This window comes from Mustela nivalis, assembly GCF_964662115.1.
Source record: "Mustela nivalis genome assembly, contig: HAP1_SCAFFOLD_398, whole genome shotgun sequence".
In the NCBI taxonomy this organism is placed as follows: Eukaryota; Metazoa; Chordata; class Mammalia; order Carnivora; family Mustelidae; genus Mustela; species Mustela nivalis.
In genome coordinates, this window is record NW_028136253.1 from 458,491 (window position 1) to 746,848 (window position 288,358).

The window sequence follows — 288,358 nt, forward strand, 5'->3', positions numbered from 1 at the left end:
CGCCTGGGTGGCTCAGTGGGTTAAAGCCTCTGCCTTCGTTCGGCTCAGGTCATGATCCCAGGGTCCTAGGATCGAGCCCCACATCGGTCTCTCTGCTCCGCGGGGAGCCTGCTTCCTCCTCTCTCTCACTCTCTGCCTGCCTCTCTGCCTACTTGTGATCTCTGTCTGTCAAATAAATAAATAAAATCTTAAAAAAAAAAAAAGAAAATAGACTACCTTGTTTCCCTCGGAAAACATTTCTTTCTTACACCTAAGGAAAGCCATGTTTGTAAAGATTAATTGCATACTAGGCAACAAAGGAAACCTTTACAAGCCTTCCAAATTAAAGATTTAAAGAACAGTTCTTTGATCACAATCCAGTAGAATCAGAATTAGATAACCTGGTAACAAAAAATTGAAACTACATACAAGTTAAGAAATACAGTCTTCAGTCAAAGAAGAAATCATAAGACGACTGAAGAAAATCTTGAAAGCAATGGAAAGGAGACTATTTCATACCAAAACTTACAGAAGACACCAGAAGTTATACTCTAAGGAGACTTTAGTGTCAAATGTCTTCAATTTCAAACATTTTTTTAAATAAAAGAAAGTACTCATTTAAACCCATCAGAAAAGGGCAGCTCAATCCAAAGAAAGGAAGTAGTTATAATAATAATAAATTTTTAAACTAATAAAAAATATCAGGGGCAAATAAACTCAAAGTTGTTTCTATGAAAGACTAATGAAATAATAATAATAAAAAAAACTTCACATGCCCTATTAAGGATAAGAGAGGGGGAAGATGGGGTGTGGGAGGAGGTGGGGAGAGGGAAGGGGAATGGGGAAAGGGGGGTTTCAGGGAGGAGGGGACAGAGAGAGGGAGAGAGTTGCAAAACAGATAAGGATTGGGAACAGATATATAAAAGCAAATGCATAATATAAAAGAATCACTAAACTGCAAGGCACTTTATACTAATCAATTTGATAACCTAGAAGAAACGATGATTTCCTAGGAAAACAAAATCATCCAAATGATACAAGAATGGAAAATTAAGATGAGTTCCAAGATCAGACAGGTTTGCAGCTGGATAACTGTCATTCTACTGTTAAATGGCAACAGGCAATTAAACAATAATAAGTCAATTCACTTGATGAAGCTGAGCACAATTTTAATACCCAAACCTGAGAGGGAGGAACGGGGAAGCTATTAACAAATCTGGCTTAGGACAGATTAGTTAACAGAAACTGAACTAATGTTAGCAAATAACAGAAGTCAGGCATCTATCAAAGGACTATATCCTGAGACCAACTTGGATTCATTCCAGGAAAATAAAGGGAGCTCAAGACCAGAAAATCAATAAGATTTACCTCATCACTAAATTAACTGTGAAAAAAACTCTTAAGACCATAGCAATAAATGCATTTGATAAAAAAAATAAAGGCAGCTGATAAAAGGTGAGCAGCCATTCTTTATAAAAATGAAGATAAAAACAGAAGGACGTTATGCAGGAGGGATTATTAACTGGGAAGCACTAGATCAAGAGGTAGATAAAATGAGCCCATATTTGTTAAACAGTGACAGAGCCCCATGCGTGCGTGGATAGAGGCGAATGAGCTCATGGATGAGCACCAGGCTGTCAACAGGTATTATAGGGACAAAGGCAGCGGTGAGGAGAGGAGAGTCTTAACAACAGGGAAGAAGATAAAAGGAGGATTGCAGTTAAAAATTGTGCATGATACAAACACATGCAAATAAGACCGGATATTTTCCGGTATATAGTTTTTTAAAACCCTGCACACATTACTGGAACTACCAACTCTTGCTTTCAGCTCCGCAGCCCTCGCGTGCTTTCCCAGTACCAGGATGCAGGGGTAGATCCTCCGTTGGTGACATCCTATGTCATTGTACTCCTAAAGGGACAGGTGAAACAGCGCAGGGGCTTGAGGTCGGAACTTAGGCATCGCTGCACCCACCCCAGCTCCCTGCTCGCCCAGCCCCCACTCTGAAGCGGCGGGCACTTGGAGCTGTTAAGAAGCAGGGATCTGAGCAGTTCTCTGGTTTCCCCTGGAGCCATCTGCATCCATCATATTTCCCACAGCTCTCCCCGAGTGTTGGTGCTGGCTCCCCCCCGAGTATTCCTTTAACTCCAGGCATACCCTTCTTATGACAGCACCTAGTACTTCCCGTCACAGTGCTCTGTCTGTCACATGCATCCATTGTTCAACTTTGTGCTGGTTGAGGGCTGGAGCCCCCTCCTGTTAACTTCTCAAGTTCGTTTCTAATGCAGCAGCACCTGGCACTTAAGCACCCTGTCAGTACCTGCCAAATGAATGAAATGTACTCAAAACATAGTATGAAGTCTGCGTTCTGAAACTCCTTTTTGGAGCTGTTTGCTATCATTTTCCCAGGCAATTAAAAAAATCTCCAGCCTTGCTGCCAATAACCTGAAGGGGTAAAGGAATGCCGGCATGCCCCATGGAACATGTCACTCTGGATGGTCCTTCAGCAGCAGGGACTTTGATAGCGCTCTTCCAAACCCAGCAGGATAATGGAATGGGTATGTGGCTGAGTGCCTCCCAGGTCTGACCCTGTGTGACGCCACCGGGTGCCTGCAGCTGCCCTCTGGAAGGTGTTGCTTTTGCCTCAGAGCCGGAGGGCACCAAGCATGTGTCTGTCTCCAAAGTCCTGGGCACCACATCACAATGCCTTCCTGAGAAGCAGAATCAAGGACAGTTGCTGATCTTCATTCCTTCCCACCAAAGGTATCTCATACACCATCTTTGGAAGTTGAAACCAGGGGGGGCCTGGGTGGCTCAGTCGGTTAAGTGTCTGCCTTCAGCTCAGGTCATGATCCCAGGGTCCTGGGATCGAGTCCCACACATTTGCCTCCCTGCTCAGCGGGGAGCCTGCTTCCCCTTCTCCCTCTGCCATTCCCCCCACTTGTGCTTTCTGGCTCTCTGTGTGTCAAATAAGTGAATAAAATTTTTTTAAAAAGTTTGGGCCATACTCTTTAGCCATTCTACCTTCCCTGGGGTAATTTGCCACCTCCCTGAATTTACCTGAATCTTTCCCAAAATCTACTTATCTTCCAGCCTTCGTGACCATAATGAGTCTATAAATTTTCAATAGACAGTGTGAACTTACACTTGCTAATATTTGCATAACATGCACCTCTTTCGATCTCAAAGAAAAGCTTTGCACCGCAATGGTCTCTAATCTCCAATTAGGTTCTGTTCCGGGATCCCACTGGAATTCTACGCGCCTGTCCCCTAAGATCCCATAAATTGTGGTCCAGTTTCCCAGCCAGCCAAGGAAAGCACATGGGAAATCTTGCTGAAGTATGAGTAAGAGCCAACGAAAGGGAACATATTTATCTGCCTCGAATGCTGGGACCTGAGGAAAGCAAGTTTCATTACAGACAAATCAGGAAGGAGGTGCAGATTGCTTTTTATGTCACTCTGGAGTGGAGGTCTGCCATTGATCATTAAGGCCATTTCCTGCAATGCACTCACCAAAGTGATACTCACTTCGGAGTGGACAAAACTTAGGAAATGGCCAAGGGGAGCTCTGCTTACACTTTACACTCTCAGCATTTATTTGTATTATTTTCTTTATAGGGCAGTATAGAGACCTGAGACCACATTGAAAAAGCAAAGCTTGTCATCCTGTGGCCTTGGGTCAAGAATAGAGATAGTGCTGCTCATGTCAGTTTCAACCTCCAGTGGCCAAGGGTTTGATCTGATGCTCTTTCAAGTTTTCACCATAGCCTTTCTCAAGCTCAATGGCCAATAATCCCACAGGAGGAGATTTTAGGGCCCTCTCAAACTTCTGTTTTGCTATCTCTCCTCAGCCTGCTTCCTCTGCAAAAGTCACCACTTTGCCTGTGCATCTACCACCTCTTAGAGCCTTTGGAATCAGCCACGAATTGCAGTGCTGATTCCTTCCATGACCACATATTGTTTACAGGAAAACTCTTCTTCGTTATGCCTTGCCAGTCAGAGTGACGGTTTCATCCGCAACCTGGACCAGGTTCGGGAATGTTCTACACATAAATGTGAGCAAATGTCTTCTGTATTGAGAGACATGTACAATCTGTAAATGGAATCTATTGAAAAACCAATACATAGGGTACACTTATGTCCTGACCCAGCTGGAAGGAGGCAATTCATTTCTATCTTTCAGAAAATTGGTGTAACACATTGATTTTCATAACAAAGAAAGCAGTTTTGTGTCCTCTACCAAAAGACTGTCATAGTAAGCAATAAATTGCCTCTTTGGGGTGAACAAATTAATAAGATATTTTCTAAATTTCAAAATAACAAAGACAGAACGATGTCTGTAATGCTAAGTGCATCCCCTTAGTGGCAGGGCACTGTGTCATGGACCACCTGAGCAATGACACATGGCGGCCGGTAGTCTGATTTGTACATCAATTCACCTGGCAACCTGTTAAAAGAAAGTCTTGCACATGACAAGCTTTCAATAAGACACTGACAAGATGGCCAGGAAGCCCCCTTAGCTGGCTTTTTCAGGTGTCCAGACATCTAGTCAACCTACCTCACCAACTCATCACCATGCTTACTGGAGTAAACCCAATCTCTTCCTTCCCCCCTGGAGATGGGAGAAGAGCCACTCACACGTTTGTATGGAATTCTCATTCCCCCTCGCTCTGTCCCCACATGGCGCTGTCCGTGTAATAAATAAACAAATCTTCATGTCACCCGGAAGTTCCTGGGTCACAACTCGGACAATTTTGGGTCACTACAGCCTTTTGTTTTTCTCTCCACCTTAAGCCTTCTGGGCGACCAACAACTATCTAAAACTCATGTTGCTGCCATATGCTGTTGTTCTGCTTCATCTTCCCAGTAAAGTTCAGTATTTTTCCCTAAAGTTTGGTTTATCAGTATCTTCAGCGTCTATCTCCAGCTAGGGTCATGATCCCAGGTCCTGGGATCAAGTCCCACTCTGGACTTCCTGCTCTGCGGGAAGCCTGCTTCTGTCTCTGCCTCCCATCTCTTATGAATAAATAAAGAAAATCTTTAAAAAAAATTAAAAAAACCATTTCTATCTTTCCACTTTTAAAGATTAATTCTAGGAATTATTGCTATAAATCCAGTGTCCTATCTCTTTCTTAAAAAGTCTTCTCCAGGGCACCTGGGTGTCTCAGTTGATTAAATGTCTGACTCAAAATTTTGGCTCAAGTCATGATCTCAGGGTCATGGGATTGAGCCCTTAGTGAGGCCTCTGTGCTCAATGGGGAGTCTGCTTCTCTCCTTTTCCCTTTGCCCCACTCCCCCTACTCACATGTGCACACACGTGTTGTCTCTCTCTCTCTCAATAAATAAATAAACAAATCTTTAAAAAGTCTTCTCCAAAGGGAGTTTGACAAATAGTCCAGTAAGGGGCTGGAAGAAAATATTATAAGTTTTATTCATATTTCATGTCATCCATTTAACTGTTTAGCTTTTGCATGCCTTTTATAATAATTTAGTAGAGTAGTAGAGTTTATAATTTAAAATTTGCTTAAATTTGTGCTATGTCCGCAAATATTTTTTGTATGTATGTATGTATGTATGTATTTTTGTGAAAGAGAGGTGCACAGTAATAAAAGGAGATGACAGCTCCAGGGACCCAGATATTTCCCCAAGTCCTGTTTCCTTCCATTCCCTCTGGGCTTCATTAGACCCCCTTAACACCAATCTTGTCCCTAAAACACGCCCTCTGCAGCACCAAGTTCAAATGCTTAACTCGGGCCATCACTGCAAGCTGTACCGGGATGACCTTAGGGAAAAGGGTGGTGGGTCTCACGGGTTAGCTGTGTCACCTCCATGAACAGTCCTTTGTTCTGAACAGCTAGTGCAGCCCACGTTTGCAATCACAGGCTCTGGCACCAGAGTGGGCATGGATCCCAGCTGGCCCCTCAGTAGCAATATGGCTTTGGGAAAGTTGTGTCATTTCTGGCCCAGACTTAAGGCTCATCCATAACGTGGAGGAGAAGACAGTGTGACCCTCAGTGGGCTGTTGAAAGGATCACGAGATGGTTCGACTCAGGTGCTCCGAGGTACCCAGCACACAGTAGGCCCACAGTAGAACAAAAAGTTGTTCTATTGATCTTATAGTTACTATTACTCCTACTAACAAAACTAACTGATCATTTGAGATGATTTTCAAGCAAAGTGTCTTCGCCTGGATTTCTAAGATTAACCTACTTCAAAATGAATTCTGCTCTACTGTGAAAAACGAGCTAACCAGCAGGTTTCTTCTGCATCTTTTCTGAACTTTTTAGGATCCTCTCTAGAGAAAGGTTCTAAAGGAAGGCAAAGTGCAGAAATACTCTTGCTTCAAAGGATGTGTAGGAAATGATTAATTTTGCCAAAAAACAGTGCCTTGAACATAAAAGATGTTTGACGAAGCTCACTGTAGACAGTGTATCCCTCCAGGATTCATAAGTTGAAAACTCAATGTCCAAAGGGACATAACTAGGAGATGGGGTCCTTGGGAGATGTTTAGGTCATGAGGGTGGAGTCCTCATGGGCGAGATTAGTGTCTCCATAAGAGAGACCCCACAGAGATCCCTCGCCTCCTCCACCTTGGAGGTTATAGGGAGAAGATGGTCATCTGTGACCCAGGAAGTGGGCACTTGAACAGACACGGAATCTTCCAGGGTCTTGATCGTAGACTTCCCAGCTTCCAGAACTGAGAGAAATAAGTATGTCTTTAAAGCACCTAGTTTATGGTGCTCTTGTTACATCAGCCCAAACTAAGGTAAAGCTTGTCTCTTATACTGAAAAATAACACAAATGTTAACAACAATTTAAAAAAGGAACATTGTGGCCAATGACATGTAAGGAACATCATCTCTCCTCTACAGAGCCAAGAGCTTAATTAGTTTCGGGCAACTCAGTAGAGTATGATTAAACCAAAGAGCAGCAAGATGTCTAAATGCTCAAGTCCTCTGCCTCCTACTTTTCTGCCAAAACAAAAGAAAAGCCCTAGGCTGGTTTTGGTTACCACCAAGCATAAAACAGCCAAATTCCAAATTAAAAAGCTCTGGGGTTTAATTGTGGATGTATGGAATTACATAGAAGCTCTCTTTGATCATTCCAAAGGATGTTTCCCTCAAAGGTTACAAATACATCTCAGCCTACCAACCATCTCAGGCCTACCACAAAAATTATATATATACACTTTTAGCATTTTAAAATGTGTCTATATTTCAGTTTCGGATCCAGTTTTGACTATTGTTATGGGCTTAGTTGGATGCCCCCAGATTCCTACGTTGACGTCCTAACAACCAGCATCTCAGAATGTGGCAGTATTCAGAGACAGGATTTTTAAAGAGGTGATAAAGGGAAAACGAGCTCACTGGGGGTGGGCACCAAGCCAACAGGACTGGTGTGCTTACAGGAAGAAGAGATTAGGACACAGACAGTACAGACTGAAGGACAATCGTTTGAAGACAGAGTGGAGAACACAGCTATCTGCAAGCCAAGGAGAGACGTTTGAAGAATCAAACCCTACTGCCACCTTGATCTTGGACTTCCAGCGCCCAGAACCATGAGAAAATAAATTGTATGTTGCCTAAGCCACCCGGCTGTTATTTTGTTTACGACAGCCCATGACTCAGAAATTTGAGGACCTCCCCACCAGACTTTATCCTGAAGTTCTGTTTCAGCTTCAGGGGCTTGTGTAATACTACTGTATCAAGGAGGGAGGCTCCTGCCATTCCCTGCACTGGGTCATTGTGACACTGCACAGCTGTCCCCAGGGCTGGCTACATAATTTACAAGCCCCATGCAAAATGAAGATATAGGGCCCTTTGGGCAAAAACAGGGAGGAAGTGTTTGTTAAAGGTACTAAAATAGAAAGCTCATTTCCTCCACCATCTGTCTTCTGAAGGGGCATGGCTGCTGTTTTCTATTTGCATTTAATGTCATTCCAAGCAAATAAAAATTTTATAATGTGATTATGGGCATGATTTATGCCATTCATCTTCGCAGGGTGCAATGTCAGTGTTAAATAATTCACGCAGGGAATTCCACAGCTGGGGCACACCCACGTGCCCTCTTCTTATCAGAACCGTAGAAATCCTGCACAAGACCAGCTCTGCCATCTTTACCTCACCTGGGGACTCACACCTGTTCCACCAACCCTGCTGCCCTCGGCTTCCTGATGAGTACGGAACTTGACAGGATCAGGAGCCAGGGGCTGCCTTTCTTTCCCTTCCCTCCTAAGTCACCACTTCCAAGGCTTGGCTAACACAGGGAGGTGACATGAGTGAGAAAGGACAAGACAGGGTTCTGGGCTGCTCACAAGAGGCCACCGCCTCCTGCCGGTGCTCAGAGCAAGCTCTGGTCTGTAGGGAAGGCGAGCTCCGGTTGACTCGGTCATAGACATCACGTGGTCAGTGAGTCTCGTTGACCACCACTCACGAAGTGTCCATTTCCATGCTGTGCTCACCGGGCAGGGCGAGCAGTACATGCAAATGAGCAGTACAGGCAAGGAATGGTGGATACCCACAGTGGGCTGTCCCCTCCACTATGTACGTGCTCCACTATCCCACCTGTTATGCCCCAATAATGGGTCCATGATTAAAAGAGCGAGACTGATACAAAGCGAAGGTCAAACAAAGCTTTATTTTGCACCAAGCATCAAGAATCAAACTGACCAGCCAGGGCCGCTTTTCTTACAGAGAAGTCAACCCCTCTCTCCTTTACAGACTAGCTTTTAAGGACATAGGCCATGCGGTTGGGCCTGGTCATGCACAGGTGGCCAATGAAATTGTAACACACAGAGAAAGCTGCACAGTGATGCTAGGTGACCAATTGAATTACAACTTACCTTTTAGTAGATATTTGACCTAGCCTATCACCTTGGTTAGGATTTTCGCCCAAAAGACTCACAAAGGGCGGGACCCATACTCCTTGGTAGCTAGGGAGACAGTATGCAGCCCTCCACTGATCAGATGTCTTACCTGGCCTGACCCACCCTTGTATTTGGGCTTTGTTACCTGAGGTTGATTTCCGGGACTTGTTTTTAAGTAAGTCCCCTGGGAGAAGGGGAGCAGGGACAGCTTAAGGGTTAAACAACAAGGTTATTGTGTAACCTCAATGGAAGCCTCTGGCTAAAATATAAAAATATAAAGTAGGTCCTTACACCACCCACTTCGCTCAAAAAACACAAAGTCAAAAATAAAACTGAGTAATTCCTAGACATTGAGAGAGAAGCACACTGACTTCACCTTAGAACCCTTCTGAGGGCGGTGCTTGGCAGGGTAGGGGGGTGTGAGGGGGTTGGGGGTGGATAATGGGACCTCTGAGGGTGTGGCCAAAGGTCAGGGCCATTTGGGAAGGGGCTTTCTGGGGGAGGGTCCCTTCTGGGAGCAAAGCCCTGGGTGGGGGCATTCCCTCTGGGGGCAGGGCTGGGAGCAACCCCAGAAACCTGGCCCACAGAGAAGCTGGTCCTTTCTCTCCCTCTGCCCCCTTTCCCCAGGGACCCCTAGGCTTTGGAGACTAAAGTCAAAATTAAAGCCATATGTCTAAATGGTTCATACTGTGGTTGGGTAGTGTTTTTAACATATTAATTGACTGGTTTTTCTCAGTATTTGTCAAACCTTAACCAACTCAAGGCTTTCTCTTAAGCAGCAGCCCAAGGCAGGCCGTTCAGTTGGGTCAAGCTGTTTGGTGATTCTTTGTAAAAACCCACCCTCTTGCGCTGCTCAGGAGGGCAGTGTTGCGTCCTAGGATAAACATAAATATATATCAAATGTGTTTACAAGTTATATTTATATGTATACATTCAATTCTCTGTTTACATATATATGTATAAAATAAAAATAAAAATATTGTTTAAAAGGCTGTTTTCCGGGGTGCCTGGTGGCTCGGTGGGTTAAAGCCTCTGCCTTCAGCTCAGGTCATGATCCCAGGGTCCTGGGATGGAGCCCCTCATTGGGCTCTCTGCTCAGCGGGGAGCCTGCTTCTCCCTCTCTCTCTGCCTGCTTCTCTGCCTACTTGTGATCTCTGTCGGTCAAATTAATAAATAAAATCTTTTAAAAAAATGCTGTTTTGCAGGGAACCTGGGTGCCTCAGTCCTTAAAGCGTCGTTTTTCCACTCAGATCATAATCTTAGGGTCTTGGGATGGAGGCCCACATTGGGCTCCCTGCTCAACAGGAAGACTTCTTCTCCCTCTCCCACTCCCCTGCTTGTATTCCTGCTCTGTCTCTCTGTCAAATAAATAATTTTTTAAAAAGAAATACTTTATTAAAAAAAATATATGTAAAATGCTATTTTGCCCTCTATCCTGGTAAGATTGAACACATTCCTAACAAGAGATCTTTCTTGACTCCGTGATAAAAATTTAACATTGTCTTAATGAATCCTCACAACATCCGCCTCCCCAACCCTTCTCAGATGTTACAATTAAGGTTCAGTGAAGTCCAAACACTGGGCCTGAGGTAATATATCCAGTATGTGGCCTCTTGGCATAGTCTAGCAGCCAAAATTGGGGGCGAGGGTGTTTGAGTGTCGTTAACCAGGATGAAAAAGCTGAAAGATGAAAAGAAGGGTAGTCTTGATTTTTGTCCCAAAAAAAGAAGAATTAGAAAGAAAGAGACCTGTCGCCCAAAGGAGGAGGCTCCCCACTGATCCCGGCTGGGCAGGAGTCAGAGCAGAAGGAAAACTCCCATCACCAAGGAGAATGGGCTTCTCCTTCATACAAAAGCATAGGATCCCTCTCACCTGATATGTTTCTGTCCCATAGTCATCCCCCTGTGCCTGCCCCATAATAGCATTCACAGGAAATGGCTGAGAGATACATTCAACTTGCAGAATTATAGCAAATAAAGTAATCTTTGACCCATCCTGGGAGCTTCTGATTACTGGGAGGGGCCAAGCCATCCTAGGGCAAGTGCACTCATTTCAAGAACCAGTAAAATGACTCCAAGAGTATCATAAGGGCTAGTGATCATGACTGGTCCAGAAATATTTCTGGGAGTCCCTTTTAACATCCCTCCCATCATTTCTTCTCATCTTCAAGGGAATGGTACTTAGGTATTCAAAGAAATATGCATGACTAGTAAACTGTGTGTGACCCCTGCTGCCTAATTCATCCCTCACCAGCCATTAACACTGATGGTTTGAAGGATGGCTACTCCCCTGGCAGGGCAAGAGCTAAAGCAGAACGTATGGGGCGAGGCGGCTCTTCCCCCTGGATATAAATAATTAAACCCAGTAGCCACCCTTCCTGCCTGGCCACTGTCATTTAGGTATGGCTGATTATCCCTAAATGGGAATGAGATGGGGGCGGGGGTGGGGGAGGGAAGCAGGTGACGGTCAAAAAAACTACAGTAGCTGCCACTGAGGGTCCAACCTGGCATTAGACTGAGCTCAAGTCCTGATTCCATCATATACGAGCTGTATGAACTAGGAAAACTGAGTTCAACTCTCGAAGCATCTGCTTTGCCCCCCCCCCTTGGAGTGAGAATAGTCAGTAGTATTGACTTCAAAGGGCTTGTTAGGAGGATTAAATTAGATACTGTTCATTTAGCACAGTTCCTGGCCTATAGAAGGCACACACAAAAGTTGATTATCGTTTTTATGGACCTCCAACTTTAAGCCTTCTATAAAGAACCAAATAATATCTCTGAAAAATACCAACTGCCTACAAGGTTGTAGGGAAAGTGGTATCTATGTTGACCTGATTAGAAAAAAGTGGAAAATCTCTCTTGTTTAAGCCTTGTTGAAAATTTTCTAAACTCTGTCCACTCTTCTGCTTTAGTAATTAGAACAAACGTTGGAGACTCGTGATTTTCTGATAATTGAGTTACTCGTTGTAACGCAGGGCAATTCGACATTAGTGTTTATTTAAAAAATTACCGCAAATGAAGATAAATGGTGAGACGTGCACTAAATTTGATGAAAATCCTGACGTGAGTGTTTCTTCTTGGGATTCTCTCTCTCTCTTTTTTCTCCTATGATCTGAGAGTGGATTACATTCTACTTGGGTGATGGCTCAGGTCAAATGTGTGGTTTTGCAGGTGCCTAGCCTTTCACAGACAATCTTGGAAGAACCATCATTGTCTCTGTAAGAAAACGGAGGGAAAGATGTGATTTTAACACTCAGCCTACAACAGTTCAACAATCTACCAATGTGAATTTAGAAACGCTGAGCAAGTCCCCCTTCTAGTAACGAATATCTCTCCCGTTTTCTTATAATAGCTGAGTTTCTACAACTGAGCAATCTACTCTTTTGTGTAAAACAGCTTCCCAGGATTGTTTCTCCTTTAAACGCAAGTGAACTTTGGGGATGGCACTCAGATCCCTTTCTTTTACTGGACAACTGTGGAGCAGGGGTTGGGTGTGCTTCAAGAGGGAAAATATCCACAAGGGGACAGAAAAAGGACATAAATGTACAAAATCCCATTTTCCAAGAATGTAAAAAGCTAACTTCCAGGGGAGCCTGGGTAGCTCAATTGTTAAGCATCTGCTCTTTGGCTCAGGTCATGATCCCAGGGGCCTGAGAATCCAGCCCCGCATCGGGCTCCCTTCTCAGAGGAAAAACCTGCTTCTCCCTCTCCCAATGCTTGTATTCCCTATCTCATTGTGTCTCTGTCAAATAAATAAATAAAATCTTAAAAAAAATGCGAACTTCCAATATTTATTTTTTTTCCTTTGCTCTAAATATCTCAATGTTCACTTGTTGAAAGCAATTGATTGAAGCCCTGGGAAGAAGTGGTAGATTGAAACACTCATCAGAGTTGTTTGTGCTGCTTTGCAGGGGTCTGGCTGCACTAAATTATTTCAAGAAGTATTAATTATCTAAGTCACTCAGAAGAATCCATTTACCTATTTCATTTTCTTTTTTTGAAGAGAATCTTTTTTTTTTAAGATTTTATTTCTTTGTCAGAGAGAGAGAGGGAGCAAGAGCGAGCCCAGGCAGACAGAGTGGCAGGCAGAGACTGAGGGAGAAGCAGGCTCCCTGCCGAGCAAGGAGCCTGATGTGGGACTTGATCCCAGGACGCTGGGATCATGGCCTGAGCGGAAGGCAGCTGCTTAACCAACTGAGCCATCCATGCGTCCCCCTATTTCATTTTCTGTGGTTCTTGATCCTTACCCCAAATTCTCACAGGCCTCCGCAGCTGGCACAGAGTCCACTCCCATAACTATAATCCCTGTCCCATACTCTCACCTCCATCATACATCATACATACCTGATAAAACCCCACCCTGGTAAAAACCCAAACTTCTGTCCACCCTATGTCTGCCCCTGGCAGCTGAAGGTGGTTGGTGAGAAAAGCAACAATGCTGGAAGCTTTTACATTAAATTTTTTTTTAATTTTATTTATTTATTTGACAGAGAGAGATCACAGTAGGAGAGAGGAAGGGAAGAGATCACAAAAAGAGGAAGGGAAGCAGGCCCCCTGCTGAGCAGAGAGCCCAATGTGGGACTCGATCCCAGGACCCTGAGATCATGACCTGAGCCGAAGGCAGCGGCTTAACCCACTGAGCCTACCAGGCGCCCCTTTCACATTAAATTCTCAGCCACAAATCCAAGTATGTTTCTCTGACCGACAGAATCTCCATTCTTCTCGTGAAATATTTTGACTATTTCACATCTTCTTTCCTCCAACCTTAAGCCAGGGCTTCTCAACACTGGCCACACTTTTGAATCACCTGGAAGACTTTAAAACACAGGAGTGCCCACCTCCAAAGGACCTGATCTAATTGGTGTAGAACCAATTAGATTAATATCCAATTAGGGTCTGGATATAAGTGTGCTTTTAAAATTCTCCCAGTGATTCTAATGTACAGCCATTTTGTTCAGAGTGAGAATTGAACACCTTCCATCAGATACAGCTGATGACCGACCATTCTGATGACTTCACTGAGAAAAGTAAATTGAGGGCACCTGGGTGGCTTCAGCTCAGATCCTGGTCTCAGGGTCTCGGGCTCTTGCATCAGGCTCTCTGCTCAGCAGGAAACCTGCTTCTCCCTCTCCCTCTGCCTGCCTCTCTGCCTACTTGTGATCTCTCTCTCTCTCTCTTTCTCTCTGTGTCAAATAAATAAATGAATAAATTATTTTAAAAAAAGAATGAAAAACAAACTGGGTGGGTGTCTAGGTGGCTAAGTGGTTAAGCGTGTGAATCTTGGCTCAGGTCATGAGCTCAGGGTTATGGAGTCAAGCCCCACGTCAGGCTCCATGCTCAGCGGGGAATCTGATTGAGATTCTCTCCCTCTCCTTCTGTCTCTTCCCCCTGCATGTGTGTGCTCCTGCTCTCTCTCTCTCTCAAATAAATCCTGAAAAGAAAAATCGGTAAGGAAAGAAGACCCACAGAATCCCACTAAGTTTACCTGGGTGGAACCCTTACTCCAATCCCTTCTGAGTGAGGACAAGCCCCTCCACTTGGGGTTTCTTCTCATTTCCCTGATCTCTGAGTATGAATGTGCTCCAGGACCCAACCTCAGACTTCTCCTCTGTCTACACTGAGTCCTTGGTGACTGTCCCTCTTCTACCATCTTTCTCCTGATGACTCCACATCTCCACCTCCAGTCCAGACCTGGATTTTGAGCTTTCTTCCACTGCCTGCTTTCCAGATCTACCTAGATGAGTTAAACCCAACATGTTCAAAACCAAGCTCTTATTCTTCTCGAGCTCTGCTGGTCTTGCAATAGCTCAAACAGGAAACTGTAGAGTCATTCTTGATTCATCTCTTTCTTTCACTGCCCATGTTTAATTCTTTGGTAGAAGCTGTGGATTCTATCTTCAAAATATATTCTAAATCTGACCAGTTCTCCACATTTCAGTTACTCCCACTGTGGTCCAAAACACCGTCTTCTATGAGTTATTGTAATAATCTCCTATCTGGTCTTCTGGATTCCATCTTTGCTCTGTTCTAGTTTATTTTCCACTCAGCAGTTAAAGCAATCCGTTTAAGACAAAAGTCAGACCTTGTTATTTCTCTGCTCTAAGATCTCCAATGGCTCCCCAATTCACTCAATACAAAATTCAGTCTTACAAAATTTAACACTCAACTTCCTTCTCAATTCATCTCCTACCTCTTCACTCAGCTGTCTCTGCCTCCGCTCACCAGCCTCCTTAGTGTTTAACAGAGTACAGCAAGTGCGTGCCTTTCTTGGGGCGTTGCACTTGTTTCCTCTTCTTAAATGTACCCGTCTTGTTCTCTGAATCCACTCAAGGATCTGCCAATGTCTTCTTATCAGAGTAATCTCCCCTAACTGCACACACAGCCAGCACCAGCACCATCACAATCAACATAGTTTCTGTCCCTCTCTACTTTTGACTTCTTATCAACAGCTGACATATTATATATTTATTTATTTACTGTCTGTTCTCTCTCTTCTATTTGAATGCATGTGCTATAAAAATGGTATTTGTGGGTTTTTTTCCTTATTTATTCTGTGTTCAGAAGAGGATTTGATACATAATACTCAGTACATAATTGTTGAACGAATGAATGAATGAATGAATGAATGAATCAATGGAAATATCAGGTTATCTCAATCATAAGAGAGATTTCTCTCAAGCATTTTCTATAGTATTGCCCTATTTCATTCTCTGCATCTCTGGGTTGATTAGTAGATAAAATCATCATGTAAAATCAGTTTGAGCAAGGTTGGATCCTTAAGCTTCTATGTCACCTAGGACTCCAAATGTCACGGTGTACCATGCACATTTGCCTCCAGCCTTCTCCCCCATATTTTGGTCATGGTTCAGCAGCTGTGGCATCGTTCAGCTTTCTTTTCCCCTCCCCTGTCTCAGTTCCAGGAGGTCCTCCTTGGCTTTGGGCCCCCTTCCTGTGGGTGATGAAGGCAATGTAGGGAGAAGCAGCAGCTTCCCTGACTCACCCCTGCTTTCTCCATTCATACTGATCCAGTAACGCATAGCCTGTGCAGTACAGGGCTGACCAGGTCAGTCTCTGCCACCTTAGGACCTCATTTTTGTTCCCTGCGGCAGCTTGGCCATTTGCAAAATCAGAAATTGTAAAAGTACAAACAGGAGACAATATGCCATATTTTATGGATTTTAAGATGCCCCTCCCCTCCCATTTTCTTTCACATCTCCAATGTCAGGAATTGTCTTATAGTTGGGGCTGAGCAGGTGGAAGTCCCTATAAAGTTACCACAGCTTGACCCTGTGCCATGTGGTTACTGCTCCTAGGGCACAACTGATCATCTACATCCCTTGGCATGCCAAGCCACAGGCCTTTTGAGGACCATTTAAAGAAAGAAAATAAACTGGTTATTATATGAAAATCTCAGATAAGGAAAAAAAAAAGAAAAAAGAAAAAGAGAAACCCTACCAGCATCAAACCAAGCAGAATGGATGACCTCAGAATACTTTTATAAGAAGTGTAGCATGCAAAACAATCTTGAGAAAGGAGAACAAAGCTGGAGGTATCAGTTTCTTGGATTTCAAGATATACTACAAAGTTATAGTAATCAAAACAGTAGGGTACTGGGAGAAAATATACGCATAAATCAACGGAAACAGGATAGAGAGCCCAGAAATAAATCCACAATTATATGGTCAATTAATCTTTGACAAAGGAGGCAAGTATATGTAACAGAAGAAAGTCTCCTCAAAAACAGTGTTGGGAAAACTGGAGAGCCATTTGCAAAAGAATGAAACTAGACCACATTCTTTTACCATACACGTAAAGAAACTCAAAATGGATCAAAGATCTAAATGTGAAGTGTGAGGTGTGCCTGTCTTGCTCAGCCTTTACAGCATGTGACTCTTATTCTTGAGGCTGTGAGTTTAGGTCCCACATTCAGTGTAAAGCTTACTTAAAAAAAAAATTAAATGAATAAATGAGAGCCCTGAAACCATAAAACTCCTAAAAGACAATAAGCAGTAATCACTTGGAGATTGGTTTTAGCAACATTATTTGTGGGTATGTCTGCTTAGGCAAGGGAAACAAGAACAAAAATAAATTATTAAGACTACAACAAAATAAAAAGCTTTTGCACAGTAAGGGAAACCTGCAACAAAACCAAAAGGGAACCTACAGAATGGGAGAAGACAGTGGTGAATGATAAATAAAATAAAGAATTAATAACCAAAATATGTAAAGAACACACACACACACACACACACACCAAACCCCCAAAAAACCCAAACCCCAACATATAATCCAATTGAAAAATGGGCAGAGGACTTAATAGACATTTTTCCAAAAAATACATACAGACACCCAATAGACATGTGAAAAGATGCTCAATATCACTCATCATCAGGAAAATAAAATCAAAACCACAGGGAGATCTATCACCTTATACTTGTCAGAATGGCTAGTATTAAAAAGACAAGAAAGAACAAGTGTTGGCCAGGATGTGGAGAAAAAGGAACCTCTGTACATTTTTAGTGGGAATGTAAATTGGTGCAACAACTGTGGAAAACAGTATGGAGGTTCCTCAAAAAATTAAAAATAGATTTACCATATGCTTTAGTAATTCTAGTACTTGATATTTACCCAAAGGAAATAAAAACACTTGATTCAAAAAGATATATGCCCTCCTAGGTTTTCTGCAGCACTATTTATAATAGCCAGTATATGGAAGCAGTTCAGGTGTTTATCAGTAGATGAATGGGTAAAGATATGGTGTATATAGATATATAATGGAATATTATCCAGCTATAAAAAAGAATGAGATCTTGCTATTTGTGACAATATGGCTGGATCTAGAAGGTATTAGGTTAAGAGAAATAAGTCAGACCGAGAAAGGCAAATACCATATGATTTCACTTCCTTTTTTTTTTCTTTTTAAGATTTTATTTATTTATTTGAAAGAGAGAGAGATCACAAGTAGGCAGAGAGACAGGCAGAGAGGCAGGTGAAGCAGGGTCCCCACCGAGCAGAGAGCCCGACTCGGGGCTCGATTCCAGGAACATGGTATCATGACCTGAGCCAAAGGCAGAGGCTTTAACCCACTAAGCCACCCAGGGGCCCCGGTAATTTCACGTCTATATGGAATATAAAAAAAGAAACAAGTGAACAGACAAAAAAAAACAAAACAAAAATAGACTCTTAAATACAAAGAACAAACTGGTGGTTATGGGAGGGAAGGTGGATGGGGGATGAGTGAAATAGGTGAAGGGGATTAAGAGGTACAAATTTCCTGTTATAAAATAAATAAAATAATTTCCTGTTCTCATCTGGAGATGTAAAGTACAGCATTGGGAATACAGCCAATGATATTATAATAAGTTTATATGGTGACGTGATGATATACTTACTGTGGTGATCACTGAGTAATGTATAGAATTGTCAAATTACTATGTTGTACACCTGAAACTAATTTAACATTGAATGTCAGGTATATGTCTAATAATAATTTTTTAAGTGCAGCATGACAAAAGCTCTGGGTGGCTCAGAGGAACATATTGTGAGAAAAATCTGGGCACTGAAATCTCTCAGTTAGAAAGTAAATAAAAGTAGTGAGATTCTTAATGTGAGGTTTGGAAAAACGTTAACCCAAAATTTTAACTTTTATTTTATGTATGCATTAAGGCCATATGTAATAAAAATCTGTCTAAATACTTACCAAAGAGCTTTTTGAATACATTTAAATTAAAATATTAATGAAAAGAAAACATTGTATCATAGTTTGAATGGTAGCATTTTTTGTTTCTTATTAAACTATACCAGGAAAGGAGGCCAAGACTCAATGAAATATGGCTATTATCCCCAGTTTCACAAGAGCATGAACCTCTCTGGCTTAACAAAGCCTAAGGAATCTACTACAGAAATGGGTTGTTCTTACTACCCTGGAGACTTTTGTGCAGACTATGAACCAAAAGCTCAATATTAATTATAATTAATCTTAAAATTAATTATATTACAAAGTTGTATTATTTGGAAGATGTGTTTAAATGACTCAAAGTTAAAAGATCTCAGTATAATGCTGGTTCTATAATTATCCTGTCAGAAAATATTACTTGTAAAACTTAATGATGTAGAACCATAATCATAGCATCGAGTAGGAGGTTGCCAAGCAGATGGGAAAGTTTTTTGGTTTTTGTTTTCCAGTTGTTTTCTTCCCTTTCCTTCCCTCCTTTCACAAGGAGAATCAGCCACCTGTTTTTAAAGGCTGAAGTATTTTTACTGTTCTTGGTCGGAAACATTTGTTTAAACAAAGTAGCACTTGGTTGCTAAACCCTTGATTCTAAATGGACATAGCCATCTCATTTTTGTTGGGCCAGGGTTTGGATAACAATTTGATTTCCCAGTCTGTTTCTTTTGTGACCATATAATCCTCTCCCAGTGTTGCATGCTCTGTGAGCTACAAGCACTTGAGAGCTCAGAAGCACAAAGACTCTAAGGTTTCTTTGGGATTAGCACCATACAAATGCAGATTTGGCACAATGGAAGACTGATTCCATCCTTGTAACTGTTACTGCTCTACTTCCTGCTTCCTCTGGGTAGCAAAGCTAGCCACTGTTTTTAAAATACTTACTTTAGCTGCTGACTTTTTCATTGGCTGCCTGGAGAAGAGGAGTTCTTGCCTATGTATTTCAGTGTTTTGATCCCTTTCAATTATTTTTTAAAATATATGTCATTAAATTTTACAGGAGTATTACAGAATTCCTAATTGCAGAATTTGAACTTGAGCTACGCAATCTTACTTTTCGTCTTTAATCTATGTGTCAATGACCTTTTTAAGTCTGATTACCTGTATGAACTCTCTTCAGAATCTTTCCCTGGTTAACACAGTATAGAGAAGTGCTGGAAACCAGTTCTTTTCTGTGACACAATTCTTCCAACGGAGTTGAAATGCTTTGCAAACAATTTCACGTATATCAGCCAATTCATATACAAAGCAATGTCATGTGAATCCTTTCCTTTTTATATATCATCTTTCAGTGATGATCAGGAATTCATGCTGGTACAGAGACTCTGGTTTGGGAGGAGGAAACAGGGGCTTGCGAGGGGAGGCCGAGAGCAGAAGCTGCTCACCTGCTGTTAGAACGACTTTAGCTGGTGGTACCAACATCTTCACCCTTTATGCATCTGCATCCTTTATGCATGAAATAGCAATATGCCTTTCCCTGTCGTGTAATCCTTATTTAGTTAATACCCAGTAGGATTTGCAAGCCCTTCACATCTCTGTGGATTTATTTTATTTCAGAGTGCAAGTGACTTTATGGCCCAATTACCATCATTGTGACTTATTGCATTATTGTGGGAGGGAGAGAGGAGCAAGAAACGCCTGATCACGTGTATCGTCATCAATGGAATGAGTGCCACTCACTCCTGGCCAAGGCAGAGGATGAAACCTTTCTGATCTATTGTTTATCAGAACACTGAAGCCTGGGTGATTGTGCCGTACTTTAACAGACAAGTGTGTCAAATGTATGGGTGAAGATGTTGCAGTGGTGGTGTTAGAGTAATTAATATTTGGAAGGTAATGAATATTTTGATTTTAAAGATGTCAAAGGTCAAAGACGGAAGGAATGACTAAGATCGGATGTTGACCCCCTCAAATTACAGGGGTATTGAAGCGAGACTGAGTCACCACCTGACCCCAGGAATGAACCAGCGAGGAGGGCTCCTTATTAGAGCAAGGCTCCCGGAAGCCAGATAGCCCTTGTGCTTGCAAGAGCTCAAGGTACAGCCGGCTGTGGAGCACCGAAGCAGCAGCAGCCACAGCAGCCACGGGAATCGTGACCCTCAGGCCCGGCGCCTACCTGGAATTTCCGCAGCGCCTGGTTCAGAACCACCGGGGCGGACAGCTCCCCGCCGCCGCCGGTGCAAACTGCGAAAGGGGACCGAGAGCGCGGGCTTCACGCTCCGTGAGCCGGCTGGGGCGGCGGGAAGACCGGCTGCGTCCCCCCCAACCCCCGACACCCACTCGGTTCCTCCCTTCCCCCTGCGGGGCCGCGCGGGGCCTGCGGGTGGCCGTCCCGGGCCACACGTCCCGCAGGCGAGGAAGCCACGGCCGCCCTCCCCCCTGCCGCCACCGCCGCCTCAGCTGCTCTCCTTGCCCCGCTCGGCCGAGGGGTGTGGGGCGTGCCCCGCGCGGGCCCCGCCCCGGCCTGCTCCCCATTGGCCGGCGGGCGGGCCGGATGTGCGAGGAGGCGGGGCCGTCTCTGGCGGCTCGCGCCCGGGAAGGTCGGCCAGGGAGCGCGGGGTGCGGCGGGAGGGCGCGCGGGGACGCAGCGGGCGCGGAGGAGACGCAGCGGTGGCGGTAGCGGCGGCACCTGGGCCCGGCCGCAGCCCCTGCCTCCCGCCCTCGCGTTCTGCGTCCCTCCGCGGCCTGCAGCCTGCGGCGCCCGAGCTCCGAGGGCGCTTCCGAGGGCGCTGGGCCCGAGGCGGCCAAGATGGCGGGCCGGCCGGGCGTGGGGCGGCAGGCGCTGTGCTGCGGGCTGCGCTGGTGGGGGGCGGCGGGCCGCGGCGCGGGCCCGGTGCCCGGCGCGTGCGGCTGGGAGGCGCTCTGGGGGGCGGGCGCGCGGGCGGCGGCCGGGGCCAGGGCCCAGGTCGGCGGGAGCGCGCGGAGGAGGGCGCCGGCGCTGCTCGAGGCGGCCCTCGCGCGCCACGAGAGCCTGCACATCTGGGACGAAGTGTTCCGCGAGTCCGGCCCGGACAGCGGCGGGAACGCCTTCTACAGCACGTCCTCCGCCTGGCGCTCCACGTCCGCCGCCTCGCGCTCCTCCTCCGCCGCCTCCTCGGACGCCAAACACAAGGGCCCCGGCCCCCTGCTGCCTCCCGACGCCCCCGAAGGGCAGGAGTCCGACGAGGACGAGGCCAGCGCGGGTTGGAGTGCCACGCTGCGGTACCGCCCGCCCCCGCGCTTCGTGGACACTGGCGGTAAGGCGCGGCCCGCGGGTGCGGGGGCTGCCTGGGGAGGCGTGAGCGCGGGGCTGGGAGAACTCTGGATGCTCCGCGGGCTGGCTGCTTGAGGGCGGCTTTTCGGTCAGCACACAGATGGGGCCCTGGCAGCGGGGATTTGAAGTGCAAGAATCTGGTTGCGTGGTGGTGGTTGGTGGGGGCCGCTCCGACTTCTTCGCGGATGGAGAGGATGAGGCGGAGGCCCAGGTGGCACCATGCCGCTGGCAAGGACCCAAGGGGAGGGCCTTCCCTCCCTTGCTGGGAGTGTCCAACCCAGTCACACCTGTGGGGTTGTTGTTAGGGGTGCGTTTGAGTTAGGTTCCTAAAGCCCGATGCAGCTTGTGTGTGTGTGTGTGTGTGTGTGTGTGTGTGTCTGTGTCTGTGTGTGTTTGTTGCGGGTGGGGGGTACGTAAATCGTTTTGTGTGGATGGCCCCAGAGCAGCGTTACCCAGGTGCCAGGGGTGGGGCAGCCAGCCTTTGGAGGGAGGCCTAGTGCGAGCCGGGACGTCTTCACTGGCTCCTGTTTTCTCCAGTGAATCTGACCAACTTTGTCCATCCCTTTCAGGATCACTTGGTGAGAGCAGAGAAGAGTGAGAGGACCAGTTATCAGCGTTAAGCTGTCTTCTCTCGCTCCAGAAGGCACTTGTGTGTTCTGCTTACCGACACGGTCATGGTCAAGCCCCTGATATCTGGAGGTCGCAGGCCTGCTGGTGGTTGTGGCTGCTTGAAATCCTCTTTTACTGCCTACTTTTTGGGAAGGTAATTCTGACACGTCTCTGCATAGCCTGCAGAAGCTCTGCGGCCTCTGCCCTCTGGGAGAGGTGGAGACCAGCCAGCAGTCCCACCTGTCCCCTGATGCTTTCTGTTTCTTGCTCGACAGCCTACTGTGGCAGGCCCTTGTTTCTGCACACCATTTTCTTGTGTTGAAGAGTGTGCAACCAGTGTTGTGGAGGACCAGGGAGTGGCCATACTGGACCCAATGCCGCTCTCCCTGTGGCTCTCCATGATTGTTGTTCAACCATAAGAGGGAAGGCCAAAGGGAACCCTGGCTGGTGCCTGGGCTAGGATCTGGACCTTGTGCCACAGCCTGCTGGTAGGCTGATTGGGTTGGCTGGACTCTCTCAGCAGGGAGTGGTCTGCAGACCTCCCACAGACAGGCTGCAGTGTGGACACCCTGAGCTACAGCTGGGCTCTAGGGTCCGAGTCAACTGTGCTGTGTTTTGGAATGGGTGAATTTAACATATTCTCATTTAGGCTTCAGTTCAGAGTTTGGGAATTTTGAAAGTCACATCACCCTGCATAATCCTTTTAAAGCCCATACATTTCCCAGAATGTCATAAGGGTTTCCAGCCCCAGATGGCTGTTTTCCATTCAATTAGCTCTTTAAGAATTGTACGTACCCAGAGCTCTGGTTTGGCAGACTTGATGCTGTGAGTGCTGTGATCCAGTTTTTGATCTTGGAACATGAGAGACATGTCCTCTTGTTTCCCTCCCTCTCTGGGGAAAATAGGGGAATCATGTTAGCTTAAGCCTGGTTATGACTAAGAGCCCATGAGTGTTGGTCTGAGAAGGATGAGCGCACCTAAATACATTTTCAAGCAATATTATGTTTCTCAGTAACCTATACTTGCGAGAAATTCTGCATCAGAGCAATTTAGTCTAGCCACTGTGGCACTTAAATGATCATGAAGTTCAGGATCATTTGTCATTTAGCATCAGGTTCAAATTCTGCTTCCTTTGGATGTGCACTGAGCTCACATCTGGACCTGAGAATCACAGGCAGGCAGGTGCTTTAACCAAAGACATTTAGTGGTTATTGGATGGTATTTATACCCAATTTTGTTTTCTGGTTTTTTGTGGAAGCTTGCTTTTAAAATCCAGCCCTAATGAAGAATTTCCTTTTCTTCTTGAAACAGTCTTTCCCTGTGGGAAATTCGGGGTGGTGGCGGAAGGGTGAGGTGGATGGTTTATTAAGCATGAGTTCAGATGGCCTGGAACAATGGGATATGATTTATGGGGCCTGGAAATAGATGCCGGGCAGAGAAAACCCTTGTGCCCCGCGGTGGGGGGAGGAGAGATGGACGGGTTTGGTAAGAGTGAGAGCTGCACCCTGGCCAGTCTGAGAGCAGAGAGGCTCAGGCTCTGAGGTTTATTAAAGTGTCAAATATAACCCCACTTTAGGAAGGCAGCTTGGGCCTGTCTTCCATCTTTGTTCCCTGGTTCACTGACAGACGTCAGCGGGCCGGTGGGGTAGGAAAGGGTGGCAAACAGGATGGTGGCATTTGGATCTGTGATCAACCCTCGAATAGGAAAATCCGTAGCAGAAATGGCTGTTGCTGCTAGAAGCAGATGAGGAAAGCAAAGGACTTAGGGAACAGGTTTCATGCCTGCCTTCTGCTGCAAAAGCGTGTGTGTGTGTGTGTGTGTGTGTGTAGATAAGTGAATGTGTATGTGTGCATAGGTGTCTTACACATAAATATGTATTGCTTGTGCTGGATTGGGCTGGTTGGGGATTTTGGTTTTGGTTTTAAATTAGAGATCACAGGTGCTGTCTAAGAGTCCCGCTGATGCCCTAGAGTCCTTGCGCCGGAGAGAGGCATCGGCACTGGGCACCCCTGAGCTTGGATCTGCATCTGGAGTGCAGTAGGGAGGCACCTGGTGCCCAGCCGAGGGGAGGAGGGCAGGGAGGCAGAGGTGTTTCTGTGGTTCAGGTTGAGACTAGTCCACGAACAGCTCTTCTAGTCTTCCAGTCTTCCCAGATTCTTCCTTCTGTTCTGTCCACACATTTAGCTTCCTGGATCAGGTGCTCCAGAAGTGCAGCCAGCAGATAGGAGTGGAGGTACCCTCTCCCTCTCCCCCTTCCCTCTCCTCCCTGGCTTCTGGTTGTGCCTGGAGATATGGGCCCCCTTGAGGTGATTTAAATACAAAGACCATGCTTGCCCTGCTGCCTCTTAAACCCTGTCTGAAGGGAGGGTCAGCTTGGAAGCTGGAGATGCGTGCTGGGACCCCAGGGTCCAGAACCTTCTCCTGATCAGACTTACAGCTCTCCCTCTAAAATAACCCCTTCAAGCTGTCAGCCTCACCTGCCCACTGTGTAAATAACTGACACAGCAGCACAGCAGGCGGGCTCACTCCTTGGAAGCAGCACGAAATTCAGGACGCGCTGGTTTCCGGGCTTCTGCCCTTCTCATTTCCCATTCTGAGCAGTCTTGTGACTCGTTTCCTCTGAGGAGGCAAAGGAACAGGCAGATTTCCCAGATGCTCAGGGGCCCCTCTGTGTTTGGCTTTGTCGGTGGTTCCTTTGCCATGGCTGGCTGCATTCTGAGCTGTTTGCTTTTTCTCTTAGAGGCTGGACATCCTAAGAGTTTTTTTTTTTTCTGTGTACCGTGTCAGCAACCCTCGGTAATCATTCAGCAGGGAGGTGTGACCTTGAGAAGCTGAAGACGACCATAGGCCTTAGGAAGTTAACACGGTTAAATGTTTTATCTTAGGGTTTGTTGTTGGTTTACTCAGCTTAAAGTCTTTTTTGACTGAGAAGTAAGAGGAGAAACATCTTAAAGCTAGAGTTAAATGTATATGCTTGTAATGGGTTTGTGAGCTGAGGTACCTGAGCCCTCATCATTGGTGTCCACGGTGAGCCACTGCTCCCAGCTTTAGCTCTGTATGGCATTCGGTGGCTCCGGGAGGAGCTGTGCGTCTGGGCGAGCGACAGGGTACGCCTTATGCAGTGCTCCCTAATAGTCAGCCACGTGCCCCTACCACACAGAATTCAGAGAAGGGAGCTTCCTGGAGGGAGGTGGTGTTCAGGCTGTGGGCATGACGGTGACCACAACCAGCGGGCCCCGGTCATAATGTTCCGTTTCATAATCACGCCAAACCTTTGTGAGTACTCCGAGAGAGCTGCCATCACCTCCACTTCACAGAGAAACATGGATTCGTCTGAGGCGATGAGATTACCTGGGGAAGTGGTAGCCTTCTCTCGAGGGAGACTTTATTAATCAGGGAAGGTCGTGCCTTTTTAGTTTTTTTTTTTCGTTACAGCAATCTGAAAACTTTTGCTGTCAGAAATACTTTCGTATTTTTACAGGGAATTGCTTTACAGGGTCTTTTTCTCAGGGCGTACGCAGTTCAGTGAGATCTAATGCATGTATGGATTTGGATTTGTTTAACCAATCTGCACAGTCGGATAAGAGACAGGAAATCTGCAATGTTATCTCTTTATTTAATCTGTCTCAGCCACTGTGATGAGCGTCGATAGAGCGCTTCTGCAGGCAGCAGGGCTCTGAATCCATGGGGAATCTGGGAGTTGTGTGGGGTCTGGTACTCAGTTTTATTTTATTTATTTAAAGATTTTATTTATTTTATTTGACAGATAGAGATCACAAGTAGGCAGAGAGGCAGGCAGAGAGAGGGACGAGGAAGCAGACTCCCTGCTGAGCAGAGAGCCCGATGCGGGGCTCGATCCCAGGACCCTGAGATCATGACCTGAGCCGAAGGCAGAGGCTTTAACCCACTGAACCACCCAGGCGCCCCTGGTACTCAGTTTTAGAGTTGAAAACTCACCTTTATTTTTAAGAAGTGTGATTGTGTATTTTTTCTTATTAATAAGTAATATATGTACATTTTAGGGGAAAATGATAAAATTTTAAGAAATCCCATAAACCCTCATGACCTTAGCTAATCATAGTTAATCATATTGAGTATATTCTTCATATATCTTAGGTGTCAGCTTGTTGGGTGACCTGCTCTTTAATTGTAATTAATATATTGTAGTCGTTTTCCATTTACATTTTTAAATGTCGATTTTAATGAGTCCGCGGTATCACACAGTTTCCTCTGGGTCCGTGTTGTTGCTGCCTCCCTCTTGTATTTGTTCTGCTGTGATAAATATTCTTGAAACCTAAGTCTGTGTGCACATCTGTAGCACAATCCTTAGCAGAAAATGACCGAAGCAGAATTGAATCAAGGACCCACTGTAAGGGTTTTGGTGTCTGTGGTGAAATAGGTCTCCATAAACATATCTACAATGCTCCTGCCGGCTGTGCACAGAAATCCTTAGAAAGTCATGCTCGGAGGACCTGCTCCAGTGTGTGAATCCTGCCCGCCGGGGCTCTTAGAGGACCGTTGCCTTTGGTAAAGCTTGCTGAGGTGTAATACACACACACAGCACATGAGTCCTAGCATGCGGCACGCTGTGTGTAACTACTACCCAGATGAGGATCAGGAACATTCTGAACACACCAGAGGTTCTTTCCTGCTCCTTCCCAGTCAGTCACTTTCTGCCCCCTGCTTCTCTTCCATCACCAGCGATCAAGTTTGCCTGTTACCTTGCACTGGTGGTTCGGTTCCTCAGGACATCTGTGGATTCCTTCTTGTTGTCGCGTATGTGGCATCTTAAATTTCGTTATCGTCTGTTGTCTTCCATCACGTAGGTACTGTAGTCAGTTATCCGTTCTCCTGTTAATGGTCTTTTACATGGCATCCAGTTTGGGGCTTCCGAGGATAAGCTGCTTTAGACATTCCTGTGGTTTTGATGGACAGATACATTTCCCTTGATCATGTAAACCTAGGAAAAGGTTTTCCAGGTCCTAGATTAGATGCGGGTCTCCCCTGTTGACCTCGTGGACTGGGTGATGTTTTGCTGAGGCCTGTCTTGTGCATGGCCAGATGTTGGCCACCTCCATTTGGCCTCTCCCCACCAAATGCCCAGTGGCTCCCTTTCCTCCAATTACATCAACCAAACGTTTCTCCAGGCATTGCCATATGTCCCCTGGGGAGCCAAATCACCTGCAGCTGAGAACAACTGCTTAATTTTTTTAAAATTTATTTAAAATTTATTTTTTGAAAAGATTTTATGTATTTATTTGAGAGGGAGGGGAGAAGCAGAGGGAGAGGAAACCAACTCGCTGTTGAGTAGGGATCCCGGTGCAGGCCTGGATCCCAGGACCTTAGGATCATGACCTGAGCCGAAGGCAGATGCTTCACCGACTGAATCCCCTGGTGCTCTGAGAACCCCTGCTTCAGTACATGCTGCCACACTGTGTTCCAGTTCATCCAGCTGCCAGCGATGTGCGGGACATGCCATGTGTTAATTCAGCAACATACTGAACCCTGCTGGGATAAAATGATGAGTGAGACCTGTCTCCTGGGGTCCAGCAGGAGAGACAAAGTAAAGACAAGGAGAAAGAGCCTCTGGGAAGCAGTGGGATCAACGTTAACAGGGATTTATATGGAATTCTGGGGAGGGTCACCTGGTCCAGCGGGGTTGGGGAGGAGGTGGCCCCTCGGATGGAGGTGGCCCCCTGAGCTGCTTCTGGAAGCAGAGATAATGATTACTCAGGTGCAGAGGAAGGAACAGGGCATCTCCAACTCGGGCAAAGGCCAGGAGGAGAGAGAAGGTATGCCACTCTGCCCAGGGGTGAACCCACCCTTTTCCTACCCTGAGCATCCCGACCCGAGGCCTTATATACGAAAATGTCCTGAAACGTGACATGATGTCCTTGTTACCACAGCACAAGTAACTGTAGCTGGGATCCAAGGTCCCATGTTCAGGTGCAGATACAGATGTTTACAGTGTTTCCTGGCGCCCACAGGGAGGGGAATGTGGTCGGCTCGGTGAGATCTATGAACTTAGGATGGAATCTCTGGAGAAGCCCTGAGCTCTGCCCTCGAAAGAAGGAAGAGGGAAAGGGAAAAACTCAACTTCTGTTGGCGGAAAGAGGCACGGTGTTGTCTCGGGGTGGGAGGGATGTCGTACTAAAAGGATAACAGGCTCTGAAAACACCCTGTAATGTGACGATGATGTTCCGCCCTGACTGGCACGTGGTGCAGAGAGCCCCTCTCCCCTTTTTGAGTTTCAGAAAAAACTTATTACAAAAGTAGGAACCCCGGGCAATAGTTAGCTGTGTGTTTAATAAGCCACTTTACTAAAAAGTTTAGAACTGCAAATCTTGACACTCTCACTGCGACAGACTCACTCCTTGGCCAGGATATTGGAAACTTCATCTGCTTCCATTTCCAGCTTCTAGGCTCGTGGACACCCCCACCCCATCCCCATGTCTTCTGTGGAAGAGGAGCGATCTTTTACAAATATAAGCTAATCTGATGATTCCCTGCTTAAACCTTCATGTAGCTTCTGGCTGAAACCAAAGGGAATTCCAGAGTCCTTCGCAAGGCCTCCAATGCCAACAGCTGCTCCGCAGCCTTCCTTTCCAGTGTCCCCTTAGTCCCCTGTCCTGCTGTCTGCACATAATCTATTCATTTCCGCCTTCATGCCTATGGGGCCCATACCTGGAATGTTCTTCATGGCAGGCTCTGCTTGTTAGTTTGATCTTGATTCAGATGTCACTGCCTTACCCCATCCCTCTTTGCTGCCACATTTGCTAATATGTTTCCTTTGTGGGATGAGATGCTGGATGTCTTGGTCACAGTTAGGACACGGTGAGTCCTCTATGTTTGTTGGATAAAGGAACTAACAGAAGACCAGATGAACACACAGCTAGATTGTTAAAAATGAGGATGGAATGAGCACCAATGGAGAAATGTCTAAACGTTTTCTACATCCCAAATAGTGGAAGAGAGGTTGGACCACTCTTGAGGGAACGGATTCCCTACTAGGAAGGCAGCGAAGCAAGTCTGGGATGTGTTTTACAGGTTTTCTGTCCTGCATAGAAAACTGAACTTGGCCTCGGAGGAACTCTACAGTCTTGGGCTTCTGAGGCCTCCCCACTTCCTAAGAGCTAGAGACCCCCAGACAGGAGCCTATTAGAAATCTGAAGGGAAGCCAACCTCTTGTACCCTTTTATCTGTTTAACAAGTGCTTGTGTGTCCTGTACTATGTGCATATCGTGTTCTAAGAACTTCGGTTTTTTTAAAGATTTTATTTATATATTTGAGAGAGAGAGAGAGAGGGCAGGAAGTGAAGAGGGAGGGAGAGGGACATGCAGACTCCTCGCTGAGCAAGGAGCCTGACACGGCCCTCTCCCAGGACCATGAGATCATGACCTAAGCTGAAGTCAGATGCTTACCCACTGAGCCACCCAGGTGCCTCTAAACACTTTGTAACGTGTGTGCTCCTCAAAACAATCTTGTGATGTATTGTTATCCTCATTTTTAGTATAAGGAAACTGAGTCACTGATTGGTCAAGTGATCTCAGGTGAAAGAGTTCCTTTGATTAGGGCTCGAGGAAACCCCATCCTTACGGCGTGAATGTGGAACACAGTATATCTGTTCAGATCTGCTACTTAATGGTATTTCCCTTGTGAGGGGCCCTTGAAGGCCAGTGTCATTCTCCAGATCTGTCTGACCTGCTGCCTCTCTTCCTGGTGGCAGCACCTCATTACTCAGCACCCTTTGTCGTGAGACGGGACCGCTGCCTGGATTCAGCGCGGTGGAAAATGAGCCCAAGGGTGGGCTCCACTCTCAGGCCTGGCCGCGGGGAGGCCCCTGGGAGCCACACGTCAGGGATGTTGGGGGCCGGCAGGTAAAACGACCTTGTATCGAAATCACCATTTGGAGAAAAGCTGCTCCTGCATCAGCCACAGCTCTCAGGGATTAAAGGCTTTTCGGCCAGAAATGAACTTCTTCCCCTGTTGGTTCTTGGTACGTTTGGTGGGGGGTGTTAGAGGAGCCGGGTTTGCAGACACAGACGCTGAAGAAAAGCGGATTCCTCTAGGGAAGTGGATTCAGAGCAGTAGGGCCCACACGGCATTGCTGCGTGGGGACTCCTGAGGGGCTACGAGGGAAGACAACCCAGAGGATAAAAATCGATTCCCTGTCTCCTTGCTGCGACATTTCCACGGTGATTTTGGGAGCGGCCACGGAAGGGTGCCGGGAAGCCACGTGCATCCTGCGCTCTGGAGATGGGTGCTGAACCGCACGTCAGTGGTTTGAGGCTGTAGATGGTTTGGAAGGGGCTAGGGGGTCAGTTTATGGCTGGAGAGGACCTGGGGCAGGTGGCCTGGGCTGTGCGTGGGCTCCCCCTGTGACTTTGCACCAAGGGGCTCCTTCCCAGGGTTCTGAAGGTCAGGAAAGATGTGCGGGGAAGCCCAGAGCTGCTGGCTCATTCTGGGGAGCTTTATCTTTCTTCCTTTAAACTCCCTCTGTCCTGTGTGGCCAAAATGCACATGATGGCTTTTGTGCTACTTAGGAGATTTTCAGACCTTTGCAGCAACCAGGAACCTTAAAGAGGGCAAACCCAGGGTACCTATATGAGGCAGGGGAAAGCAGGCGCTGTCTTTGAAGTTGGGAGTGGGAGGGCCCCAGAGCCCCCCACCCCAGGGTGCTTCCACACCCCATCCCGCTCAGTTCCTCATACTCTAATGTGAAGGACCTTTGGCTGGGACCTGGGTCAGGAGGGGAGAGAGGCCTCTGAGAGGCACCCAGTCCTTTTCTGAGATGGTGAAGAGGACACTGATAAGTCCATGAGATTCTGGTGTTTCAAAGCCACCCAAAAGTGTCTATGGCAAAGTGATTAAAAATTGAATTATTTGGGGGCTTCCTAGGTGCCTCAGTTGGTTAAGCATCTGCCTTCGGTTCAGGTCATGGTCTCAGGGTCCTGGGATCGAGCCCCAAATCGGGCTTCCTGCTCAGTGGGAGAGTCTGCTTGTCCCTCTGCATATGTGCTCTGTCTCAACAAATCACAATTTTTTTTTTAAATTTTAAAGATTTTTATTTTATTATTTTGGATGGAACTGGAATGGGAGGACATCTGTTTCCTTCTTTAGGAAACTGTTACAAAAAGAAGATCATGGATTGGGAGAGAGGATGATTTTCTAGGAAGAAAAAAGGTAAATAAGTGTAATTGCCTAAAAGTGGTGACAGTCTTGCTTGTAGATGTTCCTCCTGCATTTTGGGAAGTTGGAGAATCCGTAATACTTTCAATTAAAGTTTTCCTGAGAATCCCCAGCTGACTTTGGGGGTGGGGGACATTGTCCTTTGTGAAGATTTTGAGTTTCTGTGAGTGAGCAGACCTCCACTCCAGAGTGACATAAAAAGCAATCTGCACCTCCTTCCTGATTTGTCTGTAATGAAACTTGCTTTCCTCAGGTCCCAGCATTCGAGGCAGATAAATATGTTCCCTTTCGTTGGCTCTTACTCATACTTCAGCAAGATTTCCCATGTGCTTTCCTTGGCTGGCTGGGAAACTGGACCACAATTTATGGGATCTTAGGGGACAGGCGCATAGAATTCCAGTGGGATCCCAGAACAGAAACTAATTGGAGATTAGAGACCATTGTGGTGTGAAGCTTTTCTTTGAGATCGAAAGAAGTGCATGTTATGCAAATATTAGCAAGTGTAAGTTCACACTGTCTATTGAAAATTTATAGACTCATTATGGTCTCGAAGGCAGGAAGCTAAGTAGATTTTGGGAAAGATGCAGGTAAATTCTCGGAGGTGGCAAATTTCCCCAGGGAAAGTAGAATGGCTAAAGAGTATGGCCCACACTTTTTTTTTTAAAGATTTTATTTATTTGCCAGAGATAGAGAGAGAGAGTACCCACAAGCAGGCAGAGAGGCAGGCAGAGGCAGCGAGAGAAGCAGGCTTTCCGCCGAGCAAGGAGCCCGATGTGGAACTCGATCCCAGGACCTTGGAATCATGACCCGAGCCGAAGGCAGCGGCTTAACCAACTGAGCCACCCAGGCATCCCTGGCCCAAACTTTTTTTTTTTTTTTTAAGATTTTATTTATTTATTTGACAGAGAAAAATTACAAGTAGATGGAGAGGCAGTCAGAGAGAGAGAGAGAGAGAGGGAAGCAGGCTCCCTCCCGAGCAGAGAGCCCGATGCGGGACTCGATCCCAGGACCCTGAGATCATGACCTGAGCTGAAGGCAGCGGCTTAACCCACTGAGCCACCCAGGCGCCCCCTGGCCCAAACTTTTTAAAAAGATTTTATTCACATATTTGACACACAGAGAGCCAGAATGCACAAGTTGGGGGAATGGCAGAGGGAGAAGGAGAAGCAGGCTCAGGGGAGCTGAGCAGGGAGGCAAATGTGTGGGACTCCATCCCAGGAGCCTGGGATCATGACCTGAGCTGAAGAAAGACACTTAACCAACTGAGCCACCCAGGCGCCCCCCGGCTCCAACTTCCAATTATGGTGTATGAGATACCTTTGGTAGGAAGGAATGAAGATCAGCAACTGTCCTTGATTCTGCTTCTCAGGAAGGCATTGTGATGTGGTGCCCAGGACTTTGGAGACACACACATGCTTGGTGCCCTCCGGCTCTGCCACTAAAGCAACACCTTCCAGAGGGCAGCTGCAGGCACCGGGTGGCGTCACACAGGGTCAGACCCGGGAGGCACTCAGCCATGTACCCCTTCCACCATCCTGCTGGGGTTAAAAAAATTACCTATATATAAAAAAAAAAAGGACCAGAATAGTGGGAATGAATGAAAGATAAAAGTTTCCTATGTAGTAGTGGTAGTTCTCTTGTAGTACTTTTTCTCTCTCTCTCTCTCTCTTTTTTTTTTTTCTTTCTTGGTTTGTTTTCTGGGGAAGGGGCCTGCCATGTGGGTTTTCAGTCAATGATGTTCCCTGACTTAAGTCCTACCGCCCCCCTCAAGGGGGTGGGCTCTGAGGAAACTTTTTTTTTTTCAGGCTTTTGTTCTCTGGCGGTTTTTTGTTTGTTCATGTTTTTTTTCTCACTTTGACCGCTTTTGATGGTTTTTGTAGTTTTAGAGGAAAACAAACTGCACCCTGATCTCCCTCTCAGAGAGAAGCCTCAGTCTGGCTGCAGAGCCCAAATAAGTTCCCCCTTGGCCGCTGGCAGAGCAGGTTCCAAGTCGCTGTCCCTGGGGATGGAGGATCTTTTGCTTGTACCCAAAAGCACGGCAGCAGCAGCTTTGGGCACCTCTAGACCGCTAGAGAGGTTCCAAGCAGCAATCGCACACTGAGATTTTCCCGCTGGCCCGGGCTGGGAGTGCCCGGTCTTTCTGGGTCTAAGAGCGCCCACCTTACATGCACCAATTTCAGGGAAGGCAGAGGTTCGCGCGCGGGTCTCAGGCTCTGAGAATGAGGCACAGGTCCGAGAGCACCAGGCTGGGCCTTCGCGCACCTCTCTGGGGCGAGAGTTTGATGCAGGCTCTGAAACAAGGGTGTTTATCAAAGGGCACCGGCTGGGCCTTTATACCTCTTTCAGGGGAGTATCTCAGGCTCTATAGCAGGACTCTTGCATTCTGTCGCCTGGTGTGGCTCCCATTCCCTCACAGGAAGCGGACCCCATGCATTCTCCTTGCACTGGCAGCTTAGGGACCAAGAGCTGGTTTCTCTGCCACACTCTCTCTGACTCAGTGCCAAGGGAGGCTGTCCTGGGACCAGGGACTTAAGCCCTTGTCCCTAGCCGCCCCGATTCCCACAATTTCCCCAGAGATGCTTTGCTCTTTTGGAGTGCTTTCAACCAGTCTCCGAGTTAATGCTGGTCCCCAGACGCAGGGCACTCTCGCTTGTATTGGGGTATTACTTTCCAACTGTTTGCCTCTGGTAGCTCCCTCCCCCTTTTGTTTATCTTCTGATATCAGTTCACAGTTCCCACTCCGCTTTACCTGCCCACTGGCTTCTTCTCCCCCTGTAGAGATCCACACATGTATAATTTTGATCTCAGGCTGATTTCATGGGTGATTGGAGTTCATGGGTGATTGGTAGGTAATCAGCTCATTTTGGGGTACAAGTTGAAAAGACGCCTTCTAATTCCGCGCCATTTTGTCCCCCCTCTTAACTTTTTTTTTTTTATTTTATTTGACAGCACAAGTAGAGGGAGAGGATGAAAGAGAAGCAGGATCTGCACTGAGCAGGGAGCCAGATGCAGGGCTGGATCCCAGGACCCTGGACAGATGCTGCACTGAGGGAGCCACCCAGACACCCTTTTAGACCTAGGATGCAGGTAGGAGAAGCAAGCCAGGGGTTTCTTGGCCCAACACTAATGACCATGGCTCAGACAAATCCATCTTCCACTTCAGGCTTCCAGATACTCTGCGAAAGAGACATTCCCCTTCCTGTCCCTGAATGCTCTGCCAGTTCAAGGCAGATCCATGTTTCTGAGGGTTCCTCTTTGGTCATTCTGTCAGGGACAGCCAAGAGGGCTCCAAGCCTGTGTGGACCCCAGGCCTGGGGATCCCAGCCCTGAACTCTTTGCTCTGCCCTTGATGACCCCAGAATAGATCAATTCAGCAACTGTCAATCCATGCCAGGCCAGGGAACAAACACAGCAGTACACAAGATCAACTCGCCTTGGTCCCAGGAGCCTGGATTCCCCAAGGAGGGCTTCACCTGGTCTCTGAAGGGGATTCCAGGGGTTCCAAGATGGCCATGGGTGGAGCCCACCAGGTAGAGAGGCCCCTGGAGAGTGTCCACTGGCACTGAGCAGACGGAAGATCCCCTCAGGCCTTCCCTCGTGGCTCCACTGTGCCCTGGGGAGAGAAAAGGGCCAGCCACACTGCACCAGGGCCGCAGCTCGGCCACCCAGGAGCAGCAGCGGGCCTAGCCTGGAGCTCAAGCAGCGGCAGGGAGCGGCAGGGAAGCCAGGACTGGGCAGGGCCTGGGGTCCTGGAGTCAGCAGAAGAGCAGCGGGAAACAGCAGGGGGCGCAGCCAGCCCCCTCACCGGACAGGACAGAACAGGAGGCTGGGCGAGGGCGCGCAGGCCTGCAGAGAGGCCTGCACTGCTGTTTGCCGCCCCCCACCCGCCACAGCTCGCCCGCACCTGCCTGCCCCGCCCACCGCCTTCTGTGGGCCCAGCAAACTCACTGCGCAAGTAGCGCCTCCCGGGAAGGCAGGGGTTCTGGGCTGGCTGGGCAAGGCGCAGGGGAGTGCATCGGTGCCCCGCTGACTCAGGTACTGAGGGGCTGGGGAGGGGTAGGGGCGCTAGGCAGAGAGGGAGACTGGGGCCCTGCTGCCCGCTGCCACCTGCTGCTTCGTCCAAGGGAGCGGGAGGGGGGCCTGGCGGACAGGCTCCTGGCGGCCTGGTGCCTCTACGCCCCATAGCCCTTGCCCCACAGCCCTCGCTCCACTTCTCGGTATCCAGGGAACCCGTGGGGCCCTACTGACATCAAGGGGCCCAGCACCACTGGGCTCGTCTGGACCCCGGAGAGACGCCTGTGCTGACAGGCTTCTTTTCCAGAACTTGATGGAAAATTTTGTCCCTCAGAATCGCCGGGCTCCCCAGCCTGAGAGGCGCTGGCTCAGCCCGCACAGCCTGGGCCCCACTGGGCCCCCTCCACCTCAAGTTCCTTTTACCCAGGAGCCCCAGGATACCATTTTTTTCTGGCCCATGGACCCCTTTCCCCCACCCCCACCCCCACACCTCTACTTTGGGCCTGCAACCACCCTGGGATCACTTCCATCTCCGGCCCCCTACCCCTTGTTGGTGGTCCTTGTCCACCTCCAGGCCTGACCCCTGGCCCCTCTCACCTCTGGAGTTACTGAAACCCTTCCACTTGGGGGCCACTGGCATCTGTGATCCCAGACTCCCGAAACTCCCCTCCACCTTGGAGCTCCCTACCCTGTTTCCTCTAGGAACTGCTGTGCCTAGAGCACCGAAACCCCACATTCTCAAGCCAGCTGTCTTTGGGCCAAGGACTCAGGTATCCTCAGGGACCCTCCTTTCCAGGGCACATACTCCTCTCTGTGCAGGAGAGACCAGAGAGAGCAGGCTTGGGGATCCTTCACTCCAGCTGGATGGAGGGGCAGAAGCTGGGGTGTGTGTGAGGGGGTGCTGACAGGTGGCCTCCCTGGGTAAGGAGCTTCCAGGAGGAAACTTCAGAGTGAGGCTATGATGTGGAAGCCTCAGGAAGCACTGGCTGCACAGACTCCAGGCTCCTGGCTTGGGCAGTGGGCATTTAGTGGCCAGAGCCCTACAGGACCAACCCTGTCCAAACCCACCCCACCATGGCAGGCTTTTTTTGTCTTTAATTTGCACAGCAACCTTTTCTCCAGTATGAAATTGAAAGCTTTGCTTTGGAAAGTTTTGTGTCCAGGAGGCTCCTGGGCATCCACTTACTTTATTTCCGGAGGCTAGTTGAGGAGGGTGGAGTCTTTGGGACCTTAACAGCAGGTCTCCTGATCCTTCCTGACTTCCTTTTTTTTTTTTTTTTTTTTGATTTATTTATTTGAGAGAGAGAGATAAAGAGCACACCACAGAACACATGCAGGCACAGGTGAATGGGCCAGGTGAATGGACCTGTGCCAAAACAAAGAGTCAGATGCTCAACCAGCTGCAACCACCACCCCCCGTCCACCTTTTACAGATGGGTTACATCTACACACTGTTAGGCGCTTTGCCTGGACCCGGCTAGTCTTACAGCAGTCCTAGGACACTGTCTCTTGCCCAGTGTCTCTGGTCAGTACCAACCCATGCCTCAAGTGTGGGAATGACTTCTTCCTGACTCCTTTTTTTTTTTTTAAGATTTTTTATTTTATTTTATTTATTTGACAGAGAGAGATCACAAGTAGGCAGAGAGGCAGGCGGAGAGAGAGAGAGGAGGAAGCAGGCTCGCTGCTGAGCAGAGAGCCTGATGCGGGACTCGATCCCAGGACCCTGAAATCATGACCTGAGCCGAAGGCAGCGGCTTAACCCACTGAGCCACCCAGGTGCCCTTCCTGACTCCTTCTTAACTCCCTGTCCAGCCTGGGTTGCCCACCCCCCTCCAGGCTGTCCTAGTTGTATATATTGGATCTCTGTAGATAGTGGGCACCATCAGATCCTCACCTGTCGTGGCCGGCGCAACAAATCAACCAGGAACATGAGGGTAAGAGGATGAAGAAAAGAACTCGAGAAGCAGAGATATGGGGGACAGGAGGAGCACTGAGGAGGATGTCCAACAGTGCTAAGTTTATTCAAAGCCTTAAGGCCATATATATAGTGACATTACATCTGTGTTTAGTTAAGCAACTATGGTTCCTCATGAGGCCAAATGGCTGATGCCAGTACAAATACAGCAAACCTGAAAGTAAATTATGGGTTGTACTAAGGCAGCAAGGACCAGCAACGAACTTTTTAGCCCAATCGAATTGTTCTCATTTGTTTAGTAAGCGTGTGGGAAGTCACGTAGGCGAGCGCACAACACATAGCACAGACTCTTGCCCAGTGCTACTGAACTTTTCCCGTCCTAAACCTTTTGTTAGGTTATTTGGACTTTAAAGGAGGCACAAGTCAGGGTCTGGTTTGGTTCTCGTCTCAAGCCTTATTGCGGCCTCCCACACTCACCGAAATGAGAACATGGCTCAGGGTTATGGAGTGAATATACCCTTTAGGAAACATTAAAGGACATAGCATAACTGGTCCGGGGTCACCCAGCCTGTGAGAGGCATGGGTGAGATTCAGACTGCACTGGGTGCCACAGCCATTTTCAGCTCACCTTAGTGTCCAACCTGGTCCCAGAAGGTTCCTGCTCAGGACTTTGCTTTGTGCTGAGCTGGGCTTGCTTCCTGCCTTTGAAGCCATTTTCACAGTGTATCCCCAGCCCACCCTCTCACATTGAGTATCAGTGCTGCCTTGGCTGGCCTCTGTTGATCGTGCCATTCCTCTCAATCCCTCTGTCACTCCTCCGGCCCACTGTCCTACTGCCCTCTGTCCGGTGGGCCAAGTTCTGAGTTTCTTACCTGCACTTCCTCTTAACTGTGCTCTGTTGAAATCCTCTCTAACAGGGAAGACCTGCTTATCAGAGCAGCTTGATTTGGAATCCATCTCCCCTGGAGGTCAGAGCTTCTGACCATCATGTCCCCAGCCTCAGCACTGGGGATGCCTGCCCAGCCTATTCTGGGTGCTCGTGGAGCTCTGGGATCTTGGAGAAGATTTGCCATGAAAATAAGCATTTATACATAACACGGAAGAGAAGATTTGAGGAAATTGAGTGAGTGTCATCTGGTAATGTTTGTGTTAGGATGGTTCTGAAATTTCTGGGCCCTGAGTTACCAAGAACCCTAGGTTGCCAAGCTGGAAGGACCTCAGATAGATCAGCTGGGCTCCTCACCTCATTTGACAGATGGGAAGTTGAGGCCCAGAGCTTAGTGCCACAGAGCAGGAGTGAGGAGAGATGTTAGTGACAGGAAGAAATCATAGGGTAAGCACAAAGTGGCTGAGCCTGGGCTTTGTTTATGCAAATGAGTTGCTAAAACAGTGGGCCTGAGGCTGCTGACTCTATCTAGTGGCCAGCAAGAAGTAACACCAGCCCACACCTTCTGAGGTTTAACTCCTGCCAGGAATGATTCTCAATGTTTTATTTGTGGGCACCTGGGTGGCTCAGTTGTTCAGCTGAGGTTATGCTCCCAGGGTGCAGGGATCTAATCCTCACCAGGCTTCCTGCTCAGTGGGAAGCCTGCTTCTCCCTTTCACACTCCCCCTGTGTGTGTTCCCTCTCACCCTGTCTCTCTCTCTCTGTCAAATAAATAATAAAATCTTAAAACAAGAACAACAATACCAAAATGCTTTATTTGCCTTAGGAGATAGGGTCTGTTATGGCTACCATTTTAATGCATGGAAATATGGGCACAGGGGAGCTAAAGGAGTCCATGGTCACACAGCTTTCAAGTGGAGGAGCCAAGATTTGAACCCTGGGCAGCCTGCCTCCAGAAACTGTATTATTTTTTCCCCTTGTGTATGTCATTTTTAAAAACCTTTCCCTGAATTCTAACAGAGATGTGTAAACATTGTTAAGCATGCAGTTTATTGATCATCACAAAGCTTAGGTTCTGAAGCATTGCAGCAAGCTGGGGTAGGCTATGATGTCAGAACCGGTTGGAATCCAGTTTCTGGTGCTGCATGATCTTAGGTGACTTACTCAGCCTCAGTTTCTGCACTGAGTTTGGCAGCCTTGTGATGAGTAGAGCGTGTGACAGTGCCTAGCGGGTTTGGTGCCTGGCGAGTGTTTAATAAATGGTTTTCTCTTCTTAATAATGAAAATTCTAAGTTGTGTTGGTTTTGTTAAGCAGTCCGAATACCTTCCTCATCGGTCAGTTGCCTGTCAGTCGCCTTGTAGGTACTTGTGATGAGTCACTTTGGTAAGTCACTATATATAGCTGAAACATTTGGGGGTAGTTGGGGGACAACCCCCCCGCCCCCACTGCCCCTGCATTGAAAGTCTGTAATTTAAAATGTTCCACCTGTGCCTTTTTTTTTTTTTTTAAACATAACCACTTTGGGACAGTGAAAGTTATATGTCTTCTCCTTAGGATTGTGACGGAGCCTTTGGGGACCTGCAACAGCTTACTTCCAGTTTCTGTCTGGCATACTGATGGGCCAGAACTTATTTTAACAACATTCCATCACATTCCAGGCACCTGGAAGGAGGAATATGTTGAACTTCTCGGAAATTATTTTTTGGAACTGTTTTTATCCTGAGGAATAACCCATTTAAAAATTGAATGACCTTTATGGTTGTCTTTTCCACTCTACATAATGCAAACTGAAAAACTCTTTGTTTTCAGCTGCTTCTGCAGCAGTGGGAAGAGCAAGCCTGTGGGAGTCCTCCCCCGGTTGGCCCCAGCACAGAGCTGCATCATTCTACACACCCCTCATGCCTTGTCTCCTTGTCTGTGAGGTGTTAATGATGGTGCAGTGAGCTCCAGGGGTTGTCGTGAAGGTTACAGAGATGGGGGGTGTAAACTTTGAACAGTGTGCCCCACATAAAATGCAGATCTGGTGAGCAGAGGCAGCTGCTCATATTAATTGTTGATGCCAAGGCACTGGAGTTCCACAACAGCCTATACCTTTCTTTCCTGGGTCCTTTTTGTCTCAGCCACCACCTTAGAGAAAGTGACTCAGCAAGGCTGGTGCTTGTGGAGCCCTCTACAAATCCAGCTAATTCACACGGGCGATGCCCTGGAGATAAGGGTGTTTTCCTGGGTGGTAGGACCCCATTTCAGAGGCTTAACTAGCCCGTTTCTCCTAACTGGTCCTGTCCTCCAGGGTCAAGATGAAGGCCTGCCAGGAGACTGGTGGTCTCACCAGAGTTTTCCACTGGAAGCATGAAGGACCCCATGGGGCCTCGTGCAGAATGACATGGGTGTTGGGGGGAGAACAGAGGGGACATCGCCTGTACCATCGTGGGCAGGTCACTATATCTGGCTCACGCCGGCTTTCTTCCCATCTGGGAAATGGCAGAAGACCATGCTTTTTCACAGGAGGGATGAGGGTTTAGGGAGGTATTTGATGACTGTGTTGGGGCTGCATGAGTAACAGAGTTGACGGAGGGGCCTTGGAGTCACAGACTTGGGTTCAGGCCCCTGCTGCTGCCACATAAAAGTAGATCGCTTGGGTAAGCCATGGACCTCAGTGTCCTCCTCTGCACTGTGGATAATACCTAGCATGTAGGTCTGTGAGGGGTACAAAATAGAAGGCCATATTAGGAGCTTAGAGCAGAGCCTGGTACTCACTAGATTGTAGTTTTATGGAGATACTCTGGCATCACTGGTGTTGCAGACCTGGTCCTACCCTCTGGAAACTTTGGCTGTGTGACAGATGGCTTATGAGGCCGTGGATGACAGAAAGAAGCGGTGTCTGTCTTTTCTTAAGATTAAGGGTACAGAGGGGTGCCTGGTGGCTCAGTCGTTGAAGCATCCAACTCTTGGTTTCAGCTAAGGTCATGATCTCAGGGTGGTGGGATTGAGCCCTGAGGTGTGCTCTGCTCTCAGTGTAGAATCTGCTGGAGGTTCTATCTCCCTGTATTTGTGTGTGTGTGCTCTCTCTGTATCTCTCTCTCTGTCTATCTCTCCCTAAAATAAATGAAGCTGTAAAAATAAATAAATACATACATGCATGTTAATTAATTATGGGTACAGAAATCAGTGATGGAGCTGGGCTGATGGGATACTTGGCAGCAAATACAGGTGCACCCTGCTTGAAGGCTCGGAGGTAGCTGCAGTGTCACCAGTGGTGATGGGGGTGTGAGGAAGTTGCCTCGTGCAGCATCCAGAGAGGAACTTAGATTGGGGGGTTCCAGGGAGTAAATGCCCATGGGTAGGAAGCATCTTCAGATGAATGTCAGAGGGTGTCCTCATGGATGGGGAGGCACCCTTTCACCCTGAAGCTGCCCACGAGTGGAGGTGTGCCTGCTGGGGACATAACTAAATCATTGGGGTTTAGCCTCCTAAGCTGTTAATTTATGAAGATGTGGCCAAGACCTTGTCTCACTGCTTTTTAAAGAGAAGTAAATTAAACTGTTGTTTGGGATGGTGTTGTCTTCCAAAGGCTCATTCAGAGTCAGTGGCAGAGCTGCTGTGGGCTTTCCAACTTGTCTTGAAAGCCTGGTCCAGGCAAGGGTGAGGGATATTCCCATCTCTTGGGGTCTCTTGCCTTCTCTGTTTATGGCAGGACGTGGTTTTGTGACTGGTAAATAAACAGGCATCCTGTGCAGATCCTTCAGCTCTTCGTGTGGCTGCAGTAGAGGAAATTCCCATTCACCTGGCACAGACTGTGGCTGGACGGGCGGTGTGGCGGGGCTCTCACTGAGCATTCTCCTTTCACGTAATCCCCGACCAGATATGAATTTTGTGGTGTTGCCACTTTCCTGCTGGCCAGGAGGGAAGTTGAGGCCCAGGAAAGTTACACTTTCTCGCTGTGGTAAGCAGCAGAGCCATGTCAGCCGGTCCAGGCCCTGGCTTTCAGGTCTGTTTGCTGTGAGCATTTCCTCTTGTGTTTCCAGCTTTTGGCCTGTTTGACCTATCAAACTACTGATGGTGTATTGATAATTCTAATACTCTCGACATTGTGAAAGATTAGCTCTTCACTTTGTGCTAGAAATGTTTCTTGCTGTATTTTTCTTTTAAATAAAAAAAAAACTCAAAGTCCCACATTTCTGCCCATTTGAATCTCCCTGAGTCTCCCTGTTGTGAAGTGGTTGGGTTTGGGGATTTCTAGGGCAGGGGCCTAGTTGGTGGTGGCTTTGCCTGGAGGAGCCCATGGCTCAGTACTTAGAGTGGGGACTGGAGCAGTGTGAACTGTGGCCTGAAAATGTGTTCATGTGTGCTGAGGTGGTGCCCAGATTCTTTTGGAGGATGAACTGAGGTTTTGATAAGTAGGTTAGAGAAACACTTGATGGAATAACACTGATAATTTTGTTTTTGTATTCAATCCTAATTTTGTGTTTTTGTTTTCGTGTAGTGCAGTGTGCTCTATGTTCTAAGAAAAAATTGGCAATCAATTCATACAGTATCATGATTTAATAATCCTTCCTCACTCACCGGGTCATATTTCAGGTTTTTATATGTAGTTTTTATATCTGTAGTTCTGTTTCTGAATTCTGCATTTTGATTCATTCCTTCATTTTTAAATTTCTTATTTTAAAGATTTTATTTATTTGAGAGAGAGAGAGAATGAGCTAGGAGCAGGGGCAGAGGGAGAAGGAAAGGGAGACTCCTCACTGAGCATGGAGCCTGATGTGGGTCTCAGATCCCAGGTCTCTGAGATCAGGACCTGACCCAAAGGCAGATGCTTAAAAGACTGAGCTACCCAGGTGCAGCCACATTCCTTCATATTTTTATTTTTACTCCAGTGCTGCACTGTTTGGCTGGTTGCTTCAGTTTCTGGGAGGGAGGGAGATGACCCCCTCCCCTGTTCTTCTAACAAGTTTGCTTTTGCTGCATTGACTGGAGAAGGGCCAGGCTTCCTGAAGATGAGTAGGATGATTCAGTGACACCCAAAAGGCAGTGGCTATCATTGTTCCCACTGTGCTTCAACAACTTCACCCACTGACTCTTTGATGATGGCAGCCACCAGCAAATCTTCTGCAGAGGACTGCTGCCTTGGGATGCTTTTCTTGTGGTGCTGGACTTTATTCCCCCTGGCAGCCAGTACAGCTAGGATTAGAACCTAGGAAAAGTCCCATTAGAACCCAAGAAAGTGGGGTGCCTGGTTGGCTTAATTGATTGTCTGCCTTTGGCTCAGTTCATGGTCTTAGGGTCCTGAGATCAAACCCTGCACTAGTGTCCGTGCTGGCTGTGGAACCTACTTAAAATCAAACAAACAGAAATCAGCCCAAAAAAGTACGATCCTTTGTGTTGTTCTATACTGTGGATCAGATTTTATTTTTCTTTTCTTTTTTTTCTTTCTTCTTTCTTTTTAAAGATTATTTATTTGTCAGTGAGAGAGCACAAGCAGGGGGAGCAACAGGCAGAGGGAGAGGCAGGCTTCTGGTTGGGTAAGGGGTCTGATGCCGGACTTGATCCCAGGACCCTGTGATCATGACCTGAGTCATGTTAGGCTGCTGCCTAACAGACTGAGCCAACCAGGCATCCCCCAGGATCAGACTTCAATAACCCTACCAGATTTCTTTAGCTTTGACATTTTAAAGGACAATGAAAGCTAGCTAAACCTACACCAGGATTCTGCATCTGCTGGGGCTGTGCTGTCCGTGCCTATGTGCCTCCTGTTCTTCTAACCCCATCAATTCCACCCATGTTTCAGCCAGTGAACTGTAGGCAGGTGTGGGTGTGTCACTGAAAGCTTTGACTCATCATTCATATCTTTATTGTAAGCTTATAATCTTTATTTTTTTCTTTTTTTTTGGGTAAGATTTTATTGATTTGTTTGTTTATGAGAATGAATGGGGAGCAGAGGCAGAGGGAGAAGCAGACTCCCTGCTGAGCAGGAAGTCTGACATAGGGCAAGATCCCAGGATTATTTATGACCTGAGCCCAATGCAGATGCTTAACCGACTGAGCCACCCAGGCGCCTCTTTATTTTTCCTTTATTGATTATCTGCCTTTCTGAGGCAGCGTTCTACCTGGGTTTTCATAACTCCACACTAAGGTATTCTTCCACTAGTGTGGCCTGTTTTGAGGTAATTCCTATACATTCTGGCTATGCTGCTAAATGATGCTATGATCTTGGACTCTTTTTTTTTTTTAACCTCTCTGAGCCTTGGTTTCCTCTGTGCTAATGTGGATAATATACCCTCTCTTGCAGATGTGTGGAGGGCCATGGCTGACTTGGATGCAGTTGGAGTCATCTCACGGCACATGGAATACACAATTTATCTTGCTTCCTGTCTTGCTAACGACATCTTGGTTTTCATGCTGTCTTAGAACAAGTAGAACTTGACTTACATGTAAGTTGTGAATTCACGTACTTTTGACAGAGGTGTTATTTTAGTTTAGTTTAGTTTAGTTTAGTTTAAAGCAGGCTCCACACCCAGTGCAGAGCCCGGTGCGGAACTCAAACTCACCACCGTGAGATCAAGATCCGAGCTGAGATCAAGAGTTGGCCGCTCAACGAGCCTAGTCACCCAGGCATCCCTTCTGTTTATCATTTTTCAAAAAATGTGACAAGTAACACTTTCTCTGCTTGGACCTGTCCTCACACCTGCTATGCTGGTCTGGGGGTCAGACGTGTAGCTGGTGTAGTGCTGGTGATGTTGAGCAAGACAGTTGTTAAGTCTTTTTACCCTAATTGCTGTTGTCCTATTATTTCCTTTTTTTTTTTAAGATTTTATTTTATATCGTGGTGATATATGCTAAAACTGTTGCTTCTGGTCCTGCCTTAAAACTTGAATATGTAGGGCATTTTTTAAGAATTCATCCCTGGAGATACAGTATTTGTTTTTCTCTGTCTGACTTATTTTGCTTAGCACAATACCCTCTAGGTACATCCATACTGTTGTAAATATCAGGATCTCATCCTTTTTGATGGCTGAGTAATATACCATTGTGTGTATGTACCACTTTGTCTTCTGTTGCTGGACACTTGGGCTGCTTCCATATCTCAGCTACGGAAAATAAAATGCTGCAGTAGGCTTAGGGGTGCCTCCGTGCTTTCAGAATGTTGAGTCTGATGTGTCAACTGCCACAACAGTCGTGGCAACTCAGGAAGGGAGCCAGGTGCAGGAGGTAAGAGGAGGAGTGCAGCTTTAGGCAATCTGAGTTGAGGTGTCTGTTGGACGTGCAGGTGTAGGTTCTGGTTGGACAGTCAAAATGTAGGAATGGGTGCTTGGGGGAAGAGAGATGCAATCATGCTGTTGCCAAGGGATATATTCCTTGTAGAGAGAGTGACAGTTAAGGATTTAGGGTAATTCCTTCTTTTCTTGGGCAGATAAAGGGGAAGAATAAAGGAGTAGTGGATGGAAGGGGAGGGACATGGCTTTGATGCCAGGAAGGCATTTTTGCACAGATGTCTAGAGAAGAGAGATTTCAAGGAATGAAATGTCAGCAATGTTCGATGATGTGAAAAGTTGCAAAGCAGCTTGATTAGGGGGTGGGGGTAGATCGAGGAGGTTGTCACTGAGTACTGAAAGAAAATGGGAGGTGAGTAGTGGAGTCCTAAGCCAGACATAGAGATAGAGTGCCTGGGCGTGAGACCATGGAGGTCACACACAAGAATAGCCTTTTAGAAAGTTTGATGGTAAAGACACAGACGATCATAACTCCAGACATAGCTTGGACAAGGGTGGGTTTTACAGGCTGTGTTTACCTATTTGCAGGTTGACTGAAGGGAGATGACAGATGGTGCATGCTGCTGGATGTTGTGGGTTGAGATGGGATCAGGTATACAGAAAAGCACACAGAGAGGAGTGTATGGATGCCCTGACTGCTTCTGTAGAACACAAGGCCAACATTAGGCATGGAGGGAATGGAACGTGGCTCAAGGAGATGTGCAGTCTCAGATACAGACCACATGGCTCAGAGTCTTACAGGGCTCTCCTTGCCTCCGCGTGGCCCTTCTCACAGGGTTTAAGTTTTGAAGAGTCCTTTTGTTTCTCTGGGTTTGGGGTGTGACTGGAGAGACATAGCAGAGAGCAAGGGCTGAGGAAAGACCAAGAGGGCAGGAACTCACAGAGGGGAGTCTACTACCCTCTCTGCCTTTTCTGGTATGGGCTCTCTCCTGATCTGGATGGACGGATGACCTGCCATTACTTCTTTTAAAAATGCATTTGGCTTTACCCTGCCAGAAAGCAACACATGTTTATTGAAGAATAGTGGGAAACCCCAGAGAAACTGAAGGAAGAAAATAAGCACTCAGCTGAAGACAACCATTCAAAAGTTCTGGCCCTTTTCCTCCCAACTTTCACTGAAGTTGAACAGATAAATGTATATATATGAAGTGATTTCTGGGAAAGACCAAAAAAAAAAAAAAAAAGATACCAACAACAAGAAAACAAAAAAGAGAACAAAGCAGAAGAAAACGGTGTTCATTTTCTTCCTGAGGCTGCCCTTCCTCGATACTGCTACTTGGTTTTACTACCTGCTTTTCTCCCTGGGCTTTCTTGACAAAACATGGTTCCACTACTTTTACCTTCTTCAAAGTGTTTGACAGAGTCGTTTGCTTTCAACATGGAGTTTGAGCAAAATGGACTATTGTTTTAAAATATTCTATCATGTGTGCTGTAATATCTCATCCTGGACATGATACAAATGCTATGATAAAAAGAAGAGATGCTTTTAAAGTGATCACCAGAGTTGTGAAATTCATTGGCATGATCCTTCTTTTTTTTTTTTAAAAGATTTTATTTATTTATTTGACAGACAGAGATCACAAGTAGGCAGAGAGGCAGGCAGAGAGAGGAGGAAGCAGGCTCCCTGCAGAGTAGAAAGCCCGATGCGGGGCTCGATCCCAGGACCCTGGGATCATGACCTGAGCTGAGGGCAGAGGCTTAACCCACTGAGCCACCCAGGCGCCCCAACATGATCCTTCTTTTGAGGGTCATAATTCGTTTAATTTTTTTCTGCTCCAGCTTAACCTTCGCAGTCTTCAGTTGTTATGTGCATTAGACACAGTATTAGCAGTAGTGGCAGTAAAAATACTCCTGTCACCCTTTACAGGTACCATTTTACTAGCATCTCCTTACCACTGTAGCAGCTTTAAACCCTGTTTCCACCCTGTTCATTCCTTTAAATGCCTTTTCCTTAAAACCTTTTCTTAGTTTTTGGTGTTCTATAGCTTTACCACAAAATGTTTAATTGAAGATTTCTCATCTTGCTTGGTATCTGTGCATTTCCTGTATTTCTGGATTTATCATTTCTGTAATATCCTCAGCTGTTTTCTTCTGAAATTTTGACTCTGTCCTTCTGCTGTACTTCCCAGGATTCTTATTTAAACCTCCCGTCTGTTGTTCGTGTCTCTCAAGCTGGCGTTCATCTTCTTCTCCTGCCTCCTTGTGTTGCATTCTGGGGAATGTCTTCACTTCTTGGTGCAGTGTTGTGAAGTCCTTCATTCGGGGCTCATCTACTGCCCCACCATTCTGGTGTGTTTTCTGTTGTGTTTTAAGTCTCAGTGATTTTTGGTCCCTGTTTAACTTCCTTCAGTTCCATGTTCACACTTGGCCTGTTGCTTTTGATAGGCTCTTGATCCTTCTTTATTTTTAAACCTCTTTTGTGTTCTTAAACAATTAACATGTAATATTTTCTATTCTGTATCTGATCATTCCAGTGTCTAAAGTCTTCATTTTCCCTCAGTCTTCTGTCTCTCACAGTGGCCTCATTTCTTGCATGCTCTGTGAAGGGATTTTGAGACCAGATTTATTGGAACATAGATGTAATCTCTTTTAATTCTGTTTTTTGGTGTGTTTTTTTTTTTGTTTGTTTGTTTGTCTGTCTGTTTTTTCCTGGAGGGTTTGTCTTTCCTTTGCCAGGAGGCTGGGAGTGTTCTTGGTTGGGATCACTTTGGTTCCATTTGAGGGTCCTGGTTTATTAAGGAAATCTCAGGTTCAGTTCCCCCAACTTACCGTGTGGTGGGAACGGGGTCTGGAGGGCACAGGCCTGTAGAGATCCTGCAGTGAAAATGGAATTTGTTCTCTGGCACCCTGATTTGTTTTTCTTGAGCTTGTTGCTTACAGATCAGGTTTTGGCTCACTTGTTTCTGCCACCTCCCTCTTCCTGCTTCCTTTCCTACCATTTTCTAAGTCCTTTGCTAGTTTTCCAATGTCTTCTAAAGCCCAGAAATGTTTTGTGAATTCCATTTGCCATCACTAATTGCAAGTCTCATCCTGCAGCAGGAAGGCCAGAGCCAGACACTGTAATGCTCTGCCTCCCACAGAGGAGATTTTAATACCCTCTCCTCGTGTTCAGAAATTCTAGATTGGAGATGGAGTTATGGATACATTACCATCTACAGAGGATTAGTTGCCTATATAATAGAACAAGTATGCATTATTCTAATCTTCCTAAAACTTCCATTTTGCATAATAAATATGAATGAATAAGGAACCCGCATTACTTTAGTTTATGCAGATGTTCTCTTTCTGTCTCTGGCTTTAGATGGTAGGTTGTCATTTGTATGGTTCATTCTGAAAATTGGGTAACTTCATTCTTATTTTCTACATGTTGGTGCCATATAAAGTGATGATTTATGGAGATTCAGAGGTAAATATTTATCAACATCTAAATAATTGGGGAAGGCTTCCTTTACAAAAGGTAGAATTATTAAGACCTGTTTAATCACAGAAGGGATATCCTGTAAAGCTAGCCCATAAATAAAAAGTGGATCAGAAGAAAGCAGAGAGAGGAGAGAATTTGGAAGGAGCACGTGGAGGGACACCTACTGCCTATCCCTGTAAGTCAGGGGCAATCTGGAAGGGAAACCTTGTTAAAGGAGGCAGTAGTGTTTAGATGTAATGAGCTACTGGAAACCTCACAGTGTTGTGGTGAAGCAAGTGGTGTGCAATCAAGTCCGCAGCCCAGTTGAAGTTGTGGCTTCAGGCAGCAAGCGAGCAGGCCTTTCTGTCTGCCTTTATCTCCAGTGGGAGCGACTTGTCCTCCTTGAAGTCAGCCTCCAGACATCTTTTCCTGTCGCTACACATCTGTGCATCACTGAGAATTTCTGCGGTTGCTGCTTCATGGAGATGTTTGTCAGTTTTGGGTTTTGTTTGTTTTGTTTTGTTTTTTACCGAGGTTCACTTGCTAACTTTTCTCTTCTCTTAAAAAAAAATTATTTAATCTAGGGGTGCCTGGGAGGCTCAGTGGGTTAAAGCCTCTGCCTTCGGCTCGGCTTGAAGGCATGATCCCAGGGTCCTGGGATTGAGCCCCACATCAGGCTCTCTGTTCAGCAGGGAGCCTGCTTCCCTTCCTCTCTCTCTGCCTGCCTCTCTGCCTGTTTGTGATCTCTGTCTGCCAAATAAATAAATAAAATCTTTAAAAAATATATGTGTTTAATCTAGGGGCACCTGAATGGCTAAGTGGGTGGGTTAAGCCTGTTTCTTCAGCTCAGGTTATGATCTCAGGGTCCTGGGATTGAGTCCTGCATCAGCAGGGAGCCCTCTTCCTCCTCCTCTCTCTCTGCCTCTCTGCCTACTTTTGATCTCTCTCTGTCAAATAAATAAGTAAGTAAATAAATCTTTTAAAAAAATATATATATAATCTCTTCCAGGAAGAGATTATGCTGAGTGAAAAAAGTCAAGCAGAGAGAGTCAATTATCATATGGTTTCACTTATTTGTGGAGCATTACAAATAGCATGGTGGACAAGGGAAGATGGAGAGAAGGGAGTTGAGGGAAACTGGAAGGGGAGGTGAACCATGACAGACTATGGACTCTGAAAAATAATCTGAGGGTTTTGAAGGGGTAGGGGGTGGGAGGTTGGGGGAACCAGGTGGTGGGTATTAGAGAGGGCACGGATTGCATGGAGCACTGGGTGTGGTGCAAAAACAACGAATACTGTTACACTGAAAAAAATATATATATATATTTCATCTCTTATTACCATGTATTTCAAATGGTAGTGAGGGATGATGGTGTGGGACCCCATGAAGTGAATTCACACTGCCATCTTGACCACAATATAAGTGTCGTACACAGCCATCCTGTGTCCCCTTTCGTTCTGAAATGGATTCTCTCTTCCCAGCTGTTATCAATAGAAGACAGGGGTCTTTGTTATTGTAGGTGACTTGTCCAAGATCGCACAACTTTCGAGGTTTAACCTTTGGTCTGATTGTAGGACCCATTTTCTTTAACTCAGTGCCATGCAACCTACCATGTAGGACTCTCAATACTCTCCTGCTTTTGAAGCTGTACTCCACAGGCCACATCTACCAGTGCATATCTATTTTTGTCTAGTTCACTCATTTATTGCACACATTTACTGGATGCCAGCTATGTGTTTCAGGCACCTTTCTAGGTGCTGGAGATATGGCAGTGGGCAAGTCAAACACAACCCCCTGCCCTCATTGAGCATGTTCCATTACCTACTACTGGAAGCATCCACCAGGAACAATGGACTTATGCCAGAAGTCCAGCAATGATATGAGTTCCAGAAATTTCTGAATGGTTCTTTGTGGAAGTGATGATTTGGCGGCAGCCCTCAAGGTAGCTACCTGCACAGGTAAAAAAAAAAAAAAAAAAAAAAAAAGGAGGGCTGGTGTAGAAATGCCTGATGAATGGGCTTCAAGGTCAAATAACTGAGCCAGGTCTTTAAGGTCTTATTAAGCTCGGAGATTTTTCAAGAACTTTCCATGATACATAAGCATATTATAGAAAAAACCCTATTCAAAGCACACTGTAAATTTGGAGGATGATTGTCTTTGCATTATTTTTGTGATTAAATGACAGTTGTTGATACAGGCACTGTTGTAAGTCACTTATCCCTGTGCAAACACTTTGTGGTAAATTCTTTTATCATCCTTATTTTTCAGAGGTAGAGACTGATGCAAAGGGAGAAGTCTGGTGGTTCTCCACTGGCCACAGCTAAGCAAGCAAAAAGCAAAAAGCAGAGCCTGCATTGGAACCAGGCACTGTGGCTCCAGACCCCAACTCTTCACCCTTGGGCTTCTTGCAGCACGCCTGATTTCTTGTCACTAAGAACTTGGTGCAGGAGTTTAACGGTACCTTTAACTTCTAGTTTTTCTTTCTCAGAACTGAATCTGCATTGCAGTGCATCTCTGCATAAACATGTGTTTAATTTTGTCACCTTTAATTTTGTTTTTAGGTAAGATCTGAAGGAGTCAATCTGTTTCTTCTCTGCCTTCAAGCACTTCAGACAAACTTTGCAGAAGAGCAGGTGCTGATTTTTGCTTGCCTCGTGCCTAGTTTCCCAGCGATCATGTCATCCAGAGGGACCTGCATGGTGGAGACACTCATCAGTCCTAGCCCTGGTGTGGCGGATGGTGAGGAACATTTTAGCCAGCCTTATAGGTTGAAATGACTCTGGAAGTTCTCTTGAGGGATTCCTCAGCTTGTCATGATCCTGAATAGAACCCTTTATTTCATAGATGGGTTTGGAGGAGGAATTATCCCCTGCTCTTGTTCACAGTAATGTCTTACAGACATTAGAATAGAAAGAATCAGAGCCTTTTTTATATGCAATGAGGATGGGAGACATTTACTGAAGTGGTGGAAACAGGAATGGAAGGGAGGACTCAGATGTTGGAAACAACAGGAAGTGGAGACACATCATGTATCTGGAGTGTTTACTTGGCTGTGAATGAAATTTAAATCTGCCATCCAAAACTACTGTTTATTGTCCTCAGCATGATTGTCTCACGAGTGGACATTCATCTGCTCACCCAGCCCTGTATTTTCATGCCGCATTCATGGAAAGACAGTAGCTGCTTCCTGGGAAAGTCATGGCAACCATCTGTGTCCCATGAGTTTTTAAGGAACTTGCCAGTTAGGGCCAATGATTGATTAATGCACATCACTTTATTGCCCAAAGACAGGTATTTGATCCTTAGGCTGACCGAAGCAGAATTTGGCAGAGAGAAGAATAGTTTAGAGGGAGAGGTGGCTTCATGGGAGTTTGTACCGTATTTCCAACCCCTTGATGCTCGCTGGCCTGGAGTGTAGCGTGAGCAGGTTCCAAAGGAGGGGCAGATGTATTTTAATGAAGGCCATTTTTTAAAAACCCTTTGAACGTTGGTAAAGAACTCCTTTTTTTCCCCACTCTGGAGCAAAGATATATCCACAAGAACCACTCCACTCTTGCCGGCCATATCAGGGGAAAGGATCGCTGAGGACCAAACATGCTTTTTCCTTCAAGTCCTATTGAACTGTATGGTTATTCAGGTAAAAGCAAAATCTTGGATAATTCAGGAATGGTCTTTCTCTTGATAGGAAAGAGGAAACATTGCTTATTTTCTCCCAGCTCATCCATATTTTGTATGTTTGCTTGTTTGTTTGTTTGTTTGTTTGTTTTTTGAGTTGACTCTTTATGATATTTCACTAGAACTTGAATATGTGCTATATCACATCAGCAAAGACCTGGCATACATAATATTTTGTGTGAGAGTGTATGTCAAGCAAACATTTCAGTTCTCCCATCGGCTTTTATATTACCATATTCACACAGAACACTTTACTTCTAACACTGTGGCTGAGGCTGTGGATTTTTCCCTCACCAGGCAACTCTGCAACACCAGCTGGGTGTCCTGTAGTTTTACTCAGCTTTGACACTGTCTGCCTTGATATGGCATCTGATCCCACAGGTTAAGGGCTCAGTCCCGTGAGACTGTTCCATCACATTCAGGTGCCAGTCATAAGTAGGAGGAGCCCAGGTTACCCACAACTTCTCTACAACTTGGCTACAAATCAGAGGTTCCTTCAACTCCTCCTCTGGTTCAACTGAGTGGCTCGCAGAACTCTGGGAAACATTTGTTTTCATTTGCAATTTATGAAAGATATGATAAAGGATACAGATGAACAGTCAGATGCAGAGACACAAAGGGCACAGTCTGGGAGGGTCCCAAGCACAGGAATGTCTATTCCTGTGGAGCTGGGTTTTATCCCCCTCCTGGTACCTGGATATGTTGACTTACCTGGAAGTTTCCTGAAACCCCTGCTATGAGGATTTTTTTTAAAAGATTTTATTTATTTATCAAAGAGAGAGAGGGGGAGAGAGCGAGCACAGGCAGACAGAATGGCAGGCAGAGGCAGAGGGAGAAGCAGGCTCCCTGCTGAGCAAGGAGCCCGATGTGGGACTCGATCCCAGGACGCTGGGATCATGACCTGAGCCGAAGGCAGCTGCTTAACCAACTGAGCCACCCAGGCGTCCCTGCTATGAGGATATTTATGGAGGATTCCTTACATAGATGTGCTCTGCTTTTAGCCCCCTCCCCTCTCTGGGGGAATGTAGGGGTTGGGGTGGGGGTGCCGAAGATTCTAAATTCTAATCATGGTGTGGTCTTCCTGGTGATGTGTCCCCACTGAGGAGCCATCTCGGAGCCCACCCAGAGTTGTGTTATTAGAACAAAATATTAAACTCAAAATGGATGGAAGACCTCAATGTAAGATAGGAATTCTTGCCAGTTTTCTTAAGGTGATTCTTTCTCTCTGCTATCCCTCAAGATTCTATCCTTGCCTCCCTTCCTGACTGCACTGTCCTATTGGGCAATCTTGCCTATTGGGCAGGTGGAATGGACCAGTAGGGTCAAAATGCACAGCTTCTAGAAGGCAAAGGGATACTACAGTCTGCTCTAAGGACTTTGGAGTCTTTGTGTTTTTGGTGCTGGTGAAAGGAAATGAGAGAGGAGAGCAGACAAGAGAGAATGCTAAGTCATTAGAGAGAACTGGTAGGATAAAATACAGGCATGATGAGTAGAATGAGTTTAAAAACATGATACCATTGGGTGATTTTTTTAATACTCAGTAAGAATATTTTTAACAAAGTGAACCATTTAGTTTTGAAATATTCATTCTTAGCATAATTTGAGTTTTAAGATAGGATTACATTACAGGATTGTCAACATTATTTGTCACCATGACTTTTTTTTAAATTTCGGATAGGAATTTTAATAAGATAGCATTTTATTTCAGTAGACATTTAAGTTAAAATTTAAATGTATATATGTTCTTTCCCACATATTATCCAAAGGCTACAAATTAGAGTGGAAGAATAAGGAGAATCAAGATACTTGTTTTAAAGTTTTTTTTACACTGTTTTGAAAATATTGTCTTCCTCATTTATTTCCATCATTTACCATGTTAGCAAAATCTACAAACTTGTACTTGGTAAGTACTGATTGGGCTGGGTATAGAGGATGTCCACAGGGAAGCTGCCATTCTCTTTCAAAGTGACCTTTGTTCATTTTTAAGCAAAATAGTCACTTTATTCTTATATTTAATGGTAACTTTATTGTAAGAGGTTTAAAGTTTCCTAATAAATGATTTTACCTATTTGTACAAACTATTTATTTGTACCTCAGGAAGACTGTGGCTCCTAAAATAATTCAACATGTGTCATGATTCTTCTTGGTATAATTATATTTAAAATTAAGTTTTAAAATTTTAATTTTTAATTAAAACTGTTTATTGAAGGCAGTGTTTATTTTCTCATGCAAAGATGTTGAAATAAACATTCTCGTTGAAGTCTTCTCTTAACGGTGTTGAGGTACGGTGACCCCAGGCCCCAGACCTTGCCCAGTGGTGAGGCAGACCATCCCAGGCCATGCAACTGCCCAGAGTAGCCCTTCCTTATATCCTGGATCTTTCATCCACTACGTGCTACTTACAGCTTCTTATGGAGGGGCCAATATTTGGGCAACTGTGCAACCTAAGGGCAGTAAGCTCCAGAAAGGAAGGAAACATGAGGGAATTTCTAGTTTCACTGCTCAGGGTTTTTTGGGTTTTTGTTTGTTTGTTTGTTTGTTTTCCCCTATGAAAAATGAAGGCTCACAGGACATAAGTATCCCTTTGATTGGTGCTGGGGTGGGGAAGCAAATTTTCTTCTCCCTATTATTGGAAAGCAGGCAAAATTAGTTAAAGTGAATAATCAGAAACAATTTGGGAGGGAAAGAGATCACAACAGGCATTAATCCATGTGGTGAATGTGGACTACTAATTCAGTTGTCTTTGGGTGTTTACTTACATACACACAAATGTGCATGCTTGGATCAGGGGAAAGCAGCAAAAACTTGATGCCTTTTGAAATATGTAGAAGTACTAACCTTTAGAGGTACCGGGCTGTGTATTTGTTAGCTATCTGTATATGGGTATTTTTTTCAGAACTTGATTCTGATTTGATAAATAGTCTATATTCACTGTGGAAAACATAGTATACTTTAATATATTGAATTAAAGTTCTTTATTGAGAACTTGTCTGCCTCATGCAAGTGCCTCCAGGTATATAAAAGGTGGGAGGTCGGGGTACCAGGTGGTGGGTAATATAGAGTGCATGGATTGCATGGAGCACTGGGTGTGGTACAAAAACAATGAATACTGTTATGCTGAAAATAATAAAAAAAAAAAAGAAAGTAAGAGAGCTGGACATACAGCAAGTAGTAGCTCAAGTCCAATACCATGTAACTTTTTGTATTGATTATGAAATTTAAAGGAGAAAGGGACTTTTTTTTATTATTCTATTTCTTTTCAGTGTTCCAGAATTCATTGTTTATGCACCACACCCAGTGCTTCATGCAATATGTGCCCTCCATAATACCCATCACCAGGCTCACCCAACCCCCTACCTGCCTCCCTTCTAAAGCCCTCAGTTTGCTTCTCAGAGTCCACAGTCTCTCATGGTTTGTCTCCCCCACCAATTTCCCTCAACTCACTTCTCCCCTCCATCTCCCAATGTCGTCTGTGTTATTCCTTATGCTCCAGAAGTAAGAAACCATATGATAATTGACTCTGCTTGACTTATTTCACTCAGCATAATCTCTTCCAGACCAGTTCATGTTGATACAAAAGTTGGGTATTCATTCTTTCTGATGGAGGCATAATAATCCATATTGTATATGGACCACATCTTTATCCATTCATCCATTGAAGGGCATCTTGGTTATTTCCACACTTTAGTGACTTTGGCCATTGCTGCTATGAACATTGGTGTACAGATGGCCCTTCTTTTCACTACATCTGTATCTTCTTGGTATATACCGAGTGCAGTTGCAGGGTCATAGGGCAGCTCCATTTTAATTTTTTTGAGGAATTTCCACACTGTTTCCCAATGTGGCTGCACCAAGAAAGGGACTTGTTATTAATTCTGTGGAGCTGGTCAAGTCAAAATTCAAAGATGAATTTTTTCAGACATAAAGTAGTTTATACTGATTCTATTCTTCAGATTCACCTACAAGGAAAAGGCTATAAAACTAAAGTCTCATGGATTTGATTAGGGTAGTATTGGATGTTAAAGTACCTGAAATGATGAAGAATGTCTGTACATTCTTCTAGATTTGTTTCAGTCCTAAAATATTAAATTAGTTATAATGTATGTGAAAATATCCTTACTATTAGAATTGCTTATCCTTTCTCAAATTTTCTAGTGGCTTAGTACTTAGTACTTCCACCGCTGTATGCCATAGCTATAATAAGCAAGCAGTAACAGGAGTCACCATCCCACCTTTGTCAGGTCACAAGGCAGAATCAGAAACAAGTCTACCAAAAAATGTCATCCCTAATAATTTCTGGTACTTTAATTTTAAAGTTTTAGTTGATATTCATCCAATCAAATATAGAGCTGAGGTATATGTTTGTGAGAAATTGAACTGTTTAGGGTGGTGGCTTACACTCACTCCCCTAATCATGTATTCTGTTTCCTTCCAGACATCCCCCATTTGAGACCAGCGCCAGTGTATGTACATTACTACAACTCAAGACAATGAAAACATTTATAGTATAAAAATTCCATACATGGCAATTCACATTGTTTTTATTAAATGGATTATAAATTTCTTTTTGGAAAAAAGTATCTAGCTATAATCCAAAACACTCAAAATCGAGTTGCTGTACTGCCCCAAATCATACAGGTATGTCATTCCTCTTTTTCTTATATTTTACATAGGTAAAAATACACTAACACATACCAAAGTAATTGACTCATAGGGGTTTTGGTTCCTAAAGGATGCTGGTTCTAGGGATTATGTTTATGGGTGGGCTCTCTCTCTGTTGCTGAGGCGTCAGAGGGACTTCTGAGATAGCACTTGCCATGCCCTGCTGACATTGCCATGACAAGGTGATCTTGGGGTCCAGGGAGATGTTCTGAAAACATGATGTTGTGTGCAGTCTCCTGGACCCTCTCATTTTCCTTCCTTTGCTCAAGAGCCAGTGACATCAGAGCATAAGACCAGGGGCCTGTGTTGCCTTCACCCATCCCCAGCACCAGGCAGGCCCTCAATAATCATGTAGGTGGGCTGTGGGAAGGACCTATTTGACTGCCAAGTGCCTCTTGGCATCTCAGAGGGAGCAGTGGAAGAGATCTCAGGATTTTGAGGTGCCATGATGGAATGCCTGGAAGAAAAGGCAGACTCTCTTTAGAAGGCTTTCAGTGAAGACCTCTTTCTGTGTGGGGCCCATGGTATACCTTCCCTCTCTTGTGGTCCTTGGTCATAGAGAAATGGGCTTTCCCAGCAGGTTGAGTTTCTTAGAGACTTTGTGCTGTGTAAGGAAGGACAACTTGGGGAGGTTTGAGAGGGGCTGCTTCATGGCAGGGGCCTGCTTTTATGCACAAAGCATGGTCCCCTTAGAGTAGCTTCGCTGATGCCCCAGAGTTCCCCAAAGTGTGACTAGGCCTGAGCTGCAAGAGTTCACACACCTGAGTGGCAGGTAGCATCTTGGTGGAGGAGCACCAAACTGAGGTCCAGAGCCCGTGTCCTCATTGATTAAGAACTGACTACAGAGCTAGACAAACTTATTGTCAAGAAGTCTGAGGGGGATACAGTTACAGTAAAGAGCAGCAAAATACTTACTAAGATTTTGAAAGGGAGCTTTGGGGTGCGTGGATGGCTCAGTTGGTTAAATGTCTGCCAGAGATCAAACCCTGTGGTGGGGGGTGGGGAGTCCCTGCTAAGTGAGGAGTCTGCTTCTCCCTCTCCCTTTCCCTCTGCCACTCTCCCTGTCTGTGCTCACTTTCTCTCTGTCTCTCTGTGTCAAATAAATTTTATAAATCTTTTAAAACATAAAAATACAAGAAAGATTTGAAACTTAAATTCACTAGTTGTAACATGTAATAGGAACCCTGTAAACAGTAATGATCACTGCTGAGAACAAAATTGATTTTTTTAAAGATTTTATTTATTTGGCAGAGAGAGATCCCAAGTAGGCAGAAAGGCAAGCAGAGAGAGAGGAGGAAGCAGGCTCCCCACCGAGCAGTGAGCCCAATGCAGGACTCGATCCCAGGACCCTGAGATCATGACCTGAGCTGAAGGCAGTGGCTTAACCCACTGAGCCACCCAGGTGCCCCACAAAATTGATTTTCCAAAGGAATATCCCAGAACACTGAGGAAAATTTCAAAGAGATGGAAATGAGAAACGAATAAGTAAGATCTGAGGTCAGGTCCAAATCTACCTTGCAAGTACCCTGAGGACAAAAGGAGAAAATAACAGAAGTTATAACTGAACTAATGCAGCATTTACTTGAGCTGAAAAACAGTCATGCCTTCAGTTCATAAAGCCTTCAAGTCCCAGGGAGAATTAGCTGAACAGACTCAAACCAAAACAGACGTAAACCTATTTGACTTTCAGGGACTAAGAAAAAATTGTCAGAGTTCCAAACAGAAACCACCAGTTCCTTCTAGAAAATGAGACAGAGTATCATTGAATATTGACTTTAAGCTCTATCCCTCAGAGCTGAAAGAACTCTCTTTCTTAGAACTCTTGCTTCATATCACATATGTAAGCAGATGTCAGATTGATTAACCTTGTAAATTGGTTTAAGTTCTAACTCTACAAACAAAATGATAAAGAATTTGGAGACAATCTAGGGACATGTAAAAATTTGGGAAGTGGTAGACTACCTTAGGTAGAGATAAGACCCACAGGCCATAGAAGAAATGACATGCCACTTTATTTTAAAAATTTGAAAAAGATTTGTATATCAAAAAAGAGTAAAGCTGCATGTGGGCAACAGGCTGTGAAAAGCATCTGTAACATCAGCTGTTCAAGGAGTTCATGTCTCTGACGTGCCTACAAATTGAGAAGAAGACAAACAGTCCGATTGAAAAACAGACCAAATGAGAGGAAGGAGAAGTTCATGGAAAAGGAAACAGAAATGACCCTGGATTTCATAGTGAGCCAGGGAACACCATTAGTTCTGGACCATGCTGAGACACCTTTATTCACTCACCCTGTAGACAAAAACTAAAAATCATCAGGTAGACAAAAATTTGCATGAAATCATATATAAGAAACTCAGCCCCACTCTTTGATAAATTTTACAGTCTATTTTGTGTGATTGTTAAGTCAATTCAAAACAATCTGTTTAGAGACTCTGACTGTTCCCTACTTGGTTACAAATTTTCAGGGAACCATCACTGTATTTATTGAGAATAATTTCCTCATTCTTGAAAAATACATTTGAGTGATGAAAAATAGCAAGTATAACGGAATAGCCACAAATTCAAGGTTCTAGTTTTCCCCCCGCCCTTAGTGGGAAAGGAAACTTTTCACACATGTGAGTCATCTAATTTTATTATCTGGATTTCTTAGTTTCCGTAAAGTCTGACCTCCTGAATCAGTTTGGATGGTTGTCTCATCCTAACTCAAACTGTCTTAAAGATTAAAAAAAAAAAAAAAAAAACCTTCAATCTCATGAAGAAGCAGCTCATGGCAGTGCTTGCGGAGAATGTGTTTTATTCACACTGTCTCCATGATTTTCTCCATTTTTCCCTACTGTGCCATTTCCCTCTGGCCAGTTTGTCTTCCACCCCCTGCTGACTGTGTGATGGCTGCCCGCAGTGGGGGCACTACTTTTCTTGTTCACATTCAGAGACAACCCAGATATTTCTGTAAAGCCCTTCCCGTTTGTGTGTGTGGGACAACCTAGGTTACTGTCTCTCATAGAACAGTAACAAGGCACTGACTGTCGTGCAGCTGGCTGTGTGAATGGCCCAGGAGGAACATGACTGGCTTCCATGACAGACCCCTTCCCTGTAGTGTGGATGGGGCCAGCTTCCTGTGAGTCACCTGGGCTGCAGTGGAGGAGGCACACAGTGCACTGGGGTTCAGGGAGGGGGAGGGAGGAAGGATGCTGGCAGTCAACTCTCCAGATCCAGTACTACCACACCCTGAAGATAGTCCTACCTAGAAATGGTCCCTGCCATTGTACAGACTCAATATGTCTCAGTGAGTTCTAGTAGTTTTTAGTGCCACTGTAGCAAATGACAAATTCTCAGTGGCTTGAAACAACACAAATTGATTATCTTGCAGTTCTGGAGGTCAGAAGTTCAAAAATCAGTCTCCGTGTGGTAAAATCGGGGTGTTAGCAGCCTGTGTTCCTTCTGGAGTCTCTAGAGGAGAATCCACTTTCTTGCCTTGTCCTGCTTCTAAAGCTGCCTGCATTCCCTGACTTGTGGCCCTTCATTGCACCACCTTTTATCCCTCTGTTTCCAACTTCACATTGCCTTCTGATTCTGATCCTCCTGTCTCCTTATGGATCCTCATGATTACATTGGGACCACCGAGGTAATCCAGGATAATCTCTCCCCCCTCACACCTTAATTTAATCATGCTTGCTAAATCCCATTTGCCAGGTAAGGTAAAGTACTCAGAGCTTCTTGGGCTCAGGATATGGTCATCTTTGGGGCAGTCGCTATTCAGCTGGTCAGTTGCCTCCTGTGCTCCCTTTTATGCCTCACACCTCATCTCACATGTGTCTGCTGTGTTCCTCTCTTCATCTGCATTGCAAATGAGAAATGCAGCAATTTAAACCATTGAATATTAGATTTTGGAGATAGTTGCAGGAATAAAAGCACATATAATTTTATTTGTGTCCTAAAAGTTTTTGTTTGGAATTTTAAATTTTATCTAATTGTCCCTAGGTAAATTAAATATGATTCAATCAGTTGATCTGAAAAATCTTTTCAAAGAGTATACCGCTCTTGTAAAGGCCCTTCAAAACAGTAGTTTGAGTGCTGTTTCCAAATGAAGTTTACACTTTCACCCTTATCACTGTATTAAAGGTCATGTTGGAGGGTTTTGTGTGTGTGTGCTTTTTCCAAAGTGAACTTGCTTCTCTATCTAAAACTAATACCTCTAACAGTATTTTTCACCAGGGAGGAGAGGAATTAGTGTATCTTCTAGACTAAGTTTTCTTTCCACGTGAAGAATCTGTTAGGACTAATATTCATGGGAGAAGGAAAAGACAGTAGCTCTTACACCCCATATACTATGTTGAAAACAACAGTATAAGCCTGAACAAAGCTGTACATCTTGGTGCATCATTTCAGCTGAAACATGTTCAGTGAAGTATGATTTATTCCTTAGTAATTCATTTTTGTGTGAGATAAAAGTACATCAACAGAAATTAGGGAAAGCAGAGTGGTAATTTTAAAATTTCATCATTGACTGTTTTTTTTTTACCAGTTCTATAAGCACATTAATTGATATTAAAACCCATAAAAGCTCATTTGGGAATGAAAAAGAAAGTTTGAGGTGGTATTGATTTTTTAATGATATTTGTATTTATTTGTATGATTACGCTTAGTTACACTTTGATTGAGTCCGAATGTGCCCTTCAACAATAATCCATGGGCTCTGGGTTTCCTGAAGTTGTATGTCATGGGGTGAACAGTTAGAAAAAGTGAATCCCACCAATTGACAACCCTATGGGGGTTTATATATTACACAAACACATTTGTTTGTTGACTGCCACTCCAGTACTTTCTGTGTCCTAGAGCTCCACCCACGTGGTGCAGGCTGCCCCCATCTGTGCTGGAGAATCATGACCGGGCATTCAGTGGCCTTAGGCATCCCCAGAGAGCTGCAGTTGCATCCTCTCATTTCCCACCTAGTTTGTGGGCATCCCCCTTTAGCTTGACCCTGACAGTGGACAGGTCTCAGTATGAGCTGTCTGTGGGAAGAAACAAGATGTTGGGGGGGCAGCGGTAGTTGTTGATGGGAAGTTTTAAGTGTCAGGTTGTATCTTGCAATTTTCTGAACCCTGGCAGTGCAGGCCTGGGCCAACCTGGTATGTCTGTTTCACCAACCAAATCTTCCTCATGTGCCCAAGAAGTGAAACCATATTTGCATTTGCCACCAGAATCAACTAATACTAAATAATAGTTGAGAATTCCAGCTTGATTATAGTGAGTGGAAAATGGACCTCTCTGGTTAATTCTTACATATGATTTTACTGTTCATCTTCATAAAAGGGATAAGAAATGAGGAAACGTGGATTATCAGTTTGTTTTCACTCTCATCACTCACTGCAGTTATAATTTTCAAAATACCAAGATGTTTTTCAAAAGTAGTTGTTTTTTTGTTTTTTGTTTTTTTGTTTTGTTTTGTTTTGTTTTGTTTTTGTGGAGGGAGTAGGGACTAAGACTAAGGAAAGCATTGTTCTATCAAGAGAAGTCGTTTTCAATTTATGGTATGATGGGAAATCCATCTCGTACGTCCTATTTGGATAACAGAGCTCACTCTTAATTTTTTTAAACTTCCTTTGATTTTTTAATTGAATTATAGCTGACCCACAATGTTGCATTCGTTTCAGATATAAAACAACAAGATTTGACAAGTCTGTATGTTATGCTGTGCTCGCCGTACTGTACCACCAACCATATTCCCTATGCTGTGCCTTTCGTCCTGCAACTTATTAATTTTGTAACTGGAAGCCTGTTATCTCCCACTGTATTTCACGCATTTTGCCTGTCCACCCGCTGCCTCCTCTTTGGAAACGATCAATTTGTTCTCTGTAGTTATGGGTCTTTTTCTGTTTTTCTGTGTGTTCAGAGAACTTTTTAAGATAACTTGGTGCCTTTAAACATATTCCTTGATTTCCATTAGTTTGGATACGTATTTGCCATGTTACCCAATTAGTTATGTAATGACTTCAAAATTTGGGGGCTTAAAACAACCCTTTTGTCATATTACATATGTTTTGGGGGTCAGAAATTGGGGCAGGATCTCATGGGGAAATTTTTATGCTTAATACGGCATTAACTGAGGTCAGTGGGTGGTGGCCTTCAGCAGGCGGCTGCTTGGTCTAGAGGATTCAGGATGACTTTATGCACATGCCTGTCACTTTGATGGGTACAGTTGTGAGACGAGGCTCAGATGGCCCTCCACTTCCGTGCAGTCTTTGTAACAAGGTTGTTGGACTTATTTCCTGTCCACTCAGAGCTCCAATAGCAAATGTTCCAAGAGAGGGGTTCCTTTTGGACTTGGGCCTGAAACTGACACGTTTATTTCACTGTTTAACACAGTCACATAGCCCATGTGAATCAAAGGGAATGGGGAGTCATAGGATTTGTGATCATTTTTTAACGTGCTACATATGTTCATATGTGCATTTTTTCCCATTTCTCTGACCTGTGGGAAAATGGAAGTTATTGATCAAAGAGTCACAGGTTATCAAGCTCTATGAGAGACTTCAGACTTAATCCAACCTCCATACTTTATAGATTATAGAATATATACATAGGTGCACATGTACATCTCCATATCAGTTATTATATATACACTTGTATATCACTAAAAATGGTATCTGTGGATTAGCCAATTCTTCTATCTTCATAGGAATGAAAAGGACTCGTCATTCCCCGGCAAATCTGAAGAAAGAAGCCAGAGCAAGAGTAAGGGAGAAAGAGAGTGAGAGGAGCATCTGATGGGATAGGATTTCTTACAAAAGGACTCCTGAAGTGACCAGAGAAAACAGACCAACAGAAAAGGGCAGACTTTGACCAAGCGGTGCTCAACGACGTGAATATCCACATGGAACAGAAGAGGTTTTAACGCTATTCCCTACTGATGTAGCCTACATACTGAAGAGGACATCAGAAGTTTTCTGGAAGATACCATAGAAAACCATTTTGAGGACCTGGGGGCGGTGGCAGAGATGAGTGGAACAGAACACCAAAAACAGGAAGCCCAAGAAAGCTTGGGTGCCGCTTCCAGATGGCGACGAGAGAAGAATTAGGCACGAACCAGTCGGCTGGAAAAGACTGGGAGCAGGGGACAACAGTCGAAAAGGACGTCTGCCAAGAGCAACTCGACAGTCTCACTTTTATTGGATAGAAAACAATAGCCAAAGAAGGATTGAGGAAGGTCAAATGTTAATCCCATCTTGCTGACAAGCAAGAAGGAGGATAAAGTTTATAGTTAAACAAGCACATTGAAAGAACTCTTCTAACTAGCAACAGGCACTTCTGGGAAGAGAAAGGCTCTATGGCGGATAAGGGAGGCAGGCGATTTTCATTCCGCCCTGAGCTAACCTGTCGTTCCCAGGTGCTCCGCTTTCCTGAAGCAGGCGGCATTCCGCCCTGGGCCGGCCGGGCTTCCAGCCAGCGCAGCTTCTGTGAGGGGGCTGCATTCCGCCATGAGCAAGCGAGGTATCCCCTGCTGCCCAGCTTCTGTGAAGGGGCGGTGTTCCGCCCTGAGCAAGCTGGGCATCCCCAACTATAAGTGCTACCATTTTACTTAAAACTGTGAAATTGGGTCAGATTTAAATTTCAATTTATGTTAAAACACTCTGTAAACTGTGTTAAACTTTGACATTTGTTCCCTCTGTTCAGTGAATAACACTATATCATATTCTGAAAAATACGCTAATTTTCATTTTGAAAAATATCCCTTTTTCCTCTTATGGTAATTATTAATATGAATTAATAGTAGAATTTGATATGGTTCCATATGCCCATAAATACTTTATTGTATATTATCCAGCTTCTTGGACTTTTCCTTCAGTCTGCTACCAATCTTTTAATGATGATTCTAAATGTTATTTAGAGAGACATTCTGTTCTTAATATATTTCAAATATTCTACACAAGGCAAAGTGGATCCAAGTAATCTGTAGGCAAAATAAGATTTTAGAGAAGTATATATTTCCAACAGTATTTATAAAATATTACCTTTATGTAAGGCATCATCCTGGACTTTGTGGAAAACACACAAAGGAGTAAGAAGTGGCCCTTCAAGAAACATATACAATATCAAGGTTTAACATGAAGCAGCATGTCTTCTCTAAGTAAAAAAACATTGTACCAACTGACTTTACTGAAACTTTATATTTATTGCTCTCGTTTTAGATCATAGTGTCCTTCTGCATGCAGGCTGCTATAACGGACATGATATAAACTGAATAGCTTATAAAGAACAGGAATTTATTTCTCACAGTTCTAGAACTGAGAAGTTCAAGATTAAGGAATGGGCAGATCCAGGGAGAGCCCACTTCCTCATAGATGGCTATCTTCTCACTGTAAACGTACATGATGAATGAATCAAGAGAACTCTCTGGGGTCTCCTTTAAAAGGACTGTAATCCCACTTATAACCTAATCACCTCCCAAAGGCCCCTATGTTTTAATACTATCACTTCCAGAGTTAGATTTTGTAATATGATTTTGGGAGACATAAACATTCACACCATAGTATATATAAACAAAAGAGACACAAAAACAACAAACAACAAAAATTATTTTAACTACCTATTATTTTCAACTACATAAAATTTTAATTTGTTTCTATATAATATTAAATAACTCATTTGAGTGATTCACTTATATCCAATGCATCTGAGTGCAATTAAATTTGCTTACCCAACATATCCAGCAGCATATTTCTTCAGACTATCCCATTCCCCACCTTACAGGTTTTACCACAATTAGAAGACAGGGGATAGAGGATAGATAGATAGATGTATACATAAACACACTTGTACATACACATATGCATATTTTTTCCTGTTAATGATACTCATGCAAATAAAATTTAAGCTCAAGGAAACCTGTCTTGTGTGTTACTTAATATCCAGTTTTTAGTCAACATCCAAAAACAAATAATCCAATAAAAACATGGATAGAGGACATGAACAAGTGTTTCCACAAAGAACACATTCAAATGTTCAGTAGATACATGAAAAGATGTCCATCATCATGTATCATCAGGAAATTGCAAAGCAAAACTAGAAAGAGATACCACCTCACACCTGTCAGAATGGCTAACATCAACACTACAAGAAACAAAAGGGGTTGGAGAGGATGTGAAAAAGTAACACTTGTGGGGGCTGCCTGGGTGGCTCAGTGGGTTAAGCCTCTGCCTTCAGCTCAGGTCATGATCTCAGGGTCCTGGGATCAAGTCCCACATTGGGCTCTCTGCCAGGCATGGAGCCTGCTCCCTCCTCTCTCTCTCTACTTGTGATCTCTCTCTGTCAAATGAATAAAATCTTAAAAAGAAGAAAAAGTAACAATTGTGAGCTGTTGGTGGTGATGCAAACTGATACAGCCATATTTGAAAACAGTATGGAATGTCCATAAAATTTAAAAATAGAAGTCCTTTGTGATCCAACAATCCTGTTGGTGTGTATTTACCCAATGAATTTAAGAAAACTTATTCAAAGGGATGCTAGCACCCCTATGTTTATAGCAGCATTATTTGTAAAGCTAAGATATGGAAAGAACCCAAGTATCCATCAATTGATGAATAAATAAAGAATAAGTGGTATGTATATACAATGGAATATTATTCTGCCATAAAAAAGACTGAAATCTTGCCATTTGCAATAACATGGCTGGAACTAGACAGTATAATGCTAAAAGTGAAATAAGTCAGAGAAAGACAAATACCTTTACTCATATATGGAATAAAAGTAACAAAACAAACAAGCAAAGGGGAAAATAATAACACATAGAAAGAGAAACAAAGCTAGAAACAGACATTTCATAACGGAGAACAAACTGATGGTTACTTGAGAGGATCTGAAAGGAGTGATGGATTAAATAAGTGATGGGGGTTAATTAGAGCACTTGTCATGATGAGCACCGAGTGCTATATGTTATATTGTACACATGAAACTAATACAACCATATATGTTAACTAACTGGATTTCAAATGAAAATTTTTTAAAATCCCAGTTTTTAGCTCACATTCTGGCTTACAAAAGGGATTTAGTCAGGAATTTGGAGATTAGTTAATGAACAAATAAGGGGTGAACAGGCAGTTGTTAGATAAAATTACTATCCTTTCTGGCATGACTTATACCTTTTATCTAGAATTAATTTTAGCACTTTAGACTCTTCCTATTTTATTTTGAGTCATTAAACAAAAATTTCCTCAAAGGACCTTAGACTCCATCCAATTTGAGCAACAGTGTGAGAGAGGAAATGGTGTCCAGGAGGAAAAAAAAAAAGATAAAACTACTTTTGTTTACTAGTGAATGCATAGTTCTTCCACAGAAGAAGCTCTAAATGGTCATGGCTCCAGCTTTATATGTGTTCAGTCATATGTTCAGAAGTAGGTAACACTATCAAAAAATATAAAGCATCTGAGATTATTTTCCCTTATTTGAAAGCAGGTGTATGAGTCTGCCGTGGTTTCTTGGGTGTTCATAGAAGACGCAGACTCATGGTTCAGAAATAATATAGTTTATTATTCACAGCATTAGAGGTAGCCAGAATATTAACAGTATTTGTGTGTGTGTGTGTTTCTGTGTGTGTGTGTGTGTGTGTGTGTGTGTGTAGGGGTGGGAGTTATATATCAGTTCTGAGCCTCAGTTCCCACAAGAAGAATCAAAACAGAGGCAGATAATATTTGCAAACACAACAGGTTAAGTTAAAAAAAAAAGATACTATTTCTGTCCTCCAAGTCTATTCAATACAACCATCTTCAAAGGACGGTCTAGAACAAATAATAAATGCAGAAATGTAAGCAACCAATTGAAAAGTGTCTCCCAAGAAACACACTTTGAGAGTCTTCCTTTGACAAAAATACTATAGGATATTACATGAATCAGGTGCATTGAATACTGGAAGGTTAAAATTACAAGGGACCAAATATTTTTAAGCAGACTGGCATCCAGTAGAGTTCAAATAGGTTTTATAAGATTGAGGAAAGAAGCCATCAAAACCTGGGCCCAGGGGCGCCTGGGTAGCTCAGTGGGTTAAGCCTCTGCCTTTGGCTCAGGCCATGATCTCAGGGTCCTGGGATCGAGCTCTGCATCAGGCTCTATGTTCAGCAGGGAGCCTGCTTCCCCCTCTCTCTCTGCCTCTCTGCCTACTTGTGGTCTCTGTCTGTCAAATAAATAAATAAAATCTTAAAACAAAACAAAACAAAACAAAAAACCTGGGCCCAATTTTCCCAAAAGTATGATTCTGATTCTAGTCTCTATGATGTTATCCCTTGAAGACAATGTCTCTAATTGAGTTGAATTAGTTTACTAAAGAGCATACCCCCATTTGTTGTAGGAGATGAACAATATGCAAGAGGCAAAATGCCACATGGAAGCCACCTGGTCTTCAGTGGAATATAGAATCAGTTCCTTTGGGATGAATTTGTTCCACATTTGACTTCCCACTTAAGGGAAAATAAGAGTGCCTTCCAATAGATTTTAAATAGGAAATGACAACGGAAGCTTATACAAGATTATAAAATGGGAAATTTCATTTAGATAAGCAATAATTTCAAAGTCATCTTCTTAATATTACAGACTCTTCACATAATCATAATTTTATTTTGGTATTATATGGTAATTTCAAATATAGTAAATATAAAGAATTTACCTCTGTAATTATAGCGATTCTGGTCGTAGTTTAATGGCAACAAAACTTCAAGTTAGAAGTATGGTCTACCAATTATGAATACATTTGGTAATGGTGTGTCATCTTCACTCCACTTGTCTCACTAAAACAGTGAGCCAAAAAAAGTAGGTCCAAGCTGTTTACTATGGTCAAAATGAGTTGCTTTTTCACTTGGTAAAGAAGCAGTCATATTTTGGAAAAAGAAACTGAGGCTATTAATATTTTCAACTTATTTTCAGAAAAGGAAAGAAAGGATAATCTAAGCTAAAGCCAAAATCTTACACAAGGTGGCAGGAGAATGGTCTTTTCCCAGATAAAGGGTTTTTCAACTTAGCCATGTTAGGAGGAAGAAGAGATGAGACATTGTGGACTTGACTAACGTTTGTACACTGTTCAAAAAGTTTTCAAAATAATGTGTATTATTTTTCTTCTTTTAGTTGAGACAAAAACAAACAAACAAACAAAAAACCACTAATGAGCTTACTCTTAAAAGGAGGTAAACAAGAAACTAGCAAAGATTGAGTGTTAGGTATTGTCCCCCTCCTTTTTTTTAAAATTATGTTATGTTAGTTACCATACAATACATCATTAGTTTTTGAAGTAGTGTTCCATGATTCATTGTTTGTGTAAAACACCCAGTGCCCCATGCAATATGTGCCCTCCTTAATACCCATCACCAGGCTCACACATCCCCACATCCTTCTCATCTTTAAAACCCTCAGTTTGTTTCTTGGAGTCCATAGTTTTTCATGTTTCATTTCCCCCTCCAATGCCCCCACTTCATTTTTCCTTTCCTTCTCCTAATGTCCTCCATGCTATTCCTTAGGTTCCACAAATAAGTGAAACCATATGATGATTGACTTTCTCTGCTTGACTTATTTCACTTAACATAATCTCCTCCAGTCCCATCCATGTTGATGCAAAAGTTGGGTATTCATCCTTTCTGATGGCTGAGTGATATTCCATTGTATCCATAGATCACATCTTCTTTATCCGTTTGTCTGTTGAAGGGGATCTTGGCTCTTTCAACAGAATGGCTATTGTGGACATTGCTGCTATGAACACTGGGGTGCATATGGCCCTTCTTTCCAGTAAAATAGAGCTAGCCTATGACCCAGCGATTGCACTACTGAGTATTGACCTCAAAGATACAGATGTAGTGAAAAGAATTAGGTATTGTTAAAGCACAAATGCAGGGGATAGAAGTTATGGTACAGAAGAGGGAAGGGCAACCATATGGCAGAGTAGAATAAAGTAGCTCAGGAAGAAATTAGTCATATCCAGATATTGTAAGGCATGTGGGGTTGGCAGGGAGAGCATGAGAAATCATGAGAGAAGAGAGAGAAAATGGACCAGGCAGGAGGGTTTATAACATTTTAACATCTAAGGTAAGCATATGCAAAGCAGAATAGGGAAAGAAATAAAAGTTTTTATAAGACTCAATACATAAGGAATAACGTGGAGGACACTGGGAGATGGAGAGAAGTGTGCTGGGGGAAATCGGAGGGAGAGACAAACCATGAGAGACTGTGGACTCTGAGAAACAAACTGAGGGTTTTGAAGAGGAGGGTGGCAGGTGGTTGGGTGAGCCCAGTGGTGGGTATTAAGGAGGGAATTTATTACATGAAGCACTGGGTGTGGTGCATAAACAATGAATTTTGGATCACTGAAAATAAATTAAAAGAAAAAAAAAGACTGACTACAGACATGGACCTCAGTGTAACACAGATATGGAACTCACTGGAATACCAGCCACTTCCCACCGACACACACAGACTATGATAATAATAAATAATAATTCAATTAAGAAAATTGCCTGCCAAATAATTTTTCCTCTTTTTATTTTTATGATTATTATTTTTATTTTATTTTTAAAGTTTTTATTTAAATTCCAGTTAGTTAAAATAAGGTTAATATTAGTTTCAGGTGTACAATATAGTGATCAACACTGCCATACAACGGCTTAAATATAAAAATGAAAAAAAAATTTTTTTAAAGATTTTATTTTTAAAAACCTCTACACCCAAGGTGGATTTCAAACGTACAACCCCAAGATCAAGAGTTACATATTTTACTGACTGATCCAGCCAGGCACCCCAACAAATAAAAATTTTATAAAATTGTTGAGTTTGTGGGAGTCTCATTTGCTCAGTCAGTTAAGTGTCTGCCTTTGGCTCAGATCATGATCTCAAGAGTCCTGGGATCGAGCCCCATATTGCTCATGCGCTCTTTCTCTCTCTCTCTCTCTGGCTTTTGCTCTTAAATAAATAAATAAAATATTTTTTAAAAAAATTGTTGAGTTTGTTTAACTAGTTTTAAACTAGTAGACAGAGATGAAGATAAAGTATGATGTCATGGCAGGGAAAAATACAACTTACACGTTTTAAAAATAAAATGTGCAATGCAAGTTACATCACTTCTTTTATCACCACACAGGGACTTTCCCTACTGAGTTGTTGTAATGTAAGGACCTATTTTATATTTTTATATTTTAGCAAGAGGCTTCCATTGAGGTTAACCCTGAAACTGTCCTTGCTCCCCTTCCCCCAGGGGATTCACTTAAAAACAAGACCTGGAAATCAGCTCCAGGTAACAAAGCCCATATACAAGGGTGGGTCAGGCCAGGTGGAGACATCAATCAGCGGGAGGGGGGGGGCGGTGTTTGCATATTGTCTCCCTAGATACTAAGGAGTATGCCCCACTCCTCTGCCCTTTGGGAACCGTTTTGGCACCAATCCTAATCAAGGTGTAATAGGCTGGGTCAAATGTCTATACTAGGGTAAATTGAACCTCAATTGGTCACCTAGCCTCACTGTGGAGTTTCCTGTGTGTGTTAAAATCTCATTGGTCACCTGTGCGTGGCCAGGCCTGACTTCATGGCCTTTGCCCTTAAAAGCTAGACTGTGAAACAGTGAAGGGTTGCCTTCTCTCATAAGAGGTGTGGCTCTGAACGTTCGGTTAGATTCTTGATGCTTGGCATGAAATAAGGCTTTGCTTGACCTTCACTTTACATCAGTCTCGCTCCTTTAATTATAGACCCATTATTGGGGCATAACAGTATTAATCTTATAGTTATAAGTCCACAATGCATCCATCATCCATTCTACCCCTTAACATTCCCCTTTGGACAGACCCATGATCTAGAACAAGCCTTATTTTATAGTGCCTTGTAGGAGATTTTTGCTGCTGCCTAAATTGCCTACTTTCCTCTCACCATTACCACAGAAATTGGGTCCACTGAAACAAAGGGGTAGTGTAAGAAATTAACAACTTCCATAAATCTCTTTAAATCATAAAGTATAAGATAGTGATACCTTTTTTTCTGCCACATAACCAATTCTTGCAAGAATAAGGTCATATAAGAGAATTTACAACACATGCTAGCATTATCCTACTGGACCCAGATCATTTGTATGTTTCTCTGTCTCTGAGAAATGTAGTTATTTACATGACTGAAACCTACAAATTGTTTGATATGACTACTAATATCACCTACATTATTTTAAAGCCTGTTTAAGGCTTCTGAAATACATAGGTTTTGTAAACACTTATTAAGCATCTTGTATATATCAAACACTTTAAAAATCTCTGCTTTAAAAACAGAACAAAAAAACTCTACCTCAATGGAACTTTGAGTCTGAAAAAGATACAGGCAATATACAAGGCAACAGATAGAATAATTACATATTTGATTATATACTCCGAGGATGTCACATTAAATTGATATGAAAATGATGAGAAGGATCTGGATTTCTTGTCAAAATTTTTTGCCTTAAAAAGAAATTGATATTTAGGGAAAGTTGTTACTGAAAGAGGTCCTGTGTCAACCAAAAATGTTAAACCATGATCTGAATAAATTTTCCAGTTGTGATCATTGCTTTGTTTAACTGTCTTATATTAAGACTGAATTTAGTAATTCAGTCTCAGATTTCAGTAAGTCTTTTTTTTAGTGATTTTTTTTATTTATTAGAGAGAGAGAGGGAGGGGCAGAGGGAGAGGAAGAACCAGACTCCTTGCTGAGCAGGCAGCTGATGCAGGACTGGATCCTAGTACCCTGGCATCATGGCCTAAGCTGAAGGAAGACACTTAACCAACTGAGCCACCCAGGCACTCTAGACTGTAAACTTCTTAAAGGTAAAAAAGTTTATTCTTCTAGAAGTTCCACAGACATTTCTAACATCCATAAGAAAGCATGTACTGATGTAAAATGCCAGCAAATCAAATTATTTAGAAAAGAAAGAAAGAAAGAAAAGATATATCTGGATAAAGAGAAAAACAGAAAATCTAATAATACATTGAATTATTAGAGCAAAGAGTGGAGGAAGAGAAAATAAATATGAAATAGAGATTTCCACTAAAAGAAAAAAATTGAATAAGGCAGGAGATTTAGAAAATTATTATGACAGACTTGAGAAAAAATAAAATAGGAATTTTTAGAAAATAGCAATGAATGAAAAGGTAAATTGTTCCTACCTCTATAATATTAGCTGTTTGTTGTTGTTGTTGTTGCTAATTTACCTATTTAAGCTAATAAACAAAGAAAGGTTTCATTTAGGGATAAGGTTTCTATATATATATATATATTTTCCATTTAGGGATAAGGTATATATATATATATTTTCATTGTTAGAAAATGTGTCACAGAAAGTGTTTAAACTTTAAGATACAGATGCAACATGTAAAAAACTACATTGTTTGAACGTCTAATTTGTAAATGCTGTTAGAGGAAACTTGGTGGAAATGTCCTTATGTGGTTGTGTTTCTGGAACTAAGTATATTTATTAATAAGGAATAGTTTAAAATTATGAAATGACCAGGAGTGGACAATTTTCCTAATCCTATCAGCTCTTTGCAGCTCTTTTATTAGCCCCCTTCAGGAATACCAGCTTTATTTATCTAATTAAATTTTATATTAATATGCTTTTGACTTTTGGCCTTTCTCTTCATTCTGTTCTTTTTTATTTCCCGTAAATTACATGTTTCTGCTTAACAGCTACTATCAATTCTTTGATATGAATTCTCAGCATCAATTTACTAACTCCAGAGATGAAGCAGCATCAATATTTAGAAGCAAAGAATACAAAGCCTTGGGCATCTGGATGGCTCAGTCAGTTAAGCATCTGCCTTTGACTCAGGTGGTGATCCCACGGTCGTGGGATGGAACCCCAGTTTGAACTTTCTGCTCAGCTGGGAGCCTACTTCTCCCTCTCCCTCTGCCTGCAGCTCCCTTTGCTTGCGTTCTCCCTCTCTTTGTCAACTAAATAAAATAAAGTAAAATAAAATAATGTAAATAATACATTTATTTATTTATTTATTAAAATGCAATTATTACACAATACATAATGTATTGCATAATTATAATAATGATTAAATAATTTATTAAATATTTATATTAAATATATCGATTTAATTAAATAACTATTTTTTAGAATTTAAAATATTTCAAATTTAGATTGTTAAATATTAAATCATTAATTTAAATAATTAAATAAAATAATTTATTTATTAAAATAAATAAAATAATGTTGTCATTATCTGAGCATGTATTTTTAAATAGTCTAAAAACAACCATCTAATAAAGTCTAAATACATTGAGATCAGATATTTATACAAGTTAACCCAGACACTCAACCCACAGACAGTTTCAAAACATTTGTTTTTTTTAAAGATTTTATTTTTTTATTTGACAGAGAGAGATCACAAGTAGGCAGAGAGGCAAGCAGAGAGAGAGAGGAGGAAGCAGGCTCCCTGTGGAGCAGAGAGCCTGATGTGGGACTCGATCCCAGGACCCTGAGATCATGACCTGAGCCGAAGGCAGTGGCTTAACCCACTGAGCCACCCAGGCGCCCCTCAAAACATTTGTTTTTATCTACTACTCAAAATACGATTGTAATGTATTTATTTATAACTTTGATGTAGCAAGGAAACTTGGAGGAAAAGGAGACATTTGGTTTTAATATTTGAAAATTATTTTGTTGATTAAAAAAAAATAAAAACCTTACCACATGAGCATTTCTTCTTAAATAACACTGTGAAGTTTCTGAGTCGCATTCTATTAAAAGTGCTGATAAAATGGCCTCAGTTACTCATTTAAATTATCAGCTGAATGGGTAACAAATGAAGTAGAGAGCTTTTTAATTATTTATGAATGTATTGCTTGTGGATGGAGTGCCACATAGAGTCACCTCTCTTTTTGGCTTTGTTTTGTGAGCAGCAGTGGAATCTATGAATGAGATTAAACATAAGGACATTCACAGAAATTCTTAATGAACTTCTGGGGAAGGGCAATAAGTGCAAGGAAAAACTGCAGCAAGACTAATTACAAATTTCAAGTGGTCATTGCTTAATTATAGAAGCTTTTAAGTTCAAGTAATATATCTTTTTTATGAGCCTATCATATTGTATTAATTACCACAAACTGCACTCTTGAACACTTATCTTTTCACATATTTCTTATTCTTAGTACTTAAAAGTACCCTTATGATTGATAAGTAAATGGATTTTACTGACAATGCATTTATTTACATAAAAAAATAATGCTGTTTATATATATAAAAACAATTGAATATGTGTATGTGTTCAATGAAATTTTTTTTTCAAATTAACATCTTAATTCTACCACATTGGTTACAAATAGATATAGACTTTATAGATTCATCAAATATTTTATTCTCAAATTTATATCTCCTTTGTGAAGTAAATGAAACTGTATATATTAAATATAATCCTATCACATGTAACAGTTACTAGTGCATCCCAGGACATACATAGGTCAGGTCCTACTCAAGGCATCACGGATAACTGGATTTAACTTTCTATCCTGGGAGTCTTCTGTATATTTCTGTGGCTTTTATACTACAATCAGGAGGAAGAATTCTTTTGCTAAAAGCTTCCAAATCGGGCGCCTGGGTGGCTCAGTGGGTTAAGCCACTGCCTTTGGCTCAGGTCATGATCTCAGGGTCCTGGGATCGAGTCCCGCATCGGGCTCTCTGCTCCACAGGGAGCCTGCTTTCTCCTCTCTCTCTCTGCCTGCCTCTCTGCCTACTTGTGATCTCTCTCTGTCAAATAAATAAATAAATAAAATCTAAAAAAAAAATAATAAAAAAAATAAAAGCTTCCAAATCACTATGTGAGTAGATTATTTGTAGACTAGTGATATAATATTATAGTTTAATATGTAAAGCATGATAAAATAAAATGCTATTGCCATATTTAATTTATTCAGAAAAGCATTCATTTAGTTATCAAGCATTCATTTGCTTTTTTTAAAGATTTTATTTATTTATTTGACAGCACAAGTAGACAGAGAGACAGGCAGAGAGAAAGGAAGGGAAGCAGGGTCCCTGCTGAGCAGAGAGCCTGATGTGGGGCTCTATCCCAGGACTCTGGGATCATGACCTGAGCAGAAGGCAGAGGCTTTAACGCACTGAGCCACCCAAGAGCCCCAAGCATTCATTTTCTTTATACAGAAGAGATAGAACAATATTATATAGTAGAAAATACAGTAAATAATCTAGAAACCTTGATCATTGTGTTTTGGCAATTTTAGAACATAAAATTAGCTAAAGCTCAAGTGCAAGTTATATTTGTATCCTAGGAGGAAAAGTTAATTAAAAGTTTGTTTATTACCATAGTTTAACACTTCAACAAAATGATAATGAGTCAAAAATTAATGAATATATGAAGTATACAATAAAAACAATAATCTTGAGTGTATGTGACTCACTGTAGGTATTGATAGGATAGAAATCAAAGGGAAAGTATCTATAGGGTTTGTTTAGTTCCATGCTCATCAGATTAATAGGCTTTCTCATATTGCTTCCTTCATCACATTAATTTGTCTAATGAAGTTTTCAAGAGTTAAAGACAGTGATAGGTTCATGACTGGAGAGAAGGTACAGAATCTAAGATAGTTCAGAAGTGCTTATTATTTAAGAGAAAGACAGCATGGGAGGTGAGGGGTGGAAGGAAAGGGATAAGAAGAGAGAATCTTAAGCAACCTCCTTGCCCAGCACAGAGCCTAAAGGGGCTTCATCTCATCGCCCTGAGATAACAACCTGAGCTGAAATCAAGAGTCAGCTGCTTATCTAATTGAGTCACCCAAGTGCCCCATTTTTTTCCCTGTATCTTTATTTTCATCTCTTTCTGTAACTGAGTTTCCCTTCAAAATCAGGACTTGCATACACAACCTAAATAATTATTTTGGGATTTGATCACGTGGAAGAGGAGAGAATGAGAAGAGCTAAGTGGTCCAGGAGAAACATATATGAGTTCAGACTGAGTGGATTATGATTGTGGACAACTGAGCATCAATCCTAATGCACAGAATACATCTCAGAATTATTTTCCTGAAACAAGAAAGAATCTGTTTAACCCACTGGCTTCTGCATCCTATCCACAGTGGTTAAAATTCATCCCAGAAGTAATTAATGTTCCTGACTTTTCTATTAATGGGCATGAGAGAGGAGCTGAGTGGGCTTGGTCAGTGTCCCACCTAATGAAAGGCAGAGCAGATTCAGGCAAAAAAAAAAAATATTAGTTCTTTCCAAATTAGATTTAATGGGATTCTGTTTTTCATTCATGAATTCATTTTACATTTTATATTTTATCGATTTTTCTAAGCTTTGGCCAATATTCACTACATTTTTGAATAGCTTTTATCTATTATTGTAAATCATTTTTCTGCTACATTTGATTAGTCATGGTTATCCATTTCTTCTTCCAAGTTTTTCAGATATGTGATATCAATTTCCAAATAAATTATTTAAAATGTTTATTTTTTATACTAAACTTCTATGAAAAACATTGATATATGTATTATGGCATATTGTTCCCCTTTCAACTTATTTTTTTTTAAAGATTTTATTTATTTATTTGACAGAGAGAAATCACAAGTAGATGGAGAGGCAGGCAGAGAGAGAGAGAGGGAAGCAGGCTCTCCGCTGAGCAGAGAGCCCGATGCGGGACTCGATCCCAGGACTCTGAGATCATGACCTGAGCCGAAGGCAGCGGCTTAACCCACTGAGCCACCCAGGCGCCCCTCAACTTATTTTTTAAAATGTGAATGTGCCTTGGCAAATATATATTGTTTCATTTTATGTTTATGTAGATTCTTCATAATTTTTCCAAGTTCATTGGCTTATGGTTTATATTTTTTTAATAATTTTCCTACTGCCAATTAATAGATTTTTTTCCATTACCTTGTCTAAGTTGCTATTGCCATTATAAGTAAAAAGCATCTGGAAATCTATATCCCTGTCCAGTTTCCTCAAATCACTCATCATTTTCAGGATCTAGTTGGATTTTCTTACAGGTTCCAGGTGGACAAGCTTTTGAACTGGTGCTAATTATTATTTGTTTGTTTCTGGCTTCCTGCATTTACCAGCTTAGGGATCATTTTTAACAATTATGATGAAATGAGGCATCATATTCTTATTCTCAACTTCATTAATAATGATATTAGTGTAACATGTCCTACAAGATAATAATAGATACATGTAAAATAATTTCATTGACCAAAAAAGTGGTGGAAAATGTAAATAAAACACAGTGGCAGCCAACTAGTCATTTCAAGTTGAGCTATTTTTCCCCCTTTATCTCCCTGTCTCTTTAATTTCCTGTAGCACATTCCTACAAAGTATTTTAAGGTGTTTTATATGCACATACATAGAGATCATCATGGAGTCTAAATCTAATAATTCCTTGTCAGTTTTAAATATTTTAAGTATTGTTCATTCCTATGTCAGTTGTCTATTAACTTTTTCTCCACACTGCACTTAATTGCAAGGAAATATTTAATTTTAATATAAATTAATTAATCACTTTAATAAATATTTTTACCTTATGGATTAATCTTTGATGCTTATTTCTTAATTTTTTTTAACTTTTAAAATTTTATTTATTGAGAGAGAGAGTGAGAGAGAGAGAGAACAAGCACAAGCAGGGGAAGCTGCAGAGGGAGAGGGAAAAGAAGAAGCAGGTTTCCCACCAAGCAGGGAGTCAAGCTCAGTCTCAGGGCCTTGGGATCATGATCTGAGGTGAAGGCAGAGGCTTAGCTGACTGAGCCACTGAGTCTAATTGTTATCTTGATATTTAAGGAAATACTTTATCATCTCTAATTGATCCCCTATGTCACAAATACAGTTTTCTCTATGGTGCTATTAATTTTATTGTCTTCAAATGAGACTCTTTTTCTAGAAGCATTTTTAATCAGTCTCTTAGGTCTATAATTTAGTTTTTATACATTTCATTTAGTATTTTATTTTATCTTCATCATCTCTGAGTATTCCTGACCAGTACTCATTGGTCAAATCTTTCTTATTAATCTATTCCAAAAATTTGCTTGTTTCTATAATATTTTGTTATGACTGCTGTCGTTCTTAGGTTTTGCCTTTATATTCTTTTTGTTTTGTTTTGTTGTTTTATGCTTTGGTGTTTTTGTTGTATTGTTTTGTTTTTCTTTTGAATTAATACAATTAAACCTTTAGATTTCTTTCATACCTTTAATTATTGTCACTTATTTTCACAAATGATATTACCGTAGTACAGTAATTCTAAATATTTCTGAATTAGCTGTATTTCTTTTTAGGTATAAAGTTAACTTCCAGTTACATGGACTTAATATTTTGGTCATTCTATTCTAGTTTTATTGCCTTATCATTGGAAAATATAGCCTGATACTTAACTCTAGGGAATGATGTGGGAGAGCTAGGTTCTTGTCTCTTGGAGTCAAAGAAGGAATCTCGTGGGCAATGGAGAGTGAGGAAGTGACAGAAGTTTATCAAGTGAATATATAGAAAAAGCTCTCACAACTAAGAGGGGTCCCCACACAGTTAACAATGAGTGCCTTCAGGGTTTATTTTTTATAAAAAGGTAACCAGGCAACTTTAATCCTTTTAACATCTCTATCAATAACTCCTGCAATGGCTTACCTCCTTTTGAGGGTCTGATTATTCTTTTTTGGTTACAGGTGTTTATCATAAAGACACCCACCCCACATGACCCACTCCATACACCTAGGGCAGGGTGGTCCTCCATCCCACATGCCTAGATCAGGGTGCTCTTCCTGGGGTAGGGTGGTCCAATTTATCTCTTTACCACATCACATTTTGGGGATTTCTGAGAGCCTGTTCACAAAGTTCCCTATGGATCTCTTCCTCCCTAGCCTCACCTGTCCGTTACTCATTTTGAGAGTTGATATTACCAAAGTACTGTAATTCTAAAAATTTCTGAATTAGCTGTATTATTTCTTTTTAGGTATGAAGTTAACTTCCAATTATATGAATTTAATATTTTGGTCATTGTTTTCTAATTTTATTGCCTTATTCTTGGAAAATATAGCCTGATATTTAACTCTAGGAATTTATTGGCATATACTTCTGGCCTAAATAATGGCCTGTTTGTGTAAATGTTCAACTTATGCTTATATACTTACTGAAGACTATTGTTTTGGGGTCAGGATGGCTACATTTATTAATAGATCAGGACTATTAGATTCTCTAAATTTTGATGTCTCTTAATTTAATCTAATTAAATTATCAGTTAATGAAGAAAGTTAAATTTTTTATATACTACTGCATCTAAACTTATCAAAGTCTTTTGCTATTATTAGACAAGTATGTCATCCTGTTTTTATACCAAGTCTTACATTAAAAAAAATCATACTATATGAAATATTACTTATTATTATTATTATTATTATTTTTAAAGATTGTATTGATTGGGGTACCTGAGTGGTTCAGTCAGTTAAGTGTCTACCTATAGCTCAGGTCATAATACCCGGGTCCTGGGATAGAGCCCCGCAGGGGGTTCCCTGCTCAGTGGGGTGCTTCTCCCTCTCCCTCTGTTATTCCCCCTCCTGTGTGCATGTTTTTCTTTTCTCACTCTCTCTCAAATAAATAAGTAAAATTTAAAGATTATCTCTCTCAAATAAATAAGTCAAATTATTTTTCTCAATGGGAGGGAGAAGCAGACTCTCCAATGAGCAGGGAGCCTGATGCAGGGCTCAATACCAGGACCCTGGGATCATCACCTGAGCTGAAGGCAGACAACTTGAACCGACTAAGTCACCCAGGCACTCCAGTTGTTTATTTATTTATTTATTTTTATTATGCATATGTTTTATCTCTCTTTTCTTCAAGTCTTTTTTTCGATCGTTTTACTTTTTTACTTTTTTCATAAAACTGAATTATTTCAAGATGACTTGGTCATCCTCTTTTACCCCACTCCATAGGTCATAGAGTACATTTTAACTGTTAAAATATTAGTATTTAAGTGCTGCCTACACAAATTAAGGCAAATTATCTGTGGTCTGTATTCCTGAAAATATATTTTTTTTATTATGCCTTCCTATTCCAATGACATTTTATAAGGATCTAAATGTTTACATTTGTGATTATTTTTTTCAAAATAATAAAGCTATTACTTCATTCTTTTTTATATCTGATGTTATTTAAAAAATTTCTGTCAGTCGGATTCTTGTTTCTTTATTAATGAATTATTTTTTTTCTCTCTAACACTTATGATTTTTTTTTGTCTTTGGTATGTATGCCCTAGTTTGGGATTCATAGAGTCAACTATAGTTATGAATATTTTCTTTCTTTTTTTGTATGTAAGTTTTAATCCAGTGTCTTGACTATTTTATGCTTGAGAAATAGATGTACATTAATATTCAAATATTTCTTTCCTTTTTCTTCTTTCATTTTAAAAAAACGTCATTTATTTTATTTTATTTAAAAAAATATGTATTCATTTATTTGGAGTAGAGAGAGAGGGTCATGAAGAGTGGCTGATTATATACTTTCAATTTGGGAGGAGGTTAGGGATAGCACAAGCCTCCAAGGTATTTTATAAACAAGGTTTCCAGGACCTTGAGGGGGCTAGCTATTGTTAGGGAAAGGTCATTTATTACTATTTAGTAAAAACTCAGGGAAGAGACTCTTCTGATGTGTATCAGTGGGTATATGCTTGGGAGATGATTGCCAATGTATATCTTGAGGGCAGGGGTGGGGAATAGAGATAAAGAAGTTTCCAAAGTAATTTTTACATGTGAAAGTAGATTTTCAGTATCCTGGGGGGGTGGACTAAGAATGCTTTTTGCCCTGAGTAGATGTGTCCACATGGAAGCAGCTGAGTCCCCAGAGGAACTTCAAGGACTTGTCAACAGGCTATGAGTAGTAAGGAAATCTAATTTTTTCTCTAGCTTTTGTTCCACACGTATCACCTACATCTTACACCTCTTTTATATTGATAATTTTAATGCTTTGCTGGTATCCAGATGACTATGTCCTTAAGTGACTTCTTTTTTTTTTTTTGGCTTAAATAATAGAAATTTATTTCTCATAGTTCTAGAGGCTGGAAGTCCAAGATCACAGTGTTGTAGGTTTGGTCTCTCCTGAGGCCTTTCTCATTGGCTTACTAAGAGCCATCTTCTTGGTTGAACTAACATAGCCTCTTTCTCTGTGTAGACTCATCCTTATGTCTCTTTCTCTTCATATAAGGACACTAGTCCTATAAGTGCCCCATCCAAACGAACTCCTTTAATCTTAATGACCACTCTAAAGATCCTGTCTTCATGTACTGTCACATTGGAGGTTAGAATGTCCTTGTGGGGGACACAATGCAGGTTTTAAGATGGTCCAAGTCTGTGATTTTTGAGGATGTATGTTTGGGTTGTTTTTATATTCTTGAGGCAACCTATACATTTTACTCTTTCCTAATGAATTTCCCTTTTCTTCAAGTCTCTGTCAGCTTCAGTTCTTATTGGTAGCTATGGTTTCTTCATGTTCCCTGATATGCATTGCAAAAAAGAGAGAGGAAACCAATGGGCCTAACTCTCTCTCAAAGAAAGATGATACCATAGTTCTCTAAGGAGAGAAGAGATTGTCTTTTTTTTTTAAATATAATTTTTTATTTTTTATAAACATATATTTTTATCCCCAGGGGTACAGGTCTGTGAATCACCAGGTTTACACACTGCACAGCACTCACCAAAACACATACCCTCCCCAATGTCCATAATACCACCCCCTTCTCCCAAACCCCCTCCCCCCAGCAACCCTCAGTTTGTTTTGTGAGATTAAGAGTCACTTATGGTTTGTCTCCCTCCCAATCCCATCTTCTTTCATTTATTCTTCTCGTACCCACTTAAGCCCCCATGTTGCATCACCACTTCCTCATATCAGGGAGATCATATGATAGTTGACTTTCTCCGCTTGACTTATTTCGCTAAGCATGATACGCTCTAGTTCCATCGATGTTGTCGCAAATGGCAAGATTTCATTTCTTTTGATGGCTGCATAGTATTCCATTGTGTATATATACCACATCTTCTTGATCCATTCATCTGTTGATGGACATCTAGGTTCTTTCCATAGTTTGGCTATTGTGGACATTGCTGCTATAAACATTCGAGTACATGTGCCCCTTTGGATCACTACGTTTGTATCTTTAGGGTAAATACCCAATAGTGCAATTGCTGGGTCATAGGGCAGTTCTATTTTCAACATTTTGAGGAACCTCCATGCTGTTTTCCAGAGAGGTTGCACCAGCTTGCATTCCCACCAACAGTGTAGGAGGGTTCCCCTTTCTCCGCATCCTCGCCAGCATCTGTCATTTCCTGACTTGTTGATTTTAGCCATTCTGACTGGTGTGAGGTGATATCTCATTGTGGTTTTGATTTGTATTTCCCTGATGCCGAGTGATATGGAGCACTTTTTCATGTGTCTGTTGGCCATCTGGATGTCTTCTTTGCAGAAATGTCTGTTCATGTCCTCTGCCCATTTCTTGATTGGATTATTTGTTCTTTGGGTGTTGAGTTTGCTAAGTTCCTTATAGATTCTGGACACCAGTCTTTTATCTGATATGTCGTTTGCAAATATCTTCTCCCATTCTGTCAGTTGTCTTTTGATTTTGTTAACTGTTTCCTTTGCTGTGCAAAACCGAGCACACCGACCGGAGTGAAGCGGGGTCTTTTATAGGAAGGTACAAACAAGTTATGGGTGGGGCGCAACTGATTGGTGGACAGTTTGAACTTTTGAAAAAGGCATACTTGGTGTTAGTGGATTGGCCCTGGAAGAGAAAAGCGGGAAGGGGAAACAAAGAGGGGAAGTTTGACCTTATTACTGGGCAGAAAGGCATCCTGTCTACGTGACCTATGTGACCATGCAGCCCCCTTGCCTACGTGATCTAGGGGACCATGCAGCCCCCTTGCCTACGTGACCTACGGGACCATGCCCCGGCTATTAGGAGAGGGTATCTTGTTCAAACAGGAGTCAAGTGTCATGCCCTAAAAGCCAAGCGGTTATAGAAAGGCAAAAGAGCAGTTACATTGAATTCAACCCTGGGGGAAGGGTCTTTTCATTGCAAGGGGAGGAGGGGTACTTTTACACAACAAAAGAGCAGTTAATTACTTAACGACTGGGGGGGGGTGTCTTTCAAGGACATCATACCAACAATGCCAAATAATTTTCAGACAACAGCAAGATATCCAAGAATTCAACTAAATTCTGACACTATCTACCTGAACATAGCGTAAGATTTCATCAGTTAAGGGATCAGTCCTCCAAGACTATCTCCAACCCCATCTCAGATGCCAGTCTCACTGTAGGCCCCAGGTTATTACCTGTGCTTGTGACTGAGCAACTACAGGTTGGAGGTCCCAATGGCCTACTTCTTACGTTCTTTTAATTTGCTACAGGGGCTCACAAAACTCAGAAAAATACTTACTTTATGTTTGCCAGCTTATTAAAAGATATAATAGAAGATTTAAATCAATAGATAGATAAAGAAGTGCCCAGGGCAAGGTATGGAGAATGGGCACAGAGCTTCTATTACCTTCTGTAAGACTGCCACTCATCCTGCCTTTTTATACATTTAACAAACTAAAAGCTTTCTGAACCCAGTCCTTTCAGGTTTTCTGTGGAGGCTTCATGACATAGTCATGACTGACTAAATCTTTGTCATTTGCTGATCTAATCTCCAGCTCCTCTTCCCTCCCCAAATAATCCTGAATTGGGAGGAAGGGGAGGCATGTTGGGCAAAAAGTTATGAAGGCTTTCACCAAGTGGTTGGTCCTTCAGGCAAACAGCCCTTGCCTTGAGTGAGGTCTGAAGGTCACTTCATTAACATAACAAAACACGCCTCTCTCACCCTTATCACAGGAAATTCCAAGAGTTTTAGGAGCTGTGAGTCAGTAGCCATGGTTGAAAACCAAATATTCAGATGACCAAAATATATTTCTTGTAAACCCCTATATTACCCTACATGCTTAAGTATTTAATTATGTGATCTTTTAAACTAATATTTTTCTAAGAGTCTAAACTGTTCTGTCAGTAATCTGGATTGGGGAGTGATGTATTGCCAAATTTCTGTCGTTTCAGTCCAGGAAGTCAAAGAGAAACAACAGGAGAGCCCCTTAGGGCAGGAAGTTCAAAGTAACAATGTTGACTACTACTCCCTTTTCTTGATTTTTTTTAAAACAAGCAAAGCATCTCTTCAGAGTTGCAGTTTAAAGCCAAGAACATGCGGAATTGGGAGAAAAAAATAGTTAAATTTGGAGACTTGCAGAGGTAGAATCAGAGTAGTGAAAGCCATTACAGTAACGGAACTAACTGAGGTCAGTCTTTGGTGAATCACAGAAACAGGTGGAGTTGTCAAACAAAGGAATCTTTGTTTACAACATACAAGGAGATCACAGGGAATAAGTTCCAAAGCCTTGACTGTTTGAACAGGAGAGAGATTTTTATTTAGTATTTAAGAAGGGAGAGTTTTATTATCCCGTGTATGGTTGGTCATAGGGTTGTGGATGCATGCACATCCACATATGTATTTGTGCAATATGTATTGCATGTTCACCTGAATGAAGCTTGTATTCCACCGAGGGCAGAAACTTCAACGTTAGAATAAAGCAGAGGTAACTGTTGGACAAGGGAAAGGGACTCTGCAGGCTTCAAGAGCAGATATAAACTAGATGGGGTCTTGGACTCATTTTCTGGGACAAGGAATGCAAGGCCTTGATTACTTTTGAAATAGCACTAGGAGTTTTACCACTGATTTATTGTCTCAATAGCTTAGGCTATTTCCTGGTCTGGTGGTGACTGTTAGTTTTCCCATTGCCTTGTTCCCTCAAAATCCTTAACTAGTGAGGTTTTTGCATTTCTTTGTAAGAGCCTCCCAGGAAATTTTGGAAGAAGTGTGCTTGGGCAAGTACACAGGTGGGGTATAGATCATTGAAAATAGCTGGGGACAAAAAATGACTTTTCTTATGTCAGGAAAACTATATCTCATCTTTAATTTTCTGGAAACCTCTAACTCTTTCTGCTGATGTTACCAGCAGGCATCTGAGATATTACTGATTGTTCTCTTGAACCTAAGGAAAAGGAAATGTAGAAAGCAAATGACAAAACTTTAAAATCTATCCTGCAACTCATAATTCACTGCAGCCACCTCTCTGTCTTTCCCTTTCTCTTTTTCTCTCTTTCTATTTCTCTCTCACTTTCTCTCTCACATACGCACAACACACGCAAATCAACTTAAAACAATTTTTAATTTTCCCTATTCCATTTTAATATACTTGAGGCATGATCATTTTCTTAGTAAATACAAGAAAAAAAATCTAGGATTCCATCATTCTGTGTGATTAAAGTATTGAGGAATTTACTTCCAATAGCACTTATAAAAACATATTTTATTTAAGTAATATTATATAATCAGGTGCCTGCATTTTTCTTATTCTCCAACTAGTGTTATTTGGCAATTAATATTTTGTCAATCAATATTCCCCTATATCTGAATGTGTGGGCAGTGAGAGATGAGTTAGAGGCAAGGATGGTGAACACTCCCAACAACTGCTGACTACATATATCTTAAGCCATGATTTTCTTTGCAAAGGTCAACATTGATAATGTTCTAGTCATACCTCCGTGTACCAGGAAAGAAGTAGTATATTTCTTGAAAGACACAGCTATCAAAGCTCCATTGAGAAACCGTAAAGATGGAGAAGGGATTTGCAAATTATATATCTGATAATGGACATCTATTCTGATTATTAAAAAATGAATAAAAATAAAAAACCTTACTAATAACCAAACAGAGTATCCAATTTTACATGTGAAGGAAATAATGGAAGAGACATGTCACCAAAAGGATATGGATGGCTTATAAGCACATGACAAATTTCTCAACATTTAGGCATTAAAGAAATACAAATTAAAATCATAATGAGACATGCTTACATATCTATTAGAATGGCTAAAATTATAAAGGCTAATTGTACTTCGTCTGAGCTAGATTGAGAAGCAACAAAAAATCTAAACTGTTGTTGGCATATATCATGATACAACCACTTTGGGAAATAGTCTGAACATTTTTTTAAATGCAAAATATGTTGCAGTTACACAAATAGCCATTTTACTTCTAGGCATTTAACCAAGAGAAACAAACCCTATGTTCATACAAGGACTTGTATATGAATTTCATAGCAGCTTTATTTTTAAGAATTGAAAACAATGGAAATGTTTATCAATGTCCATCAATAGAGCAAAGACAAATTATGATCTATTCATTAAAGAGATTACTATTCGGGGCGCCTGGGTGGCTCAGTGGGTTAAGCCGCTGCCTTAGGCTCAGGTCATGATCTCAGGGTCCTGGGATTGAGTCCCGCATCGGACTCTCTGCTCAGCAGGGAGCCTGCTTCCTCCTCTCTCTCTCCATTGAGAAACCGTAAAGATGGAGAAGGGATTTGCAAATTATATATCTGATAATGGACATCTATTCTGATTATTAGAAAATGAATAAAAATAAAAAACCTTACTAATAACCAAACAGAGTATCCAATTTTACATGTGAAGGAAATAATGGAAGAGACATGTCACCAAAAGGATATGGATGATCTATTCATTAAAGAGATTACTATTCAACATCAAAATGAACTATTAACAGTTGGAGATTCTCAAAATAATGATGCTGAGAAAAGAAAAGCCAGGCAACGAATAATATATACTGTGTGATTCCATGACTATAAAAAATCTAGAAAATACAAATTTATATATAGTCACAGTCACCAAATATATTGGTGAGATTTTAGTGCCTTCTTCTGTGCTCCCATAGCTTCCTTTCACCATGTGAAAATATGAACTCTTTTTCTTTATTCTGTCTTACTACAATAAGAATCCTTGAAATTTTATGGACATTTGAACTCTCAGTTATTAGCAGAAATTCTATCACACAGTAAGTTTCCAAATATAAAAGCCAGAGTTTTACAATGACTTCTAAGCTTTTACATGATCTAGCCACTCATTTAACCTCTGTGACCTCTTTCCCTGCTACTCTTCAGTCACTCACAGTGGCCTCCTTGCTATTCCTCAGATATGCCAGGCATGATCCAACCTTATGGCCTTCAAGATAGCCAATTCCTTTGTCTGGAGTGACCTTATTGCTGATAGTTCTGGGCAAATTCATCACCTTTCCATACCTTTGTTCAATTGTCAGCTTCATTGTAACTACCCTGATCTTCCTATTAAAAATTTTAACTCCCCATCCCCTGCCTAGCAACCTTGATTTTTCTCACCCTGATCGAATTTTTCTTTTTCCCCACTATACTCATCAATTTTGAATGCACTATGCAATTTTTATTAAGGTTTATAGCTTTTAATTGTCTCACCCATGAAAATAAAAGTTCTACAAAGCCAAGTATTTCATTTACCAGTGTAGTCTGAAGTAATATCTGCCATATAATAGGTTCAATAGACAATTGGTAAATTTCAGAATAAATTAATGTTGAGAGTATACTGAATTTCATAAGTCATTTCAATAATTTTTTTTCCAAAATATAAACTATGTAAAACATACCTTAAATTTACTTTCAAAATATTTTATAGCATATAATGGACAATATACATAAGCCTTAAAGAAACAATCATATAAATAACCATTTCATACCTACTTAAAAACTGCATAATACCGCACTCCTAGATCCTCTCTGAACGTTCTAAATTAACCCTTCAAAGGAAATACATTTTTAAAAATAACAGATTTTTTGTCAAAATAATTTAATAAAATAAAAGTTTCATTCATCTATGTAGATCATAATAAATGTTTTTAATAAGCATGAAATTATAACTCTGAAGTGTGCTAAAATGAAACCACCTGCGAAGGGGGAGAGAACAAAAATAAACATCATTTTTCCAAATAAGAGGAATTTATTACTTTTGAATCCAAGCATGTGGATTTGTTCAAACTGGCAATAAAGGAATATGGAAACACAAACCATAGAAAGTCATGTTTTAGATTTCTAAAAGACTTCGAAGTGAAGAGTATACATTTTTTAAATGTTACATAATGCTACATAATGACAAGATGACAGGTTGTGACAAATAGCATTTTAAAAGCTCTACTCATAATGGAACGGAAGGTGTCATTTCCCTATAATTTTATATATATCATTAATTTACTATATCTGGATACAACATATTAACAAACAGATGTTCATCAAAGACTAAATCATTTTTAATGGAACATAATAATTTGAACCTACATGTATTAATCATTTTTTTCGATCTAACATTTATAGTCTCGCTAAACATTTTATCAGTTGTCGACAAAATTCAAAAAAAATAGGATAAAAAGTCGTGTTTGGAAAAGTAGATATTTTTTCAAATTTGCATTTAAATGAAAATATTTGATGATATTTTTAAAACTTTAAATGTAATTTTATATATATCTGACCTATCAGATGATATAAAATTTTTGGAGAAAATATGACATATTTTTTGATCTTGGTTGAAGGTATTAATAAAGAGCAACTGTTTGTATTATTTGTATTGTGATATCTTAGTTAATAAACATGAATAACAGGTATAAAATATGTTTTTTAAAAAATTTTATTTATTTACTTGACAGAGATCCCAGGAAGGCAGAGAGGCAGCCAGAGAGAGAGGAATGGAAGCAGGCTCCCTGCTGAGAAGAGAGCCCACTGTTGGACTCAATCCCAGGAACCTGGAATCATGATCTGAGTCGAAGGCAGAGATTTTAACCCACTGAGCCACCCAGGCGCCCTAAAATATGTTTATATATATATATATATATATATATGTATATATATATATATATATATATATACATATATATATTATATATATATAGAATTATAGTTCTTGCCAAAATATGGAACTAGCTGGAACTGAATGCCTCCTTCAAAGTCAGCTCTGGAGAAATTATGCAAGTGTAATATGGAACTATTTCAGATATTAACCAAAAACAAAGAAATGATGATAAATTCCTTAAAAGACTCAAAGTTGCTCTTGACTGGTATGTTTCAAGCTCTATTCCTGGTTTGAAGACAGGTTTTAACAGGCCTGTCACTGTAGAAATCAGCTGGATGTTTAGAGGCTATCAGAACTGTACAAAAACCTTGAAGGGGTAAAGACTTGAAAATTCTTTAGAGAGATTAGCTCCCTAAGGCATTATTCCTACACACATTTTCCTCCAATCAATTAAGACTGATGGATGAGGGGCACCTGAGTGGCTCTCTCATCACGTGGGTGGTGGGTTAAGCCTCTGCCTTCATCTCAAGTCATGGTCTCTGGGTCCTGGGATCCAGCCCCACATCGGGCTCTGCTCAAAAGGAAGCCTGCTTCCCTCCCTGCTTGCCTGCCTCTCTGCTTACTTGTGATCTCTCTCTCTCTCTCTCTCTTTATCTCTCTCTGTGTCCAATAAATAAATAAAATCTTTTTAAAAAAGGCTGATGGATGATAAATTATGAAAACTGCTCCCTCCAAATGATGCTTCTTCATAAGGATTTAAGAATTTAAAATTGTAAGAATTTAAAATTGAAACTTGATCGTAGGATTTATCTTATAGAATAACATCAAGTAAAGGCAGTTATTATTAGTTTTGAAGTATTTGTGATTCTGAATTCTTGGCCTCATTAGTAAATTTATTTTTAAATTCTCCCATGGAGTGGTGATTGGCCTTCAGTCTTTCATTGATGTACATCATTGGGTCAAATGAGATGTGTGTGCCCAGAACTATATATAATCTTCTTTGTATTTCGCTGGAGATGGCATTTCTGAGTTTTGTTCAATTGAATTTGGACAGCTGTTTTAATAGTCACTTCTAGAGTTGGCCCTGGAGTATATCTTCCTTTTTTTCTCTTCCCGATTCTCTGAAAAACCCTGACTAATTCACATTATCACAGTGATATCACAATTCAAGTTTTTCCAAACACTATAGCTGCAAAATAGAAGGAAGCTACTCAGAATGTAATACTATTGTGAATGAGAAAGAAAACATTATTATAATTAAGCTACCAGGTTTCAATGTATTTTATTGTTGCTTAGAAAATCCTAGCATACCCAGACTTTACAGAGATTTGATGATCCGAAGAGGAGCTGAACTCATGGACCAAAATAACTATGCATATAAAAAGTACAATTACTTACCTAAAAAAGATGATGTGGTTAACTTTATATGGCAATCCAAGTGTTATTGGAACAGGAATTAAAAAAATAGCTTAGGGGCGCCTAGGTGGCGCAGTGGATTAAGCCACTGCCTTCAGCTCAGGTCATGATCTCAGGGTCCTGGGATCAAGTCCTGCATCAGGCTCTCTGCTCAGCAGGGAGTCAGCTTCTCTCTCTCTCTCCCTCTCTGCCTGCCCTCCATCTACTTGTGATCTCTCTCTGTCAAATAAATAAAGAAAGAAAATCTTAAAAAAAAATTGAATGACTGTACTTTTTAAAAATAGCTTAAAAGGGGCGCCTGGGTGGCTCAGTGGGTTAAGCCGCTAGCTTCGGTTCAGGTCATGATCTCAGGGTCCTGGAATCAAGCCCCACATCGGGCTTTCTGCTCAGCAGGTAGCCTGCTTCCCTTCCTCTCTCTCTGCTTGCCTCTCTGCCTACTTGTGATCTCTCACTGTCAAATAAATAAGTAAAATATTTTTAAAAATAACTTAAAAGTATATGATAAAATAATGATATACATATACAAAGAAAAGATACTATACTGTGAATATAAATTAAGTGAAAATTGTTGAAATAAAGAATACAATAAATGGAGACTAAGATGAATATAGCTGTAAAATGAATAAATGAGTTGGGAAAAACAAACAAACAAACAAACAAATTAATGACTTCTGCCCAAATGCAGCAGAAAAGAAAAAAAAATAAAGAAAATATTTAAATAAGTACTGAGATAAATTTTGGAGAATTAAAGAAAGATAAAAATTACCAGACTTAAAATGATGCCAAACATGAGAAATCAGAAACAAAACAAAATCCACACACACACAAAACCACTCATATACATTATGGTGAGTTTTAAGAATATCAAAAACATAGAAGAGCATAAATGATGCCCAAGAGAAGAACAGATCACCTAAAATGTACAAGAATAATACTGACAGCAGAATTCTCAATAGTAATAGCATATAAAGGAGACAGCTGGGGGTTTGTATAGATGGAAAAGATATTTGAAACTAGATATTATACATCAAGCAAAATTATTGATTAAATTTGAGAGTACAGTAAAAATACAATGAAGCATGTTAGGTCTTAGAACATTTATCACACAGAGACACACATTTTAGAAAACTTCCTTGGAGGACAGCTCAATTTAGATAGAGAAAACAGAATTATGTACTCAAAGGCACATTTTGAAGGAAGGATTGAATATAGTCTGCACTGCAAATATTCTTTAATCGTATGTTCTGAATTTCCTAAATTTAAGAAGTATTTGTTCAAATATTTATCTTTAAATAAACCCTAGGAGACTTTTTCTTGGATTCTGGAAAATCAGTCCATTTGGATACAAATCTTTTTGTCACTGATGGAAATTTTGATAGCCCTTAACAGTGGAATGCCTAATGTATTGTTACAGCAATTGTCATTTGCCAATACATGGGTGATGTGTGTGTGTTGTGTGTGTTTATTATTATTTTTGATGGTTTTACTCTTCTATGAGATTTTTAAGTAGACATAATTTTAATAAATTATGATTTGTTGAAATTTATCTGAGGTTATATATAATAAAATGAAATTTGTGTGAACTAAAGAAGTGCGTCTCCATTTTTTTAAGAGTAGACTGGTCTTTAAAAATTGTCCAAAGAAGTACATTATATTCATTATTAAATTTGATAATATACAATAAAGTATTTATGGGCATATGGAACCATATCAAATTCTACTATTAATTCATATTAATAATTACCATAAGAGGAAAAAGGGATATTTTTCAAAATGGAAATTAGCGTATTTTTCAGAATATGATATAGTGTTATTCACTGAACAGAGGGAACAAATGTCAAAGTTTAACACAGTTTACAGAATGTTTTAACATAAATTGAAATTTAAATCTGACCCAATTTCACAGTTTTAAGTAAAATGGTAGCACTTATAGTTGGGGATGCCCAGCTTGCTCAGGGCGGAACACCGCCCCTTCACAGAAGCTGGGCAGCGGGGGATACCTCGCTTGCTCATGGCGGAATGCAGCCCCCTCACAGAAGCTTCGCTGGCTGGAAGCCCGGCCGGCTCAGGGCGGAATGCCGCCTGCTTCAGGAAAGCGGAGCACCCGGGAACGACAGGTTAGCTAAGGTTGGAATGAAAACTGCCTGCCTCCCTTATCCGCCATAGAGCCTTTCTCTTCCCAGAAGTGCCTGTTGCTAGTTAGAAGAGTTCTTTCAATGTGCTTGTTTAACTATAAACTTTATCCTCCTTCTTGCTTGTCAGCAAGATGGGATTAACATTTGACCTTCCTCAATCCTTCTTTGGCTATTGTTTTCTATCCAATAAAAGTGAGACTGTCGAGTTGCTCTTGGCAGACGTCCTTTTCGACTGTTGTCCCCTGCTCCCAGTCTTTTCCAGCTGACTGGTTCGTGCCTAATTCTTCTCTCGTCGCCATCTGGAAGCGGCACCCAAGCTTTCTTGGGCTTCCTGTTTTTGGTGTTCTGTTCCACTCATCTCTGCCACCACCCCCAGGTCCTCAAAATGGTTTTCTATGGTATCTTCCAGAAAACTTCTGATGTCCTCTTCAGTATGTAGGCTACATCAGTAGGGAATAGCGTTAAAACCTCTTCTGTTCCATGTGGATATTCACGTCGTTGAGCACCGCTTGGTCAAAGTCTGCCCTTTTCTGTTGGTCTGTTTTCTCTGGTCACTTCAGGAGTCCTTCTGTAAGAAATCCTATCCCATCAGATGCTCCTCTCACTCTCTTTCTCCCTTACTCTTGCTCTGGCTTCTTTCTTCAGATTTGCCGGGGAATGACGAGTCCTTTTCATTCCTATGAAGATAGAAGAATTGGCTAATCCACAGATACCATTTTTAGTGATATACAAGTGTATATATAATAACTGATATGGAGATGTACATGTGCACATACATATATATTCTATAATCTATAAAGTATGGAGGTTGGATTAAGTCTGAAGTCTCTCATACAGCTTGATAACCTGTGACTCTTTGATCAATAACTTCCATTTTCCCACAGGTCAGAGAAATGGGAAAAAATGCACATATGAACATATGTAGCACGTTAAAAAATGATCACAAATCCTATGACTCCCCATTCCCTTTGATTCACATGGGCTATGTGACTGTGTTAAACAGTGAAATAAACGTGTCAGTTTCAGGCCCAAGTCCAAAAGGAACCCCTCTCTTGGAACATTTGCTATTGGAGCTCTGAGTGGACAGGAAATAAGTCCAACAACCTTGTTCCAAAGACTGCACGGAAGTGGAGGGCCATCTGAGCCTCATCTCCCAACTGTACCCATCAAAGTGACAGGCATGTGCATTTTATTTATTTATTTGACAGAGATAGATCACAGTAGACAGAGAGGCAGGCAGAGAGAGAGGAGGAAGCAGGCTCCCTACTGAGCAGAGAGCCCGATGCGGGACTCGATCCCAGGACCCTGAGATTATGACCTGAGCCAAAGGCAGCGGCTTAACCCACTGAGCCACCCAGGCTCCTGAGACTTTAGTTTTATAGCCTTTTCCTTGTAGATGAATCTGAAGAATAGAATCAGTATAAACTACTTTATGTCTGAAAAAATTCATCTTTGAATTTTGACTTGACCAGCTCCACAGAATTAATAACAAGTCCCTTTCTTGGTGCAGCCACATTGGGAAACAGTGTGGAAATTCCTCAAAAAAATTAAAATGGAGCTGCCCTATGACCCTGCAACTGCACTCGGTATATACCAAGAAGATACAGATGTAGTGAAAAGAAGGGCCATCTGTACACCAATGTTCATAGCAGCAATGGCCAAAGTCACTAAAGTGTGGAAATAACCAAGATGCCCTTAAATGGATGAATGGATAAAGATGTGGTCCATATACAATATGGATTATTATGCCTCCATCAGAAAGAATGAATACCCAACTTTTGTATCAACATGAACTGGTCTGGAAGAGATTATGCTGAGTGAAATAAGTCAAGCAGAGTCAATTATCATATGGTTTCTTACTTCTGGAGCATAAGGAATAACACAGACGACATTGGGAGATGGAGGGGAGAAGTGAGTTGAGGGAAATTGGTGGGGGAGACAAACCATGAGAGACTGTGGACTCTGAGAAGCAAACTGAGGGCTTTAGAAGGGAGGCAGGTAGGGAGTTGGGTGAGCCTGGTGATGGGTATTATGGAGGGCACATATTGCATGAAGCACTGGGTGTGGTGCATAAACAATGAATTCTGGAACACTGAAAAGAAATAGAATAATAAAAAAAAGTCCCTTTCTCCTTTAAATTTCATAATCAATACAAAAAGTTACATGGTATTGGACTTGAGCTACTACTTGCTGTATGTCCAGCTCTCTTACTTTCTTTTTTTTTTTATTATTTTCAGCATAACAGTATTCACTGTTTTTGTACCACACCCAGTGCTCCATGCAATCCATGCCCTCTATATTACCCACCACCTGGTACCCCGACCTCCCACCTTTTATATACCTGGAGGCACTTGCATGAGGCAGACAAGTTCTCAATAAAGAACTTTAATTCAATATATTAAAGTATACTATGTTTTCCACAGTGAATATAGACTATTTATCAAATCAGAATCAAGTTCTGAAAAAAATACCCATATACAGATAGCTAACAAATACACAGCCCGGTACCTCTAAAGGTTAGTACTTCTACATATTTCAAAAGGCATCAAGTTTTTGCTGCTTTCCCCTGATCCAAGCATGCACATTTGTGTGTATGTAAGTAAACACCCAAAGACAACTGAATTAGTAGTCCACATTCACCACATGGATTAATGCCTGTTGTGATCTCTTTCCCTCCCAAATTGTTTCTGATTATTCACTTTAACTAATTTTGCCTGCTTTCCAATAATAGGGAGAAGAAAATTTGCTTCCCCACCCCAGCACCAATCAAAGGGATACTTATGTCCTGTGAGCCTTCATTTTTCATAGGGGAAAACAAACAAACAAACAAACAAAAACCCAAAAAACCCTGAGCAGTGAAACTAGAAATTCCCTCATGTTTCCTTCCTTTCTGGAGCTTACTGCCCTTAGGTTGCACAGTTGCCCAAATATTGGCCCCTCCATAAGAAGCTGTAAGTAGCACGTAGTGGATGAAAGATCCAGGATATAAGGAAGGGCTACTCTGGGCAGTTGCATGGCCTGGGATGGTCTGCCTCACCACTGGGCAAGGTCTGGGGCCTGGGGTCACCGTACCTCAACACCGTTAAGAGAAGACTTCAATGAGAATGTTTATTTCAACATCTTTGCATGAGAAAATAAACACTGCCTTCAATAAACAGTTTCAATTAAAAATTAAAATTTTAAAACTTAATTTTAAATATAATTATACCAAGAAGAATCATGACACATGTTGAATTATTTTAGGAGCCACAGTTTTCCTGAGGTACAAATAAATAGTTTGTACAAATAGGTAAAATCATTTATTAGGAAACTTTAAACCTCTTACAATAAAGTTACCATTAAATATAAGAATAAAGTGACTATTTTGCTTAAAAATAAACAAAGGTCACTTTGAAAGAGAATGGCAGCTTCCCTGTGGACATCCTCTATACCCAGCCCAATCAGTTCTTACCAAGTACAAGTTTGTAGATTTTGCTAACATGGTAAATGATGGAAATAAATGAGGAAGACAATATTTTCAAAACAGTGTAAAAAAAACTTTAAAACAAGTATCTTGATTCTCCTTATTCTTCCACTCTAATTTGTAGCCTTTGGATAATATGTGGGAAAGAACATATATACATTTAAATTTTAACTTAAATGTCTACTGAAATAAAATGCTATCTTATTAAAATTCCTATCCGAAATTTAAAAAAAAGTCATGGTGACAAATAATGTTGACAATCCTGTAATGTAATCCTATCTTAAAACTCAAATTATGCTAAGAATGAATATTTCAAAACTAAATGGTTCACTTTGTTAAAAATATTCTTACTGAGTATTAAAAAAATCACCCAATGGTATCATGTTTTTAAACTCATTCTACTCATCATGCCTGTATTTTATCCTACCAGTTCTCTCTAATGACTTAGCATTCTTTCTTGTCTGCTCTCCTCTCTCATTTCCTTTCACCAGCACCAAAAACACAAAGACTCCAAAGTCCTGAGAGCAGACTGGAGTATCCCTTTGCCTTCTAGAAGCTGTGCATTTTGACCCTACTGGTCCATTCCACCTGCCCAATAGGCAAGATTGCCCAATAGGACAGTGCAGTCAGGAAGGGAGGCAAGGATAGAATCTTGAGGGATAGCAGAGAGAAAGAATCACCTTAAGAAAACTGGCAAGAATTCCTATCTTACATTGAGGTCTTCCATCCATTTTGAGTTTAATATTTTGTTCTAATAACACAACTCTGGGTGGGCTCCGAGATGGCTCCTCAGTGGGGACACATCACCAGGAAGACCACACCATGATTAGAATTTAGAATCTTCGGCACCCCCACCCCAACCCCTACATTCCCCCAGAGAGGGGAGGGGGCTAAAAGCAGAGCACATCTATGTAAGGAATCCTCCATAAAAATCCTCATAGCAGGGACGCCTGGGTGGCTCAGTTGGTTAAGCAGCTGCCTTCGGCTCAGGTCATGATCCCAGCGTCCTGGGATCGAGTCCCACATCAGGCTCCTTGCTCAGCAGGGAGCCTGCTTCTCCCTCTGCCTCTGCCTGCCATTCTGTCTGCCTGTGCTCGCTCTCTCCCCCTCTCTCTCTTTGATAAATAAATAAAATCTTTTAAAAAAAATCCTTATAGCAGGGGTTTCAGGAAACTTCCAGGTAAGTCAACATATCCAGGTACCAGGAGGGGGATAAAACCCAGCTCCACAGGAATAGACATTCCTGTGCTTGGGACCCTCCCAGACTGTGCCCTTTGTGTCTCTGCATCTGACTGTTCATCTGTATCCTTTATCATATCTTTCATAAATTGCAAATGAAAACAAATGTTTCCCAGAGTTCTGCGAGCCACTCAGTTGAACCAGAGGAGGAGTTGAAGGAACCTCTGATTTGTAGCCAAGTTGTAGAGAAGTTGTGGGTAACCTGGGCTCCTCCTACTTATGACTGGCACCTGAATGTGATGGAACAGTCTCACGGGACTGAGACCTTAACCTGTGGGATCAGATGCCATATCAAGGCAGACAGTGTCAAAGCTGAGTAAAACTACAGGACACCCAGCTGGTGTTGCAGAGTTGCCTGGTGAGGGAAAAATCCACAGCCTCAGCCACAGTGTTAGAAGTAAAGTGTTCTGTGTGAATATGGTAATATAAAAGCCGATGGGAGAACTGAAATGTTTGCTTGACATACACTCTCACACAAAATATTATGTATGCCAGGTCTTTGCTGATGTGATATAGCACATATTCAAGTTCTAGTGAAATATCATAAAGAGTCAACTCAAAAAACAAACAAAAAAACAAGCAAACATACAAAATATGGATGAGCTGGGAGAAAATAAGCAATGTTTCCTCTTTCCTATCAAGAGAAAGACCATTCCTGAATTATCCAAGATTTTGCTTTTACCTGAATAACCATACAGTTCAATAGGACTTGAAGGAAAAAGCATGTTTGGTCCTCAGCGATCCTTTCCCCTGATATGGCCGGCAAGAGTGGAGTGATTCTTGTGGATATATCTTTGCTCCAGAGTGGGGAAAAAAAGGAGTTCTTTCACCAACGTTCAAAGGGTTTTTAAAAAATGGCCTTCATTAAAATACATCTGCCCCTCCTTTGGAACCTGCTCACGCTACACTCCAGGCCAGCGAGCATCAAGGGGTTGGAAATACGGTAAAAACTCCCATGAAGCCACCTCTCCCTCTAAACTATTCTTCTCTCTGCCAAATTCTGCTTCGGTCAGCCTAAGGATCAAATACCTGTCTTTGGGCAATAAAGTGATGTGCATTAATCAATCAATGGCCCTAACTGGTAAGTTCCTTAAAAACTCATGGGACACAGATGGTTGCCATGACTTTCCCAGGAAGCAGCTACTGTCTTTCCATGAATGCGGCATGAAAATACAGGGCTGGGTGAGCAGATGAATGTCCACTCGTGAAACAATCATGCTGAGGACAATAAACAGTAGTTTTGGATGGCAGATTTAAATTTCATTCACAGCCAAGAAAACACTCCAGATACATGATGTGTCTCCACTTCCTGTTGTTTCCAACATCTGAGTCCTCCCTTCCATTCCTGTTTCCACCACTTCAGTAAATGTCTCCCATCCTCATTGCATATAAAAAAGGCTCTGATTCTTTCTATTCTAATGTCTGTAAGACATTACTGTGAACAAGAGCAGGGGATAATTCCTCCTCCAAACCCATCTACGAAATAAAGGGTTCTATTCAGGATCATGACAAGCTGAGGAATCCCTCAAGAGAACTTCCAGAGTCATTTCAACCTGTAAGGCTGGCTAAAATGTTCCTCACCATCCGCCACACCAGGGCTAGGACTGATGAGTGTCTCCACCATGCAGGTCCCTCTGGATGACATGATCGCTGGGAAACCAGGCACGAGGCAAGCAAAAATCAGCACCTGCTCTTCTGCAAAGTTTGTCTGAAGTGCTTGAAGGCAGAGAAGAAACAGATTGACTCCTTCAGATCTTACCTAAAAACAAAATTAAAGGTGACAAAATTAAACACATGTTTATGCAGAGATGCACTGCAATGCAGATTCAGTTCTGAGAAAGAAAAACTAGAAGTTAAAGGTACCGTTAAACTCCTGCACCAAGTTCTTAGTGACAAGAAATCAGGCGTGCTGCAAGAAGCCCAAGGGTGAAGAGTTGGGGTCTGGAGCCACAGTGCCTGGTTCCAATGCAGGCTCTGCTTTTTGCTTTTTGCTTGCTTAGCTGTGGCCAGTGGAGAACCACCAGACTTCTCCCTTTGCATCAGTCTCTACCTCTGAAAAATAAGGATGATAAAAGAATTTACCACAAAGTGTTTGCACAGGGATAAGTGACTTACAACAGTGCCTGTATCATCAACTGTCATTTAATCACAAAAATAATGCAAAGACAATCATCCTCCAAATTTACAGTGTGCTTTGAATAGGGTTTTTTCTATAATATGCTTATGTATCATGGAAAGTTCTTGAAAAATCTCAGAGCTAAATAAGACCTTAAAGACCTGGCTCAGTTATTTGACTTTGAAGCCCATTCATCAGGCATTTCTACACCAGCCCTCCTTTTTTTTTTTTTTTGTCCGTGCAGGTAGCTACCTTGAGGGCTGCCGCCAAATCATCACTTCCACAAAGAACCATTCAGAAATTTCTGGAACTCATATCATTGCTGGACTTCTGGCATAAGTCCATTGTTCCTGGTGGATGCTTCCAGTAGTAGGAAATGGAACATGCTCAATGAGGGCAGGGGGTTGTGTTTGACTTGCCCACTGCCATATCTCCAGCACCTAGAAAGGTGCCTGAAACACATAGCTGGCATCCAGTAAATGTGTGCAATAAATGAGTGAACTAGACAAAAATAGATATGCACTGGTAGACGTGGCCTGTGGAGTACAGCTTCAAAAGCAGGAGAGTATTGAGAGTCCTACATGGTAGGTTGCATAGCACTGAGTTAAAGAAAATGGGTCCTACAATCAGACCAAAGGTTAAACCTCGAAAGTTGTGCGATCTTGGACAAGTCACCTACAAGAACAAAGACCCCTGTCTTCTATTGATAACAGCTGCGAAGAGAGAATCCATTTCAGAACGAAAGGGGACACAGGACGGCTGTGTACGACACTTATATTGTGGTCAAGATGGCAGTGTAAATTCACTTCATGGGGTCCCACACCATCATCCCTCACTACCATTTGAAATACATGGTAATAGGAGATGAAATATATGTATGTATATATATTTTTTCAGTGTAACAGTATTAGTTGTTTTTGCACCACACCCAGTGCTTCATGCAATCCATGCCCTCTCTAATACCCACCACCTGGTTCCCCCAACCTCCCACCCCCTACCCCTTCAAAACCCTCAGATTATTTTTCAGAGTTCATAGTCTGTCATGGTTCACCTCCCCTTCCAGTTTCCCTCAACTCCCTTCTCTCCATCTCCCCTTGTCCACCATGCTATTTGTAATGCTCCACAAATAAGTGAAACCATATGATAATTGACTCTCTCTGCTTGACTTTTTTCACTCAACATAATCTCTTCCTGGAAGAGATTATATATATATTTTTAAAAGATTTATTTACTTACTTAATTATTTGACAGAGAGAGATCAAATGTAGGCAGAGAGGCAGAGAGAGAGCGGAGGAGGAAGAGGGCTCCCTGCTGATGCAGGACTCAATCCCAGGACCCTGAGATCATAACCTGAGCTGAAGAAACAGGCTTAACCCACCCACTTAGCCACCCAGGTGCCCCTAGATTAAACACATATATTTTTTAAAGATTTTATTTATTTATTTGGCAGACAGAGATCACAAACAGGCAGAGAGGCAGGCAGAGAGAGAGGAAGGGAAGCAGGCTCCCTGCTGAACAGATAGCCTGATGTGGGGCTCAATTCCAGGACCCTGGGATCATGCCTTCAAGCCGAGTCAAAGGCAGAGGCTTTAACCCACTGAGCCACCCAGGCACCCCTAGATTAAATATAATTTTTTTTAAGAGAAGAGAAAAGTTAGCAAGTGAACCTCAGTAAAAAACAAAACAAAACAAACAAAACCCCAAACTGACAAACATCTCCATGAAGCAGCAACCGCAGAAATTCTCAGTGATGCACAGATGTGTAGCGACAGGAAAAGATGTCTGGAGGCTGACTTCAAGGAGGACAAGTCGCTCCCACTGGAGATAAAGGCAGACAGAAAGGCCTGCTCGCTTGCTGCCTGAAGCCACAACTTCAACTGGGCTGCGGACTTGATTGCACACCACTTGCTTCACCAGAACACTGTGAGGTTTCCAGTAGCTCATTACATCTAAACACTACTGCCTCCTTTAACAAGGATTCCCTTCCAGATTGCCCCTGACTTACAGGGATAGGCAGTAGGTGTCCCTCCACGTGCTCCTTCCAAATTCTCTCCTCTCTCTGCTTTCTTCTGATCCACTTTTTATTTATGGGCTAGCTTTACAGGATATCCCTTCTGTGATTAAACAGGTCTTAATAATTCTACCTTTTGTAAAGGAAGCCTTCCCCAATTATTTAGATGTTGATAAATATTTACCTCTGAATCTCCATAAATCATCACTTTATATGGCACCAACATGTAGAAAATAAGAATGAAGTTACCCAATTTTCAGAATGAACCATACAAATGACAACCTACCATCTAAAGCCAGAGACAGAAAGAGAACATCTGCATAAACTAAAGTAATGCAGGTTCCTTATTCATTCATATTTATTATGCAAAATGGAAGTTTTAGGAAGATTAGAATAATGCATACTTGTTCTATTATATAGGCAACTAATCCTCTGTAGATGGTAATGTATCCATAACTCCATCTCCAATCTAGAATTTCTGAACACGAGGAGAGGGTATTAAAATCTCCTCTGTGGGAGGCAGAGCATTACAGTGTCTGGCTCTGGCCTTCCTGCTGCAGGAGGAGACTTGCAATTAGTGATGGCAAATGGAATTCACAAAACATTTCTGGGCTTTAGAAGACATTGGAAAACTAGCAAAGGACTTAGAAAATGGTAGGAAAGGAAGCAGGAAGAGGGAGGTGGCAGAAACAAGTGAGCCAAAACCTGATCTGTAAGCAACAAGCTCAAGAAAAACAAATCAGGGTGCCAGAGAACAAATTCCATTTTCACTGCAGGATCTCTACAGGCCTGTGCCCTCCAGACCCCGTTCCCACCACACGGTAAGTTGGGGGAACTGAACCTGAGATTTCCTTAATAAACCAGGACCCTCAAATGGAACCAAAGTGATCCCAACCAAGAACACTCCCAGCCTCCTGGCAAAGGAAAGACAAACCCTCCAGGAAAAAACAGACAGACAAACAAACAAACAAAAAAAAAACACACCAAAAAACAGAATTAAAAGAGATTACATCTATGTTCCAATAAATCTGGTCTCAAAATCCCTTCACAGAGCATGCAAGAAATGAGGCCACTGTGAGAGACAGAAGACTGAGGGAAAATGAAGACTTTAGACACTGGAATGATCAGATACAGAATAGAAAATATTACATGTTAATTGTTTAAGAACACAAAAGAGGTTTAAAAATAAAGAAGGATCAAGAGCCTATCAAAAGCAACAGGCCAAGTGTGAACATGGAACTGAAGGAAGTTAAACAGGGACCAAAAATCACTGAGACGTAAAACACAACAGAAAACACACCAGAATGGTGGGGCAGTAGATGAGCCCCGAATGAAGGACTTCACAACACTGCACCAAGAAGTGAAGACATTCCCCAGAATGCAACACAAGGAGGCAGGAGAAGAAGATGAACGCCAGCTTGAGAGACACGAACAACAGACGGGAGGTTTAAATAAGAATCCTGGGAAGTACAGCAGAAGGACAGAGTCAAAATTTCAGAAGAAAACAGCTGAGGATATTACAGAAATGATAAATCCAGAAATACAGGAAATGCACAGATACCAAGCAAGATGAGAAATCTTCAATTAAACATTTTGTGGTAAAGCTATAGAACACCAAAAACTAAGAAAAGGTTTTAAGGAAAAGGCATTTAAAGGAATGAACAGGGTGGAAACAGGGTTTAAAGCTGCTACAGTGGTAAGGAGATGCTAGTAAAATGGTACCTGTAAAGGGTGACAGGAGTATTTTTACTGCCACTACTGCTAATACTGTGTCTAATGCACATAACAACTGAAGACTGCGAAGGTTAAGCTGGAGCAGAAAAAAATTAAACGAATTATGACCCTCAAAAGAAGGATCATGTTGGGGCACCTGGGTGGCTCAGTGGGTTAAGCCTCTGCCCTCAGCTCAGGTCATGATCCCAGGGTCCTGGGATCGAGCCCCGCATCGGGCTTTCTACTCTGCAGGGAGCCTGCTTCCTCCTCTCTCTGCCTGCCTCTCTGCCTACTTGTGATCTCTGTCTGTCAAATAAATAAATAAAATCTTTTTAAAAAAAAAAAGAAGGATCATGCCAATGAATTTCACAACTCTGGTGATCACTTTAAAAGCATCTCTTCTTTTTATCATAGCATTTGTATCATGTCCAGGATGAGATATTACAGCACACATGATAGAATATTTTAAAACAATAGTCCATTTTGCTCAAACTCCATGTTGAAAGCAAACGACTCTGTCAAACACTTTGAAGAAGGTAAAAGTAGTGGAACCATGTTTTGTCAAGAAAGCCCAGGGAGAAAAGCAGGTAGTAAAACCAAGTAGCAGTATCGAGGAAGGGCAGCCTCAGGAAGAAAATGAACACCGTTTTCTTCTGCTTTGTTCTCTTTTTTGTTTTCTTGTTGTTGGTATCTTTTTTTTTTTTTTTTGGTCTTTCCCAGAAATCACTTCATATATATACATTTATCTGTTCAACTTCAGTGAAAGTTGGGAGGAAAAGGGCCAGAACTTTTGAATGGTTGTCTTCAGCTGAGTGCTTATTTTCTTCCTTCAGTTTCTCTGGGGTTTCCCACTATTCTTCAATAAACATGTGTTGCTTTCTGGCAGGGTAAAGCCAAATGCATTTTTAAAAGAAGTAATGGCAGGTCATCCGTCCATCCAGATCAGGAGAGAGCCCATACCAGAAAAGGCAGAGAGGGTAGTAGACTCCCCTCTGTGAGTTCCTGCCCTCTTGGTCTTTCCTCAGCCCTTGCTCTCTGCTATGTCTCTCCAGTCACACCCCAAACCCAGAGAAACAAAAGGACTCTTCAAAACTTAAACCCTGTGAGAAGGGCCACGCGGAGGCAAGGAGAGCCCTGTAAGACTCTGAGCCATGTGGTCTGTATCTGAGACTGCACATCTCCTTGAGCCACGTTCCATTCCCTCCATGCCTAATGTTGGCCTTGTGTTCTACAGAAGCAGTCAGGGCATCCATACACTCCTCTCTGTGTGCTTTTCTGTATACCTGATCCCATCTCAACCCACAACATCCAGCAGCATGCACCATCTGTCATCTCCCTTCAGTCAACCTGCAAATAGGTAAACACAGCCTGTAAAACCCACCCTTGTCCAAGCTATGTCTGGAGTTATGATCGTCTGTGTCTTTACCATCAAACTTTCTAAAAGGCTATTCTTGTGTGTGACCTCCATGGTCTCACGCCCAGGCACTCTATCTCTATGTCTGGCTTAGGACTCCACTACTCACCTCCCATTTTCTTTCAGTACTCAGTGACAACCTCCTCGATCTACCCCCACCCCCTAATCAAGCTGCTTTGCAACTTTTCACATCATCGAACATTGCTGACATTTCATTCCTTGAAATCTCTCTTCTCTAGACATCTGTGCAAAAATGCCTTCCTGGCATCAAAGCCATGTCCCTCCCCTTCCATCCACTACTCCTTTATTCTTCCCCTTTATCTGCCCAAGAAAAGAAGGAATTACCCTAAATCCTTAACTGTCACTCTCTCTACAAGGAATATATCCCTTGGCAACAGCATGATTGCATCTCTCTTCCCCCAAGCACCCATTCCTACATTTTGACTGTCCAACCAGAACCTACACCTGCACGTCCAACAGACACCTCAACTCAGATTGCCTAAAGCTGCACTCCTCCTCTTACCTCCTGCACCTGGCTCCCTTCCTGAGTTGCCACGACTGTTGTGGCAGTTGACACATCAGACTCAACATTCTGAAAGCACGGAGGCACCCCTAAGCCTACTGCAGCATTTTATTTTCCGTAGCTGAGATATGGAAGCAGCCCAAGTGTCCAGCAACAGAAGACAAAGTGGTACATACACACAATGGTATATTACTCAGCCATCAAAAAGGATGAGATCCTGATATTTACAACAGTATGGATGTACCTAGAGGGTATTGTGCTAAGCAAAATAAGTCAGACAGAGAAAAACAAATACTGTATCTCCAGGGATGAATTCTTAAAAAATGCCCTACATATTCAAGTTTTAAGGCAGGACCAGAAGCAACAGTTTTAGCATATATCACCACGATATAAAATAAAATCTTAAAAAAAAAAAGGAAATAATAGGACAACAGCAATTAGGGTAAAAAGACTTAACAACTGTCTTGCTCAACATCACCAGCACTACACCAGCTACACGTCTGACCCCCAGACCAGCATAGCAGGTGTGAGGACAGGTCCAAGCAGAGAAAGTGTTACTTGTCACATTTTTTGAAAAATGATAAACAGAAGGGATGCCTGGGTGACTAGGCTCGTTGAGCGGCCAACTCTTGATCTCAGCTCGGATCTTGATCTCACGGTGGTGAGTTTGAGTTCCGCACCGGGCTCTGCACTGGGTGTGGAGCCTGCTTTAAACTAAACTAAACTAAACTAAACTAAAATAACACCTCTGTCAAAAGTACGTGAATTCACAACTTACATGTAAGTCAAGTTCTACTTGTTCTAAGACAGCATGAAAACCAAGATGTCGTTAGCAAGACAGGAAGCAAGATAAATTGTGTATTCCATGTGCCGTGAGATGACTCCAACTGCATCCAAGTCAGCCATGGCCCTCCACACATCTGCAAGAGAGGGTATATTATCCACATTAGCACAGAGGAAACCAAGGCTCAGAGAGGTTAAAAAAAAAAAAAAAGAGTCCAAGATCATAGCATCATTTAGCAGCATAGCCAGAATGTATAGGAATTACCTCAAAACAGGCCACACTAGTGGAAGAATACCTTAGTGTGGAGTTATGAAAACCCAGGTAGAACGCTGCCTCAGAAAGGCAGATAATCAATAAAGGAAAAATAAAGAGACGCCTGGGTGGCTCAGTCGGTTAAGCATCTGCATTGGGCTCAGGTCATAAATAATCCTGGGATCTTGCCCTATGTCAGACTTCCTGCTCAGCAGGGAGTCTGCTTCTCCCTCTGCCTCTGCTCCCCATTCATTCTCATAAACAAACAAATCAATAAAATCTTACCCAAAAAAAAAGAAAAAAATAAAGATTATAAGCTTACAATAAAGATATGAATGATGAGTCAAAGCTTTCAGTGACACACCCACACCTGCCTACAGTTCACTGGCTGAAACATGGGTGGAATTGATGGGGTTAGAAGAACAGGAGGCACATAGGCACGGACAGCACAGCCCCAGCAGATGCAGAATCCTGGTGTAGGTTTAGCTAGCTTTCATTGTCCTTTAAAATGTCAAAGCTAAAGAAATCTGGTAGGGTTATTGAAGTCTGATCCTGGGGGATGCCTGGTTGGCTCAGTCTGTTAGGCAGCAGCCTAACATGACTCAGGTCATGATCACAGGGTCCTGGGATCAAGTCCGGCATCAGACCCCTTACCCAACCAGAAGCCTGCCTCTCCCTCTGCCTGTTGCTCCCCCTGCTTGTGCTCTCTCACTGACAAATAAATAATCTTTAAAAAGAAAGAAGAAAGAAAAAAAAGAAAAGAAAAATAAAATCTGATCCACAGTATAGAACAACACAAAGGATCGTACTTTTTTGGGCTGATTTCTGTTTGTTTGATTTTAAGTAGGTTCCACAGCCAGCACGGACACTAGTGCAGGGTTTGATCTCAGGACCCTAAGACCATGAACTGAGCCAAAGGCAGACAATCAATTAAGCCAACCAGGCACCCCACTTTCTTGGGTTCTAATGGGACTTTTCCTAGGTTCTAATCCTAGCTGTACTGGCTGCCAGGGGGAATAAAGTCCAGCACCACAAGAAAAGCATCCCAAGGCAGCAGTCCTCTGCAGAAGATTTGCTGGTGGCTGCCATCATCAAAGAGTCAGTGGGTGAAGTTGTTGAAGCACAGTGGGAACAATGATAGCCACTGCCTTTTGGGTGTCACTGAATCATCCTACTCATCTTCAGGAAGCCTGGCCCTTCTCCAGTCAATGCAGCAAAAGCAAACTTGTTAGAAGAACAGGGGAGGGGGTCATCTCCCTCCCTCCCAGAAACTGAAGCAACCAGCCAAACAGTGCAGCACTGGAGTAAAAATAAAAATATGAAGGAATGTGGCTGCACCTGGGTAGCTCAGTCTTTTAAGCATCTGCCTTTGGGTCAGGTCCTGATCTCAGAGACCTGGGATCTGAGACCCACATCAGGCTCCATGCTCAGTGAGGAGTCTCCCTTTCCTTCTCCCTCTGCCCCTGCTCCTAGCTCATTCTCTCTCTCTCTCAAATAAATAAAATCTTTAAAATAAGAAATTTAAAAATGAAGGAATGAATCAAAATGCAGAATTCAGAAACAGAACTACAGATATAAAAACTACATATAAAAACCTGAAATATGACCCGGTGAGTGAGGAAGGATTATTAAATCATGATACTGTATGAATTGATTGCCAATTTTTTCTTAGAACATAGAGCACACTGCACTACACGAAAACAAAAACACAAAATTAGGATTGAATACAAAAACAAAATTATCAGTGTTATTCCATCAAGTGTTTCTCTAACCTACTGATCAAAACCTCAGTTCATCCTCCAAAAGAATCTGGGCACCACCTCAGCACACATGAACACATTTTCAGGCCACAGTTCACACTGCTCCAGTCCCCACTCTAAGTACTGAGCCATGGGCTCCTCCAGGCAAAGCCACCACCAACTAGGCCCCTGCCCTAGAAATCCCCAAACCCAACCACTTCACAACAGGGAGACTCAGGGAGATTCAAATGGGCAGAAATGTGGGACTTTGAGTTTTTTTTTTATTTAAAAGAAAAATACAGCAAGAAACATTTCTAGCACAAAGTGAAGAGCTAATCTTTCACAATGTCGAGAGTATTAGAATTATCAATACACCATCAGTAGTTTGATAGGTCAAACAGGCCAAAAGCTGGAAACACAAGAGGAAATGCTCACAGCAAACAGACCTGAAAGCCAGGGCCTGGACCGGCTGACATGGCTCTGCTGCTTACCACAGCGAGAAAGTGTAACTTTCCTGGGCCTCAACTTCCCTCCTGGCCAGCAGGAAAGTGGCAACACCACAAAATTCATATCTGGTCGGGGATTACGTGAAAGGAGAATGCTCAGTGAGAGCCCCGCCACACCGCCCGTCCAGACACAGTCTGTGCCAGGTGAATGGGAATTTCCTCTACTGCAGCCACACGAAGAGCTGAAGGATCTGCACAGGATGCCTGTTTATTTACCAGTCACAAAACCACGTTCTGCCATAAACAGAGAAGGCAAGAGACCCCAAGAGATGGGAATATCCCTCACCCTTGCCTGGACCAGGCTTTCAAGACAAGTTGGAAAGCCCACAGCAGCTCTGCCACTGACTCTGAATGAGCCTTTGGAAGACAACACCATCCCAAACAACAGTTTAATTTACTTCTCTTTAAAAAGCAGTGAGACAAGGTCTTGGCCACATCTTCATAAATTAACAGCTTAGGAGGCTAAACCCCAATGATTTAGTTATGTCCCCAGCAGGCACACCTCCACTCGTGGGCAGCTTCAGGGTGAAAGGGTGCCTCCCCATCCATGAGGACACCCTCTGACATTCATCTGAAGATGCTTCCTACCCATGGGCATTTACTCCCTGGAACCCCCCAATCTAAGTTCCTCTCTGGATGCTGCACGAGGCAACTTCCTCACACCCCCATCACCACTGGTGACACTGCAGCTACCTCCGAGCCTTCAAGCAGGGTGCACCTGTATTTGCTGCCAAGTATCCCATCAGCCCAGCTCCATCACTGATTTCTGTACCCATAATTAATTAACATGCATGTATGTATTTATTTATTTTTACAGCTTCATTTATTTTAGGGAGAGATAGACAGAGAGAGAGATACAGAGAGAGCACACACACACAAATACAGGGAGATAGAACCTCCAGCAGATTCTACACTGAGAGCAGAGCACACCTCAGGGCTCAATCCCACCACCCTGAGATCATGACCTTAGCTGAAACCAAGAGTTGGATGCTTCAACGACTGAGCCACCAGGCACCCCTCTGTACCCTTAATCTTAAGAAAAGACAGACACCGCTTCTTTCTGTCATCCACGGCCTCATAAGCCATCTGTCACACAGCCAAAGTTTCCAGAGGGTAGGACCAGGTCTGCAACACCAGTGATGCCAGAGTATCTCCATAAAACTACAATCTAGTGAGTACCAGGCTCTGCTCTAAGCTCCTAATATGGCCTTCTATTTTGTACCCCTCACAGACCTACATGCTAGGTATTATCCACAGTGCAGAGGAGGACACTGAGGTCCATGGCTTACCCAAGCGATCTACTTTTATGTGGCAGCAGCAGGGGCCTGAACCCAAGTCTGTGACTCCAAGGCCCCTCCGTCAACTCTGTTACTCATGCAGCCCCAACACAGTCATCAAATACCTCCCTAAACCCTCATCCCTCCTGTGAAAAAGCATGGTCTTCTGCCATTTCCCAGATGGGAAGAAAGCCGGCGTGAGCCAGATATAGTGACCTGCCCACGATGGTACAGGCGATGTCCCCTCTGTTCTCCCCCCAACACCCATGTCATTCTGCACGAGGCCCCATGGGGTCCTTCATGCTTCCAGTGGAAAACTCTGGTGAGACCACCAGTCTCCTGGCAGGCCTTCATCTTGACCCTGGAGGACAGGACCAGTTAGGAGAAACGGGCTAGTTAAGCCTCTGAAATGGGGTCCTACCACCCAGGAAAACACCCTTATCTCCAGGGCATCGCCCGTGTGAATTAGCTGGATTTGTAGAGGGCTCCACAAGCACCAGCCTTGCTGAGTCACTTTCTCTAAGGTGGTGGCTGAGACAAAAAGGACCCAGGAAAGAAAGGTATAGGCTGTTGTGGAACTCCAGTGCCTTGGCATCAACAATTAATATGAGCAGCTGCCTCTGCTCACCAGATCTGCATTTTATGTGGGGCACACTGTTCAAAGTTTACACCCCCCATCTCTGTAACCTTCACGACAACCCCTGGAGCTCCCTGCACCATCATTACCACCTCACAGACAAGGAGACAAGGCATGAGGGGTGTGTAGAATGATGCAGCTCTGTGCTGGGGCCAACCGGGGGAGGACTCCCACAGGCTTGCTCTTCCCACTGCTGCAGAAGCAGCTGAAAACAAAGAGTTTTTCAGTTTGCATTATGTAGAGTGGAAAAGACAACCATAAAGGTCATTCAATTTTTAAATGGGTTATTCCTCAGGATAAAAACAGTTCCAAAAAATAATTTCCGAGAAGTTCAACATATTCCTCCTTCCAGGTGCCTGGAATGTGATGGAATGTTGTTAAAATAAGTTCTGGCCCATCAGTATGCCAGACAGAAACTGGAAGTAAGCTGTTGCAGGTCCCCAAAGGCTCCGTCACAATCCTAAGGAGAAGACATATAACTTTCACTGTCCCAAAGTGGTTATGTTTAAAAAAAAAAAAAAAAGGCACAGGTGGAACATTTTAAATTACAGACTTTCAATGCAGGGGCAGTGGGGGCGGGGGGGTTGTCCCCCAACTACCCCCAAATGTTTCAGCTATATATAGTGACTTACCAAAGTGACTCATCACAAGTACCTACAAGGCGACTGACAGGCAACTGACCGATGAGGAAGGTATTCGGACTGCTTAACAAAACCAACACAACTTAGAATTTTCATTATTAAGAAGAGAAAACCATTTATTAAACACTCGCCAGGCACCAAACCCGCTAGGCACTGTCACACGCTCTACTCATCACAAGGCTGCCAAACTCAGTGCAGAAACTGAGGCTGAGTAAGTCACCTAAGATCATGCAGCACCAGAAACTGGATTCCAACCGGTTCTGACATCATAGCCTACCCCAGCTTGCTGCAATGCTTCAGAACCTAAGCTTTGTGATGATCAATAAACTGCATGCTTAACAATGTTTACACATCTCTGTTAGAATTCAGGGAAAGGTTTTTAAAAATGACATACACAAGGGGAAAAAATAATACAGTTTCTGGAGGCAGGCTGCCCAGGGTTCAAATCTTGGCTCCTCCACTTGAAAGCTGTGTGACCATGGACTCCTTTAGCTCCCCTGTGCCCATATTTCCATGCATTAAAATGGTAGCCATAACAGACCCTATCTCCTAAGGCAAATAAAGCATTTTGGTATTGTTGTTCTTGTTTTAAGATTTTATTATTTATTTGACAGAGAGAGAGAGACAGGGTGAGAGGGAACACACACAGGGGGAGTGTGAAAGGGAGAAGCAGGCTTCCCACTGAGCAGGAAGCCTGGTGAGGATTAGATCCCTGCACCCTGGGAGCATAACCTCAGCTGAACAACTGAGCCACCCAGGTGCCCACAAATAAAACATTGAGAATCATTCCTGGCATGAGTTAAACCTCAGAAGGTGTGGGCTGGTGTTACTTCTTGCTGGCCACTAGATAGAGTCAGCAGCCTCAGGCCCACTGTTTTAGCAACTCATTTGCATAAACAAAGCCCAGGCTCAGCCACTTTGTGCTTACCCTATGATTTCTTCCTGTCACTAACATCTCTCCTCACTCCTGCTCTGTGGCACTAAGCTCTGGGCCTCAACTTCCCATCTGTCAAATGAGGTGAGGAGCCCAGCTGATCTATCTGAGGTCCTTCCAGCTGGGCAACCTAGGGTTCTTGGTAACTCAGGGCCCAGAAATTTCAGAACCATCCTAACACAAACATTACCAGATGACACTCACTCAATTTCCTCAAATCTTCTCTTCCGTGTTATGTATAAATGCTTATTTTCATGGCAAATCTTCTCCAAGATCCCAGAGCTCCACGAGCACCCAGAATAGGCTGGGCAGGCATCCCCAGTGCTGAGGCTGGGGACATGATGGTCAGAAGCTCTGACCTCCAGGGGAGATGGATTCCAAATCAAGCTGCTCTGATAAGCAGGTCTTCCCTGTTAGAGAGGATTTCAACAGAGCACAGTTAAGAGGAAGTGCAGGTAAGAAACTCAGAACTTGGCCCACCGGACAGAGGGCAGTAGGACAGTGGGCCAGAGGAGTGACAGAGGGATTGAGAGGAATGGCACGATCAACAGAGGCCAGCCAAGGCAGCACTGATACTCAATGTGAGAGGGTGGGCTGGGGATACACTGTGAAAATGGCTTCAAAGGCAGGAAGCAAGCCCAGCTCAGCACAAAGCAAAGTCCTGAGCAGGAACCTTCTGGGACCAGGTTGGACACTAAGGTGAGCTGAAAATGGCTGTGGCACCCAGTGCAGTCTGAATCTCACCCATGCCTCTCACAGGCTGGGTGACCCCGGACCAGTTATGCTATGTCCTTTAATGTTTCCTAAAGGGTATATTCACTCCATAACCCTGAGCCATGTTCTCATTTCGGTGAGTGTGGGAGGCCGCAATAAGGCTTGAGACGAGAACCAAACCAGACCCTGACTTGTGCCTCCTTTAAAGTCCAAATAACCTAACAAAAGGTTTAGGACGGGAAAAGTTCAGTAGCACTGGGCAAGAGTCTGTGCTATGTGTTGTGCGCTCGCCTACGTGACTTCCCACACGCTTACTAAACAAATGAGAACAATTCGGTTGGGCTAAAAAGTTCGTTGCTGGTCCTTGCTGCCTTAGTACAACCCATAATTTACTTTCAGGTTTGCTGTATTTGTACTGGCATCAGCCATTTGGCGTCATGAGGAACCATAGTTGCTTAACTAAACACAGATGTAATGTCACTATATATATGGCCTTAAGGCTTTGAATAAACTTAGCACTGTTGGACATCCTCCTCAGTGCTCCTCCTGTCCCCCATCTCTCTGCTTCTCGAGTTCTTTTCTTCATCCTCTTACCCTCATGTTCCTGGTTGATTTGTTGCGCCGGCCACGACAGGTGAGGATCTGATGGTGCCCACTATCTACAGAGATCCAATATATACAACTAGGACAGCCTGGAGGGGGGTGGGCAACCCAGGCTGGACAGGGAGTTAAGAAGGAGTCAGGAAGGGCGCCTGGGTGGCTCAGTGGGTTAAGCCGCTGCCTTCGGCTCAGGTCATGATCTCAGGGTCCTGGGATCGAGTCCCGCATCAGGCTCTCTGCTCAGCAGCGAGCCTGCTTCCTCCTCTCTCTCTCTCCGCCTGCCTCTCTGCCTACTTGTGATCTCTCTCTGTCAAATAAATAAAATAAAATAAAAAATCTTAAAAAAAAAAAAGGAGTCAGGAAGAAGTCATTCCCACACTTGAGGCATGGGTTGGTACTGACCAGAGACACTGGGCAAGAGACAGTGTCCTAGGACTTCTGTAAGACTAGCCGGGTCCAGGCAAAGCGCCTAACAGTGTGTAGATGTAACCCATCTGTAAAAGGTGGACGGGGGGTGGTGGTTGCAGCTGGTTGAGCATCTGACTCTTTGTTTTGGCACAGGTCCATTCACCTGGCCCATTCACCTGTGCCTGCATGTGTTCTGTGGTGTGCTCTTTATCTCTCTCTCTCAAATAAATAAATCAAAAAAAAAAAAAAAAGGAAGTCAGGAAGGATCAGGAGACCTGCTGTGAAGGTCCCAAAGACTCCACCCTCCTCCACTAACCTCCGGAAATAAAGTAAGTGGATGCCCAGGAGCCTCCTGGACACAAAACTTTCCAAAGCAAAGCTTTCAATTTCATACTGGAGAAAAGGTTGCTGTGCAAATTAAAGACAAAAAAAGCCAGCCATGGTGGGGTGGGTTTGGACAGGGTTGGTCCTGTAGGGCTCTGGCCACTAAATGCCCACTGCCCAAGCCAGGAGCCTGGAGTCTGTGCAGCCAGTGCTTCCTGAGGCTTCCACATCATAGCCTCACTCTGAAGTTTCCTCCTGGAAGCTCCTTACCCAGGGAGGCCACCTGTCAGCACCCCCTCACACACACCCCAGCTTCTGCCCCTCCATCCAGCTGGAGTGAAGGATCCCCAAGCCTGCTCTCTCTGGTCTCTCCTGCACAGAGAGGAGTATGTGCCCTGGAAAGGAGGGTCCCTGAGGATACCTGAGTCCTTGGCCCAAAGACAGCTGGCTTGAGAATGTGGGGTTTCGGTGCTCTAGGCACAGCAGTTCCTAGAGGAAACAGGGTAGGGAGCTCCAAGGTGGAGGGGAGTCCCGGGAGTCTGGGATCACAGATGCCAGTGGCCCCCAAGTGGAAGGGTTTCAGTAACTCCAGAGGTGAGAGGGGCCAGGGGTCATGCCTGGAGGTGGACAAGGACCACCAACAAGGGGTAGGGGGCCGGAAATGGAAGTGATCCCAGGGTGGTTGCAGGCCCAAAGTAGAGGTGTGGGGGTGGGGGTGGGGGAAAGGTGTCCATGGGCCAGAAAAAAATGGTATCCTGGGGCTCCTGGGTAAAAGGCACTTGAGGTGGAGGGGGCCCAGTGGGGCCCAGGCTGCGCGGGCTGAGCCAGCGCCTCTCAGGCTGGGGAGCCCGGCGATTCTGAGGGACAAAATTTTCCATCAAGTTCTAGAAAAGAAGCCTGTCAGCACAGGCGTCTCTCCGGGGTCCAGACGAGCCCAGTGGTGCTGGGCCCCTTGATGTCAGTAGGGCCCCGCGGGTTCCCTGGATACCGAGAAGTGGAGCGAGGGCTGTGGGGCAAGGGCTATGGGGCGTAGGAGCACCAGGCCGCCAGGAGCCTGTCCGCCAGGCCCCCCTCCCGCTCCCTTGGACGAAGCAGCAGGTGGCAGCGGGCAGCAGGGCCCCAGTCTCCCTCTCTGCCTAGCGCCCCTACCCCTCCCCAGCCCCTCAGTACCTGAGTCAGCGGGGCACCGATGCACTCCCCTGCGCCTTGCCCAGCCAGCCCAGAACCCCTGCCTTCCCGGGAGGCGCTACTTGCTCAGTGAGTTTGCTGGGCCCACAGAAGGCGGTGGGCGGGGCAGGCAGGTGCGGGCGAGCTGTGGCGGGTGGGGGGCGGCAAACAGCAGTGCAGGCCTCTCTGCAGGCCTGCGCGCCCTTGCCCAGCCTCCTGTTCTGTCCTGTCCGGTGAGGGGGCTGGCTGCGCCCCCTGCTGTTTCCCGCTGCTCTTCTGCTGACTCCAGGACCCCAGGCCCTGCCCAGTCCTGGCTTCCCTGCTGCTCCCTGCCTCTGCTTGAGCTCCAGGCTAGGCCCGCTGCTGCTCCTGGGTGGCCGAGCTGCAGCCCTGGTGCGGTGTGGCTGGCCCTTTTCTCTCCCCAGGGCACAGTGGAGCCACGAGGGAAGGCCTGAGGGGATCTTCCGTCTGCTCAGTGCCAGTGGACACTCTCCAGGGGCCTCTCTACCTGGTGGGCTCCACCCATGGCCATCTTGGAACCCCTGGAATCCCCTTCAGAGACCAGGTGAAGCCCTCCTTGGGGAATCCAGGCTCCTGGGACCAAGGCAAGTTGATCTTGTGTACTGCTGTGTTTGTTCCCTGGCCTGGCATGGATTGACAGTTGCTGAATTAATCTATTCTGGGGTCATCAAGGGCAGAGCAAAGAGTTCAGGGCTGGGATCCCCAGGCCTGGGGTCCACACAGGCTTGGAGCCCTCTTGGCTGTCCCTGACAGAATGACCAAAGAGGAACCCTCAGAAACATGGATCTGCCATGACCTGGCAGAGCATTCAGGGACAGGAAGGGGAATGTCTCCTTCGCAGAGTATCTGGAAGCCTGAAGTGGAAGATGGATTTGTCTGAGCCATGGTCATTAGTGTTGGGCCAAGAAACCCCTGGCTTGCTTCTCCTACCTGCATCCTAGGTCTAAAAGGGTGTCTGGGTGGCTCCCTCAGTGCAGCATCTGTCCAGGGTCCTGGGATCCAGCCCTGCATCTGGCTCCCTGCTCAGTGCAGATCCTGCTTCTCTTTCATCCTCTCCCTCTACTTGTGCTGTCAAATAAAATTAAAAAAAAAAAAAGTTAAGTGGGGGGACAAAATGGCGCGGAATTAGAAGGCGTCTTTTCAACTTGTACCCCAAAATGAGCTGATTACCTACCAATCACCCATGAACTCCAATCACCCATGAAATCAGCCTGATATCAGAATTATACACATGTGGATCTCTACAGGGGGAGAAGAAGCCAGTGGGCAGGTAAAGCGGAGTGGGAACTGTGAACTGATATCAGAAGATAAACAAAAGGGGGAGGGAGCTACCAGAGGCAAACAGTTGGAAAGTAATACCCCAATACAAGCGAGAGTGCCCTGCGTCTGGGGACCAGCATTAACTCGGAGACTGGTTGAAAGCACTCCAAAAGAGCAAAGCATCTCTGGGGAAATTGTGGGAATCGGGGCGGCTAGGGACAAGGGCTTAAGTCCCTGGTCCCAGGACAGCCTCCCTTGGCACTGAGTCAGAGAGAGTGCGGCAGAGAAACCAGCTCTTGGTCCCTAAGCTGCCAGTGCAAGGAGAATGCATGGGGTCCGCTTCCTGTGAGGGAATGGGAGCCACACCAGGCAGCAGAATGCAAGAGTCCTGCTATAGAGCCTGAGATACTCCCCTGAGAGAGGTATAAAGGCCCAGCAGGTGCCCTTTGATAAACGCCCTTGTTTCAGAGCCTGCACCAAACTTTCGCCCCAGAGAGGTGCACGAAGGCCCAGCCTGGTGCTCTGGGACCTGTGCACCATTCTCAGAGCCTGAGACCCGCGCGCGAACCTCTGCCTTCCCTGAAATTGGTGCATGTAAGGTGGGCGCTCTTAGACCCAGAAAGACCGGGCACTCGCAGCCCGGGCCAGCGGGAAAATCTCAGTGTGCGATTGCTGCTTGGAACCTCTCTAGCAGTCTAGAGGTGCCCAAAAGCTGCTGCCGTGCTTTTGGGTACAAGCAAAAGATCCTCCATCCCCAGGGACAGCGACTTCGAACCTGCTCTGCCAGCAGCCAAGGGGGAACTTATTTGGGCTCTGCAGCCAGACTGAGGCTTCTCTCTGAGAGGGAGATCAGGGTGCGGTTTGTTTTCCTCTAAAACTACAAAATCCATCAAAAGTGGTCAAAGTGAGAAAAAAAACGTGAACAAACAAAAAACCGCCAGAGAACAAAAGCCTGAAAAAAAAAAAAGTTTCCTCAGAGCCCACCCCCTTGAGGGGGGCGGTAGGACTTAAGTCAGGGAACATCATTGACTGAAAACCCACATGGCAGGCCCCTTCCCCAGAAAACAAACCAAGAAAGAAAAAAAAAAAAAAAAAGAGAGAGAGAGAGAGAGAAAAAGTACTACAAGAGAACTACCACTACTACATAGGACACTTTTATCTTTCATTCATTCCCACTATTCTGGTTCTTTTATATATATATATATAGGTAATTTTTTTAACCCCAGCAGGATGGTGGAAGTGGTACATGGCTGAGTGCCTCCCGGGTCTGACCCTGTGTGACGCCACCCGGTGCCTGCAGCTGCCCTCTGGAAGGTGTTGCTTTAGTGGCAGAGCCGGAGGGCACCAAGCGTGTGTGTGTCTCCAAAGTCCTGGGTACCACATCACAATGCCTTCCTGAGAAGCAGAATCAAGGACAGTTGCTGATCTTCATTCCTTCCTACCAAAGGTATCTCATACACCATCTTTGGAAGTTGGAGCCAGGGGGGCATGGGTGGCTCAGTTGGTTAAGTGTCTTTCTTCAGCTCAGGTCATGATCCCAGGCTCCTGGAATGGAGGCCCACACATTTGCCTCCCTGCTCAGCTCCCCTGAGCCTGCTTCTCCTTCTCCCTCTGCCATTCCCCCAACTTGTGCTTTCTGGCTCTCTGTGTGTCAAATAAGTGAATAAAATCTTTTTAAAAAGTTTGGGCCAGGGGGTGCCTGGGTGGCTCAGTGGGTTAAGCCGCTGCCTTCAGCTCAGGTCTTGATCTCACGGTCCTGGGATCGAGTCCCGCATCGGGCTCTCTGCTCGGCAGGGAGCCTGCTTCCCTCTGACTGCGTCTCCATCTACTTGTGATTTTTCTCTGTCAAATTTGCCACCTCCCTGAATTTACCTGCATCTTTTCCAAAATCTACATATCTTCCTGCCTTCGTGACCATAATGAGTCTATAAATTTTCAATAGACAGTGTGAACTCACATTGCTAATATTTGCATAACATGCACCTCTTTCAATCTCAAAGAAAAGCTTCACACCACAATGGTCTCTAATCTCCAATTAGTTTCTGTTCTGGGATCCCACTGGAATTCTATGCGCCTGTCCCCTAAGATCCCATAAATTGTGGTCCAGTTTCCCAGCCAGCCAAGGAAAGCACATGGGAAATCTTGCTGAAGTATGAGTAAGAGCTAACGAAAGGGAACATATTTATCTGCCTCGAATGCTGGGACCTGAGGAAAGCAAGTTTCATTACAGACAAATCAGGAAGGAGGTGCAGATTGCTTTTTATGTCACTCTGGAGTGGAGGTCTGCTCACTCACAGAAACTCAAAATCTTCACAAAGGACAATGTCCCCCACCCCCAAAGTCAGCTGGGGATTCTCAGGAAAACTTTAATTGAAAGTATTACGGATTCTCCAACTTCCCAAAATGCAGGAGGAACATCTACAAGCAAGACTGTCACCACTTTTAGGCAATTACACTTATTTACCTTTTTTCTTCCTAGAAAATCATCCTCTCTCCCAATCCATGATCTTCTTTTTGTAACAGTTTCCTAAAGAAGGAAACAGATGTCCTCCCATTCCAGTTCCATCCAAAATAATAAAATAAAAATCTTTAAAATTAAAAAAAAAAATTGTGATTTGTTGAGACAGAGCACATATGCAGAGGGACAAGCAGACTCTCCCACTGAGCAGGAAGCCCGATTTGGGGCTCGATCCCAGGACCCTGAGACCATGACCTGAACCGAAGGCAGATGCTTAACCAACTGAGGCACCTAGGAAGCCCCCAAATAATTCAATTTTTAATCACTTTGCCATAGACACTTTTGGGTGGCTTTGAAACACCAGAATCTCATGGACTTATCAGTGTCCTCTTCACCATCTCAGAAAAGGACTGGGTGCCTCTCAGAGGCCTCTCTCCCCTCCTGACCCAGGTCCCAGCCAAAGGTCCTTCACATTAGAGTATGAGGAACTGAGCGGGATGGGGTGTGGAAGCACCCTGGGGTGGGGGGCTCTGGGGCCCTCCCACTCCCAACTTCAAAGACAGCGCCTGCTTTCCCCTGCCTCATATAGGTACCCTGGGTTTGCCCTCTTTAAGGTTCCTGGTTGCTGCAAAGGTCTGAAAATCTCCTAAGTAGCACAAAAGCCATCATGTGCATTTTGGCCACACAGGACAGAGGGAGTTTAAAGGAAGAAAGATAAAGCTCCCCAGAATGAGCCAGCAGCTCTGGGCTTCCCCGCACATCTTTCCTGACCTTCAGAACCCTGGGAAGGAGCCCCTTGGTGCAAAGTCACAGGGGGAGCCCACGCACAGCCCAGGCCACCTGCCCCAGGTCCTCTCCAGCCATAAACTGACCCCCTAGCCCCTTCCAAACCATCTACAGCCTCAAACCACTGACGTGCGGTTCAGCACCCATCTCCAGAGCGCAGGATGCACGTGGCTTCCCGGCACCCTTCCGTGGCCGCTCCCAAAATCACCGTGGAAATGTCGCAGCAAGGAGACAGGGAATCGATTTTTATCCTCTGGGTTGTCTTCCCTCGTAGCCCCTCAGGAGTCCCCACGCAGCAATGCCGTGTGGGCCCTACTGCTCTGAATCCACTTCCCTAGAGGAATCCGCTTTTCTTCAGCGTCTGTGTCTGCAAACCCGGCTCCTCTAACACCCCCCACCAAACGTACCAAGAACCAACAGGGGAAGAAGTTCATTTCTGGCCGAAAAGCCTTTAATCCCTGAGAGCTGTGGCTGATGCAGGAGCAGCTTTTCTCCAAATGGTGATTTCGATACGAGGTCGTTTTACCTGCCGGCCCCCAACATCCCTGACGTGTGGCTCCCAGGGGCCTCCCCGCGGCCAGGCCTGAGAGTGGAGCCCACCCTTGGGCTCATTTTCCACCGCGCTGAATCCAGGCAGCGGTCCCGTCTCACGACAAAGGGTGCTGAGTAATGAGGTGCTGCCACCAGGAAGAGAGGCAGCAGGTCAGACAGATGTGGAGAATGACACTGGCCTTCAAGGGCCCCTCACAAGGGAAATACCATTAAGTAGCAGATCTGAACAGATATACTGTGTTCCACATTCACGCCGTAAGGATGGGGTTTCCTCGAGCCCTAATCAAAGGAACTCTTTCACCTGAGATCACTTGACCAATCAGTGACTCAGTTTCCTTATACTAAAAATGAGGATAACAATACATCACAAGATTGTTTTGAGGAGCACACACGTTACAAAGTGTTTAGAGGCACCTGGGTGGCTCAGTGGGTAAGCATCTGACTTCAGCTTAGGTCATGATCTCATGGTCCTGGGAGAGGGCCGTGTCAGGCTCCTTGCTCAGCGAGGAGTCTGCATGTCCCTCTCCCTCCCTCTTCACTTCCTGCCCTCTCTCTCTCTCTCTCAAATATATAAATAAAATCTTTAAAAAAACCGAAGTTCTTAGAACACGATATGCACATAGTACAGGACACACAAGCACTTGTTAAACAGATAAAAGGGTACAAGAGGTTGGCTTCCCTTCAGATTTCTTTTTTTTTTTTTTAAAGATTTTATTTATTTATTTGACAGAGAGAAATCACAAGTAGGCAGAGAGGCAGGCAGAGAGAGAGAGAGAGGAGGAAGCAGGCTCCCTGCTGAGCAGAGAGCCCGATGTGGGACTCGATCCCAGGACCCTGAGATCATGACCTGAGCCGAAGGCAGCGGCTTAACCACTGAGCCACCCAGGCGCCCCCCCTTCAGATTTCTAATAGGCTCCTGTCTGGGGGTCTCTAGCTCTTAGGAAGTGGGGAGGCCTCAGAAGCCCAAGATTGTAGAGTTCCTCCGAGGCCAAGTTCAGTTTTCTATGCAGGACAGAAAACCTGTAAAACACATCCCAGACTTGCTTCGCTGCCTTCCTAGTAGGGAATCCGTTCCCTCAAAAGTGGTCCAACCTCTCTTCCACTATTTGGGATGTAGAAAACGTTTAGACATTTCTCCATTGGTGCTCATTCCATCCTCATTTTTAACAATCTAGCTGTGTGTTCATCTGGTCTTCTGTTAGTTCCTTTATCCAACAAACATAGAGGACTCACCGTGTCCTAACTGTGACCAAGACATCCAGCATCTCATCCCACAAAGGAAACATATTAGCAAATGTGGCAGCAAAGAGGGATGGGGTAAGGCAGTGACATCTGAATCAAGATCAAACTAACAAGCAGAGCCTGCCATGAAGAACATTCCAGGTATGGGCCCCATAGGCATGAAGGCGGAAATGAATAGATTATGTGCAGACAGCAGGACAGGGGACTAAGGGGACACTGGAAAGGAAGGCTGCGGAGCAGCTGTTGGCATTGGAGGCCTTGCGAAGGACTCTGGAATTCCCTTTGGTTTCAGCCAGAAGCTACATGAAGGTTTAAGCAGGGAATCATCAGATTAGCTTATATTTGTAAAAGATCGCTCCTCTTCCACAGAAGACATGGGGATGGGGTGGGGGTGTCCACGAGCCTAGAAGCTGGAAATGGAAGCAGATGAAGTTTCCAATATCCTGGCCAAGGAGTGAGTCTGTCGCAGTGAGAGTGTCAAGATTTGCAGTTCTAAACTTTTTAGTAAAGTGGCTTATTAAACACACAGCTAACTATTGCCCGGGGTTCCTACTTTTGTAATAAGTTTTTTCTGAAACTCAAAAAGGGGAGAGGGGCTCTCTGCACCACGTGCCAGTCAGGGCGGAACATCATCGTCACATTACAGGGTGTTTTCAGAGCCTGTTATCCTTTTAGTACGACATCCCTCCCACCCCGAGACAACACCGTGCCTCTTTCCGCCAACAGAAGTTGAGTTTTTCCCTTTCCCTCTTCCTTCTTTCGAGGGCAGAGCTCAGGGCTTCTCCAGAGATTCCATCCTAAGTTCATAGATCTCACCGAGCCGACCACATTCCCCTCCCTGTGGGTGCCAGGAAACACTGTAAACATCTGTATCTGCACCTGAACATGGGACCTTGGATCCCAGCTACAGTTACTTGTGCTGTGGTAACAAGGACATCATGTCGCGTTTCAGGACATTTTCGTATATAAGGCCTCGGGTCGGGATGCTCAGGGTAGGAAAAGGGTGGGTTCACCCCTGGGCAGAGTGGCATACCTTCTCTCTCCTCCTGGCCTTTGCCTGAGTTGGAGATGCCCTGTTCCTTCCTCTTCACCTGAGTAATCATTATCTCTGCTTCCAGAAGCAGCTCAGGGGGCCACCTCCATCCGAGGGGCCACCTCCTCCCCAACCCCGCTGGACCAGGTGATCCTCCCCAGAATTCCATATAAATCCCTGTTAACGTTGATCCCACTGCTTCCCAGAGGCTCTTTCTCCTTGTCTTTACTTTGTCTCTCCTGCTGGACCCCAGGAGACAGGTCTCACTCATCATTTTATCCCAGCAGGGTTCAGTATGTTGCTGAATTAACACATGGCATGTCCCGCACATCGCTGGCAGCTGGATGAACTGGAACACAGTGTGGCAGCATGTACTGAAGCAGGGGTTCTCAGAGCACCAGGGGATTCAGTCGGTGAAGCATCTGCCTTCGGCTCAGGTCATGATCCTAAGGTCCTGGGATCCAGGCCTGCACCGGGATCCCTACTCAACAGCGAGTTGGTTTCCTCTCCCTCTGCTTCTCCCCTCCCTCTCAAATAAATACATAAAATCTTTTCAAAAAATAAATTTTAAATAAATTTTAAAAAAATTAAGCAGTTGTTCTCAGCTGCAGGTGATTTGGCTCCCCAGGGGACATATGGCAATGCCTGGAGAAACGTTTGGTTGATGTAATTGGAGGAAAGGGAGCCACTGGGCATTTGGTGGGGAGAGGCCAAATGGAGGTGGCCAACATCTGGCCATGCACAAGACAGGCCTCAGCAAAACATCACCCAGTCCACGAGGTCAACAGGGGAGACCCGCATCTAATCTAGGACCTGGAAAACCTTTTCCTAGGTTTACATGATCAAGGGAAATGTATCTGTCCATCAAAACCACAGGAATGTCTAAAGCAGCTTATCCTCGGAAGCCCCAAACTGGATGCCATGTAAAAGACCATTAACAGGAGAACGGATAACTGACTACAGTACCTACGTGATGGAAGACAACAGACGATAACGAAATTGAAGATGCCACATACGCGACAACAAGAAGGAATCCACAGATGTCCTGAGGAACCGAACCACCAGTGCAAGGTAACAGGCAAACTTGATCGCTGGTGATGGAAGAGAAGCAGGGGGCAGAAAGTGACTGACTGGGAAGGAGCAGGAAAGAACCTCTGGTGTGTTCAGAATGTTCCTGATCCTCATCTGGGTAGTAGTTACACACAGCGTGCCGCATGCTAGGACTCATGTGCTGTGTGTGTGTATTACACCTCAGCAAGCTTTACCAAAGGCAACGGTCCTCTAAGAGCCCCGGCGGGCAGGATTCACACACTGGAGCAGGTCCTCCGAGCATGACTTTCTAAGGATTTCTGTGCACAGCCGGCAGGAGCATTGTAGATATGTTTATGGAGACCTATTTCACCACAGACACCAAAACCCTTACAGTGGGTCCTTGATTCAATTCTGCTTCGGTCATTTTCTGCTAAGGATTGTGCTACAGATGTGCACACAGACTTAGGTTTCAAGAATATTTATCACAGCAGAACAAATACAAGAGGGAGGCAGCAACAACACGGACCCAGAGGAAACTGTGTGATACCGCGGACTCATTAAAATCGACATTTAAAAATGTAAATGGAAAACGACTACAATATATTAATTACAATTAAAGAGCAGGTCACCCAACAAGCTGACACCTAAGATATATGAAGAATATACTCAATATGATTAACTATGATTAGCTAAGGTCATGAGGGTTTATGGGATTTCTTAAAATTTTATCATTTTCCCCTAAAATGTACATATATTACTTATTAATAAGAAAAAATACACAATCACACTTCTTAAAAATAAAGGTGAGTTTTCAACTCTAAAACTGAGTACCAGGGGCGCCTGGGTGGTTCAGTGGGTTAAAGCCTCTGCCTTCGGCTCAGGTCATGATCTCAGGGTCCTGGGATCGAGCCCCGCATCGGGCTCTCTGCTCAGCAGGGAGTCTGCTTCCTCGTCCCTCTCTCTGCCTGCCTCTCTGCCTACTTGTGATCTCTATCTGTCAAATAAAATAAATAAAATCTTTAAATAAATAAAATAAAACTGAGTACCAGACCCCACACAACTCCCAGATTCCCCATGGATTCAGAGCCCTGCTGCCTGCAGAAGCGCTCTATCGACGCTCATCACAGTGGCTGAGACAGATTAAATAAAGAGATAACATTGCAGATTTCCTGTCTCTTATCCGACTGTGCAGATTGGTTAAACAAATCCAAACCCATACATGCATTAGATCTCACTGAACTGCGTACGCCCTGAGAAAAAGACCCTGTAAAGCAATTCCCTGTAAAAATACGAAAGTATTTCTGACAGCAAAAGTTTTCAGATTGCTGTAACGAAAAAAAAAAACTAAAAAGGCACGACCTTCCCTGATTAATAAAGTCTCCCTCGAGAGAAGGCTACCACTTCCCCAGGTAATCTCATCGCCTCAGACGAATCCATGTTTCTCTGTGAAGTGGAGGTGATGGCAGCTCTCTCGGAGTACTCACAAAGGTTTGGCGTGATTATGAAACGGAACATTATGACCGGGGCCCGCTGGTTGTGGTCACCGTCATGCCCACAGCCTGAACACCACCTCCCTCCAGGAAGCTCCCTTCTCTGAATTCTGTGTGGTAGGGGCACGTGGCTGACTATTAGGGAGCACTGCATAAGGCGTACCCTGTCGCTCGCCCAGACGCACAGCTCCTCCCGGAGCCACCGAATGCCATACAGAGCTAAAGCTGGAAGCAGTGGCTCACCGTGGACACCAATGATGAGGGCTCAGGTACCTCAGCTCACAAACCCATTACAAGCATATACATTTAACTCTAGCTTTAAGATGTTTCTCCTCTTACTTCTCAGTCAAAAAAGACTTTAAGCTGAGTAAACCAACAACAAACCCTAAGATAAAACATTTAACCGTGTTAACTTCCTAAGGCCTATGGTCGTCTTCAGCTTCTCAAGGTCACACCTCCCTACTGAATGATTACCGAGGGTTGCTGACACGGTACACAGAAAAAAAAAAACTCTTAGGATGTCCAGCCTCTAAGAGAAAAAGCAAACAGCTCAGAATGCAGCCAGCCATGGCAAAGGAACCACCGACAAAGCCAAACACAGAGGGGCCCCTGAGCATCTGGGAAATCTGCCTGTTCCTTTGCCTCCTCAGAGGAAACGAGTCACAAGACTGCTCAGAATGGGAAATGAGAAGGGCAGAAGCCCGGAAACCAGCGCGTCCTGAATTTCGTGCTGCTTCCAAGGAGTGAGCCCGCCTGCTGTGCTGCTGTGTCAGTTATTTACACAGTGGGCAGGTGAGGCTGACAGCTTGAAGGGGTTATTTTAGAGGGAGAGCTGTAAGTCTGATCAGGAGAAGGTTCTGGACCCTGGGGTCCCAGCACGCATCTCCAGCTTCCAAGCTGACCCTCCCTTCAGACAGGGTTTAAGAGGCAGCAGGTCAAGCATGGTCTTTGTATTTAAATCACCTCAAGGGGGCCCATATCTCCAGGCACAACCAGAAGCCAGGGAGGAGAGGGAAGGGGGAGAGGGAGAGGGTACCTCCACTCCTATCTGCTGGCTGCACTTCTGGAGCGCCTGATCCAGGAAGCTAAATGTGTGGACAGAACAGAAGGAAGAATCTGGGAAGACTGGAAGACTAGAAGAGCTGTTCGTGGACTAGTCTCAACCTGAACCACAGAAACACCTCTGCCTCCCTGCCCTCCTCCCCTCGGCTGGGCACCAGGTGCCTCCCTACTGCACTCCAGATGCAGATCCAAGCTCAGGGGTGCCCAGTGCCGATGCCTCTCTCCGGCGCAAGGACTCTAGGGCATCAGCGGGACTCCTAGACAGCACCTGTGATCTCTAATTTAAAACCAAAACCAAAATCCCCAACCAGCCCAATCCAGCACAAGCAATACATATTTATGTGTAAGACACCTATGCACACATACACATTCACTTATCTACACACACACACACACACACACGCTTTTGCAGCAGAAGGCAGGCATGAAACCTGTTCCCTAAGTCCTTTGCTTTCCTCATCTGCTTCTAGCAGCAACAGCCATTTCTGCTATGGATTTTCCTATTCGAGGGTTGATCACAGATCCAAATGCCACCATCCTGTTTGCCACCCTTTCCTACCCCACCGGCCCACTGACGTCTGTCAGTGAACCAGGGAACAAAGATGGAAGACAGGCCCAAGCTGCCTTCCTAAAGTGGGGTTATATTTGACACTTTAATAAACCTCAGAGCCTGAGCCTCTCTGCTCTCAGACTGGCCAGGGTGCAGCTCTCACTCTTACCAAACCCGTCCATCTCTCCTCCCCCCACCGCGGGGCACAAGGGTTTTCTCTGCCCGGCATCTATTTCCAGGCCCCATAAATCATATCCCATTGTTCCAGGCCATCTGAACTCATGCTTAATAAACCATCCACCTCACCCTTCCGCCACCACCCCGAATTTCCCACAGGGAAAGACTGTTTCAAGAAGAAAAGGAAATTCTTCATTAGGGCTGGATTTTAAAAGCAAGCTTCCACAAAAAACCAGAAAACAAAATTGGGTATAAATACCATCCAATAACCACTAAATGTCTTTGGTTAAAGCACCTGCCTGCCTGTGATTCTCAGGTCCAGATGTGAGCTCAGTGCACATCCAAAGGAAGCAGAATTTGAACCTGATGCTAAATGACAAATGATCCTGAACTTCATGATCATTTAAGTGCCACAGTGGCTAGACTAAATTGCTCTGATGCAGAATTTCTCGCAAGTATAGGTTACTGAGAAACATAATATTGCTTGAAAATGTATTTAGGTGCGCTCATCCTTCTCAGACCAACACTCATGGGCTCTTAGTCATAACCAGGCTTAAGCTAACATGATTCCCCTATTTTCCCCCGAGAGGCAGGGAAACAAGAGGACATGTCTCTCATGTTCCAAGATCAAAAACTGGATCACAGCACTCACAGCATCAAGTCTGCCAAACCAGAGCTCTGGGTACGTACAATTCTTAAAGAGCTAATTGAATGGAAAACAGCCATCTGGGGCTGGAAACCCTTATGACATTCTGGGAAATGTATGGGCTTTAAAAGGATTATGCAGGGTGATGTGACTTTCAAAATTCCCAAACTCTGAACTGAAGCCTAAATGAGAATGTTAAATTCACCCATTCCAAAACACAGCACAGTTGACTCGGACCCTAGAGCCCAGCTGTAGCTCAGGGTGTCCACACTGCAGCCTGTCTGTGGGAGGTCTGCAGACCACTCCCTGCTGAGAGAGTTCAGCCAACCCAATCAGCCTACCAGCAGGCTGTGGCACAAGGTCCAGATCCTAGCCCAGGCACCAGCCAGGGTTCCCTTTGGCCTGCCCTCTTATGGTTGAACAACAATCATGGAGAGCCACAGGGAGAGCGGTATTGGGTCCAGTATGGCCACTCCCTGGTCCTCCACAACACTGGTTGCACACTCTTCAACACAAGAAAATGGTGTGCAGAAACAAGGGCCTGCCACAGTAGGCTGTCGAGCAAGGAACAGAAAGCATCAGGGGACAGGTGGGACTGCTGGCTGGTCTCCACCTCTCCCAGAGGGCAGAGGCCGCAGAGCTTCTGCAGGCTAAGCAGAGACGTGTCAGAATTACCTTCCCAAAAAGTAGGCAGTAAAAGAGGATTTCAAGCAGCCACAACCACCAGCAGGCCTGCGACCTCCAGATATCAGGGGCTTGACCATGACCGTGTCGGTAAGCAGAACACACAAGTGCCTTCTGGAGCGAGAGAAGACAGCTTAACGCTGATAACTGGTCCTCTCACTCTTCTCTGCTCTCACCAAGTGATCCTGAAAGGGATGGACAAAGTTGGTCAGATTCACTGGAGAAAACACGAGCCAGTGAAGACGTCCCGGCTCGCACTAGGCCTCCCTCCAAAGGCTGGCTGCCCCACCCCTGGCACCTGGGTAACGCTGCTCTGGGGCCATCCACACAAAACGATTTACGTACCCCCCACCCGCAACAAACACACACACACACACACACAAGCTGCATCGGGCTTTAGGAACCTAACTCAAACGCACCTCTAACAACAACCCCACAGGTGTGACTGGGTTGGACACTCCCAGCAAGGGAGGAAAGGCCCTCCCCTGGGTCCTTGCCAGCGGCAGGGTGCCACCTGGGCCTCCGCCTCATCCTCTCCATCCGCGAAGAAGTCGGAGCGGCCCCCACCAACCACCACCACGCAACCAGATTCTTGCACTTCAAATCCCCGCTGCCAGGGCCCCATCTGTGTGCTGACCGAAAAGCCGCCCTCAAGCAGCCAGCCCGCGGAGCATCCGGAGTTCTCCCAGCCCCGCGCTCACGCCTCCCCAGGCAGCCCCCGCACCCGCGGGCCGCGCCTTACCGCCAGTGTCCACGAAGCGCGGGGGCGGGCGGTACCGCAGCGTGGCACTCCAACCCGCGCTGGCCTCGTCCTCGTCGGACTCCTGCCCTTCGGGGGCGTCGGGAGGCAGCAGGGGGCCGGGGCCCTTGTGTTTGGCGTCCGAGGAGGCGGCGGAGGAGGAGCGCGAGGCGGCGGACGTGGAGCGCGAGGCGGCGGACGTGCTGTAGAAGGCGTTCCCGCCACTGTCCGGGCCGGACTCGCGGAACACTTCGTCCCAGGTGTGCAGGCTCTCCTGGCGCGCGAGGGCCGCCTCGAGCAGCGCCGGCGCCCTCCTCCGCGCGCTCCCGCCGACCTGGGCCCTGGCCCCGGCCGCCGCCCGCGCGCCCGCCCCCCAGAGCGCCTCCCAGCCGCACGCGCCGGGCACCGGGCCCGCGCCGCGGCCCGCCGACCCCCACCAGCGCAGCCCGCAGCACAGCGCCTGCCGCCCCACGCCCGGCCGGCCCGCCATCTTGGCCGCCTCGGGCCCAGCGCCCTCGGAAGCGCCCTCGGAGCTCGGGCGCCGCAGGCTGCAGGCCGCGGAGGGACGCAGGGCGCGAGGGAGCAAGGCAGGGGCTGCGGCCGGGCCCAGGTGCCCCCGCTACCGCCACCGCTGCGTCTCCTCCGCGCCCGCTGCGTCCCCGCGCGCCCTCCCGCCGCACCCGGCGCTCCCTGGCCGACCTTCCCGGCGCGAGCCGCCAGAGACAGCCCCGCCTCCTCGCACATCCGGCCCGCCCGCCGGCCAATGGGGAGCAGGCCGGGGCGGGGCCCGCGCGGGGCACGCCCCACACCCCTCGGCGGAGCGGGGCAAGGAGAGCAGCTGCGGCGGCGGTGGCGGCAGGGGGGAGGGCGGCTGGTGGCTTCCTCGCCTGCGGGACGTGTGGCCCGGGACGGCCACCCGCAGGCCCCGCGCGGCCCCGCAGGGGGAAGGGAGGAACCGAGTGGGTGTCGGGGGTTGGGGGGGACGCAGCCGGTCTTCCCGCCGCCCCAGCCGGCTCACGGAGCGTGAAGCCCGCGCTCTCGGTCCCCTTCCGCAGTCGGCACCGGCGGCGGCGGGGAGCTGTCCCCCGGTGGTTCTGAACCAGGCGCTGCGGAAATTCCAGGTAGGCGCCGGGCCTGAGGGTCACGATTCCCGTGGCTGCTGTGGCTGCTGCTGCTTCGGTGCTCCACAGCCGGCTGTACCTTGAGCTCTTGCAAGCACAAGGGCTATCTGGCTTCCGGGAGCCTTGCTCTAATAAGGAGCCCTCCTCGCTGGTTCATTCCTGGGGTCAGGTGGTGACTCAGTCTCGCTTCAATACCCCTGTAATTTGAGGGGGTCAACATTCAATCTTAGTCATTCCTTCCGTCTTTGACCTTTGACATCTTTAAACTCAAAATATTCATTCACATGACATTGCTTTGTATATGAATTGGCTGATATACGTGAAATTGTTTGCAAAGCATTTCAAATCCGTTGGAAGAATTGTGTCACAGAAAAGAACTGGTTTCCAGCACTTCTCTATACTGTGTTAACCAGGGAAAGATTCTGAAGAGAGTTCATACAGGTAATCAGACTTAAAAAGGTCATTGACACATAGATCAAAGACGAAAAGTAAGATTGCGTAGCTCAAGTTCAAATTCTGCAATTAGGAATTCTGTAATACTCCTGTAAAATTTAATGACATATATTTTAAAAAATAATTGAAAGGGATCAAAACACTGAAATACATAGGCAAGAACTCCTTCTCTTCTCCAGGCAGCCAATGAAAAAGTCAGCAGCTAAAGTGAGTATTTTAAAAACATTAGCTAGCTTTGCTACCCAGAGGAAGCAGGAAGTAGAGCAGTAACAGTTACAAGGATGGAATCAGTCTTCCATTGTGCCAAATCTGCATTTGTGTGGTGCTAATCCCAAAGAAACCTTGGAGTATTTGTGCTTATGAGCTCTCAAGTGCTTGTAGCTCACAGAGCATGCAACACTGGGAGAGGATTATATGGTCACAAAAGAAACAGACTGGCAAATCAAATTGTTATCCAAACCCTGGCCCAACAAAAATGAGATGGCTATGTCCATTTAGAATCAAGGGTTGAGCAACCAAGTGCTACTTTGTTTAAACAAATGTTTCCGACCAAGAACAGTAAAAATACTTCAGCCTTTAAAAACAGGTGGCTGATTCTCCTTGTGAAAGGAGGGGAGGAAAGGGAAGAAAACAACTGGAAAACAAAAACCAAAAAACTTTCCCATCTGCTTGGCAACCTCCTACTCGATGCAATGATTATGGTTCTACATCATTAAGTTTTACAAGTAATGTTTTCTGGGAGGATAATTATAGAACCAGCATTATACTGAGATCTTTTAACTTTGAGTCATTTAAACACATCTTCCAAATAATACAACTTTGTAATATAATTAATTTTAAGATTAATTATAATTAATATTGAGCTTTTGGTTCATAGTCTGCACAAAAGTCTCCAGGGTAGTAAGAACAGCCCATTTCTGTAGTAGATTCCTTAGGCTTTGTTAAGCCAGAGAGGTTCATGCTCTTGTGAAACTGGGGATAATAGCCATATTTCATTGAGTCTTGGCCTCCTTTCCTGGTATAGTTTAATAAGAAACAAAAAATGCTACCATTCAAACTATGATACAATGTTTTCTTTTCATTAATATTTTCGTCACTAGAAGTCCAATGCGCTATCCATTGCGCCACAGAGCCACCTTCCTTTTCATTAATATTTTAATTTAAATGTATTCAAAAAGCTCTTTGGTAAGTATTTAGACAGATTTTTATTACATATGGCCTTAATGCATACATAAAATAAAAGTTAAAATTTTGGGTTAACGTTTTTCCAAACCTCACATTAAGAATCTCACTACTTTTATTTACTTTCTAACTGAGAGATTTCAGTGCCCAGATTTTTCTCACAATATGTTCCTCTGAGCCACCCAGAGCTTTTGTCATGCTGCACTTAAAAAATTATTATTAGACATATAGCTGACATTCAATGTTAAATTAGTTTCAGGTGTACAACATAGTAATTTGACAATTCTATACATTACTCAGTAATCACCACAGTAAGTATATCATCACGTCACCATATAAACTTATTATAATATCATTGGCTGTATTCCCAATGCTGTACTTTTCATCTCCAGATAAGAACAAGAAATTATTTTATTTATTTTATAACAGGAAATTTGTACCTCTTAATCCCCTTCACCTATTTCACCCATCCCCCATCCACCTTCCCTCCCATAACGACCAGTTTGTTCTTTGTATTTAAGAGTCTATTTCTGTTTTATTTTTTTGTCTGTTCACTTGTTTCTTTTTTTATATTCCATATAGACGTGAAATTACAGGGGCCCCTGGGTGGCTTAGTGGGTTAAAGCCTCTGCCTTTGGCTCAGGTCATGATACCATGTTCCTGGAATCGAGCCCCGAGTCGGGCTCTCTGCTCGGTGGGGACCCTGCTTCACCTGCCTCTCTGCCTGTCTCTCTGCCTACTTGTGATCTCTCTCTCTTTCAAATAAATAAATAAAATCTTAAAAAGAAAAAAAAAGGAAGTGAAATCATATGGTATTTGCCTTTCTCGGTCTGACTTATTTCTCTTAACCTAATACCTTCTAGATCCAGCCATATTGTCACAAATAGCAAGATCTCATTCTTTTTTATAGCTGGATAATATTCCATTATATATCTATATACACCATATCTTTACCCATTCATCTACTGATAAACACCTGAACTGCTTCCATATACTGGCTATTATAAATAGTGCTGCAGAAAACCTAGGAGGGCATATATCTTTTTGAATCAAGTGTTTTTATTTCCTTTGGGTAAATATCAAGTACTAGAATTACTAAAGCATATGGTAAATCTATTTTTAATTTTTTGAGGAACCTCCATACTGTTTTCCACAGTTGTTGCACCAATTTACATTCCCACTAAAAATGTACAGAGGTTCCTTTTTCTCCACATCCTGGCCAACACTTGTTCTTTCTTGTCTTTTTAATACTAGCCATTCTGACAAGTATAAGGTGATAGATCTCCCTGTGGTTTTGATTTTATTTTCCTGATGATGAGTGATATTGAGCATCTTTTCACATGTCTATTGGGTGTCTGTATGTATTTTTTGGAAAAATGTCTATTAAGTCCTCTGCCCATTTTTCAATTGGATTATATGTTGGGGTTTGGGTTTTTTGGGGGTTTGGTGTGTGTGTGTGTGTTCTTTACATATTTTGGTTATTAATTCTTTATTTTATTTATCATTCACCACTGTCTTCTCCCATTCTGTAGGTTCCCTTTTGGTTTTGTTGCGGGTTTCCCTTACTGTGCAAAAGCTTTTTATTTTGTTGTAGTCTTAATAATTTATTTTTGTTCTTGTTTCCCTTGCCTAAGCAGACATACCCACAAATAATGTTGCTAAAACCAATCTCCAAGTGATTACTGCTTATTGTCTTTTAGGAGTTTTATGGTTTCAGGGCTCTCATTTATTCATTTAATTGTTTTTTTTTTAAGTAAGCTTTACACTGAATGTAGGACCTAAACTCACAGCCTCAAGAATAAGAGTCACATGCTGTAAAGGCTGAGCAAGACAGGCACACCTCACACTTCACATTTAGATCTTTGATCCATTTTGAGTTTCTTTACGTGTATGGTAAAAGAATGTGGTCTAGTTTCATTCTTTTGCAAATGGCTCTCCAGTTTTCCCAACACTGTTTTTGAGGAGACTTTCTTCTGTTACATATACTTGCCTCCTTTGTCAAAGATTAATTGACCATATAATTGTGGATTTATTTCTGGGCTCTCTATCCTGTTTCCGTTGATTTATGCGTATATTTTCTCCCAGTACCCTACTGTTTTGATTACTATAACGTTGTAGTATATCTTGAAATCCAAGAAACTGATACCTCCAGCTTTGTTTTCCTTTCTCAAGATTGTTTTGCATGCTACACTTCTTATAAAAGTATTCTGAGGTCATCCATTCTGCTTGGTTTGATGCTGGTAGGGTTTCTCTTTTTCTTTTTTCTTTTTTTTTTTCCTTATCTGAGATTTTCATATAATAACCAGTTTATATTCTTTCTTTAAATGGTCCTCAAAAGGCCTGTGGCTTGGCATGCCAAGGGATGTAGATGATCAGTTGTGCCCTAGGAGCAGTAACCACATGGCACAGGGTCAAGCTGTGGTAACTTTATAGGGACTTCCACCTGCTCAGCCCCAACTATAAGACAATTCCTGACATTGGAGATGTGAAAGAAAATGGGAGGGGAGGGGCATCTTAAAATCCATAAAATATGGCATATTGTCTCCTGTTTGTACTTTTACAATTTCTGATTTTGCAAATGGCCAAGCTGCCGCAGGGAACAAAAATGAGGTCCTAAGGTGGCAGAGACTGACCTGGTCAGCCCTGTACTGCACAGGCTATGCGTTACTGGATCAGTATGAATGGAGAAAGCAGGGGTGAGTCAGGGAAGCTGCTGCTTCTCCCTACATTGCCTTCATCACCCACAGGAAGGGGGCCCAAAGCCAAGGAGGACCTCCTGGAACTGAGACAGGGGAGGGGAAAAGAAAGCTGAACGATGCCACAGCTGCTGAACCATGACCAAAATATGGGGGAGAAGGCTGGAGGCAAATGTGCATGGTACACCGTGACATTTGGAGTCCTAGGTGACATAGAAGCTTAAGGATCCAACCTTGCTCAAACTGATTTTACATGATGATTTTATCTACTAATCAACCCAGAGATGCAGAGAATGAAATAGGGCAATACTATAGAAAATGCTTGAGAGAAATCTCTCTTATGATTGAGATAACCTGATATTTCCATTGATTCATTCATTCATTCATTCATTCGTTCAACAATTATGTACTGAGTATTATGTATCAAATCCTCTTCTGAACACAGAATAAATAAGGAAAAAAACCCACAAATACCATTTTTATAGCACATGCATTCAAATAGAAGAGAGAGAACAGACAGTAAATAAATAAATATATAATATGTCAGCTGTTGATAAGAAGTCAAAAGTAGAGAGGGACAGAAACTATGTTGATTGTGATGTTGCTGGTGCTGGCTGTGTGTGCAGTTAGGGGAGATTACTCTGATAAGAAGACATTGGCAGATCCTTGAGTGGATTCAGGGAACAAGACGGGTACATTTAAGAAGAGGAAACAAGTGCAACGCCCCAAGAAAGGCACGCACTTGCTGTACTCTGTTAAACACTAAGGAGGCTGGTGAGCGGAGGCAGAGACAGCTGAGTGAAGAGGTAGGAGATGAATTGAGAAGGAAGTTGAGTGTTAAATTTTGTAAGACTGAATTTTGTATTGAGTGAATTGGGGAGCCATTGGAGATCTTAGAGCAGAGAAATAACAAGGTCTGACTTTTGTCTTAAACGGATTGCTTTAACTGCTGAGTGGAAAATAAACTAGAACAGAGCAAAGATGGAATCCAGAAGACCAGATAGGAGACTATTACAATAACTCATAGAAGACGGTGTTTTGGACCACAGTGGGAGTAACTGAAATGTGGAGAACTGGTCAGATTTAGAATATATTTTGAAGATAGAATCCACAGCTTCTACCAAAGAATTAAACATGGGCAGTGAAAGAAAGAGATGAATCAAGAATGACTCTACAGTTTCCTGTTTGAGCTCTTGCAAGACCAGCAGAGCTCGAGAAGAATAAGAGCTTGGTTTTGAACATGTTGGGTTTAACTCATCTAGGTAGATCTGGAAAGCAGGCAGTGGAAGAAAGCTCAAAATCCAGGTCTGGACTGGAGGTGGAGATGTGGAGTCATCAGGAGATAGATGGTAGAAGAGGGACAGTCACCAAGGACTCAGTGTAGACAGAGGAGAAGTCTGAGGTTGGGTCCTGGAGCACATTCATACTCAGAGATCAGGGAAATGAGAAGAAACTCCAAGTGGAGGGGCTTGTCCTCACTCAGAAGGGATTGGAGTAAGGGTTCCACCCAGGTAAACTTAGTGGGATTCTGTGGGTCTTCTTTCCTTACCGATTTTTCTTTTCAAGATTTATTTGAGAGAGAGAGAGAGAGAGAGCAGGAGCACACACATGCAGGGGGAAGAGACAGAAGGAGAGGGAGAGAATCTCAATCAGATTCCCCGCTGAGCATGGAGCCTGACGTGGGGCTTGACTCCATAACCCTGAGCTCATGACCTGAGCCAAGATTCACACGCTTAACCACTTAGCCACCTAGACACCCACCCAGTTTGTTTTTCATTCTTTTTTTAAAATAATTTATTCATTTATTTATTTGACACAGAGAGAAAGAGAGAGAGAGAGAGATCACAAGTAGGCAGAGAGGCAGGCAGAGGGAGAGGGAGAAGCAGGTTTCCTGCTGAGCAGAGAGCCTGATGCGAGAGCCCGAGACCCTGAGACCAGGATCTGAGCTGAAGCCACCCAGGTGCCCTCAATTTACTTTTCTCAGTGAAGTCATCAGAATGGTCGGTCATCAGCTGTATCTGATGGAAGGTGTTCAATTCTCACTCTGAACAAAATGGCTGTACATTAGAATCACTGGGAGAATTTTAAAAGCACACTTATATCCAGACCCTAATTGGATATTAATCTAATTGGTTCTACACCAATTAGATCAGGTCCTTTGGAGGTGGGCACTCCTGTGTTTTAAAGTCTTCCAGGTGATTCAAAAGTGTGGCCAGTGTTGAGAAGCCCTGGCTTAAGGTTGGAGGAAAGAAGATGTGAAATAGTCAAAATATTTCACGAGAAGAATGGAGATTCTGTCGGTCAGAGAAACATACTTGGATTTGTGGCTGAGAATTTAATGTGAAAGGGGCGCCTGGTAGGCTCAGTGGGTTAAGCCGCTGCCTTCAGCTCAGGTCATGATCTCAGGGTCCTGGGATCGAGTCCCACATTGGGCTCTCTGCTCAGCAGGGGGCCTGCTTCCCTTCCTCTTTTTGTGATCTCTTCCCTTCCTCTCTCCTACTGTGATCTCTCTCTGTCAAATAAATAAATAAAATTAAAAAAAAATTAATGTGAAAGCTTCCAGCATTGTTGCTTTTCTCACCAACCACCTTCAGCTGCCAGGGGCAGACATAGGGTGGACAGAAGGTTGGGTTTTTACCAGGGTGGGGTTTTATCAGGTATGTATGATGTATGATGGAGGTGAGAGTATGGGACAGGGATTATAGTTATGGGAGTGGACTCTGTGCCAGCTGCGGAGGCCTGTGAGAATTTGGGGTAAGGATCAAGAACCACAGAAAATGAAATAGGGGGACGCATGGATGGCTCAGTTGGTTAAGCAGCTGCCTTCGGCTCAGGCCATGATCCCAGCGTCCTGGGATCAAGTCCCACATCAGGCTCCTTGCTCGGCAGGGAGCCTGCTTCTCCCTCAGTCTCTGCCTGCCACTCTGTCTGCCTGGGCTCGCTCTTGCTCCCTCTCTCTCTCTCTGACAAAGAAATAAAATCTTAAAAAAAAAAAGATTCTCTTCAAAAAAAGAAAATGAAATAGGTAAATGGATTCTTCTGAGTGACTTAGATAATTAATACTTCTTGAAATAATTTAGTGCAGCCAGACCCCTGCAAAGCAGCACAAACAACTCTGATGAGTGTTTCAATCTACCACTTCTTCCCAGGGCTTCAATCCATTGCTTTCAATAAGTGAACATTGAGATATTTAGAGCAAAGGAAAAAAAATAAATATTGGAAGTTCGCATTTTTTTTTAAGATTTTATTTATTTATTTGACAGAGACACAATGAGATAGGGAATACAAGCAGTGGGAGAGGGAGAAGCAGGTTTTTCCTCTGAGAAGGGAGCCCGATGCGGGGCTGGATTCTCAGGCCCCTGGGATCATGACCTGAGCCAAAGAGCAGATGCTTAACAATTGAGCTACCCAGGCTCCCCTGGAAGTTAGCTTTTTACATTCTTGGAAAATGGGATTTTGTACATTTATGTCCTTTTTCTGTCCCCTTGTGGATATTTTCCCTCTTGAAGCACACCCAACCCCTGCTCCACAGTTGTCCAGTAAAAGAAAGGGATCTGAGTGCCGTCCCCAAAGTTCACTTGCGTTTAAAGGAGAAACAATTTTGGGAAGCTGTTTTACACAAAAGAGTAGATTGCTCAGTTGTAGAAACTCAGCTATTATAAGAAAACGGGAGAGATATTCGTTACTAGAAGGGGGACTTGCTCAGCGTTTCTAAATTCACATTGGTAGATTGTTGAACTGTTGTAGGCTGAGTGTTAAAATCACATCTTTCCCTCCGTTTTCTTACAGAGACAATGATGGTTCTTCCAAGATTGTCTGTGAAAGGCTAGGCACCTGCAAAACCACACATTTGACCTGAGCCATCACCCAAGTAGAATGTAATCCGCTCTCAGATCATAGGAGAAAAAAGAGAGAGAGAGAATCCCAAGAAGAAACACTCTCGTCAGGATTTTCATCAAATTTAGTGCACGTCTCACCATTTATCTTCATTTGCGGTAATTTTTTAAATAAACACTAATGTCGAATTGCCCTGCGTTACAACGAGCAACTCAATTATCAGAAAATCACGAGTCTCCAACGTTTGTTCTAATTACTAAAGCAGAAGAGTGGACAGAGTTTAGAAAATTTTCAACAAGGCTTAAACAAGAGAGATTTTCCACTTTTTTCTAATCTGGTCAACATAGATACCACTTTCCCTACAACCTTGTAGGCAGTTGGTATTTTTCAGAGATATCATTTGGTTCTTTATAGAAGGCTTAAAGTTGGAGGTCCATAAAAACGATAATCAACTTTTGTGTGTGCCTTCTATAGGCCAGGAACTGTGCTAAATGAACAGTATCTAATTTAATCCTCCTAACAAGCCCTTTGAAGTCAATACTACTGACTATTCTCACTCCAAGGGGGGGGGGGCAAAGCAGATGCTTCGAGAGTTGAACTCAGTTTTCCTAGTTCATACAGCTCGTATATGATGGAATCAGGACTTGAGCTCAGTCTAATGCCAGGTTGGACCCTCAGTGGCAGCTACTGTAGTTTTTTTGACCATCACCTGCTTCCCTCCCCCACCCCCGCCCCCATCTCATTCCCATTTAGGGATAATCAGCCATACCTAAATGACAGTGGCCAGGCAGGAAGGGTGGCTACTGGGTTTAATTATTTATATCCAGGGGGAAGAGCCGCCTCGCCCCATACGTTCTGCTTTAGCTCTTGCCCTGCCAGGGGAGTAGCCATCCTTCAAACCATCAGTGTTAATGGCTGGTGAGGGATGAATTAGGCAGCAGGGGTCACACACAGTTTACTAGTCATGCATATTTCTTTCAGAATACCTAAGTACCATTCCCTTGAAGATGAGAAGAAATGATGGGAGGGATGTTAAAAGGGACTCCCAGAAATATTTCTGGACCAGTCATGATCACTAGCCCTTATGATACTCTTGGAGTCATTTTACTGGTTCTTGAAATGAGTGCACTTGCCCTAGGATGGCTTGGCCCCTCCCAGTAATCAGAAGCTCCCAGGATGGGTCAAAGATTACTTTATTTGCTATAATTCTGCAAGTTGAATGTATCTCTCAGCCATTTCCTGTGAATGCTATTATGGGGCAGGCACAGGGGGATGACTATGGGACAGAAACATATCAGGTGAGAGGGATCCTATGCTTTTGTATGAAGGAGAAGCCCATTCTCCTTGGTGATGGGAGTTTTCCTTCTGCTCTGACTCCTGCCCAGCCGGGATCAGTGGGGAGCCTCCTCCTTTGGGCGACAGGTCTCTTTCTTTCTAATTCTTCTTTTTTTGGGACAAAAAGCAAGACTACCCTTCTTTTCATCTTTCAGCTTTTTCATCCTGGCCAATGACACTCAAACACCCTCGCCCCCAATTTTGGCTGCTAGACTATGCCAAGAGGCCACATACTGGATATATTACCTCAGGCCCAGTGTTTGGACTTCACTGAACCTTAATTGTAACATCTGAGAAGGGTTGGGGAGGCGGATGTTGTGAGGATTCATTAAGACAATGTTAAATTTTTATCACGGAGTCAAGAAAGATCTCTTGTTAGGAATGTGTTCAATCTTACCAGGATAGAGGGCAAAATAGCATTTTACATATATTTTTTTTAATAAAGTATTTCTTTTTAAAAAATTATTTATTTGACAGAGAGACAGAGCAGGAATACAAGCAGGGGAGTGGGAGAGGGAGAAGAAGTCTTCCTGTTGAGCAGGGAGCCCAATGTGGGCCTCCATGCCAAGACCCTAAGATTATGATCTGAGTGGAAAAACGACGCTTTAAGGACTGAGGCACCCAGGTTCCCTGCAAAACAGCATTTTTTTAAAAGATTTTATTTATTAATTTGACCGACAGAGATCACAAGTAGGCAGAGAAGCAGGCAGAGAGAGAGGGAGAAGCAGGCTCCCCGCTGAGCAGAGAGCCCAATGAGGGGCTCCATCCCAGGACCCTGGGATCATGACCTGAGCTGAAGGCAGAGGCTTTAACCCACCGAGCCACCAGGCACCCCGGAAAACAGCCTTTTAAACAATATTTTTATTTTTATTTTATACATATATATGTAAACAGAGAATTGAATGTATACATATAAATATAACTTGTAAACACATTTGATATATATTTATGTTTATCCTAGGACGCAACACTGCCCTCCTGAGCAGCGCAAGAGGGTGGGTTTTTACAAAGAATCACCAAACAGCTTGACCCAACTGAACGGCCTGCCTTGGGCTGCTGCTTAAGAGAAAGCCTTGAGTTGGTTAAGGTTTGACAAATACTGAGAAAAACCAGTCAATTAATATGTTAAAAACACTACCCAACCACAGTATGAACCATTTAGACATATGGCTTTAATTTTGACTTTAGTCTCCAAAGCCTAGGGGTCCCTGGGGAAAGGGGGCAGAGGGAGAGAAAGGACCAGCTTCTCTGTGGGCCAGGTTTCTGGGGTTGCTCCCAGCCCTGCCCCCAGAGGGAATGCCCCCACCCAGGGCTTTGCTCCCAGAAGGGCCCCTCCCCCAGAAAGCCCCTTCCCAAATGGCCCTGACCTTTGGCCACACCCTCAGAGGTCCCATTATCCACCCCCAACCCCCTCACACCCCCCTACCCTGCCAACCACCGCCCTCAGAAGGGTTCTAAGTTGAAGTCAGTGTGCTTCTCTCTCAATGTCTAGGAATTACTCAGTTTTATTTTTGACTTTGTGTTTTTTGAGCGAAGTGGGTGGTGTAAGGACCTACTTTATATTTTTATATTTTAGCCAGAGGCTTCCATTGAGGTTACACAATAACCTTGTTGTTTAACCCTTAAGCTGTCCCTGCTCCCCTTCTCCCAGGGGACTTACTTAAAAACAAGTCCCGGAAATCAACCTCAGGTAACAAAGCCCAAATACAAGGGTGGGTCAGGCCAGGTAAGACATCTGATCAGTGGAGGGCTGCATACTGTCTCCCTAGCTACCAAGGAGTATGGGTCCCGCCCTTTGTGAGTCTTTTGGGCGAAAATCCTAACCAAGGTGATAGGCTAGGTCAAATATCTACTAAAAGGTAAGTTGTAATTCAATTGGTCACCTAGCATCACTGTGCAGCTTTCTCTGTGTGTTACAATTTCATTGGCCACCTGTGCATGACCAGGCCCAACCGCATGGCCTATGTCCTTAAAAGCTAGTCTGTAAAGGAGAGAGGGGTTGACTTCTCTGTAAGAAAAGCGGCCCTGGCTGGTCAGTTTGATTCTTGATGCTTGGTGCAAAATAAAGCTTTGTTTGACCTTCGCTTTGTATCAGTCTCGCTCTTTTAATCATGGACCCATTATTGGGGCATAACAGGTGGGATAGTGGAGCACGTACATAGTGGAGGGGACAGCCCACTGTGGGTATCCACCATTCCTTGCCTGTACTGCTCATTTGCATGTACTGCTCGCCCTGCCCGGTGAGCACAGCATGGAAATGGACACTTCGTGAGTGGTGGTCAACGAGACTCACTGACCACGTGATGTCTATGACCGAGTCAACCGGAGCTCGCCTTCCCTACAGACCAGAGCTTGCTCTGAGCACAGGCAGGAGGCGGTGGCCTCTTGTGAGCAGCCCAGAACCCTGTCTTGTCCTTTCTCACTCATGTCACCTCCCTGTGTTAGCCAAGGCTTGGAAGTGGTGACTTAGGAGGGAAGGGAAAGAAAGGCAGCCCCTGGCTCCTGATCCTGTCAAGTTCCGTAATCATCAGGAAGCCGAGGGCAGCAGGGTTGGTGGAACAGGTGTGAGTCCCCAGGTGAGGTAAAGATGGCAGAGCTGGTCTTGTGCAGGATTTCTACGGTTCTGATAAGAAGAGGGCACGTGGGTGTGCCCCAGCTGTGGAATTCCCTGCGTGAATTATTTAACACTGACATTGCACCCTGCGAAGATGAATGGCATAAATCATGCCCATAATCACATTATAAAATTTTTATTTGCTTGGAATGACATTAAATGCAAATAGAAAACAGCAGCCATGCCCCTTCAGAAGACAGATGGTGGAGGAAATGAGCTTTCTATTTTAGTACCTTTAACAAACACTTCCTCCCTGTTTTTGCCCAAAGGGCCCTATATCTTCATTTTGCATGGGGCTTGTAAATTATGTAGCCAGCCCTGGGGACAGCTGTGCAGTGTCACAATGACCCAGTGCAGGGAATGGCAGGAGCCTCCCTCCTTGATACAGTAGTATTACACAAGCCCCTGAAGCTGAAACAGAACTTCAGGATAAAGTCTGGTGGGGAGGTCCTCAAATTTCTGAGTCATGGGCTGTCGTAAACAAAATAACAGCCGGGTGGCTTAGGCAACATACAATTTATTTTCTCATGGTTCTGGGCGCTGGAAGTCCAAGATCAAGGTGGCAGTAGGGTTTGATTCTTCAAACGTCTCTCCTTGGCTTGCAGATAGCTGTGTTCTCCACTCTGTCTTCAAACGATTGTCCTTCAGTCTGTACTGTCTGTGTCCTAATCTCTTCTTCCTGTAAGCACACCAGTCCTGTTGGCTTGGTGCCCACCCCCAGTGAGCTCGTTTTCCCTTTATCACCTCTTTAAAAATCCTGTCTCTGAATACTGCCACATTCTGAGATGCTGGTTGTTAGGACGTCAACGTAGGAATCTGGGGGCATCCAACTAAGCCCATAACAATAGTCAAAACTGGATCCGAAACTGAAATATAGACACATTTTAAAATGCTAAAAGTGTATATATATAATTTTTGTGGTAGGCCTGAGATGGTTGGTAGGCTGAGATGTATTTGTAACCTTTGAGGGAAACATCCTTTGGAATGATCAAAGAGAGCTTCTACGTAATTCCATACATCCACAATTAAACCCCAGAGCTTTTTAATTTGGAATTTGGCTGTTTTGTGCTTGGTGGTAACCAAAACCATCCTAGGGCTTTTCTTTTGTTTTGGCAGAAAAGTAGGAGGCAGAGGACTTGAGCATTTAGACATCTTGCTGCTCTTTGGTTTAATCATACTCTACTGAGTTGCCCGAAACTAATTAAGCTCTTGGCTCTGTAGAGGAGAGATGATGTTCCTTACATGTCATTGGCCACAATGTTCCTTTTTTAAATTGTTGTTAACATTTGTGTTATTTTTCAGTATAAGAGACAAGCTTTACCTTAGTTTGGGCTGATGTAACAAGAGCACCATAAACTAGGTGCTTTAAAGACATACTTATTTCTCTCAGTTCTGGAAGCTGGGAAGTCTACGATCAAGACCCTGGAAGATTCCGTGTCTGTTCAAGTGCCCACTTCCTGGGTCACAGATGACCATCTTCTCCCTATAACCTCCAAGGTGGAGGAGGCGAGGGATCTCTGTGGGGTCTCTCTTATGGAGACACTAATCTCGCCCATGAGGACTCCACCCTCATGACCTAAACATCTCCCAAGGACCCCATCTCCTAGTTATGTCCCTTTGGACATTGAGTTTTCAACTTATGAATCCTGGAGGGATACACTGTCTACAGTGAGCTTCGTCAAACATCTTTTATGTTCAAGGCACTGTTTTTTGGCAAAATTAATCATTTCCTACACATCCTTTGAAGCAAGAGTATTTCTGCACTTTGCCTTCCTTTAGAACCTTTCTCTAGAGAGGATCCTAAAAAGTTCAGAAAAGATGCAGAAGAAACCTGCTGGTTAGCTCGTTTTTCACAGTAGAGCAGAATTCATTTTGAAGTAGGTTAATCTTAGAAATCCAGGCGAAGACACTTTGCTTGAAAATCATCTCAAATGATCAGTTAGTTTTGTTAGTAGGAGTAATAGTAACTATAAGATCAATAGAACAACTTTTTGTTCTACTGTGGGCCTACTGTGTGCTGGGTACCTCGGAGCACCTGAGTCGAACCATCTCGTGATCCTTTCAACAGCCCACTGAGGGTCACACTGTCTTCTCCTCCACGTTATGGATGAGCCTTAAGTCTGGGCCAGAAATGACACAACTTTCCCAAAGCCATATTGCTACTGAGGGGCCAGCTGGGATCCATGCCCACTCTGGTGCCAGAGCCTGTGATTGCAAACGTGGGCTGCACTAGCTGTTCAGAACAAAGGACTGTTCATGGAGGTGACACAGCTAACCCGTGAGACCCACCACCCTTTTCCCTAAGGTCATCCCGGTACAGCTTGCAGTGATGGCCCGAGTTAAGCATTTGAACTTGGTGCTGCAGAGGGCGTGTTTTAGGGACAAGATTGGTGTTAAGGGGGTCTAATGAAGCCCAGAGGGAATGGAAGGAAACAGGACTTGGGGAAATATCTGGGTCCCTGGAGCTGTCATCTCCTTTTATTACTGTGCACCTCTCTTTCACAAAAATACATACATACATACATACATACAAAAAATATTTGCGGACATAGCACAAATTTAAGCAAATTTTAAATTATAAACTCTACTACTCTACTAAATTATTATAAAAGGCATGCAAAAGCTAAACAGTTAAATGGATGACATGAAATATGAATAAAACTTATAATATTTTCTTCCAGCCCCTTACTGGACTATTTGTCAAACTCCCTTTGGAGAAGACTTTTTAAAGATTTGTTTATTTATTTATTGAGAGAGAGAGAGACAACACGTGTGTGCACATGTGAGTAGGGGGAGTGGGGCAAAGGGAAAAGGAGAGAAGCAGACTCCCCATTGAGCACAGAGGCCTCACTAAGGGCTCAATCCCATGATCCTGAGATCATGACTTGAGCCAAAATTTTGAGTCAGACATTTAATCAACTGAGACACCCAGGTGCCCTGGAGAAGACTTTTTAAGAAAGAGATAGGACACTGGATTTATAGCAATAATTCCTAGAATTAATCTTTAAAAGTGGAAAGATAGAAATGGTTTTTTTAATTTTTTTTAAAGATTTTCTTTATTTATTCATAAGAGATGGGAGGCAGAGACAGAAGCAGGCTTCCCGCAGAGCAGGAAGTCCAGAGTGGGACTTGATCCCAGGACCTGGGATCATGACCCTAGCTGGAGATAGACGCTGAAGATACTGATAAACCAAACTTTAGGGAAAAATACTGAACTTTACTGGGAAGATGAAGCAGAACAACAGCATATGGCAGCAACATGAGTTTTAGATAGTTGTTGGTCGCCCAGAAGGCTTAAGGTGGAGAGAAAAACAAAAGGCTGTAGTGACCCAAAATTGTCCGAGTTGTGACCCAGGAACTTCCGGGTGACATGAAGATTTGTTTATTTATTACACGGACAGCGCCATGTGGGGACAGAGCGAGGGGGAATGAGAATTCCATACAAACGTGTGAGTGGCTCTTCTCCCATCTCCAGGGGGGAAGGAAGAGATTGGGTTTACTCCAGTAAGCATGGTGATGAGTTGGTGAGGTAGGTTGACTAGATGTCTGGACACCTGAAAAAGCCAGCTAAGGGGGCTTCCTGGCCATCTTGTCAGTGTCTTATTGAAAGCTTGTCATGTGCAAGACTTTCTTTTAACAGGTTGCCAGGTGAATTGATGTACAAATCAGACTACCGGCCGCCATGTGTCATTGCTCAGGTGGTCCATGACACAGTGCCCTGCCACTAAGGGGATGCACTTAGCATTACAGACATCGTTCTGTCTTTGTTATTTTGAAATTTAGAAAATATCTTATTAATTTGTTCACCCCAAAGAGGCAATTTATTGCTTACTATGACAGTCTTTTGGTAGAGGACACAAAACTGCTTTCTTTGTTATGAAAATCAATGTGTTACACCAATTTTCTGAAAGATAGAAATGAATTGCCTCCTTCCAGCTGGGTCAGGACATAAGTGTACCCTATGTATTGGTTTTTCAATAGATTCCATTTACAGATTGTACATGTCTCTCAATACAGAAGACATTTGCTCACATTTATGTGTAGAACATTCCCGAACCTGGTCCAGGTTGCGGATGAAACCGTCACTCTGACTGGCAAGGCATAACGAAGAAGAGTTTTCCTGTAAACAATATGTGGTCATGGAAGGAATCAGCACTGCAATTCGTGGCTGATTCCAAAGGCTCTAAGAGGTGGTAGATGCACAGGCAAAGTGGTGACTTTTGCAGAGGAAGCAGGCTGAGGAGAGATAGCAAAACAGAAGTTTGAGAGGGCCCTAAAATCTCCTCCTGTGGGATTATTGGCCATTGAGCTTGAGAAAGGCTATGGTGAAAACTTGAAAGAGCATCAGATCAAACTCTTGGCCACTGGAGGTTGAAACTGACATGAGCAGCACTATCTCTATTCTTGACCCAAGGCCACAGGATGACAAGCTTTGCTTTTTCAATGTGGTCTCAGGTCTCTATACTGCCCTATAAAGAAAATAATACAAATAAATGCTGAGAGTGTAAAGTGTAAGCAGAGCTCCCCTTGGCCATTTCCTAAGTTTTGTCCACTCCGAAGTGAGTATCACTTTGGTGAGTGCATTGCAGGAAATGGCCTTAATGATCAATGGCAGACCTCCACTCCAGAGTGACATAAAAAGCAATCTGCACCTCCTTCCTGATTTGTCTGTAATGAAACTTGCTTTCCTCAGGTCCCAGCATTCGAGGCAGATAAATATGTTCCCTTTCGTTGGCTCTTACTCATACTTCAGCAAGATTTCCCATGTGCTTTCCTTGGCTGGCTGGGAAACTGGACGACAATTTATGGGATCTTAGGGGACAGGCGCGTAGAATTCCAGTGGGATCCCGGAACAGAACCTAATTGGAGATTAGAGACCATTGCGGTGCAAAGCTTTTCTTTGAGATCGAAAGAGGTGCATGTTATGCAAATATTAGCAAGTGTAAGTTCACACTGTCTATTGAAAATTTATAGACTCATTATGGTCACGAAGGCTGGAAGATAAGTAGATTTTGGGAAAGATTCAGGTAAATTCAGGGAGGTGGCAAATTACCCCAGGGAAAGTAGAATGGCTAAAGAGTATGGCCCAAACTTTTTAAAAAAATTTTATTCACTTATTTGACACACAGAGAGCCAGAAAGCACAAGTGGGGGGAATGGCAGAGGGAGAAGGGGAAGCAGGCTCCCCGCTGAGCAGGGAGGCAAATGTGTGGGACTCGATCCCAGGACCCTGGGATCATGACCTGAGCTGAAGGCAGACACTTAACCGACTGAGCCACCCAGGCCCCCCCTGGTTTCAACTTCCAAAGATGGTGTATGAGATACCTTTGGTGGGAAGGAATGAAGATCAGCAACTGTCCTTGATTCTGCTTCTCAGGAAGGCATTGTGATGTGGTGCCCAGGACTTTGGAGACAGACACATGCTTGGTGCCCTCCGGCTCTGAGGCAAAAGCAACACCTTCCAGAGGGCAGCTGCAGGCACCCGGTGGCGTCACACAGGGTCAGACCTGGGAGGCACTCAGCCACATACCCATTCCATTATCCTGCTGGGTTTGGAAGAGCGCTATCAAAGTCCCTGCTGCTGAAGGACCATCCAGAGTGACATGTTCCATGGGGCATGCCGGCATTCCTTTACCCCTTCAGGTTATTGGCAGCAAGGCTGGAGATTTTTTTAATTGCCTGGGAAAATGATAGCAAACAGCTCCAAAAAGGAGTTTCAGAACGCAGACTTCATACTATGTTTTGAGTACATTTCATTCATTTGGCAGGTACTGACAGGGTGCTTAAGTGCCAGGTGCTGCTGCATTAGAAACGAACTTGAGAAGTTAACAGGAGGGGGCTCCAGCCCTCAACCAGCACAAAGTTGAACAATGGATGCATGTGACAGACAGAGCACTGTGACGGGGAGTACTAGGTGCTGTCATAAGAAGGGTATGCCTGGAGTTAAAGGAACACTCGGGGGGAGCCAGCACCAACACTCGGGGAGAGCTGTGGGAAATATGTTGGATGCAGATGGCTCCAGGGGAAACCAGAGAACTGCTCAGATCCCTGCTTCTTAACAGCTCCAAGTGCCCGCCGCTTCAGAGTGGGGGCTGGGCGAGCAGGGAGCTGGGGTGGGCGCAGCGATGCCTAAGTTCCGACCTCAAGCCCCTGCGCTGTTTCACCTGTCCCTTTAGGAGTACAATGACATAGGATGTCACCAACGGAGGATCTACCCCTGCATCCTGGTACTGGGAAAGCACGCGAGGGCTGCGGAGCTGAAAGCAAGAGTTGGTAGTTCCAGTAATGTGTGCAGGGTTTTAAAAAACTATATACCGGAAAATATCCGGTCTTATTTGCATGTGTTTGTATCATGCACAATTTTTAACTGCAATCCTCCTTTTATCTTCTTCCCTGTTGTTAAGACTCTTCTCTCCTCACCGCTGCCTTTGTCCCTATAATACCTGTTGACAGCCTGGTGCTCATCCATGAGCTCATTCGCCTCTATCCACGCACGCATGGGGCTCTGTCACTGTTTAACAAATATGGGCTCATTTTATCTACCTCTTGATCTAGTGCTTCCCAGTTAATAATCCCTCCTGCATAACGTCCTTCTGTTTTTATCTTCATTTTTATAAAGAATGGCTGCTCACCTTTTATCAGCTGCCTTTATTTTTTTTTATCAAATGCATTTATTGCTATGGTCTTAAGAGTTTTTTCACAGTTAATTTAGTAATGAGGTAAATCTTATTGATTTTCTGGTCTTGAGCTCCCTTTATTTTCCTGGAATGAATCCAAGTTGGTCTCAGGATATAGTCCTTTGATAGATGCCTGACTTCTGTTATTTGCTAACATTAGTTCAGTTTCTGTTAACTAATATGTCCTAAGCCAGATTTGTTAATAGCTTCCCCGTTCCTCCCTCTCAGGTTTGGGTATTAAAATTGTGCTCAGCTTCATCAAGTGAATTGACTTATTATTGTTTAATTGCCTGTTGCCATTTAACAGTAGAATGACAGTTATCCAGCTGCAAACCTGTCTGATCTTGGAACTCATCTTCTTAATTTTCCATTCTTGTATCATTTGGATGATTTTGTTTTCCTAGGAAATCATCGTTTCTTCTAGGTTATCAAATTGATTAGTATAAAGTGCCTTGCAGTTTAGTGATTCTTTTATATTATGCATTTGCTTTTATATCTCTGTTCCCAATCCTTATCTGTTTTGCAACTCTCTCCCTCTCTCTGTCCCCTCCTCCCTGAAACCCCCCTTTCCCCATTCCCCTTCCCTCTCCCCACCTCCTCCCACACCCCATCTTCCCCCTCTCTTATCCTTAATAGGGCATGTGAAGTTTTTTTTTATTATTATTATTTCATTAGTCTTTCATAGAAACAACTTTGAGTTTATTTGCCCCTGATATTTTTTATTAGTTTAAAAATTTATTATTATTATAACTACTTCCTTTCTTTGGATTGAGCTGCCCTTTTCTGATGGGTTTAAATGAGTACTTTCTTTTATTTAAAAAAAATGTTTGAAATTGAAGACATTTGACACTAAAGTTTCCTTAGAGTATAACTTCTGGTGTCTTCTGTAAGTTTTGGTATGAAATAGTCTCCTTTCCATTGCTTTCAAGATTTTCTTCAGTCGTCTTATGATTTCTTCTTTGACTGAAGACTGTATTTCTTAACTTGTATGTAGTTTCAATTTTTTGTTACCAGGTTATCTAATTCTGATTCTACTGGATTGTGATCAAAGAACTGTTCTTTAAATCTTTAATTTGGAAGGCTTGTAAAGGTTTCCTTTGTTGCCTAGTATGCAATTAATCTTTACAAACATGGCTTTCCTTAGGTGTAAGAAAGAAATGTTTTCCGAGGGAAACAAGGTAGTCTATTTTCTTTTTTTTTTTAAGATTTTATTTATTTATTTGACAGACAGAGATCACAAGTAGGCAGAGAGGCAGGCAGAGAGTGAGAGAGAGGAGGAAGCAGGCTCCCCGCGGAGCAGAGAGACCGATGTGGGGCTCGATCCTAGGACCCTGGGATCATGACCTGAGCCGAACGAAGGCAGAGGCTTTAACCCACTGAGCCACCCAGGCGCCCCAGGATGTCTATTTTCTGTGTGTCCTTGTTTTTCCCTCCTTCTAGTAGATACTCCCATTTGAAAAGCTAAAATTTTACCTTGTTATTGCATTTTTAGAGTCTTCAGGTATTATGTTGTTAGATGTATACCTGCTTATACCTTTTACATCTTCTTTCCAAACTCTGCCTTTAAAAATGTCCCTCTTCATCTTAGTACCTATAACTTTAGACCCAACTTGTCTGCGATGAATTTTGCCATTCCGGCTTTCTCTTTTGCATGGTATCTCCTCACCTGATACATTCTCAATCCCTTTTGCATTTTAAGTATGTTTCTTGAACAGCGTGGATCTGTAACCTCCTGATAGGCGCTTTAATAGAAAAAGTCAGTCTGTACACATTTAAATTAATGATAAACAGTCATAATTTTATTCCTCCCATCTTATTTTGTTTTTATTTTCCTCATTTTTGATGTTTTTAATCAAGTTCATTCTTTTTGTACTTGATAAATAGAGAAGTTCTTTGCATTTTTCGATGACAGCTTAATTGAGATATAATTCACAGGCCATACCACTCACCATCTAATGTGGACAATTTAATGGCTTTCACTATATTTAACTATACTATACTGAACTACCTACACTTTTTCATTATCCTCAAAAGAAAACTTTAGCCATCACCACCAGTCTTAGGCAACCGCTAATCTACTTTCGGTCTCTGTAGATTTAGCTATTTTGGAAATTCCATATAAATCAAATTATGCAATACGTGGTCTTCTGTGACTGACTTCTCTCAATCAGCAGAATGTTTTCAAGGCTCCTCTGTGTCGTGGCACATATCAAAATTCTATTCCTTTTCAAGGCTGAATAATATTCCACAGGCTGGATGGATCACATTTTATTTATCTCTTCATCAGTTGATGAACATCAGGGTTGTTCTCACCTTTTCGCTATTACGAATAAACCCTAAACCTTCATGCACAAGTTTTTGTGTGGGCATAGTTTTTTCTTGGCTCTATACACAGGAGTGATATTGGTGTGTCATATGGCAACTCTGTGTTCTGCATTTTGAGGAGCTACTAAACCATTTCTAATGTGGCTGCGCCATTTTCCAAGCCCACCAGCAATTTACAGGTTCCAGCTCTTCACATCCTTCCAACACCTGCTTTTGGGGTTTTTGATAGTAGCCATCCACGTGGGTGGGAGGTGGTATCTCACCATGGTTTTGATTTGCATTTCCCGAGTGATTAGTGATGTTGAGCATATTTTCACGTGCTTATTGTCCCATATATTTTATATATACCTTATATGTATCTTTAAATATATATTATATATTTCATATTTTATTTATATTTAAATACATATTTAAGAATGTAAATATATTTACATAAATATGTTTATATAAATATATGATCATGTAAAATATATTTATATATACATTTATATATTAATGTATACATTTGAATATTAGAGAAATGTATATTCAAGTTCTTTGCTCATTTTTTAAGAGATTTTATTTATTTATTTGAGAGAGATTTATTGAGAGAGATCACAAGCAGGCAGAGAGGCAGGCAGAGAGAGAGGAAGAAGCAGGCTCCCTGCTGAGCAGAAAGCACGGGGCTCGATCCCAGGACTCTGAGTTCAAGACCTGAGCGGAAGGCAGCAGCTTAACCCGCTGAGCCACCCAGGCGCCCCTCTTTGCTCATTTCTTAACTTGGTTGTCTTTTTATTTGAGTTGTAAGAATTCTTCACACAGTCTGAATGCATGTTCCTTATATATGACCTGCAAATATTTTCTCCCATTTAGTGGCTTGTCTTTTGACTTTGTCAATGGGGTCCTTGGAAGCACAAAACTGGGATATTTTGGTTGAGTCCCATTTATTTGTTTATTATTTTTTTTAAGTTGCTTGTACTTTGGTGTTTGGCTGAGGAGCCGTTGTTAGATTCAAGACCACTAACATTTACCTTTGTGTTTTCTTCTGAAAACTTTATCATTTTACTTTATTTTTATTTTTTAAAAGATTTTATTTATTTGAGAAAGAGACAATGAGAGAGAGAATGAGCGAGGAGAAGGTCAGAGGGAGAAGCAGACTCCCTGTGGAGCTTGGAGCCTGATGCAGGACTCAATCCGGGAACTCCGGGATCATGACCTGAGCAGAAGGCAGCCGTCCAACCAACTGAGCTACCCAGGCATCCCGAACTTTATCATTTTAATGCTTACACTTATGTCTTTGATGCATTTGGGGTTATTTTCTCTGTATGGTGTGAGGCAGGACTCCTGTTTCATTATTTGCATGTGGCTGCTTGGGAGTAAAATACTGTTCTTACCCCCATTGAATTGTTTGGCACCCTTGTCAAACATTAGTTGACTGTAATTTATTTTCCTTTTTTTTTTTCCCCATTGTGGCATTTCATGTGCCATGTATATTATATTTCTAGGAAAAAGGAATCCCAGGATTTTCCCTCCTGCCTGGATTCTTCCTTCTTCATGGTGCATGATGCCAGAAGAATTTTTCCATGCAGTGAAACCAAACTGAGGGGATGGAAATATTCGGCCACTTTTCTAGATCTTTCAGTTATACAAGTCTAGGGCTGGTCATGCCACACTTGTTTAACTTGCCCGTGAGGTTCACAGCAGTTTTCTCAGCTCTGTGGTCATCAATAATTTCAAATTTGCCAATGTACTCATGCTTCGTCATCACAGTGAGGAAACGGGACGATGACTTTGGTGCAGGGCCTCCTAAGAACCTGGCCTTCGCCCCCCCTTTCAGCAGTGTTAATGTTCTTGAGGGCATCTGTGGGACATTTGTTCACACTGTTACTGTGGCACGGAAACATGGCAGAAAAAGCTTTTTTCCCTTTTATTAATATTTGGTCTTGTTCTCCTTCCCTTTCTCATAACTGAATGCGTATTTCCCCTTCGTCATTTGAAAACTGCATACTGTTCTCCAGCTGTTTTCCCCAGACGAGACCTTGTGTATTAAGAATCCTTATTTCACGGTTATTATACACAATCTTAAAGATTTATGACTGTCCGCTTATTTTACACATGCATACACACGAAGCACTAAATACGGACTTTATCTGAATGGCTAAATGTTGGCCAAGACAGAAGCCAGTTGTAGTGGGAACTGATAGGATAAAGATATAGTCTGAAGTTTTTGTTCTTTAAAAAAAGCCTTCATGGGGCGCCTGGGTGGCTCAGTGGGTTAATCCGCTGCCTTCGGCTCAGGTCATGATCCCAGGGTCCTGGGATCAAGTCCTGCATCGGATTCTCTGTTCAGTGGGGAGCCTGCTTCCCCCTCTCTGCCTGCCTCTCTGCCTACTTGTGATCTCTGTCTTTCAAATAAATAAAATCTTAAAAAAAAAGGCCTTCATATTTTATTTAAAATTTTAGGTGTCCGAATTCAAAAGGTTAACAATATAGTATAATAATAATAATAATAATAATAATAATATATCATCTAATAATAAAATAATAATAATTTCTCCTGCATAGTCACTGCTGCACACTAGTAAAATGAAATGTTTCTTTTCTTTTCTTTTTTAAAGATTTTATTTATTTCATTTATTTGACAGACAGAGATCACAAGTAGGCAGAGAGGCAGGCAGAGAGAGAAGGAGGGAAGTGGGCTCCCCGCTGAGCAAAGAGCCCGACGTGGGGCTCGATCCCAGCCAAAGGCAGAAGCTTAAACCACCCAGGCGCCCCGAGATGTTTATTTTCATTTGGGATTATGGAGGGGCAAGGTGTTTTTGGCTCTCCTGCTGAAGTAGGGACTCAGTCAGTATTGTCTCCACCTTTTCCCCTAATAGTAGCTCTGGAAGATGAAGACGTCCCTCCATCTCCCAGACATGAGGGTTTGACCAGGACATGGGATGGTATAAGCTCATTGACATAGTCTCATGAACTAAGCCCTGGTTTATTGGTCACAGTCATTCTCCAAGTATTTTCAGGAATAAACTTCAGGTGTTGCCCTTACTCTAATTTTTCTTTCTGAGATTTCTGACTGCAATCGCTACTTCCTGCAGTCACTCAAGGAGAAACGAGGCATGTGGCAGCGCAACAGTGTGTTTTTCTTTCAAGATGACAGAACCACTCTTGATTTCTGTACGCATCTCGGATTTTCATATATGAACATGGATTTTGGTGTCTACCCTGAGGAGATAATACATATGGTGTGAGCTACACATGTATTCTCATGACACGTCACCTGGGTTACCCAGAACTTTCTGGGCCCGGCAGAAAGGCAGAAACCCAGGTGAATTCCTCATTGTTCCAGCAGGCTGTCAACCCTCAAAGGCCTTCTGGATGTGTTTGTGCATCGCAATGTCTGCTGTGTAAGATACAGAAAGAGCACAGTAGTTCAGGGGGAAAATATTTAGGAACACATTTTCCAGGAGGAACCAGGATTCAGTTTGGGTGACTCTTGACCATTTTTCATCTTCTGACGACTGAAAGTGGTAGTTAATCTACAGTCATGGTTTTAACATGCATTTCAAATGTAATGTGAGTTTCTATCAATATAAAACTATAAGAACTGCCTTCCTAAAGGGCATTCATGTAAGGCCCGTTATTTTCCAGCTTGATTAATGAAAACAAAATTTTTCTGTAATGCTTTCTTCCTACTCTGTATTAGTTTTCAGGACTGGATTGAAAGTGATTTATTGTGGATAGGGTTATATCTGCTCGTGGAATTTTTTTCTGTTCCTGGGTTTTTAAAGGTGGCAGAGTTGACTTTCTGATTTTAATTTATCTTCACTAGATGAAGAATTCACAAATAGGACTTTTTCTTGAAATAACCATAGCCTGGGGGCGCTTGGGTGGCTCAGGTCATGATCTCAGGGTCCTGGGATTGAGTTCCACATCGGGCTCCCTGCTCAGTGGGGAGCCTGCTTCACTCTTTGCCTCCCCCTCTGCTTATGCTTTCTCTAATAAGTAAATAAATAAATAAACCAAAAAAAAAAGAAGTTGTATTTGACTGGAGCTTCATGTGGAGTGACAGATCAACAGAAAGACAAAGGAATAAGAGACAGGAAGCAATGAAGGAAAACACAGAGGCGCACAGTATAGACAGATGTTCCTCAGCTTATGACGGCCTCGGCTTCTAATAAACCCATTGTTCAGCTGGAAATCTCTTTAGTTGAAAATGCATGGAAAACACCTAAGCGACTGAACATCAGAGCTTAGCCCCGCCAAACTTAAATGTCTTGAGAACACTTACAGTATTGCACAGTTGGGCAAAATCCTCTAACACAAAGCCTATTTCACAATAAAGTGTCTGGTATCTCATGTAACTTACTGAACACTGCACAGAAAGCCAGAACAGGACGGTTCAAGTGTGTTGGTTGCTGACCCTCGTGATCACGTGGTTTGCCTGGGGGCTGTGCTCGCTGCCTCTGCCCAGCATTACAAAAGAGGACCCTACTGTAGATCGCCAGCCTGGGAAAAGATCCAAACTAAATGCATATTACTTCTGCACTATTATAAAAAGTCAAAAAACCATAAACTGAACCAAGGTGAAGTCAGGGATCTTCTGTACCAGGTGTGTTAGGGAAGGTCAAGTGCTCCTGTCTGGCCAGGAACCATAGTGGTATGGGGGAGTTCTACAGCGGAGAACCACTAGGACTCAAGCACCAACGGTCACAGGTTACACCAGGAAGACTGGATGCTCTTCTGTGGGCGATGAGAAGCCACGAGCGACTCAGGAAGGCTGAAGAGCTCTGGGCAGGTGGGACAGCTGAAGGCTGCAATGAAGAGGGACAGGTGGAGCTGGGAGACCAGGTGGGGAGAGCCCGCTACCCTCGAACAAAAGGCAACAAAGGTCTGGACTGGGATGATGGAGATGGTGGAAGGTAATGGGATATTCATGAAACAGAACTGGAAAGCCATGGAAATGAAATAAGAGAGGGAGGGAAAACCGTTCATGACTTTAATTGCCATCAGTATAAAACATGTTGAATTAAAATGAATTGGTATTTCTAGACCGATGATGACATCACAATAATGGAAGGAAACCAATTTTGATTTTGAGCCTGGTTAAGGAGACAGTATAGACAAGAGAAAAGCAGAGGCTCTGGAGTCACACAAATGTCACCATTGAGATTCGTCCCCACTCTTCATTCCCTTCCCTGTAAACCCAGGCAAGTGACACCTGCCTCACAGCACTGGTAACAAATAGGGAAGAGCACACGTTCCCACGTTCCCGGGTCCGACAGGACAGCCAGGGATCAGCGGCACATGAGGAGGTGACAGGTGGTCACTAAACTGAGCTCAGGTGCATACACAGCATTTTACGTCACCTTGAGATGGCTCCTCTTGTGACCTCTCGAAGAAGGTGGCAGTGGTGAGGAACGAACTCCAGGAGCTTATTAGCATACATGATCTTCAGGCCGTCTGGATGAGACTCAACTATCTGCTCTACAATCACCTAGCAGAAGGAAGAGCGTTTTATTTTTATTTATTTATTTATTTATTTATTTGTTTGTTTGTTTGTGTTTTTGTTTGTTTTTAAAGCACCTAAAAGAGAAGTATGAACTATACACTACAGAGAAAAGAATCGTGTAAACCTTAAAAATGCACTTCGTCCTTCCTCCTCCCCACTCAGTATGCTTTCTAAACAGGAGGTAAGTAACAATGGCATGAAAATCTAGGTCCCGGGATTTGGGAATACTGCTCCAACCCTGGGGGACACAGAGGCTGAGGGACAGAGACTGGCCTGAAGCTAAAACATCACACACACTCATCTGCTTCCCTTCTGAGCTTAAAAGCGAAATACTGTATCTGCAGACAACAGCTCTGTATCATCTTCACCCTGGCCTTATCCTCTACCGTCTCCAGAACAGGGAAAGGGCTGAGATGGAAAGTGATGGAAGAAAACACATCTTATTTTGCTTTAGTATTTAATTTTTTTTGGTGAGGCTGAGTTGCAGGAGGTGAATGACAAGCATGCAAACTTAAAATACAAACGTGGCCACAGTTCATTTAATGACACGGAAACGTAAAGTACTTCCCTAATTTAGCATATTAGATTCAGTTCAATGAAAAGGGCATAAATTAAATAAATAAAATATTTTCATTTAGTGACAAAGAATAATGTGATCTTTTTCACCCCCACAGAGAGAGCTATGAACTATAATAGGATACATACAAAGAACTGACAGATCATTTACTTTTAGTAGTCTTAATGAAGCTGAGAAGATTACTGAAATTAATCCTTCAATTTCACTTCTATCACTGGGATACTGTCTCGTTTTAAAACTGGAAGCCTTTCATCCTGAAGTCATGGTGGGTAGCTTTATACTTACCAGACAGAAAGAACACTCGAACTGGCAGGTGACTGCAAGAAAGCCCTCAAACGCTGAGACTGGCTTCATGACTTCTGTCCGCTTGAACTAGATGAAACCGACGCTCTCTAAGTTGGAAGCTGCTGATTGCTGGCGGCCTCACATGGTGCAGCCCATACTCCGGCCACTCAGAGGCAGGATACACTGACTCCCTGTATTTTACTGTATCCTTATAGGTCAAGAACACTGGGTAACCAAGTTCTGGACTTAAGGTACTACCCCGCTAACTCGCCCTTCAAAGCCCTTTATCTTTGAATATTCCCTCCCTCCCACCTTCCTAGCCTGGCAAACTCCCCCATGGTCTTCAAGACTTAGGCCACATCAATTCTGCGAAGACGCTTCCCCTCACAGACTTTCCCTGCGCACAGAGCTGTCTTCCAGCTCCTCCAGTGGGCACGGGCGCCTTGGTGGGGTCACGCTTTTCGGCAACTTTATTAACGTATAACTTATGGAAATGGAAATTGACCTGAAAATGTTCTGATCCGTACCTTCTTCCTACTAAATTAAGATGATCCCTGAGTTATGGCATCACTGGAAGAGACCAGAGCGCATGCCTGATTCCTGCCATGCTGATGGGCACCAAGCGGGACCAACCTTTTCTTACAACCAGAAGAGCAGGAACAAAGAGCATCTTCAAGGAAGAGCCCTGAGCTCTCTCGCACCCAGTCAAGAAACAAAGCCAGATTAGATGCTCTGTGTTTGTGGAATGAGGTGCATGGGGGCACAAACCTCATCCATGTATGGTTTCACCAGTACTTGACCAACTAACGCCTCTGCATCCCGTGTCTTGTCAATTGTAGCGTAAGTCTGGAGGCAGTGCCTTATGATGTCCACATTGGAAGTCTGAAGCCCTTCTAGCAGCAGGCCTCCCAGGGACTGCTGCAGCATGGCCGTAATGTGGGCTATACGCTGCAAGAACAGAGAGACCAGGAAAGAAGGTCCAGGTACCACAGTTTCTAAAAGCTCAAATATATGTGTATAATTTATATACATATGTGTTATATATATAAAGCGAGCCTCTAATTCTACCAGAATATATGTAAGATTAAAATCCCAACATTTCCTAGAGAATAACAATAAATCTCTTCTCCCCATGATTGCTTTCTTTCTTTTTTTTTTAAAGGTTTTTATTTATTTATTTGTCGAGAGAGAGCACAAGCACACAAGGAGACACAGGCAGAAAGAGAAGCAGGCTTCCTGCCAAGCAAGGAGCCCAAGGTGGGACTCAATCCCAGGACCCTCGGATCATGACCTAAGCCAGAGGCAGTAGCTCAACTGACTGAGCCACTGAGGCGTCCCCTCCCTATGATTTCTTTGAAAGTAAGTCAGCTTCATCAAAGTGAAGTTTAGACAATTACGGAATGACAAAAAGTTATTTGCCTCTTAAGCTACGGAGTAAATCTGACAAACGTGCATTTAAACCCAGTCAAGGGCTTTGGATAAATGAACTCTGACTACATCATATGATGTGTCAAGTTACATGAAATTCAGAATTAATTTTACTTGCATAGTTTGGAGACTACGCTTGTGTCTTTACACAAAATCTATCTAGTGTGACATAATGGAAGCAGGGTCCCAAGCAGGAGACACTGAAAAAAAAAATATTCAAAGCTAGCTTCAAAATCCTGTAGAGTAGCAATTATCAGGGGCAATGCTAGGTCAAACCAAAATCATCCAGGAAATTCGCAAACAGCAAATTGAAAATCGAAACCAACACTTGCTGGTCTTACTTTGTCCAGAAGAGGCATGCCTTTGCTCTGAACAGCATGAAAGTGTAACTGGTTAAATTCTGTGGCAATTCTCTCCAAAATCTGTCTAGTCCAGAGAGGGCTAGTAGAGACAATTAGAGAAATGTAATTCCCAAAGTTAAAAACCTGCCACCCCCACCGCCCCACATGCCTTACAGCGCTCAGGCACCTGCACCTGAACGCCATCAATTTTCATGACAAACTGTCTGTGCAGCAGGCCCCAGTGCAAGGGGTGAGGAGCGGGGAGGTCGTAGAAGCCACTGACGCAGCCTGGCCCGGGCCACAGGGCCCAGGCAAGGGGATGGAGCTATTTTAGGTCAGTGTGGGTACAACTGCATGATTCCTCCACGTTCCTCGGGCTCTCCCATTTGTGCCCTTCTTCTCCCTTCTTCTCCCATTCTCTAACCCCCTCCTCTCTCTTGCCCTGTCCTACCGTTCATACCCGAAGCCCCCTCTTCTTCTCTGCCTGCCTCATTCTCCCTCCCAAGTACCTCCCCAGTACAACTACTGCTGTCTCCTCAATCAGCTAAAACTGACCGCCTAGCAGCAACCTGGGAAATCGCTCAGAGCAGCGGACTCCAAGTTTAAATTTACCCAACGGCAGAAAGAGCAAGCTCGGTGCTCCGGGAGCTGGTGAGAAATCACTCACAGTGCATCTGCCATCAAGTGGACTGGATACACTTCCCTCTTTCCCCCCACATTAGAAAGCGTCAACCCCATTCAAAAGGAAGTCGAACAGTGAAAGAAAAAAACACACACAACAAAGGCCCCAAAGCCCATGCTGGGCTCTATGAGGCATCCCACATCTGAGGATGGGCAGTCATGTAGTGAGGAAACACACTGTAAGAAAACCCAAAATCTCTGGAGACCTGCCATGGTGTGCCCCGTCCCAGAGCATCAGAACTGGTGTGGAGGGAAGGCAAGCACTTGGCACGAACAGTGCCGAAGCCTAATCCCAACCTCTACTGACTGATCCCATGCGCATTTCCTATTTATCCTTTTCTCGGCATTTCTGGGCCTGGCAGAGCATGATGGATTTACTGTGCGCTGACGCTGCTCTGGCTTTCCTGACTCTAGAGCTCAGAGCTGCTCTTCTGGAGAAAAAAGTCCTCCAAGGTAATTCTGAGCAAGAAAGCGCACAATGTCTGTTTATCAAGGACAGTGTTGCAAAGGGACAGGATTGTAGACACAGAGCTCACTGAGGTGTTTCTATCCGATGAGCACAGCAGCAACAGCAAAGACAGGAAGAACACTGGAGGGCCAGCTCCCCAGGGACCGAACGTTGACATGGCTGGAGGGGCTGCAGGCACTGCCAAGGGCCGCAGTGAAGCAGAGCCGCTGGAGACACATGGGCTGCAGAAGGGCCGCGTGCAGACTGTCTGCTAAGTGTGGACGAACGGGGCAGAAGCACGAGTGCAACGGGCTAGAGACACAAGCACAGTGGAGGCTGACCACTTAGTTGAATGCCTTGATGTGAAAGGGGACAGAGACCTAGGACCAGAGAATCGCTTCCTTTGGGATGTGTCCGTTCTTAATCTCCATCATGAGACATGTGGAGCATATGGTCTCTCAAGTTCCTTCCAAATCTAAAACCTTAATTCCTAAAATTTAGAAACCTAACTCCGCCTGCAAGGGGAGGGACTGTTAGCATCACACAACAGAGCACTTAGGGCACCAGGCGACCTTGACGCAGGCAGCCCAGCTGGTATGTGTAGGACCAGCCCCGGCTACACCCACTGCACCACTGTGCGTCTCACAGCGCTGACAGCACCTAACTACTCATTTTCTGAGTCACTCATCTACCCTGGCGGATTGAAAATTCACACCAGGAAGGGAACAAGACAATCACAGTATAACAAAGAGAGCCATCATCTTTTTCCTATTTCATAAGTTTTTCCTTTCCTGTTTGTAAATTTCAACTGGATATGTCCTATACTGTTTCATAATAATATAATGCTGGTGCAAAATACATCAATGGTAATACTCTGGGCATGTCTAGGAAAAAAAATGAGATGGAGAAAAACCAAGATGAATGGTAGGTATGCCTTAAAGTTCAACCGGACTTTGCTAGTCCTCAGGGAAGGTGATTCCAAATATACTTTTACACTGCAAGCATAATGACGTGTTGGAACTGTGGTCTATAACCAAAGGGTTTATAGGAACGTGTTATAGATTTCACTATTTCATGCTCTCCACTCTCCTGGAGCTACATTCTAGCCACAAACCTGGATTTTCTTCTTGTTCAGAAATGAATTCTAACTAAGCCGTCCCCGCCTAATTAGATTGGATGTGAAGTATTAATTTATGTGCTACTTAGTTAAAAAAAAATGCTTAACTGCTTGCTTCTAGTGCAGAGGTTTCTTTCGAACTTTGTGAATTTAAGATTTTTTCAATCTTTTCAACTGATCAAATAACTTGTATAAGCCTCAAAACACACATCTATAAAAATAAAAATTAAGCAAACAAAAAACGTCACCATCTTTACTCTTAATCATCTTTATTTCCCATGCTAAATGCAGGAAAATATAAGACCAAAAGTTAACTTCAAATATATAGGGCATGCTATATTTTGAATATTTCTATGAAACACAGAATTCTCAAGAATGCAAATCTTAGTTCTAGAATAAGCATACTTCCATATTCTATTGCAAGTTTATAGAGGAAAAAAAAAAAACCCTAGACTTTGCTTTCTCATATTCTATACTCTTATTTCTTTTTTTCCCCATCCTGAATCTTTCTATGGGCATTTCTTTCCTATTTTTTTAAAAAAGATTTGTTTATTTGAGAGAGAGAGAGACTGCATGTGCACGTGCAGGGGAGGGGCAGAGGGAGAGAGAGAATCTCGAGCAGACATCCTGCTGAACACAGAGCTCAATGCGGGGCTCAATCTCATGATCCTGAGATCATGACCTGAGCCAAAATCAAGAGTCGGACGTTTAACCAACTGAGCCACCAGGCGCCCCTCCATTTGTTTTCTTATGGCCCTTTATTCATGTTTTAACTTTGGCTTCCGATTGTACTGGCCCTCTCAGTTTACATGTGCATATACCTATATGCCCAAGCACCAAATCATTAATTACCTTTTACACTACAAATATTATCAAAGAGGTTGAGGGACATTATGAAAACTCTCATCCTTAAAGAACAAAAAAATACAAAGTCATCCATTCAATAAATAATAATGATAATGAACACCCCTGGGAGCTCGATATTCATTCCGATGGGGGGTGGGGGGGCACGAGAAAATAAAGCAAGAAATACACCCTGCTCTCACAAAGCTTACTGTTTTGTCTGGAAGCGCACGACAAGCATTCTTTGGACAAAAGCTGTGAGGAGATCCAGAGGCGAATTAAACAGAAGGTCCCTCAAACAGGCTTCTCCCCACTGAGATTTTAACAAATATGCTAATAATACACATAGAAAACATTGTACAGAGCAGCAGGCGAGAGTCAGAAGCCCAGACTCCCAATGCCCGCTGTGCCCCTACATCGTTATGCTCATGAATGATATCGGGGACACTTGGAACTGGAGATAGCACTAAGGGGCACACTCCCGGGGTGAGCCCTCAGATGTACAGAGCCGTTGCCTGTCTCACACACCTGAAAAAAAGCCAACACCGCATGCTAACTACTGGGAATTGAAAAAATTAAAGTGAACACCAGAACATAAAGAACACAGGATCAGAAAATAACAGCAAACCTACGGCAGAATCCTGAGTTTGCTTTGGAAAGCCCACTTCTCCCCTAGTCTTTAATATAGGCCTATTTTCTTTACAGGGCCGCTGACAATTTATACAGTCGTTAACTGTCAAGCGCTGCACCGACAACAGTTATCACTGTTTCTTGTTCTGGAAAAAGTGGGTGATCTTGAGATCGTGTGGGTACCTCTGAAATTCTGTCTTCTTATTTCAGGTAGATAACGTGACATAATGCATAAAATGCACATGCGTGAGAGCTTTAAAAAAAAGCTAAATTAAAAAAAAAAGAAAAAAAGCTGAATAGTGCTGACAAGTTCACGGAGACAAGAGGAGAGGGCTTCAACTGGCATGCAGCATAAGAAATCTACTGGAGGGTACCTTTTTCTTCCTTATGTCCTTTTGTTACACATTCGTTCATCTACTGCCCGAATTCCTTCACTGACTGATGACCTGAGACTCTTTAAAAGAATAATAAAGAAAATGTATTACAGACATTGTTTTGTCACATTATCAATTTCCTACATCTCATTCAATTCCACAAAAATTAATACCTGTGCACCAGTACTATGCAGATATTGACAAAAAAAAAAAAAAAACATGATATACCAGACACAGTTACTGTTGAGGGGACTCATGACCTGGGGGCATAATGACACGAAGGCAGGGTCGCATGGCTAGAAGAAGAATGACATATACAGTGAAAGTTATGGGGATGAGGGGGCTTAGAATGGAGAACAGATAATATGAAGCAAAGTACAGGAGAGTCTGGAAATGCGACGGGGCTCGAATCGGACTCTGAAAGCCATGTGTACACAGCTGCCGAGGTGGGGAGGGGATGGGGAGCAGATGTAAGTGCACACACACTCAGGGGCAGGGTCAGACAGGCACACAGCCATGTGCACTGCAGGCTTCCTTCTGGAGAGAAGCAGAAATAGGAATGGAGGGCCAACTTCACTGAGATGAAGTCTTTAGATTCTGCATATTTTGGAGAACGAAAGAATGTCAAAGCACTGATGCATGATGATAAAATGTGGGTATGGAAATACCAGGAATCAAGAATGAAGAACAGAAGACCAGAAAAAGGCAGAGCACAGAGGTAGAGAAACATGTCCAGAAGCTAATGAATAAAGAGATAATTAGGAATTAGGGCCAAAACAAAGGTTAACAGAAACAACTAGAATGAAGTAGGCAGATCACAAAAATTCCACAGGAAGGTGAATTAATTCACTCCATCAACATTATGAAACACCTCCTGGACGTCAGTATTGTGGCAGCCTACAGGGATGCAATGAAGACAGATATAGTCGTATCCCTCAGTGATCTGAGAATCTCACAGAACAGCTTCAGAGTTGGGACCAGAAAGGCAGGTCAGGCCTGTGGCTGAGCAGGACCAAAGTGGCCATAAAAACAGGCCATGGAAAAGGGAGGGTATATGGTGATGGCAGGGGGTGAGGTGGGACGGGAGCCTGTGTGAGTAGAGCAAATCTGCCTCCAGGGAGGGGGTTCGAGAGAAGAGGGGGAGGCCAAAGGAAGGCTAGGCTTGGGAAACAACACCACTATGAGGCCCCGGGAGGAAGAGGCACACCAAGGAGGCAGTGGGAGAGCCCCACAGCGGCTGGTGTGGAATCCAACAGCGGACCATGAAAATCCCTTCCATTCCAAGGAAAAGTATCTTTAACAAGATTTTGTAAAATTCAAATGAGACATAAACCATGGAAAGTATTGGCTACCTCAAGGCACAACTCAAGATTTTTTTTTTAAAGATTTTATTTATTTATTTGACAGAGAGAAATCACAAGTAGATGGAGAGGCAGGCAGAGAGAGAGAGAGAGGGAAGCAGGCTCTCTGCTGAGCAGTGAGCCCGATGCGGGACTAGATCCCAGGACTCTGAGATCATGACCTGAGCCGAAGGCAGTGGCTTAAACCACTGAGCCACCCAGGCGCCCACAACTCAAGATTTTTACCTGTTTCACGAACTCTTTCCTGCCTGCCCCTCCCCTAGACTTCTCAGCACTGATATTTCCATTACTTCGCATTTTTCTTGGTTCTAACCATGTACTGTGTCTTCCCTTAAATTAAGTTCTCCTTATATTCTCTCTAGGATGCAGGCACTGTCTTAGGGGAGGGACGCAAGAGGCCACTCAAGCTAGAGGAGACACACAAGGAAGGATGGTGTCGTTTATGACAAGTTTACGACAGGGCATCAGAATGGACAGAGGCCGTAAGTCAGGGCACCAAACACAGACGGGGGGGGGGGCGGGAGGGGAAAGAGGGCAGCACAGTTTTCTGTTAGAAGTGATGCCACAACTGCCCCTCCACTGTTCACCAGGTGGAATTCCTATTCCCAATGGCTTAGAGGTGGGGAGTCCCATTCCCACAACAGAGATTTTTCTGAGAGAATATTCAAATGTAGCATTTATTAAGTATTACATTTTATTTATATTATCCTTCAGTTCCATTAGGGATTACACAATTTTTGTAGATCAGCCCAGGAACCTAACCACACGTAGATTACATGGGGTGGGTGGGGGGATCTTTACAAGATTACAAACTGTTAAAATACAAGTCATTCGTTAGAAATGAATGGTTAGAAACCACTTACATATGACCAAAGTGGCATTAATAAGTTGAATTTGGAAATATGCTTCCTCTCCCCTGACATTTTAAGGTTGTCTACTCTGAGAATATGTCTTCTTCAAATCGAACATGTTTTTTTTAGGTTTTTAGCATATGCAAAAACAAAATCATTTACAACTCTTCTGAAGGTGAATATTATAATCATGAACAGTTAAAATACAACCACCAGTACCACCAAACTAACAGATGAAAAGAATTCTTAGAGAAAAGCCGACGAGGACAACAGGCGTCAGAGCAGACTGTTTTCATTAATTGGGGACTTACCAGAATTTCTCGTAACTGTCGCAAAGGCACAGAAAGTTGATTGAGGGCTTTGTCCATGCCAACCTAAAGGGGCACTTCCCCTCTACCACTGTTGCCAGACTAACCTTACCTATCCTGCAGGGTCAGGTCGGCCTGGCCCTTTATCTGTTGCTCTCCTCTGAGTGGTTAGTTTTTCATAGAAACCGTGCTTTGCTTTTGTCAGGATTTACCCTGGATTATCAAAACCCTTTTCTTCTGCCAGTGAAGCCCAAGAAACAGTCCTAATGAGAGAACCAGAAACTCAAACAGATCATATTTATCCTGAATGTTCTGTCCAAAATGAAAAATTCATTTCTGAGGTGCCTCAAGATCTCTGAGAATGGAAGTTTCACCAACTCTGTCATGTAGGGGCATCAATTCCGATTCTGTGTCAATTGTCCTACTTTCCCAGCTAGTAATTCTCTACCTCTCAAAACACACTCTCAACCGTTTCCTCTTTCAAAGGCAGTTGCTCTTAGAGTCTGCACATGGCACTTGGGGCCTGCTGGTCGTTGGCTACTGCCCTCTGTACCTTGGGTCTAACAGCTGTGGGGCATCAAGATGAGCACGTCTCTTGTTCTCCGACTAAAATAGTTTGGGGCACATGGTAAGCAATAATCACTTCTTTAGTTGATCCAAGTGTTGGATCTTTCTTAATTATTTTACTACCACAATTTACTTGTTCTAAGATTAATCCTCCCCCATTTTTATATCTCTTAAGGTGGCACTCACCTTGCACTTGATGACATATTCTAGTTCAACTGACAGCATTTCTCTTTCTTAGTCGAACATAAACTATAGTGCATCTTACCCTTGATGAAAGCTAGGATGCAATTAAATACTCTATGTGGTTACGTCTCTGATATTTGAAATCCTCCGGGGCTCCCTGTGCTCCCACAGTGTAGTACCTCACCTGCTCGCCATAGTATACAAACCCTCTCACCCCCAGTGTTAACCCCGGGGCTCAGCCTCCATCCCCAGGTGATGCTGCCAGATCAGCTGTCGGTTATCATGAACTTGCTGTAGTTTCCCGAATGCACTGTGCTGCCTCCTGGCCCTTTGAAACTTGAAACACTCATCCTCATTCTTCGCTTCGCCCTTGTCTATCACCTCCCCTGAAAATCTGTTCCTAAGTGGCTTTTCCCAGCTCCCACCAACCTTGGCAGTCTATTATCTCCCTGTGGTAAAGCCTGTCACACTGCACCATGGACATGCCCGTTGTCTTCCTGAGAAGAGAAAAGGGACAATGAGGGCCCCCATCCTTTGCAGCTCTAGTCCGAGCCCCATGCCTGGCTTGTAGGAAATGCCAGATCATGAAGACAAACGGAGATCATCCTCTGGCTAAAACCAGCTCTTCTTTGCCTACCGCAGGATCTGGATCAATAAAGAGCAGCCAGTTATTATTGCTGGTTTTCTAGGGATTTTTACCCCATATATTTCCCAGGTCTTTACTCTTTTTGTAGCACTTTAATTCAGGCTTCAACCACTTCCTAGTCAAATCAGGTGAAATCATTTTCCTTCCCATACCCTCGATGTATTTCACATCTAGTAATTCTTTTTTTAAAGATCTTATTTACCCATTTGACAGACAGATCTCAAGTAGGTAGAGAGGGAGGCAGAGAGAGAGGGGGGAAGCAGGCTCCCCGCTGAGCAGAGAGCACGATGTGGGGCTCCATCCCAGGACCCTGAAATCATGACCTGAGCCGAAGGCAGAGGCCTAAACCACTGAGCCACCCAGGAGCCCCCATATCTGGTAATTTTTAACCAACGTGGATTTGCTGCATCCAATAGTTCCTTCTTCTTCAAATATAAATATATAAATAAAGTGATCAAGTCACTCGCATGTCTTAGGAGAATGTCATACCTTTAGTAGCAAACTTGAAATCTTGGCCATTGGTTTTGATTTTTGTTTTGGTTAGATTTGGTTCAGTTTTTGTCATTTTAAAAATCGCTCCAGCCCTTGGCTCTGTCTGACCTGAATGTTTTCAGCTGTTTCTGAAACAAAATTGTCCCGGCAGCGAAAACTCTCATTGTTTACAGTGGCGCCCCTTCTGAACACTCTGTTAATAAAAAGTTTTTTTTGTTTTTGTTTTTGTTTTTCGGCTATGGTAAATGTGGAACAACAATGAGGTATTTCAAAGAGGTGAACCACAGATAAATTTCTCTAAGTGTGGGTGAAGGTTACTCAAAAAGGAACTTGACAAGGCTTTTAAAGATATCGACAATCATTATAACATAACGTGACTGATTGTTACCGTGCTCTTAACTGGGCAAACACTTGTTGGCTTCCAAGAAAGACTAACATAGTTGAGATGGTTCTAGCGGCCTTCTAGCACAGGGTCTCATGAGGCAGGGATTCTAGCCACTGGCTGTGCAATGCATGAGGCCTGTTAGTGATTCTATTATTTCCTCTGCAGAATAGGTCTTTCTACATTCCAGGTCCTTTCTACCCCAATAAATAATGCGGCGATTCTCTCAGTGAGTTGTGCTATTGGTTTAAACAGCCTACTGTCTCTTTAAAAGGACTTTTGTTTAAATTCCTTTAATTAAAAAGTCCTTTCAAAGAAATTTTTTTCTTTATTTTTTATTTTTTATCCCATATGTTTACTCTGATCGTGGAACTTTGTCATTTTGACATTCTCTGCTGATTAAAATATTCTTCATCATCAGCACCTACTGCTCTCCTCTCCTGGTGGTCTCTCTGGAAAGGGTCTTCTCTAGCTCTTCTAGCAGGAGATGGGCACTTCCCCTCTACCCCTGTTGCCAGACTAACCTTACCTATCCTGCAGGGTCAGGTCGGCCTGGCCCTTTATCTGTTGTTCTCCTCTGAGTGGTTAGATTTTCATAGATCCTGTGCTTTGCTTTTGTCAGGATTTACCTGGATTATCAAAATCCTTTTCTTGTGCCAGTGAAGCCTAAGAAACAGTCCTAATGAGAGAACCAGGAACTCAAACAGATCATATTTATCCTGAAGGATCTGTCCAAAATGAAAAATTCGTTTCTGAGGAGCCTAAAGATCTCTGAGAAGGGAAGTTTCACCAACTCTGTCATGTAGGGCATGAATTCTGATTCTGTGTCAATTGTCCTACTTTCCCAGCTAGTAATTCTCTACCTCAGAAAGCCCACTCTCAATCGTTTCCTCTTTCAAAGGCAGTTGCTCTTAGAGTCTGCACATGGCACTTGGGGCCTGTTGGTCATTGGCTACTGCCCTCTGTACCTTGGGTCTAACAGCTGCGGGACATCAAGATGAGCACGTCTCTTGTTCTAGTACTTAATATACTTTGGGGCACATGGTAAGCAATAATCACTTCTTTAGTTGATCCAAGTGTTGGATCTTTCTTAATTATTTTACTACCACAATTTACTTGTTCTAAGATTTGTCCCCCCCCCCATTTTAATATCTGTTAAGGTGGCACTCACCTTGCACTTGATGACATATCCTAGTTTAACTGACAGCATTTCACTTTCTTAGTCGAACATAAACTATAGTGCATCTTACCCTTGATGAAAGCTAGGATGCAATTAAATACTCTATTATGTTTACGATTCTGATATTTGAAATCCTCCGTTAGCTCCCTGTGCCCCCACAGTGTAGTACCTCACCTCCTTGCCATAGTATACAAACCCTCTCACCCCCAGTGTTAACCCCGGGGCTCAGCCTCCATCCCCAGGTGATGCTGCCAGATCAGCTGTCGGTTGTCATGAACTTGCTGTAGTTTCCCAAATGCACTGTGCTGCCTCCTGGCCCTTTGAAACTTGACACACTCATCCTCATTCTTCGCTTCGCCCTTGTCTATCACCTCCCCTGAAAATCTGTTCCTAAGTGGCTTTTCCCAGATCCCACCTACCCTTGGCAGTCTATTATCTCCCTGTGGTAAAGCCTTTCACACTGCACCATGGACATGCCCGTTGTCCCCCTGAGAAGAGAAAAGGGACAATGAGGGCCCCCATCATTTGCAGCTCTAGTCCGAGCCCCATGCCTGGCTTGTAGGAAATGCCAGATCATGAAGACAAACGGAGATCATCCTCTGGCTAAAACCAGCTCTTCTTTGCCTACCGCAGGATCTGGATCAATAAAGAGCAGCCAGTTATTATTGCTGGTTTTCTAGGGATTTTTACCCCATATATTTTCCAGGTCTTTACTCTTTTTATAGCACTTTAATTCAGGCTTCAACCACTTCCTAGTCAGATCAGGTGAAATCATTTTCCTTCCCATACCCTCGATGTATTTCACATCTAGTAATTCTTTTTTTAAAGATCTTATTTACCCATTTGACAGACAGATCTCAAGTAGGTAGAGAGGGAGGCAGAGAGAGAGGGGGGAAGCAGGCTCCCCGCTGAGCAGAGAGCACGATGTGGGGCTCCATCCCAGGACCCTGAAATCATGACCTGAGCCGAAGGCAGAGGCCTAAACCACTGAGCCACCCAGGAGCCCCCATATCTGGTAATTTTTAACCAACGTGGATTTGCTGCATCCAGTAGTTCCTTCTTCTTCAAATATAAATATATAAATAAAGTGATCAAGTCACTCGCATGTCTTAGGAGAATGTCATACCTTTAGTAGCAAACTTGAAATCTTGGCCATTGGTTTTGATTTTTGTTTTGGTTAGATTTGGTTCAGTTTTTGTCATTTTAAAAATCGCTCCAGCCCTTGGCTCTGTCTGACCTGAATGCTTTCAGCTGTTTCTGAAACAGAATTGTTCCGGCAGCGAAAACTCTCATTGTTACAGTGGCGCCCCTTCTGAACACTCTGTTAACAAAAAGTTTTTTTTGTTTTTGTTTTTGTTTTTCGGCTATGGTAAATGTGGAACAACAATGAGGTATTTCAAAGAGGTGAACCACAGATAAATTTCTCTAAAGGTGGGTGAAGGTTACTCAAAAAGGAACTTGACAAGGCTTTTAAAGATATCGACAATCATTATAACATAACGTGACTGATTGTTACCGTGCTCTTAACTGGGCAAACACTTGTTGGCTTCCAAGAAAGACTAACATAGTTGAGATGGTTCTAGCGGCCTTCTAGCACAGGGTCTCATGAGGCAGGGATTCTAGCCACTGGCTGTGCAAGGCATGAGGCCTGTTAGTGATTCTATTTTTTCCTCTGCAGAATAGGTTTTTCTACATTCCAGGTCCTTTCTACCCCAATAAATAATGCGGCGATTCTCTCAGTGAGTTGTGCTATTGGTTTAAACAGCCAACTGTCTCTTTAAAAGGACTTTTGTTTAAATTCCTTTAATAAAAAAGTCCTTTAAAAAATATTTTTTATTTTTTATTTTTAAATCCCATATGTTTACTCTGATTGTGGAACTTTGTCATTTTGACCTTCTCTGCTGATTAAAATATTCTTCATCATCAGCACCTACTGCTCTCCTCTCCTGGTGGTCTCTCTGGAAAGGGTCTTCTCTAGCTCTTCTAGCAGGAGATTGGCACTTCCCCTCTACCCCTGTTGCCAGACTAACCTTACCTATCCTGCAGGGTCAGGTCGGCCTGTCCCTATATGTGTTGTTCTCCTCTGAGTGGTTAGATTTTCATAGATCCCGTGCTTTGCTTTTGTCAGGATTTACCTGGATTATCAAAATCCTTTTCTTGTGCCAGTGAAGCCTAAGAAACAGTCCTAATGAGAGAACCAGGAACTCAAACAGATCATATTTATCCTGAAGGATCTGTCCAAAATGAAAAATTCGTTTCTGAGGAGCCTCAAGATCTCTGAGAAGGGAAGTTACACCAACACTGTCATGTAGTGGCATCAATTCCGATTCTGTGTCAATTGACCTACTTTCCCAGCTAGTAATTCTCTACCTCAGAAAGCCCACTCTCAACCGTTTCCTCTTTCAAAGGCAGTTGCTCTTAGAGTCTGCACATGGCACTTGGAGCCTGCTGGTCGTTGGCTACTGCCCTCTGTACCTTGGGTCTAACAGCTGCGGGGCATCAAGATGAGCACGTCTCTTGTTCTCCGACTTAAAATAGTTTGGGGCCCATGGTAAGCAATAATCAATTCTTTAGTTGATCCAAGTGTTGGATCTTTCTTAATTATTTTACTACCACAATTTACTTGTTCTAAGATTAATCCTCCCCCATTTTTATATCTCTTAAGGTGGCACTCACCTTGCACTTGATGACATATTCTAGTTCAACTGACAGCATTTCTCTTTCTTAGTCGAACATAAACTATAGTGCATCTTACCCTTGATGAAAGCTAGGATGCAATAAAATACTCTATGTGGTTACGTTTCTGATATTTGAAATCCTCCGGGGCTCCCTGTGCTCCCACAGTGTAGTACCTCACCTGCTCGCCATAGTATACAAACCTTCTCACCCCCAGTGTTAACCCCGCGGCTCAGCCTCCATCCCCAGGTGATGCTGCCAGATCAGCTGTCGGTTGTCATGAACTTGCTGTAGTTTCCCGAATGCACTGTGCTGCCTCCTGGCCCTTTGAAACTTGACACACTCATCCTCATTCTTCGCTTCGCCCTTGTCTATCACCTCCCCTGAAAATCTGTTCCTAAGTGGCTTTTCCCAGCTCCCACCTACCCTTGGCAGTCTATTATCTCCCTGTGGTAAAGCCTGTCACACTGCATCATGGACATGCCCGTTGTCCCCCTGAGAAGAGAAAAGGGACAATGAGGGCCCTCAACATTTGCAGCTCTAGTGCAGAGCCCCATGCCTGGCTTGCAGGAAATGCCAGATCATGAAGACAAACGGAGATCATCCTCTGGCTTAAACCAGCTCTTCTTTGCCTACCGCAGGATCTGGATCAATAAAGTCAGCCAGTTATTATTGCTGTTTTTATAGGGATTTTTACCCCATATATTTCCCAGGTCTTTACTCTTTTTATAGCACTTTAATTCAGGCTTCAACCACTTCCTAGTCAGATCAGGTGAAATCATTTTCCTTCCCATACCCTCGATGTATTTCACATCTAGTAATTCTTTTTTCAAAGATCTTATTTACCCATTTGACAGACAGACCACAAGTAGGTAGAGAGGGAGGCAGAGAGAGAGAGGGGGGAAGCAGGCTCCCCGCTGAGCAGAGAGCCCGATGTGGGGCTCCATCCCAGGACCCTGAAATCATGACCTGAGCCGAAGGCAGAGACCTAAACCACTGAGCCACCCAGGAGCCCCCATATCTGGTAATTTTTAACCAATGTGGATTTGCTGCATGAAATAGTTCCTTCTTCTTTAAATATAAATATATAAATAAAGTGATCAAGCAACTCGCATGTCTTAGGAGAATGTCATACCTTTAGTAGCAACCTTGAAATCTTGGCCATTGGTTTTGATTTTTGTTTTGGTTAGATTTGGTTCTGTTTTTGTCATTTTGAAAATCCCTCCAGCCCTTGGCTCTGTCTGACCTGATTGCTTTCAGCTGTTTCTGTGAATCTTACCCTGACTGTATAGTGACCCGACCCTGACCTGAACACTGAACCTGACCCTGACTGTGAGCCTGACCCTAACTCTAACCCTAAACGTAACCCTGACCCTGACACTAACACGGGCCCTGACCCAAAACCTAACGCTGAACCTAACCCTAAAAGTAACCCCTAACATTATCACTGACCCTGACCCTAACCCGGTCTAACCCTAGCCCTCAAGATACCTCTAACCCTAACCCTAACCCTAACCCCACTTTAACAATAATCCTGACCCTCTCCCTGAACCTGATCATAACCCTAACTCTGAACTTTGCCTATGTCAGACCTTAAACTTAAACCTGACCATGGCTTTGACCTTAACACTGACCCTAACCCTGACTGTAAACCTAACTCTCACCCAATCCATGATCCTGACAGAATCATAACACTAAAGCTAACCCTGATCCTGAACCTACACATAAAACAGAACCTAAACATAAAGCTGACCTTACCATAACCATGAACCTAACCCTGAACCTGAACCTAACCCTGACACTAAACCTGTCCCAAACCTAACCCTGACCCTGACATGAACCTTGCCCCCAAACCTAAACTTGAACCTGACCCTAAATCTGACCATGACCCTGAACCTGAACCTAAACCTAACCATCACTAACACTGACCCTGACCCTGACTCTGACCATAACCTTAACCGTGACCCTACTGTGAGCCTGACCCTAAACCTAACCATGAACCTAACCCTAACCCTGACCCCTACCCTAAGCCTTACGCTAACCCTGACCCCAATGACGTCTAACCCTAACCCTGATCCTAAGTCTTTCTTAACTCTAACCCTAACACTAACCTAGTCTATACCCAGCTCTGTTGCCTCCAGCGGGGAGAACAGCTGCACCCAGGTCTCCCAGAAGCTTGGGGGAGGCTGTATGGGGGTCATTGGATTGGCACTGCATTAAGTGGCGGGTGAGCCTTGAGCAGCTTGGGAACGGTGGCTCAGGGAGCTCTGGTGAAGCAGGAAGTTTGGTAAGGAGCCCCCAGGCAGTGTTGAACTCACTTACCTGACGACAGAACCCAACAGAATTGGAACCTTTGTATCCAGGCACGCCATTACAGAGAAAATCCCCCATCCAAGCTCATTTCAAAGCAAATCCTAAAGGAAGCGACATGTTCTTCTGCTGTACTGAAGCCGAGAGGATGCAAGGAGAAGAGAGCTCGTCCGCCAGTTACATCCCCTCCATGGCAGTTCATATCAGGTTTCCCCAACGCCCAAGGCCCTTTGGCTAAAAAAATCAAAAGGTGACACCAGGGGGCTCAGAGACAGAGAGTCCCACACCTTATGATCAACCAGTGTAGACCTAGGTCTCCTCCAGATCTGTGTGTGTGTGTGTGTGTGCCTCTGGGTGTCCGTGTGTCTGTGTGTAAAGAGGACCTGGCCATGCCATCGTGGGTGGAGATGCCAAAAGCAGGATCAGGCTGATGAGGGTTTAGATGTCTGGTGGGCAAGTTATGTTCACACCCCGGTTTAAGGCTGGTTAAGGGGGATCGGGGGAGGGTCTACACCCTTCTGCCCAGGGTTTATCCTGAGACCCTGAACGGATGGGTCCATGACCCAGGAGCGGGGCTAACCCTAACAGTAACCACTAATCCTGACCCTGACACTGACTATGAGCCTTCCCCAAACCCTAACCCAAACCTTGACCCTGACCCTGACCCTATCTGTGATCCTGACCGGAACCCTAAACCTAAACCTAAGCCTGACACTGGCCCTGATGTGGTCCCTGAACCTAAACCTAAAATTGATATTACTCTAACCAAGACTCATAACTAACCATGACCCTGACCATGACCCTAATCCTAACCCTGACGCTGACATAACCCTGACCCTAACCCTACCCATGACCGTGACTGTGAGCCTGACCCTAACCCTAAACCTAAATGTATCTCTAACCATGACCCTAATACGTACCCTGAACCTAAACCTAACGCTGACCCTGACCCTAACACTAACCCCTACCCTAAACCAAATCCTAACCCTGACCTTACGTTGTCTAATGCTAACCCTAACCATAATCCGTACTTCTAACTCTAACTCTAACCCCAATCCCAAAAGCTACCGACAAACCTAACTGTGACACTGAACCAAACATTGACCCTATACCAAAGCCTGACCCTAAACCTGACCCTGGCCCTGACCTTCACCTGACCCTGACCCTGACCCTTATCCTAACCATGACACTAACACTGACCACTACACAATCCTGTCCCTGACCCGAATGTGGACTTTAAACCAATACCTATACCTGACCCTAAACCTGACACTGGCGCTAAACTTCACCATGACCCTCACCCAGACCATGACCATAAATCTAACCCTGTCGCTAACAGTGACGCTGACCCTGACCTGAACACTAAACCTGACCCTGACTGTGAGTCTGACCCTAACACTAACCCTAAATGTAACCCTGACCCTGACACTAACACGGGCCCTCCCCCGAATCCTATCGCTGGTCCCAACCCTAACACTAACCACTAACCCTACCACAGACCCTGATCCTAACAAGCTCTAACCCTAAACGTCAACCAAACGCTAACCCTAACACTAACCCTAAATTTAACAATAACCCTGACCCTATACCTGACTATGATCATAACCCTAACCCTGAACTTTGCCTATACCAGACCCTGACCCTATACGTGACCCTGGCCCTGAGCCTAAACCTAACCATGACCCTAACACTGACCACTACATAACCCTGTCGCTGACCTGAATGTGGACTTTAAACCAATACCTGATCCAGACCGTAAACCTGACACTGGCCCAAGACTTCACCCTGACCCTGAACCAGACCATGACCATAAATCTAACCCTGACCCTGGCAGTGACCCTGACCCTGACCTGAACGCTAAACCTGACCCTGACTGTCAGCCTGACCCTAACTCTAACCCTAAATGCAACCCTGACCCTGACACTAACACGGGCCCTCCCCAGAATCCTATCGCTGAACCCAACCCTAACACTAACCCTAACCCTACCACGGACCCTGATCCTAACAAGTTCTAACCCGAACCGTCAACCAAATGCTAACCCTAGCACTAACCCTAAACTTTAACTTTAACTTTGACCCTATACTTGACTATGATCATAACCCTATCTCTGAACTTTGCCTATACCAGACCCTGACCCTATACCTGATCCTGGCCCTGAGCCGAAACTTAACCATGACCCTAACACTGACAACGATATAACCCTGTCGCTGACCCGAATGTGGACATTAAAACAATACCTGATCCTGACCGTAAACCTGACACTGCCCTAGACTTGCCCCTGACCCTGACCCAGGCAAACACCAGAAACGTAACCCTGACCCTAACAGTGACCCTGACCCTGACCCTAACCATAACCCTGACACTGAATGTGAGCCTGACCCTAACTCTAACCCTAAACGTAACCCTGACCCTGACACTAACACGGGCCCTGACCCGAAACCTAATGCTGAACCTAACCCTAAAACTAACCCCTAACATTATCACTGACACTGACCCTAACCTGGTCTAACCCTAACCCTCAACCTACCTAGCCCTAACCCTAACCCCACTTTAACAATAATCCTGACCCTCTACCTGACCCTGATCATAACCCTATCTCTGAACTTTGCCTATGTCAGACCTTAACCTTAAACCTTACCCTGGCCTTGACCTTAACACTGACCCTAAACCTGAATGTACACCTAACTCTGAACCAATCCAAGATCCTGAACAGAATCGTAACCCTAAAGCTAACCCTGATTCTGAACATACTCATAAAACAGATCCTAAACATAAAGCTGACCTTACCATAACCATGAACCTAACCCTGAACCTGAACCTAACCCTGACACTAAACCTGTCCCAAACCTAACCCTCACCCTGACATGAACCTTGCCCCCAAACCAAAACTTGAACCTGACCCTAAATCTGACCATGACCCTGAACCTGACCCTAAACCTGTCACCCTAACACTGACCCTGACCCTGACTCTGACCGTTACGCTAACCGTGACCCTACTGTGAGCCTGACCCTAAACCTAACCATGAACCTAACCCTAACCCTGACCCCTACCCTAAGCCTTAAGCTAACGCTGACCCCAACGACGTCTAAACCTAACCATTACCCTAAGTCTTTGTTAACCCTAACCCTAACACTAACCTAGTCTAAACCCAGCTCTGTTGCCTCCAGCGGGGACAACAGCTGCACCCAGGCCTCCCAAGGGCTGGGTGGAGTCTGAATGGGGGTCACTGGATGGGCACTGCATTGAGTGGAGTGTGAGCCTGAGCAGCTTGCGCACCGGTGGCTCAGGGAGCTCTGGTACAGCAGGAAGTTCGGTAAGGAGCCCCCAGGCAGTGGTGACCTCACTTCCCTGACGACAGAGCCCAACGGAATTGGAACCCACGTATCCAGGCAACCCATTACAGAGAAAAACCCCCTGCCCAGCTCATTTCTAGGCACATCCTAAAGGAAGCGACATGTTCTTCTGCTGTACTGAAGCCGAGAGGATGCAGGGAGAAGAGAGCTCGCCCGCCAGACACGTCACCTCCCTTCAGGTCATATCATGTTTCCCCAATGCCTCAGACCCTTTGGCTAATAAAATCAAAAGGTGACACCAGGGGGCTCAGAGTCAGAGAGTCCCACACCTTCTGATCCACGGGTGTAGCCCTAGGTCTCTTCCCCATTTCTGTGTGTGTGTGTGTGCCTCTGGGTGTCTGTGTGTCTGTGTGTAAAGAGGACCTTGCCATGCCATCGTGGGAGGAGATGCCCCAAGCAGGATCAGGCTGATGAGGGTTTAGATGTCTGGTGGGCAAGTTATGTTCACACACCAGTTTAAGGCTGGTTAAGTGGGATCGGGTGGAGGGTCTACACCCTTCTGCACAGGGTTTATCCTGAGACCCTGAACGGATGGGTCCATGACCCAGGAGCGGGGCTAACCCTAACAGTAACCACTAACCCTGACCCTGACACTGACTGTGAGCCTGCCCCAAACCCTAACGCAAACACTGACACTGACCCTTACCCTGACACATTATGCCCCGCCAATGCTTAAGTACGAAGAGGGCACAAACTCGCATTGTGACCCTCAGCGTGAGTCCTGTCCTCTAGTAAGTCCTCTCAGTGGCTGGACCATTAGACGTCATAATGGGCTTGCCATGCCCCTAGGCCCCAAGTTTTAACCAGCTTTCTGGTTGTCCCCTCGCCCCTCCCCAGGGCTCTGCTCTGGAAACTCTCTTTTTGTGGGACACCTGAGGTAAAAACAAAACAAAACCAACTCCTCCCATCTCAAAGAATAACCCCAAACTCTTCGGATCGGGCCAAATGCCCAGAGAGGAAGACTCATCCATGGCCCATGAGGCCACCCGGACATTCCACGGCCATCAGTGACACAATATCCAGAGACAAAATCTTGAGCAAGCGTCTCACACTTGCCCCCTTGTTCATATCGTGAAGAGTTCTCCTCACTGTCTGTAGATCAGTCCTGCAATACCTACGACCCGAAACCTAAGCCGAGTTTGTGTTTTCAGACAACTGTCCCCACAGCCCTGGCCCACAAAACCTACAGGCACAGGTTCTTGGAGCCAAACCTGAGGACTGTACCTGGGAATTCTGCCCATTCCATTGGCCACAAACCTAGAAATAGGATGATAAACCTCCAAAGTGCCCGGGGCCATCCCAATAGTGTTGACTGCCCAGGAAAACAAGGGCGGTCTGACACCAGCTGAGCATCTACCTGCACTTAGACCCGTGGACAGATGTCCCCAGAGGTAAATTGCAGTGAGCAGGCCCCTAGATCCTAATCGGATCCATTGCTTTGTTGTCCAGGCCTCTCTCCTCAGAGGCCTGGATTCCAATAGCAGCATATGGCTGTTTCTTGAGGCACCCATCAGAAGAAATCTCGTCTCCACGTGGGAATCTTGCACGTTGGAGCTGAGTCAAAGCCTCTGGTTAGGAGAACCCTTCAGGGACCCTGTGCCACTGCCTCATTCTAAGTTCTCCATGGACACAAACCCACATTAGGACCCATCCACAGGAGAGTCCATTTCAACTCAACCCTCTCAGTTTCTCCCCCAGATCCAGCAGATCTAACATGTCTTGTCACTAGGACACAAGAGGAATGAGAGTCGGGCTTCCCAGCCATCCATCCTTAGAAACCTACTCAGAATCGATCCGTATGGGAAGTCCTGGAGCCAACCAACAGGTCTCAATCGCTCTGCAGAAGAATCTTTACGGTTTGGAGCATCTCACAACTCCCATCGTGGGAAAAATTCCATGGCCTCGTGATCCACCACCTCTTCATGAAGAGGGCCATAAGGGACAAATACTCCAACCTGAGTGTTTCTCAGATCCTCACCTGATTTCAAATGCACGAGATCTTGTTTCATCTGCAGAGCGTACCTGCCATGCCCTTGCCCAGACCCTAAGGTTGCTTGTGTTCTCAGACTTCTGTCCTCAACTCCTGGCCCACAAGCCCTCCAGTTTGGCAATTCCAGAACTACAATGCAGCCCTCTGCCTGCCCTCCAGAAGAAAAAACATTGCCCTCCGGGGCTAACCAGAAACCCCTGAAATATATGGGGGAAATATACCTAGAAAAACAGCTATAATAACTGGCTGTTCTTTATTGATCCAGATCCTGCGGTAGGCAAAGAAGAGCTGGTTTTAGCCAGAGGATGATCTCCGTTTGTCTTCATGATCTGGCATTTCCTGCAAGCCAGGCATGGGGCTCTGCACTAGAGCTGTAAATGCTTGGGGGCCCTCACTGTCCCGTTTCTCTTCTCAGGGGGACAATGGTCATGTCTATGGTGCAGTGTGACAGGCTTTACCACAGGGAGATAAAAGACTGCCAAGGGTAGGTTGGAGCTGGGAAGAGCCACTTAGGAACAGATTTTCAGGGGAGGTGATAGACAAGGGCAAAGCGAAGAATGAGGATGAGTGTGTCAAGTTTCAAAGTGCCAGGAGGCAGCACAGTGCATTCGGGAAACTACAGCAAGTTCATGACAACCGACAGCTGATCTGGCAGCATCACCTGGGGATGGAGGCTGAGCCCCGGGGTTAACACTGGGAATGACATGGTTTGTATACTATGGCGAGGAGGTGAGGTACTACACTGAGGGGGCACAGGGAGCTACCGGGGGATTTCATATATCAGAATCGTAACCATAATAGTGTATTTAATTGCATCCTAGCTTTCATCAAGGGTAAGATGCACTATAGTTTATGTTAGACTAAGAGAAATGCTGTCAGTTAAACTAGGATATGTCATCAAGTTCAAGGTGAGTGCCACCTTAAGAGATATTAAAATGGGGGGCAAATCTTAGAAAAGTAAATTGTGGTACTAGAATAATTAAGGAAAGTTCTAACACTTGGATCAACTAAAAAAGTGATTATTTTTTACCATGTGCCCCAAACTATATTAAGTATTAGAACAAGAGACGTTCTCATCTTGATGCCGCCCAGCTGTTAGACCCAAAGTACAGAGCGCAATAGCCAACGACCAGCAGGCCCCAGGTGCCATGTGAAGACTCTAAGAGCAACTGCCTTTGAGAGAGGAAACGGTTGAGAGTGGGCTTTGAGAGGTAGAGAATTATTAGCTGGGAAAGTAGGACAATTGACACAGAATCGGAATTGATGCCCCTACATGAGAGAGTTGGTGAAACTTCCCTTCTCAGAGATCTTGAGGCTCCTCAGAAATGTTTTTTTCATTTTGGACAGAACATTCAGGATAAATATGATCTGTTCGAGTTCCTGGTTCTCTCATCAGGACTGTTTCTTAGGCTTCACTGGCACAAGAAAAGGGTTTTCATAGTCCAGGGTAAATCCTGACAAAAGGAAAGCACGGTATCTATGAAAAACTAACCACTCAGAAGAGAACAACAGATAAAAGGCCAGAATGACCTGACCCTGCAGGATAGGTAAGGCTGGTCCGGCAACAGGGGTAGAGGGAAAGTGCCCATCTCCTGCTAGAAGAGCTAGAGAAGTCCCCTTCCAGAGAGACCACAAGGAGAGGAGAGCAGTAGGTGCTGATGATGAATATTTTAATCAGCTGAGAATGTCATAATGACAAAGTTCCACGATCAGAGTAAACATATGGGATTAAAAAATAAAAAATAAAAAAAAGATTTTTTTTAAAAACACTTTTTTAAAGGAATTTAAACAAAAGTGCTTTTTAAGAGACAGTTGGCTGTTTAAACCAATAGCACAACTCACTGAGAGAATCGCCGCATTATTTATTGGGGTAGAAAGGACCTGGAATATAGAAAGACCCATTCTGCAGAGGAAAAAATAGAATCACTAACAGGCCTCATGCCTTGCACAGCCAGTGGCTAGAATCCCTGCCTCATGAGACCCTGTGCTAGAAGGCCGCTAGAACCATCTCAACTATGTTAGTCTTTCTTGGAAGCCAACAAGTGTTTGCCCAGTTAAGAGCACGGTAACAATCAGTCACGTTATGTTATAATGATTGTCGATATGTTTAAAAGCCTTGTCAAGTTCCTTTTTGAGTAACCCTCACGCTACCCTTAGAGAAATTTATCTGTCGTTCACCTCTTTGAAATACCTCATTGTTGTTCCACATTTACCATAGCCAAAAAAAAAAAAAAAAAAAAAGCTTTTTATTAACAAAGTGTTCAGAAGGGGGCGCCACTGTAAACAGGGAGAGTTTTCGCTGCCTGGACGATTTTGTTGCAGAAACAGCTGAAAGCAATCAGGTCAGACAGAGCCCAGGGCTGGAGACATTTTTAAAATTACAAAAACCGAACCAAATCTAACCAAAACAAAAATCAAAAATCAAAACCAATGGCCAAGATTTAAAGTTTGCTACTAAAGGCATGACATTCTCCTAAGACATGCGAGGTACTTGATCAATATATTTATATATTTATATTTGAAGAAGAAGGAACTATTTGATGCAGCAAATCCACGTTGATTAAAAATTACCAGATATGGGGTCTCCTGCATGGCTCAGTGGTTTAGGCCTCTGCCTTCGGCTCAGGTCATGATTTCAGGGTCCTGGGATGGAGCCCCACATCGGGCTCTCTGCTCAGCGGGGAGCCTGCTTCCCCCCTCTCTCTCTGCCTCCCTCTCTACCTACTTGTGATCTGTCTGTCAAATGGGTAAATAAGATCTTTAAAAAAAGAATTACTAGGTGTGAAATACATCGAGGGGATGGGAAGGAAAATGATTTCACCTGATCTGACTAGGAAGTGGTTGAAGCCTGAATTAAAGTGCTACAAAAAGAGTAAAGACCTGGGAAATATATGGGGTAAAAATCACTAGAAAAACAGCAATAATAACTGGTTGGTCTTTATTGATCCAGATCCTGCGGTAGGCAAAGAAGAACTGGTTTTAGCCAGAGGATGATCTCCGTTTGTCTTCATGATCTGGCATTTCCTGCAAACCAGGCATGGGGCTCGGCACTAGAGCTGCAAATGCTGGGGGGCCCTCACTGTCCCTTTTCTCTTCTCAGGGGGACAACGGGCATGTCCATGGTGCAGTGTGACAGGCTTTACCACAGGGAGATAAAAGACTGCCAAGGGTAGGTTGGAGCTGGGAAAAGCCACATAGGAACAATTTTCAGGGGAGGTGATAGACAAGGGCAAAGCGAAGAATGAGGATGAGTGTGTCAAGTTCAAAGTGCCAGGAGGCAGCACAGTGCATTCGGGAAACTACAGCAAGTTCATGACAACCGACAGCTGATCTGGCAGCATCACCTGGGGATGGAGGCTGAGCCCCGGGGTTAACACTGGGGGTGAGAAGGTTTGTATACTATGGCGAGGAGGTGAGGTACTACACTGTGGGGGCACAGGGAGCTACCGGAGGATTTCAAATATCAGAATCGTAACCATAATAGAGTATTTAATTGCATCCTAGCTTTCATCAAGGGTAAGATGCACTATAGTTTATGTTCGACGAAGAAAGAGAAATGCTGTCAGTTAAACTAGGATATGTCATCAAGTGCAAGGTGAGTGCCACCTTAAGAGATATTAAAATGGGGGGGTGGAAAAATCTTAGAACTATAAATTATGGTCCTAGATTAATTAAAAAAATGTTACAAGAACACTTGGATCAACAAAAAAATTGATTATTGCTTACCATGTGCCCCAAACTCTATTAAGTCTCCAAAAATTTTATATCATTTGATAGGTCAGATATATATAAAATTACATTTAAAGTTTTAAAAATATTAGCAAATATTTTCATTTAAATGCAAATTTCAACGAAAATCTACTTTTCCAAACACGACTTTTTATCCTATTGTTTTTTAATTTTGTTGACAACTGATAAAATGTTTAGCGAGACTATAAATGTTTGATCGAAAAAAATGATTAATAGATGTAGGTTCAAATTATTATGTTCCATTAAAAATGATTTAGTATTTGATGAACATCTGTTTGGTAATATGTTGTATCCAGATACAGTAAATTAATGACATATATAAAATTATAGGGAAATGACACCTTCCGTTCCATTATGAGTAGAGCTTTTAAAAAGCTATTTGTCACAACCTGTCATCTTGTCATTATGTAGCATTAGGTAACATTTAAAAAATGTATACTCTTCACTTTGAAGTCTTTTAGAAATCTAAAATATGACTTTCTATTTTTTGTGTTTCCATATTCCTTTATTGCCAGTTTGAACAAATCCACATGCTTTGATTCAAAGGTAATAAATTCCTCTTATTTGGAAAAATGATGTTTATTTTTGTTCTCTCACCCTTAGCAGGTGGTTTCATTTTAGCACACTTCAGAGTTATAATTTCATGCTTATTAAAAACATTTATTATGATCTACGTAGATGAATGAAACTTTTATTTATTAAATTATTTGCCAACAAAAATCTGTCATTTTTAAAAATGTATTTCCTTTGAAGGGTTATTTTAGAGCATTCAGAGAGGATCTAGGGGTGTGGTATTATGCAATTTTTAAGTAGGTATGAAATGGTTATTTATATGATTGTTTCTTTAAGGCTTATGTATATTGTCCATTATATGCTATAAAATATTTTGAAAGTAAATTTAAGGCATGTTTTACATAGTTTATTTTTTGGAAAAAAATATTGAAATGACTTATGAAATTCAGTATACTCTCAACATTATTTTTTTCTGAAATATACAAATTGTCTACTGAACCTATTATATGGCAGATATTTTTCAAACTGGTGGTATCATGATATATGCCAACAACAGTTTAGATTTTTTGTTGCTTCTCAATCTAGCTCAGATGAAGTACAATTAGCCTTTATAATTTTAGCCATTCTAATAGATATGTAAGCATGTCTCATTATGATTTTAATTCGTATTTCTTTAATGTCTAAATGTTGAGAAATTTGTCATGTGCTTATAAGCCATCCATATCCTTTTGGTGACATGTCTCTGCAATAATTTTCTTCACATGTAAAATTGGATACTCTGTTTGGTTATTAGTAAGGTTTTTTATTTTTATTCATTTTTTTAATAATCAGAGTAGATGTCCAAAATCAGATATATAATTTGCAAATCCCTTCTCCATCTTTACGGTTTCTCAATGGAGCTTTGATAGCTGTGTCTTTCAAGAAAGTGCTACTTCTTTCCTGGTACACGGAGGAATGACTAGAACATTATCAATGTTGACCTTTGCAAAGAAAATCATGGCTTAAGATATATGTAGTCTGCGGTTGTTGGGAGTGTTCTGTAATATCAAGCATATCTAGTTAGTTGATAATTTTGTCCAAGTCTTACATATCTTACCAATTTGATGACCATTTGTCTATATAATCTTAAAATAAAGGTGTTGAAATTTTTTTCCATTTCTCTTCTAAGGTAGAAGTTATGATTTTTGTTCTTAGTTTTTCCCTATATATCCCCAAATCTGTTATTAAGTATTAAAAGTCAAGAATTATTATACTCCCTGAGGAATTCATCCTTTTACTATTCTGTAATTTTGACTTGATCTTTATGTCTGATAATGAAATTTGCTTTAAAATCACTTTTCATTATCTTGATATAACCACCAAAGTTATAGTGTGATTAGTGTTAATATAGCATATTTTTTCTTTTACTTTTTAAAGCACTTCTATATTTAATCCTGACAAAAAAAAAAAAAAAACAAAACAGCTTTTTAGCTCTGGAAGCACATTTCTAAATTATCTTTTTTTTTTAAATGAAGCAGTAGCAATTTTTGTTAAGGGACCTAAACTGAAAGTAGGTTTAGAAATTTATTTATTTATTTATTTATTTATTTATTTATTTAAGAAAAGATTTTATTTTGTTTATTGACAGCAAGAGAGAGAAAGAGAGAGAGAGAGAGTGGAAGCGCACAAGTGGGGGGAATCACGTGCAAAGGGAGAGGAAGAAGCAAGCTCCTTGGGGTGCAAGTAGTCCCATGCAGGGCTGGAGCCCTGTACACTGGAATCATGACCTCAGCCAAAGGCAAACATCTGCTTAAACAACTGAGTCATCCAGGCACCCCTAGAAAATTTTTTTAAAAAAAGACCTTTTAAAAACATTTTGTTTCTTCCTTTTTTTTAAATATTTTATTTATTTGAGAGACAGAGAGATAGGAAGAGGAACTATAAGCAGGGCAGAGGGAAAAGGAGAAGCAGGTTTCCCACTGAGCAGAGAGCCTGATGTGGGGCTCCATCCCAGGACCCTGGGATCATGACCTGAAAAGAAGGGACACTTCTGGAGGAAGCCACCCAGACACCTCTTTTCTTTGTTTTTAATATATGGCAACTGATGCTTCCCAGCCACGAGGAGCATATTACCCATTGATTAAGTCTTTGATAACAACCTATTTAAAAAGGTGTGAAAATATATACTTACTCAGATTTATACACTTTGTGTTTTCTTCATAGTTTGGGGCTGGACCCCATGGTCACAACACTGCTTTCAGTCTTTGCCTTCCCATCTTTTGATACCAGGTATTTGGTCAGCAAAGCAAATTAGTATCAAAATTAATAAGCCCTTGGCACCATATCTCTGGAGCAGGGGTTGCTCTTAGCCAAGGCCCACAGCAGTTGACCTCCCCTCGCTAGTGCTATAGCCCCAAGGACTAGGTCCCTGCCACCAGAACTCAGTCTTACATGTTATGCTAAGCAGACAAAACCAAAACAGGAAAGCTCCAACAGCTTTCACTGGCATGCCTCATCTCCCACTCCCTCGACGTCCAGGCAGTACCAGATGCCAGGGAGGGGTCTTGGTCCAACATATGGGCGGGAAGGAAGTAGCCACGAGCAAGTACCTGCCTCTCTGTGCCTTTCTTTCATGAGCAGGTTGTAAAAAGGAGGAAGAGGAAGGGGAAGAGAGGTGAACTTCAAGGGGTGAAGGCCTCAGGTAGGCAGCTGGCTCCTGCCAGTAGGAAAGGGACAAAGGAGAAGGCAGTGAGTCTTGCAGGGAGGGTGGGGGGTAAGGGTTACAGCTTATGACGGAGTCTGGACAGGAGTAATAGGGATACTAGTCATTTGAGTCCACCATTGGCAAGCTGGGCTGGGTGTCAGGGCAGATAGGCCTCCCTGGGCAACGGCACATGAGAGAAGGTGGAATTCTTCTCTGAGGAGCAGGTGGAGCTTCAGGTGTTGGGAAAGCATAGACAGTATTGTTCCAGGGCCAAGGACAGGTCCAGGTACTCCTGGTTGGAGGTCAAGGCCACAGTATGATCCAGGTCTTCTACCAGCAGCTTGAAGGATCCACATGCCAGCCACCCCTCATTATTGTGTATAACTCTCTGGTGCACTTATTGGCTTATCCATCAAATGACTCCTTCAGCAGCTTGAAAGCCACCTCCACAGGCACTCCAGGATATGGGAGGCTTCCAGATTGAAGATTTTGCACAGGATCACCCCAAAAGACCAGAAGTCACTCTGGTGGATGTAGCTCTGGTCAAACATGGCCTTAGGGACCATCCACTTCACAGGCAGTCCACTGTTGGTTGTCTTTTTATAGTAACTGATGTGGTGATATCTCTGGCAAGGCTGAAGTCTGAGATCTTTATCATGTTGTCCTTTGTCACCAGCACTTCCCTGGTGGCCAGGTCTTGGTGTATGCACTTCTTGGAGGCAAGGTACTCCATGCCTCAGGCTACCTGATAGGCACAGGATACCAGGTCCTTGGAGGAGAGTTGCTCTGCTGCATTGCGGCTGATATTGTAACAGTACACCAGGTCAGGAGGCCTCTGGGCCTGCAGGTACTCCTGTATGTTGTCTTTGGAGGCATATTCCATGAGAGTGTACAAAGGACCATCCTGTGTGCAGGACCCAGCAGGATGATGGTGTCCTTGTGCTGTCCAATCATCTTCATCATCTCCATTTCTGAGATTAGGTTTAACAGGTCTTTCTCTGTTGCATCTGACTTCAACATCTTCACAGACACTTTAGTCAAATGGTTGGATTTGTCTTTGTCCAGCCCAATGGCCTCCTCCAACACCACCTGCCCAAAGTAGGCCTGTCTTAGGGGTCTGCCTAAACTGCCTACAACCAGCCTGTCTCAAGGCAGTTATGAACTCTAGATTATCCTCAAAAACATTAAACCACAAGCTAAAAATTCTATTCACTAGGTCTCTCTCGCAGTTCTAATTTTCTTATCTTTCATCATTTATCTTTTTCCTAATTCTTATTTTCAGTATAGTTTATTTTGCTTCCAGGTGTTTCCCCTGGTTTCTGTATGCTGTTTCATAGGGAAGAATTATCCTGTCATAAAATTATTTCTTGAGCATTCATTACATCTCTCAGTTAAAATGGGTTCTTTTATGGTATTGATTCATTTGAGTTTTCTCAAAATGGGAAGAATTTTCAAAATGGTGTTTTCCTCAAGGTTCAGAGTATGTCTTAGCCTCATCTTTAAGCTTTTTGAAATTCACTTTACAAATTCTTGTCCCTCTTTTTATCTTTTTAAAATAAAATGTTTTATTTTTACTATTTTTTTATTTGAGTATAGTGATAGTCAGTGTTACATTGGTTTCAGGTTTTCAATATCTCCATACATTATTCTATGATCACTACAAATATAGCCACCATCTGTCACCATATAACACTATTATAATATCATTGATTATATTCTCTACACTGTCCCAGATCTCTTTTTAAAATCTCTAATTTTTATGTTTTCTGTTATTCCAATTTTCAACCATCATTTTACATGGTTACTTTAATAAAATATGCCTGATTACACACTCTTTGCTGAAAACCTCTTTTTTTAAAATTAACATATAATGTATTATTAGCCCCAGGGGTACAGGTCTGTGAATCGCCAGGTTTACACACTTCACAGCACTCACCACAGCACATACCCTCCCCAATGTTCATAACCCCACCACCCTCTCCCTACCCTCCCCACCCCCCGGCAACTCTCAGTTTGTTTTGTGAGATTAAGAGTCTCTTATGGTTTGTCTCCCTCCTGATCCCATCTTGTTTCATTTACTCTTTTCCTGTCCCCCAAGCACCCACATTGCACCTCCATTTCCTCATATCAGAGAGATCATATGATAGTGTCTTTCTCTGGTTGACTTATTTTGCTAAGCATAATACCCTCTAGTTCCATCCATGTCATCGCAAATGGCAAGATTTCATTTCTTTTGATGGCTGCATAGTATTCCATCGTATATATATATATACCATTCATTTGTTGATGGACATCTAGGTTCTTTCCATAGTTTGGCTATTGTGGATATTGCTGCTATAAATATTTGGTGCACGTGCCCCTTTGGATCATATACTAGTCTTCTTTACCTCTATCAGAAGCTCAGGAAGCTTTATTTATTTATTTACTCACATAAACACATGATCCAACACAACGTTTTTTTGTTGTTCAAATGTATTATAATGTCTTACCGCCTAACACTATGCTTACTGTTCTCTTTCACTGTCTGACTAAATCCTCATCATCACTATGCCATTTAATGACAAAGAACAATTGAACTCAGAGTTCTCTCCATATCAGGGAATGAAGACTCCACCCTTCTGTTTGTGCAGGTAAAATAAATGTTGATATTGTCTGTCCTGCACATACCCCATCCTGTTCACCGAAATATTCACCATCAAAATATATACAAAATAAAAACCATACCTCACCACTTCTATTACCACCCAGCATGCTAAAAACACCATCATATGTTCCTGAATTATTGACTTGATTGATAGCCCCACTTCCACACATACTGCACTCCTTTCTCCCTGCAAATTTATTTTGGTACAGCAACTTAACCTAAAAATCAAGTCAGATGATTTTATTCTGCTGTTGAAAGTCTTTTGGTATCTTCCCCTTTCACATTAAATAAAAACTGAAGGCGTTTCAATGTACTAGAAGGTACAATACGTTCTTCCTCTCTCCACCACTATGAACTCCTCATTGGCCTCCTTGCTTTTCCTCAAAAGTAACAGACAAGCTGTTCACACAAAGTCTATATACTTACTTGCTCTGCCTAGAGCAATCTTTTCCTTTGATATTTGTATAACACCCTCCTTCACTTCCTGGGTCTTTGTGCAAATAACATCTCCTAAATGAGATATAACCACCCGACACAAAATAAAATTAACTTTCATCCCAGCATTCTCCAATGGCTTTTACCTTTCTTGTATTTCTTTGTAACACTTATCGCCATCAACCATCAATCATTATTCTATTACTGGTTTATTTCCTTATTTGAGACAGAGAGAGAGAGAATTGGGAGGGTGCGCAGAGGAAGAAGAAAACACCCCACTGCCTAGAAAGCCTGCTGGGGAGTTACATCTCAGGACCCTGAGATCATGACCCAAGCCAGAGGCAGTCACTCAATGGACTGAGCCACCGAAGCGCCCCTCTATTATTGGTTTATTTCACTATTATATTTCAAAAGAATGTAAGCTCTTTGTGGTCAGCTATTTTATATGTTTTATTAATTGAAGTATTCTCAGAAAGGTAGCTGGAAGATTGTAAGGGATCACTAAACTGTATTTTGTTGTTATTATTGGGCTCCTTTATGGGCTTTACCTCTTACGCTAGAAGTCTATCCTTCAGATGTAAGCAATAAGAATAGAACCCTGCTGCCGGGTTCAAATGAGTAAAAGGCCTGTATTAAGTGGATATTTTAAAAGCTAAATGAATGGCTTAATAGTTGTATATAGGGAGAAAGGGAACATATTTTCCACAGTTTAGAAGTGGAGTTCTTTTATAGAGTTCTTGTACAAGCCTACACTATTGAACGATAATGGGCAGTTGTACATTACAATTATACAAACACTTTGGTATTTATATCATTTTTTTGTAATTCATGACTGGATTATTTGATTCCTTAGGAGCATTACAGCATTTCAACTTTTCACGTTCAATAAACTTATTGGGGTTGCTACCTTTTTTATTCAAATGGAGAAATAGTCATGATTTAATCTAAATAAAGTGTTATTGATTGTGTTGTTTTCTAGGAATGAGTTGCACATGCTAGTTTAAAAGTTTTGTTAAATTCCCAAGTCTGTCACCGATAAAAGCCTTTTGTAGATTAGTAACTTGATCAAAACAGAAAAGTTATGTAACACTCAATTGTTATACTATCTTTGTTTCCATCTTGCATTGTAATAACGCCCATCTTAACTCTAAGACAAGTCATCAACAGATGGCTTTCTGGCATTGATGGCATGATATGAAATCTAGTATAACTAAAAGTTTTTGGTTTTAGTAGCATATAAATCAATTTAGAAAAATATATGTATTTGAATATAAGATAAAGTTTTAAATTATTTGGCAATAGTAAACTAAACTTTTTTTTTGGTAAATTTTTATTTTCTAAAATTTCATTGAGCTCTTTTGCATATTGAAACAAGTTACAAAAAGTTAAGGTTTATTTACCCCAATTCAAAATTATTAGGAATATAATCATAGAGGTTGAAGTATTTAAAATATTGAGCCCAAAATATTTTATTAGGTAAATTCATGAATGCTGAGCATTCACTCTTAAAATATACTAATACTATTGATAGGCTGGTAGAAGCCTAAAATCAAATATTTATTAAATATTTATATCCATATCTTTTCATGGCTTGGTAATTCATTTCTCTAGCATTAAATAATATTCCATTGTTTGCATGTACTACACTTTATTTGACCTTTCACCTGTGGAATGATATCCTGGTTGCTTCCAAGCTTTTGTCAGTTATGAATAAAACTACTATAGACCTCTTTGTGGGTATAGATTTCATCTTCTTTGGATAAATACCAAGAACTGCTACTGCTGAATCATCTGGCAAGAATATGTTTAGTTTTGTAAGAAACTGCCAAGTTTTTTCCATTCTTTATTCTCAATAGACATGGAAGAACATTCCTGTTGCTCCACATCCTCACCAACATTTCGTGTTCTGTTTTCAGTGTTCTGAATTCTGGGTATGTACGGGTGTCTCTTTTTTGTTTTAATTTGCATTTTCCTGATGACATATAATGTGAAGCATCTTTTTATATGCTTATTTGCCATCTGTAATATTTTCTTTTGTGAGGTATCTGCTAAGGTCTTTGGCTCATTTTTAATCAGGTTTTTCCCCCCTTGTTGAGTTTTAAGGGGTCTTTGTGTATTTTTGATTAACAGTCCTTTGCCAGATGTGTATTTTGCAAATTTTTTCTCATAGTCTGTGCTTTGCCTTTTCATTCTCTTGGCATTGTGTTTCACAGAGTAGACATTTTAAAATTCAGTGCTTGTGCTTTTGTAGCTAAAATTATTGCCAAAACCAAGGTCATTTAAATTTTCTTCTATATTACCTTCTACATGTTTCATGTTTAGGTTTATAATCCAATCTGAGTTAATTTTTGTGAAGAGTGTATGATATCTGCCTGGATTTATTTTATTTTATTATTTTATTTTATTTTATTTTATTTTATATTTTTACATTTAGCTTCACCATTACTCCAGAACCATTTGTTTAAAAGATTGTATTTTGCTCTCTTGTATTGCTTTTGCTTTTATATTAAATATAAAATATAATTGATAATATATATTCTGTTCCTTTAATCTAGTCTTTCTGTGGTATTACAATATCTTGCTTACAATTATCATTATGGTCAACTTTTTTTTAAAAAAGATTTTATTTATTTATTTGACAGAGAGGGATCACAAATAGGCAGAGAGACAGACAGAGAGAGAGATGAGGAGAAGCAGGCTCCCTGCTGAGCAGAGAGCCCAATGCAGGACTCGATCCCAGGCCCCTGGGATCATGACCTGAGCCGAAGGTAGAGGCTTAACCCACTGAGCCACCCAGGCGCCCCATCGTTATGGTAAACTTTGAAGTCAGTCCTCAGTCTTTGTTCTCCTTCAACACTATGTTGACTATTGTGAGTCTTTGCCTCTTCATATAAACTTTAAAGTAAGTTTGTTAATATTAAAAAACAAAGAACTTGCTGGAATGCATTAATTGTATAGATAAACTTGGAAACCAGTGACCTCTTGAGCTTAGCAGGAGATAGACCATGGTCATCAGTTGTCACAGTGGTGCCTCTGGCAGAACCTTTTGCAAATCCCTAGGTAAAATGAGACCTCAAGGATCTGAGAGATGTCTAAGAAGTACTTGATACATCCCTTGGGTATGGTTTATTGAAGTGTCCACCTGTCTGAAAGCTGGGGAATCTAGATAAGGGAGGGAAAATTAGTTATGATAAAACATATCAACAAACATGAATAAATTTTGTAAAACTAATTGTCATGGCTCATATACAGTATGACCAACAGATGGACAATCAAAAGGAAAGCATCAGTTATGTTTATTGTGAAATTTTTTTATTCAAAATAAAGCAATGTGAGGGGAACACACTATGAGAAAATTACCGTTTTTTAAATGGTAAATATCTTACCAAATGGAATAGGTTTTATATTCTAAGTAGTATATTGAACAGTAAAACATTGGGGCACCTGGGTGGCTCAGTGGTTTGGGCTGCTGCCTTTGGCTCGGGTCATGATCTCAGGGTCCTGGGATCGAGCCCCGCATCGGGCTCCCTGCTCCGCAAGAAGCCTGCTTCCCTCTCTCTCTCTCTCTGCCTGCCTCTCTGCCTACTTGTGATCTCCGTCTTTCAAATAAATAAATAAAATCTTTTAAAAAAAAGAAAAGAAAATTAAAACATTAAAACATAAAATTTTAATTTAAAAAATTATGTAATTTTTAAAAAAGGTTACAAATAGCAGAACCATTTTTCTTATAACTGGAAAATACTTTGTATATATATCTATCAAAAATAACTTGTCATGGGGGCGCCTGGGTGGCCCAGTGGGTTAAAGCCTCTGCCTTCAGCCCAGGTCATGATCCCAGGATCCTTGGATCGAGTCCCACATTGAGCTCTCAGCTCAGCAGGGTTCCTGCTTCTTCCTCTCTCTCTGCCTGACTCTGCCTACTTGTGATCTCTGTCACATAAATAAATAAAATCTTTTATAAAAAAATTAAAAAAAAAATAACTTGTCATGTCTGGAATCAGGAGCATATGGAAAAAAATAATATCTGAGGACAATACTTCTGCCGTTTTGTGCCTTGTTAATATTTTTAAACAGTCAGGCAACTTTTAGCTTTATTGAAATACCTGCTAAGATACCAGCAGTGCCTTTTGGAGCCCTATGACTATAAAAATTAATTGCAAATATTCAAAATGTTTACTATGGTGTCACTATTTAGGGCCACCACCAAGTATGTTTCAGAAGTAAGCATAACTGTTACTTTTCCGTAAGGCAAAAGGCATATTTTCAGGAGTTCCATCTGCTGTACCAGGAGGTGAATCAAGTAATGATTTTGTCTATAAAATAATTCACTTTTCAATCTAACATTCCTTATTCCACATTATAATAATAAAAACTAGGAGGAGACTAAAACAAACAAACAACTACAACTACAACAACCAGCTTTTCCTTCAGTGGAAAAGTAAATAGAACCTTATGAGTAGCCTGAAATTTATTTTTAAATATTTTTAAGATAAACGTTTTTGTTAGAAAACCATATATTTTATATTACTAAGAAATAACAGGCAAAGTTTTATTAACTTCTAAAAAGTCTAGTTACTTCTATTTATCTATTAACTCATCTCTTTTTGAAGTAGAACATGATCACACCTTTGGTTATTTTATGTTTGCTATTTCCTTGCTTAATTTTTACAATATTTGATACATAATAGTATCTTTAAGTCCATCGATGCTTTCACAGAATTTGTTTGAACTTCATAAAAATGTACCATACTTTTTGCACTGCCCTTGTTTTACTTCTCTATTAACTTTCCAAGATTTATTCACTTTAGAGTGTGTAGCTATCATTTATTTTTATTCCTCCATAATGCTATGTTTACAAATTTGTATTTATCTGTACTTTTAAAATTATCTTAATTATAAACCATTTCTCATCTCACGTAACACTCATGTTACTTCTACACTTATCAGATATTATGTAACTGAAAACCACAACTCAGCAACAATATAGCACCATTTTTCAAAATTAAATGGCTTACCAGAATTCTTTAATTCTATCCTTTATTTGTATTAGATGACCCTTTATTCTGGTATTTGGCATTTTTCATATGGAGGAAAGCTTATAAGTTGATATTCCATAAATAGAAGGATTTATTATGATTGATTAATTATTTTCATTTAGAATGCATAGAATATGGTTGATTTACTATTTCTTTCTTACTCTCTGCCTGGAACATAGTGCTATCTATGTAATAGCCACTAAAATATTAAGTTAATCACCTAGACTTTAAACTGCATATTAATAGGAATAACATACAGAACTCTTCTCAGATTGGGACACCTGGGTGGCTCAGTCAGTTAAACGCCTGAGCCTTTAGCTCTTTGGGTCCTGGGACTCAGTTCTGCAACAGAATCCCTGCTTAGCCGGGAGTTTGCTTCTCCCTCACCCTGCTGCTCCCCCTGCTTGTGCTCTCTCTCACTCACAAATAAATAAAATTAAAAAAACAAATTCTTCTCAGATAGCTAATATAGAATATCTTCTTTGTATTCATCAAAGGGAAAGTGCCATATAATAATGAAATTCAGACTACTTCAAATTCATTTTTTAACCAGTAAGAAAGTACTGGAAACAAGCCAAAAATGTCTTTAATGAATCAAAGAAATAGATTGATTTTCAATATCTTAATGTTTCTAAAATAATTTGCAAGATTTTTATACTAGATATCAGTGTAAATATTCATTATACAAGGATATTCTAAAAATAAACGTGAGAAAACTACTTGTCATATATGATGGCAAAAACGAGTTTGACAAAAGTCAGTTTGGGTAAAACTTACAACACCTACCACCTGAAACTCTTGTTCTATAATTTAATTATTTTAATTTACAAAAATACAAAAATAATATATCAGAGTAAGTCTATTGATAGCTTTGAAGGTATGCTCTGGTTGTGCACTGTTTACTATTGAAAGGGGAATCAAATATGTGATGCTTATGGTGTGACTATATTAAAATTCAACAAGTTCAGAAGCATGCGAGGAATAGAATAAAGACAAAAGATGACCCTTACTTATCCTAAAGATAGACAATGGTATATATGTGCTAGTTGGGGAGAGAATCCAGTCAGTAGATGGAGGATGTGGTAGTGGAAAAAAAAAAAAAGACACAACGTTTTGGTTGAACGTTTAGCACTATATTTAACAAAGTGAAATTGTGAGTTAATAGCCTTGAATAAAATCCAAAAAATATTTTCAATTCATTGAAGATTATTTAGGAAAAACTTGAAAAATACAACTTGATAAGGATTCCAATAAAAGATTCATAAGCAATACAAGTTTCAGAATTTTTAGTATATTTTCCCTAAAAAGCCATTTGATTTAAATTAAAAAGAATTCTATTTATTTGCCACTTAAATAAGAGGAAATTATTTGGTTTTGTAATAAGTCCATAAAATAAATTAACATATCTTTAGAAAACAGATATGCACACTAATTTAAAAATAATAGTGCTTAAGCTGTTCAGCAAACATTTGTAAAATTCCTTGCCATCAGCTAGCTCTGGAATTCTGCTAGGTGAGTAAGGCCATGTATGTTACTGCTCAGAGTACTGACGCAAAGCAATTGTCCCCTTCACATCCATTTTTTGCTGTTGATAGGTCATGCTATGTTGTTTAGAGATACATAGATGGCCCTACATGAAGGCCTTTTTTTGTGTGTATACGGGTGACTGTGATTTAACTTTCAAATAAGATGGCTCCTGATTTACAATGATTCAACTTACAATATATTTGGCAATGATGTGAAAGTGAAAGTGATTCAGTAGAAACTGTACTTTGAATTTTGAATTTGGGTCTTTATAAAAAGGGCCAGTGACATGTGGTATGGTGCCGTCTTGTGATGCTGGGCAGGGGCAGTGAGCCACAGCTCCCAGTCAGCTAGAAGATTACAGGGGTGAACACCTGATATTCTTACAACCATTCTATATATAACCATTCTTCTTTTTTTTAGTGTAATATTTAATAAATTGCATGTGATATTTGATACTTTGTTATAAAATAGGCTTTGCTTAAGATGATTTTGCCCAAATGCAGGCAAATGTAAGTGTTCTGAGTATGTTGAAATAAGCTTAAGGTAAGCTATGATATTTGATAGTTTAGGGGTATTAAATGCATTTTCAGTTTTTTATGTGTTTCTCTGTACATAGCCCCCTTGTAAGCTGAGGAACATCTCTATATGTATATGTAACCTTGGTATGGCTTACATATTATTGGCATGAAACATCTAGAACAGTATGTGTGCCATATAATTGTCTACAACATCCAACAAGTTTCTTGAAAACTTGTGCCAAAGGGGTTATGTCTTTAAGGATTCTTATTTCAGAAGGGTTCTCTCAAACGTAAGATTTTTCAGAAGTTAAGTGAAAATCTGACCAAACTAAACATTTTTCCATTTTCCCTAGTGAGCAAAGATAGCTAAAATCTATCTGCCATTTTCAACACTGTACTCAACGATTGTAATTCTAATTTAAGAACAGATGATTTATATCAAAACCACATGTTGGCCTAATCTTATACAATATTCATAAATCTCACTCAGAGCCTTGGACATTTTTTTTAAAGATTTTATTTATTTATTTGATAGAGAGAGATCAGAAGTAGATGGAGAGGCAGGCAGAGAGAGAGAGAGAGAGCGAAGCAGGCTCCCTGCCGAACAGAGAGCCCGATGTGGGACTCGATCCCATGACCCTGAGATCATGACCTGAGCCGAAGGCAGCGGCTTAACCCACTGAGCCACCCTGACGCCCCGCCTTGGACATTTTTATTTGTTGAGTCTATATGGTACTATGGACATTCATCTTTTTTGACCTCATAGCTTCATGTATGTCTATACTTTTGAAAATACATGCATCATAGTTCCATTGTTAAATGTCTGGGTTATAAAATGTGCTATGCTATCAAAATGGTAATAAGAACATACAAATGACCTGATGTAATGAACTGGACCAGATTGCCAGATATCACATTTCATACCAGAAAGATTCAGTGGTAAGTTTTAAAATGGCCAGCTATACTTCGACTGAATTATAACTCATTTAACTTCTTTCTTTGTGTACAGTATTATACATTAGTCAGTATTATAGTAAATAAGTACTTTGGACAGATGTAAATATGCTGTAATAAAAAATGTTTTTCTTCTTTCTTTTAGTCCTTTTTACTTGTAAGACTAGCCACAAATACCATGCCTCCCCCCAAATAATTTGCAATCCAAATTTATCTCTAAATAAATTTATTGCACAGAAAAAAAAAATATATATATATACACTTACAGTAGACATGTTTAAAAATAGTTACACAACAGCAGGGCCCTAAATGTAAGCAGTATAGTTTCTTTGTTTTGTTTTGTTTTTTTCTTTTTTTTTTTTTATAAGTGACTCTTTTATTTTTTTTTATTTAAGATTTTATTTATTTACTTGAGAGAGAGACAGTGAGAGAGAGCATGAACGAGAAGGTCAGAGAGAGAAGCAGACTCCCCATGGAGCTGGGAGCCTGATGCGGGACTCGATCCCAGGACTCCAGGATCATGACCTGAGCCGAAGGCAGTCGTCCAACCAACTGAGCCACCCAGGCGTCCCTGTTTTGTTTTTTTCTTAAAAAAAAAAAAAAGAGGTTATGTGAAATACTGGAATTTTATTTCCAGGCCTAGTATTTCAAGACAGTTAACCACACTTACAGTGTCAACAGCCTCTTGTTGGCAGTATGATTTTATTGGCTCCATGGAATAACAGCAAGAATTTACTATTGCTTCTTTCTTTTATTACACACACAGAAAAAAAAATTGACACATTTGCTCAAGACCATCCAGAATCATTTTAACCTATCAAAATTGATGGGAGGCCTTCACTGCCAAAGTCACTGCTGGGTTTTCACAATTCATTGCAGACAATCTGCTACTCCCATTATGATAAAGGAGAGAAGAGTCATAATCAGGGAAGAAAGCTAGATTAATACTTGTAATTATCATTGAATTATTTAGCCTGCTATAGGATTATTATTATTAGTGTCATTTGATAATTTTCTCTCATTTTATTAAACACAACTGTGAGTAATTACCCTACCTAATATTTCTCTGTATTGGCTGACTAGCTAGCAAACATTCATGAAAATATCCATTAGCCACACACATAAAATGCTGCATTATGATGCTGTTGAATCAGAACATACCACTACCTGATCCTGTAGCTCTTTGAGGATTTGCAAATCAATTAATTCTATGTTTCTTGGATTCTTCCCATACAATTAGAAAATTTATAATAGAGTCCATGAACATTATTAGTTTTACCATTTTAAACCAGCAATCACACTTTGATTTTTACAACAAAAGCAGAAATATAAACACACACATTTGGGTCAGTTTTCTGTTAGTCTGTCTGGACTTCAAAATTCTATTCCTCAAGATAATGCACACCAAAGTTCTGGATTAAACAAGAAATTAGATGGCACCTGAACACTTGGTTTCATATTCTCAAAAGGACTATGCAACCTATTTCTTACATTATGACATTGTTTTACAAAGATCCACACTTTTATAATGTACTAACATTATTTTTAATCATGATTAAAAATCAAACATAAAAATTTCTACTTTTTGCTTTTGCCCCCTCCATTTAGAACTTATTTATAGCCTGATAATTCAAAGGTCCCTATGTTTATGAAAATCTGGACAGAAATAGCTCTAAGATCCCATTCAGAACTTGATATTAATCTAAGTCTTTTGGCTCCATTTATCCTGAGAGCAAAGAGTAGGACAAAGGATTTGAGTACTGTTAGTTTATCTGGGAGATTATCCAAGGTAGAAAAGAATGGGAAAGTGATACAGTGAAGAAACAACTTTGTCAAAGAGGTACATTGTTGATATAATTGTTGTGGATAGAAAATGAAGACTTGCTTTTACTGAAAGGTCCTGAGAAACTTCTTTAAGTTGTCCTCATGAAGACCTGAAAACTGACAATTTTATCTATGGCTCTTATTTCCACTTCACTGAGAGCTGTCCTCAGAGGACATTAACTCTCCTACACTTTTGGGTTGTGTTGGAGACATTCTAAAATGAGAGAGAGAACATGAGATGCTATCAGTGTTAAGTAACTGCAATTTCCCATGGAACTATCCACCACAGGTTTGGCTATAATCAAGTGTTGGGCCTTGATATCAGAGGGATTTGAGGCAGTATCATTTTAGGTTAATCATTATATCTGAAATTTCCAAAAACTTCAACTGATGAAACTTTGATTATAAATCTATAAATATAACAATAAATCTACAGTATTCAAATTATTATCATAGAAATACACAGACAAAGCATCAATTGATTAATATTTAAATGTTACAAAATACTGAACTGAAAGGATTTGGTCATAGAACAACGTGTAAGAAGTAGAACTTAGGTTTAGGTTAGAACTCAGGATGCATTTGAGACTCAGTTAAGAAATTGAATGGAGGGACGCCTGGGTGGCTCAGTGGGTTAAGCCACTGTCTTCGGCTCAGGTCATGATCCCAGGGTCCTGGGACCGAGCCCCAAGTCGGGCTCTCTACTCAGCAGGGAGCCTGCTTCCTCCTCTCTCTCTGCCTGCCTCTCTGCCTGCTTGTCATCTCTCTCTGTCAAATAAATAAATAAAATCTTAACAAAAAAGAAATTGAATGGATGTCTGACTATCTTATAGGTTTGCTAAAAATCAGTGACTTTGTGTTCACGTGTGGCTATGCAGGAATTTTTAACTTTCTCTAAGAAGTTATTAGATTTGATTATATAATGGCAGTAAATGATGGGGAAAAGCAAAGTACAAACCCCATAAAGACAAAGACACTGAGTATGAGAAAAGAGTAATAGATAAGAAGAATCAATGCATTTGAGGAAAATGGGAATTGAAATACACAATGATTGTTGATTATTTTAGATGGAGAAAACAAAACTAGCTTGCAAGAAGGAAATAACAGAAGACATGTTGTGATGTGAGACAGAATCCCGGACAAGGCAGTAACGTGGAATAAAGGAGTAGGGAGAGCATATCAGGTAATTTGGATAGGAAGGAGTTAGGAGATAATTGCTTGATAAATTTTATATGGCCCACTTAAATGCACAGATTTCTCTTCTTTAATTTATATGGAGAACAGGGTGTCCTTTCTCTTCCCTTTCTGAGCACCAGAGGTGTACTCTTTCAGACTGAAAACCTGAAAAGCTCAGGACTCAGTTGCTTAAGCACAGCTGAGAGGACATATTTCAATTAAGATTTACATTTTGCTGTAGGTAGTAGACTTTCAAAAGTGGTTTAACCATATTTTTTCATTTAACAAGAAGACTACAGAGAGTGTTTTCTGGTGTTGGTTCAGCGTCTTAAGAAAGTGAAGTGAACTATCTTAGAGGTTTTCATGGCTTTTTATTCACAGTTGCAAAAATTGCTGTTGGAGTTCTCACTATTAAGCCCACATTTCTGGCAGAAAGATAGAGGTAAAGAGAATGATATATTGTACGACTGATACTTTGTCATGTGGTTACAATATAAATAGAAAAGAGACAATAAAATATTTGATGTTGTTTTAAGTTTCCTTGTTGTCAATCCCTCAGTGCTTTCTGAGATTCAAGGAAAAAGTAAATGGATATTGACCTGGCAACTATCAACACCTGTCAGTCTCTCTTGGATAACCAATATCTCTATAATCTCTTCTTCCCAGTAAAAAAAAATAAAATATATTCATAACCCACACTGTGCCATATCAAGTTACTGCACCAAGATAAAATTACAATGATTTTCAGTTGTTCCAAATGGACAGAATACCCTTCCTTATGATATCATGTCTTATAAGATAGATAATTGGCTTGCTACCAATATACCCAGATGTGACTGTGGAAGAGACAGGAAAAAAATAATAATATTTATTTATTCCTTGGGTTGACTCTGTTTACACAGATGCATTAGTATTAGAAAAGGTTGGTTTCGGACATTGGAATGAATTTACTTAATGGGTCTGTATGTAATTCTGTTGGAGGAAATTTTTAATTTCTACAAAAATTATTAGAATTCTATCTTATTATCTTTTGTTAATTTTCACATGTTAACAAAGCCAACGTTTTTTCTAGCAGACAAGATCTTAAATCCTAACAAAACTCAATTTTTTCCTTTTTTTTTTTAAGTTTGAGAGCCTCATGTTCTCTCATGCTGCTTTAAATACAACTCAAAAAAAAAAAAGGAGCTAAATGGGGCAGTAAGACCAGACTTTTTATTTTATTTTATTTATCTTATTTTTAATTAAAAAATTAAAGATTGTATTTATTTATTTGAGAGAGAGAGCATGAGTGGGGCAGGGGGAGGTAGATGCAGAGAGAGACTGAGAAGTATACTCCCTAATGAGCAAAAAGCCCGATATGGAGCTCGATCCCAGGATCCTGACTGAGATCATGACCAGAGACAAAGGCAGATACATGTGCAAAATCCCTTTTTTTCTGGAAACAATACTTTACAAGAGATGTTTGAAAAAGTACTGGGAAATCCACTTTAATAGGAGATACAAACATTTAATTGACTTTTGTAAAGCTACAGGGATCCAAATGATGGGAATCCCAGCCCGTTTAGGTTGTGGACCACAGAGTATTCCTCTCTGTAATATTTTATTTTCTTCCATGTCTACTAACTCCAGTCCAAGTTCACTGATCTCTTTTTAGATAGTGCAAAACATGGCAAAGAATACCAAACGAGTGCCCAATATTCTACATTTATTATATCATTTCTAACATGTAGAAGTGTGTTATCAAGGCTGATTCTGTGAACGAACATAGTTACGCTAAAGTGTGTTTTGTTCTCCAAGAAATTAAATGCATGATTATCACACAATTATAAAATACTTGTGTCAAGAATTTTTATTCAAAAATTAATAAGAAGCAGATATTAAAACTAGTTCACATGGTTATTTGGGATATAAGCAGAGTTGTGCAGCAGAAGTGCTCTGGGCCCATAATTTGGGTTATAGAATTTATGTTTTCTAATGAAATATCACTAACTTGCATTATTGTTAACAAGAATCTTGTGCATTACCATCAGTTTTTTACATTATAACCTCTTGCTCTACAGTTTGTAACTAACTTTGTCTATAGCAAGCTAGTAATCAGGGTGACTCCAATGGATTGAGATAATCTCCAGAGTTTCTGCTACATAATACCCAGGACTCCATTGAAAGGACACCTAAGAATTTATTTTGCCCAAAAATTTGATCATTTTTTTCACTTTCCTTACCTATTTTCCAAACCTAGTCCTTTTGCTTCACCTTTCAGTCTACGGACAACCCTGTATCTGACTGACTTGTTAATTCTGGGAATGTCTTGCAGATTAATTTGCTTGCCAGAGGTGGTTCCTCTCATTGATGTCTAAGAACCCTAATTAGTTAAGAAAACTTTTTAACATTTTCATTGCTATTTATTATTATTATTATTATTATTATTATTGCTAATATCTCTATTATAAATAATTCACAAGGGCATCTTTCTGACAAAAGACAAAGAGCTGTCTACTAGTAGAAAAAGTACATTTGACTCTGTCAGTGAAAGTGGTAAAGGGATTTGAAAAAATAAGGCAAAGTACTGGAATTTTGTGTTAAAACTTTAAATATTATAGACACATTTACTTAATTTCTAATACTGTTGTTGCTTATAATTAAATAAGATGTTTTCCATGAACCACGCATTACAGCAAATATATTGTTTATACAGATTAAATTTTCATCAAAAGGGACGCCTGGGCGGCTCCGTTGGTTAAGCAGCTGCCTTTGGCTCAGGTCATGATCCCAGCATCCTGGGATCGAGTCCCACATTGGGCTCCTTGCTCGGCCGGGAGCCTGCTTCTCCCTCTGCCTCTGCCTGCCATTCTGTCTGCCTGTGCTTGCTCTCTCGCCCACTCTCTCTGATAAAGAAATAAAATCTTAAAATAAATAAATAAATTTTCATCAAAAAATTGTAAGTGTATTTTATTGTAGGATCATGATCAGCATTTTGCAGATGAGAAAAGTGAAATTTAGAAAAGTATGTCTCTTCAAATCCCTCATACAATATCTGGCCTAGATAGAAGGATATACTATCACAATTGAGGAAGATAATTGAGATTACTTAAAATGATAAACTTTACTGTATAGGGTTTTTAAAAGTTTGCCACAGATTCAGATTCTTTTAAAATATATATCTATTTTGTGTAAAGAGAATGTAAAAAGAAAGTGATATATCAGTGCTACCAACTAATGGCTATAATATCATCACCTTATTTATGAACAATGAAACAGTGTGCAATATTTAAATAAATTTAAATAAATTCCTATTTATTTTATATATTTATAAATTTAAATAAATTCCTATTTATTTATTATTAAAGAAATTCCTCTAACGAACAGTATGTTTTGAAGGTTGCTAGCAGGAAAGTGTTGTACTACATGGAAGTAATCAGAAAATGTGATCTAAAAGTCTGCCTTCAAGGGCGCCTGGGTGGCTCAGTGGGTAAAAATTCTGCTTTCAAGAAGCTATAACAGTAAGTACTGAGCTTTAGCTATTATATGCTATGGATGAATAACTGAAATCTACATTTGAAACTAATGGTACACTATATGTTAACTAATTGAATTTTAAAAAATTAATTTAAAAAAACCACTATTTTATAAAACAATATTCCCAACAGGCTCTTATGCTTTAAAATACTCACTTTGTAATGAGAGTCATTACTTTTGTCTAGCCAATTCTTACACCACTGTTTATCCCTTCCCTTCTTTATCCCTTCCCAGTATCAATAAAGGCTCACTTGGGTTACCTAGAAGCCATGAGAAAGCTTGTAATAGATCTGGCTGGTTTTCACCAGCAATTTGACCACCATGTGCACAGGGAAGTCTATTGATAAAGGCTTTATTGCAATAAGTTGCAAATACATGGATGATTTTGAATTCTCTTTCTTGAGGTCTTGTTTCATGATAATAAATTTAGGGTGGCTTATTGAAATGGATGTTATTAACATATTTTCATAGTTCTAAGTACATGGAATTGTAAAATAGATTAATGAATGTGGCATTACTGACAACCGTCCTCATTTTGAAATCAAATTACAGTGTACTGAGCTGAGGAGGCAAAGCAGATTTGGGATTATGAGTGAAATAATTTAAAAAAGTCTTAGGGGTATGATCAGACTATTGGGTAATTCAGTAGAAAAATGTCAACTGATTGAGATTCTGTGTTCCCTGATTTCAGAGAGAAGTTAAGATAAATAACACGAGGAGACTAGGAAGCCAAACATAAGTGATACTTTTGTGCCAGGGTGTGTATACATCTGTTTATCTTCTTGCTTTACCACTAAGGTTGCTCCTAGAGGAGAGGTGAAATATGTGTTGGAGCTAATCTCTGTGGATTACACAAGAAACCATATCCTACAGCTCTCCCTGAAACACCCTTTATGATTTCAATGTAATTTGGTTTTTGCATTTTTAGAAATAACAAAATACTTTGCAAACTCATCTACTTTATTACCACCACAAGTGAGTCAGCTGACTCCACATTTTATCACAATGACAGTCACAGAGGAATGGAGGAATGAGTAGAGTTATCAATATATGTGCTTTAAAGAAGTATGACAGGGTAGCAGCTATTTCCAGGAACCAAAACATGGGTCAGCAGCTGTGCAGGAAAAGTGATGGAATAAATGACTCATTTCAGAGGAGTTCTATAACATATTAGTTCTATAATGTATCTTCAGCACCCAATTACCCGCTTTGATCTAAAGATAAGGATTTACAGTTAAGATCCCATTTATGATTTGTCTGGTAGGGTCTGAATCATGTTTACTATTGTTTTGACTATTACTTGAAACCTATAGTAGTACTTGGGATATGTGTTGTGTATTCTGTGCTATTTTTAGATTAGATAACTTCTGTCTCGAACTCCTGTTAATTTGTTTGCTTTTGTTTATTTGATAGTGCTTTCAGTAAATGGATATATCTGAAAAATTGCAAAGCCACTATTAAAATAAGTTATTATGATATATAGCATGGAATTGCACATTCGTCCTTTGAATCCGACAGAGCTTCACCATATCCTTAACAACTTGGGAAAAACATGCTATTATTTTTCTTTATAGAATTTCTCCTGTTAGGCTGTGATGGTTGTCATCAGCAGTAACTCCTCTGAAGGCTTTGTCAAAAGAGTTGAAAAAATTGGAAAGGTGTGAATGAAGCTGTTTGCTGAATATAAAGAAAAGAGCATTGAAGTACAATTCACACTCTTACTTCTCCTTCTATGCTTTCAGATGTTTGACATTTGAAAATTTTGCTTCTAGAAGAGATGCCCTATATAATTCTTACTTTAAGGAGCAAGTTGCTTTTATAATTTTTTTATTATTCTACCATTCAAGTATTTCCATTTAAATTACATTCTATACCATTTAAAAACAATCAAAAGTGCAGCCAGTATTCAATTCCTTGGCTAAATAATTTTAAAAAGCTTTGTGTTATTGAACCTACGGGGTTTTTCTGTAGTTTTAACTCTTTCTTTCTGTGATTTTTCCCATTAGTCACGTAAGTGACTGCAATATAACAGACATTGAGGATAAAGAAGGACTGTATAGAACAATCCTTGGCCTCATGAAGTTGAGAATCTAGCAAGGGAGTCAAACAATTCAATCATTCAGAGACAATTTATTGAGTGCCTGGCCTAAGATGAGCACAACAAAACCCCAGCCCAGAGGAATCATTTTAATGGGAGAGATAGATAATAGGTAAGCCAACTTTAAAAAGAAAAAAATCGTACTGGTTTTTCTTTCATAGTGATGCATATTTGAACTAAATAAGCACATTTTAATAAGAGCAGTGATTGAGAAGAGGTTTTGTAACTGAGTGGTCCGAAAGGGCCTCCCTGAAAAAGTCTGTTTTGAACACATTTCTGAATAATATCAGCCAGGAAGCTGCGTAAAAATCTCAGGAATGGGTGATTTTTCCAGTCAAAAAACTGTAAAGGCTCCAAAGTCACAATACAGCTGTATGTTTCTCTATTAAAGTAACTTCTGACAAAGAATGAGAAGAAATAACTAACCCAGGTTTGAAAGAAAAGGGACAGACTTTCTATGGAATTCATATTTAATTAAAGCTCTAAAGGTCAAAAATACAATAGAGCAAAATTCTGGTCCCGCTGATATACCTAATGAAAGTTCATAAACAAGGTGTGGGTAGCAAAGAGTGTGTGGGAATGTTGGTAAGAACAGTGGGGAAGAGTCATCCCTGAATATGTTCTTAAATAAAGCAATTCTTGTGTTGTTTTAAAGGGTAAATTGGAGTTTGCCTAAGTGATTAGAGAAGGATGCCTCAGCTTATGGAAGTTCAAAGCCATAAAAATGTGATAAACTACTGCAGATATTTTCATGTATATTTGTTGTTGCTTCTAGTAATGGTGATCTAAAAACTCCTACTTAAGACAACTAAAAATCCAGACAAAATAGATTTTAAAATTAAAAATATCAGAATGATTATAAAAATTAAGTGTGGGATTACTGGGCCAAAATACGAAATACAATGAGAGCCTAGAGATATATGCCCTGAAGCCATTTTAGCTATGAGAGCATTTGAAACTGCTAAAACACACTGAGCTGTGTTGTTAATAGACTCTTGATACTAGAGAAACAAAATTCATAATCCAGCAGCAATCAAATTTGAGGACTTTGGTACAACCCAAATTTACGTTGAGATCCCCAAAGCACAAGGAGAAGCAGATATAAGACTAGAGCCTACCTTGCCTTCTGTGTAAACTGAGAAAGTCAGTCACTGAATTTGGAGTATGATTGTCTTGTAGAGTCTCATATATAACAGAAAATCCTGCCAAGGAGGACCATACCATTATTATAGCTCTTAATTATCCCTACTCAATAAGAGTTTCAAATATAATGTCTTGAACATAGCAAAATGTAACAAAGCGCACAAAGAAAAACCATTAACAAAATTTGATAGACAAAATGGGATTAAGTATGATGTTAAAATGATCAATAAAGATTGTAAAATGGCTTGAGTACTCTGCTCAAAGAAATGAGAGGGGATGCAAATTGAACAAAAAACTGAAACTAAAAATGATATTGAGAAAGGTTTTATAAATGAACCAAATGGATACTCTAGAACTTTAAAGATATGACAGCTAATTTAAGATACCACAGGGGTGCCTGGGTGGCTCACTTAATTAAACCTCCAATTCTTTTTCCTTTTTTTTTTTTTTTTTACACCATAATTTTATTTTATTTCTTTCATTTTGGCTCAGGTCATGATGTCAGGCTTGTGAAATAGAGCCCAGAGTTGGGCTCTGTGCTGAGCCTGGAGCCTGCTTAAGATTCTTTTCCCTTCTTTTTCTATCCCTCCCTGCGCTTTCACTTGCTCGCTCTCTCTTGCTTGCAAATAAATAGATAGATAGATAATAGACAAAGCAAAATAAAAGCAGATTATGAAAATAAATATAAAGATTTTGAAATGAAAACAAGTCCTAAATAAAATAGAGAAGACCTACACAGCTAAAAGTTCATTCAGAAAATCTACTATTAAAGAAGTCAGTATGACACATGTTAAGATATCAAAAGATTGGAGCATGTAATTTACAGAAAGGGTAATCCAAATGGCCACTCATATATAAAAACTGTTTATCTTTATTATGAATCTGGAATTAAATTAAATTAAAAATGAATTAAAACCTAAAATGACATACTATTACACACTTACCATATTGGGCAACAGTAAAATTGTCTTGCAAGAATGTGAAAGAATGAAAGTGCCCATAATAAAAACATTTGAGGTAAGTTGGACAATATTTAGAAAACTTAAAAATAAAAATAAAGATTTGGTCCATTCCTAGAAATACAACATGGAACTTAATGAATATTTTCACCAGGATATGCAAACAGATGATTATAGCTATTTCATTCAAAACGGCATATCAGCAGTGGTATATTTGCACAATGTTACATTAAATAAGAGAGAATATTAACAAACTAGGAGGAGGGGCTAGGTTGTTATCATAAACAGATCTTCTATGGTGCTGATTATGTTCTATTTCTCAAAATCTTTAAGTTAAAAAAGTTTTCAAATTTATATCTAGATAGATAGATGATAGATGGACAGATATCCCAGAAGCTGCAATGCTAGGCTAAGACCAGGCTTTAAAGGGCTTTTCTATACTCTACTAAATACTTGAAACCATTCATTATATCATAGCTCAGTGTTCAAATCTCCATTTGTTTCCTCAGTTTCCTAATATTTATTTTAAGGTGACCTGATCCAGACTTTTGATCACCTTTGTCTAAATATTTCTATTTTAACAAAGTCCTTTTTAATACTCAGAGACTAAAACTTAGAAAAATACTCTGATTGTTATCTCACTAGAGTGGAAAATATATGGTTACCCATTAACTAATGATATCCATGTCTACATTAGATCCATGACATTTTTAATTCTTGGGAGCTTTTGGTTCAATGAATTTTTTAAGCTTCTTTAAATGAAGCTTTAAGCCATCACCACATGAATAAAATTAAAGAACTAAATGAAAACAAGCCAAGTATTTACAGAGTAATAGAATGTGCAGTGGAAACAGTACAATTCTGAAATCATAAAGCCTAAATTAGTGTGATGCATCTTTACTAGTCATGTAATCATAAACCAGTTATCTAAATGTGTTAGCCTCAGTTTTTTCACCCATGAAATGGTGATGATAATACTTATTATGCAGAGTTGTTGTGTGGATGTGATGAAGCATGGAGCATGAGAGTCTCATATTCCATGCTAAAATGATAGCTATTTTTATACTTATAATAATTCTAATAATAGTAATTAAATTGTTCAAAATGGTAATATTCATTGATATTGAGGCATTGTATTGACTATTCATAGACACATTTACCAAAATAAATTTCATTTTACGTTACCCCCTCTGAGGATATGTATTCCCTAATTCAATATGAATCTCATTATGAATAATAATTATCATAATAAATATGCTGATTTTTCTTCTATTTATTTTTAGGGAAGTATCCTTTACTGTTGAACATAAAGAAACTTAAGCAAGTCTATCTTATTCAAAATTTGCTTGCTGCTTTCTTATGAAACTAGATTATAGAGTTGTATGAAATAAATTCATGCAGTTAAGACATTTATGTTTGGAAAACTGGGTGGTCAGTTTAGTATTTCAAAAAAAGATTTTAAATTTAAACCTTAAAACTGAGCTCTTTCAGCCTTATTTATAGACCATCCTTCATGCTTCATAAGTACTCCTTTATTGTAAACTAAGTAATAGTTTTTGTCACAGTGTATATAACGAAAATGGATTTTATATTCTATTATTTCAGAGTTAGTTGCAGTTTCTACTTCCTTACTTCCTTTTTTGAAAAATAGATTAATTCTACAAAAAGTTTTTGCCAGCTTTATTGAAAAAAAATCGACATATTATAATTTGTAAATTTAAGAAATGATTTCTTATAACATTGCAAACTTTTAACATTGTGTAAACTTTGTACAATTTGATAAATCGGTATACATCTTTATTGCAATATAATCTACATAAAAATGTTAATACATCTACTATCTCGTATAGTTGCCACTGTTTTTTATGCATGTATCGTAAGGAATTTTAAGATCTACTCTCTTAGCAACTTCTATGTATATAGTATAGTAGAGATAAACTTCAGAGGTCTTGTGGGTTTTGTTCCAGACCGCCTCAATAAAGTGATTATCTCAATATACTAAGTCAAATTATTATTATTTTTTTTTTGGTTTCCCAGTGCATATAAAAAATTATGATTCCCAGTGCATATAAAAAATAAACACTATACTGTACTGTTCAAAAGCATTATGTTTTTAAAGAAAAACAGTGTATATACCTTAAGTAAACTTGTTCTGAGTTTTCAGTGGGTCATAATTACTGATCACAGATCACCATAACAAATACAATAATAATGAAAAAACTTGAAATATTGCAAGAATTACCAACATGTGACAGAGAGACACAAAATGAACAAATGTTGTTAGAAAAATGGTGGCAGCAGACCTCTTTTATACAAATTGATATAAACTTTCAACTAGTAAGAATGTGATATATGCAAAGTTTAATAAAGGGAAGCACAATAAAAAAAGTATGTATATTTTATTAACTATGATCATCATGATCCCCAGAACTTTTTGGTATTATAGTTGCAAGTTTGCACCCTTTGACCACCTTACTCCACCCCAGGTTCACCCCTTGTCAACTCAACTCTAAGTTTCCATTAGTTTGCCTTTTCCTCAGATTCTGTATGTAAGGGATATCATAATACATAAATTTAAAAAATATATAAAATCTTTGAAATATTTCACTTAGTATAACACCTTCAAGATCCATCCATGCTGTTGTAAATGGCAGTATTTCTTAATTTTTCATGGGTAAGTAGTATTCCATAGTATATATTTACCATACTTATTTTATTCATTCATCCATTAATGGATACTGAAGTTATTTCCATCTCTTGCTTAGAGTTAATAATTTTATAATAAACATAAGAGTGCAGATATGTCTTTGAACAGTGACTTCGTTTCCTTTAGATATATCCCTAGAAGTGGGATTACTGAATCATATGGTAATTTTACTTTTAATAATATGAATAATCTCCATACTGTTTTCCATACAAATTTATATCCCTATCACAGTGCACAAGTTCCCCATTTTCCCCAATATTTACCAAAATTTGTTAGTTTCCATTTCTGGTACTATATATTCTAATAGGTAGTAATATCTTGCTATGTTTTTCAGAGGTAAACAACAACAACAACATCATAATGACTTTGCCCTGAGTTTTTTACGTTGAGCACTTTTTAATGCTCCTGTTGGTCATTTATATAACTTTTTTGAAAAAAAAAAAGTCTATTGAGATCCTTTTGCTATTTTTTTAATTATATATTTTTTCTATTTGTATCTGTTGGTTATTAACCTCTTTTCAGATATAAGATTTGTAAGTATTTTCTTCCATTCTGTGGATTGTGTTTTCATTCTCTCTCTCTCTCTTTTTTTGGCAATGCAGAAACTTTAGTTTGATGTAATACGATTTATTTATTTTTGCTTTTTTTGCTTGTGTTTTTGGTCTGGTATCCAAAAAACTATTGGCAAGACCAATGTCAAGGAGAATTTTTCCTATGTTTTCCTTTAGGAAATGTAGTTTCATGCATCACCTTTAAGTCTTTAATCTATTTCAAGTTAAGACTTATGAGTGATATAAGGTTCCAGTTTCATACTGTTTATGTGACTGTTCAGTTTTAAATATCGTTTATTGAACAGACTATCTTTACCCATTACATATGTTGGCCCCTGTCAAATATTAGGTGACTGTATAAAAGGATTTATTTCTGTTCTACTTGTTTATTGGTCTGTTTTTATGCCAGTATACTTTATTGTTTTGAGCATGAGGGCTTTGTAGTATAGTTTCAAATCAAGAAGTGTAATTTCTCTTCTTCATTCTTTCTCAGAACTGCTTTGATTATTTGTTGTCTTTTATGGTCTCATATAAATTTTAGGATTTTTTACTTACTTCTGTAAAAAAATAATATTGGATTTTTTAAAGATTTTTAATTTATTTATTTGACAGAGACAGATGACAAGCAGGCAGAGAGGCAGGCAGACAGAGAAGAGGAAGCAGGCTTCCTGCTGAGCAGAGAGCCTGATGCGAGGCTCGATCCCAGGACCCTGGAATCATGACCTGAGCCGAAGGCAGCGGCTTAACCCACTGAGCCACCCAGGCGCCCCTAACATTGGATTTTTGATAAGAATTGGATTTACAGGTGGTTTTCTGTAGTATGGATATTTTAACAATGTTAATTCTTACCATTCATAAATATGAGCTATCTTTCCATTTGTGTCTCCTTCAATTTCTTTATCAATGTCATAGTTTCATCTTCTTAGATAAATCTATTCCTAAGTATTTTATTATTTTTGATGCTATTGTGAATTAGATTGTTTTCTTTATTTTTTCAGATAGTTCATCATTAGAGTGTTAAAATGCTCCTGTCTTGTGCTTACTTTGGCTTACTTTGGATGACATGAAAAACAGGGAAGCATTCCATATTTAAAAAAATGAAACGAAACAAAGTTCTTGTCTTTTATATATTGTTCTTGTATTTGGCGGCTTTACTAAATTTGTTTATTCAAATTTTTTTGTGACGTTTTTAGGATTTTTTAACATGTAAGTTCATGTTATCCAAAAAAAAAAAGAAAATTTTACTTCTTCCTTTTTTTTTTGGAGTCTCTTATTTCTTTGTGTTCCTTGTTTCTCTGGCTAGGACATCCCATACTATGTCAAATGAGAGTAGTGAAAGTGGACACACTTGTCTTTTTTCTGATCTTTAAGGGGAAAACTTTCAAACTTTTTTGATTGAATATGAGATGAGCTCTGGGCTTGCAATATGTGGTTTTTCTTTAATGGATTTTTTAAATTATTTTTTTAAAAATTTTTATAAACATATAATGTGTTTTTATCCCTAGGGGTACAGGTCTGTGAATCACCAGGTTTACACATTTCACAGCACTCACCATCACTCACCATAGCACCTGCCCTCCCCAATGTCTATACCCCCACCATCCTCTCCCAACACACCTCCCCCCAGCAACCCTCAGTCTGTTTTGTGAGATTCAGTCTTTTATGGTTTGTCTCCCTCCCAATCCCATCTTCTTTTATTTTTCTTTTTGTACTCCCGAAACCGCCTATGTTGCAATTCTACTTCATCATATCAGGGAGATCATAAGATAGTTGTCTTTCTCAGATTGATTTATATCGCCAAGCACAATACCCTCTAGTTCCATCCACGTCATCACAAATAGCAGGATTTCATTTCTTTTGATGGCTGCATAGTATCCCATTGTACATATATACCACATCTTTTTTATTGATTCATCTATTGAAGGACATTTAGGTTCTTTCCATAGTTTAACTATTGTGGACATTGCTGCTATAAACATTTAGGTGCATGTGCCCCTTCAGAATGCCACGTTTGTATCTGTACGGTATATACCCAGTACTACAATCACTGGGTCATAGGCTAGTTCTATTTTCAGCTTTTTGAGGCACCTCCACGCTGTTTTCCAGAGTGGTCGCACCAGCTTGCATTCCCACGTACAGTGTAGGAGGGTTGCCCTTTCTCCACATCCTCGCCAGCATCTGTCATTGACTGACTTGTTCATTTTAGCCATTCTGAAAGGTGTGAGGTGGTATCTCATTCTGGTTTTGATTTGTAGTTCCCTGATGCCGAGTGATGTGGAGCATTTTTTCATGTGTCTGTTGGCCATTTGGATGTATTCTTTGCAGAAATGTCTGTTCATGTCCTCTGCCCATTTCTTCATTGGATTATTTGTTCTTAGGGTGTTGAGTTTGATAAGCTCTTTATAGATTTTGGATAGATACTGGCCCTTTATCTGGTATGTCATTTGCAAATATCTTCTCCCAGATAACTTCTGACAGTCATCTTTTGGCTTTGTTAACTGTTTCCTTTGCTGGGCAAAAGCTTTTTGATCTGATGTAATCCCAAGAGTTCATTCTTGCCCTTGCTTCCCTTGCCTTTGGCGATGTTCCTAGGAAGAAGTTGCTGCTGCTGAGGTCAAAGAGGTTGCTACCTGTTCTCTCCTCAAAGATTTTGATGGATTCCTTTCTCACATTATGCTTCTTCATCCATTTCCAGTCTATTTTCATGTATGGTGTAAGGAAATGGTCCAATTTCATTTTTGTGCATGTGGCTGTTCAGTTTTCCCGACCCTAAGGCCAGAGGCTCCTTCTCTACTGCTGTGCCTTCTCCCATGTACTCCTGTGGAACGCGGTGACAGTTGTGTGCGACCATGCTTCTCTCTCAGACAGAGGGGATGCTAGGGAAAAGAGTATTTTGTTCCATGCGGGTATCTTCCACCGTGCTGCGGAGACTAGCTCAGGCAAGCAGCAGCAGCATCCACAAACCCAATTCTGATTTCCCAACGAATGCTGTGCTTTCCCAGGGGAGATGCCCAGGCAAAGAGGCTTTCGCTGTATGCGGGTTTCTCCCACCGCGAGACTGGGCTCAGGCAAGCAGCAGCAGCCCGCAGATCATTTCTCAGCGAATGCTGTGCTTTTGCAGAGGCTTTGGCTTGGAGCTAACAGCACTTCGCCGCTGCTTCCTCAGCAAGGCTTCAGTCGCGTCAGGGAAGAAGAGCTGCGGGAGAGCTGGTGCCTCTTGGGCCTTGCTTTCCCGAGCTCCAAGATCGAACCCGGGGTTCATCTTGCTAAGCCGAACTAAGCAGACACAGTCACAGCCCTGCAGCAGCTTGCGTGGCCTAGCATGGCACTCTATGCCTATTACCACCTTTTGGGGTAGGTAAGGCTTTGCATTTTACTCCGGCGCTCAGGAAGACGCGGGGTCTAGGCCAGTGCCTTCAGAACAGGAGAGAGGTTGCGACAGGATCCCTGCAAACGGCCCGTGCCTTGGATGGGGAACTGTGGGGGACAGTCTCCACTCCTTCCCCGGCACACCCCCTGCCACCCACATCGCTGCCACATCTTGGTGGAAGATGGCATCTGACTGCCCATTTCTCCCTGGGGTTGTTTCTGCGAGTTGTGGGTATGGCACCTGGTGTCAAGCCCAAATCTGCCCTTGGGACAGGTGGCCAAGGAGATGCTGTCCCCTTGGAACTAGAGGTACAAGACTGGCCTGCCTTCTGCCAAGTCTCCTACTTCAGAGGATAGCACGTGCCCCTGCCCTAGTCGTCCCCTCATGTCTCCTTAGCAGCCAGGCTTCCATCTCTCCGCACAGGGAGCGGGTGACACTTGTCTTGCCACCGGCCTGCTGTTCGTGCCACGGCAGGCTATCCTGCTTCTCGAGCGTTTCCCGACCCCAAGGCCAAGGGCTCCTTCTCTTCTCCGGGGGCGGCTTGCTGCGCCTTCCCCACACTTGCTCCTGGGGAGCGCGGTGACAGACATGTGCAACCACGCTTCTCTCTCAGGCTGAAGGGATGCTAGGGCAAAGAGTATTTCGCTCCATGCGGGTATTTTCCACCGTGCTGCGGGGACTAGCTCAGGCATGCAGCAGCAGCATCCCCAAACCCAACTCAGATTTCCCAACAAATGCTGTCATTTTCCAGGGTAGATGACAAGGCAAAGAGGCTTTCGCTGTATGCGGGTATCTCCAGCCGCGAGACTGGGCGCAGGCAAGCAGCAGTAGACCGCAGAACATTTCTCAGCGAATGCTGTGCTTTCTCAGAGGCTTTGGCTTGGAGCGAACAGCACTTCGCCGCTGCTTCCTCAGCAAGGCTTCAGTCGTGTCAGGGAAGCAGAGCTGCGGGAGAGCTGGTGCCTTTTGGGCCTTGCTTTCCCGGGCTCCATGTTCGCCTCCTGGATTCGCCCTGCCAGGCCGAATCAAGCAGACACAGCCACAACCCTGCAGTAGCGTGTGGAGCCTAGGATGGCACCCTATGCACACTACCATCTCCCGGTGTAGGCATCGCTTGGCCTTTTACTCTGGCGCTCAGGCGTTCTCGCGGACTAGCCCAGTGCTTTCCCCACAGGAAAAGAGACGTGACAGGATCCCTGCACACCCCCGTGCACTGAATAGGGAGCTTTCGGGGACTGTCCTCACACCATCACCTAAACCTCATGCCACCTCCAAGCATCCACATCCTGAAGGAAGACGGCATCTGACTCCCTGTTATTTCAGAAAGCTGTTTCTGGAGTTCAGCGTAGGCTCCTGGTGGCTTGCGCATGTCTGCCCCAGGGACAGGTGGCCAAGGAGCTGCTGTCTCCTTGGGCCCAGAGGCTCAGGACAGGCTTGCTTTCTGCCCAGACTCCTTTCTAAGAGTGGAGCACGCGCCCTGCCCTACTCATCCACTCTTCTGTAGCAGACAGGCTTCCGTCTCTCTGCACAGGGAGCGGGTGACACTTGTATTGCCACCGGCCGCTGTGCCTGCCTGGGCCGGCTCTCCTGTTTTACAACTGATTCCAGACCAGAAAGCCAACGGCTCCTGCTCTTCTCCCTGGGCACCGTGCTGCACCTTCCACAGACATGTTCCTGGGGAGCACAGTGATAGACGTGTCCCTTTCCTTAAGGCTCTTTCCACAGGCGCAACCGCGCTTCTCTCAGGCAGAGGGGTGATAGGGCAAAGAGGATTTCGCTCCAAGCGGGTATCTTCCACCGTGCTGCGGAGACTAGCTCAGGCATTACGCCGCAGCATCACACACATCCGATTCTGATTTCCCAACAAAAGCTGTGCTTTCCCAGAGGGGATGCCCGGGCAACGGGTTTTCGCTGTATGCGGGTTTCTCCCTCCGCGAGACTGGGCTCAGGCAAGCAGCAGAAGTGACCGCAGAAACGACTCTGATTTCCCAGCGTCTGCTCTGCTTTCCCAGGGGTTTTCAACTTGGCGCGAACCGCACTACGCTGCGGCTTCCTCAGCAAGGCTTTGATCGTTCGCTCTGTCGCGGCAGGGAAGAAGAACCGCGGGAGAGCTGGTGCCTCTTGGGCCTTGCTTTCCCGGTCTCCAAGTTCACACCCGGGTTTCAACTTGCTATGCCGAACTAAGCAGACACAGTCACAGCCCTGCAGCAGCTTGCGTGGCCTAGCATGGCACTCTATGCCTATTACCATCTCCAGTGGTAGGTAAGACTTTGCCCTTTGCTCCGGCGATCAGGCAGACTCGGGGTCTAGGCCTGTGCCTTCAGCACAGGAGGGAGGAGGCGACAGAATCCCTGCACACGGCTCGTGAAATTGGATCGGGAACTGTGGGGGACAGTCTCCACTCCTTCCCCTGCACACCCGCTGCCACCCATATCGCTGCCACATCTTGGTGGAAGACGGCATCTGACTGTCCGTTTCTCCATGGGGTTGTTTCAACGAGTTTCGGTTATCGCACCTGGTGGCAAGCTCAAGTCTGCCATTGGGACAGGTGGCCAAGGAGATGCTGTCCCCTTGGGACCAGAGGCACAGGAAAGGTCTGCCTTCTGCCCAGACTCCTTCCTCAGAGTGGAGCTCACGCCCCTGCCCTAGTCGTCCCCTCATGTCTCCTTAGCAGCCAGGCTTCCATCTCTCCGCACAGGGAGCGGGTGACACTTGTCTTGCCACCGGCCTGCTGCTCGTGCCACGGCAGGCTATCCTGCTTCTCGAGCGTTTCCCGACCCCAAGGCCAAGGGCTCCTTCTCTTCTCCGGGGGCGGCGTGCTGCGCCTTCCCCACACTTGCTCCTGGGGAGCGCGGTGACAGACATGTGCAACCACGCTTCTCTCTCAGGCTGAAGGGATGCTAGGGCAAAGAGTATTTCGCTCCATGCGGGTATTTTCCACCGTGCTGCGGGGACTAGCTCAGGCATTCAGCGCAGTGATAGACGTGTCCCTTTCCTTAAGGCTCTTTCCACAGGCGCAACCGCGCTTCTCTCAGGCAGAGGGGTGATAGGGCAAAGAGGATTTCGCTCCAAGCGGGTATCTTCCACCGTGCTGCGGAGACTAGCTCAGGCATTACGCCGCAGCATCACACACATCCGATTCTGATTTCCCAACGAATGCTGTGCTTTCCCAGAGGAGATGCCCGGGCAAAGAGGCTTTTGCTGTATGCGGGTTTCTCCCACCGAGAGACTGGGCACAGGCAAGCAGCAGAAGAGCCCGCAGAACCGACTTCTGATTTCTCAGAAAATGCTGTGCTTTCGCAAAGGCTTTGGGTTGAAGCGAACAGCACTTCACCGCTGCTTCCTCAGCAAGGCTTCAGTCGCGTCAGGGAAGAAGTGCTGCCGGAGAGCTGGTGCCTTTTGGGGCCTTGCTATCCCGGGCTCCAAGTTCACAACCTGGGTTCATTCTTCCAAGCTGAAATAAGCAGACACAACCTCGACCCTGCAGCAGCGTGCGTGGCCTAGGATGGCACTCTGCTCACAATGCCATCTCTCAGCATAGGCACAACCGGCCCTTTTGCTCTGGCGTTCAGGTGGACAGGGGACTAGGCCAGTGCCGTCTCCATCCTTGAGGAGACATGAGAGGATCACTGCACACCGCCCGTGCCCTGGAATGGGGAGTAATCGGTAACTGTCCCTGTTTCCCCGGGACACCCCCTGCCTCCGCCAATGCTGCCACATCCTGGAGGAAGACGGCATCTGATTGCCCATTCCTCCAGGAGGTGTTTCTGCGAGTTCAGGGCCGGAAGCTTGGTGGCAAGCCCACGTCTGACCTCTGGACAGGTGGCCAAGGAGATGTTGTCCCCTTGGGTCCAGAGGCACAAGACAGGCCTGCCTTCTGCCCAGACTCCTTCCTCAGATTGGAGCACGTTCCCCGGCCCAATCGCCCCCTCATGTCTCCTTAGCAGCCAGGCTTCGTCTCTCTGCACAGGGAGTGGGTGACACTTGTCTTGCCACCGGCCCGCTGTTCCTGCCAGGGCCAGCTCTCCAGCTTTGCGACCATTTCCCGACCACAAGGCCAATGGCTCCTTCTCTTCTCCTGGGCAGTTTGCTGCACTTTCCCCAGACAGGCTCCTGGGGAGCCCAGTGACAGACATGTCCCCTTCCTTAAGGTTCTTTCCACAGGCGCAACCACGGTTCTCTCTCAAGCAGTGGGGATGCCCAGGCAAAGAGGATTTCGCTCCATGCGGGTTTATTACACTGTGCTGTTGGGTCTTGCTCAGGCAAGCAGCAGCAGCATCCCACAGACCCGACTCTGATTTCCCAAAGAATGCTGTGCTTTTTCAGAGGAGATGCCCAGGCAAAGACCCTTTCACTGTATGAGGGTTTCTCCCGCCATGCTGCGAATACTAGGCTAAGGCAAGCAGCAACAGCAGCCCACAAAAACGACTCTGATTTCCCAGCGACTGCTATGCTTTCACAGAGCTTTTCAGCTTGGCGCGAACGGCACTTCGCTGCTGCTTCCTCAGCAAGGCTTTGGGTGTTCGCTCTGTCGCATCAGGGAAGAAGAGCTGCGGGAGAGCTGGTCCCTCTTGGGCCTTGCTTTCCCGGGCTCTATGTTGGCACCCTGGGTTCACCCTGCCAGTCCGAACTAAGCAGACACAGCCACAACGCTGCAGCAGCGTGCGTGGCCTAGGATGGCACTCAATGCACACTACATTCTCCCAGTGTAGGCAACGCTTGGCCTTTTGCACAGGCCCTCAGGCGGACTCGCGGACAAGGCCAGTGCCTTCCCCACAGGAGAGGAGAGGCGACAGGATCCCTGAACACCGCCCGTTCACTGGAATGGGGAGCTTTGGGAGATTGTCCCCACTCCTTCCCCGGCAAACCCCCTGCCACCGAAAACGCTGTCACATCTTGGAGGAAGATGGCATCTGACTGCCCGTTTCTCGAGGGAGCTATTTCTGCGAGTTCCGGGTATGGGGCCTGGTAGCTAGCCCAAGTCGGCCCTACGGACAGGTGGTCAAGGAGATGCTGTCCCCTTGGGACCAGAGGCACAGGACAGGCCTGCCTTCTGCCCAGACTCCTTCCTCAGAGTGGAGCATGCATCCCTGCCCTAGTCATCCCCTCATGTCTCCTTAGGAACCAGGCTTTGTCTCTCTGCACAGGGAGCGGGTGACACTTGTCTTGCCACCGGCCTGCTGTTCCTGCCACGGCAGGCTATTCTGCTTGCGACCTTTCCCAACCACAAGGCCAACGTATTCTTCTCTTCTCCTGGGGTGGCGTGCTGCACCTTCCCCAGACGTGCTCTTGGGGAGCGCAGTGACACACGTGTGCAACCACGCTTCTCTCTCAGATCTCAAATACCCAACATAACCCTACACCTAAAGGAGATGGAGAAAGAACAACAAAGAAAGCCTAACCCAGCAGAAGAGAAATAATAAAGATCAGAGCAGAAATCAATGAAATATAAACAAATAAACAAACAAATAAAAACCACAAAAAACCAACAACAACAACAAAAAACAATAGAACAAATCAACGAAACTAGGAGCTGGTCCTTTAAAGAATTAATAAGATTGATAAAACCCTTTCCAGACTTATCAAAAAGAAAAGAGAAAGAAACCAAATAAATAAAGTAATGAATGAAAGAGGAGAGATCACAACCAACACCAAAGAAATACTAACAATTATAAGAACATACTATGAGCAACTCTACGCCAACAAATTCAACAATCTGGAAGAAATGGATACATTCCTAGAGACATATAAACTACCACAACTGAACCAGGAAGAAATAGGAAACCTGAACAGACCCATAACCAGTACGGAGATTGAAACAGTCATCAAAAATCTCCAAACAAACAAAAGCCCCGGGCCAGATGGCTTCACAGGGAAATTCTACCAAACATTTAAAGAAGAATTAATTCCTATTCTCATGATACTGTTCCAAAAAAATAGAAATGGAAGGAAAACTTTCAAACTCATTTTATGAGGCCAGCATCACCTTGATCCCAAAACCAGACAAGGATCCCATCAAAAAAGAGAACAGCAAACCAATATCCTTGATGAACACAGATGCGAAAATTCTCACCAAAATACTAGCCAATAGGATTCAACAGTACATTAAAAGGATTACTCACCACGACCAAGTGGGATTTATTCCAGGGCTACAAGGTTGGTTCAACATATGCAAATCAATCAATGTGATACAACACATTAATAAAAGAAAGAACAAGAACCACATGATACTCTCCATAGATGCTGAAAAAGCATTTGGCAAAGTGCAGTGTCCCTTCCTGATTAAAACTCTTCAAAGTGTAGGGATAGAGGGCACATATTATCAATATTATCAAAGCCATCTATGAAAAACCCACTGCAAATATCATTCTCAATGGAGAAAAACTGAATACTTTTCCGCTGAGGTCAGGAACACGGCAGGGATGTCCGTTATCACCACTGCTATTCAACATCGTACTAGAAGTCCTAGCCTCAGCAATCAGACAACAAAAAGAAATTAAGGGCATCCAAATTTTGCCAAATTGGCAAAAGAGAAGTCAAACTATCCCTGCTTGCAGAGGATATGACACTGTATGTGGAAAACTTAAAGGACTCCACTCCAAATCTGCTATAACTTGTATAGGAATTCTATAAAGTGTCAGAATATAAAATCAATGCACAGAAATTGGTTGCATTTTTTTTAAACCAACAAGACTGAAGAAATAGAAATTAAGGAGTGAATCCCATTTAAAATTGCACTCAAAACCCTAAGATACCTAGGAATAAACCTAACCAAAGAGACAAAGAATCTATACTCAGAAAACTCCAAAGTGAGTACTCATGAAAGAAATTGAAGAAGACACAAAGAAATGGAAAAATGTTCCATGCTCCCGTATTGGAAGAACAAATATTGTGAAAATGTCTATGCTACCTAAAGCAATCTACACATTTAATGCAAACCCTATCAAAATCTCGTCCATTTTTTTCAAAGAAATGGGACAAATCATCCTAAAATATATATGGAACCAGAAAATACCTCAAATAGACAGAGGAATATTGAAAGAGAAAGCCAAAGTTGTTGGCATCACAATTCCAGACTTCAAGCTCTATTACAAAGTTGTCATCATCAAGATGGTAGGGAACTGTCCCCAAAACAGACATAGATCAATGGAACAGAATAGAGAGCCCAGAAATAGACCCTCCACTCTATGGTCAACTAATCGTCAACAAAGCAGGAAGGAATGTCCTATGGAAAAGACACAGCCTCTTCAACAAATGGTGTTGGGAAAATTGAACAGCCACATGCAGAAAAATAAAGTTGGACCATTTCCTTACACCATACATGAAAATAGACTGTAAATGGATGAAAAAGCATAATGTGAGAAAGGAATCCATCAAAATCCTTGAGGAGAGAACAGGCAGCAAACTCTTTGACCTCACCAGCAGCAACTTCTTCACAGGAACATCACCAAAGGCAAGGGAAGCAAGGGCAAGAATGAACTCTTGGGATTTCATCAGATCAAAAAGCTTTTGCCCAGCAAAGGAAACAGTTAACAAAGCCAAAAGATGACTGTCAGAAGTTATCTGGGAGAAGATATTTGCAAATGACATACCAGATAAAGGGCCAGTATCTATCCAAAATCTATAAAGAGCTTATCAAACTCAACACCCTAAGAACAAATAATCGAATGAAGAAATGGACAGAGGACATGTATTCTTTCTGCAAAGAATACATCCAAATGGCCAACAGACACATGAAAAAATGCTCCACATCACTCGGCATCAGGGAACTACAAATCAAAACCAGAATGAGATACCACCTCACACCTTTCAGAATGGCTAAAATGAACAAGTCAGTCAATGACAGATGCTGGCGAGGATGTGGAGAAAGGGCAACCCTCCTACACTGTACGTGGGAATGCAAGCTGGTGCAACCACTCTCGAAAACAGCGTGGAGGTGCCTCAAAAAGCTGAAAATAGAACTAGCTTATGACCCAGTGATTGCAGTACTGGGTATATACCCTAAAGATACAAACGTGGCATTCTGAAGGGGCACATGCACCCAAATGTTTATAGCAGCAATGTCCACAATAGTTAAACTATGGAAAGAACCTAAATGTCCTTCAACAGATGAATCAATAAATAAGATGTGGTATATATGTACAATGGGATACTATGCAGCCATCAAAAGAAATGAAATCCGGCTATTTGTGATGACGTGGATGGAACTAGAGGGTATTATGCTTGGCGAAATAAATCAATCTGAGAAAGACAACTATCCTATGATCTCCCCTGATATGATGAAGTAGAGATGCAACATAGGCGGTTTCGGGAGTACGAAAAGAAAAATAAAAGAAGATGGGATTGGGAGGGAGACAAACCATAAAAGACTGAATCTCACAAAACAGACTGAGGGTTGCTGGGGGGAGGTGTGTTGGGAGAGGATGGTGGGGGTATGGACATTGGGGAGGGCAGGTGCTATGGTGAGTGATGGTGAGTGCTGTGAAATGTGTAAACCTGGTGATTCACAGACCTGTACCCCTAGGGATAAAAACTCATTATATGTTTATAAAAAATTTTAAAAAAATAATTTAAAAAATCCATTAAAGAAAAACCACATATTGCAAGCCCAGAGCTAATCTCATATTCAATCAAAAAAGTTTGAAAGTTTTCCCCTTAAAGATCAGAAAAAAGACAAGTGTGTCCACTTTCACTACTCTCATTTGACATAGTACTGGATGTCCTAGCCAGAGAAACAAGGAACACAAAGAAATAAGAGACTCCAAATAAAAAAAAAAAAGGAAGAAGTAAAATTTTCTTTTTTTGGATAACATGAACTTACATGTAAAAAAATCCTAAAAACTTCATAAAAATTTTTGAATAAACAAATTTAGTAAAGCTGCCAAATACAAGATCAATATATAGAAGACAAGAATTTTGGTTTTTTTCGTTTTTTTAATAGTTTTTCATGTCATCCTTGCTCAGTGATCACGCTAGTCTTCTCTGCATCATTCCAATTTTAGTATATGTGCTGACAAAGTAAGCACAAGAGAGGAGCATTTTAACACTCTAATGATGAACTATCTGAAAAAATAAAGAAAACAATCTAATTCACACTAGCATCAAAACTAATATAATACTTAGGATAAGATTTAACTAAGACTATGAAAGATCTGTACCCCATAATCTATGACATTGATAAAGAAATTGAAGGAGACACAAATGGAAAGATAGCTCATATTTATGAATGGTAAGAATTAACATTGTTAAAATGTCCATACTACCGAAAACCATCTGTAAATTCAATTCCTATCAAAAATCCAATGTTAGGGGCACCTGGGTGGCTCAGTGGGTTAAGCTGCTGCCTACGGCTCAGGTCATGATCCCAGGGTCCTGGGATCGAGCCCTGCATCAGCCTCTCTGCTCAGCAGGAAGCTGCTACCTCTTCTCTCTCTGCCTGCCTCTCTGCCTGCTTGTCATCTCTCTCTCTCAAATAAATTAATAAATAATCTTTAAAAAAATCCAATATTGTGTTTTTACAGAAGTAAGTAAAGAATCCTAAAATTTATATGAGACCATAAAAGACAACAAATAATCAAAGCAGTTCTGAGAAAGAATGAAGAAGCGAAATTACACTCTTGATTTGAAACTATACTACAAAGCCCTCACGCTCAAAACAATAAAGTATACTGGCATAAAAACAGACCAATAAACAAGTAGAACAGAATTGAGAGTCCAGAAATAAATCCTTTCATACAGTCACCTAATATTTGACAGGGGCCAACATATGTAATGGGTAAAGATAGTCTGTTCAGTAAATGATATTTAAAACTGAATAGTCACATAAACAGTATGAAACTGGAACCTTATATCACTCATAAATCTTAACTTGAAATAGATTAAAGACTTAAATGTGATGCATGAAACTAAATTTCCTAAAGGAAAACATAGGAAAAATTCTCCTTGACATTGGTCTTGCCAATAGTTTTTTGGATACCAGACCAAAAACACAAGCAAAAATAAATAAATGCTATTACATCAAACTAAATTTTCTGCATTGCCAAAAAAAAGAGGGAATGAAAACACAATCCACAGAATGGAAGAAAATACTTACAAAACTTATATCTGAAAAGAGGTTAATAACTAACAGATACAAAAAGAAAAAAATATATAATTAAAAAAAAGCAAAAGGATCTCAATAGACTTTTTTTCAAAAAAGTTATATAAATGACCAACAGGAGCATTAAAAAGTGCTCAACGTAAAAAAACTCAGGGCAAAGTCATTATGTTGTTGTTTTTGTTTACCTCTGAAAAACACAGCAAGATATTACTACCTCTTAGAATATATACTACCAAAAAATTAAAACTAACAAATTTTGGTAAATATTGGGGAAAATGGGGAACTTATGCACTGTGATAGGGATATAAATTTGTATGGAAAACAGTATGGAGACTATTCATATTATTAAAAGTAAAATTACCATATGATTCAGTAATCCCACTTCTAGGGATATAGCTAAAGGAAACGAAGTCACTATTCGAAGACATCTCTGCACTCTTATGTTCATTATAAAATTATTAACTCTAAGCAAGAGATGGAAATAACTTCAGTATCCATTAATGGATGAATGAATAAAATAAGTATGGTAAATATATACTATGGAATACTACTTAACCATGAAAAATTAAGAAATACTTCCATTTACAATACCATGGATGGATCTTGAAGGTATTATACTAAGTGAAATATTTCAAAGATTTTATATATTTTTTAATTTATGTATTACGATATCCCTTACATACAGAATCTGAAGAAAAAGCAAACTAATGGAAACTTAGAGTTGAGTTGACAAGGGGTGAACCTGGGGTGGAATAAGGTGGTCAAAGGGTACAAACTTGCAACTATAATAGGAAAAAGTTCTGGGGATCTAATGTACAGCATGATGGTCATAGTTAATAATATATACATACTTTTTTAATTGTGCTTCCCTTTATTAAATTTTGCATATATCACATTCTTACAAGTTGAAAGTTTATAGCAATCTTGTATAAAATAGGTCTGCTGCCACCATTTTTCTAACACCATTTGTTCATTTTGTGTCTCTCTGTCACATGTTGGTAATTCTTGCAATATTTCAAGTTTTTTCATTATTATTGTATTTGTTATGGTGATCTGTGATCAGTATTTATGACCCACTGAAAACTCAGAACTAGTTTACTTAAGGTATATACATTGTTTTTCTTTAAAGACATAATGCTTTTGAACAGTACAGTATAGTGTTTATTTTTTATATGCACTGGGAAACATAATTTTTTATTTGCACTGGGAAACCAAAAAATAATAATAATGATTTGACTTAGTTTATTGAGATAATCACTTTATTGAGGCAGTCTGGAACAAAACCCACAAGACCTCTGAAGTTTATCTCTACTGTACTATATACATAAAAGTTGCTAAGAGAGTAGATCTTAAAATTCCTTACAATACATGCATAAAAACAGAGGCAACTATATGAGATAGTAGATGTATTAACATTTTTATGTAGATTATATTGCAATGCAGATGTATACCAATTTATCAAATGGTACAAAATTTACACAATGTTAAAAGTTTGCAGTGTTATAAGAAATCATTTCTTAAATTTACAAATTATAATATGTCAATTATTTTTCAATAAAGCTGGAAATAACCTTTTGTAGAATTAATCTATTTTTCAAAAGAGGAAGTAAGGAAGTAGATACTGCAACTAACTCTGAAATAATAGAATACAAAATCCATTTTAGTTATATACACTGTGACAAACACTATTAGTTAGTTTACAATGAAGGAATACTTATTAAGCATGAAGGATGGTCTATAAATAAGGCTGAAAGAGCTCAGTTTTAAGGTTTAAATTTAAAATCTTCTTTTGAAATACTAAACTGACCACCCAGTTTTCCAAACATAAATGTCTTAACTGCATGAATTTATTTCATACAACTCTAATCTAGTTTCATAAGAAAGCAGCATGCAAATTTTGAATAAGAGAGACTTGCTTAAGTTTCTTTATGTTCAACAGTAAAGGATACTTTCCTAAAAATAAATAGAAGAAAAATCAGCATATTTATTATGATAATTATTATTCATAATAAGATTCATATTGAATTAAGGAATATATAGCCTCAGAGGGGGTAAAGTAAAATGAAATTTATTTTGGTAAATGTGTCTATGAATAGTCAATACAATGCCTCAATATAAATGAATATTACCATTTTGAACAATTTAATTACTATTATTAGAATTATTATAAGTAAAAAATAGCTATCATTTTAGCATGGAATATGAGACTCTCATGCTCCATGCTTCATCACATCCACACAACAACTCTGCATAATAAGTATTATCATCACTATTTTATGGGTGAAAAATCTGAGGTTAACACATTTAGATAACTGGTTTATGATTACATGGCTAGTAAAGATGCATCACACTAATTTAGGCTTTATGATTTCAGAATTGTACTCTTTCCACTGCACATTCTATTACTCTATTACTTGGCTTGTTTTCATTTAGTTCTTTAATTTTATTCATGTGGTGATGGCTTAAAGCTTCATTTAAAGGAAGCTTAAAAAATTCATTTAACCAAAAGCTCCCAAGAATGAAAAATGTCATGGAGCTAATGTAGACATGGATATCATTAGTTAATGGGTAACCATATATTTTCCACTCTAGTGAGATAAAAATCAGAGTGTTTTTCTAAGTTTTAGTCTCTGAGTATTAAAAAGGACTTTGTTAAAATAGAAATATTTAGACAAAGGTCATCAAAAGTCTGCATCAGGTCACCTTAAGATAAATATTAGAAAACAGAGGAAACAAATGGAGATTCGAACTCTGAGCTATAATATAATGAATGGTTTAAAGTATTTAGTAGAATATAGAAAAGCCCTTTAAAGCCTGGTCTTAGCCTAGCATTGCAGCTTCTGGGATATCTGTCAATCTATCATCTATCTATCTATCTATTTAGATATAAATTTGAAAATTTTTTAACTTAAAGATTTTGAGAAATAGAACATAATCAGCATCGTAGAAGATCTGTTTATGATAACAACCTAGCCCCTTCTCCCAGTTTGTTAATATTCTCTCTTATTTAATGTAACATCGTGCAAATAGACCACTGCTGATCTGCCGTTATGAATGAAATAACTATAATCATCTGTTTTCATATCCTGGTGAAAATATTCATTTAATTCAATGTTGTATTTCCAGGAATGGACCAAATTTTTTTTTAATTTTTAAGTTTTCTAAATATTGTCCAACCTACCTCAAATGTTTTTATTATGGGCACTGTCATTCTTTCACATTCTTGCAAGACATTTTTACTGTTTCCCAATATGGTAAGTGTGTAATAGTATGCCATTCTAGGTTTTAATTTATTTTTAATTTAATTTAATTTAATTCCAGATTCATAATAAAGATAAACAGTTTTTACCTATGAGTGGCCATTTGGATTACCCTTTCTGTAAAGTACATGCTCCAGTCTTTTGATATCTTAACATTGTGTCATACTGACTTCTTTAATAATAGATTTCCTGAATGAACATTTAGCTGTGTAGGTCTTCTCTATTTCATTTTTAACTTGTTTTCATTTCAAAAACTTTATATTTATTTTCATAATCTGCTTTTATTTTGCTTTGTCTATTATCTGTCTATTTATTTATTTATTTGCAAGCAAGAGAGAGCGAGCGAGTGAGAGTGCAGGGAGGGATAGAAAAAGAAGGGAAAAGAATCTTAAGCAGGCTCCAGGCTCAGCACAGAGCCCAACTCTGGGCTCTATTTCACAAGCCTGACATCATGACCTGAGCCAAAATGAAAGAAATAAAATAAAATTAAGGTGTTAAAAAAAGGAAAAAGAATTGGAGGTTTAATTAAGTGAGCCACCCAGGCACCCCTGTGGTATCTTAAATTGGCTGTCATATCTTTAAAGTTCTAGAGTATCCATTTGGTTCACTTATAAAATCTTTCTCAATATCATTTTTTAGTTTCAGTTTTTTGTTCAATTTGCTTCCCCTCTCATTTCTTTGAGCAGAGTAATCAAGCCATTTTACAATCTTTATTGATCATTTTAATATCATACTTAATCCCATTTTGTCTATCAAATCTTGTTAATGGTTTTTCTTTGTGTGCTTTGTTACATTTTGGTATGTTCAAGACATTATATTTGAAACTCTTATTGAGTAGGAATAATTAAGAGCTATAATAATGGTATGGTCCTCCTTGGCAGGATTTTCTCTTATATCTGAGACTTTACAAGACAATCATACTCCAAATTCAGTGGTTGACGTTCTCAGTTTACACAGAAGGCAAGGTAGGCTCTAGTCTTATTTCTGCTTCTCCTTGTGCTTTGGGGATCTCAACTTAAATTTCGGTTGTACCAAAGTCCTCAAATTTGATTGCTGCTGGATTTTGAATTTTTTTTCTCTAGTATCAAGTGTCTATTAAAAACACAGCTCAGTGTGTTTTAGCAGTTTCTAATGCTCTCATAGCTAAAATGGCTTCAGGGCATATATCTCTAGGCTCTCATTGTGTTTCGTATTGGCCCAGTAATCCCACACTTAATTTTTATAATCATTCTGATATTTTTAATTTTAAAATCTATTTTGTCTGGATTTTTAGTTGTCTTAAGTAGGAGTTTTTAGATCACCATTACTAGAAGCAACAACAAATATACATGAAAATATCTGCAGTAGTTTATCACATCTTTATGGCTTTGAACTTCCATAAGCCGAGGCATCCTTCTCTAATCACTTAGGCAAACTCCAAGTTACCCTTTAAAACAACACAAGAATTGCTTCATTAAAGAACATGTTCAGGGATGACTCTTCCCCACTGTCCTTACCAACATTCCCACACACTCTTTGCTACCCACACCTTGTTTATGAACTTTCATTAGGTATATCAGCGGGACCAGAATTTTGCTCTATTGTATTTTTGTCCTTTAGAGCTTTAATTAAATATGAATTCCATAGAAAGTCTGTCCCTTTTCTTTCAAACCTGGGTTAGTTATTTCTTCTCATTCTTTGTCAGAAGTTACTTTATAAGAGAAACTTACAGCTGTATTGTGACTTTGGAGCCTTTACAGTTTTTTGACTGGAAAAATCACCCATCCCTGAGATTTTTACACAGCTTCCTGGCTGATATTATTCAGAAATCTGTTCAAAACAGACTTTTTCAGGGAGGCCCTTTCGGACCACTCAGTTACAAAACCTCTTCTCAATCACTGCTCTTATTAAAATGTGCTTATTTAGTTCAAATATGCATCACTATTAAAGAAAAACCAGTACGATTTTTTTCTTTTTAAAGTTGGTTTACCTATTATCTATCTCTCCCATTAAAATGATTCCTCTAGGGCGCCTGGGTGGCTCAGTGGGTTAAGCCGCTGCCTTCGGCTCAGGTCATGATCTCAGGGTCCTGGGATCGAGCCCCACATCAGGCTCTCTGCTCAGCGGGGAGCCTGCTTCCTCCTCTCTTTCTGCCTGCTTCTCTGCCTACTTGTGATCTCTGTCTGTCAAATAAATAAATAAAATCTTAAAAAAAAAAGATTCCTCTGGGCTGGGGTTTTGTTGTGCTCATCTTAGGCCAGACACTCAATAAATTGTCTCTGAATGATTGAATTGTTTGACTCCCTTGCTAGATTCTCAACTTCATGAGGCCAAGGATTGTTCTATTCAGTCCTTTATCCTCAATGTCTGTTAATATGCAGTCACTTATGTGACTAAAGGGAAAAATCACAGAAAGAAAGAGTTAAAACTACAGAAAAACCCCGTAGGTTCAATAACACAAAGCTTTCTAAAATTGTTTAGCCCAGGAATTGAATACTGGCTGCACTTTTGATTTTTTTTAAATGGTATTGAATTTAATTTAAATGGAAATACTTGAATGGTAGAATAATAAAAAAAATTATTAAAGCAACTTGCTCCTTTAAGTAAGAATTATATAGGGCATCTCTTCTAGAAGCAAAATTTTCAAATGTCAAATCATCCTAAAATATATATGGAACCAGAAAATACCTCGAATAGACAGAGGAATATTGAAAGAGAAAGCCAAAGTTGTTGGCATCACAATTCCAGACTTCAAGCTCTATTACAAAGTTGTCATCATAAAGATGGTAGGGAACTGTCCCCAAAACAGACATAGATCAATGGAACAGAATAGAGAGCCCAGAAATAGACCCTCCACTCTATGGTCAACTAATCGTCAACAAAGCAGGAAGGAATGTCCTATGGAAAAGACACAGCCTCTTCAACAAATGGTGTTGGGAAAATTGAACAGCCACATGCAGAAAAATGAAGTTGGACCATTTCCTTACACCATACATGAAAATAGACTGTAAATGGATGAAAAAGCATAATGTGAGAAAGGAATCCATCAAAATCCTTGAGGAGAGAACAGGCAGCAAACTCTTTGACCTCACCAGCAGCAACTTCTTCACAGGAACATCACCAAAGGCAAGGGAAGCAAGGGCAAGAATGAACTCTTGGGATTTCATCAGATCAAAAAGCTTTTGCCCAGCAAAGGAAACAGTTAACAAAGCCAAAAGATGACTGTCAGAAGTTATCTGGGAGAAGATATTTGCAAATGACATACCAGATAAAGGGCCAGTATCTATCCAAAATCTATAAAGAGCTTATCAAACTCAACACCCTAAGAACAAATAATCCAATGAAGAAATGGGCAGAGGACATGTATTCTTTCTGCAAAGAATACATCCAAATGGCCAACAGACACATGAAAAAATGCTCCACATCACTCGGCATCAGGGAAATACAAATCAAAACCAGAATGAGATACCACCTCACACCTTTCAGAATGGCTAAAATGAACAAGACAGTCAATGACAGATGCTGGCGAGGATGTGGAGAAAGGGCAACCCTCCTACACTGTACGTGGGAATGCAAGCTGGTGCAACCACTCTGGAAAACAGCATGGAGGTGCCTCAAAAAGCTGAAAATAGAACTAGTTTATGACCCAGTGATTGCAGTACTGAGTATATACCCTAAAGATACAAACGTGGCATTCTGAAGGGGCACATGCACCCAAATGTTTATAGCAGCAATGTCCACAATAGTTAAACTATGGAAAGAACCTAAATGTCCTTCAATAGATGAATTAATAAATAAGATGTGGTATATATGTACAATGGGATACTATGCAGCCATCAAAAGAAATGAAATCCTGCTATTTGTGATGACGTGGATGGAACTAGAGGGTATTATGCTTGGCGAAATAAATCAATCTGAGAAAGACAGCTATCCTATGATCTCCCTGATATGATGAAGTGGAGATTCAACATAGGCGGTTTCGGGCATACGAAAAGAAAAATAAAAGAAGATGGGATTGGGAGGGAGACAAACCATAAAAGACTGAATCTCACAAAACAGACTGAGGGTTGCTGGGGGGAGTTGTGTTGGGAGAGGATGGTGGGGGTATGGACATTGGGGAGGGCAGGTGCTATGGTGAGTGATGGTGAGTGCTGTGAAATGTGTAAACCTGGTGATTCACAGACCTATACCCCTAGGGATAAAAACACATTATATGTTTATAAAAAATTTTAAAAAAATAATTTAAAAAATCCATTAAAGAAAAAACACATATTGCAAGCCCAGAGCTAATCTCATATTCAATCAAAAAAGTTTGAAAGTTTTCCCCTTAAAGATCAGAAAAAAGACAAGTGTGTCCACTTTCACTACTCTCATTTGACATAATACTGGATGTCCTAGCCAGAGAAACAAGGAACACAAAGAAATAAGAGAATCCAAATAAAAAAAAAAGGAAGAAGTAAAATTTTCTTTTTTTGGATAACATGAACTTACATGTAAAAAAATCCTAAAAACTTCATAAAAATTTTTGAATAAACAAATTTAGTAAAGCTGCCAAATACAAGATCAATATATAGAAGACAAGAATTTTGGTTTTTTTCGTTTTTTTTAATAGTTTTTCATGTCATCCTTGCTCAGTGATCACGCTAGTCTTCTCTGCATCATTCCAATTTTAGTATATGTGCTGACAAAGTAAGCACAAGAGAGGAGCATTTTAACACTCTAATGATGAACTATCTGAAAAAATAAAGAAAACAATCTAATTCACACTAGCATCAAAACTAATATAATACTTAGGATAAGATTTAACTAAGACTATGAAAGATCTGTACCCCATAATCTATGACATTGATAAAGAAATTGAAGGAGACACAAATGGAAAGATAGCTCATATTTATGAATGGTAAGAATTAACATTGTTAAAATGTCCATACTACCGAAAACCATCTGTAAATTCAATTCCTATCAAAAATCCAATGTTAGGGGCACCTGGGTGGCTCAGTGGGTTAAGCTGCTGCCTACGGCTCAGGTCATGATCCCAGGGTCCTGGGATCGAGCCCTGCATCAGCCTCTCTGCTCAGCAGGAAGCTGCTACCTCTTCTCTCTCTGCCTGCCTCTCTGCCTGCTTGTCATCTCTCTCTCTCAAATAAATTAATAAATAATCTTTAAAAAAATCCAATATTGTGTTTTTACAGAAGTAAGTAAAGAATCCTAAAATTTATATGAGACCATAAAAGACAACAAATAATCAAAGCAGTTCTGAGAAAGAATGAAGAAGCGAAATTACACTCTTGATTTGAAACTATACTACAAAGCCCTCACGCTCAAAACAATAAAGTATACTGGCATAAAAACAGACCAATAAACAAGTAGAACAGAATTGAGAGTCCAGAAATAAATCCTTTCATACAGTCACCTAATATTTGACAGGGGCCAACATATGTAATGGGTAAAGATAGTCTGTTCAGTAAATGATATTTAAAACTGAATAGTCACATAAACAGTATGAAACTGGAACCTTATATCACTCATAAATCTTAACTTGAAATAGATTAAAGACTTAAATGTGATGCATGAAACTAAATTTCCTAAAGGAAAACATAGGAAAAATTCTCCTTGACATTGGTCTTGCCAATAGTTTTTTGGATACCAGACCAAAAACACAAGCAAAAATAAATAAATGCTATTACATCAAACTAAATTTTCTGCATTGCCAAAAAAAAGAGGGAATGAAAACACAATCCACAGAATGGAAGAAAATACTTACAAAACTTATATCTGAAAAGAGGTTAATAACTAACAGATACAAAAAGAAAAAAATATATAATTAAAAAAATAGCAAAAGGATCTCAATAGACTTTTTTTTCAAAAAAGTTATATAAATGACCAACAGGAGCATTAAAAAGTGCTCAACGTAAAAAACTCAGGGCAAAGTCATTATGTTGTTGTTTTTGTTTACCTCTGAAAAACACAGCAAGATATTACTACCTATTAGAATATAATACTACCAAAAAATTAAAACTAACAAATTTTGGTAAATATTGGGGAAAATGGGGAACTTATGCACTGTGATAGGGATATAAATTTGTATGGAAAACAGTATGGAGACTATTCATATTATTAAAAGTAAAATTACCATATGATTCAGTAATCCCACTTCTAGGGATATAGCTAAAGGAAACGAAGTCACTATTCGAAGACATCTCTGCACTCTTATGTTCATTATAAAATTATTAACTCTAAGCAAGAGATGGAAATAACTTCAGTATCCATTAATGGATGAATGAATAAAATAAGTATGGTAAATATATACTATGGAATACTACTTAACCATGAAAAATTAAGAAATACTTCCATTTACAATACCATGGATGGATCTTGAAGGTATTATACTAAGTGAAATATTTCAAAGATTTTATATATTTTTTAATTTATGTATTACGATATCCCTTACATACAGAACCTGAAGAAAAAGCAAACTAATGGAAACTTAGAGTTGAGTTGACAAGGGGTGAACCTGGGGTGGAATAAGGTGGTCAAAGGGTACAAACTTGCAACTATAATAGGAAAAAGTTCTGGGGATCTAATGTACAGCATGATGGTCATAGTTAATAATATATACATACTTTTTTAATTGTGCTTCCCTTTATTAAATTTTGCATATATCACATTCTTACAAGTTGAAAGTTTATAGCAATCTTGTATAAAATAGGTCTGCTGCCACCATTTTTCTAACACCATTTGTTCATTTTGTGTCTCTCTGTCACATGTTGGTAATTCTTGCAATATTTCAAGTTTTTTCATTATTATTGTATTTGTTATGGTGATCTGTGATCAGTATTTATGACCCACTGAAAACTCAGAACTAGTTTACTTAAGGTATATATATTGTTTTTCTTTAAAGACATAATGCTTTTGAACAGTACAGTATAGTGTTTATTTTTAATATGCACTGGGAAACATAATTTTTTATTTGCACTGGGAAACCAAAAAATAATAATAATGATTTGACTTAGTTTATTGAAATAATTACTTTATTGAGGCGGTCTGGAACAAAACCCACAAGACCTCTGAAGTTTATCTCTACTGTACTATATACATAAAAGTTGCTAAGAGAGTAGATCTTAAAATTCCTTACAATACATGCATAAAAACAGAGGCAACTATATGAGATAGTAGATGTATTAACATTTTTATGTAGATTATATTGCAATGCAGATGTATACCAATTTATCAAATGGTACAAAATTTACACAATGTTAAAAGTTTGCAGTGTTATAAGAAATCATTTCTTAAATTTACGAATTATAATATGTCAATTATTTTTCAATAAAGCTGGAAATAACCTTTTGTAGAATTAATCTATTTTTCAAAAGAGGAAGTAAGGAAGTAGAAACTGCAACTAACTCTGAAATAATAGAATACAAAATCCATTTTAGTTATATACACACTGTGACAAACACTATTAGTTAGTTTACAATGAAGGAATACTTATGAAGCATGAAGGATGGTCTATAAATAAGGCTGAAAGAGCTCAGTTTTAAGGTTTAAATTTAAAATCTTCTTTTGAAATACTAAACTGACCACCCAGTTTTCCAAACATAAATGTCTTAACTGCATGAATTTATTTCATACAACTCTATAATCTAGTTTCATAAGAAAGCAGCATGCAAATTTTGAATAAGACAGACTTGCTTAAGTTTCTTTATGTTCAACAGTAAAGGATACTTTCCTAAAAATAAATAGAAGAAAAATCAGCATATCTATCATGATAATTATTATTCATAATAAGATTCATATTGAATTAAGGAATATATAGCCTCAGAGGGGGTAAAGTAAAATGAAATTTATTTTGGTAAATGTGTCTATGAATAGTCAATACAATGCCTCAATATAAATGAATATTATCATTTTGAACAATTTAATTACTATTATTAGAATTATTATAAGTAAAAAATAGCTGTTATTTTAGCATGGAATATGAGACTCTCATGCTCCATGCTTCATTACATCCACACAACAATTCTGCATAATAAGTATTATCATCACCATTTCATGGGTGAAAAATCTGAGGCTAACACATTTAGATAACTGGTTTATGATTACATGGCTAGTAAAGATGCATCACACTAATTTAGGCTTTATGATTTCAGAATTGTACTCTTTCCACTGCACATTCTATTACTCTATTACTTGGCTTGTTTTCATTTAGTTCTTTAATTTTATTCATGTGGTGATGGCTTAAAGCTTCATTTAAAGGAAGCTTAAAAAAATTCATTTAACCAAAAGCTCCCAAGAATGAAAAATGTCATGGTGCTAATGTAGACATGGATATCATTAGTTAATGGGTAACCATATATTTTCCACTCTAGTGAGATAAAAATCAGAGTGTTTTTCTAAGTTTTAGTCTCTGAGTATTAAAAAGGACTTTGTTAAAATAGAAATATTTAGACAAAGGTCATCAAAAGTCTGCATCAGGTCACCTTAAGATAAATATTAGAAAACAGAGGAAACAAATGGAGATTCGAACTCTGAGCTATAATATAATGAATGGTTTAAAGTATTTAGTAGAATATAGAAAAGCCCTTTAAAGCCTGGTCTTAGCCTAGCATTGCAGCTTCTGGGATATCTGTCAATCTATCATCTATCTATCTATCTATATAAATTTGAAAATTTTTTAACTTAAAGATTTTGAGAAATAGAACATAATCAGCACCATAGAAGATCTGTTTATGATAACAACCTAGCCCCTTCTCCCAGTTTGTTAATATTCTCTCTTATTTAATGTAACATCGTGCAAATAGACCACTGCTGATCTGCCGTTATGAATGAAATAACTATAATCATCTGTTTTCATATCCTGGTGAAAATATTCATTTAATTCAATGTTGTATTTCCAGGAATGGACCAAATTTTTTTTTAATTTTTAAGTTTTCTAAATATTGTCCAACCTACCTCAAATGTTTTTTATTATGGGCACTGTCATTCTTTCACATTCTTGCAAGACATTTTTACTGTTTCCCAATATGGTAAGTGTGTAATAGTATGCCATTCTAGGTTTTAATTTATTTTTAATTTAATTTAATTTAATTCCAGATTCATAATAAAGATAAACAGTTTTTACCTATGAGTGGCCATTTGGATTACCCTTTCTGTAAAGTACATGCTCCAGTCTTTTGATATCTTAACATTGTGTCATACTGACTTCTTTAATAATAGATTTCCTGAATGAACTTTTAGCTGTGTAGGTCTTCTCTATTTCATTTTTAACTTGTTTTCATTTCAAAAACTTTATATTTATTTTCATAATCTGCTTTTATTTTGCTTTGTCTATTATCTGTCTATTTATTTATTTATTTGCAAGCAAGAGAGAGCGAGCGAGTGAGAGTGCAGGGAGGGATAGAAAAAGAAGGGAAAAGAATCTTAAGCAGGCTCCAGGCTCAGCACAGAGCCCAACTCTGGGCTCTATTTCACAAGCCTGACATCATGACCTGAGCCAAAATGAAAGAAATAAAATAAAATTAAGGTGTTAAAAAAAGGAAAAAGTATTGGAGGTTTAATTAAGTGAGCCACCCAGGCACCCCTGTGGTATCTTAAATTGGCTGTCATATCTTTAAAGTTCTAGAGTATCCATTTGGTTCACTTATAAAATCTTTCTCAATATCATTTTTTAGTTTCAGTTTTTTGTTCAATTTGCTTCCCCTCTCATTTATTTGAGCAGAGTAATCAAGCCATTTTACAATCTTTATTGATCATTTTAATATCATACTTAATCCCATTTTGTCTATCAAATCTTGTTAATGGTTTTTCTTTGTGTGCTTTGTTACATTTTGGTATGTTCAAGACATTATATTTGAAACTCTTATTGAGTAGGAATAATTAAGAGCTATAATAATGGTATGGTCCTCCTTGGCAGGATTTTCTCTTATATCTGAGACTTTACAAGACAATCATACTCCAAATTCAGTGGTTGACGTTCTCAGTTTACACAGAAGGCAAGGTAGGCTCTAGTCTTATTTCTGCTTCTCCTTGTGCTTTGGGGATCTCAACTTAAATTTCGGTTGTACCAAAGTCCTCAAATTTGATTGCTGCTGGATTTTGAATTTTTTTTCTCTAGTATCAAGTGTCTATTAAAAACACAGCTCAGTGTGTTTTAGCAGTTTCTAATGCTCTCATAGCTAAAATGGCTTCAGGGCATATATCTCTAGGCTCTCATTGTGTTTCGTATTGGCCCAGTAATCCCTCACTTATTTTTATAATCATTCTGATATTTTTAACTTTAAAAGCTATTTTGTCTGGATTTTTAAGTTGTCTTAAATAGGAGTTTTTAGATCACCATTACTAGAAGCAACAACAAATATACATGAAAATATCTGCAGTAGTTTATCACATCTTTATGGCTTTGAACTTCCATAAGCCGAGGCATCCTTCTCTAATCACTTAGGCAAACTCCAAGTTACCCTTTAAAACAACACAAGAATTGCTTCATTAAAGAACATGTTCAGGGATGACTCTTCCCCACTGTCCTTACCAACATTCCCACACACTCTTTGCTACCCACACCTTGTTTATGAACTTTCATTAGGTATATCAGCGGGACCAGAATTTTGCTCTATTGTATTTTTGTCCTTTAGAGCTTTAATTAAATATGAATTCCATAGAAAGTCTGTCCCTTTTCTTTCAAACCTGGGTTAGTTATTTCTTCTCATTCTTTGTCAGAAGTTACTTTATAAGAGAAACTTACAGCTGTATTGTGACTTTGGAGCCTTTACAGTTTTTTGACTGGAAAAATCACCCATCCCTGAGATTTTTACACAGCTTCCTGGCTGATATTATTCAGAAATCTGTTCAAAACAGACTTTTTCAGGGAGGCCCTTTCGGACCACTCAGTTACAAAACCTCTTCTCAATCACTGCTCTTATTAAAATGTGCTTATTTAGTTCAAATATGCATCACTATTAAAGAAAAACCAGTACGATTTTTTTCTTTTTAAAGTTGGTTTACCTATTATCTATCTCTCCCATTAAAATGATTCCTCTAGGGCGCCTGGGTGGCTCAGTGGGTTAAGCCGCTGCCTTCGGCTCAGGTCATGATCTCAGGGTCCTGGGATCGAGCCCCACATCAGGCTCTCTGCTCAGCGGGGAGCCTGCTTCCTCCTCTCTTTCTGCCTGCTTCTCTGCCTACTTGTGATCTCTGTCTGTCAAATAAATAAATAAAATCTTAAAAAAAAAAAGATTCCTCTGGGCTGGGGTTTTGTTGTGCTCATCTTAGGCCAGACCCTCAATAAATTGTCTCTGAATGATTGAATTGTTTGACTCCCTTGCTAGATTCTCAACTTCATGAGGCCAAGGATTGTTCTATTCAGTCCTTTATCCTCAATGTCTGTTAATATGCAGTCACTTATGTGACTAAAGGGAAAAATCACAGAAAGAAAGAGTTAAAACTACAGAAAAACCCCGTAGGTTCAATAACACAAAGCTTTCTAAAATTGTTTAGCCCAGGAATTGAATACTGGCTGCACTTTTGATTTTTTTTAAATGGTATTGAATTTAATTTAAATGGAAATACTTGAATGGTAGAATAATAAAAAAAATTATTAAAGCAACTTGCTCCTTTAAGTAAGAATTATATAGGGCATCTCTTCTAGAAGCAAAATTTTCAAATGTCAAACATCTGAAAGCATAGAAGGAGAAGTAAGAGTGTGAATTGTACTTCAATGCTCTTTTCTTTATATTCAGCAAACAGCTTCATTCACACCTTTCCAATTTTTTCAACTCTTTTGACAAAGCCTTCAGAGGAGTTACTGCTGATGACAACCATCACAGCCTAACAGGAGAAATTTTATGAAGAAAAATAATAGCGTGTTTTTCCCAAATTGTCAAGGATATGGTGAAATTCTGTCGGATTCAAAGGAGGAATGTGCAATTCCATGCTATATATCATAATAACTTATTTTAATAGTGGCTTTGCAATTTTTAAGATATATCCATTTACTGAAAGCACTATCAAATAAACAAAAGCAAACAAATTAACAGGGGTTCGAGACAGGAATTATCTAATCTAAAAATAGCACATGTTCACAGAATACACAACACATATCCCAAGTACTACTATAGGTTTCAAGTAATAGTCAAAACAATAGTAAACATGATTCAGACCCTACCAGACAAATCATAAATGGGATCTTAACTGTAAATCCTTATCTTTAGATCAAAGCGGGTAATTGGGTGCTGAAGATCCATTATAGAACTAATATGTTATAGAACTCCTCTGAAATGAGTCATTTATTCCATCACTTTTCCTGCACAGCTGCTGACCCATGTTTTGGTTCCTGGAAATAGCTGCTACCCTGTCATACTTCTTTAAAGCACATATATTGATAACTCTACTCACTCCTCCATTCCTCTGTGACTGTCACTGTGTTAAAATGTGGAGTCAGCTGACTCACTTGTGGTGGTAATAAAGTAGATGAGTTTGCAAAGTATTTTGTTATTTCTAAAAATGCAAAAACCAAATTACATTGAAATCATAAGCGGTGTTTCAGGGAGAGCTGTAGGATGTGGTTTCTTGTGTAATCCACAGAGATTAGCTCCAACACATATTTAAACTCTCCTCTAGGAGCAACCTTAGTGGTAAAGCAAGAAGATAAACAGATGTATACACACCCTGGCACAAAAGTATCACTTATGTTTGGCTTCCTAGTCTCCTCGTGTTACTTATTTATCTTAACGTCTCTCTGAAATCAGGGAACACAGAATCTCAATCAGTTGATATTTTTCTACTGAATTACCCAATAGTCTGATCATACCCCTAAGACTTTTTAAAATTATTTCACTCATAATCCCAAATCTGCTTTGCCTCCTCAGCTCAGTACACTGTAATTTGATTTCAAAATGAGGACGGTTGTCAGTAATGCCACATTCATTTATCTATTTTACAATTCCATGTACTTAGAACTATGAAGATATGTTAATAACATCCATTCCAAAAAGCCACCCTACATTTATTATCATGAAACAAGACCTCAAGAAAGAGAATTCAAAATCATCCATGTATTTGCAATTTATTGCAATAAAGCCTTTATTAATAGACTTCCCTGTGCACATGGTGGTCAAATTGCTGGTGAAAACCAGCCAGATCTATTACAAGCTTTCTCATGGCTTCTAGGTAATCCAAGTGAGCCTTTATTGATACTGGGAAGGGATAAAGCAGGGAAGGGATAAACAGTGATGTAAGAAATTGCTGGACAAAAGTAATGACTCTCATTACAGAGTGAGTATTTTAAAGCAAAAGAGCCTGTTGGGAATATTGTTTTATAAAATAGTGGTTTTTTATTAACTTTTAAAAATTCAATTAGTTATCATATAGTGTACCATTAGTTTCAAATGTAGATTTCAGTTATTCATCCATAGCATATAATAGCTAATGCTCAGTACTTACTGTTATAGCTTCTTGAAAGCAGAATTTTAACCCACTGAGCCACCCAGGCGCCCTTGAAAGCAGAAATTTAGATCATATTTTCTGATTACTTCCATGAAGTACAACACTTTCCTGCTAGCAACCTTCAAAACATACTGTTTGTTAGAGGAATTTCTTTCATAATAAATAAATAGGAATTTATTTAAATTTATAAATATATAAAATAAATAGGAATTTATTTAAATTTATTTAAATATTGCACACTGTTTCATTGTTCATAAATAAGGTGATGATATTATAGCCATTAGTTGGTAGCACTGATATATCACTTTCTTTTTACTTCTCAGTGCATTCTCTTTACACAAAATAGATATATATTTTAAAAGAATCTGAATCTGTGGCAAACTTTTAAAAACCCTATAAAGTTTATCATTTTAAGTAATCTCAATTATCTTCCTCAATTGTGATAGTATATCCTTCTATCTGGGCCAGATATTGTATGAGGGATTTGAAGAGACATACTTTTCTAAATTTCACTTTTCTCATCTGCAAAATGCTGATCATGATCCTACAATAAAATACACTTACAATTTTTTGATGAAAATTTATTTATTTATTTTAAGATTTTATTTCTTTATCAGAGAGAGTGGGCGAGAGAGCAAGCACAGGCAGACAGAATGGCAGGCAGGGGCAGAGGGAGAAGCAGGCTCCCGGCCGAGCAAGGAGCCCAATGTGGGACTCGATCTCAGGATGCTGGGATCATGACCTGAGCCAAAGGCAGCTGCTTAACCAACTGAGCCTCCCAGGTGTCCCTTTTGATGAAAATTTAATCTGTATAAACAATATATTTGCTGTAATGCGTGGTTCATGGAAAACATCTTATTTAATTATAAGCAACAACAGTATTAGAAGTTAAGTAAATGTGTCTATAATATTTAAAGTTTTAACACATAATTCCAGTGCTTTGCCTTATTTTCTCAAATCCCTTTACCACTTTCACTGACAGAGTCAAAAGTACTTTTTCTACTAGTAGCCAGCTCTTTGTCTTTTGTCAGAAAGATGCCCTTGTGAATTATTTATAATAGAGATATTAGCAATAATAATAATAATAATAATAATAATAAATAGCAATGAAAATTTAAAAAAAGTTTTCTTAACTAATTAAGGTTCTTAGACATCAATTAGAGGAACCACCTGTGGCAAGCAAACTAATCTGCAAGACATTCCCAGAATTAACAAGTCAGTCAGATACAGGGTTGTCCGTAGACTGAAAGGTGAAGCAAAAGGACTAGGTTTGGAAAATAGGTAAGGACAGTGAAAAAAATGATCAAATTTTTGGGCAAAATAAATTCTTAGGTGTCCTTTCAATGGAGTCCTGGGCATTATGTAGCAGAAACTCTGGAGATTATCTCAATCCATTGGAGTCACCCTGTTTACTAGCTTGCTATTGACAAAGTTATTTACAAACTGTAGAGCAAGAGGTTATAATGTAGAAAACTGATGGTAATGCACAAGATTCTTGTTAACAATAATGCAAGTTAGTGATATTTCATTAGAAAACATAAATTCTATAACCCAAATGATGGGCCCAGAGCACTTCTGCTGCACAACTCTGCTTATATCCCAAATAACCATGTGAACTAGTTTTAATATCTGCTTCTTATTAATTTTTGAATAAAAATTCTTGACACAAGTATTTTATAATTGTGTGATAATCATGCATTTAATTTCTTGGAGAACAAAACACACTTTAACGTAACTATGTTTGTTCACAGAACCAGCCTTGATAACACACTTCTATATGTTAGAAATGATATAAGAAATGTAGAATATTGGGCACTCGTTTGGTATTCTTTGCCATGTTTTGCACTATCTAAAAAGAGATCAGTGAACTTGGACTGGAGTTAGTAGACATGGAAGAAAATAAAATATTACAGAGAGGAATACTCTGTGGTCCACAACCTAAACGGGCTGGGATTTCCATCATTTGGATCCCTGTAGCTTTACAAAAGTCAATAAAATTTTTGTATCTCCTATTAAAGTGGATTTCCCAGTACTTTTTCAAACATCTCTTGTAAAGTATTGTTTCCCAGAAAAAAAGGGATTTTGCACATGTATCTGCCTTTGTCTCTGGTCATGATCTCAGTCAGGATCCTGGGATCGAGCTCCATATCGGGCTTTTTGCTCATTAGGAAGTATACTTCTCAGTCTCTCTCTGCAGCTACCTCCCCCTGCCCCACTCATGCTCTCTCTCTCTCTCAAATAAATAAATAAATACAATCTTTAATTTTTTAATTAAAAATAAGATAAATAAAATAAAATAAAAACTCTGGTCTTACTGCCCCATTTAGCTCCTTTTTTTTGAGTGGTATTTAAAGCAGCATGAGAGAACATGAGGCTCTCAAACTTAAAAAAAAAAAAAGGAAAAAATTGAGTTTTGTTAGGATTTAAGATCTTGTCTTCTAGAAAAAACATTGGCTTTGTTAACATGTGAAAATTAACAAAAGATAATAAGATAGAATTCTAATAATTTTTGTAGAAATTAAAAATTTCCTCCAACACAATTACATCAGACCCATTAAGTAAATTCATTCCAATGTCCGAAACCAACCTTTTCTAATACTAATGCATCTGTGTAAACAGAGTCAACCCAAGGAATAAATAAATATTATTTTTTTCCTGTCTCTTCCACAGTCACATCTGGGTATATTGGTAGCAAGCCAATTATCTATCTTATAAGACATGATATCATAAGGAAGGGTATTCTGTCCATTTGGAACAACTGAAAATCATTGTAATTTTATCTTGGTGCAGTAACTTGATATGGCACAGTGTGGGTTATGAATATATTTTATTTTTTTTTACTGGGAAGAAGAGATTATAGAGATATTGGTTATCCAAGAGAGACTGACAGGTGTTGATAGTTGCCAGGTCAATATCCATTTACTTTTTCCTTGAATCTCAGAAAGCACTGAGGGATTGACAACAAGGAAACTTAAAACAACATCAAATATTTTATTGTCTCTTTTCTATTTATATTGTAACCACATGAGAAAGTATCAGTCGTACAATATATCATTCTCTTTACCTCTATCTTTCTGCCAGAAATGTGGGCTTAATAGTGAGAACTCCAACAGCAATTTTTGCAACTGTGAATAAAAAGCCATGAAAACCTCTAAGATAGTTACCTTCACTTTCTTAAGACGCTGAACCAACACCAGAAAACACTCTCTGTAGTCTTCTTGTTAAATGAAAAAATATGGTTAAACCACTTTTGAAAGTCTACTACCTACAGCAAAATGTAAATCTTAATTGAAATATGTCCTCTCAGCTGTGCTTAAGCAACTGAGTCCTGAGCTTTTCAGGTTTTCAGTCTGAAAGAGTACACCTCTGGTGCTCAGAAAGGGAAGAGAAAGGACACCCTGTTCTCCATATAAATTAAAGAAGAGAAATCTGTGCATTTAAGTGGGCCATATAAAATTTATCAAGCAATTATCTCCTAACTCCTTCCTATCCAAATTACCTGATATGCTCTCCCTACTCCTTTATTCCACGTTACTGCCTTGTCCGGGATTCTGTCTCACATCACAACATGTCTTCTGTTATTTCCTTCTTGCAAGCTAGTTTTGTTTTCTCCATCTAAAAAAATCAACAATCATTGTGTATTTCAATTCCCATTTTCCTCAAATGCATTGATTCTTCTTATCTATTACTCTTTTCTCATACTCAGTGTCTTTGTCTTTATGGGGTTTGTACTTTGCTTTTCCCCATCCTTTACTGCCATTATATAATCAAATCTAATGACTTCTTAGAGAAAGTTAAAAATTCCTGCATAGCCACACGTGAACACAAAGTCACTGATTTTTAGCAAACCTATAAGATAGTCAGACATCCATTCAATTTCTTTTTTGTTAAGATTTTATTTATTTATTTGACAGAGAGAGATGACAAGCAGGCAGAGAGGCAGGCAGAGAGAGAGGAGGAAGCAGGCTCCCTGCTGAGTAGAGAGCCCGACTTGGGGCTCGGTCCCAGGACCCTGGGATCATGACCTGAGCCGAAGACAGTGGCTTAACCCACTGAGCCACCCAGGCGTCCCTCCATTCAATTTCTTAACTGAGTCTCAAATGCATCCTGAGTTCTAACCTAAACCTAAGTTCTACTTCTTACACGTTGTTCTATGACCAAATCCTTTCAGTTCAGTATTTTGTAACATTTAAATATTAATCAATTGATGCTTTGTCTGTGTATTTCTATGATAATAATTTGAATACTGTAGATTTATTGTTATATTTATAGATTTATAATCAAAGTTTCATCAGTTGAAGTTTTTGGAAATTTCAGATATAATGATTAACCTAAAATGATACTGCCTCAAATCTCTCTGATATCAAGGCCCAACACTTGATTATAGCCAAACCTGTGGTGGATAGTTCCATGGGAAATTGCAGTTACTTAACACTGATAGCATCTCATGTTCTCTCTCTCATTTTAGAATGTCTCCAACACAACCCAAAAGTGTAGGAGAGTTAATGTCCTCTGAGGACAGCTCTCAGTGAAGTGGAAATAAGAGCCATAGATAAAATTGTCAGTTTTCAGGTCTTCATGAGGACAACTTAAAGAAGTTTCTCAGGACCTTTCAGTAAAAGCAAGTCTTCATTTTCTATCCACAACAATTATATCAACAATGTACCTCTTTGACAAAGTTGTTTCTTCACTGTATCACTTTCCCATTCTTTTCTACCTTGGATAATCTCCCAGATAAACTAACAGTACTCAAATCCTTTGTCCTACTCTTTGCTCTCAGGATAAATGGAGCCAAAAGACTTAGATTAATATCAAGTTCTGAATGGGATCTTAGAGCTATTTCTGTCCAGATTTTCATAAACATAGGGACCTTTGAATTATCAGGCTATAAATAAGTTCTAAATGGAGGGGGCAAAAGCAAAAAGTAGAAATTTTTATGTTTGATTTTTAATCATGATTAAAAATAATGTTAGTACATTATAAAAGTGTGGATCTTTGTAAAACAATGTCATAATGTAAGAAATAGGTTGCATAGTCCTTTTGAGAATATGAAACCAAGTGTTCAGGTGCCATCTAATTTCTTGTTTAATCCAGAACTTTGGTGTGCATTATCTTGAGGAATAGAATTTTGAAGTCCAGACAGACTAACAGAAAACTGACCCAAATGTGTGTGTTTATATTTCTGCTTTTGTTGTAAAAATCAAAGTGTGATTGCTGGTTTAAAATGGTAAAACTAATAATGTTCATGGACTCTATTATAAATTTTCTAATTGTATGGGAAGAATCCAAGAAACATAGAATTAATTGATTTGCAAATCCTCAAAGAGCTACAGGATCAGGTAGTGGTATGTTCTGATTCAACAGCATCATAATGCAGCATTTTATATGTGTGGCTAATGGATATTTTCGTGAATGTTTGCTAGCTAGTCAGCCAATACAGAGAAATATTAGGTAGGGTAATTACTCACAGTTGTGTTTAATAAAATGAGAGAAAATTATCAAATGACACTAATAATAATAATCCTATAGCAGGCTAAATAATTCAATGATAATTACAAGTATTAATCTAGCTTTCTTCCCTGATTATGACTCTTCTCTCCTTTATCATAATGGGAGTAGCAGATTGTCTGCAATGAATTGTGAAAACCCAGCAGTGACTTTGGCAGTGAAGGCCTCCCATCAATTTTGATAGGTTAAAATGATTCTGGATGGTCTTGAGCAAATGTGTCAATTTTTTTTCTGTGTGTGTAATAAAAAGAAAGAAGCAATAGTAAATTCTTGCTGTTATTCCATGGAGCCAATAAAATCATACTGCCAACAAGAGGCTGTTGACATCGTAAGTGTGGTTAACTGTCTTGAAATACTAGGCCTCGAAATAAAATTCCAATATTTCACATAACCTCTTTTTTAAAAGAAAAAAAAAAACAAAACAAAACAACTATACTGCTTACATTTAGGGCCCTGCTGTTGTGTAACTATTTTTGAACATGTCTACTGTAAGTGTATATATATATTTTTTTTTCTGTGCAATAAATTCATTTAGAGATAAATTTAGATTGCAAATTATTTGGGAGGAGGCATGGTATTTGTGGCTAGTCTTACAAGTAAAAAGGACTAAAAGAAAGAAGAAAAACATTTTTTATTACAGCATATTTACATCTGTCCAAAGTACTTATTTACTATCATACTGACTAATGTATAATACTGTACACAAAGAAAGAAGTTAAATGAGTTATAATTCAGTCGAAGTATAGCTGGCCATTTTAAAACTTACCACTGAATCTTTCTGGTATGAAATGTGATATCTGGCAATCTGGTCCAGTTCATTACATCAGGTCATTTGTATGTTCTTATTACCATTTTGATAGCATAGCACATTTTATAACCCAGACATTTTACAATGGAACTATGATGCATGTATTTTCAAAAGTATAGACATACATGAAGCTATGAGGTCAAAAAAGATGAATGTCCGTAGTACCATATAGACTCAACAAATAAAAATGTCCAAGGCTCTGAGTGAGATTTATGAATATTGTATAAGATTAGGCCAACATGTGGTTTTGATATAAATCATCTGTTCTTAAATTAGAATTACAATCGTTGAGTACAGTGTTGAAAATGGCAGATAGATTTTAGCTATCTTTGCTCAGTAGGGAAAATGGAAAAATGTTTAGTTTGGTCAGAATTTCACTTAACTTCTGAAAAATCTTACGTTTGAGAGAACCCTTCTGAAATAAGAATCCTTAAAGACATAACCCCTTTGGCACAAGTTTTCAAGAAACTTGTTGGATGTTGTAGACAATTATATGGCACACGTACTGTTCTAGATGTTTCATGCCAATAATATGTAAGCCATACCAAGGCTACATATACATATAGAGATGTTCCTCAGCTTACAAGGGGGCTATGTACAGAGAAACACATAAAAAACTGAAAATGCATTTAATACCCCTAAACTATCAAATATCATAGCTTACCTTAAGCTTATTTCAACATACTCAGAACACTTACATTTGCCTGCATTTGGGCAAAATCATCTTAAGCAAAGCCTTTTTTATAACAAGGTATCAAATATCACATGCAATTTATTAAATATTACACTAAAAAAAAGAAGAATGGTTATATATAGAATGGTTGTAAGAATATCAGGTGTTCATCCCTGTAATCTTTTAGCTGACTGGGAGCTGTGGCTCACTGCCCCTGCCCAGCATCACAAGACGGCACCATACCCATTGTCACTGGCCCTTTTTATAAAGACCCAAATTCAAAATTCAAAGTACAGTTTCTACTGAATCACTTTCACTTTCACATCTTTGCCAAATATATTGTAAGTTGAATCATTGTAAATCAGGAGCCATCTTATTTGAAAGTTAAATCACAGTCACTCGTATACACACAAAAAAAGGCCTTCATGTAGGGCCATCTATGTATCTCTAAACAACATAGCATGACCTATCAACAGCAAAAAATGGATGTGAAGGGGACAATTGCTTTGCGTCAGTACTCTGAGCAGTAACATACATGGCCTTACTCACCTAGCAGAACTCCAGAGCTAGCTGATGGCAAGGAATTTTACAAATGTTTGCTGAACAGCTTAAGCACTATTATTTTTAAATTAGTGTGCATATCTGTTTTCTAAAGATATGTTAATTTATTTTATTGACGTATTACAAAACCAAATAATTTCCTCTTATTTATGTGGCAGGTAAATAGAATTCTTTTTAATTTAAATCAAATGGCTTTTTAGGGAAAATATACTAAAAATTCTGAAACTTGTATTGCTTATGAATCTTTTATTGGAATCCTTATCAAGTTGTATTTTTCAAGTTTTTCCTAAATAATCTTCAATGAATTGAAAATATTTTTTGGATTTTATTCAAGGCTATTAACTCACAATTTCACTTTGTTAAATATAGTGCTAAACGTTCAACCAAAACGTTGTGTCTTTTTTTTTCCACTACCACATCCTCCATCTACTGACTGGATTCTCTCCCCAACTAACACATATATACCATTGTCTATCTTTAGGATAAGTAAGGGTCATCTTTTGTCTTTATTCTATTCCTCGCATGCTTCTGAACTTGTTGAATTTTAATATAGTCACACCATAAGCATCACATATTTGATTCCCCTTTCAATAGTAAACAGTGCACAACCAGAGCATACCTTCAAAGCTATTAATAGACTTACTCTGATATATTATTTTTGTATTTTTGTAAATTAAAATAATTAAATTATAGAACAAGAGTTTCAGGTGGTAGGTGTTGTAAGTTTTACCCAAACTGACTTTTGTCAAACTCGTTTTTGTCATCATATATGACAAGTAGTTTTCTCACGTTTGTTTTTAGAATATCCTTGTATAATGAATATTTACACTGATATCTAGTATAAAAATCTTGCAATTTATTTTAGAAACATTAAGATATTGAAAATCAATCTATTTCTTTGATTCATTAAAGACATTTTTGGCTTGTTTCCAGTACTTTCTTACTGGTTAAAAAATGAATTTGAAGTAGTCTGAATTTCATTATTATATGGCACTTTCCCTTTGATGAATACAAAGAAGATATTCTATATTAGCTATCTGAGAAGAATTTGTTTTTTTAATTTTATTTATTTGTGAGTGAGAGAGAGCACAAGCAGGGGGAGCAGCAGGGTGAGGGAGAAGCAAACTCCCGGCTAAGCAGGGATTCTGTTGCAGAACTGAGTCCCAGGACCCTAAGATCATGACCTGAGCTAAAGGCTCAGGCGTTTAACTGACTGAGCCACCCAGGTGTCCCAATCTGAGAAGAGTTCTGTATGTTATTCCTATTAATATGCAGTTTAAAGTCTAGGTGATTAACTTAATATTTTAGTGGCTATTACATAGATAGCACTATGTTCCAGGCAGAGAGTAAGAAAGAAATAGTAAATCAACCATATTCTATGCATTCTAAATGAAAATAATTAATCAATCATAATAAATCCTTCTATTTATGGAATATCAACTTATAAGCTTTCCTCCATATGAAAAATGCCAAATACCAGAATAAAGGGTCATCTAATACAAATAAAGGATAGAATTAAAGAATTCTGGTAAGCCATTTAATTTTGAAAAATGGTGCTATATTGTTGCTGAGTTGTGGTTTTCAGTTACATAATATCTGATAAGTGTAGAAGTAACATGAGTGTTACGTGAGATGAGAAATGGTTTATAATTAAGATAATTTTAAAAGTACAGATAAATACAAATTTGTAAACATAGCATTATGGAGGAATAAAAATAAATGATAGCTACACACTCTAAAGTGAATAAATCTTGGAAAGTTAATAGAGAAGTAAAACAAGGGCAGTGCAAAAAGTATGGTACATTTTTATGAAGTTCAAACAAATTCTGTGAAAGCATCGATGGACTTAAAGATACTATTATGTATCAAATATTGTAAAAATTAAGCAAGGAAATAGCAAACATAAAATAACCAAAGCATACAAACTTGGGTAGATACAATAGTTGTGATCATGTTCTACTTCAAAAAGAGATGAGTTAATAGATAAATAGAAGTAACTAGACTTTTTAGAAGTTAATAAAACTTTGCCTGTTATTTCTTAGTAATATAAAATATATGGTTTTCTAACAAAAACGTTTATCTTAAAAATATTTAAAAATAAATTTCAGGCTACTCATAAGGTTCTATTTACTTTTCCACTGAAGGAAAAGCTGGTTGTTGTAGTTGTAGTTGTTTGTTTGTTTTAGTCTCCTCCTGGTTTTTATTATTATAATGTTAGAATAAGGAATGTTAGATTGAAAAGTGAATTATTTTATAGACAAAATCATTACTTGATTCACCTCCTGGTACAGCAGATGGAACTCCTGAAAATATGCCCTTTTGCCTTACAGAAGAGTAACAGTTATGCTTACTTCTGAAACATACTTGGTGGTGGCCCTAAATAGTGACACCATAGTAAACATTTTGAATATTTGCAATTAATTTTTATAGTCATAGGGCTCCAAAAGGCACTGATGGTATCTTAGCAGGTATTTCAATAAAGCTAAAAGTTGCCTGACTGTTTAAAAATATTAACAAGGCACAAAACGGCAGAAGTATTGTCCTCAGATATTATTTTTTTCCATATGCTCCTGATTCCAGACATGACAAGTTATTTTTTTAAATTTTTTTATAAAAGATTTTATTTATTTATTTGACAGAGATCACAAGTAGGCAGAGTCAGGCAGAGAGAGAGGAAGAAGCAGGAACCCTGCTGAGCTGAGAGCTCAATGTGGGACTCGATCCAAGAATCCTGGGATCATGACCTGAGCCGAAGGCAGAGGCTTTAACCCACTGGGCCACCCAGGCGCCCCCATGACAAGTTATTTTTGATAGCTATATATACAATGTATTTTCCAGTTATAAGAAAAATGGTTCTGCTATTTTTAACATTTTTTAAAAATTACATAATTTTTTAAATTAAAATTTTATTTTTTAATGTTTTAATTTTCTTTTCTTTTTTTTAAAAGATTTTATTTATTTATTTGAAAGACAGAGATCACAAGTAGGCAGAGAGGCAGGCAGAGAGAGAGAGAGAGGGAAGCAGGCTTCCTGCGGAGCAGGGAGCCCGATGCTGGGCTCAATCCCAGGACCCTGAGATTATGACCCGAGCCAAAGGCAGCAGCCCAAACCACTGAGCCACCCAGGCACCCCAATGTTTTACTGTTCAATATACTACTTAGAATATAAAACCTATTCCATTTGGTAAGATATTTACCATTTAAAAAATGGTAATTTTCTCATAGTGTGTTCCCCTCACATTGCTTTATTTTGAATAAAAAAAATTTCACAATAAACATAACTGATGCTTTCCTTTTGATTGTCCCTCTGTTGTTCATACTGTATATGAGCCATGACAATTAGTTTTACAAAATTTATTCATGTTTGTTGATATGTTTTATCATAACTAATTTTCCCTCCCTTATCTAGATTCCCCAGCTTTCAGACAGGTGGACACTTCAATAAACCATACCCAAGGGATGTATCAAGTACTTCTTAGACATCTCTCAGATCCTTGAGGTCTCATTTTACCTAGGGATTTGCAAAAGGTTCTGCCAGAGGCACCACTGTGACAACTGATGACCATGGTCTATCTCCTGCTAAGCTCAAGAGGTCACTGGTTTCCAAATTTATCTATACAATTAATGCATTCCAGCAAGTTCTTTGTTTTTTAATATTAACAAACTTACTTTAAAGTTTATATGAAGAGGCAAAGACTCACAATAGTCAACATAGTGTTGAAGGAGAACAAAGACTGAGGACTGACTTCAAAGTTTACCATAACGATGGGGCGCCTGGGTGGCTCAGTGGGTTAAGCCTCTACCTTCGGCTCAGGTCATGATCCCAGGGGCCTGGGATCGAGTCCTGCATTGGGCTCTCTGCTCAGCAGGGAGCCTGCTTCTCCTCATCTCTCTCTCTGTCTGTCTCTCTGCCTATTTGTGATCCCTCTCTGTCAAATAAATAAATAAAATCTTTTTAAAAAAAAGTTGACCATAATGATAATTGTAAGCAAGATATTGTAATACCACAGAAAGACTAGATTAAAGGAACCGAATATATATTATCAATTATATTTTATATTTAATATAAAAGCAAAAGCAATACAAGAGAGCAAAATACAATCTTTTAAACAAATGGTTCTGGAGTAATGGTGAAGCTAAATGTAAAAATATAAAATAAAAATAAAATAAAATAATAAAATAAAATAAATCCAGGCAGATATCATACACTCTTCACAAAAATTAACTCAGATTGGATTATAAACCTAAACATGAAACATGTAGAAGGTAATATAGAAGAAAATTTAAATGACCTTGGTTTTGGCAATAACTTTAGCTACAAAAGCACAAGCACTGAATTTTAAAATGTCTACTCTGTGAAACACAATGCCGAGAGAATGAAAAGGCAAAGCACAGACTATGAGAAAAAATTTGCAAAATACACATCTGGCAAAGGACTGTTAATCAAAAATACACAAAGACCCCTTAAAACTCAACAATGGGGGAAAAACCTGATTAAAAATGAGCCAAAGACCTTAGCAGATACCTCACAAAAGAAAATATTACAGATGGCAAATAAGCATATAAAAAGATGCTTCACATCATATGTCATCAGGAAAATGCAAATTAAAACAAAAAAGAGACACCCGTACATACCCAGAATTCAGAACACTGAAAACAGAACACGAAATGTTGGTGAGGATGTGGAGCAACAGGAATGTTCTTCCATGTCTATTGAGAATAAAGAATGGAAAACAACTTGGCAGTTTCTTACAAAACTAATCATATTCTTGCCAGATGATTCAGCAGTAGCAGTTCTTGGTATTTATCCAAAGAAGATGAAATCTATACCCACAAAGAGGTCTATAGTAGTTTTATTCATAACTGACAAAAGCTTGGAAGCAACCAGGATATCATTCCACAGGTGAAAGGTCAAATAAAGTGTAGTACATGCAAACAATGGAATATTATTTAATGCTAGAGAAATGAATTACCAAGCCATGAAAAGATATGGATATAAATATTTAATAAATACTTGATTTTAGGCTTCTACCAGTCTATCAATAGTATTAGTATATTTTAACAGTGAATGCTCAGCATTCATGAATTTACCTAATAAAATATTTTGGGTTCAATATTTTAAATACTTCAACCTCTATGATTATATTCCTAATAATTTTGAATTGGGGTAAATAAACCTTAACTTTTTGTAACTTGTTTCAATATGCAAAAGAGCTCAATAAACTTTTAGAAAATAAAAATTTACAAAAAAAAGTTTAGTTTACTATTGCCAAATAATTTAAAACTTTACCTTATATTCAAATACATATATTTTTCTAAATTGATTTATATGCTACTAAAACCAAAAACTTTTAGTTATACTAGATTTCATATCATGCCATCAATGCCAGAAAGCCATCTGTCGATGACTTGTCTTAGAGTTAAGATGGGCGTTATTACAATGCAAGATGGAAACAAAGATAGTATAACAATTGAGTGTTACATAACTTTTCTGTTTTGATCAAGTTACTAATCTACAAAAGGCTTTTATCGGTGACCGACTTGGGAATTTAACAAAACCTTTAAACTAGCATGTGCGACTCATTCCTAGAAAACAACACAATCAATAACACTTTATTTAGATTAAATCATGACTATTTCTCCATTTGAATAAAAAAGGTTGCAACTCCAATAAGTTTATTGAACGTGAAAAGTTGAAATGCTGTAATGCTCCTAAGGAATCAAATGATCCAGTCATGAATTACAAAAAAATGATATAAATACCAAAGTGTTTGTATAATTGTAATGTACAACTGCCCATTAGCGTTCAATAGTGTAGGCTTGTACAAGAACTCTATAAAAGAACTCCACTTCTAAACTGTGGAAAATATGTTCCCTTTCTCCCTATATACAACTATTAAGCCATTCATTTAGCTTTTAAAATGTCCACTTAATACAGGCTTTTTACTCATTTGAACCCGGCAGCAGGGTTCTATTCTTATTGCTTACATCTGAAGGATAGACTTCTAGCGTAAGAGGTAAAGCCCATAAAGGAGCCCAATAATAACAACAAAATACAGTTTAGTGATCCCTTACAATCTGCCAGCTACCTTTCTGAGAATACTTCAATTAATAAAACATATAAAATAGCTGACCACAAAGAGCTTACATTCTTTTGAAATATAATAGTGAAATAAACCAATAATAGAGGGGCGCTTCGGTGGCTCAGTCCATTGAGTGACTGCCTCTGGCTTGGGTCATGATCTCAGGGTCCTGGGATGTAACTCCCCAGCAGGCTTTCTAGGCAGTGGGGTGTTTTCTTCTTCCTCTGCGCACCCTCCCAATTCTCTCTCTCTCTGTCTCAAATAAGGAAATAAACCAGTAATAGAATAATGATTGATGGTTGATGGCGATAAGTGTTACAAAGAAATACAAGAAAGGTAAAAGCCATTGGAGAATGCTGGGATGAAAGTTAATTTTATTTTGTGTCGGGTGGTTATATCTCATTTAGGAGATGTTATTTGCACAAAGACCCAGGAAGTGAAGGAGGGTGTTATACAAATATTAAAGAAAAAGATTGCTCTAGGCAGAGCAAGTAAGTATATAGACTTTGTGTGAAAAGCTTGTCTGTTACTTTTGAGGAAAAGCAAGGAGGCCAATGAGGAGTTCATAGTGGTGGAGAGAGGAAGAACGTATTGTACCTTCTAGTACATTGAAATGCCTTCAGTTTTTATTTAATATGAAAGGGGAAGATACCAAAAGACTTTCAACAGCAGAATAAAATCATCTGACTTGATTTTTAGGTTAAGTTGCTGTACCAAAATAAATTTGCAGGGAGAAAGGAGTGCAGTATGTGTGGAAGTGGGGCTATCAATCAAGTCAATAATTCAGGAACATATGATGGTGTTTTTAGCATGCTGGGTGATAATAGAAGTGGTGAGGTATGGTTTTTATTTTGTATATATTTTGATGGTGAATATTCCGGTGAACAGGATGGGGTATGTGCAGGACAGACAATATCAACATTTATTTTACCTGCACAAACAGAAGGGTGGAGTCTTCATTCCCTGATATGGAGAGAACTCTGAGTTCAATTGTTCTTTGTCATTAAATGGCATAGTGATGATGAGGATTTAGTCAGACAGTGAAAGAGAACAGTAAGCATAGTGTTAAGCGGTAAGACATTATAATACATTTGAACAACAAAAAACGTTGTGTTGGATCATGTGTTTGTGTGAGTAAATAAATAAATAAAGCTTCCTGGGCTTCTGATAGAGGTAAAGAAGACTAGTATATGATCCAAAGGGGCACGTGCACCAAATGTTTATAGCAGCAATATCCACAATAGCCAAACTATGGAAAGAACCTAGATGTCCATCAACAAATGAATGGTATAAATATATATATATATATATATATATATATATATATATATATGATGGAATACTATGCAGCCATCAAAAGAAATGAAATCTTGCCATTTGTGATGACATGGATGGAACTAGAGGGTATTATGCTTAGCAAAATAAGTCAACAAGAGAAAGACACTATCTTATGATCTCTCTGATATGAGGAACTGGAGGTGCAATGTGGGTGCTTGGGGACAGGAAAAGAGTAAATGAAACGAGATGGGATCAGGAGGGAGACAAACCATAGGAGACCCTTAATCTCACAAAACAAACTGAGAGTTGCCAGGGGGAGGGGAGGGTAGGGAGAGGGTGGTGGGGTTATGAACATTGGGGAGGGTATGTGCTGTGGTGAGTGCTGTGAAGTGTGTAAACCTGGCGATTCACAGACCTGTACCCCTGGGGCTAATAATACATTATATGTTAATTTAAAAAAAAAAGAGGAAGAAGAAGACTACTATAAATCAAATGCTATGGTTTTCAGCAAAGAGTGTGTAATCAGGCATATTTTATTAAAGTAACCATGTAAAATGATGGTTGAAAATTGGAATAACAGAAAACATAAAAATTAGAGATTTTAAAAAGAGATCTGGGACAGTGTAGAGAATATAATCAATGATATTATAATAGTGTTATATGGTGACAGATGGTGGCTATATTTGTAGTGATCATAGAATAATGTATGGAGATATTGAAAACCTGAAACCAATGTAACACTGACTATCACTATACTCAAATAAAAAAATAGTAAAAATAAAACATTTTATTTTAAAAAGATAAAAAGAGGGACAAGAATTTGTAAAGTGAATTTCAAAAAGCTTAAAGATGAGGCTAAGACATACTCTGAACCTTGAGGAAAACACCATTTTGAAAATTCTTCCCATTTTGAGAAAACTCAAATGAATCAATACCATAAAAGAACCCATTTTAACTGAGAGATGTAATGAATGCTCAAGAAATAATTTTATGACAGGATAATTCTTCCCTATGAAACAGCATACAGAAACCAGGGGAAACACCTGGAAGCAAAATAAACTATACTGAAAATAAGAATTAGGAAAAAGATAAATGATGAAAGATAAGAAAATTAGAACTGCGAGAGAGACCTAGTGAATAGAATTTTTAGCTTGTGGTTTAATGTTTTTGAGGATAATCTAGAGTTCATAACTGCCTTGAGACAGGCTGGTTGTAGGCAGTTTAGGCAGACCCCTAAGACAGGCCTACTTTGGGCAGATGGTGTTGGAGGAGGCCATTGGGCTGGACAAAGACAAATCCAACCATTTGACTAAAGTGTCTGTGAAGATGTTGAAGTCAGATGCAACAGAGAAAGACCTGTTAAACCTAATCTCAGAAATGGAGATGATGAAGATGATTGGACAGCACAAGGACACCATCATCCTGCTGGGTCCTGCACACAGGATGGTCCTTCGTACACTCTCATGGAATATGCCTCCAAAGACAACATACAGGAGTACCTGCAGGCCCAGAGGCCTCCTGACCTGGAGTACTGTTACAATATCAGCCACAATGCAGCAGAGCAACTCTCCTCCAAGGACCTGGTATCCTGTGCCTATCAGGTAGCCTGAGGCATGGAGTACCTTGCCTCCAAGAAGTGCATACACCAAGACCTGGCCACCAGGGAAGTGCTGGTGACAAAGGACAACATGATAAAGATCTCTGACTTCAGCCTTGCCAGAGATATCACCACATCAGTTACTATAAAAAGACAACCAACAGTGGACTGCCTGTGAAGTGGATGGTCCCTAAGGCCATGTTTGACCAGAGCTACATCCACCAGAGTGACTTCTGGTCTTTTGGGGTGATCCTGTGCAAAATCTTCAATCTGGAAGCCTCCCATATCCTGGAGTGCCTGTGGAGGTGGCTTTCAAGCTGCTGAAGGAGTCATTTGATGGATAAGCCAATAAGTGCACCAGTTATACACAATAATGAGGGGTGGCTGGCATGTGGTTCCTTCAAGCTGCTGGTAGAAGACCTGGATCATACTGTGGCCTTGACCTCCAACCAGGAGTACCTGGACCTGTCCTTGGCCCTGGAACAATACTGTCTATGCTTTCCCAACACCTGAAGCTCCACCTGCTCCTCAGAGAAGAATTCCACCTTCTCTCATGTGCCGTTGCCCAGGGAGGCCTATCTGCCCTGACACCCAGCCCAGCTTGCCAATGGTGGACTCAAATGACTAGTATCCCTATTACTCCTGTCCAGATTACGTCATAAGCTGTAACCCTTACCCCCCACCCTCCCTGCAAGACTCACTGCCTTCTCCTTTGTCCCTTTCCTACTGGCAGGAGCCAGAAGCCTACCTGAGGCCTTCACCCCTTGAAGTTCACCTCTCTTCCCCTTCCTCTTCCTCCTCCTTACAACCTGCTCATAAAAGAAAGGCACAGAGTGGCAGGTACTTGCTTGTGGCTACTTCCTTCCCGCCCATATGTTGGACCAAGACCCCTCCCTGGCATCTGGTACTGCCTGGACGTCGAGGGAGTGGGAGATGAGGCATGCCAGTGAAAGCTGTTGGAGCTTTCCTGTTTTGGTTTTGTCTGCTTAGCATAACATGTAAGACTGAGTTCTGGTGGCAGGGACCTAGTCCTTGGTGCTATAGCACTAGCGAGGGGAGGTCAACTGCTGTGGGCCTTGGCTAAGAGCAACCCCTGCTCCAGAGATATGGTGCCAAGGGCTTATTAATTTTGATACTAATTTGCTTTGCTGATCAAATACCTGGTATCAAAAGATGGGAAGGCAAAGACTGAAAGCAGTGTTGTGACCATGGGGTCCAGCCCCAAACTATGAAGAAAACACAAAGTGTATAAATCTGAGTAAGTATATATTTACACACCTTTTTAAATAGGTTGTTATCAAAGATTTAATCAATGGGTAATATGCTCCTCGTGGCTGGGAAGCATCAGTTGCCATATATTAAAAAAAAAGAAAAGAGGTGTCTGGGTGGCTTCCTCCATAAGTGTCCCTTCTTTTCAGGTCATGATCCCAGGGTCCTGGGATGGAGCCCCACATCAGGCTCTCTGCTCAGTGGGAAACCTGCTTCTCCTTTTCCCTCTGCCCTGCTTATAGTTCCTCTTCCTATCTCTCTGTCTCTCAAATAAATAAAATATTTTAAAAAAAGAAAGAAACAAAATGTTTTTGAAAGGTCTTTTTTTTTTTTTTAATTTTCTAGGGGTGCCTGGATGACTCAGTTGTTTAAGCAGATGTTTGCCTTTGGCTGAGGTCATGATTCCAGTGTACAGGGCTCCAGCCCTGCATGGGACTACTTGCACCCCAAGGAGCTTGCTTCTTCCTCTCCCTTTGCACGTGATTCCCCCTGCTTGTGCGCTTCCACTCTCTCTCTCTCTCTTTCTCTCTCTTGCTGTCAATAAACAAAATAAAATCTTTTCTTAAATAAATAAATAAATAAATAAATAAATAAATAAATTTCTAAACCTACTTTCAGTTTAGGTCCCTTAACAAAAATTGCTAGTGCTTCATTTAAAAAAAAAAAAAAAGATAATTTAGAAATGTGCTTCCAGAGCTAAAAAGCTGTTTTGTTTTTTTTGTCAGGATTAAATATAGAAGTGCTTTAAAAAGTAAAAGAAAAAATATGCTATATTAACACTAATCACACTATAACTTTGGTGGTTATATCAAGATAATGAAAAGTGATTTTAAAGCAAATTTCATTATCAGACATAAAGATCAAGTCAAAATTACAGAAGAGTAAAAGGATGAATTCATCAGGGAGTATAATAATTCTTGACTTTTAATACTTAATAACAGATTTGGTGATATATAGGGAAAAACTAAGAACAAAAATCATAACTTCTACCTTAGAAGAGAAATGGAAAAAAATTTCAACACTTTTATTTTAAGATTATATAGACAAATGGTCATCAAATTGGTAAGATATGTAAGACTTGAACAAAATTATCAACTAACTAGATATGCTTGATATTACAGAACACTCCCAACAACCGCAGACTACATATATCTTAAGCCTTGATTTTCTTTGCAAAGGTCAACATTGATAATGTTCTAGTCATACATCCGTGTACCAGGAAAGAAGTAGCATATTTCTTGAAAGACACAGCTATCAAAGCTCCATTGAGAAACCGTAAAGATGGAGAAGGGATTTGAAAATTATATATCTGATAATGGACATCTATTCTGATTATTAAAAAATGAATAAAAATAAAAAACCTTACTAATAACCAAACAGAGTATCCAATTTTACATGTGAAGAAAATTATTGCAGAGACATGTCACCAAAAGGATATGGATGGCTTACAAGCACATGACAAATTTCTCAACATTTAGACATTAAAGAAATACAAATTAAAATCATAATGAGACATGCTTACATATCTATTAGAATGGCTAAAATTATAAAGGCTAATTGTACTTCGTCTGAGCTAGATTGAGAAGCAACAAAAAATCTAAACTGTTGTTGGCATATATCATGATACCACCACTTTGGAAAATATCTGCCATATAATAGGTTCAATAGACAATTTGTAAATTTCAGAAAAAAATAATGTTGAGAGTATACTGAATTTCATAAGTCATTTCAATATTTTTTTCCAAAAAAGAAACTATGTAAAACATGCCTTAAATTTACTTTCAAAATATTTTATAGCATATAATGGACAATATACATAAGCCTTAAAGAAACAATCATATAAATAACCATTTCATACCTACTTAAAAATTGCATAATACCACACTCCTCAATCCTCTCTGAATGCTCTAAAATAACCCTTCAAAGGAAATACATTTTTAAAAATGACAGATTTTTTTTGGCAAATAATTTAATAAATAAAAGTTTCATTCATCTACGTAGATCATAATAAATGTTTTTAATAAGCATGAAATTATAACTCTGAAGTGTGCTAAAATGAAACCACCTGCTAAGGGTGAGAGAACAAAAATAAACATCATTTTTCCAAATAAGAGGAATTTATTACCTTTGAATCAAAGCATGTGGATTTGTTCAAACTGGCAATAAAGGAATATGGAAACACAAACCATAGAAAGTCATATTTTAGATTTCTAAAAGACTTCAAAGTGAAGAGTATACATTTTTTAAATGTTACATAATGCTACATAATGACAAGATGACAGGTTGTGACAAATAGCATTTTAAAAGCTCTACTCATAATGGAACGGAAGGTGTCATTTCCCTATAATTTTATATATGTCATTAATTTACTATATCTGGATACAACATATTACCAAACAGATGTTCATCAAAGAATAAATCATTTTTAATGGAACATAATAATTTGAACCTACATGTATTAATCATTTTTTTCGATCAAACATTTATAGTCTCGCTAAAATTTTTATCAGTTGTCGACAAAATTAAAAAACAATAGGATAAAAAGTCGAGTTTGGAAAAGTAGATTTTCTTTGAAATTTGCATTTAAATGAAAATATTTGCTGATATTTTTAAAACTTTAAATGTAATTTTATATATATGTATACTCAAATGATATAAAATTTTTGGAGACTTAATATAGTTTGGGGCACATGGTAAGCAATAATCAATTTTTTTGTTGAACCAAGTGTTCTTGTATGATTTTTCTTAATTATTCTAGTACCACAATTTATACTTCTAAGATTTTTCCACCCCCCCATTTTAATATCTCTTAAGGTGGCACTCACCTTGCACTTGATGACATATCCTAGTTTAACTGACAGCCTTTCTCTTTCTTAGTCGAACATAAACTATAGTGCATCTTACCCTTGATGAAAGCTAGGATGCAATTAAATACACTATTATGGTTACGATTCTGATATTTGAAATCCTCCGGTAGCTCCCTGTGCCCCCACAGTGTAGTACCTCACCTCCTCGCCATAGTATACAAACCTTCTCACCCCCAGTGTTAACCCCGGGGCTCAGCCTCCATCCCCAGGTGATGCTGCCAGATCAGCTGTCGGTTGTCATGAACTTGCTGTAGTTACCCGAATGCACTGTGCTGCCTCCTGGCACTCTGAAACTTGACACACTCATCCTCATTCTTCGCTTTGCCCTTCTCCATCACCTCCCCTGAAAATCTGTTCCTAAGTGGCTTTTCCCAGCTCCAACATACCCTTGGCAGTCTTTTATCTCCCTGTGGTAAAGCCTGTCACACTGCACCATGGACATGCCCGTTGTCCCCCTGAGAAGAGAAAAGGGACAGTGAGGGCCCCCCAGCATTTGCAGCTCTAGTGCAGAGCCCCATGCCTGGCTTTCAGGAAATGCCGAATCATGAAGACAAACAGAGATCATCCTCTGGCTAAAACCAGCTCTTCTTTGCCTACCACAGGATCTGAATCAATAAAGGGCAACCAGTTATTATTGCTGTTTGTCTAGGGATTTTTACCCCATATATTTCCCAGGTCTCTACTCTTTTTATAGCACTTTAATTCAGGCTTCAACCACTTCTTAGTCAGATCAGGTGAAATCATTTTCCTTCCCATACCCTCGATGTATTTCACATCTAGTAATTCTTTATTTAAAGATCTTATTTACCCATTTGACAGACAGATCACAAGTAGGTAGAGAGGGAGGCAGAGAGAGAAGGGGGAAGCAGGCTCCCCGCTGAGCAGAGAGCCCGATGTGGGGCTCAATCCCAGGACCCTGAAATCATGACCTGAGCCGAAGGCAGAGGCCTAAACCACTGAGCCACCCAGGAGAACCCATATCTGGTAATTTTTAATCAACGTGGATATGCTGCATCAAATAGTTCCTTCTTCTTCAAATATAAATATATAAATATATTGATCAAGTCACTCGCATGTCTTAGGAGAATGTCATGCCTTTAGTAGCAAACTTGAAATCTTGGCCATTGGTTTTGATTTTTGATTTTTGTTTTGGTTTGATTTGGTTCGGTTTTTGTAATTTTAAAAATGCCTCCAGCCCTTGGCTCTGTCTGACCTGATTGCTTTCAGCTGTTTCTGCAACAAAATCGTCCAGGCAGCGAAAACTCTCATTGTTTACAGTGGCGCCCCCTTCTGAACACTTTGTTAATAAAAAGCTTTTTTTTTTTTTTTTGGCTATGATAAATGTGGAACAACAATGAGGTATTTCAAAGAGGTGAACCACAGATAAATTTCTCTAAGGGTGGGGTGAGGGTTACTCAAAAAGGAACTTAACAAGGCTTTTAAAGATATCGACAATCATTATAACATAATGTGACTGATTGTTACCGTGCTCTTAACTGGGCAAACACTTGTTGGCTTCCAAGAAAGACTAACATAGTTGAGATGGTTCTAGCGGCCTTCTAGCACAGGGTCTCATGAGGCAGGGATTCTAGCCACTGGCTGTGCAAGGCATGAGGCCTGTTAGTGATTCTATTTTTTCCTCTGCAGAATGGGTCTTTCTACATTCCAGGTCCTTTCTACCCCAATAAATAATGCGGCAATTCTCTCAGTGATTTGTACTTTTGGTTTAAACAGCCAACTGTCTCTTAAAAAGGACTTTTGTTTAAATTCCTTAAAAAAAAAGTCTTTTTAAAAAAATCTTTTTCTTATTTTTAATTTTTTAATCCCATATGTTTACTCTGATCATGGAACTTTGTCATTATGACCTTCTCGGCTGAATAAAATATTCACCATCAGCACCTACTGCTCTCCTCTCCTGGTGGTCTCTCCAGAAGGGGACTTCTCTAGCTCTTCTAGCCGGAGATGGGCACTTCCCCTCTACCCCTGTTGCCGGACCAGCCTTACCTATCCTGCAGGGTCAGGTCGTTCTGGCCTTTTATCTGTTGTTCTCTTCTGAGTGGTTAGTTTTTCATAGATACCGTGCTTTGCTTTTGTCAGGATTTACCCTGGACTATCAAAACCCTTTTCTTGTGCCAGTGAAGCTTAAGAAACAGTCGGATGAGAGAACCAGGAACTCGAACAGATCATATTTATCCTGAATGTTCTGTCCAAAATGAAAAATACATTTCTGAGGAGCCTCAAGATCTCTGAGAAGAGAAGTTTCACCAACTCTGTCATGTAGGGGCATCAATTCCGATTCTGTGTCAATTTTCCTACTTTCCCAGCTAATAATTCTCTACCTCATAAAGCCCAATCTCAACCGTTTCCTCTCTCAAATGCAGTTGCTCTTAGAGTCTTCACATGGCACTTGGGGCCTGCTGGTCATTGGCTACTGCGCTCTGTACTTTGGGTCTAACAGCTGCGCGGCATCAAGATGAGAACGTCTCTTGTTCTAAGACTTAATATAGTTTGGGGCACATGGTAAGCAATAATCACAATTTTAGTTGATCCAAGTGTTCAAACTTTTCTTAATTATTCTAGTACCACAATTTATAGTTCTAAGATTTTTCCACCCCCCCATTTTAATATCTCTTAAGATGGCACTCACCTTGCACTTGATGACAATCCTAGTTTAACTGACAGCATTTCTCTTTCTTAGTCGAAAATAAACTATAGTGCATCTTAACCTTGATGAAAGCTAGGATGCAATTAAATACACTATTATGGTTACGATTCTGATATTTGAAATCCTCCGGTAGCTCCCTGTGCCCCTACAGTGTAGTACCTCACCTCCTCGCCATAGTCTACAAACCATCTCACCCCCAGTGTTAACCCCGGGGCTCAGCCTCCATCCCCAGGTGATGCTGCCAGATCAGCTGTCGGTTGTCATGAACTTGCTGTAGTTTCCTGAATGCACTGTGCTGCTTCCTGGCACTTTGAAACTTGACACACTCATCCTCGTTCTTCACTTTGCCCTTGTCTATCACCTCCCCTGAAAATCTGTTCCTAAGTGGTTTTTCCTAGCTCCAACCTACCCTTGGCAGTCTTTTATATCCCTGTGGTAAAGCCTGTCACACTGCACCATGGACATGCCCGTTGTCCCTCTGAGAAGAGAAAAGGAACAGTGAGGGCCCCCCAGCATTTGCAGCTCTAGTGCAGAGCCCCATGCCTGGCTTGCAGGAAATGCCAGATCATGAAGACAAACGGAGATCATCCTCTGGCTAAAACCAGCTCTTCTTTGCCTACCGCAGGACCTGGATCAATAAAGAACAGCCAGTTATTATAGCTGTTTTTCTAGGGATATTTCCCCCATATATTTCGGGGGTTTCTTGTTAGCCCCAGAGGGCAATGTTTTTTCTTCTGGAGGGCAGGCAGAGGGCTGCATTGTAGTTCTGGAACTGCCAAACTGGAGGGCTTGTGGGCCAGGAGTTGAGGACAGAAGTCTGAGAACACAAGCAACCTTAGGGTCTGGGCAAGGACATGGCAGGTACGCTCTGCAGATAAAACAAGATCTCGTGCATCTGAAATCAGGTGAGGATCTGACAAACGCTCAGGTTGGATTTTTTGTCCCTTATGGCCCTCTTCATGAAGAGGTGGTGGATCACGAGGCCATGGAATTTTTCCCACGATGGGAGTTGTGAGATTCTCCAAACCGTAAAGATTCTTCTGCAGGGCGATTGAGACCTGTTGGTTGGCTCCAGGACTTCCCATACGGATCGATTCCAAGTAGGGTTCTAAGGATGGATGGCTGGGGAGCCCGACTCTCATTCCTCTTGTGTCCTAGTGACAAGACAGGTTAGATCTGCTGGATCTGGGGGAGAAACTGAGAGGGTTGAGTTGAAATGGACTCTCTTGTGGATGGGTCCTAATGTGGGTTTGTGTCCATGGAGAACTTGGAATGAGGCAGTGGCACAGGGTCCCTGAAGGGTTCTCCTAACCAGAGGCTTTGACTCAGCTCCAACGTGCAAGATTCCCACGTGGAGACGAGATTTCTTCTGATGGGTGCCTCAAGAAACAGCCATATGCTGCTATTGGAATCCAGGCCTCTGAGGAGAGATGCCTGGACAACAAAGCAATGGATCCGATTAAGATCTAGGGGCCTGCTCACTGCAATTTACCTCTGGGGACATCTGTCCACGGGTCTAAGTGCAGGTAGATGCTCAGCTGGTGTCAGACCGCCCTTGTTTTTCCTGGGCAGTCAACACTATTGGGATGGCCCCGGGCACTTTGGAGGTTTATCATCCTATTTCTAGGTTTGTGGCCAATGGAATGGGCAGAATTCCCAGGTACAGTCCTCAGGTTTGGCTCCAAGAACCTGTGCCTGTAGGTTTTGTGGGCCAGGGCTGTGGGGACAGTTGTCTGAAAACACAAACTCGGCTTAGGTTTCGGGTCGTAGGTATTGCAGGACTGATCTACAGACAGTGAGGAGAACTCTTCAGGATATGAACAAGGGGGCAAGTGTGAGACGCTTGCTCAAGATTTTGTCTCTGGATATTGTGTCACTGATGGCCGTGGAATGTCCGGGTGGCCTCATGGGCCATGGACGAGTCTTCCTCTCTGGGCATTTGGCCCGATCCGAAGAGTTTGGGGTTATTCTTTGAGATGGGAGGAGTTGGTTTTGTTTTGTTTTTACCTCAGGTGTCCCACCAAAAGAGAGTTTCCAGAGCAGAGCCCTGGGGAGGGGCGAGGGGACAACCAGAAAGCTGGTTAAAACTTGGGGCCTAGGGGCATGGCAAGCCCATTATGACGTCTAATGGTCCAGCCACTGAGAAGACTTACTAGAGGACAGGACTCACGCTGAGGGTCAAAATGCGTGTTTGTGCCCTCTTCGTACCTAAGCATGGGCGGGGCATAATGTGTCAGGGTCAGTGTCAGCGTTTGGGTTAGGGTTTGGGGCAGGCTCACAGTCAGTGTCAGGGTCAGGGTTAGTGGTTACTGTTAGGGTTAGCCCCGCTCCTGGGTCATGGACCCATCCGTTCAGGGTCTCAGGATAAACCCTGTGCAGAAGGGTGTAGACCCTCCACCTGATCCCACTTAACCAGCCTTAAACTGGTGTGTGAACATAACTTGCCCACCAGACATCTAAACCCTCATCAGCCTGATCCTGCTTGGGGCATCTCCTCCCACGATGGCATGGCAAGGTCCTCTTTACACACAGACACACAGACACCCAGAGGCACACACACACACACAGAAACGGGGAAGAGACCTAGGGCTACACCCGTGGATTAGAAGGTGTGGGACTCTCTGACTCTGAGCCCCCTGGTGTCACCTTTTGATTTTATTAGCCAAAGGGTCTGAGGCATTGGGGAAACATGATATGACCTGAAGGGAGGCGACGTGTCTGGCGGGTGAGCTCTCTTCTCCCCGCATCCTCCCGGCTTCAGTACAGCAGAAGAACATGTCGCTTCCTTTAGGATGTGCCTAGAAATGAGCTGGGCAGGGGTTTTTTCTCTGTAATGGGTTGCCTGGATACATGGGTTGCAATTCCGTTGGGCTCTGTCGTCAGGGAAGTGAGGCCACCACTGCCTGGGGGCTCCTTACCGAACTTCCTGCTGTAGCAAAGCTCCCTGAGCCACCGGTGCGCAAGCTGCTCAGGCTCACACTCCACTCAATGCAGTGCCCATCCAGTGACCCCCATTCAGACTCCACCCAGCCCTTGGGAGGCCTGGGTGCAGCTATTGTCCCCGCTGGAGGCAACAGAGCTGGGTTTAGACTAGGTTAGTGTTAGGGTTAGGGTTTAGAAAGACTTAGGGTCAGGGTTAGGTTTAGACCTCGTTGGGGTCAGGGTTAGCGTAAGGCTTAGGGTAGGGGTCAGGGTTAGGGTTAGGTTCATGGTTAGGTTTAGGGTCAGGCTCACAGTAGGGTCACGGTTAGCGTAACGATCAGAGTCAGGGTCAGGGTCAGTGTTAGGGTGACGGTTAGGTTTAGGGGCAGGTTCAGGGTCATGGTCAGATTTAGGGTCAGGTTCAAGTTTTGGTTTGGGGGCAAGGTTCATGTCAGGGTTAGGGTTAGGTTTGGGACAGGTTTAGTGTCAGGGTTAGGGTCAGGGTCAGGGTTAGGTTCATGGTTATGGTAAGGTCAGCTTTATGTTTAGGATCTGTTTTATGAGTAGGTTAAGAATCAGGGTTAGCTTTAGGGTTACGATTATGTTCAGGATCTTGGATTGGGTCAGAGATAGGTGTACATTCAGGGTTAGGGTCAGTGTTAAGGTCAAGGCCAGGGTAAGGTTTAAGGTTAAGGTCTGACATAGGCAAAGTTCAGAGATAGGGGTATGATATGATCAGGGTCAGGTAGAGGGTCAGGATTATTGTTAAAGTGGGGTTAGGGTTAGGGCTAGGTAGGTTGAGGGTTAGGGTTAGACCAGGTTAGGGTCAGTGTCAGTGATAATGTTAGGGGTTAGTTTTAGGGTTAGGTTCAGCATTAGGTTTCGGGTCAGGGCCCGTGTTAGTGTCAGGGTCAGGATTACGTTTAGGGTTACAGTTAGGGTCAGGCTCACATTCAGTGTCAGGGTTATGGTTAGGGTCAGGGTCAGGGTCACTGTTAGGGTCAGGGTTACGTTTCTGGTGTTTGCCTGGGTCAGGGTCAGGGTGAAGTCTAGGGCCAGTGTCAGGTTTACGGTCAGGATCAGGTATTGTTTTAATGTCCACATTCGGGTCAGCGACAGGGTTATATCGTTGTCAGTGTTAGGGTCATGGTTAGGTTTCGGCTCAGGGCCAGGATGAGGTATAGGGTCAGGGTCTGGTATAGGCAAAGTTCAGAGATAGGGTTATGATCATAGTCAAGTATAGGGTCAAAGTTAAAGTTAAAGTTTAGGGTTAGTGTTAGGGTTAGCGTTTGGTGGACGGTTAGGGTTAGAACTTGTTAGGATCAGGGTCCGTGGTAGGGTTAGGGATTAGTGCTAGGGTTGGTTCAGCGATAGGATTCTGGGGAGGACCCGTGTTACTGTCAGGGTCAGGGTTGCATTTAGGGTTAGAGTTAGGGTCAGGTTCACAGTCAGGGTCAGGTTTAGTGTTCAGGTCAGGGTCAGGGTACTGCCAGGGTCAGGGTTAGATTTATGGTCATGGTCTGGGTCAGGGTCAGGGTGAAGTCTTGGGCCAGTGTCAGGTTTACGGTCTGGATCAGGTATTGGTTTAAAGTCCACATTCAGGTCAGCGACAGGGTTATGTAGTGGTCAGTGTTAGGGTCATGGTTAGGTTTAGGCTCAGGGCCAGGGTCACGTATAGGGTCCGGGTCTGGTATAGGCAAAGTTCAGGGTTAGGGTTATGATCATAGTCAGGTATAGGGTCAGGGTTATTGTTAAAGTTAGGGTTAGTGTTAGGGTTAGCGTTTGGTTGACGTTTAGGGTTAGAGCTTGTTAGGATCAGGGTCTGTGGTAGGGTTAGTGGTTAGTGTTAGGGTTGGGACCAGCGATAGGATTCGGGGGAGGGCCCGTGTTAGTGTCAGGGTCAGGGTTACATTTAGGGTTAGTGTTAGGGTCAGACTCACAGTCAGGGTCAGGTTTAGTGTTCAGGTCAGGGTCGGCGTCACTGTTAGCGTCAGGGTTAGATTTATGGTCATGGTCTGGGTGAGGGTCAGGGTGAAGTTTAGCACCAGTGTCAGGTTTAGGGTCAGGTATAGGTATTGGTTTAAAGTCCACATTCGGGTCAGGGACAGGATTGTGTAGTGGTTAGTGTTAGTGTCATGGTTAGGATAAGGGTCAGGGTCAGGGTCAGGTGAAGGTCAGGGCCAGGGTCAGGTTTAGGGTCAGGCTTTGGTATACGGTCAATGTTCGGTTCAGTGTCACAGTTAGGTTTGTCGGTAGCATTTGGGATTGGGGTTAGAGTTAGAGTTAGAAGTAGGGTTATGGTTAGGGTTAGCGTTAGACAGCGTAAGGTCAGGGTTAGGATTTGGTTTAGGGTAGGGGTTAGTGTTAGGGTCAGGGTCAGCGTTAGGTTTAGGTTCAGGGTCCGTATTAGGGTCATGGTTAGAGATACATTTAGGTTTAGGGTTAGTGTCAGGCTCACAGTCACGGTAATGGGTAGGGTTAGGGTCAGGGTTATGTCCGCGTCAGGGTTAGGATTAGGGTCATGGTCAGGGTCATGGTTAGTTATGAGTCTTGGTTACAGTAATATCAATGTTAGGTTTAGGTTCAGGGTCCACATCAGGGTCAGTGTCAGGCTTAGGTTTAGGTTTAGGGTTCCGGTCAGGATCACAGATAGGGTCAGGGTCAGGGTCAAGGTTTGGGTTAGGGTTTGGGGCAGGCTCACAGTCAGTGTCAGGGTCAGGATTAGTGGTTACTGTTAGGGTTATCCCCGCTCCTGGGTCATGGACCCATCCGTTCAGGGTCTCAGGATAAACCCTGTGCAGAAGGGTGTAGAAACGGGGAAGAGACCTAGGGCTACACCCGTGGATCAGAAGGTGTGGGACTCTCTGTCTCTGAGCCCCCTGGTGTCACCTTTTGATTTTTTTAGCCAAAGGGCCTTGGGCGTTGGGGAAACCTGATATGACCTGCCATGGAGGGGACGTGTCTGGCAGGCGAGCTCTCTTCTCCCTGCATCCTCCCGGCTTCAGTACAGCAGAAGAACATGTCGCTTCCTTTAGGATTTGCTTTGAAATGAGCTTGGATGGGGGGTTTTCTCTGTAATGGCGTGCCTGGATACAAAGGTTCCTATTTCGTTGGGTTCTGTCGTCAGGTAAGTGAGTTCAACACTGCCTGGGGGCTCCTTACCAAACTTTCTGCTTCACCAGAGCTCCCTGTTCCACCGGTCCCCAAGCTGCTCAAGGCTCACCCTCCACTTAATGCAGTGCCAATCCAATGACCCCCATACAGCCTCCCCCAAGCTCCTGGGAACCTGGGTGCAGCTGTTGTCCTCGCTGGAGAGAACAGAGCTGGGTATAGACTAGGTTAGTGTTAGGTTTAGGGTTAAGAAAGACTTAGGATCAGGGTTAGGGTTAGACGTCATTGGGGTCAGGGTTAGCGTAAGGCTTAGGGTAGGGGTCAGGGTTAGGGTTAGGTTCATGGTTAGGTTTAGGGTCAGACTCACAGTAGGGTCACGGTTAAGGTTATGGTCAGAGTCAGGGTCAGGGTCAGTGTTAGTGACGGTTAGGTTTAGGTTCAGGTTCAGGGTCATGGTCAGATTTAGGGTCAGGTTCAAGTTTAGGTTTGGGGGCAAGGTTCATGTCAGGGTCAGGGTTAGGTTTGGGACAGGTTTAGTGTCAGGGTTAGGTTCAGGTTCAGGGTTAGGTTCATGGTTATGGTAAGGGCAGCTTTAAGTTTAGGTTATGTTTTATGTGTAGGTTCAGGATCAGGGTTAGCTTTAGTGTTATGATTCTGTCAGGATCATGGATTGGGTGAGAGTTAGGTTTACAGTCAGGGTTAGGGTCAGTGTTAAGGTCAAAGCCAGGGTCAGGTTTAAGGTTAAGGGCTGACATAGGCAAAGTTCAGAGTTAGGGTTATGATCAGGTTCAGGGAGAGGGTCAGGATTATTGTTAAAGTGGGGTTAGGGGTAGGGTTAGAGGTAGGTTGAGGGTTAGGGTTAGACCGGGTTAGGGTCAGGGTCAGTGATAATGTTAGGGGTTAGTTTTAGGGTTAGGTTCAGCGTTAGGTTTCGGGTTAGGGCCCGTGTTAGTGTCAGGGTCATGGTTACGTTTAGGGTTAGAGTTAGGGTCAGGCTCACAGTCGGGGTCAGGTTCAGTGTTCAGGTCAGGGACGGGTCACTGTTAGGGTCAGGGTTAGATTTATGGTCATGGTCTGGGTCAGGGTCAGGGTGAAATCTTGGGCAAGTGTCAGGGTTACGGTCAGGATCAGGTATTGGTTTAAAGTCCACATTCGGGTCAGCGACAGGGTTATGTAGTGGTCAGTGTTAGGGTCATGGTTAGGTTTAGGCTCAGGGCCAGGGTCACGTATAGTGTCAGGGTCTGGTATAGGCAAAGTTCAGGGTTAGGGTTATGATCATAGTCAGGTATAGGGTCAGGGTTATTGTTAAAGTTAGGGTTAGTGTTAGGGTTAGCGTTTGGTTGACGTTTAGGGTTAGAGCTTGTTAGGATCAGGGTCTGTGGTAGGGTTAGTGGTTAGTGTTAAGGGTTGGGTTCAGCGATAGGATTCTGGGGAAGGCCCGTGTTAGTGTCAGGGTCAGGATTACATTTAGGGTTAGTGTTAGGGTCAGGCTCACAGTCAGGGTCAGTTTGTTGTTCAGGTCAGGGTCAGGGTCACTGTAAGGGTCAGGGTTAGGTTTATGGTCATGGTCTGGGTCAGGGTCAGGGTGAAGTTTAGCGCCAGTGTCAGGTTTAGGGTCAGGTATAGGTATTGGTTTAAAGTCCACATTCCGGTCAGGGACAGGATTATGTAGTGGTCAGTGTTAGTGTCATGGTTAGGATTAGGGTCAGGGTCTGGGTCAGGTGAAGGTCAGGGACAGGGTCAGGTTTAGCGTCAGGCTTTGGTTTAGGGTCAATGTTCGGTTCAGTGTCACAGTTAGGTTTTGGCGGTAGGGTTTGGGATTGGGGTTAGGGTTAGAGTTAGATGTAGGGTTATGATAGGGTTAGGGTTAGACAGCGTAAGGTCAGTGTTAGGGTTTGGTTTAGGGTAGGGGTTAGTGTTAGGGTCAGGGTCAGAGTTAGGTTTAGGTTCAGGGTCCGTATTAGGGTCATGGTTAGAGTTACCTTTAGGTTTAGGCAAGGGTCAGGCTCACAGTCACGGTCTGTGTTAGGGTTAGTGTCAGGGTTAGGTCAGCGTCAGGGTTAGGATTAGGGTCAGGGTCTGTGTCATGATTAGGTTTGAGTCATGGTTACGGTAAGGTCAGATTTAAGTTTAGTTCAGGGTCCACATCAGGGTGAGTGTCAGGCTTAGGTTTAGGTTTAGGGTTCAGGTCAGGATCACATACAGGGTCAGGGTCAGGGCTTGGGTTAGGGTTTGGCGTAGGCTCACAGTCAGTGTCAGGGTCAGGGTTAGTGGTTACTGTTGGGGTTAGCCCCGCTCCTGGCTATGGACCCATCTCTTCAAGGTCTCAGGATAATCCCTGAGCAGAAGGGTGTAGACCCTACACCCGATCCCACTTAACCAGCCTTAAACGGGGTGTGAACATGACTTGCCCACCAGACATCTAAACCCTCATCAGCCTGATCCTGCTTGGGTCATCTCCACCCATGATGGCATGGCCAGGTCTCTATACACACAAAGACACAGACACTCAGAGGCGCACACACACACACACACACACACACACAAACACACACACACACACAGTGAGAGAGAGACTGCGAAGAGACCTAGGGCTACACCAGTGGATCAGAAGGTGTGGGACTCTCTGACTCTGAGCCCCCTGGTGTCACCTTTTGATTTTATTAGCCAAAGGGCCTGAGGCATTGGTGAAACCTGATATGACCTGCCAGGGAGGGGACGTGTCAAGCGGCGAGCTCTCTTCTCCCTGCATCCTTTCGGCTTCAGTACGGCAGAAAAACATGTCGCTTCCTTTAGGATGTTTCTAGAAATGAGCTGGACAGGAGGGTTTTCTCTTTATGGGGTGCCTGGATACGTGGGTTCCAATTCTGTTGGGCTCTGTTGTCAGGGAAGTGAGGTCACCACTGCCTGGGGGCTCCTTACCAAACTTTCTGCTCCACCAGAGCTCCCTGAGCCGCTGGTCCCCAAGCTGCTCAAGGCTCACACTCCACTCAATGCAGTGCCCATCCAGTGACCCCCATACAGCCTTCCCCCAGCCCTTGGGAGGCCTGGGTGCAGCTGCTGTCCCCACTGGAGGGAACAGAGCTGGGTTTAGACCAGGTTAGTGTTAGGGTTAGGGAGAAGAAAGACTTAGGGTCAGGTTTAGGTTTAGACCTCGTTGAGGTCAGGGTTAGCGAGGCTTAGGGTAGGGGTCAGGGTTAGGGTTAGGTTCATGGTTAGGTTTAGGGTCAGGCTCACAGTAGGGTCAGGGTTAGGGTTTTGGTCAGAGTCAGGGTCAGGGTCAGTGTTAGGGTGACTATTAGGTTTAGTGTCAGGTTCAGGATGATGGTCAGATTTAGGGTCAGGTTCAAGTTTTTGTTTGGGGGCAAGGTCATGTCAGTTCAGGGTTAGGTTTAGGACAGGTTTAGTGTCACGGTAGGGTCAGGGTCAGGGTTAGGTTCATGGTTATGGTAAGGTCAGCTTTATGTTTAGGTTCTGTTTTATGAGTAGGTTCAGGATCAGGGTTAGCTTTAGGGTTACGATTCTGTTCAGCATCACGGTTTGCGTCAGAGTTAGGATTACAGTCTGGGTTAGGGTCAGAGTTAAGGTCAAGGCCAGGGTCAGGTTTAAGTTTAAGATCTGACAAAGGCAAATTTCAGAGTTAGGGTTATGATCATGGTCAGGGAGAGGTTCGGGATTATTGTTAAAGTGTGGTTAGGGTTAGGGAAGAGGTAGGTTGAGGGTTAGGGTTAGACCGGGTTAGGGTCATAGTCAGGGATAATGTTAGGGGTTAGTTTTAGGGTTAGGTTCAGCGTTAAGTTTCGGGTCAGGGTCCGTGTTAGTGTCAGGGAGGGTTAGGTTTAGGGTTAGAGTTAGGGTCAGGCTCACATTCAGTGTCAGGGTTAGTGTTAGGGTCAGGGTCAGGGTCAATTTTAGGTTTAGAGTTAGGTTTCTGGTGTTTGCCTTAGTCAAGGTCAGGTGAAGTCTAGAGCCAGGGTCAGGTTTACGGTCAGGATCAGGTATTGGTTTAAAGTCCACATTAGTATCAACGACAGGGTTATGTAGTAGTCAGTGTTAGAGTAATGGATTGGATTAGGATCATAACCATAATAGAGTATTTAATGCATCCTAGCTTTCATCAAGTGTAAGATGCACTATAGTTTATGTTCGACTAAGAAAGAGAAATGCTGTCAGTTAAAGTAGGATATGTCATCAAGTGCAAGGTGAGTGCCACCTTAAGAGATATTAAAATGGGGGTGGGGGACAAATCTTAGAAGAAGTAAATTGTGGTAGTAGAATAAATCATAAAGGTCCAACACTTGGATCAACTAAAGAAGTGATTATTGCTTATCATGTGCCCCAAACTATATTAAGTCCTAGAACAAGAGACGTGCTCATCTTGATGCCCCGCAGCTGTTAGACCCAAGGTACAGTGGGCTGTAGCCAACGACCAGCAGGCCCCAAGTGCCATGTGCAGACTCTAAGAGCAACTGCCTTTGAGAGAGGAAATGGTTGAGAGTGGGCTTTCTGAGGTAGAGAATTACTAGCTGGGAAAGTAGTAAAATTGACACAGAATCGGAATTGATGCCCCTACATGACAGAGTTGGTGAAACTTCCCTTCTCAGAAATCTTGAGGCTCCTCAGAAATGTATTTTTCATTTTGGACAGAACATTCAGGATAAATATGATCTGTTCGAGTTCCTGGTTCTCTCATCCGGACTGTTTATTAAGCTTCACTGGCACAAGAAAAGGGTTTTGATAATCCAGGGTAAATCCTGACAAAAGCAAAGCAAGGTATCTATGAAAACTAACCACTCAGAAGAGAACAACAGATAACATGACGGGCCGACCTGACCCTGCAGGATAGGTAAGGCTGGTCTGGAAACAGGGGTAGAGGGGAAGTGCCCATCTCCTGCTAGAAGAGCTAGAGAAGAGCCCTTCCGGAGAGACCACCAGGAGAGGGGAGCAGTAGGTGCTTATGATGAAGAATATTTTATCAGCAGAGAAGGTCAAAATGACAAAGTTCCACGATCAGAGTAAACCTATGGGATTAAAAAATAAAAAATAAAAAAAAGATTTTTTTGAAAGGACTTTTTTTTAAAGGAATTTAAACAAAAGTCTTTTAAAGAGACAGTTGGCTGTTTAAACCAATAGTACAACTCACTGAGAGAATAGCCGCAATATTTATTGGGGTAGAAAGGACCTGGAATGTAGAAAGACCCATTCTGCAGAGGAAAAAAGAGAATCACTAACAGGCCTCATGCCTTGCACAGCCAGTGGCTAGAATCTCTGCCTCATGAGACCCTGTGCTAGAAGGCCGCTAGAACAATCTCAACTATGTTAGTCTTTCGTGGAAGCCAACAAGTGTTTCCCCAGTTAATTGCATGGTAAGAATCAGTCACGTTATGTTATAATGATTGTCGATATCTTTAAAAGCCTTGTCAAGTTCCTTTTTGAATAACCTTCACCCACCCTTAGAGAAATTTATCTGTGGTTCACCTCTTTGAAATACCGGATGGTTGTTCCACATTTTCCGTAGCCTAAAAACAAAAACAAACAAACAAAAAAAAGCTTTTTATTAACAAAGTGTTCAGAAGGGGGCGCCACTGTAAACAATGAGAGTTTTCGCTGCCCGGACAATTTTGTTGCAGAAACAGCTGAAAGCAATCAGGTCAGACAGAGCCAAGGGCTGGAGGGATTTTTAAAATGACAAAAACCGAACCAAATCTAACCAAAACAAAAATCAAAACCAATGGCCAAGATTTCAAGTTTGCTACTAAAGGTATGACATTCTCCTAAGACATGCGAGTGACTTGATCACTTTATTTATATATTTATATTTGAAGAAGAAGGAACTATTTGATGCAGCAAATCCACGTTGGTTAAAAATTACCAGATATGGGGGCTCCTGGGTGGCTCAGTGGTTTAGGCCTCTGCCTTAGGCTCAGGTCATGATTTCAGGGTCCTGGGATGGAGCCCCACATCGGGCTCTCTGCTCAGCGGGGAGCCTGCTTCCCCCCTCTCTCTCTGCCTCCCTCTCTACCTACTTGTGATCTGTCTGTCAAATGGGTAAATAAGATCTTTAAATAAAGAATTACTAGATGTGAAATACATCGAGGGTATGGGAAGGAAAATGATTTCACCTGATCTGACTAAGAAGTGGTTGAAGCCTGAATTAAAGTGCTACAAATAGAGTAGAGATCTGGGACATATATGGGGTAAAAATCCCTAGACAAACAGCAATAATAACTGGCTGCTCTTTATTGACCAGATCCTGCGGTAGGCAAAGAAGAGCTGGTTTTAGCCAGAGGATGATCTCCGTTTGTCTTCATGATCTGGCATTTCCTGCAAGCCAGGCATGGGGCTCTGCACTAGAGCTGCAAATGCTGGGTCCCTCATTGTCCCTTTTCTCTTCTCAGGGGGACAACGGGCATGTCCATGGTGCAGTGTGACAGGCTTTACCACAGGGAGATAATAGACTGCCAAGGGTAGGTGGGAGCTGGGAAAAGCCACTTAGGAACAGATTTTAATGGGAGGTGATAGACAAGGGCAAAGCGAAGAATGAGGATGAGTGTGTCAAGTTTCAAAGGGCCAGGAGGCAGCACAGTGCATTCGGGAAACTACAGCAAGTTCATGACAACCGACAGCTGATCTGGCAGCATCACCTGGGGATGGAGGCTGAGCCCCAGGGTTAACACTGGGGGTGAGAAGGTTTGTATACTATGGCGAGGAGGTGAGGTACTACACTGTGGGGGCACATGGAGCTACCGGAGGATTTCAAATATCAGAATCGTAACCATAATAGAGTATTTCATTGCATCCTAGCTTTCATCAAGTGTAAGATGCACTATAGTTTATGTTCGACTAAGAAAGAGAAATGCTGTCAGTTAAAGTAGGATATGTCATCAACTGCAAGGTGAGTGCCACCTTAAGAGATATTAAAATGGGGGGGGGGGACAAATCTTAGAACAAGTAAATTGTGGTAGTAGAATAATTAAGAAAGATCCAACACTTGGATCAACTAAAGAAGTGATTATTGCTTACCATGTGCCCCAAACTATATTAAGTCCTAGAACAAGAGACGTGCTCATCTTGAAGCCTTGCAGCTGTTAGACCCAAGGTACAGTGGGCAGTAGCCAATGACCAGCAGGCCCCAAGTGCCATGTGCAGACTCTAAGAGCAACTGCCTTTGAAAGAGAAAACGGTTGACAGTGGGCTTTCTGAGGTAGAGAATTACTAGCTGGGAAAGTAGTAAAATTGACACAGAATCGGAATTGATGCCCCTACATGACAGAGTTGGTGAAACTTCCCTTCTCAGAGATCTTGAGGCACCTCAGAAATGAATTTTTCATTTTGGACAGAACATTCAGGATAAATTGATCTGTTTGAATTCCTGGTTTCTCATTAGGACAGATTCTTAGGCTTCACTGGCAGAAGAAATGGGTTTTGATAATCCAGGGTAAATCCTGACAAAAGCAAAGCACGGTATCTATGAAAAACTAACCCCTCAGAGGAGAACAACAGATAAAGGGCCAGGCCTACCTGACCCTGCAGGATAGGTAAGGTTAGTCTGGCAACAGGGGTATTTGGGAACTGCCCATCTCCTGCTAGAAGAGCTAGAGAAGACCCCTTCCGGAGAGACCACCAAGAGAGGAGAGCAGTAGGTGCTAATGATGAAGAATATTTTAATCAGGGGCGCCTGGGTGGCTCAGTGGATTAAGCCTCTGCCTTCGGCTCGGGCCATGATCTCAGTGTCCTGGGATTGAGCCCCGCATCGGGCTCTTTGCTCAGCAGGAGCCTGCTTTTCTATCTCTCTCTGCCTGACTCTCCGCCTACTTGTGATTTCTCTCTCTGTCAAATAAATACAGAAAATCTTTAAAAAAAAAAAGAATATTTTAATCAGCAGAGATGGTCAAAATGACAAAGTTCCATGATCAGAGTAAACATATGGGATTTAAAAATAAAAAATAAAAAAATTTTTTTGAAAGGACTTTTCTTTAAAGGAATTTAAACAAAAGACCTTTTTAAGAGACAGTTGGCTGTTTAAACCCAAAGTACAACTCACTGAGAGAATCGCCGCATTATTTATTGGGGTAGAAAGGACCTGGAATGTAGAAAGACCCATTCTGCAGAGGAAAAAATAGAATCACTAACAGGCCTCATGCCTTGCACAGCCAGTGGCTAGAATACCTACCCCATCATACCCTGTGCTAGAAGGCCACTAGAACCATTTCAACTATGTTAGTTTTTCTTGGAAGCCAACAAGTGTTTGCCCAGTTAAGAGCGCGGTAACAATCAGTCACGTTATGTTATAATGATTGTCGATATCTTTAAAAGCCTTGTCAAGTTCCTTTTTGAGTAACCCTCACCCCACCCTTAGAGAAATTTATCTGTGGTTCACCTCTTTGAAGTACCTCATTGTTGTTCCACATTTACCATAGCCAAAAAACAAACAAACAAACAAAAAGCTTTTTATTAACAAAGTGTTCAGAAGGGGGCGCCACTGTAAACAATGAGAGTTTTCGCTGCCCGGACAATTTTGTTGCAGAAACAGCTGAAAGCAATCAGGTCAGACAGAGCCAAGGGCTGGAGGGATTTTTAAAATGACAAAAACCGAACCAAATCTAACCAAAACAAAAATCAAAACCAATGGCCAAGATTTCAAGTTTGCTACTAAAGGTATGACATTCTCCTAAGACATGCGAGTGACTTGATCACTTTATTTATATATTTATATTTGAAGAAGAAGGAACTATTGGATGCAGCAAATCCACGTAGGTTAAAAATTACCAGATATGGGGGCTCCTGGGTGGCTCAGTGGTTTAGGCCTCTGCCTTGGGCTCAGGTCATGATTTCAGGGTCCTGGAATGGAGCCCCACATCGGGCTCTCTGCTCAGCGGGGAGCCTGCTTCCCCCCTCTCTCTCTGCCTCCCTCTCTACCTACTTGTGATCTGTCTGTCAAATGGGTAAATAAGATCTTTAAATAAAGAATTACTAGATGTGAAATACATCGAGGGTATGGGAAGGAAAATGATTTCACCTGATCTGACTAGGAAGTGGTTGAAGCCTGAATTAAAGTGCCACAAAAAGAGTAGAGACCTGGGAAATATATGGGGTAAAAATCCCTAGAAAAACAGCAATAATAACTGGCTGCTCTTTATTGATCCAGATCCTGCGGTAGGCAAAGAAGAGCTGGTTTTAGCCAGAGGATGATCTCCGTTTGTCTTCATGATCTGGCATTTCCTGCAAGCCAGGCATGGGGCTCTGCACTAGAGCTGCAAATGCTGGGGGCCCTCATTGTCCCTTTTCTCTTCTCAGGGGGACAACGGGCATGTCCATGGTGCAGTGTGACAGGCTTTACCACAGGGAGATAATAGACTGCCAAGGGTAGGTGGGAGCTGGGAAAAGCCACTTAGGAACAGATTTTCAAGGGAGGTGATAGACAAGGGCAAAGCGAAGAATGAGGATGAGTGTGTCAAGTTTCAGAGTGCCAGGAGGCAGCACAGTGCATTCGGGAAACTACAGCAAGTTCATGACAACCGACAGCTGATCTGGCAGCATCACCTGGGGATGGAGGCTGAGCCCCGGGGTTAACACTGGGGGTGAGAAGGTTTGTATACTATGGCGAGGAGGTGAGGTACTACACTGTGGGGGCACAGGGAGCTACCGGAGGATTTCAAATATCAGAATCGTAACCATAATAGAGTATTTCATTGCATCCTAGCTTTCATCAAGTGTAAGACGCACTATAGTTTATGTTCGACTAAGAAAGAGAAATGCTGTCAGTTAAAGTAGGATATGTCATCAAGTGCAAGGTGAGTGCCACCTTAAGAGATATTAAAATGGGGGGGGGGACAAATCTTAGAACAAGTAAATTGTGGTAGTAGAATAATTAAGAAAGATCCAACACTTGGATCAACTAAAGAAGTGATTATTGCTTACCATGTGCCCCAAACTATATTAAGTCCTAGAACAAGAGACGTGCTCATCTTGAAGCCTTGCAGCTGTTAGACCCAAGGTACAGAGGGCAGTAGCCAACGACCAGCAGGCTCCAAGTGCCATGTGAAGACTCTAAGAGCAACTGCCTTTGAAAGAGAAAACGGTTGACAGTGGGCTTTCTGAGGTAGAGAATTACTAGCTGGGAAAGTAGTAAAATTGACACAGAATCGGAATTGATGCCCCTACATGACAGAGTTGGTGAAACTTCCCTTCTCAGAGATCTTGAGGCACCTCAGAAATGAATTTTTCATTTTGGACAGAACATTCAGGATAAATATGATCTGTTTGAATTCCTGGTTTCTCATTAGGACAGATTCTTAGGCTTCACTGGCAGAAGAAAAGGGTTTTGATAATCCAGGGTAAATACTGACAAAAGCAAAGCACGGTATCTATGAAAAACTAAGCCCTCAGAGGAGAACAACAGATAAAGGGCCAGGCCTACCTGACCCTGCAGGATAGGTAAGGTTAGTCTGGCAACAGGGGTATTTGGGAACTGCCCATCTCCTGCTAGAAGAGCTAGAGAAGACCCCTTCCGGAGAGACCACCAAGAGAGGAGAGCAGTAGGTGCTAATGATGAAGAATATTTTAATCAGGGGTGCCTGGGTGGCTCAGTGGATTAAGCCTCTGCCTTCGGCTCGGGCCATGATCTCAGTGTCCTGGGATTGAGCCCCGCATCGGGCTCTTTGCTCAGCAGGAGCCTGCTTTTCTATCTCTCTCTGCCTGACTCTCCGCCGACTTGTGATTTCTCTCTCTGTCAAATAAATACAGAAAATCTTTAAAAAAAAAAAAAAGAATATTTTAATCAGCAGAGATGGTCAAAATGACAAAGTTCCATGATCAGAGTAAACATATGGGATTTAAAAATAAAAAATAAAAAAATTTTTTTGAAAGGACTTTTCTTTAAAGGAATTTAAACAAAAGACCTTTTTAAGAGACAGTTGGCTGTTTAAACCCAAAGTACAACTCACTGAGAGAATCGCCGCATTATTTATTAGGGTAGAAAGGACCTGGAATGTAGAAAGACCCATTCTGCAGAGGAAAAAATAGAATCACTAACAGGCCTCATGCCTTGCACAGCCAGTGGCTAGAATACCTACCCCATCATACCCTGTGCTAGAAGGCCACTAGAACCATTTCAACTATGTTAGTTTTTCTTGGAAGCCAACAAGTGTTTGCCCAGTTAAGAGCGCGGTAACAATCAGTCACGTTATGTTATAATGATTGTCGATATCTTTAAAAGCCTTGTCAAGTTCCTTTTTGAGTAACCCTCACCCCACCCTTAGAGAAATTTATCTGTGGTTCACCTCTTTGAAGTACCTCATTGTTGCTCCACATTTACCATAGCCGAAAAACAAACAAACAAAAAAAAAGCTTTTTATTAACAAAGTGTTCAGAAGGGGGCGCCACTGTAAACAATGAGAGTTTTCGCTGCCCGGACAATTTTGTTGCAGAAACAGCTGAAAGCAATCAGGTCAGACAGAGCCAAGGGCTGGAGGGATTTTTAAAATGACAAAAACCGAACCAAATCTAACCAAAACAAAAATCAAAACCAATGGCCAAGATTTCAAGTTTGCTACTAAAGGTATGACATTCTCCTAAGACATGCGAGTGACTTGATCACTTTATTTATATATTTATATTTGAAGAAGAAGGAACTATTTGATGCAGCAAATCCACGTTGGTTAAAAATTACCAGATATGGGGGCTCCTGGGTGGCTCAGTGGTTTAGGCCTCTGCCTTGGGCTCAGGTCATGATTTCAGGGTCCTGGAATGGAGCCCCACATCGGGCTCTCTGCTCAGCGGGGAGCCTGCTTCCCCCCTCTCTCTCTGCCTCCCTCTCTACCTACTTGTGATCTGTCTGTCAAATGGGTAAATAAGATCTTTAAATAAAGAATTACTAGATGTGAAATACATCGAGGGTATGGGAAGGAAAATGATTTCACCTGATCTGACTAGGAAGTGGTTGAAGCCTGAATTAAAGTGCCACAAAAAGAGTAGAGACCTGGGAAATATATGGGGTAAAAATCCCTAGAAAATCAGCAATAATAACTGGCTGCTCTTTATTGATCCAGATCCTGCGGTAGGCAAAGAAGAGCTGGTTTTAGCCAGAGGATGATCTCCGTTTGTCTTCATGATCTGGCATTTCCTGCAAGCCAGGCATGGGGCTCTGCACTAGAGCTGCAAATGCTGGGGGCCCTCATTGTCCCTTTTCTCTTCTCAGGGGGACAACGGGCATGTCCATGGTGCAGTGTGACAGGCTTTACCACAGGGAGATAATAGACTGCCAAGGGTAGGTGGGAGCTGGGAAAAGCCACTTAGGAACAGATTTTCAAGGGAGGTGATAGACAAGGGCAAAGCGAAGAATGAGGATGAGTGTGTCAAGTTTCAGAGTGCCAGGAGGCAGCACAGTGCATTCGGGAAACTACAGCAAGTTCATGACAACCGACAGCTGATCTGGCAGCATCACCTGGGGATGGAGGCTGAGCCCCGGGGTTAACACTGGGGGTGAGAAGGTTTGTATACTATGGCGAGGAGGTCAGGTACTACACTGTGGGGGCACAGTGAGCTACCGGAGGATTTCAAATATCAGAATCGTAACCATAATAGAGTATTTCATTGCATCCTAGCTTTCATCAAGTGTAAGATGCACTATAGTTTATGTTCGACTAAGAAAGAGAAATGCTGTCAGTTAAAGTAGGATATGTCATCAAGTGCAAGGTGAGTGCCACCTTAAGAGATATTAAAATGGGGGGGGGGGACAAATCTTAGAACAAGTAAATTGTGGTAGTAGAATAATTAAGAAAGATCCAACACTTGGATCAACTAAAGAATTGATTATTGCTTACCATGTGCCCCAAACTATATTAAGTCCTAGAACAAGAGACGTGCTCATCTTGAAGCCTTGCAGCTGTTAGACCCAAGGTACAGAGGGCAGTAGCCCACGACCTGCAGGCTCCAAGTGCCATGTGCAGACTCTAAGAGCAACTGCCTTTGAAAGAGAAAACGGTTGACAGTGGGCTTTCTGAGGTAGAGAATTACTGCTGGGAAAGTAGTAAAATTGACACAGAATCGGAATTGATGCCCCTACATGACAGAGTTGGTGAAACTTCCCTTCTCAGAGATCTTGAGGCACCTCAGAAATGAATTTTTCATTTTGGACAGAACATTCAGGATAAATATGATCTGTTTGAATTCCTGGTTTCTCATTAGGACAGATTCTTAGGCTTCTTGGCAGAAGAAAAGGGTTTTGATAATCCAGGGTAAATCTTGACAAAAGAAAAGCACGGTATCTATGAAAAACTAACCCCTCAGAGGAGAACAACAGATAAAGGGCCAGGCCTACCTGACCCTGCAGGATAGGTAAGGTTAGTCTGGCAACAGGGGTATTTGGGAACTGCCCATCTCCTGCTAGAAGAGCTAGAGAAGACCCCTTCCGGAGAGACCACCAAGAGAGGAGAGCAGTAGGTGCTAATGATGAAGAATATTTTAATCAGGGGCGCCTGGGTGGCTCAGTGGATTAAGCCTCTGCCTTCGGCTCGGGCCATGATCTCAGTGTCCTGGGATTGAGCCCCGCATCGGGCTCTTTGCTCAGCAGGAGCCTGCTTTTCTATCTCTCTCTGCCTGACTCTCCGCCTACTTGTGATTTCTCTCTCTGTCAAATAAATACAGAAAATCTTTAAAAAAAAAAAGAATATTTTAATCAGCAGAGATGGTCAAAATGACAAAGTTCCATGATCAGAGTAAACATATGGGATTTAAAAATAAAAAATAAAAAAAAATTTTTGAAAGGACTTTTCTTTAAAGGAATTTAAACAAAAGACCTTTTTAAGAGACAGTTGGCTGTTTAAACCTAAAGTACAACGCACTGAGAGAATCGCCGCATTATTTATTGGGGTAGAAAGGACCTGGAATGTAGAAAGACCCATTCTGCAGAGGAAAAAATAGAATCACTAACAGGCCTCATGCCTTGCACAGCCAGTGGCTAGAATACCTACCCCATCATACCCTGTGCTAGAAGGCCACTAGAACCATTTCAACTATGTTAGTTTTTCTTGGAAGCCAACAAGTGTTTGCTCAGTTAAGAGCACGGTAACAATCAGTCACGTTATGTTATAATGATTGTCGATATCTTTAAAAGCCTTGTCAAGTTCCTTTTTGAGTAACCCTCACCCCACCCTTAGAGAAATTTATCTGTGGTTCACCTCTTTGAAGTACCTCATTGTTGTTCCACATTTACCATAGCCGAAAAACAAACAAACAAAAAAAAAAGCTTTTTATTAACAAAGTGTTCAGAAGGGGGCGCCACTGTAAACAATGAGAGTTTTCGCTGCCCGGACAATTTTGTTGCAGAAACAGCTGAAAGCAATCAGGTCAGACAGAGCCAAGGGCTGGAGGGATTTTTAAAATGACAAAAACCGAACCAAATCTAACCAAAACAAAAATCAAAACCAATGGCCAAGATTTCAAGTTTGCTACTAAAGGTATGACATTCTCCTAAGACATGCGAGTGACTTGATCACTTTATTTATATATTTATATTTGAAGAAGAAGGAACTATTTGATGCAGCAAATCCACGTTGGTTAAAAATTACCAGATATGGGGGCTCCTGGGTGGCTCAGTGGTTTAGGCCTCTGCCTTCGGCTCAGGTCATGATTTCAGGGTCCTGGAATGGAGCCCCACATCGGGCTCTCTGCTCAGCGGGGAGCCTGCTTCCCCCCTCTCTCTCTGCCTCCCTCTCTACCTACTTGTGATCTGTCTGTCAAATGGGTAAATAAGATCTTTAAATAAAGAATTACTAGATGTGAAATACATCGAGGGTATGGGAAGGAAAATGATTTCACCTGATCTGACTAGGAAGTGGTTGAAGCCTGAATTAAAGTGCCACAAAAAGAGTAGAGACCTGGGAAATATATGGGGTAAAAATCCCTAGAAAAACAGCAATAATAACTGGCTGCTCTTTATTGATCCAGATCCTGCGGTAGGCAAAGAAGAGCTGGTTTTAGCCAGAGGATGATCTCCGTTTGTCTTCATGATCTGGCATTTCCTGCCAGCCAGGCATGGGGCTCTGCACTAGAGCTGCAAATGCTGGGGGCCCTCATTGTCCCTTTTCTCTTCTCAGGGGGACAACGGGCATGTCCATGGTGCAGTGTGACAGGCTTTACCACAGGGAGATAATAGACTGCCAAGGGTAGGTGGGAGCTGGGAAAAGCCACTTAGGAACAGATTTTCAAGGGAGGTGATAGACAAGGGCAAAGCGAAGAATGAGGATGAGTGTGTCAAGTTTCAGAGTGCCAGGAGGCAGCACAGTGCATTCGGGAAACTACAGCAAGTTCATGACAACCGACAGCTGATCTGGCAGCATCACCTGGGGATGGAGGCTGAGCCCCGGGGTTAACACTGGGGGTGAGAAGGTTTGTATACTATGGCGAGGAGGTGAGGTACTACACTGTGGGGGCACAGGGAGCTACCGGAGGATTTCAAATATCAGAATCGTAACCATAATAGAGTATTTCATTGCATCCTAGCTTTCATCAAGTGTAAGATGCACTATAGTTTATGTTCGACTAAGAAAGAGAAATGCTGTCAGTTAAAGTAGGATATGTCATCAAGTGCAAGGTGAGTGCCACCTTAAGAGATATTAAAATGGGGGGGGGACAAATCTTAGAACAAGTAAATTGTGGTAGTAGAATAATTAAGAAAGATCCAACACTTGGATCAACTAAAGAAGTGATTATTGCTTACCATGTGCCCCAAACTATATTAAGTCCTAGAACAAGAGACGTGCTCATCTTGAAGCCTTGCAGCTGTTAGACCCAAGGTACAGAGGGCAGTAGCCAATGACCAGCAGGCCCCAAGTGCCATGTGAAGACTCTAAGAGCAACTGCCTTTGAAAGAGAAAACGGTTGACAGTGGGCTTTCTGAGGTAGAGAATTACTAGCTGGGAAAGTAGTAAAATTGACACAGAATCGGAATTGATGCCCCTACATGACAGAGTTGGTGAAACTTCCCTTCTCAGAGATCTTGAGGCACCTCAGAAATAAATTTTTCATTTTGGACAGAACATTCAGGATAAATATGATCTGTTTGAATTCCTGGTTTCTCATTAGGACAGATTCTTAGGCTTCACTGGCAGAAGAAAAGGGTTTTGATAATCCAGGGTAAATCCTGACAAAAGCAAAGCACGGTATCTATGAAA